This window comes from Ptychodera flava, chromosome 1 (assembly GCF_041260155.1).
Source record: "Ptychodera flava strain L36383 chromosome 1, AS_Pfla_20210202, whole genome shotgun sequence".
NCBI classification, from domain to species: Eukaryota; Metazoa; Hemichordata; class Enteropneusta; family Ptychoderidae; genus Ptychodera; species Ptychodera flava.
The window spans coordinates 5764711-6045564 of record NC_091928.1 but is presented as its reverse complement, the minus strand read 5'-3'; the positions used below and the strand labels follow the sequence as shown (position 1 = coordinate 6045564).

General features: G+C 37.7%; 5 protein-coding genes and 1 long non-coding RNA gene across 17 annotated transcripts; 5 read left to right on the top strand and 1 right to left on the bottom strand.

The window, feature by feature from the left end:
- The first annotated feature begins 19358 nt into the window (after positions 1 to 19358).
- Positions 19359 to 35449, top strand: LOC139125249 (dihydrolipoyllysine-residue acetyltransferase component of pyruvate dehydrogenase complex-like). Its single transcript, XM_070691374.1, has 14 exons — positions 19359 to 19495; positions 21581 to 21664; positions 22111 to 22211; positions 23193 to 23367; positions 24931 to 25020; positions 25586 to 25686; positions 26437 to 26627; positions 27416 to 27514; positions 27699 to 27864; positions 29062 to 29130; positions 32295 to 32435; positions 33099 to 33257; positions 33430 to 33494; positions 34219 to 35449. Exons 1-14 carry the CDS (start codon positions 19375 to 19377, stop codon positions 34457 to 34459), a joined length of 1803 nt encoding a protein of 600 aa, XP_070547475.1. The 5' UTR covers positions 19359 to 19374; the 3' UTR covers positions 34460 to 35449.
- Positions 35450 to 40567: 5118 nt separating this feature from the next.
- LOC139125179 (uncharacterized) lies at positions 40568 to 74506 on the top strand. The gene is made up of 3 exons (XR_011550158.1): positions 40568 to 40755; positions 63722 to 64127; positions 73039 to 74506. It is a non-coding gene; the product is annotated as an uncharacterized lncRNA (long non-coding RNA).
- Positions 74507 to 79197: 4691 nt separating this feature from the next.
- Positions 79198 to 133332, top strand: LOC139124546 (signal peptide, CUB and EGF-like domain-containing protein 1). 9 transcript variants are annotated; one of them, XM_070690772.1, is made up of 22 exons: positions 79198 to 79360; positions 86409 to 87050; positions 112960 to 113082; positions 115268 to 115390; positions 116076 to 116198; positions 116843 to 116968; positions 117667 to 117783; positions 118477 to 118593; positions 119149 to 119271; positions 119614 to 119730; positions 120405 to 120527; positions 120758 to 120967; positions 121488 to 121607; positions 121833 to 121985; positions 123179 to 123382; positions 124204 to 124395; positions 125819 to 125986; positions 126637 to 126798; positions 127628 to 127831; positions 128415 to 128567; positions 129025 to 129104; positions 130352 to 133332. In XM_070690772.1, the coding sequence occupies exons 1-22, from the start codon at positions 79318 to 79320 to the stop codon at positions 130496 to 130498; spliced, it is 3570 nt and encodes a 1189-aa protein (XP_070546873.1). In that variant the 5' UTR covers positions 79198 to 79317; the 3' UTR covers positions 130499 to 133332. The 9 variants fall into 9 exon arrangements, with proteins under 9 accessions (XP_070546873.1, XP_070546813.1, XP_070547056.1 ...); XM_070690712.1 differs by having other exon boundaries at positions 117667 to 117789; XM_070690894.1 differs by having other exon boundaries at positions 79199 to 79360; positions 124204 to 124362.
- A 4425-nt stretch (positions 133333 to 137757) lies between these two features.
- Positions 137758 to 186653, bottom strand: LOC139124255 (uncharacterized). Of its 4 annotated transcripts, none has more exons than XM_070690549.1 (5): positions 186568 to 186653; positions 142963 to 143081; positions 142154 to 142261; positions 139841 to 140031; positions 137758 to 138125 (listed from the first exon to the last, which is right to left on the bottom strand). In XM_070690549.1, exons 2-4 carry the CDS (start codon positions 143058 to 143060, stop codon positions 139869 to 139871), a joined length of 369 nt encoding a protein of 122 aa, XP_070546650.1. In that variant the 5' UTR covers positions 143061 to 143081; positions 186568 to 186653; the 3' UTR covers positions 137758 to 138125; positions 139841 to 139868. The 4 variants fall into 4 exon arrangements, with proteins under 4 accessions (XP_070546650.1, XP_070546530.1, XP_070546720.1 ...); XM_070690429.1 differs by lacking the exon at positions 139841 to 140031 and adding an exon at positions 139502 to 139714; XM_070690619.1 differs by lacking the exon at positions 186568 to 186653 and adding an exon at positions 158602 to 158766.
- Positions 186654 to 226270: 39617 nt separating this feature from the next.
- LOC139124154 (neurotactin-like) lies at positions 226271 to 237425 on the top strand. The gene is made up of 9 exons (XM_070690329.1): positions 226271 to 226435; positions 227706 to 227962; positions 228903 to 229106; positions 229816 to 229908; positions 231152 to 231403; positions 232055 to 232242; positions 232721 to 232876; positions 234264 to 234350; positions 235608 to 237425. Exons 2-7 carry the CDS (start codon positions 227737 to 227739, stop codon positions 232811 to 232813), a joined length of 1056 nt encoding a protein of 351 aa, XP_070546430.1. The 5' UTR covers positions 226271 to 226435; positions 227706 to 227736; the 3' UTR covers positions 232814 to 232876; positions 234264 to 234350; positions 235608 to 237425.
- A 7771-nt stretch (positions 237426 to 245196) lies between these two features.
- LOC139129822 (TWiK family of potassium channels protein 18-like) lies at positions 245197 to 262518 on the top strand. Its single transcript, XM_070695536.1, has 2 exons — positions 245197 to 245742; positions 260495 to 262518. The coding sequence occupies exons 1-2, from the start codon at positions 245316 to 245318 to the stop codon at positions 261151 to 261153; spliced, it is 1086 nt and encodes a 361-aa protein (XP_070551637.1). The 5' UTR covers positions 245197 to 245315; the 3' UTR covers positions 261154 to 262518.
- The last annotated feature ends 18336 nt before the right edge of the window (positions 262519 to 280854 follow it).

Below are 280854 nucleotides of genomic sequence, written 5' to 3'. Positions count from 1 at the left end.
ATAGCTTTTACTTCCTCACTAATTTTTAAACAGAAACTTGTCAAAAGAGACTTATCCAAGAGCCTGTTCATATAAAAATTGTGTTCCATGTTAGTGTAAAGCTATGGTGAAATCTATTTGTGTTTGATACTGTTGACAAACGATTGTATCAATCTGTTGAAAATCATTCAAAAAAAGCTTAATATGCGGTATTTTATTGAAACCTAATAGGGCATTTGACTATGTATCAGGTCTCATACAAAATCTACAACTCCATTGTCAAAATAAGATGACAATTCATGTCTACTCTTGCCATAGAAAATCAAACCAGAAATACAAAACATCAAAAGTTGCAAAAGTTACTTTCAATTTCAATATCTGTCCTCTGTTAATATTTCATTCGTCCATTTCATGTAAAAGTATATATTTATAGATCTTCATTTTATTGTGTTACCATGGATACTGCATCTCATCTCATCTTCTAAAGAGAAGACAAGTCATTGTCAATGACATAGTTTCCGTCAATTATGATATATTTGTTAAAGGCCTGTGTTGGCACCAGATTGTCTCATCAGAAAATGTACCCACCAGATTACAATTTCAATGGAAAACAAAAGGCTATCACACCTCCATAATCCTCTTACAGACTTGAACAAAGGCGATCCCAGGGATTGCGAACAGTGCCTTTAATTTGTAAAATTCAGAGTATACAATATGACATCAAATCAATTCCAGCAATCGTTATCATTCAAGACATGTAAATCACGAGGTCTAAGAAAGAAACAAGTCATCGTTGATGACACAGTCCCCACTTGTTAATGGCCATGGGTACTCTGATTGCAAGTCCTCAGAGAGGATAGAGTCCTCTTCATTAATTAGGTCTGTGATAAAAATACTTTTATACAGATGGTGCTCAATGGCCAAGAATGAGTTCCATGGTGATGAAAAAATAAAACCAATGTAGGCCACCATCCTAAAGGTCATTCATTAAATGAGTCAACTAGGAATTAATGAACAGGATGTTGCAAAACATTTTTGCATACTACCCTAACACTAACAGATTATCATCCATACCATATTCATAAAGTTTGATGCAGTATTTACAACACTATGAGATCAACACTATGAGATCTGTATCAAGTTTCATCAAATTTGACGTTGTATTTTAGGATATATCACTCTAATTAGGAAAGTTCAATAGATATGCGATTACAAATTAATTAAAATGACACTGATAAATGCCTTTTTCAATGTTAAAGCAATGTGAGCTTAACATCTGTACAAAATTTCATGAAATTTGATGCAGTATTTCTTGACATAACAGCCTAATTATGAAACTTCAATAATTGACATGATACTGCTACATGACATGAAACGAGCATATGTATGAAATAGGTCAATGTCCTTGTACCAACTTTGAATGATACTGGTGGAAATATGTCTGAGTTAAGGCTCTGTACATGAGAAAATCGTAACAAAATCACCACAACGCAGCAATATTTTATCTAATACTGTTTAAAAAATCAACACGTATATGTATGACATAAGTCAATGTCCATGTACCAACTTTGAATAAAATCAGTTGAGACTTGCCAGAGTTATGGCTCTCGACATGAAAAAACCATAACAAAATTGCCATCATGTGGCCATATTGGACCATATCATGAAACCAATCGATGTACATATGTATGACATAAGTCAATGTCCTTCGTACCAACTTTGAATAAATTCGCTTGATATGTGTCTGAGTTATGGTTCTGGACATGAAAAAATTGTACAAAAATGGCCACATAGTGGCCATATTGGATCGTATCACAAAACAAATCAATGTACATATGTATGGCATAGGTCAGTGTCCTTGTACTAAGTTTGAATAAAATCGGTGAATAAAATTGGTTGAGACGTGCCAGAGTTTTGGCTAAGGACATGAAATTTTGAAATAAAATGGCTGCCATGCAGCAATATTGGATCATATCATGAAACAAATTGACGTACATATATGACATAGGTTAATGTCCTTGTACCAACTTTGAATAAAATCGGTTAAGATATGCCTGAGTTATGGCTTTGTACATGAAAAAAGTCATAAATAATAGCTGCATGGCAGCCATATTGGATCGTATCACAAAACAAACTGACGTGCAAATGTATGACATTAGTCAATCTCCTTGTACCAACTTTGAATAAATTCGCTTGATACATGTCCGAGATATGGCACTGTACATGAAAAAATCATAACAAAATGGCTTCACAGCAGCCATATTGGAGTGTATCACAAAACAAATTGACATGCATATCTATGACATTGGTCAATGTCCTTGTACCAACTTTGATTAAAATTAGTTTAAACTGCCTGAGTTATGGCTCTGTACATGAAAAAATAGCGTCAATGACACTGTAGCTCCCATCCTGGACTATTTAGTGTTTGTTCTCTGGTCAGATATTTGAACATGTGTGAAGGGGATAAAGTGCATGAAGTGAAAATACTTAAATGTAATGTACTGGAGACAGTGAAATATGTTTAATGTATTTATTCAGAACATAAAATGGAAAAAATACAGAATTAGATATATCGAATACTGTGATACAACCATAAACTCAACAAGTCATTTACAATGACATAGTCCCCACTTGTAATAGGAGTATTAGTCTTGATGGGGCAGGAAAATGTGGTCATTAAGAAGTATCACTGGAATGTATATGTTGAGATCTATGGGCACATAGGTCTATGTCGTTGTTCCCAATTTGAAACACATGAGGCATGTCTAAGTTATGGTTCTAAATTTGGAAAAAAGATCAGACCTCTAGCAGTATTGGCCAGCCAAGAAATACATTTGCGCATTATAAATGAGGTACAAGATGTGACATCTTAAGGTCTAATATGCTATCAAAAGTGGAGGGTATACAACTTGTGGTTACTGAGATATGCATATATATGTATAATCAAGGTCAAAGGTCATCGAGGTCACATGACATTTTGAGAAAAAAATTATATTGCTAATTAATCCCTATATGCCAAAAAATCAGATCTCTAGCTCTATTCGCTTGCCCAGAATTAGATGTGTACATAATTAATGAGGTAAAGCGTGTGTGTCATAAGGTCTCCCATCCTACTAAATACAAAGCACTTGTCGTTACTTATTTATTGACATAAACATATATTTTAGGTAAAAAGTCATCGAGGTCACATGACATTTGGTCAAAAAATTTCTCTCCTATAGTTATCCCTATATACCAAAAATCAGACATCCAGCTCTATTGGCTTGCTCAGAATGAGATATGTGCATAATTATTGAGGTACAGTATGTGGTGTCATAAGGTGTCCAATCATACCAAATATGAAGGGTGTAGCACTTGTGGTTACTGAGTTATGGACAAATATGTATATTTGAGGTCAAAGGTCACCGAGGTCACGTGACATTTTGTCAAAAAATTTTATTGCTAAGTTATCCCTATATACCAAAATCAGACCTCTAGCTCTATTGGCTCGCTCAAAATTAGATATGCACATAATTAATGAGGTACAATATGTGGCGTCATAAGGTGTCCCATCATACCATACATGAAGGGTGTAGCACTTGTGGTTACTGAGTTATGGACAAATATGTATATTTGAGGTCAAAGGTCATCAAGGTCACGTGACATTTTGTCAAAAAAATTGTTTTGCTAAGTTATCCCTATATACCAAAAATCAGACCTCTAGCTCTATTGGCTCGCTCAAAATTAGATATGTGCATAATTAATGAGGTACAATATGTGGCGTCATAAGGTGTCCCATCATACCATATATGAAGAGTGGTAGCACTTGTGGTTACTGAGTTATGGACAAATATGCATATTTGAGATCAAAGGTCATCAAGGTCACATGACATTTTGTCAAAATATCCGAGATCAGTGTTCTCCCTAGGCCCTTTAAGCATCACATCTCCGTCACGCTTGCCTTGATCGCCGTGACGCTTGCTACAATGCCGTGACGCTTCAGATTTTTCCCGAAACCCCTGATTGACAGCCCCACTTGACAGCTCAGTGTATTCATTAGCATGGGACATCTGCCAAAACTAGCCTTATCAACATCGTTTTTAGTCCTGAATAGACTTTTTCGTGTCGATTGACAAGTTTACATTAATCAATTGACACATACATAGGTGTTGAAAAACACTGGCCAAGCGGCACATCGATGTGACCGCGACTTTGATCATGTTGGTCGCATGGGTCGAGCGCCGTGTCAATGACCGTTCATCAAGTTACGTGGATTACAGTGACATCCACGCCGTGAAAATGCTGGTGGTCAAAGCTATCGGTCAAAATTACGACCCTCAAAAAAGATTTATAAGGCGTCTATACCTGATGACGGTTAGTCTACATGAAATCTCCATGGCAGTATTACGAATGTGCATTTGTATTTTAATTATTTTTCTGTTCTTGTTGTTGAGACAAACGGTGAAAGTATCAGAGCAGGAGAACGGTAGAGTTCGTGGGCTGCACACGATACGTGTGCGTCATATATTACGCTACGCTGACTTGACCTAGTTTCTCGATGTTGGGGTCACTGTCATTTTACAAGTTTTTTGGCTAATCGTGCAATCGTTCTTTTGCATTCTTGTCATCTTTTTTTTATTTCGCGCAAAGTTTTTAAAAATATGAGTTTGGATTAACTTTTTGGTCGCGAAATGATGTCTACAGTGCCATGTGACGTAAACAGGTCAGGCGATTTCCAAGATGGCGGTCGATGTGTGGGCTTTGAGCGTTTCGCGCTGTTTTCAAGTTCAGGTCTCGTTTCAGGTTCGCTAAGGAGGCAAGTTACTAAAACGACAGGGGTTTCATAAATGTTGGTGACGATCATTCGTGTAAATACGTCTGAATTTTCTGTTATGGTAAACCGTAACAGTCCCTCTATTCATTGGGACCGTGACCATAATGTGTTTATGTGCTTAAAAACTCGCTGGGGTACACAGCCCTGATTGCGTGGCTTCGTTGCTCTGTATAATTTCGTAAACAAGTGACGCAATGTTTCATCGCAAATGTTTCTCCATGCAATGAGAGTACGAGTTGAATTTTTACAATTGAAGTTGGACTGCTGAAGAAAGCAAGATGTGACCGTTCAGTTTTCATGTATGAATTTATTGCAGTTCATGGTGCCACCTGTAAACTTAATTGTTTATTCCCCTGATATGTACGTTCATGAAGCATATTAAATGACTACAATTTGCAGTGACTGTTTTGTGTGTGTATGTATTTAAATATATGTTAATGTATGCAAATTAATTATGTAAATTTTATGTAAATTTCCGACATGCTTGCCCTTGATCCTAGGGAAAACACTGCGAGATATCTGCGTGAACGGATGGACTCATGGATGGACGAACAGACGGACATGACCCAATCTATAAGCCCACTGGACTTCATCCGTGGGGACTAAAAATTGTGTCACTGCATCCTTTTTGCAATATGAATACGATGAGAAACTAAATTTTTATTTTTCGTGGCCTTATACATTGGAGTCTATGGACGTGTGAACTAAAAAAATTTCACCACGATTTGCCCAAATTTGGGAAAGGTCACTCCTATGCACTTCCATACCAAGTTTCAAATCAATCCGACTTGTGGTTTCAGAGAAGAAGATTTTTTGACCAAAAATAGGAGAAAATTACAAAAAATTCATGAAAAATAGCAAGTCCAAGATACTGACCCAAGATGTGCACAATCATTTCATGTCAGCCCAAAGTACTTACATGCTAATTTTTCATGTAATCTGCTCAGTGCTTATTGAGTTTTCTCAATTTTGACTGTTTTTACATTTTTTCACTTAATTTGCATATTTTTGGCAATGACAACTTCATTTGAACAAAATCTCATCTACAGCCCATCATCCATGTACACACCAAATATCAAGATGAAATGTACAGCGGTTTTGGAGTTTTTGATGTTGACGGACGGACAGACATACAGACATACAGACATACATACATACAGACATTTCCCTAGCCTATAAGAACAGCTTCCATTGCCATATATACATATGGCTATGGGAGCTAAAAATCGTAATAAAATGGCCGCCTGGCAGCCATATTGGATCGTATCACAAAACAAATCAACGTGCATATGTATGACATAGGTCAATGTCCTTGTACCAACTTTGAATAAAATCAGTTGAGATGTGCGTGATTTATGGCTCTGTACATGAAAAAATCGTAACAAAATGGAAGCACGGCAGCCATATTGGATCAGATCACAAAACAAATTGACGTGCATATCTATGACATTAGTCAAAGTCCTTGTTCCAACTTTGAATAAAATCGGTTGAAACATGTCTGAGTTATGGCTCTCTACATGAAAAAAATCGTAATAAAATGGCCGCCTGGCAGCCATTTTCTATTGTATCACAAAACAAATCAACGTGCATATTTATGACATAGGTCAATGTCCTTGTACCAACTTTGAATAAAATTGATTGAGATATGCCCGAGTTATGGCTTTGTACATAAAAAATCTTAACAAAATGGCCGCACGGCAGCCATATTGGATTGTATCACAAAACAAATCAATGTGCATATCTGTGACATTGGTCAATGTCCTTGTACCAACTTTGAATAAAATCGGTTGAAATATGTCTGAGTTATGGCTCTGTACATGAAAAAATCTTAATTGCATTGTATCACAAAACAAATCAATGTGCATATGTATGACATATGAAGTATTCCTTGTACCAAGTTTAAATGAAATTGCTCCAGGCTTCTCTGAGATATCTGCGTAAACGGACGGATGCATGGACGGATGCACAGACATGACTAAACCTATAAGTCCCCCCAGATGGTGTCCATGGGGACTAACAAACAAAACAACAACAACAACACTGACAAAATCAACTGTCAGGGCATGTCTTAGCAATGGCTCTGGTCATTAAAAAATCACAAGAAAATGGCTGCCTCACAAGGTGCATTTGTACACTATAATGTTTTATCCTTGCGCCAAGTTTGATAAGAATTGGGCCAGGAATGTCTGAGATATCTATGTGTGCGGAGGGTGGACAGAGAGACAGATGGACAGAGCCCAATCTTAACATTCCCTCAGACTTCATCTGCAGGGACTAAAATGATACAAACATAACTAATAATTACTTATGGTTTGCTTCTCTTTTATAATACATAAGTGTACCGGTATCTTCAAATAGACAAGACAGAACAAATACAAAATTGTTACTCAAACAAATGAAAACAAATCAAGGAGAATTGACTCTGAAAATATGTACAATTGTGTGCTAGGACAGGTAGTCCATTATCGAGTAAGAATAGAGTTGTGAAAATAATATGGCCAAACTCTAGATGGTTTTCTGACTTTGATTTCAAACAATTGTCGCTTTCCATGACGTTCAAATCTGCACTGTGTATAAATGACTTTATCTCACCGAGGCAAACTTTCAAACATGTCCCTGTATCAATAATGACCTTTTCAACAAAGTCTAAAGTGATTTTGCAGGTTTTTTTGGACTTTGCCGTGGACGGTACACCATCTCCCCTACATAAGTCTGATTAAGCCTACTACCAGTATAGCCAGTGTCTACCAATTCTGATATCAATTTGTCAAAATAAATTTTTTAAGTGAGACCAATTTTATATCAATTTCATGCCAAAATGCTAATTGAGGATTTTCGAATTGCACTTTTCAGTTGCAGTCATGTGGTCTTTGATAAATATTAACATTTGCCAATGATAAATATACTGTCATACTCGGGGTACCAGCAGATTTGCACTGCCTAGCACAGAGGCTAATACTAAATAATACCCATATCAAGCTGACTGTATTCATCATTGAAAAGTCAATCAAATGCCAAACTGTATAAATTTAGAAACCGAAAGTTCTACAGCTTGACCTCGGCCAAACAAAAATTGTACAAGTTTCAGATAGACTTTTCAAGTCTCCGCCTTGATGAGAACGTTGAATGCCGTGATATTTATTGTGCCTAGATATTTATTGTGCCTATGTGCTGTGCAACTATTAAAACATGCAGTGGCGCCATTACTCATGCATTAACGTATGACAATCAACATCCGTACCAAGTTCAAAGTCTATGAAGTCTCTGAAAAATTGATTTGTATATTTTTGGTGGTCTCTTTTGGGGCCTGAACATATTAAATGGCAACTAAGTTATACAGATGTCCAAATGAAAAACACTGAGCCATCTACAGAACAAAAAAAAAAACCTCAGTTTTGAGAGGAAAAAAAAGCAATATTCTGCAGGCAGCTCCAGAACACAAAATAACATAGTTTAGTTTTCTGTGTTCCGTTTTTGGGTCCTGACTTTTGGAAATAATTTACCTCCTTCATGGCCGAAAATTCTACTGAAGAAGAGATCCCTAGAGTAGGGAAAGAGATGGGCAGTGTGCCTTTATTTAATATACATATTTAATTAACAAATAAATTGTCATACAAATCAACAAATTCAAAATAATTGTTCCAATATCATCTTCGGTGGTGCCACTTGATTCTTCTTCTTCTTCTTCTTCTTCTTCTTCTTTAAACCATACAACTTCTATCCTGCAGAGAAAACAAAACAATCCCAACCCCTAACCCACCCCTCTTACCTAATTACCCCAATACAATCAATCCCCTGATGTTTGTGAGACTTTCTGTAAGTATGACACAATAAATGAAAAGTCAGTTTAAGATAGGGCAAATCGAAAAAAATGTGAAAACAAATTTTTTATTTGGGGAATAAATTAGGTTGTTTGCTTTCAAACAATAATTGGGTTATGTAAATAGGTGTCATAGGGTCATATTGCAAAACAGAAGAGTATCAAGAGTTTTGTATATTTATTTAATAATTTGGCAGGGGAATAAAGGGGAAACAGAATGTCAATTAAATTGGGATGAATTTTATCTGAGGCAACATTGATGCAATGATGTAATTTTTAAAAATGAGTTTTAAATGAAAGTGGGTGAAAATGCCACATCACCTTGAGCATTGTAAATGATAATGGACAATCAATTAAATTTGAACACTTGACATATCAGGTGTTTTGAAGTTGATATAGGCCAAACAATGTCAAATGAAATCAAAAGGGACTTTGTAAAGTTTACAGGATAATGAGACTGGTGACAATGCCACATTACCTTGGGAAATTTGTATTATAAAGGGACAATCAAATTTTTAAGAATAGTACATATCACAAATGGTGGAATTAGAATGGGTCAAGTGATGTCATTCATTTGCATCATGATTAAAAATAGACTTCATAAAGTTCAATGGCAGGGAACATGAAAATGCCACATGACCTTGACAGATATAAATATCCACTGATAATAAATTTAATTTGAACATTTCGCATATAAGCAGGAGCAGGAGGAACCAGACTTGTACCAATGAAACATTGAGTTATGTAAAATTATCCTTCAGGTTGGGACGGGTGAAAATGCCACATAAGACAATTTGTGTGATGAATAGATTACAAATATTTTAAGCATTTACGAGTTATCAGGTTGGAAATTTAATTCAAATGGGCCAAATTACACATTTTTAGGGGGTCATAATAAAGTGAATGTGTCCATTTCAATTTGATGACTTTCTACAATTTAGAGTAAGTAAGTTAGTTGAAATAAGCCGAACGACAAAATTATTCAGATAAAATGCACAATCAAATAATGAATTGGGAAATTTTAATTTGATGATTGAACTAAGGAAAGATCCTGCATCATCTCATTGGGTTTTTATAAATGTGACAGGGTCAAAATTTAAGATATTTAAAAAAAAAACAGCCAAAAGTAAATTACACAATGTCACGGGGAAACTTGGGATGTTTTTATGGGTAATGAAAAATGCTAAAAAATTTTAAGAGTACATTTGTCAATTGATGGTTAATGTAAATGGGAAAATTTGCAGATAAATTTATCAATGTGCATGTGAATTTGAAAAATTGAACATTCAAAATTTAGCAGGATAAACATGCCAAAACAATGAACAAATTGAAATAGATATGTCGCCAATGCTGGATGTATGCTTAAAGTTCTGCAAATGGTATCACATGTACAGCGCAAGGAAATCAGGCGATGTCTGAGGGTGTAATCGCCAACCACTTTACAAGGGCAATTTCAAAAAACAATTGAGAAGCTACACAAATAAAGTCAAAGCAACAATAACAACATGATCAAAAGAGACCCTTAACTTTTTTATTGAATACTTTACATTGATACTAATATCAATGTAGGCTGACAAATATTCAATAAGAGCCAGTTGTCTCAATGTTACCCATTGTCATGATTGACAGTCACATCCAAAAATATCACAAGAAGTCCACTATACTGTACAGTCACACCAATCACAAAGCTTTAGCCATGCATCCATACATTGTGCAACATTTTTTGTGACAAATGAGGCCCACATGCACAGGGAAGTTTTGCCAGAATGTTATAAAAATAAAAATATATTATTCAAATGTGTATGAAGTTTATTAGAAATATGGTCAATTATTGCAGGGAATTTTGCAGAACATTAACCATCAATTGTTTAAAGGCATATTGTTAGAATTTTTCAGATACAATTTTATGTTACATGGTCAAGATAATGTAAATAATAACAAAGGGTATGATGCAGAATCTTACCAAAATTATTTTGTTCATAATGCCAATTGTAAATAATAGTCGTAGGTATTCTTCAAAACATTTTTCAAAATTATTTTAATGCATGAAAATTAGTAAAGGGGAAATTATTGCACAGAAAATTTTCAATGAATATTTTATTTTCAATAGTTTTCAATTTTCATTGGAAAAAATATTACAGATGGTTTGTTACAACAGTATGAAATTTGGAAGTAAAGATGTATATTTTTTGTTCTTTATGACTAATTAATGACTCAAATTTAAAAAAATGAAGCTGAATTTTTGAAAATGACACACACACAGGTAATTTTGTAGTATCAATCATGAATCATGAATTGCAATTTGTGGAATTTTTAGACAGAGGGTCAAGTAAATGAAATATTGAGCACGGAACAATCATATTGGAATGAAATACTTGCATTAATTAAGGCATTATGTGGCATTTTCTTTATAATTTGGTTTTATATTTTGATAAAAATAAAGATGAAAAAGTCAAGTCACATTTTGCGGGGAAATTTGGTATTCAGGAGGATCATGACATTTAATCAATGAAAATTATTTTTTTACTTTTGTGAAAAAAAGGGCCAAATTTGTGATAATTATTGCATAAAATAAGGCATCTTGTGGCATTTTCATGTTATGATTTGGTTTTTTGAAGTGACAAATTACCGGGAAATTTTGGTATATAGAGGAGTCTTCCAAATTTTAACAGCAAAACATTAATTTATAAGTTTTGAATTAGGTATTGGTAGTTCTTGTGGGAAATATTGAAGTGTGAAAGAATATTTGACAATTGATGCTTAAAATGAGGTATTATGTGGCATTGTCAGGCAGTCTGTTGGTTTTTGGTACTAAACAGTGAATAAATAAAGAAATAACACAGGGAATTCGGTCAAACACATAGAAATCAATCGGGGAAGCTTTGGTGAAAGGGAGATTCTTCAAATTTGGTCAAATAAATAGTAATATGGTAAAGTTTTGAATGGGACAGTAGTAATTTTTGTTGAAATACCAAATTTGTAAAAAATTTATGAGGAGTGACTTAAAAAACTAAAAGTACGATGTGGTATTTTCAATAGAATTTGGTTTCAATATGCCAAACAATGAATAAATATACAAAAAAGAGAGTTTATGAAAATTTTCCGAATGGTGCTCAAACACATGATATAAATTTTTGTTTGTTTAATTACGGATAAATAATTTGTTAGAAAATACTGGGATGGCATCTTGTGTCATTTTACAAATACAGTGAATAGATTTGAAATATTAACAAGAACATCATTTACAGGAAACAGTCATACTTCAAGAAAGTTTCACAAACATCACCCCTCCAAATCTTCCCCCATCCCTCACAATATCAATTCCAAGGCCCCATATCATATACCACCCACATCCCAAACCACTGTACCCACCCACCTTGATCCCAGGGCTCCTGGGCAACATTCCCTATCCCGTACTAACCTTTGGTCCATAGACAGCACCATGTCTCCATCCTGCTGATGTTATGCATGGTGTCCCTGAGGGAAAAGTAAAATAAATATTGCTTGAACATCCATGATTTCATTCTCCTTACTTGCTTAATATTTGATGACTAACTGTCAACCAACTTCCACACTTGGCAATCCCAAATTAGTATTTTGTATTGATAACAATAGATTTCACTTCTTTGTTGACCCTTTGAGCACTGTAATATTTCCCACCAAAATTTTAGTGCATCATCTTACCAGTTTTTATTTTTTTTTTTGTAATCATTTTGATAATTTTGACTGAATGGACATCACATTTCATTGGCTACAATTCTTCTTCAAAATTTTGGCAAAAATCTGAAAAAAAATGGCTTGGGTTACATTTCATAAAGGCGACAAAAATTTACTTTGGCGCTCAAATGTTTAAGTCATTACATCTGCACTATATATTTTCACTAGGAGTTCACTCTGAGCAAGTTTAAAAATACCTGATTTTATTTTAAATTCAAAAATTCATGAAACGAGGGTTAATAATAATCTCTAGAAATCCATCTCAGGACAGAACAATCATATAGTACATGTAAACACGAACACAACTGTTGGCAATAGTACATGTACACTGACATTACAGAGTGTGATTAGATCTGTTCAAGCATAAGCCTATCTGTCTTATAGAGTAGCTCTAAAAACCCACTTTGGCATATTTTGCTGTTCAATGTTGTGAGCCCAAGTGGGTCGTAGTGATTTATCCATTTTTGCTACGAGGCACCTGGCAGCTAACTGTGGTGGGGTTGACCTTTTGAATTTGATGGCCCGCTAGCTGCAAAATTGTTGCGCTACGGTGTGGCGGTCGGTGATTTTGGTTTTTGCGACTTCGCTCACCAGTAGCGCTACAAGGCCGATGGCCCTGGGGAGTATCACATAAGCGCACCCCACTCGACCAGGCGTGTTAATGTGAAATGCAACATATTTACTGCATTTGGTCGTACCGATTTATCACTACTGCACTCACTTTGTCGTTTATGGGGTTTGGAATTTGTTCAAACACGACGATCGAGTTCTGAAAGCATTGAGCGTAGGGCGTCGGTGTTTGAGGGAGCCGCCATTACCGGAAGTTGGTAATGACGGCTCCCAGAAATGTTTCGGAACGCGATCGTCGTGTTTGAACAAATTTAAATCACCGACCGCCTCACCGTAGCGCTACAATTTTGCAGCTAATGGCCCGCATATATACGCAAGCTACCCCACCACAGATAGCTGCGTTTCCATAGCTGCATGAAGTTCAATGGTGCAATACACGTTGACACATCCAATTTACAAAATCCTCAATGTTTGTTTGTTATCTACCGTACTGTTTATAATGGTGAAATGAATGACTGGACACTATCTGTTGTACCATGGAGGTAGCCTCCATGGTTGTACTAGTACATGTAATAATGCGGAGATTAGCTTGGGAACTGTTTGGAGAGGATAGTTGTTCATGTTAGTCGTCCGGTGGGGCATAAAGATTCAACTCCATCGACGCAGGTCTATATAAACTGGCCTAATTTCTTTCAAACTCTGCACAAGGATACATAATGCACGTTGCTTTGTTTCATGATACGATAGCTTTGCGTCGCAGCGAAAGATATAGCTACTCACTACTATTTTTCAATAGAAAGTATGTTGTGTTGTCAAAATTGAAAGTTGGATGCGAAGAACTTACCGAGACATGTCTTGGAGAGGGGTAACTGGTCGTTTCGGCACCAAGTCGTTTCGGCCTCGCAATTTCCGGCCCAAAGCCAAAGTCATTTCGGCACCGCAACCCAAGACGTTTCGGCATCCCTGTTTCGATTTGTTTTCAAACTATTTAGTAATTTACTGACTGGTCATATTCGTAAGCGTGACCTTTGCATTCTGACCAGTTCTTTTCTGTGCAATTGTGTGGCATTTGCCGTGCTGTTTTGGCACCGCTTTCAAACATTTGAGAGGTAGGGATCCAGTCCTCGGAGCATTCGATGTAACAGTTCCAGCGAGGCCGGTCGAAAGGCATGTAGCATCCATACCACTGAAGTTGCTTTCACTAGTGGTCAATGTAAGTCAGAAATTACAGATAAGCAATGTCCGAAAAGTACACGGCAAATTGTTCAACGAAATCTTGAAACACGCAACGGTTGTAACTTGGATAATCGCGGGGTCTCACATACACATGCAATGGTGTTATTCTCACATAAACAAGTGGATCTCGCACAGTCTCGCTCACAAGAGGGCGTATGAATTTCGCCACGATGTGGGATTACGTTCTGTATCTCTGCAGCCTAGGCCCGAGCCTAGGCTTCACTTTTTCAACTCTAAATATTACGTATTGCTCGATAAGTTTCCTAAAACTTGTCGCATGAATCTTTTCTGCAATTTTCAGCCGAAACAAACTATTACAGGAATCTCAGTACTCAGTCAACCTCACAGCCGCCCGTGGGTTTGGTAGTCTGCTAGATCGATCGATTTCCTGCTCGATCTGTCCGCTACTGCAACTTAGAAGTATTTAATTGAAGTGGTGGTTGCAGTTGTGGGCAGATCGAGCACGGGATCGATAGATCAACTAGAAAATCGATCGATTTAGCAGACTACCCAACACATGGGCGCCTGTGGCCAACCTCTCTTTTGCAGTGACGGTGTTGGCACGACCACATTGCGAATTTCAACTATGTCTTTGTGCAATCATGCATTTAAAATTTCGAAGGATAGCAATAAATTTGCAGCCGATTTACATTATAATATCCATTTACGCAAATTGAATTACATAATGATATCGCATGTTTTGAATGTAGCTGTAGAAAAATGTCATCATTAAAGTAATAAAAGAGAAAACAAATAGAAAAATGTATGACGCTTTCTCAAAATTAAAACTCATAAGTAATGAGTTGATTTTATTGTTTAAAAAAGTGAACCACTGTAAATTCAATTCTGCCACCGGCTCCCTCATCAAGTGACGTAATCTTATGACTCTTGGATCACCACCTTGCGGATGCAAATTAAATATATGAACACACACTCATCAATTCAAGAAGCACCTAAACTTAATGTAAAACTTACATTTCCAAAATATTTGGACCAAATTTAGTTTAACTCGAAGAAAATCTGGTAATTTATCGCATTCGTGAAAACCTGAAATACGAGCGTAATTACTATTTCACGGATTGCGTAAAGGTGGACCAGTGAGTGTAATTTTCAAAGCTGTCAACAACTTTCACAGAATTCATTTCATACTGGTTGCGGTTGTTTTGCTAAATTGCAAGGGCTTTTCTTTTGAAGCCAATCAAATCAAAGTTCACGAGAGTAATTTCCATTTGTCCATAGTATAATCTAAACCCTGGCTCGCAGCAACGTTTCAGTTGAGAGGAGGCTCAAAGCTCTGATTCAGAGTGATCATTTTGATCGCCTACAAAGCAAACGGCCTTTTTCGAAGCCACGAAATATTACAAAAAAATATCTGCCTGCCATTAAAAGACGATACATGGATGCGACCTGACGTCACATTGAACGACTTTTTCCGTTTGATGACCTGCCACAAAATTGTATCCTTAATACGCTGCCTGCTTCCTGACAAATGTCCACTGCTGGACACGACGTCTTTTCTTCCGACTTTCATAATCTGACATTTTTCACTGGCGTTCAGCCCCCGGGGTTTAACCGATAGTGACTTACAGTTTAAAGGCGCCCTTTCAATCCCAGGTTCTCGCATTAGCAAATGTGCCAACAGCCCATTAACAGTTTGTCATTCTTTTGTTTTCCATTGAATATTTTATCAAGTAAATAATATTTATATTAGATAAATCTGATAATTGAGTGGGGGCTTTAAAACGAGATGGCTGCCTGTTGCGAGAGTGCCCTCTAAAGGCAATGTTGAAATTTCTTTCATAATGCATTTCTGTAAAGAAAACCATTGATTTAATCACTCATACATCGTATAAAATGCTGTTTCATAAATATTTTTAGTTTAAGAGCGCATGAAAGTCTCTAATATTCATCTTATATGATATAAATGACTAACCTTTATTTGAATTGTTACCCGATCTTTTCTAGTTACACACACATGCGTGCATTTATACATACGTACACAACACACATACAAGTATGAATGCATACATACACACATACATACATACATACATACATACATACATACATACATACATACATACATACATACATACATACATACATACATAGTAACAATCAGGATTGGGAAACAATGCCATTCATTATCAGGCTTGTATTTATAAACATTAATTGGAACAATTATTACACAGATTTATGTAAGGGCCTGCATATTCATACAAATCTAACTCCTTATTACACAAAAATGACAAATTTCATTGTCTGAGGGCCCAAACCTCAATGAGTCCTACGTTTATTTTCTACGGTATGATCCTCTGCGCTTTATTTGTGGCTTTTCATGCAGTGGATTTGTACCTATGTGATGGTCCTTTACATAGGGGATAGTAACTTACCCCCCTCCAGTAAGGGACTGGTCAGTTTCTTCAGCCTGGGGGGCCGGTGGATTCATGGGGGGGGGGGGGGTCACCCAGTTTTTGACTTTGGTGATAGGGGGGTCACCATCTTTTTGAAATGCCCAATATGGGGGGTCAGTGTGTTTTTGAATTTTGAAACAGGCTCATCATTGTCTAAAATGCTAGTGTCAGCCACAAATTTCATCATTCAGTTGTATTTTTTGGCGCGCCCTTCGGGCGCGTAACTTTAATAATCAGTCATATTTTTCAGCACCCCCAACTTTAACATATCAAGCATACATACATCAGAGATATCTGTATGTTCAATATTTTTCAGCGTGCTCTTCAAGCTCATTACTTTAATATATCAGGCATTTTTTAGCATGCCCTTCAGGTGCATGACTGTAATATACAAGACATATATATCAGAGATGTCAGGATGTTTCATATTTTTCGGCGCACCCTCCGGGCGCCATACTTTAATAAATCAGAGATATCTTGATGTTTGCTAGGTGAAAGTGTACATTATGAAATTTGTATTTCATATGAAAAGGATGACAAATTCCTGATACTTTTCTGTTCTCTCTATGAGAATTCAGTATGAGAAAGCAACGTGCACAAATATTTCACAATATATATTTGATACAGTGACTTATTTTAGAGATAGAAAAATGACAAGATATCTTTCCTTCTCATTGATGCAATTATTTTCCTTTGTCACAGGTTTTCTGTAGAAAGATGCTTTTTTATGAACAAAATAACAGTTAAAAAGGCAGTTTTTGTCATTATAAGCTGTGCTTTTATGGTTTCAATGTTACAAGAGAAGGTCCTCTCAGACACTGTACACATCAGATTTGGCTAAAAAAAGCTCTCTATGGCTCCTCAGGAGATTTAATTGGATGGTTGGCAAGTCTTAACACCCATCAAAGTATTTGATTCACTGCTTTTTCCTCTTTGATATTAATGATTGACATCCATTTCTGTACAACAGTTCAGGACATCTGGTTAAGCATAGAAAGTGTAAAATACATTCACAGCTCATACAAAATACAGCTCATTCAAATGTACTGTATTCAAACTTTAAGATTGACACTTTGAAATTCCTATCTTACAACTGACATGTCAACAATTTCATTAAAACATAGAATGACTATTTAAAATATAAATATATGTAAAATGTAAAATAAAATATATATATATATATATATATATATATATATATATATATATATATATATATATATATATATATATATATATATATATATATATCAGGGATCACTTTGGGGCGCAATAACGCGATATTTACGCTCAAAAATCAGAAAAATCGCATTCAGAAAAATCAATTGGGCAAAAAAGTCGCGCCGATAATTCAAATGGCGCTTACGTGATACCTTTACGCGATCTAAATTCATCGGTAACATTTGGCAGGTTTTCAGTACAGAACCACTCATTGTGTCGCCGTAGAGAGCGCTATAATTACGCTAGAAAAAAGCTGTTGCAGAGTTACCCGTTTCAACAGCGTTTGTGATTGGTTGCCAACAGGAAGTTGTGCGTTCATTGACAAATCATTGGAGTCGATACAGCAAGTGTTCATATTGCTAATGTACAGCATTGTAGTCAGTGTACAGTGCGCTCAAAATAGCGCTTTGGAAGGAATATTTGTGTGCAGTACGAGTGGTAGTGCCAAGAAAAAACAAAAATGCACTATTCTTGACTACTGTACTTCCGTTACTCCCGCACTAGAAAGTATGGATTCGAGCGCCTCCGATTACAACTACACTCAGTGTGACAGTTTTTGGACAGGGTAGTGAATTTCGCCCAAAGCCGTTTCATAAATGACGAGCACAACGAAATCTTATTATCATACCTTTCGAAACTTTATTGTGTTTATCCTCAAAATGTTAACACCGACAGAAGTGGCATTTAGGGGGTCAAAGTTGCCAAATTTTTGCCCCCATGTTGAGTGCATGTAATCGGACTGCTATCGCAGTAATCGGACATCGTATTTTAATGTGATAAGGGGCTAATATTGATATTTTGAAACTTCGAACCCCGATTTTCAATTTCGATGTGTTTAGAAACTATATGGAAATATTTCGTGATAATTAGTTACGTTAAATCCATGGACAACGCAACTATATTTCAACGTGTATAGCGCTTAGATATCGGACACAGGCTGTCCCTGTGTGTTGCGTTCGACACCTTGTAATCGTATATCGTACGGTGTGGCTAACTTCACCAAGTTTGTAGCGCCCGAAATAGCTTCTACCAAAAAAAAAAATCCAAAACGGGACGGCAGCGTCACCTGACTTAATATGCTGTAGCATGACTTGTAAAACGCTATCAAAACGGAGCGAAGTGAGTATAACGAACAGCATGTCATTAAATGTCTGAAAACTGACGTCGTTCACTGAGTGTATTGTTATGCAAATTAACCAATATGCAGAAAATCAGGGAAAGTTCCGTTCCGTTCTGGTTCCCAGAGACTTTGAAATTCTCCCACTGTTTGTTTTCATGTGCGATTTTATCTCATGCCGTTCTTGAGCCAGGGTAATCCCTGCAGTATATATATATATATATATAATTTATGTCCACCGTTTTACCTATGTCGGTGCCGGGGGGGGGGAGGGGGGTCACCCTGTTTTTGAAATTTGGAATAGGGGGGGTCACCCTGTTTTCAAAATTTGGAATAGGGGGGGGTCAGCCACTTTTTGACGTTGGCAAAAAATAATACACCTGCCCCCCCCCCCCCAGGCCGAAGAAACTGACCAGTCCCTAAGAACAAATGATTTATCCCTGAACAAGTGGCATTCCTTCTGCGCGTGCGCTTAGCTGTATCCAAAATGGCGTCTGCTCGAGTCTTCCGGCGTTACTCGCCAACATTGCTGAATTTCATGCGATCCTGGACCCGATATCCCATGGCTGGTTCTCAGAGGAATGTATTTACATCCACAAGAATGCTTGGTAAGCTACAAGTTATTTTGCCTCGAACGTTTGCAAATCACAGCTCTTGTCAATCTGCAGCTGGCAATGATAAATCGCCAGGCTTGGCAAGGGGCTTGCTAAGAAGCTTCAGCCGAGTCTTGCTAAGTTAGCCTGCCGTCCGACCTAGTCGCAGTCCGACCAGGCAAAAGCTCGAGCTACATCACTGCAGCCATGGAGGTGAGCTCCTACTACCTCCATGCTGCAGCTAAGGTTTGCTATGCCTTTGAAGATCGGCCGTGGTTTGTGGAAGAAAACGGCTCGTACGTACATGTAAATGTTATAGAAATGTCCTCTTTACTGCAAGGTGTTCCTGTGTTCGGGGTTTTGGTTAGCTCTGCATGGCAGGGCTGTGTGTTACCGGCGTGGTGGGAGGCCGTATGACGCCGGTAGCACACAGCCCTGCCATGCAGAGCTAGGTTTTGGTCTGTTACCCACATGGCCACAGGCGTTACGTGGACCGGGTAGTTTGTAAAAGTGTAGTGTTTACTGGGGAACTGGTCAATTGGACCCCAAGCCGATTGGACCCAAGTCAATTGGACCCAATGATCATGGAGACAGAGATAATCATTCCACATGTTGTTGGTCATATAACGTCCTGTATCACAGACCAGCATTAAAACACTTAGCTCTGCATGGTAGGGCTGCGTATACGGCCTCTGTATAACGCCGGTAACACACAGCCCTGCCAAGCAGAGCTATAAAACACTAAGACTTGTATTGCATAGTTGTTTTAGTCTATTTAAGCATAGACCCTCGAGGGTCTAGGGTTTAAGCAGTCTCTGGTCTTTATAATTGTGCAACGAATTTCACTTTGTCAGTGCTGGATACATTATAACGCCACCGCTCGGCAACCCCTCGCGCTAAACAGTGAAGTACAGTGCGGTACATATGCATGGCAAGCTTTGAGAGCCAAGGCCGATACATGGTGGTCATCTGAGACTTCATGAATGGCTAGCGAACTCCAAGCATAAAACTACGTATGCTATAATTTTGTGCTCAGACTCATTATACTGTCCATGCATAGTTTTGGAGGGTCTATGGTTCATGGCACCACAGTCACCTGTGGTCAATTCCGCTCTGCATCTATATATGCGCCCCATAGACGTGTGTACATATACCTGAGAAGAAGAAAGTCAGTAAACCAAATGGCTATTTCATATAGGGACTATGCCACCAGGTCATCTTCGACGTTCGATTGTACTGTGAAAATTAGCATTTTCATCTATCATGTTACCATCGATCATTCCCTATTGTCCTAAAAATTCATACCTGATACTTAATCTGCTAAAAATTCAAAAACGCTCGTTTCGTGTGATTTCCAGCCGAATTCAACACTACTATTATTGGTTGCCCGCATCCTTTTTTAGCTCCATGCCCACATGTATTGTTTTGATGTGTATGCAGTGAGTGAATGATAGCTCATTGTACTCACCTGCAACAAGTACTTGAAGTAGCCCATTAGACTGTATCAAGAGGGGTTTCTAGACAACTGGACCCCAAACCGACTGGACCCTGAGTCAACTAAACCCTTGTCAATTGGCCCTAAACCCTGAACACGTTTACTCTACCCGAACCGTGCCCTGAACAACTCTACCTTCTAAACATTATATCTGTTCAAATCATTTGTAATTAATACCCACTGGTGTTGAGAGTTATTACATTTCTTCTTCTCGAATCTGTGTATGGACCAACACTTGTAGTTAACCACCCCAATAATTGCCTACAACACACGACTCTCTGTAACTGCATGACCATTGATTCATTTTAGTGATGGTTTCATTTAATTTGTCTAAAACCGGGGGCGAATAGATGCATGGTCACCCATTCATTCAGTATCTTTCAACATGTCAAACAATATAAATAGTATCTGGTATCAAACAAAATTCATGAAAAATGGCCGACTTTGTCCCTTTAACTAAATGCTTTGAGTTTTGTATCTTGTGTACATGTTTTAATCATTAATTACCTCTTAAAATTGTCAGTTTTGGTAAATTTCTGAAATTTTTAAATATCTACACCCCACATGTAGTTCTCTGTCCACTTATTTTTTCCTTTTTTCTTCAGGTGTGAAAGGAACTAACATTGATATGCCAGCTCTGTCACCAACCATGGAGGATGGTAAGATTACTAAATGGCTGAAAAAAGAAGGTAAAAACTACTATTTCTGTTTGGCATTTGTATTTCCTATTGCTTTAAAGGTTGCACAGTTGTAAGAGAGTGAATTGAAAAGTGGGTTAAAAGTTTCTGAATTTGTAATATTCATGAGTCCAGTCTGTTTTGAATAATGTCATTATTACCAGTCTGCATTAGATTGAAAAAACTATTCTTTTACAAAAATTTTATGTGTATATAACTTCACAACGTATACAGTCTTTGCATGCAAGGGCCGAGTTCATTCATGCACTATCAAACAAGTACAACTTTGTCCAGTATCGTTTGATCAGGCTTTTAATAACAAGGCATTTTGAACTTTGAGTAATTATTTTCCAGTCATGATGGACCCTGTACTTCAGTACCGATATGTCATCCTTACTTTGGCCACAATACATGTATTATATTTCCTACATTGTACTTTATCTGATGTATTTTGTCAGGGGATCCCATCCAACCTGGTGATGCACTCTGTGAAGTTGAAACGGACAAAGCCACAGTTACCATGGAGCTTGAGGAAGAAGGAATTCTTGCCAAAATTTTGGTAAAATTAATATACAACTTATAAGCCTTCCCACATTTCAGAGATCTACAGACAAAATTTTAAGTCCATATTCAACAACAAAGCATTTAGCAACAAGATTACATAAAAATATGTCACTTTACTCAATTGTTGCACAGTTCACAAAATAATACCAAAGCATACACTCTGATGTCAATTTCTGATAGACTAATCAGTATACTTGACTCTACCGGTAGTTGGTATTAAAAATCTTTGAACGTCAAGGAAACTCTGGAAAGACAATGATAAAAAGATGGCAGCATACAGCCCTTTGTATTGTGGTTGTTCTTTACCACAGAGATAGAAAGACAAAGCTAGTGAAACTTGACTAACTACACAGATTCATTCATAGAAATTGCAAGCCAGGGTGCATACAAAGTGACTTTCAGCAGTCACATTCCATCATCATGAACTTATCCTTAATAATGGGCATGTTGATATCATGAATTTACAGCAGAATCTATACCCACATATTATATTATATCCTTAATAATGGGCATGTTGATATCATGAATTTACAGCAGAATCTATTTAAAACCAATCATAAACCCAGCATCTCTTACAGTCCAGGTGTAATAATGATCAAAGCTTATCATAGGGCCAGTTAACAAAGAATATATTGTTCCATGGTTTTACTTAGGAAGACAGGAAGATATAGTGAATATTTTTCTACTACCTATGTATTGATAAATTTCTCCGGTCATTTTATGAGATGGAAAGTTCAGTCACTGCAATGATTTGTCACGTGACAAAAACAAATACTAATTGTCTTTTGCAAAGAAATGTACCAAGAACATGATAACTACATGTAAGCGCTAAGAAAAAATAGAATTGTGGAAGTATAATTTGCATTTTAGGTTTTCAAAAAATAAGATATTGGCAAAAGTTGAAGCACAAACTCTGGGTAATACTGATTTGATTCTCCTTTATCATTCGAAATCTTATTTTTTGATTGCTGACTAGGTTCCTGAGGGGACAGCTGATATAAAGATTGGTACTCTAATAGCGGTGATGGTGGATGAAGGAGAAGATTACAGGGATGTTGAGTTGCCAGGGGCAACAGACACAGCAACGCAAACAACACAGACAGCAACTGAAACAACGCCTCCTCCGAGTCCCGCTGCACCGGCTCCAACAGGTCAGTTTCCATGACAACATAGTTTGAAATACTTTTGTACAGACTCTATCAGGTACATACCTGTCATTGGTGAGCTTCGCAATGCTAGCACAGCGCCATCATGAATTCCAAGAGAAAATGTGAAACATTGCAAGACACAAGCACTCATACCGTTCAACAGAATTCATTGACATGAATAGGTAGAATGGGTGTGACGAAAGTTCTTGAAGAGTACCCAGATTAAATGAGAAATCATGCGGGTATTGCCAGAGAGTGTTTGTATAGAAGACAAGACTATGAGTCACATCCACTGTGATATACAGTGTATTCTATGAGTCACATCCACTGTGATGTACAGTGTATTCTATGAGTACAGTCTGTATGTATACAAAACACACACATTCATATCATTCAGTCTTGGTGGTCCCTTACCAGCATGGATTGGCCCAAACCAATTGCACTTTTATCTATGGGCATTCATAGAAAAAACACTCGTTTATTTTACGGTAATCTAGGACATTCATAGAAATACAAGACTGTATGACTCTCAGGAATGTAGAAAATTTTGGTTACAGCTGGCAAAAATAAAGTACAGGCAGCTACAAATAGTGTATGTGCACATTAAGTTTGTGCAAAATGTCCTGATTTTTTACTAAAACTAAATTTTCAAAGCTGGCAAATTTTAGCTGATAGCGGGTTGTATTTGCCAGCTGCCGGCTTTTTTCTATATCCCTGAATGACTTGCATATTTACATAAAATTATTGGTTCCTGTAACAAATTAAGTCATGTACCCTGAATGTTCATGTATGCAGGCAAAGACAAGTATCCGCACTCAGTACAAAATTCAGTAAAGACTGAAAGGACCACAGAAAAATTGTTCATCAGTTTTCCCGAGTTTGTTATTCATTTGTTTTTCAAGTCAGACGTTTTCTTGAATGCTGTGTAGTGTGTATTTAGAGAGATTGTAACCACAGTAAATCACATTTCATCAGTGTATCAAGTATGCCAGTCTGATTTGACAAGTGCTTTTGACAGCTGTAGTAAAATAGCAATACACCAGTTCAAAAACAGTGTTTTTATCCAGCACAGAAAACTGATGCCAAAACAAAGGGTGTTCAAATATCAGGGAAATTTTGGGTTAATTTAAATTATTAAACAAAACATCAAGATCATTAATGACCTTGTGAAATTTTGTATAGTGGAAATATCAAATTTGAACATTTTTTGTGTACTCTGCCATACTCTTTGTCGCCATGGCAATATCATGGCTTGACAACAATCTTAAAGTTAAACAAAGTAATTCAACAACCACAAAATAATTTTCAAATGAATTGCAGAATTTCTTTGAGGAAAAGTAAATCAATTTTAGGGTTTTTTAAGGTCAAGGTGAATTTCAAAACTGGGAATCCATCATTAACATGAGGTGAAATTGAGTCAGATTTTTTATTTCAACGTTGATGACAAAGCTGTAACAACAGTTTTTGACTTCACCCAGAACGCATCATGCTATCCTGGGCTGTAATGAGTACAATTAACGCTAACGAGAATGATGTTACAATTTATGACTTGTCATCTGTGTGCAGGAGGAAGTGTGCCTGCCATAGAGGTACCAATGCCATCACTGTCACCAACCATGGAGGAGGGTAGAATAGTGGCATGGCTGAAGAAAGAAGGTCAGTACCTGTCATCATCACCATGGTAAACAATGATGATTGTGGATGATAAAGCTTTAACTACATCATGGACCTGTTTACTGGGAATTGAGAGTGAACAGGTCAAGTGCCTTTCAAGCAATGGTTGCAAAGAAACACACATAACAAATGTACTTGGTATAGCCAACATATCGTTATTTCTAGAATGTGAAAATGTGAAATGTTGGACCATATGTCAAGAAACACCAATTCTAGGATAGTTATACCACGGGAAATTTACACTTAGCCTTACCCTAGCTTTAACATGTCAGCTGAGGAATTTCTTTCCTGATATTGCAATGTCCTGAGCAAATCCACCAGACCGTTTTCCAGTTATTCCACAATGCGTTGATCTGGCCTTTTAAATTAATTGTTTATACACACTGGAAACAAAACAGGCTTTTTTATTTTGTCATTACTCACTTTCATGAATTCTTGTTTAAAACACCCCCCCCCCCCTCTCTCTCTCTCTCTCTCTCTCTCTCTCTCTCTCTCTCTCTCTCTCTCTCACACACACACACACACACACACACACACACACACACAGGGGATAGAGTGCAGCCCGGTGATGCATTATGTGAAATAGAAACTGACAAGGCCACTGTTACCATGGAGATTGAAGAGGAGGGAATTCTGGCTAAAATATTGGTGAGGTTAACATTTTATTGATGACTTGACATGCCTCTTATACTGTAGATTTATACTGTAGATTGTGGAAATGAAAACCTCTCATTGAAATTTTGTTGATTTGAAAAATGTTTTCCAATTGTAAATTATATACATAGAAATAAAGTGTACTCGCTGTGACTTTTACTTGCAAAGTTAGCTAATAAAGGGTCAGTAGCTGTAACTTTTGATGACATTTTCACTATTTTGGTTTCTAATGTCAACTACAGTTTCTTGTCCTACTCCCTAAACCACTTTAAGATACACAGTATTCAGCTTGTCAACTTAGTCTATACAAGTGTAGACTGCATTGTTATTGTTGACAAGTGAATTCTATTCTGCTCCGGACTAGAATTCAAATGTAAACAATAACAGTGCATTTTACATATGTAGACACATTTACAGACTGTAACAGTTGGTGTTTCAACATGTATTGGGAAGTACAACAAGAACTTGCTATTGTCATGCAAAACAAAAATAGTGAGAAAATCATCAAAACTTGCAGCTTCTGTCCCGTCTATCATGTTTTCACATCTCTCAAAACTCAATTTTCAAAGCTGCTACTCTAGCAGAATATAATAGTACTACCTGACTACAGAGTCAAGCACTTGCTGTTTGAATCTTGTAATGGATATATGCAATACCCGGTACTTACGACAGTTTTATTGTATTGAGTGAGAGTGAAATGCAGTTTTATCAGGTTTGCTGATATTTACTGACAATCGTTGACAGGTGCCAGAAGGAACTGCAAATATCCCTGTAGGTAAATTAATAGCATTACTGGTTGAAGAAGGTGAGGACTACAAAGATGTTCAGATACCTGGCGAAGCAGGAACCCCAGCAACAGCGCCCCCTGGTGGCAGTGATGATGTGTCACAGACAACAACGTTTAGTGATGTCAGGCATGCTGTGGGGAAAGCAAGGTAGCCGAAAATTCTTGTTAGAGGAGGATGGGGGGGGGGGGGAGGGGTACAATCTGTAAATTTTCATGTTCTGAGTGTGTTATTGCTGTATGCATGCATTTGGCCACCTGTTTGCCTTCATTGACTTTCCAACACTACAGATAGATTCATTAGCTACCATTTTGTCACATGTATGTGAAAATGGGAGGTTATCTTTTTGTGTTTTCTGACTGCCAATGTTCTGCTATATTACATTCAAATTGCCATACATCATAGCATTAACAAAATCCCCAAACAAAAATCTTGTCATTTCATCTGTATTTGTTTTTAAGCACTCAGATTCTATCTAATGTAGTGCTTGGGTAAAGAAGATCTTTACTTTGGAAAGTTTTTACAGAAAGAGAAAAATTTCAACTACCTGGCATTTTGTTTATCCTACGCTAAAGTAAATACATAGGAAAGATGTTCATGCATACAGATTTTTGTTTTTTACTTGATCAACTACAGGAGGTGTTGAAATTATTTATGAATACTCTACCTCAAAGCTTATCATAAATTTCAAAAATTAATACCATCTTTTTCATGCAAATAAAGAATGTTGTTTACTAAACTTTTTTCAAGCTCACTTGGGCAGTGCATTCACTGGATACTCATTATACCGAATCATGGTGCCTTTTTGCAAAACTTCCAGAAATCAAAGTTTTCTGAATGTAGGGATTGCTGTAGTGTTCTGTTAAGGTACATGGATGACAGGGAACTCTTCCAATCAAAGTAATTTAAACTTTTATTTGTATTTTGTTATTTTCCAGTGGTATACTCTCACCAGCTGTCAGAAGTCTATTAGAACAACATCAGCTAAATCCACAAGCCATCATAGGGACTGGACCACATGGCAGAATTCTGAAAGGGTAAGGTCATTTTTCTTACTCAGATAGTGCCAGTAATATTATTCCAGATATTTTGTATTTGATCCAGTCAAATTATTGGATCTAGTGATGGCACATTATTGAATATGATATAATGCCCAAGGCCTCAAAAACAGCCTGTAGACAGTTAAAGATTGACAAAAACTCATGTATTATTACTCTTCAGGGATGTTATACACGCCCTAGCTGGCAGGCCGGACACTATCAGGTCTGATGTACCGCTACATGTAACAGAAACCCAACCACCTGTAGAGCCACCTGTAGTGACAGAACCAGTAACACCACTCAAGCCAAAAACTATCCCCAGGGTGCCAGTGCCTTCAACAAGTGAGGTAAGAAAATTGAAAGATGGACTTTCATGTTTACTGATCAGAAGTTCAATATTAATTAGTGAACCTCCATCATGGGGTCAAGCCACTAATTGTTGTTTAGGCAACAAACCAAGCCCAGCGATGGTATACTACGAGATTTTGACCTGTTCAAGACATATCAGGAAGTGCAAATATGGAGTGAAGTGGTGAAAATGGAGTGGTAGACCGGTTGCTGAGGTTGTTTATTGCTTTTATATAATAATATTCCATTGAAATTCTAGCGTAAAACATTGAAAGGGGAATTTTTCTCTAGCTGAGAGTTCCAGCCGTGCTATATCTTGAATATAGCATGGTTATTTTCACATCTTGATCAATCAGATTGCAGTATTTGCACTATCAATATAGTGGTCTGATATAAAAGAATTACACACCTAAACCATTATAGGTACGCTCAAAGATTAAAATTAGCTACACTTCACTACCATGGAAGTTCATTGAAGTTATATCTTTTTACTGGTACAGTTGTAAGATGGTACCGCTGACATGTCAGGCAGCCAGACAGGACAACGTATCCAGTTTGATTTTGAAACTAAAGCATTTACTGTTTGGACTACCAATAGAGACAGGAGACTGTTTACACCTAGTGTACAAAATGTAAATTACCAGTACACCTTCTCAAAGTGAACAGTTGGTTCAGAAATTAGACTCTGTGATTGGAGAACTGGAGCGCTTGGTGACTAGTATGAGGAAGCTATGGATATATCCATATCTCAATTTGCAAGGCAGTTCTTGTTCTTGAAATTGTCTTTACCCATGCCCCATACCAGTACAGCTAATGGGTAAAATGTTCTCGTGTCAAGATGAAATTCTTCAGACAGTTGCTTGATATGAACGTCAAGGTCAATGGATGGTTGATTTGCCCTTGAAAGCAATTGGCTGCATATTGCTTCTTTTGTACTTGGGATTAATGGGTACATGACCCTGCAAGCCAATTGGATGATGGATAGAATGAAATATTAAATAAGTAAATATATGCTAACTTTACATGGTTCAGGTCAGACAGCACATTGTTGCATAAGAATAAGTGACACAAGTACTGTAACCGTAATCTCTGGGTCACTGTATGTGGAGCAACTGTCACATGCATTGTATAAATTAAATCTGCTGTATTTTTCATGCACATCACACAAACACTTTTTGTTTTGATTTTTTTTTCAGGCCGCCTACACTGACATTGAGCTAACCAGCATGAGAAAAGTCATAGCAAAGAGACTCCTTGAATCCAAGGTAAGTGAGATACAAGTATATGTCAAATGATAAATACTGATACAATAACATTAATAGTAAGTTATCCAAAAACAGATGATGTCACATTAAAATATATGCACCTCAAAATTGAAGAACTTAAACTTTTGCATGGAAACTTTTTATCATTCCCTTTCGAAATTGAGAATGAAAATCTAGGGTCAGTGTGCAAAATTTGATACTGGAGAAACAAATTACCCAATGTTTACCAGCACTGAAACTACAAAATGGCTGCCATCCCTGTGTTACCTGTAAGGGGAAAAATAAATTTTTGATTTTTGCAAAAATAAGATGATGAACACTTTATCTACTTCAAGAGCTTTGAAATGAGCCTCACAAAGTGGTAGAGCAGAAAAGTATTGTAAAAATTGTAGAAGACAAGTATCTGTCCCCAGGGCACATTCTACCATAAATGATGCTGTGATAATGAAACTTTATTTTTGGAATCTGAATCGTTATCAATTATAAGTAGTATGTCACGAATCCCAATAGTTAATGACATACTTGAGCAAAAATCAATTTATAATTCTAGATCTCATTTTGTTGGCTTTATTAATGCTTCCCTGGAGCCAACATCACATCCAAAGATGAAGTATTCACATCGCCATGGCAATATATCAAAGCCAGGAAGATGTAGCAGTTAATAGTTTCTAAGATGTTGACACAAGAAATTTATAATCTAATGAGTCGGGTGTAAGACTGGCTGTAAATCATACCGGTAGTACAGACGCTGGGTTGTCAGTGTATGTGTGTATAATCTTTTGAATTAAAATCACAGAATGTAACAGCCCCTGCTGATCCAATCATGTGGCTCTCACTGTGTACCAGGTGGAACATTTCACCTGCCGTTTCCAAATACATGCATAGTACCAAATACAATAGTCAGAAGTCATAAAACATCATTTGCATGATTATCAGGTGATAAATTATGTTAAACGATACTTTCCTAGGATGGGAAATATGTTGCAAAATTCTAAAAGTACAAAGTCTTCTGTACAAGTGAATGCTGATGCCTGATACCATTAAGAAAATATTTCGACAAAAGGTGTTTCAAATTGGATCACTTAATTGGAGTTGTATTTCAGGGACCACACAGCAGCACCTGCTACAAGTTGAGTGCAGACGTGATGGGCTCCTGAGACAAGCCATGAAATTGTTCTAGATTCTCAAATTGTTGTTTATTGATATTTATCAAGCTTTTACTAGCTTGTTCCAACAAGGATATTAAATTCTATGATCTATTCATAAGTCATCATTACACAGCACAGATATAATTTAAACAGTCGGATCATCAGTGCTCCTATAATAGTTTTTGTGGTTCTAATGAGACCTCTGCGATTTAAAATACGGGGGTTGCTTTCCTTTCCAAATTATTATTAATCATGAAACAATAAATAGATTAGTAAGACATGTCAGCTGTGAAAGGCTGCAAATGACAGAATGAAAAATAAATGCACCTTTTCTGATCCAGAAATTGTACACACTGTTTCTCATCATGAGATTTCAAGTCTAACTGAAAATTGAATGCGGTTTGTTTGTTCTTGCTTGTTTTCAAAATTAATGCAGGATAAAGTACCTTTTGAGTTTTAAAAGTAAACATAATGTCGTAGTTTGTACAGACTGGCCAAATTTGTTTCATTTCACTGAAAAAAAATGGAAAATTGAATGATTGTTAATAGAAGTGATACAGAAAATGGCTCCATTTTGAATTAAAATCTCAATAAATCTAAAGTAACATGCTTTTCTAATTCAAACTTTTGCCCTCTGCCCTTTGCCCTTTATTCTTGATTATGCAAAAGAAGGGGTGGAATTCACCTTCTCAAAGTATCAAAAAAAGTCAAAAACTTCACTTTCAAGACGCCAAGTGTGTAAAGTAACATAATTTAATATGTCAGATTGTCTTGAATCAGAGAAAATATAGCAGTCTGTAACAAATGAAGTTAGCTTACAGGGCAGGCTCAAAGGAATCTCAGTATGTTTGCAAATGTTAAATATTGCTTTACATAAATTTTTTGATAATTCAAAGCTGCAATTACAAGCATTACTTAGCTCCATGAGACAGGTTGTGAATTTTATCATGGAAGGTGATAGATGGCTATCATTATGATAGTCAGGTAGAGAGAAATTATTGACAAGAGAAGTTGTGAAATATTCATCCATCCCTTGCTGTGCTGTGTTTTATCTCATGCTGTCAATGATTGTTAGGGATGAAGATAATTTGCTACATGCTGATATTGTTTGTAGCCTCAGGGTAGTCAAACTGTGTCATCTGCATTTTGAATCTTAGACTTGGCCACCATATTTTCCAGTAGACATTCTTTGGCATTCTGTCGTGGGTTTTTCAACCAAATTTCAGAACTTTTTGTTCTCAGAATTGTGCTTTTGAAAGACAATGTAGAATATCGACATTTTTTGGGGTGCCCTGTAATTAAATTTTGAAAGTAACTGTAACTCTGAAATTCTTGAATTTCCAGCACATAATGAATCACCATACTTTGACAGCTTGAAATTTCCAGTGAGATACTCTACTTGTTCACAGTATGTTTGGTGCAGCAATTTTCCTTCTATGTGTTTAAATACTAATAAACGGATTGATGAAAGTGCAATGTTTTTGTGCATTCCAGCCATCATAGCCTAGTCAAGCATCGTGTGCTTACACTACATGTAATGTTTTGTATGCGTACATCACATTTTATGCTGTGCACATTCACTGACTTGAACGTATTTTAGAAATCTGTGGTACAAATTCCAGCTTTTAATATGAAACCTTCATTCAAATGTGTAGTTTTCTCATTTCTGAAAGCCCCATGCTCTTGACCAGGCACGACCTCCATGGAATACTGTCATATGATTGAAGGCAGAGAGTATATCAAAAAGTGTGTGCTCTACATCACTAAAGTGCGTGGTCTACATCACATTTCCAGTGCGTTGCATCACAAAATGCGTGTACAATATTTCAGACTGTGAGTCTATGCAAATCAATGAAGTCAAATTTTGCGAACTCATGGATGGTTGAGGGACTGTGACTCATTTCAAAACTGACTTTTGATTGGTTCAAAGTACTTTCAAAATTTCATTTGAGACGAAACATTAATCTTTCTTAATGATCTCATAATCATATAAGTTTGTCTCAATTTTGCTTTCAGCAATCAACTCCCCATGCATATGCCACAATTGACTGCAGAATGGACAACCTTCTGAAAATTCGAAAACAGCTCATCAAGGAAGAGGATATAAAAGTTTCTGTCAACGACTTCCTAATTAAAGCCATAGCTGTGGCATTGAAGGTGAGTTGATCATGATTATGATGGTGATGGTGATGGTGATTGTGATGATGATGATGATGTGGTTAATGTTGTTGATGATGTTGATGATGATAAAACAATGGTGATGATGTTGATAAATGATGACAGAAATGAAAGATGCACCTGAAGGGCGCCCTCAGTGTTGAGGTCATATTGAATGAGCGCCCTCACTGGCGAACTTTACTAAAAATTTCTTTGGCAGCATTTGTACAAAAGTATAGGGCTGCTACACACTATTTGCGCAAGTTTTGTAAAGTTTCAGGCCATCAAATGCACAAAGTGTGAACAGTATTAAAATTGTGTCAGGAAAGGAAATTAGGCAATGGTAAAAAATATTTTTGAGAATTATGTAGGACGAAGGTTTGGACAATGAAAAACAAACTGCAAGACAAACTTTACAAATTTCATTATGTTATGTTATCAGGGGAAAAGCAATGATAATATTAGAAGAAATACAACTATCTTTTACGAATTTACAGACAACTGGAAGAATGTACCTTTTTTAAATGTACTGACAAAAATGCAAAGTAAAACCCTGTAACAAAAAATAACCATTTTTCATAGGATACTATTATTTTTTTCTGTGATTTTTCCAGAACATGATCCATGGCTGTTGGAATGCAACTTTTCCTCCTTTCTTTTCAGAATGTTCCATCAGTGAATGCCATGTGGGCAGGTGATTCCATCAGGCTCATTGAGAACATTGACGTGTCTGTTGCTGTGGCAACACCAAATGGACTCATCACGCCGATTGTGAAGAATGCAGCCGATAAGGGCATCCTTGAAATAGCCAAAGATATCAAGGTAATCACAAAAACACACACACTCTACATTTTGCAGTGAAAGTATCTTCTAGAAAACTTTTGCAAGGTGTTCACTGATTAAAACAGTCGCCAATTTTGGCTGCATGAGTTTTTTCAGATTCTCAATCAATACGGAAGTGAAAGACTGTCATCATGTCGTTTTATTTTTTCAGGATCTCGCTGCAAGAGCGAAAGAAAACAAACTACGACCCCATGAATTCCAAGGAGGATCTTTCACGTAAGTACCTATCCCACAATGCATTGCAGCAAGTTGTAAAATTCAAGACAGTCTCCATCCTCATTCCTCGGACAAAGAGAAATCAAATTTTAATGAAGAGACATTTGCAGCTCTAGTTTTCTTACTAGATAGCTTATATTTTGAAATACATAATTTTTAAACTTAGTGAGAAATATAAGAGTTGACATTTGTGGAATTTCCACTAATGTTTGTGTACTTATTGAACTCTTTGTTTCTTCTACACAAGACTGTTGGTATAAGGCATTGTGTAATTATAAATACATGCATTAATTTGACAGACTAGAATACATAATGCCACTCATGCAGGAACAATTATGAGTTATTCCTGAATAAATATAGATATCCTGAGACAAAGCAGTGACCTCCAGTATCAGAGTGGCTGTGTTTTAACCTGTTCACCCCTAATTCCCAGTAAGCAGGTCCACACTCACCATTGACAACAGCACATGACAATGGCATTAGACCCGCAGAGTGCTACCCAAGGCCTTTAGAGGCCAAAGAACATGGGGTTTACAGCTTACAACCAATTTTAATCTAGCATAAACAAATTTCAATGTAGATCTATGTTAACCAATTGCAGCTGAAGATATGATAGTTGTATCTGTTTCGTTCCAATATTATTGCAAACACTGACATCTGATTGCCAAAAGGGTTCAGGGAGAAGTTGGAAATTTCAGTTTTCTTATTTCGATTTCGTTTTCAGAATTTCAAATCTGGGAATGTTTGGAATCCAGGAGTTCACCGCAATAATCAACCCTCCACAGGCCTGCATATTAGCTGTGGGAAGATCACGTCTGGTGCTAGGTGATGACGACAAACCGCAAACCCTCATGTCTGTAACGCTGTGCAGCGATGGTAGAGTTGTCGACGACCAACTGGCATCACAATTTTTACAAACTTTTAAGAAAAATATTGAAAATCCAGTAAGGCTAGGCCTGCTCTGATTTAACCATCTCTTCACAAATCTCCTGAAATATCATTTTTCCATTTCTTTACTCCACTTTCTCCAGTCAGCATTGTCAGTAGCTTCTTATTACATCGTACACTGGATATCACATCTTTTGTACAGAAAAATGAATATGTATCTCCATTGCATTGTCCCATCCAATCCAAATTTCTGCAATTCCAGTTTGTTTGCGACTGCTCCGATCTAGGAATGTGAACTGACTTTTCACCGGAATTCCAAGATATAACTAAGATTGTATATTCTATCCCGTTCATGTGTGGATTTTGAATCAATGAACACATGTGGTGTCCCTCCACAGAGGCTGACAGCTATCATCCCCATTTCTCTGTGCATGGTTCCAAGAACGCTGCTGAAACAATAGGACTGTGCCAAGTTACAGTGTTAGAAGGTGTGAATGGAGTACACAATGAGAACACATTGGGGAGGTTTAAGTGGGTAGGAAGGACTCTCTTTCTCGAAATACGACTTCAACAGAATGTCAGCAGTGAAAAAATGCCAAACTTACGTGATTACTTTAACGACACATCCCCACCCACCTTTATTCTTTAGTTCCACTGCATTACAAGTGACAACAGCAACAAAGTGATCAGGCTGTCATGTCATGAAAAGTGATTTCAAAGTTTGGTGGCAGAGGTTTCAAATAGGCATTTGAAATATGATTACCAGCCTGCTGTTCTTCTAGTAGCATCTTTCTGATTGGTTAGTTTTGTATGAAGACCCAACCAATCGAATCATTTCAAATACTGTAACAAAGCATTAAAGGGGAGATGTCATTATTTCCATGTATGCAACTGGTTGTTGTTTGACCTTTGAACTTAGTGATTTGTCCAAAATCTGTGTTGCCAAATGGAATTACTTTGCCAGTATAGTCACTTTCCATGCTTTGTAAATAATTTTACTTTGCATTTACTACATACATGTACAGAATAAATAAAAAAAAATTGTGACAAAGTAGTTGAAAGGCCAACTTCCTTGTGTAGGAGTGTAATTTGATCTTCCATCCATTGTAATATATTGAACATAGTGTCTCTCTCTCTCTCTCTCTCTCTCTGCTGAATTTCTTTTTCTTTTACTGTTTACATCTAGTTTATGCTTGTTTAAGTGTTGTCAACTATTTACAAATTTATTAATAACAAACAATTTGTACAATTTTATAACTAATAAAGCCTTTTGACCCTGTGGCACCCCCTATGTATAGGGAGTCTGAACGAATACGTGCGACCAGTGGTTCAGAAACTAGACTGATTACGAGAAAGAGAGCGCAGGCGCAGTGGAGTCCCGGCACTTCCTCGGAGTGCCTTTGAGGTAATTGTTCGAGAAGCGAAACGGTAACGTTCCTGTACTCAAATTCACCATAGCAACATGGTACGGAGCTTTAACAAGGAAAACAACAACAAGTATTTTTTAACTACTATAAATGCATCAACTTAAACAAGTGGGGTATTAACACTTTCGATTACCTTGGATTCGAACAACACTACTGATTACGGAGCCTCTAACTTCTTCGTTGCAAATACAGTGTCTGCAACACCCCGTTCACTTGCTAAGTACCTTCTATATATTTAATCACGACCATTATATCGTTCGATTGACGTCACTTCAATCCCTGGTCAACGTCCGTAATGTCCCCACATCACTTGTGAAGCCGATTTACAATTTTTTGTGAATATGAAGAATTGTCGGACTGACAAAGGAAAGAGCGTCACGGCGGCGAGCTTGCTTGCAGGTCACGGTAATTCAAAAGTGTCGCCTCAAATATATATTCGACAAGCACATGTGTACGAGCCATACGACGTGTCTAAGAGTTTTGTGCTTGTACCAATCCATTGAAGTTGTCACAAAAAAGGCTAGGTCATGCATGCAGCAAGCAAAGGCATTGACGTGAAAGATATTTGCAAACAGTTCCTTTACATACTGGCGGGCAGTGTTGCCTTGTATGACATGGGAGGTCGGGAGCGTAATTTTCCCTTATCGTCGGCCGGGGACATTCTTTTTCCTGCACAGCGGTCGATTGTGAGGAGTCCCAGCGGGCGGACCTAGAGTTCGATTTTGCCGTGTGTTGATGGCGAACCAATGTATGGCAAAACTGTGTGATGGGGCGAGTGAAGTTCAGAGGTTGGTAGCTATTTTTGGGGCAGGGGACAGCAGGGAGTCATCTTCACTGAAGGTCCCTTGTCCAGGCAGCGTGATCAGTGCTCCCCGAAATCACTCAATTAGTGGGAGACTCTAGTCGAATTAACGACCCGTGCGAGCAGACGATGGTAATTGGGAGCTTATACGGTGTAAAAATGTCTGTATAAAAGTGTCTGTATGTAATATGTATGTCTGTCTGTGTGTCTGTCTTTCTGTTTTTATGTATATATGTATGTATGTATTTTTCATTTAATTATCCATGGTTTTGTGGAGTGACAGTGAATTAGCACAATGTTACTTGTTACTTGTAAACATATTTTTATAATTGCTGTAAAAGATAGATCAGAAAATTTGCCATAATATGATGCAGGGTTATGTGCTCTGCGTCTCGAAAATGGAAGATTTATGTTAAATCATACTCTTGCCAAATCAAGAATAAAAGTCATATCCCGACCCTTGAATTTCAAAGTGGTGGTCATCCCTTTTTTATTCGATGAGGAAAATTAGATTTTCGGTTTTCTCAAAAACGTGACTATGAAAATTTCATTTTCCAAGAGCTTCAAAGTGAGCCCACGGCCACATAAGCGGTAGCCAAGAAAAGTATTGTGAAAACTTGGGTCAGAATACCAGTCCCGAAGGCCCATTCTGCCATATATGCCTGAGTGGAGTTGAGAAAAATCTGCAACCCCTCACATTTTGCTCGTTACAATGGAAGAGAATCATTAACAATATGCTATTTTCGGCAAAATGCGAGTTGATCCAAGAAAACGAAATTTCTTTGCATAGGTAGAAAATCAAATTGAGTACTTTCGATTGCATATTTTACATATATATGTAAACCTGGTCAAACAAACGGTTTAAGAAGCCGGATATTTGGTGCTTGCAGTGCACTCTAAGTCCGTTAAATGCATAATTCAGTGTCTTGTATACGTGGTTTGCTTTAACGTCATACCTTTGGGAAGCTTTTGGCGACGAATCCACAGTGCTTCCGCTTTTTCTACGTCAGATATTTGAAGAGATATGTTGAAAGTTTGTCGGCAAATCAGAATAAACATCGCGACGATTGTTCGAATTCGTCGGAAAATGTCAGAGGTAGACCGAGGCACTTGGAGTATCGCGTCGAATCCGTGAAGGACAGAGTGTATAGATATTTGATATCGTGGTCGTTTAGTTATGGGTCGGTCACTGATCAGAAAAGACAGAATCACCCTATCCTTACGGGTCTCTGTTTTTATAACGTAAAAAATTCCTATTGATATTTTATAGTTTAGTTTCACTTAGTCTGCCATTTTTGTAAAGTGTTTGTCGTGTGCTTTAAACTTTTGATAGGGGGTCTCGTTTCGTTCTTATGTCGTGATATTGACATTGTCGTCCCTCTCACTGGATGCGACATCCCCGTTGGCAAGATCAGATCGTATCATGAATTAATTGCAGTTCTCATTCCATTAAATAGCGCATTAAACTCAGCAGGAAGTGTATTACGCATGCGTAACTCCATTTGCTTCGTCGCACCCACCTCCATACCTCCGGGCACGCGTTTTCTCTAGCATTTCACGCGACCTAAACTGCAAGTATAGCGTAATTTACAATGCAAATCGACACTTTCTTAAGTTCACTTTCAACAACCAGAACGATGGTCGGTATTTCATCAACGGAACGCATATTTGTAAGACTGTAGTCCGGGGACTGTAGTTACGGTTGGCACATGGCTAGCTGTCCTGTCACCTGCCACTCACTTTCCCAACGTTGCATGTCTAACCTTCCCGACGTCCCTTTTTGGAAATCACGTGAGACAGTGAAACCTTTGCACCCGGACGGCGAAATAATGCGATAAAAAAATTCCGGAATACCCGACAATGACAACAATGTAAATTTTACATCAATTGATACCAAGGCCGAGTCCGAAGTAACTTTGAATCTTTGAATAGTTGCTGAAATTTTGAAAGCAGGACATTATTTTTAACAAATGAGAGACTTCCCTGTAGTGTAAGCACGATTTTTCAGTACTGTGTGCTTCTCGCTTTTTTTCTCACTTCATACACAGTCCCTCGTGGGCTATTCAGCTATGGGACTATTCGCCGCATAGACGAGTGTACAGAAGCGAGTTTCTCACTTCTGTACACTCGTCTATGGGGCGAATAGTCCCAGAGCTGAATAGCCCACGAGGGACTGTGCTTCATATCAACTCCCGAAAGTTTTGCTCGAAGTTTAGCCCGGAGAAGCTTGTTATGCAACGGTTCCACTGTTGATAGCCAAACCTTGCAGATTGTGTTTGGGCACGATTCCAAGCCACTATGTTTGCACGCAAAGCCCACTTCACTCTCTCCCCGCTTTGAAAAGATAACCTAAAGAAGTGAAACATGAACAAAAAGTCACTCTGACTGTATCCACTAGACTTCTAGGTAAACTTGTAAGTCATAGAAGTTAACGTAAGTCGCTCGGTTGACTCACTCGCACTGCTGGCGTTTTCAAATTGACGTTTGACACGCCACGGACGGAAAATAATCAGCCGTATGAATCAGACAACAATTCCTCAATTATTTCAATGCAGACTTAGGTTTACTTCATTTGTAAAACGCTGCTAGCTTCTTTCACTACGGAGCACGAACCAGTGGTTTTACTCGTATGCAATAATTAGTAATATAAACGGGGCTACGTGCCCACGAAATGTCACGACCCCAGCCAGCAATTAAGCAGGTCCCTCAAGATTGTACACTTTTGTTATCGGCAAGCGATTACCATATTATTTTTGATAAACACGCGCTTCCGTGGCGCGTTTTAAGATCCAATCGTTGCAGTTTCGCACGATTAAAGAAAAACATACGTAGATGCAAAGTACGTGGGCATAGAAATGAATAAGGAAATACCTCTTATACACCGTGGAAAACCGTTAACCACAAATCACTCTAAAATACCTGATTTCTCTGCCTTTTGTCTTATTTTTATTTCAATGCAAAAGTATTGAAGTGGATATTTGGATTTATTATAGGTCAAAATGACATGGTGACTCCCTGAAACGTTTTGCGGGAAACTTGACATTCTGCTGCGGAATACTTGGCGGGAAGTGAAATCTCGATCATACATATGTCAGGCGATAAATAGGCAACATCGGTCTACTCAAAATTTTAGGGCCCTTCTTCAACGAATGGTCTTTAATACGGTTGAGTGATTATTACTCGCGACATTACATAGTGACGCAAGTCAACTCTTGAAGTCTTACAAGACTGCATTTACTGATTTGAACTGAGAACATTTACATCTTCGCGTGAAGTGCGTTCTTCCAGATATTAGCAGTATTTCCTAGCTCCAATTTTGGTGCTCAAGGTAAAATAAGCTCCATACATCTCAAGTGAGATCGTTACATCACGGTAGCTGCAAACGACAGCAAGTTCACAAGCTCTACCCAGTATAAATACAAAGATTCAGCCTTTGATATTCATTGTTTTCTTCGCTATCCAGATTTCTGAAGAAGATGTAATAAGCAAAAGAAATGAGATTTTGGAAATCTGATGCATTTCATTTTTATTCCATTATTCCATTCACATTTTTAACTTCCCATATACATCGACTACGTGCATATTACTGACAAAGTACATATTTGTTTCTTTTCTAAGAAATCCGCCGTCTGGTCGCCCCTGTCTCTCTGTCTGCCAAATTGTCTGTCTTTCTATGACCGACTCCTCTTTCTACTTCCCTCTCTACCACTCCCCCCCTCTCTCTCTCTCTCTCTCTCTCTCTCTCTCTCTCTCTCTCTCTCTCTCTCTCTCTCTCTCTCTCTGAAACAGACATTTATACATGTGAATAGCAATTTTCTATGACGCACTACTTTGTTCATGACGTCACCACATGCAGACACCAATCCTGGATGAAATCGATTTTTCCCTGATCACGTGATCCGAGATGCGAACTCTGGTACTAGCGGTGAGCGCACAACACAAGTTTTAATTAACTTGAGTGTCGGTGATAAGCGCTGGGGCACTGCAGACATTTGGTTGCATAAATTAAACGCATTCTCTCTGCCGTCTACCTGCTGTCCGATTCTGTCACCGTGCAACGTGGACATCTATGAAACCGTTGGTAGGTTTATGCTCTGCACCGGAGCTCTCGTCCTGACGCCCGTGACCCGTCACCGTATTCAAGGTAAGTTACTCAATGTACCGACATCTTGTAAGGCACGTTTCACACACTTTAACCAGTCCTGACCAGTTTCGTTGAAACGCAATTTATATCAAATTAAATTGAAGAGAAAAAACAGATATTTGCCGCGATAACCACGTAGTGTATCGCTCGTTCACGCTTGCACGCTGCAGATGAATTGCACAGATAATACCGAAAACGGCCCGTTATCTCGGAAACCATGTTTGAACGTTACTGTGATTGTTCATTGGATTGCTGAAACATTAACGCACCTATCAGGAAATTTTGACTGAGAAAAAATACAACGGAAAAGTCAGACCGCCCTTCATGTAATTGCCATTTTAAGATATTTCAAACGAAAAGTTAATGGCTGAATTGTCTTAAAGACGTTTTACTTTCGTAAGATGTTAGACGCACCTTAGTTTATGCATAACTACAGTCAAGCGATAGCATACCACATGTTTGAAAATACAAACAGACGAATGACAGGAATTAGCAACATTGAAATTCATCTAAAATTCAACTTAAAATTTGAAATATACACCGAACACTAATTGCACGAATACTGCATATACGCTGCACAATTTATCTGATATTAGATTCCCTTGAGCGACTGTTTGTCTTAAATCCCCTCAACTTTTACATTCATAATCGTCCCTACGATGCGATAGTTTGTTCCACTCTACAAAGTCAAGATCAGTAGCATACGTTTTAAACGCTCAGATTGGCATTTTCTGCACGATAATTACCTTATTTCAACTAATTACAAATCGCAAGTTAAAGCAATCGTGGGACAATAGTTGCAGATGGTGTTTGTTTCATTTTTGATATTCCTCTGAACATCTAAATAAATTTAAAGTGGCAGTAGTTGCAATTTCTGATGATTGTATTCACTATTTTAGTTTTTGTATGTCAAGCACAAGTTCTTGCTCTACTTCCAAAAGCATACTGAAACGTCCGTCTGTCAATATAGCGTTTGAAGGTTGCACTGTTATTGTTTACATATGATTTCTAGTCAGCACTAGAATATACTTGTGAAAATAACGATACCGTCTACACATGTACAGACTAAGTTGACAAGCTGAATACTAGTTATCTCAATATGCTTTGGGGAGTGGAACTAGAGACTGCTGTTGACATTAAAACAGAAATAGTGAAAAAAAACATCAAAAGTTATAGCTGCTAACCCTTTATAGTCAGGTGGCTTAACAAAAATATCGTTACACGGATGACAAAAGTGCCAAATTTGCTAGAGATGTTAGCATATATGTGTAGATCAATATTAGCTATTGCTCCAAAATTTTGGCCACCGGAAAGGCTCGATGACGTCATAAATTCAAAATGGCCGCCATTATAACGCTTAAAAATGGTAAAATACGTCTAATTCAGGCAGTTTACAATATTTTTCGGATAAACTGACACAAAAATCCCAAATTACAAATATAATATAAAATTGATGCAAATCAATTATTATGATGACGTCATAAAGCCAAAATGGCTGACCAAATTCAAAATATCCCCATATTATCGTCTGTTAAAGTTCAAATACTGTTAATTAAGCCTGTTTCCAGCATTTTATCACCTGTACTGAAATTAACACCCAAAATTATTGACAAAATATATAATTTATACAAATTCATTATTTTGATGACATCATAAACCAAAATGGCGACCGAAATTACAAAATGACCTATTATGAAGTTCACTGTGCTCAGTACAATAGCCAATTTACGTGACAAAATAATAGTTTAAAAGTAATCTACAATTTGTCTTGATAATCCATAAACTCAAAATAAATGATGAATGTACTAAAACTTAGCCAAGAAGCTCAACACAAATTACAAACTATTATGAAATTATTTATTTTAACAATGACCTCTGTCTGAAAAACTGTACCAATATAAGGAGATAAAGGCATCTTTACCTATCGGTTCTACCTTTGAAAGTGTTACGTCATAGTGAGTAGATCAATAGTGATGTGATTTCATGATAATGAAAAACATGGCGAGAAACCGGTGAATAAATCGGGCCTTGACCCTGGTCATGTGACCTTGGTCCCTGAAAAAAAGGTTGACCTTGACCCTGGTCATGTGACCTTGGTCCCTGAAAAAAGGTTTTATGTTTGTGATTTTGGTCTTTTGCTTCCTTTGTTTCAGAAGCCTTTTTCGTTTGAATTTTCTTGGATATTTATGTCTCGATGTGTGGTGACATTGTTTTGTGCTACAGTAGTTCTCTTTTTGGAGGATGTGCCGGCCTGAAAAAGACAGTTTGGTCAGGGTTTATGAACAAAAAGAAGACTATTTTTTGCCTTTTGAATCTAGCTTAGCTTACTTTATTGCAGCTTTCGTGAATTTTATGAAAAGCGTCTTTGCCTTTCGTTGTTCACTTACCAGACTGGTTAGGAATTCAAAGATGAAGGAAATTGTAAAAACCGTGACCAGACGAGTTTGCTGTTTGAAAAGCCAAAACATAAAAACATAAAAAAACACGAGGAAGAACATAAGCGGAAATGGAAGGTTAAACAAAGATAACAACTCAAAAAGATTCTCAGATTCATCAACAATCTTGCAAATCAAACCTTAATCAAAGCATTAAGTAAAGGCTTGAAATTTATTCCCACTCTGGAGTGTCTATACAGAAAAATTGTCGTATGAGATTTCAACAAATTTATTCGCATCATGAGATTATGCGATATCATGAGAAACAATCAATCAATCAATCAGACATCTGTTCTAAGATAAGTCCATGTTCGACACTAGTAACCGCGGAAAACCCAAAAATTGCAAAACTGTCTCGAAGCAACTTAGATCGATAAAGGAAATTCCATTCGCAACCCACATCAGAATAAACATGACTCTGGCAGAAAAGACTGCCCTGAACAATCTGTCTAAAAACAAACAAATCTCAATAAAACAAATCAATAAAGGATGAGGCATAGCAATTGTGAATAAGATAAATGACATTAAAGAAAGTTATAGACAGCTGCGAATTGAAAAATGTTCACTAATACACTTGGCGACATTGACTATACAGTGGATATTGTATACGAAATCATTTATCTGCGACAAGAAGATCATTAACGAGGTGATTTACAGTTTCCCCATTTCCATAAGTAGAATAATTTGTACACCACGATGGTACACAAAACCAAAGCAGAAGAATTTGAAACAATCATCACCCAACATCTCAATAGAAATGGCAGCTCGAGCCCAATAAAACAAATGTCGGAATTTCTAGACCTTGTCATAAAACCAATCGTCCAAAACGCCTTATAAATGCCAGGGACACAAAAAACTTTATTCTTTATTTAGAACCAATTAAAAAAATAAGCAAACTCTATTCTGGTAACATTAGACGTGGTATCAATGTAAAAACATGCCAAAAATGAAGCCATTAATACAGCGATCGTAGCGTTGGACTCTGAAACAGTACTGCCAACTGGTATGATACCAAAAACCCACCATGAATGTACTTGAAAGCCTTACTGTCGATCATTGTGAAACGTAACATATTTAATTCAACTGAGAAAAATACAGACGAATCTATGGATGCAGTATGGGCTTACCAGAAATATCTGATATCACATACCATGAAACGGAGAAAGTTATATTAAATCCAAAATCCGGTCAAATATTCGTATGGAAATTTAAAAGGTGACATGTTCATGGTTTAAACAGGAATCGAACATCAACTTCTAACATTCAGAACATTTGTCGAGGAGTGCAACACCCTGTACTCTACGTTCAACTTGGGAATTCATAATTGAACATTCTATCGACAAAATCTCATACTTTGACGCAATCGAGAGAGATGGCTCGATTTTAAAACCCACACAAAACCATATTACGATATTATCTGCCACCGACTTTCAAATGCTTCATTGAAGGTGAATTACTTAGATGTACATACAACAACAATATGAACTTCATAAAAAGGTCAATTTCTCAACGCAAAATCTTCAACTAAGAGATTACAAAAAGAAAGACATAGCTTGTATAAAAAAGAATGTAACAAAACGTCAGCCATCCTTCATCAACAAAAGTAATCGAAATGACGTAACAAAATACTTGTCAGCACAACCTCATCAAAACCAGCCTAATCAAACAATGTGATAAGAATCTTGAATATTATGAAGGGCGATTAAACACTGGCTATGGCTTTCCAGAAAACCTATAATAACGTATAAAAGGAAGAAAAACATACAATATATTCTCCTTCAAGAAAAATTCAAACACAAGGAGAGTACAAATGAACGGTCTGAGCAACAATTCACGTAAAAATCTGACCAAAACATAATAATGTTAGCATCTCTCTTTGATGAACAATGGCTACCATTAAAATGAGCATGTGGGAATACAAAACCATTCAAGTGACTGAAGAAGGGATACCACTTTGGCCCGAAACGAGGCTAGGAGCAATAATCAACATAAAACCTTATTTCCGGGACCAAGGTCACATTACGAGGGTCAAAGCACTATCGATCCACTGGTTTCTCACCATTTTCCTTATCACCAAACCACATTGATCCACTCACTATACCGTATCACAAGCAAAGGTAGAACCAGTGTGTAAAGTTGCCTTCACTTCCTTTATATCGATTCGATTTTTCAAACACAAACCATTTTTAATAATCAATAATCTCATAAGAGTTTTTTACTTGTGTTGAACTTATTGGCTAAGTTTTGATACATTTATCTTTTATTTTAAGTTTATGGAATATTAATACAAATTGTACATTACTTTTATACCATCATTTTGTCACGTAAATGGGCTATTGTACCAAGCATAGTAAACTTCATAATCGTCCATTTTGTAACTTTCGGTTGCCATTTTGGTTTTATGACGTCATCTTAATAATTAATTTGCATCAATTATCTGTTTTGTCTGTAATTAGGGGTGTTAATTTCAGTTCGGGTGATAAAATGCTGAAAACAGGCTTCATTAACAGTGTTTTAACATTTTTAGACAATGTTACGGCAGACACTTTGAATTTGGTCGGCCATTTTGGCTTTATGACGTCATCATAATAATTAATTTGCGTCAATTCAATGTTTTATTTATTATTGAGAATGTTTGAGTCAGTTTATTTACAAGAAAAGTGAAAACTGGCTGAATAAATTGTATTTTACCATTTTTAAGCGTTATAATGGCGGCCATTTTGAATTTATGACGTCATCGAGCCTTTCCGGTGGCCCAAATTTTTGGAGCAATAGCTAATTTTGATCTACACACATATGTGAACCTCTGTAGCAAATTTGGCACTTTTGTCATCCGTGTAACGATCTTGCTGTTTTTTGTTGCTAAGCCACCTGACAATTAGCATCTACGTTAAATGTCTTTGTCGAGCACAGAACAAAGGTTAGCTTACTGCCGTACTTGTTCCATTGCTAAATCACTACAAATTGAATCATACACACACGCGCGCGTTTCCAACGCAATCAGTGATTGTGTAGCCATTGTATCCCGGATGCGGCGACATCTCAAATAGTCATAAGAAAGTGAATTTTTTTTTTCGTTTATGGAGTAAAGTCAATCAATAATATTGTAAGGTCATTGGGGTGGCAGATGTATAAATGTTTCGCTTTCCCACTCGGAAGTGATATTAGCAAAGAAATGCCTGATATAGAAACTTTATAGGTCTCCTGGCATTTTACCGGCAATTGTCTTTATGTCCACTGTGGCATCGTCAAAGTGATGACGTCATTGCTGCTCGCCAATCTTTAGCCTTATATGTCAACATTGACGGTATCGTCCGAGAATGTATTGTTTTTGTCAAAATGAACAAAGCGTATTATTTCAAAGACACGCTATAGTCACAAATCTCCGTTGGAGATCTGCAACACGTTCAAACCGCTTTCCATTATCGATCAAATCTTTAAAGTCGTGTCTGGGGAGCTTTTACTCTCAAGTGTTAGTGAGTACGCTCAATTTGAAGCATTAGGGTAATGGGCCAGAGATTGTGATAGCGTGTCCGAAACGTTCAACACTACATTATTTCCCGCCATAATTCCACACGACAGTGACTTTTGAAAATACAACGCTTCTACTTTTTGTTGACTTTCATGGGCAGTGAAGAACAGTTTAAGACTGCCGATTGCCGCCACCACGGCAGAAAATGAAGTTTACATGTGTGAACAGAATCGAACAAACACCATTAGCACCATATCGGATGGATTCTTTGTTTACACAATGATCTCAGATGGAGGATTCTTTGCTATTTAAGCGTCGCCGCAACTTTCCTTCGAGACTCAGTGTTCCGTATTTCATGGCAATAGCTGAGTAGTCACGAAGGTTAATTGTTCAAGAAACGCGAGTACGCACGTCATATAATATTGTATAAATTCACCGCAGCTACAGAGAACGACAAAACTTGGACAAATATTAGCCCATATTGCTGAAATACTGGTGGGTGTTTTTAACTCTATTTCCACTTTGAATTCGTCGTTTAGATTGGCACAATAGACATACATGTTATTCAAGTACCTTTTCAATAAAGTACACGTGTAAAGGGCATGTTACAGTGAACCGGATATAACTATGACTTTTGACATTTGTCGGTAATTTTCGTCATCCGTCGGCATTCAAATCAGTCGTTTGTCATTCTCTCACAGCACTAGCGACGTTTTACCGTTTATGAGCGCCAAAACTGAAACTTTCATTTGCGTCTGTCTTTCAACACGGTTTTACGATGCAATGCAAGATAGCAAGTCCTATTGACCTGATATATTCTCAAAAGATTTACTTTTGCTTTTCATGATATGGAGCGATAAAGTATCTCAATGCCATACAGAGAGAGAGAGAGAGAGAGAGAGAGAGAGAGAGAGAGAGAGAGAGAGAGAGAGAGAGAGAGAGAGAGAGAGAGAGAGAGAGAGAGAGAGAGAGAGAGAGAGAGAGAGAGGGGGGGAGGGAGAGTCATACAGACAGAGACTGAAGGGAGGGGGAGGGAGGGAGAGGGATAAGGGTGGGAGAAGGGGAGGGGATGGAAGAAGGGAAAGAGAGAGAATATGAATAAGCAACGGTTAAATTTTCTCCAAACAATGTAAAAGCAAAAAATTCAGAATACCACCGCGACACTCAGGAACCTCTAAATTTGGGTTTCTTATGTGAGGTTTTTTCGTACATGTGTAATATTTTCTGCGAACGATTCACAGTTGAATTCCCGCCACGTATTTTCACCACGGATGAAGTTTTTTTACCCAGATTAATTCAAACACGATTGGTAATATTTCCCTGTTACCAGTCCGTCTTAACGAAACTTGGATTTATTGATCTCAGAGCATGGCGTGCTTGTACAAATAATCGACGAGACTTGTGATTTATCTAGCCGATGTATTTGCCGTGCTCGGGTGATTCCATAGACACTTGACCCCTCGCCAGCCAGTTTGTCGGTGGAAGAAACCAATAGTGCTACAAAAGTAAATACTAACAGTCTCTCACACATGCAAAAGGGATGTGACTGTCAGGGAAGGACGTGCAACTATTAATGATACTCTAACAGAGCTGATAAGAGGACAATCAAAGTGATATCGTAGACGTGTGTTAGCATAGAAATTTGGCACTTATCGCTTAGCTTCATAGAATAAAGAGAAAAGGAAAAATAGAAAGACAGACAGAGAGACAGACGGCGAGTCCAAAAGATAGATAGATAAATAGATAGATAATAGATAGATAGATAGATAGATAGATAGATAGATAGATAGATAGATAGATAGATAGATAGATAGATAGATAGATAGATAGATACATACATACATACATACATACATACATACATACATACATACATACATACATACATACATACATACATACATACATACATACATACATACATACATACATACATACATACATAATGGATGATAGATAAATAGATGGATAGATGGATGATAGGTAGATAAATAGACAGACGGATAGATAGCTATATAAGGAGATAGACAAAGATAAAAAAGCTAAAGCAGCAAAGAGTAGACAGCGTGTCAAATATTTCGATTTGTAATGAAATAATTATGATTATTTATTGGCAAAATTAATTCAAACTCTCTTTTATATATATATATATATATATATATATATATATATATATATATATATATATATATATATATATAGTATGAATAATCAATTGTCAGAGCTAGACGCAAGAACAGAGCAGTATAAAAGTAACGTTAAGTAATGTACACATTAATGGATTTTTAAAGTAATAAAGTCTGGCATTATTTAATGCAATAATTATGTACCTCACATGTAATGAGTGTGTGAAATCCTTGGTACGGACATTATTATATTATTCTCAATCTCAATTATTGTATCCATTTTTTTGTAATTTCAAAACAGTAAAATCTTTTGTGTTTATCTAAGAAAATTTCTAGAGCGATGAATTATCGTATACAAGTGTTTCCCCTTAAGCAGGGCAAAACCTATATAGGCCAGCGTTGTTTCATTATTGAGATGCATTCACGATTGCACGATTTCTACTGATGTACGTGACGTCACCGACACCACGTCTGTTGAGTTAGAGAGTCGGTTCGTTTGCTGATCCTTCTTTGCAATCACTCAGATTATTATTTAAACCACAGATCAGTTAGACTGCTTTAAGGTAGATCGCGGCTCGGGGGCAGATATTCGGACTCTCAAACTTTTACAATTATTTTCTGATATGCCAATTGTGGGGGTTCATTTTAAAGCTCTTGGTGTAAGAAAAATTTTCAGTGGCTTAGTTTTTCGAAATTCGAAAATTTTATTTTTCTCCATAGAGTTAACACAGGGATGGCGGCCATTTTGAATTTTAAATATCAGTAAATCTTGGGTTATTAGTTTCTCTAGTACCAAAATTTGCACGGTGACCCCCGATTTTTATTCTTGATTTAGTAAGAGAATGGCTGAAAATTGCATTAGGGACAGTTTGAGGAAAAGTTGAGTTTTTCTCTTTCGAGGCGCCTACTACCTTAATTACAAAGATTCTATAACTTACCAAATGAGAATACTTCTTTGTTGGTTATTAACAAGGGAGGATTTCATGTATTAGAATTGTCTATATTTCAACATTTTTACCTGAAAATGTTTGTCAAAGTATGACATTCTTGGCAGTATACGATATGCTCTTATCGGTAAGACAGGTATCTTTGGAGCGTAGGTCACATTTCTTTTTAAAAACTAATGTCTCCCGATCACAGAGTACCAACAGCACCACTCGATGGAGAAGTGTTCCACGTCATGGTGAGAAAATGTAACTTGCCTCGTTGCAAGTTGGTAATACGCTTTTCTCGCAAAGCTGCCAAGCTGACGTTCCTGTCTTACCCTTTCTGTCCTTCTGCCAGTCAATCGGCTTGTCTCCCTTTCGCGTGACTCGTCTTGTAAATATACCATTCGTCAATCAACTTATCTCACGTTCATTTTGCTTGTGTACTGGCGTGATTGTATTCGCGCCCGCTGTGACTATGTTGTTCACACACGGCAAGCATCTCCACTATCTCTATATTTTCCAATAAATGCCCTAAAATGGCCATGAAGCAATTTGTAGTTGTCAAACGGCAACTATATTCTTGGTAGAGTCACTTGAGTTGCCACGCTTGTAGGCATTGAGTAGGCTGATACAAATAAATGTAAAGCGATTTTAAGGTAGAACGCACCTCGGGGACAGAAATTTGGGCCTTCAAATTTTATCAATTTTCTTCTGACCTACCACTTGTGGGGGCTCATTTTGAAGCTCTTGGCAAAAGAAAAGCTTTCACCGTCTTAGTTTTTCAAAAATCGAAAATTTTATTTTACCAATAGAGTTAACACAGGGATGGCGACCATTTTGAATTTCAAATATCGAGAAATCGCAAGTTATTTGTCTCTCTAGTACCAAAGTTTGCACGGTGACCACTGATTTTTATTCTTGCTTCGATAAGAGAATGGTCGAAAGTTTCGCTGAGCAAAGTTTGAGCAAAAGTTTAAGTCTTTCACTTTCGAGGTGCATATTACCTTAAGTGTTATGTGTCACGTGGTCAGTAATCATGGGCATTAGCAATATTGGAAATATATTGACGCGGTTATATTACGTGTCTGTTTATGATATTATAGCTCCGATTTCCTGTTTTCCCAGCGAACTTTGCGGCAAAACTTGTATTGAAGTCAAATGATTGGCACCGAATGACGTCGCTACCGTTAAACATCGTCCTTAAACAAAGTTACAGGTTACTTCCCTCGGCCATGACAGCTTCAAAACTATGGAATCTATTTTGAGGATGTCTTAACGTACGAACTATGTAAGCAACAGCCTGAAGGTAATACAAAGATTGATGACGTATAGGCATAGCGTCTTCGGCTCCCTTTTATCTTTTGGTAAATATGCATTGTTAAAATTCCAGGCCTTTGTTTATCTTCACTTCACAATAGTTTTATATCAATTGGTCTGTTTGCCAGTAAAGTAGAAGCGAAAGGTCTGCATAAATGTTGAAAAAAATTAAAAATGGCTGACTCTTGTAATGAGCCGTCACTTCTGATGACGGCGGTCTTATACCGTATAAGAGACTTGCCATCACATCAGTGGAGAAGGGGAAATCTTTGCCCCGATGACCTCAAGAATTGAGACTGAGTAATTATTCCTTGGGGTTTTAATCAACTCTTGTATGTTACATTTTCTTTCGGTCTTCATATCACGCAGATTCTCTCGTCTCTGCCTTCGTTTGTCTGTCTCTGTCTATCTGTGTCTATCTATGAGAGTCTGTCTCTCTCTTCTCTGTCTCTCATTCTCTTTCCCCTCTCTGCCCCCTCTCAATTTCTTTGGACCTTTTTAGCCAATCCCGCTATTTTTAACTATTTATTTCTGCACTTGCAACGATCGAGATCATTCGATGTATACGTCACAAGCCTCATGATCACGTGACTGTGACACAGTGGTCGTGGGGATTAAAAACTGAACGTGTTGCACAAGCATGTTCATCAGCAGTGTATCTGCGCAATCTCGAAAAAACAGCGCCGCAGTGAACAGCTAAGTGCAGTGCCAAATAATTAAGTTATTGAATAAGGTAAACGTGAATTGAACATATTACAATTTTAAGACGCCGTTTGGTCGGATTTGTTCATAAATACCATTTTCTATACGAGACACCAGAGGCGACGTAGTGTGCAGTCTAATTGACCGCCAACGATGATTTATCGTTTGCAACTTTGAAGATGTCACAGTATAAGCACTTCTCAGATATATCTTACTCAAACAGAAGAGATAGGATTTAAATTCCTTTTATCATATTTTGTCAGCCGAAAATCCATGAGTTGATAATTTTAGGAATTTTAGAGAAATTTGCTGAGACAAGTCTCCGAGGGTTATTCTTCAGTTGTGTGGAAAACGTGTGAATTTCGTTTGACAAAAGGAATACTTGGTTGTTTTATCAATTAGGTCAGTAATTCTAATAATGACTAAATTAAGAATGAAGATTTGGGAATAGCAATTCTGTTGCCGTCGAATTTTCTTATGTATTTTTAATAATTATGTAAAGTATTGTCTTAATTCCTAGTTCTTTTATGTCGATGACGTGACAATCGATCGGTAGGATCGGATTAATGATTGGATTGACATTCACAAGGTGAAGGTCGCCCCCTTTAAACAGGCAGCCAGGTGTTTAGGTTTGCTCACTAGCAAGCCAATCCTATCGTCACTGGTTTCATGCATCGCAGATTTACCTCCGACACTGAATAAATTCCCAACGGGCATTGATGAACGCTTTCCCAGTCGAAGGTTGATTAATTCAGCGCTGAGAGATCGGCATTGGTCTCTCGCTGACTTCCAGACAGACAGTTAAACTACGGCTGCTTGCAATATAAGCCGACATTTAAGACTCTTGGCGACGTGTAAAAGCGACGCTGCCGGTACGTAAAATTATCCAGAAAAATATCGTTTGAACTTTTGAACCAACAGATGAAGCTACAGAAGTCAATTGAACTCACGAACGATGATGGCTTACAGAAATGTGTATGTATGTATGTATGTATGTATGTATGTATGTATGTATGTATGTATGTATGTATGTATGTATGTATGTATGTATGTATGTATGTATGTATGCAAGCATGCAGGTATGTGTTTATGTACGCCCGCAGGCACACATGTTTGTATGTTTGTTTCATTAGATATCTGCAGATTGACAGATGTGTAAGCTGATAGATGGATTGACAGGTGGATGGAGACATATATTTCTCGATTAGTCTTAAAGATCTGCCTAAGTTCAGGCTTCCTGTAAATTTACAGTCACATAAGTATTAACATTTGTTGATATTTCACTGCCTGAGTAAGTTGAAAGCATTTTTTGTGCACACACCATACAATATGCAATGTAACTGCTGGCAAGTTATTCCAAGTTATGGTTTATAGTCAGTTGTCATATACTTGACAATGTTGTGACACTGCTTCACACATTTATAAACACGTCGATAAACGATCACATCACACAAACACACACTTCTTCGTCAAACCATACATAACAGACATATGATATCTTTTCGGGAATAGAAAGAGAACCTTTTCTGATAGAACAAACATTATAGAAGAAGCATAAAATTACAGCTTACAGAACCCTAATTGATCTGTAAATTTCTACGTATTTATAGTTCTATCGGTAAATAAATTATTGTCGGGATGAACACAAATATTTTATTTATACACTTTCACAAATCTTAACTGAAGGATTGCGGCAAAAACCTCACCCGATATGTAACTGTTATCCTAGTTAATACTTCAGGCGTAAGTCTTACTTAATAAATATGTTCGGAGTATTATATTCTTGTAGCCTTGCAGTGTAGTGAACCCTTGCCATATAATGTTATTATTACTTTCCATGAGTCAAGCTAAAAGCTCACTTATATATGGCGTGGCCATCGACTTAACGCCAGCACAAATCAGGCACGTTCATTCCTATCAGGTGTCAAGGAAAGTTTTCAATCTCATCCTGTATGGCTAGGCTCACTTAAACAAACATTGTTAAAATATCCATGCCAGATGTAGGTGGGTTGGTGAATGGGTAAATTGATGTATGCTGGTCGATGGGTTTATTGATCGATGAATAGACGGATACAGATAGATAGATAGATAGATAGATAGATAGATAGATAGATAGATAGATAGATAGATAGATAGATAGATAGATAGATAGATAGATGAGCAGGTAGACTGGCAGGCAGGCAGGCAGACAGGAAGACAGACAGACAGACAGACAGTCGGCGATTAGGTAGGTACATACAAGGACAGTCGGCGATTAGGTAGGTACATACAAACAGAGACACAGGGGAGGCAGACAGACAGGCAGACAGCCATACAGACACAGAGACATAAGGTGCCTACAAAGTCAATAAGATCAGCAGTAGTATAAGTATTAGAAAGATTTGTTAAAATGTACGTAGTCATGCAGGCTAAGGAAAAACATTAAGCAGATTAAACAACGTGCTCAATTATCGTATAGAGGCGTTTACAAGAAGGTATGTATATTATCTTCCGTAAGTAAAGATGGCAAGGAACTAGATAGTATGGGAGATAAAATTGTAACATTTTTGCTGTTAAGTGATAGAATTATGAGAGATTTAGATGGTGAAAATGAAATATACACAAGCAGATTTAAGATCGTGGTGATAACCGCCAACACAATTAATCAAATCTATTTTTAGCAAGAAGCTTAAAACAACATTCGATTCCAAATCGTAGCTTGCGCTAAAATGAAACGAGTGTATTGACACTCGGTCGATACGAAGAACATAAAATAAATGATATCATTAGATCATTTCATTAATTATTTATGAAAAGAATTATACGTCACGAAATTAGATTAACGAGGGCGCTTCAAGAAATTTGCCGTGACGGATGAACTCTTGTGAACTACAAAGGGAAAGCCATTTTCGAGGTGAAATAGTTTTCTCCTCATACAGTCACAGCAATGCATGCATGAATTTTCGAGAAAGAAACGAATCGACAGAGTTCTTTGCAAAGGAAATAATAAGGGACACTGATGTAAATTTATCAGTTTGACACATACATCAATCCACCCTTGCGTAAGTATATACATAGATAGATAGATACATAGATACAACACGATTGGAACTAATTTGGGATAATTGGATGGTGAAGTAATGTCTTTAAAATCTGCAAATTAAGCTAATCTGCTTTTCTTTTTACGTACACACTTGTTTTTATGAGTAATTTGTAATTTTGAGACATTCAGCTATAGGGCACCTAACGTTTTTAAGAAATTTGGAAAATATAAAGATCCAATTATCACAAATTAGTTCCAATCGTGTTATACATAGATAGGTACATTGATAAATAGATAGATACATAGATAGATACACAGATAGATACACAGATAGATAGATAGATAGATAGATACAAACATCTATAGATAGATAGATAGATAGATAGATACATAGATACATAGATACATACATAGATACATACATAGATACATACATACATAGATACATAGATACATAGATACATAGATAGATACATAGATACATAGATACATAGATACATACATACAACACACACACACACACACACACACACACACACACACACACATACATACATACATACATACATACATACATACATACATACATACATACATACATACATACATACATACATACATACATACATACATACATACATACATACATACATACATACATACATACATACATACGAGGTAATACGTAAATAGATCCTTGTAGAAATGATTTTTCTTCATTAATAAGCCAAACGGTAAGCGTCAGCATTGGCGATAGCAATGAATGAGTATTGCGATATATGTTAATTATTCAAAACTCTCTGCAGTGTAGAGTACAAATGTTTGAAAACTGAGCGCGATTCAAGACAAAAAGAATGACTTAAACAGTAAACCTGGCTAAAATCATCGATTGACGACTGCAAATTTGATTTCATTCATTTTTATCACTTTCATTTTCTTACTTAACTCGAGATTCTACTTCTACCTGTCTACGTCATACAATCTGAGTTGATGGTTAATTAAATTTTCTCTTTCAATATTTGACCTCTAAGGTCATGCTCCACAGTCAAATTTAAATAACCAAAATTAATTACTTATTTTAACAAATTGATTTATTCACCATGAAACATGAGATTGAAATACGACAATTTAGAAAATCCTAATCCACAGGGCAAGTTCAATCCAGAGGGCAAGTTCGGACAAATTTACGCTGTTAAAATAAAACGCTCCAACTTGGTTTCAAAATTCCGTCACTGAAAACAAATATTATTTATCAAATTTTAACACCACACACATACACACACACACACACACACACACACACACACCACACACACACACACACATATATATATATATATATATATATATATATATATATATATATATATATATATATATATTATTATATATATATATATATACAATCAACGTATACTGATATCCTCGTGGGAAATTTCGTTGATCGATGCTAAAAAGCAGAGCGTTATAAATAATAACACAAATGACTTCAAGTACAAAGTCATGATATTTGTTACTGAGGTGTCATACATTCTGCAATCTTTAGACAGAACTAAGTTGTCCTTAGGTCTTGAATTGCATTTATATGGCACTCCAGTGACTATAACAATGTTGGTTGTACAGTACCTTGTAGCTGTCAGCCATAACTGATATGTGATATTACTCATGAGTAGAAGCAATCAAAATTTCATTCATCGTTACGCTCAATGTAACAAACGTTCTGTTCGGGAAAGGTGGAATTGTTGCTGTTGGCAGTACAGGAAATACGATTTGCCTTCAGATTATGAGAAAAATCCCTATTTTAAAATATTGACCTTACAAAAAGCAGACTCTGTTGTTTTGCTATATTCTACATTAGTATTCTTAGAGATCACGTCGTTTGAACGCAGACAATCTCCAAATAAATATGTGTTTCTTGCTCTCCAGTATTCTAATATAGTACCTGATCTTCTCTTCTCGAGTCTAATTTATTTTTGAGAATTGAATGCTGATGACAGTTGACAGTAAAAGCTTAAGATAAATGTGCAGGCCGAGGATTTTTCCCACGCCAGTCACATCATTTAAAAAATATTCCGATTAAATCCTTATAATCACTACAGTAGATTTATTGAATAATCACCTCCCTGCTTACTGATTCTAAATCCTTGCCCTATAGCCAAAATTTCCAGCTTTTGTTGACTTCAATTTCAGTTGAAATCAACAACATGTTGGTCACATAAGTACAGTGAACGCACACTTTGGGTTGACTTCTCTTAAACCTACATATGCCTATTTTGCCGACATTTCATTGCCGACATGTTCAAAAATGTTTAGTAGAGAAAAACGCTGCCTAAAAGCTGGTGTCATTAAGACGAGGACAGCACAACGTCGCCTCAAGGTCTGGTGAATTTCAACCTTTTATTCAATTTTACACATTAATCATCTGGTCATAAAGTTTAGTATCGTGTGTTGACCGGTATGCGCAATCAAGAGTACATTTAGGGTGTAGGAGATTTGAAAGTTGACGTCTTTAAATATATTTGCAAATTACAATAACTATATATGAAAGGGTATGTATGTATGTCTGTATGTATGTATGTATGTATGTATGTATGTATGTATGTATGTATGTATGTATGTATGTATGTATGCCTTTCCTTTCCCATTAACCCGTTTGTTGCAGATGCCCTTGCCTAATCTCTGCACTTGACCCTCCCCCCCCGGGAGTCGTTATTATCTACCACCGGGGGTCGGAGGAATCTGAAGGGGCTCACTCAAAAATTGAAATCTACAAGGGGGATGCTCAAAATGTGGAGAGCAAGAAGGAGGTTAACTCGACAAATTTCTCAGATTGCACCATTGCAAACATCAATTTCTCAGTTTTTTCGATGCGAGAGGGGGCATTCCCCTCTCGTGCTCTCCCCTTGGGTGCTATAACAGTTTTACTTGGTATAAAAAGAAATTTTACCCGCCTCTTTGATTGCTGCAGACTGCATTATTACACACATCAATTTCTCAAAATTGTCAAAGCAAGAGAGAGGACACCTCCGTCTGACACTTTCCTTCTCATCCTCTCGCGTGTTCTCCAAGGCTCTTAGATATCCTTAGTTAAAACCCTGTCATGATACCCATCCAAATTAAACAATACTATATAGTTTGATACTGGTTATAGTGTGAGCTTTTGTATCTACATTTTTTGTGACTTTGAATTGTTGGTTTCACCTTTTTCAACTGTCATGAGATTTCCGATGATAATCTAGCAGGGTACAACAGGATTTGAAAGGTCTTTTACAAATACATGTATTGATATTTGATTTTTCTAAGTGGGAGGGGAGGTCAGTCAAAATTCCTGCGTTAGAGAGGGGGTTACTCAAATTCATGATGGTTTATAGGGGTTGCTCGAAATTTCAGAGTTTACGATGAAATTCCTCAGAAACTCCCCCCCCCCCCCAGCCCGTAAATAATGACGGCTCCCCGAAGTCCAATTCTGATACATATGTTCTTGACATTGAATAATTTACGTACACGTGTTTGGGTTTGAGGTGTATATGTGAGTGTCCAAGAGTGTAAAAAAACCTACAACACATCCAGATTAAAGGTAGAGCCTTGTCTGATATAGCAACTCCTGGATGTGCTAACATTAGAAGCCAGTTCTCTGAAACTACTGTATTGATTAATACGTCACTAATTCAATGATGTATACTGGGATACTTATAACAGTAAAGAACATCCAGTAAACTACAGACTCCTAATAAAATATTACAATGATTAAACAGTTATCTACACTTAATAATGTGCCATTCTTGGAATCACCCTTCCACACCATGTACTTTGAACCTGTATCATGGCCATAAATCATGATCACAATTGAGCTAAGTGTGCTTATGTGATTGACCATTTTGCAATCTAACGGTCATTTGCGCACCGAAGTGACAAATAGGAAATCGAAGCATTCAAAGGAGTTCTTCGGAATCACTGTGGCAGGTGTGGTTGAAAGATGAATATATTAGTCTATATCAGTTGCATTGCATATGTGTCGACACAAAATGCGAGAATTTTGTCAAGATTCATAAAGAGACAAAGCCTGTTTGAGTTGTCATTTTTATGGTCATAAATTATACAATGAGCGGAAGAACTCAATTCATCTGCTTGCTTTACAAAGTCGTTTGTTAGTTTTAAAAGCTGCTAGCAAACAGAGAGGTAATGCACACCTGCATCAGATTCCCCGGATGTAGCACAACAACACCTGCCAATTTTGCAAAACTAAATTTACAAAGGATGATATTGAAAATGACTGTGATTTGTCGACTTGTTTTCTTGAACACAATTGAGACATTTCCCTGTGTTTGAACAGATTTACTGCATTGGAATGGCACTTTCTGCCTTTTTCGTTCGGTTCCTCAAAAATGCCGAAAGTATCGCCAAAAGTATCGCCAGATACATATTTTTGGACATAGTTTATGAGCTAAAATGTTATAACGTCAACGCCACCGGTCACAAGGCTACGGTCAATAACCTTCATGAGTTAAAGTAATGGTTTACCCCGAAGCCATAGTGTCATTTGCGTTATAGGCCTTCGATTACAAATTTGTATTGAGTTATGATAGCCGTTAATAAATTGAAATTACTATGGCTGTCTCGTATTGAGAAACGTTAATGACGTCATCTCGGTATTCATGATATGCTTAAGTGGGCCATATTTGTACGCAAATCAGTAGGCTTGGTTCGGGTCGTATACGAATATTATTGGACCTTGTTAAACTCCTGAACTGTCTCGTTCCGGTAGAATGAAAACGTTATCGGACCTTGTTAAACTCCTGAACTGCCTGTTCATGTGTTTTACTCTTTCAACAACGCAGGTCCGATCGCAAAATACATTTGTGTTGTACTCGAGAACAACGCCAAATCGGCTAGTTTTCGAATTACGAACAATCGCCGGATTTTATATATATTACGTGATGAAGAGTGTATTAAAATTAAGTTGGACGTACAGAAAGAGGGACAGAGACAGGCCGGAAGACACAGATATAGAAATAGACAGTCTAGTACAGACAGACAGACAAACACACAGACGTAGACCAAGGCTCATAGAGCGAGGGACAGACAGACGCAAACAAGAAAATGAAGACACACAGTCTGGCAGTGAAAGACATGATAAAGAGACAGTCAAACGAAAATGCAGACGACAGACAGCTGGACAAACAGACAGACAGGTAGGCCGGCACACAGAGGGATAAAATTATTGTGGCAACATCTGGATCTAAATCAATGATGAAACAGTATCATGTAAATTGTATTCCTGTCGGAGGGATACTAATCTTTGCTCTTGCTGGAATCAGGTTTCTCATCACATTTACTTTTTCGAGGATGTGTTTTCTGATTCGTCTTAAATGTGTATACTCAGGCCTATTCTCTCGTACGTTTCCCTTGTGATCAATCGTTCTGAAGTTTCGGTAAACATCCTGTTCGAATGGCGTTGTTATTTCTGGAAATCTTTTGTTTGTGAATATAGTTACAAAATTGCCCACGCCAAAATCGTTAGAGAATCTTGAAGTGGTTGTTCAAAAGGTGATAGTGAGTCGCGAATGTGCCTCAACAAGTAACAACATCTGTCAGAACGTCTTGTGAGTTGATAAGAGAGTTTCTTTCTTGACGTTGGTGAGAACAGAGAAAAAGGTGATAAAAGGATCACTTATCCCACTCTTGGTGGACTTTCAATTTCATCGACACACTTGACATAATATAAGAAACGTTAATGACTTGACGTTTTTCTTTTTTACACGATACATTTATCAGCTGATTTCTTCACTCGCAACGGATGGAGCGAGGTTTTGGCGGATGATGAAGATTTTGAGTGCGTACAAGAGCGTTAATCTGACATGCTGCTCGCTAAGATCGATGTATGTCATGGTCAAGGGCACAGATTGATCAATAAAGTGGTTTATATGACGTAAATTCAATCGGCGGCAGCCAACGAAGTTGTTCGCTTAGCGAACAAGAGCTTTCATTGTACGGGATGAAAAATTTTTCTTTGATCGGCGAGTAAAGATAGGGTTGTTAGATGATACCCAATCATCAGTGGCTGAGGTAATCGTACTCATCTGGCCCAGCGAACAACTTCAAGTACCCGGGTTGCAGAAAGTTGGACTCTGTTGATTTCGGATGGCTAAACACGTGATTGAGAGAAGTCAGAGCTTAGGTTATGTGTAACGGGGAGGGGGCTGAATGAGGGCTTTCCTGGTTTTGAGAGCGGCTGGGAGGAGAAAATAATTTCAAATCACACAAGGAGGGCTTTTTCTAGATTGGACTTTTAATACGACTGTTAATTGTTATTCAAAAATATCATAGAGTGGTATATTTAAGGGTTAAAACACATCAGACTACAATTTCTCGAAATTTGTCGTTGTCCTGTTTCGTCTACCCCTGGTGACGAACTTCTTAGACGAAAAGAGTCGTCATTTTACACACTATTTCATGACCACTCATACTCTACATCGTTCTAAATCGTCTGTAGAGCTAGTGATTTTCACCGAGCAAAACCAAAGTGCTTTCACTGACGTCAGTTCTACTCCGTACAGTCGAGTTGCTAATTAGTCCAATTTTCCTAATTACTCCAAGAGCAAATAAAAAGAATAATTGTAATTGTGAATACTCAACGAAATTTCTGGAATATTTTGACAAGAAATGGATTGAATAGCCAAAAGCTGTACACGAGCAAAGAATGTTATTGAAGAGGTTGTTTCAAGATACGATAAAAAGTACAGCGAACTCACTGATTAGGGAAAAGTATTTGTTTTTAATCAAATTGAAAATTTTCAATTCTGCAGATATGCCCGCTTTCAATCATAAGTTAGTGTTCTTCAAATGTGTGTATTTAAGTGATATTTTGTTGTTGTCTTAGGGACCAGGTGACTTTTAACCTAACCTTTACAAAGTTGAGTAATACGCATGCGCAATGCCACCTTGCGGAAAACTGATATTTGTGAGATGAAAAAATTTATATGTCATTGTCAATATCTTGCCCATGTACTTGAACACTATTTCGAAAGTTAAAATGTTTGGAAGCTTTTATTATTTCACTGAAAATAAAAATTGCCAAAAGGTGATCGCGAATTTTTCAAAAATATAATAAGGGCAAAGGAAAGTCTGAAATCACAGCACGCAGTTTTGGAACTCTATTCTTTGTACCTACTATTTACCATACAAAAACTCATTGTTTCCAGTTATTTTATCTACGTATTATACTCCCCTGAAAGAAAGAAACTTAGTTTCGTATTGCTTCTCACCCGACACTACCTGACAATTTTTTTTCAAGAATTCAGAAAGTGGCAATTTCACTGGCTTACTCGTTCAATGCCGACAAACACGGCAAACGTCGACTGGCGAAAATGTGCGGGATATTGTAGAGAGAACAAACGAAATGTCAGGGATTGTCAACACATTAGATTCTAGACCGGCGGGCAGTGTAACGGATCCACAGCGGATGGAATAATAGCGAGGTTATTGATATAATAACGCCAGCTCAATTTAGTCATAAAAATACAATTATGAACGGATTGGCAGGGACGCCTATCAGGCCCGCGGCAACTCACAGGAAATGACACTGAGGCGTTGAGAGATGGCGTTATTCTGTAAAAGCAGTTTTTACTTTCCTCGCAATTACTCAAAAGGGTTAAGAATGACACTGTGATACAAAGGACAGCTGTAGCTAGAGCTAATTGCTTTTTTATTTCCGATCTGTAGGAGAGCATAGGAGAGATCCAACGCTATCATAAAGGGATAGATACTCCCCTAACAATTATTGTATGGAATCGAAATCTTACTCAAAGAAGTGATGATATGCAGAGTAAAAATAGTCCCTTGCCACCCTTACAGTCAAGTTAGATGACAAAGTCAATTATTTCTAGAATTGTCATCTATATGAATATTGCACGTTATATAACTCGCTCCTTGCTGCTTTACATATGAGACGCATTAAATGTCACACAGTTATAATTCAGTACTATTTACGTATACATGAACATAACATCACAGCATCGAACCCAAACCCAGGCAAAAATTGCATGAAACCGACATTAATGGATTTTTTCTCTCTCTTTGAGGATTGCAAAACTTACCGAATAATGGACTCGATTACATCTTAATCAGATAATAGTGTACGCAAAATGCTTGAGACGTCCAGTGTATACGCCTTTCTAATCAACGAAAGTGACAACGGCACAACTGAACTGGCGACATTTTCGCGCCACGGTAGCGATCAAATAAAGTGTTTAGTCCCCACAGGCAGAATAATAATCTCGTGTCATTTTGTCTCTTAATCGGCAATGAGTTTTCATATTCTAATAAAATGAAGACGGCGAGACAAATGGCTTCTGTCTAAATTTAATAACCCGACGCAAAACACAATTTGCAAAAAACCATCGTTTTCATTGGCTACTTGACTAACTTCATCGGCGCTGATTGGCTGCTCTCGATATTGGTGCGAAGGACGATGGCCGTCTCGTTCTGGTAGGAGTATACGGCATTAAATAGTCAAAATTTTCAAAGATATGCCGACTCCAGTGATGGGCTTAAAACCATTTAACGTATGATGGTTTTTATATTTGTGTTTCCTTCGCAATATTGTCGGACAGCGAGAACTAGACTTGCTGACGTGTAAGCGGCTACACTTCAGAAGGTACGATGTATCTGGGTTAATTTGGCTAGCACCTGGATCGTAACACTGACACAAAGCCCCTGTCAGTATAAATATTCTGCTGTAATAAATTCGAACATATATAGGAAGAACCCCCGAAAGACAGAATGCACTTTCCTAAAGTGTGAACAGGACAGGAACTTACGTAAGGAGCGTGAACTACTGGAATAAGTAATGTTATAAAAGAGCCAAAGGTATTAACCGCTAAGCAGTTTGGTGCCGCCTTCACTTGTCTAGCATCTCTCCTCCCGCGAACATCACTTTTTGAAACTCTCTCTCTGTCTTGCAGGAGGTGGTCGACAGCACAGAACGAGGAGAGATGCCAGGAGTGAGCTACACCCCGAGGCAGATGTGTCTTTTTGTGTTCATGTACTCCGTTCTTGCCAGGATGATGTGCGCGGACGCTGCGCCGGTTACGAACTCTGTGAACTATACCTGTCTTCTTTGTCCACTAAGGCAGGGCAAACAGACTAAGGACAACAGCGGCAGCAGCAAAGCATTAGCACATAACGACAATGTCCACTATAACATAGACATATATAGTAAAACCAAGCGAGAACCCGAAACGGCCGATATTATGGGAAGATTGTCGGGCGTACAACAGAGGCAACTTCGAGACATAGAAGGGCTGGATATGCAATCCGAAAGGACGGGAGACGTTCTCAATAAGCTCTTTGACGTGTATGATTTAAACAGTGAGTATGCATTTTCATGATTTGGCATGTAGGTAGTATTTCCTGTGTGGATATTTTGTTTTGAACTTCATAAAGTGAGGGAAACAGTCGCCTTGTCCATTGTTTGCGGTGAACAGTGTGTTCGACCAATGAGCGTCGTTAGCTGTGCCTACCGGACAGTTAGATGCGCTTAACAGCAGAAGTTAGAAAAGCTTTACAGAAAACATGGCAGAAAGGTAGCAATCGTTGTTTGTAATGTGTGGATTTTAAGGAGAGTATTTTTCATCTACTTTTTATCGATTTCAAAGCGCTGTGTGCATTGCTCACTGCATGCGGAATGTCCAGTGCTGTTTGCAACTGGCTTTATCGATCGTTGAAAGTTTAAAATTCCGTGTGAATATCGAACTTGACGTGCAAATACAGCTTTTGATGTGTCCTATTCTTACTGACATAGCGTTCAAGCTCGCTACCTTAATAATACAAACTCGTATTATAACGACATAATCAATTAACTGTATAAATATGTTGTATCCAATACTAGTTGATTACGTTAATTCTTTTTTCATATGCAAATATTAAATTACCTTTCTTAAACAGCATCTGCCATGGCTCGATTTAGGTAATTCCGATTTCATATGCAAATATCATATTATCTGATTCCATCCCGTAAACAGGCACTTTTTAAGGGAACGATGAATGGCCAACTATTTAATCCCACGAATACTTCGCCCATTTTTCTTTCAGCGAGCGCGGTCGCCACACCCAGGTTCTCAACAACCGCGGAAATAATTAATTGAATGAACGAGTTAACGCGCTGATCGCGGAGATTATGACAAGATGATAGAAACGATAAGATCGTATTTTAAGGCCACAGCCATTATCAAACATGAGCCACAGGTCTTTGACCCTCTGCACGTTAAAACTGCCGCAGGTTCAAATCCATTAAATGTCATGTCAGCGTACGAACTTACACTCGAGGCTTCGTGTAACCTTGGGCTGCAGCCAGCGATGTCAGGAAAACCGAATTGATGCTCGCGTGAGCCCAGGGGTGTTTTAAATTGCGCATGAGTCTCAAGTGAGAAAAGTATAGCAAAGGTAATTTACCCAGTCACTTATCTGGACAAGCTTTTGATTATGGTAATATATCTTTTGTGATGCTATATTTACCTGATACCGTGACGTCAGAGCTAGTACTCTGGCCATGCGGCAGCCAGGGATGAGAAAAAGAAGAGAGACTTGGGGAATTGTTTTAGTTATTGTAGAGTTGACACTAGCCGTCTTGCAAAGTCAAGGACTACCTGGCGACGTATAATGTCATGCTGGTAGATATTGTTGGACATGACCTCAATATTTAGGTCAGAATTTTTATTTGATCAATATCTGAGGTCGATGTAGAATTTCAAAAGTGGTAGAAATGAAAATATTGTCGAAGGGTAACTTTATGTACACAGGGGCTTGTTCACTTCTATTTCCAATGAGTAGTTAACAGTAGAATTGAGGGAGTGTTAGAACTCAATAAAAATAATGTTTTAGAGAAATTGTACGGAAGCAGGAATTCCTGTTGGAAGCACATTGCGTAGTGAGATTGTCTACATGGTTACGCGATGAGTTATTGTGATGGTGATTAGTATGACGATGGCAATGTTACTGCTGATGATTATATTGGCGATGATGATGATGATGATGATGATGATGATGATGATGATGATGATGATGATGATGATGATGATGATGATGATGATGATACTTGGGGTGGATGGTTAGAGGACTGGATGGAGGGATCGATGAATGAGTGAATGAATGAATAAATGAATGAATACTTGTTTGATTGATTGATTGATTGATTGATTGATCGATTGATTGATTGATACATAGATTGATTAAACTAATTGATCGATGGATTAGTGGATATATAGAGTGGCAGATGGAAGGACTGGATAGACAAATGGATGATTGAAGAACGAACGAAAAGAGAGACAAATGAAGGAATGTTGAATGGGCTGCAATGAATTCAGATTGCCTGTGTGTAGTGATCCTTCTTACTAAAAGCCACAAATAGCCACAAACATCACAAGGTACGTGACTTAAATAGATAACCATGTTTCCAAATATAACTGACCTCATTTTTCAAACTCACTTAATCTTTCACTTCTTGGACTTCGCGTAAGCTCCGCTTCATGATGGCGCTATCAAGGCAACATACTTGCCAAGGATTCCGATTTTCTTGTGGAAGGATTATCTAAATCTGTTGTCTTCACTTCTTAAGAAAAGAAACCCGTCTATCGCAATAGGGAGGGTTTTATCTAATACATTAACTAAGCCCTTGCAAACGAGCAATATATGAGATGGCAACCATGAGTTACGACGTCTCGTCGAGTCTGAGTGTTATCAGCTGTGAGATAGATAGCTAAACTAAGTGAAAGCGCTGTGAAAGCCCTCACCGTCAACGATGAATACCAAACAGGAATAAGTTACTAGAGCCGCTAGACGGATTCGTGAGTCGCCTAGTCACGACTTTTGTTCCGACAGGAATATCGGCATTAGCGGTGATTAGCCGCTTGAAACATCAGATTAATATTTCAAGCCGGGATATCCTCTTCCCTTTAATTTAGATGGGTTCTGTTAACGGATCTGCCACATAGGTCAGGAATCCTTTCGCCGACTCACATTGATTGACGCGTGTTAATGAGACAGACGCAGACGATTGAACTCACGGTGTCTGGTTGAAAGGGCCAGTGATATGAAGTTCTCCTATTAGAAGTAAACTTCGATAGAAATAGAATCTTTCTGATGTTTCTGCCCCAACGATATGTTCCATCTTTCTTGGGCGGAACGATTGACTAGCAAGTCTCTGCCTACGAACGCTGATTAACTTATAAATATGTCTTTGTTTGTAAGTCCTTCCCTTTGGGCTCGTCACTGATGCATATCCCGTCCGATATTATTCAAATTTTGCAGTAGTACAGTGCATCACGCCATCCACGTATTAAATGTCGATTTGAATTGCGATACAATCCAATATTGCCCCCAGCAGGCAATTTGTCAAGAATTTGCTTATGTGTGGAGCCTTTTTACTTAGACCTGCTTTTAATCAGTTTCGTTCGATCTTGGCAAGAAAACAGAGCTCTACGGCGACGCATCTAAATGTATATCGATATTTCACTACACTGTCCAATATTGAAATCGTGTGACTGGTGTAATGTCAACAAACATGGCGAATGATGCCTTCTGTGGAAGTGTGTCACACCTTGCTAAACCAAGGTTTACATACTGGCATGAGTTGGTGCTTCGTTTGTTTTCGTTATTGTTCATCTGTCACACCTCTAGACTACCCTTGCATCGTAAATCCCTTCTCTGTTTGCAGGCATGTCTCTATGTGCCCGACTGCCTCTCTGTATTTCTCCCCGTGTCTGTGTCTCTGTCTCTTTTGGTTTCTCTCAATTCACGACAGACAATGAGCTGAGCTAGCGGAGATTTCCTTTGCAAACTACCATTCGTGTGGCACATTTGTTCCACGGGGTGTTTCTTTAAAGTGGTTTGGCATAGCATGTGTAAGTTGGCCAGGGGAAGTTACCCATATACAGAGAAGAGAATTGAGGAGAACAGGGACAATCTGTTGCATACGATCCGTTGAATAACATTGAAACAAATACTTAAGACGGATCAAAATCGCGAACCTGATAAACTAACACGATTAAGATAGAGAGTCGGGAAGGGGAACCAAGCTTATGTATTATAATGATTTCACTTGCCATCTTTGAATTTCAAAAAATATGTTGTATTTTGAGCATCTTTAGCGATATTTATTTCAGGATCTAATGACAGAGTAAATGTTCTTTCTGGACTGATTTTCATGAACTCAAAACTGTCGCCATGACCTTTTACCCTTCAATTCTGTGATACATTATACATACATGTTAGTAAAGATATGATCGATCTCCGCGCACGCGTAGTTTTGGAAAGATTAATTCATATTGGGGGTGCCTTGCAAAGGATGACGGGAGACTCAGTTTTAGCAAGGCATGTGAGTTCTACCCTTGTCTCCAAGGCACCAGTCTGGGCAGAACACATCAATAACTATAAGCTGAGCCCCCAGCCACGCGTCAAATTGAAAATCGGTTGATGCATCTATGTTCTTACCTACTTATTGATGTCTTCGTCGGTTATCAGAAGCTGTGGTTCCTAAACGGATTAGCCTCGATACGGAACAGCACATGTCGCCGACTCCAATATCATTTAATTCAATTTACTATTTGATTTAATTCGAAGCCATCATGTTGTCGGTGCCGTGATGTGTCCCAATCACCAGCAGTAACTATATCAACAAAGATATAAATGTAGCGACATAAGAACAATCCACTCGACTTGCACCACATTTGAATTAAGCAGTTAACTTAATACAGTCTGCACACTGTGTCTTGTATTCTATCTATCTATCTATCTATCTATCTATCTATCTATCTATCTATCTATCTATCTATCTATCTATCTATCTATCTATCTATCTATCTATCTATCTATCTGTCTGTCTGTCTGTCTATCTGTCTGTCTGTCTGTATGTCTATCTATCTTTCTCTTTATCTATCCATCCATCTATCTATCAGTGCATGTAACATACGTACATATCCGCCCATCTGTCTGTCTGTCTGTCTGTCTGTCTGTCTGTCTGTCTGTCTGTCTGTCTGTCTGTCTGTCTGTCTGTCTGTCTGTCTCTGACAGTACCTTCCTAGCCAACTATACATCAATATGTATGTATGTATGTATGTATGTATGTATGTATGTATGTATGTATGTATGTATGTATGTATGTATGTATGTATGTATGTATGTATGTATGTATGTATGTATGTATGTATGTTTGTATGCACTCATTCTCCATTCATGCGTAGAAAATATATAACACTAGTTTTGATTAAAATGTTGTATGTAAGTGATGCGATGCAAGTGTTTGTATCTGTTGATGTTTCACATCATTTCAGCTGGATGCTAATGTGAAAATTAATGTCTTACTTATTATTTCGTAGTAAACGATATCTCTGAACTTGCTCTTTACAATCATACCGCAGAAAGTTTGCTGATAATTCAATATGGCGCCAAGAATTCAAGTCGGCGTAACGAAATACTCATGTCGTGTACTGTCTGGATGTTATTTCAGTGATTTATGACGAATGGGAATGTTCTTAAGGACTGGGGACTCAATTTTGAAGAAAGAGAAAATTACTTAGGCATGGTGCGCCGTAGGTTATTTGTACAGTAATTGAGACTTAAAGGTGTCTTACGCGGTAATTCGATAACAACGCAGAGAGCCGTTGTACTATCATTCAACATTATTCATCAAGACGTTTGCGATTCTTGCAAGGCGAAACCTAGTGAGGATAAAGTGTCTAAATGACAGATATCTTAATTCCCTTGAGGAGTCAGAGACAAACGTTTGCGTTTGAGGGATAAAGAATCATGATCTAGTTGTCCAAAATTTGACAAATTACTAATCATAGTTCAATAGATTGAAGAGGGAAAATGAGGTGCCAACCTTAAAACTTTCGAAACATCAGAGCGCTATGACTAACAAATCATAAAGAGGGTCCGGACTTCCAATTAACACTTTTTAATCAACCAGTACCTGCCGATACATAAGGAAGGGGATCCGGACGAGTCTGCTTGGCGATTCGTTCTTGTTGAGTTCATATTTAAGCTGCTCGATCCCTTCTGTAAAACAGAAAAGGTTATTGTCCGAAAAAGTCGATATTGAAACGAAAAGTTTCGAGAAAATGACAAGGCAGGTGACATTGACAGCAGAAATGGAAGAATAATTCGCTCGATCACTTATTTGGATGATTCCACACCGACACACACGTGTCAGGTCTCTGGCCATCAGCACAAAGCTATATCAGGAGATTTTAACCAGACAAGAGATAAACTGTATGTCGCCTTCGATAAAATGTCTGCACACAAAACCATAAGGGAGCTATACTTCAAAAAACAATTACGTTGAACTCGAGGAAATCGCTCCGCCACGCTGTTATCATGTCTTCAAAGTGGTGTTAAAAGGCGCCGTGAACAAATGGCTCGGTGACTGTAACGAGGCACCATCAAATGCAAACGGAAAATGCAATCGGTTCCATGTTTTTCCGAGTGTCAATATTCCAGTTGGAAATTAACATTAATAGGCAAAGTGAATTTCTATCGCTGGCAAAAGACATTAAGTCGTCCAACAGACAAAATGGAATTATCAGTCCATCCAACGTACCTACAAACAGAACTTTGGAAAGAAAGTTACAGACGTACAGTACAGCTGAAAGGAGGCAGTAAGTTGTCAAAAATGCAAAGAGATCGTAGAAGTGCGCCTCTCCCTGTACGGCTAGACGTAAAGAAACAATAATTACATTTATGCATGTCTATGATAGCTATGAATAGTAAATCACCTGGGTGAGTGCAGAAAATACTACGGAACCTATGTATAATGCTGATTGTCTGAGTTGGCAAGACGTTATCCAAATTGAACGAAATAAATTCATCAAACCAATCAAATTAATCAAACCAATCAGTTTTGGCAGTCAATTCTAATGCACTGCACTTTCCTTCTCATCAATTCATTTCGTGCCATGCACAGACATATATGAGAGTATATGTGTATATTTGTGTGGATGGTGATATTACTATATCAATACTTGATATACATTGAATATTTTGAATGAATATTCGATTCATGAAACATAAGTATTTGATATTATAACATTTAACTCGAAGTAATTTTTGTTATTGTTTATAACGCTCTGTATGTATACATTATCATGAATTTTTTCATTATTCCTCATATCCTCATAGTCAATATTCCCGATATGCTCGGGCGGAAAAATCATCCAGGTGTGCTAAACGCTTGCGCAAATATCTCCAAAACACAATTTGTGTTAGTTCTACTTTGCGACGACTTGACTTTTACGACAAATGACTGCGGCACTCGTAGACGAATTAACTCATGATTAATGACCAATTCTACGGACATTAATGCCGCAAAAAGGGTATGGGAACCTATTGACAAGGACACTCGATGAAGTTTGCGCAGAAAAAGAATGCATAATTGTGTTTATTTTACAGTCAATTGTGCGGTAGAAACAGCAGGTCTGTATTTCAAGACAAGTAATTTTTGATATTTAACGTAATAATATCCAGAATGAATCATTTCGTTTCGCAAAGAATGTCCAGACGCGTGTGTACGTCTTAAGTCGCTTGATAAAACTACCTGAAGTCTGACAACCATTTCACAAATTGTAATTCTTGGGTGAAATCGGGTTGTAAAGATACTATTATTCATTATAACATGGCCTTTACCTTATATGGTTATCGCCGCTTAATACTAAAATAAACATGACTGTCAATTCAACCTGTTGATTTGCATGTGACACCTAATGATTTGCATATTAGACCAGCTGATTTGCATATGACACCTCTTATTTGCATATGAGACCTGCTGATTTCTCCATTCTCTAGTTTCCATGATGAATGCGCTAAAGTGGTTAAGAGAATGAACCTAAACAACAAGTGACAGAACGCATGCGTTGTCCCCATGTTATTTTAGCCGGTCCAAAAATGGGATGTTTTAAAGCAAATGTCAATTGAGACTGATTAACGATATATATGTCGAATCTGTTAACACATTGTAAAATAGTTGCCATGTCAACGTGCGCATCGCGGACAAAGGACGGTTATCTACGTAAGCTCCTTTGAAACCAGTACTTGCCGAATTCAATGCTAGCGCCGCGGGTAAGATACTGGGCAGTAGTCTATGATATTTAAGGTTCTGAACACTTATAAATGAATTTCCCATTTCTTTACTAAAAAAGAAAGATTACTTAATCGAATCGAATTGGAATGGGCCTGCTTTGACAATGCCATTTCATTTATCTGACATTCAGTGTTTCTTCAACCATGAACTATGACACTTGTTCACACGTTAACGCTGAACATCGAAGAAAAATTCAGTAAAGCGACAATTGAAAGTCGATTTGCAGACTTACAGATTTCAACAGTATTGTTGACATGGGAGTAGGCAAAAACGTCTGAAAAATTGCACGGACTCAAATTCCGAAAACACTGATTTGTCAACGTTCAAAACACAGAAAAAACTTGCATATCAGTACCTTGACCACCCCTTACTCTGAAATGGAATAGTCTACCCGGCCCCTAAGCGTGTTTGCGACAAGAGTACTGAGCAAACTGGCTAATTCACTGATATCTTGGTATGCCGTCGTTATAAATAATGTATTCCTGGTGTAGATACAATAATTATTTATTTATTAACTTTCATGAGAGAGAGAGGGGGAGAGAGAGAGAGAGAGAGAGAGAGAGAGAGCGAGAGAGAGAGAGAGAGAGAGAGAGAGAGAGAGAGAGAGAGAGAGAGAGAGAGAGAGAGAGAGAGAGAGAGAGAGAGAGAGAGAGAGAGAGAGCGAGAGCGGTGGGGTTGTGTGTATGTGACGGAATAGCCTTGACTCTAGAACAAGCATGCATGAGTTGTTATTGTAAATGGTATATTTTCTGTTCACAAAAACCAGACAAACACTTCTCTCTAAAATTCCATCAACAATATGTATTAAATGCTTACTTGTCTAAGGTCAGTGCTTTCTGACAAAAAGCGATTGAATTTCATATAGCTATAATTTGTTTTTGTCAAGTTTAATTATTTATTGGCATTAAAAAAATGCCAGGATCTATTTTTTGAAGTTCCTAAGTCTACGTTTAAAGTTGCAATTACAAACAAGATCAGGTAAATGTCTATACTATTACTGAAAGGCAAACACGAATATCTTATTGTCTTCTGATTTCCATCCTTCAGATATTCATTGTATTCAGTTTTCATTCCTAAAACATTAATCTTCATCGTTTATGCGTGACAGACGTTAACTTTTTTCGAATTTTACTTTTTTTTATTTTATAGATGACAACTTTATATCCCGTGAAGAATTTACTACTGTCTTCCGTCTGCTGCACTAGAAGCAAACACCGAAGTGAATTAGACAAAGAGAGAACTCGCACCTCACGGCTACAACCCAAACTTCTTTGAGTTCTAAAACCCGCCCTCTACGTTGTGATCATTGTGCACCAACCCTGATGTTATATTTTTTTATCCACCAGGAACACTTGATATGAAACCGTTGAAGGGGCAGATTTTTTATCAGCTTCACCTCTAGACAAACTGAGTAACTGTGAAAAACTTTCAAAGGAGAATAAAGGACTAAAATCACATAAACAGTCAATGTCAACGACCACTAATGCGAGAACCAGGGATTGAAGACTGCCCATTTGAAACTTCAGTAGTTGACAGTTGAAGCCATTCCTCTACCAAGTGTTGTTATCTATACTAATAAGATATGTAAATCATATGCAAATGTATATATTGCAAACGAACATTCCATTCCTTTCTGCGTCAATGTATCGGGTAATTTGGTACAGTGACTAGCTTGAGCTTTTGTCCTCCAAATACGTTTAATCCCGTCCGCCATCTAGATTCCAAAATTCATTTTCTTGGATTCATTCTTGAAAATAAATCGATACATTCCTTACTCTAACTTAGACGTGAAAAAAATGAGTGAGAACTATAAACTTTACTTCAGTCGAGCAACACAACTGAAAATATCAACACTAAATTCCATCATTCAAAATAGGTCATGACTAGGTCAGATGTAAATTTTAGTATCTCCTGATAAGTTGAATTCTAGAGTAGCAAGAGATTCAGAGAGTCACGGTGACGTCACATTCGCATTTTATGCTTCATGTCACATTCACTCTTTCAGCATTGGAGATGGAACGTTGTCTTGGTGATTCGAGTGTTTGTGAGATGCATTCCCGGCTAATCACAACTCTCTCAGTGTTGCTAAATCCGTAAAAGTAGTTACTATTCATTTCAAATGTTGGTAAACAACAACCGGTGCATCTCTAAATGTTTCCGGGATCAAAGGTCACTCATGTGAAAGGATGTGATATGAATGGCACATAAACGATGTTTTAGTAAAAAACAAAGAGTGAACGATGTTTCCAAATATGAAGAACGTGCATATTATTTTGTTTCTAAACGCTGGTACACGGTGCCTCTAATTTTCAAAATTTTGATAGTTACAATAATGGCTCAAGTAAGCCAGAAATACTTCCACATTGCTAGTATCACTTTAATTTGCTAAATCAGTAATAATGCTCTCACCGTCTTGTTGGATACTGAATTCTCCTGCTGAAAACATATGCTTTCTGTCTTGTCCTATCCACAAATATAATTCCGGGCATTACAAATTCAACGTTAGCAATTGTTGGAAATACTCACCTGTTAGTAAAATGTAAAAGAAATTGTCTAAATTCTTTAACGGTTGTTGTCTTCTTGCCCTGAACCCCTGATAATCATATATATATATATATATATATATATATATATATATATATATATATATATATATATATATATATATATATATATATATATATATATATGTGTGTGTGTGTGTGTGTGTGTGTGTGTGTGTGTGTGTGTTATATATATATATTATATATATATATATATATATATATATATATATATATATACACTACAGAGTTCTGAAATCCTAACGGTGTAAAACAGTGCTCAATACCTGTATGGCAGAGCGATTTACAGTAAAAATTGATAACAAGTTGAAAACAGGACTTACGCGTTACTCACTACAGAGGATACATGTAACTCTGAGTAGCGCGCAAGTCCTGTTTTCAACTTGTTATCAATTTTACCATATATATATATATATATATATATATATATATATATATATATATATATATATATATATATATATATATATATATATATAATCAAGCAAAAGAAGGTGTTCTTTGTATGACCTTTCAAAAGTATAGCTAAAATCTAGTTATTTCTCATCAAACCTACCACCGAATTATAATTTATATAAGATGTCAGCTTTTTGCGTCGTATACTTGTCTTCTTCGGAAGAACCTGTGCGTGGCAAGTGTGTCAAGATTATTCCGACTATTGCGATTTTGTCATTTTTGCCTTCTGTAAATAGGAAACATAAAGAAATGTTCTACTTATAGTTCAAACCTGTCATGGGTTATTAACTGTTATAAGTCAATTGTCTTACCATCTTAATGAGCTGTGATTATCCATTGCTATTCATATACCCACATAAATATATTACAATATTAATAACGAAAGGCAATATATATCTGAGTTGTATAATTTGGGTTTTGTTTAATGTAATCTTAAATTGCAGTTTCTTTACATATGAATTGTTACGGATTAAACATCTTAAGTTTAAATCAACTCTCTCGTGTACTTTGATGATTTTTCTTCCCAGATTCAAGAATCATGACCGCGTGGATTTTTTTCATTGTTGTGTCCTGTACAAAATGGCTTTATTTGCCATGAATATCATGGACATTAATCAATCTCTTCCAACTTAGGGCTCGTTTGAGGGAAGTCAGCGATGTCGTTTTCTAAATCTTTGCGTTTTTCGTTTACTCTTTGTTTTCCCACATTCAATATTTTCCTGTGAACAAAGTAGCTGTGACCTTTGATGATCTTTTACAAGTACAGTTTCATGTTCTACCAACCAAAGCATGTCTTTCAGTATTTTAAAAATAGTTTCCCCATATAGGCGGCCATTTGGAATTTCAAATGTTAGGTCATTTGTTTCTGTATGGAACCAAACTTTGCACGGTATTACCACTGATCTTTATTTCGATGTGGTAAATGAATAGTTATGAACTTCACTGAGGAAAGTTTTAGCAAAGATTTAAGTCTTCCACTTTCACTTTTTCAAGAAAACGATGCATACGTACAGTTTACAACCCGCGACAATGAAGTTCAACAACGATACTCTCAATTGGAACTGTCAAGGCTGCCATGATGTAATAAAACGTTTCGACAATATTGCCAGCATTTTGCCAGACATGTAACAAGAATAGGAAAGATTTCAGGATATATACTTTATACTTTAAAATTGCTTTCAAATTTAAAAATCGCCAGGGAATGCATTTTGAAGGCATTTTTGTATTTTTTGGGGGGTGGGGGTCGTTAACTTGTATGGATTTCCCTTAAAGGACATTGAGGGCGCCAACGATCTAAATCTCACACGTGGAACTGGCACCTAGGGTTACTAATTCAATGCAAACTAAGATGTAGTCGCGAAATAAATTATATGGCGCCAACGTCATACTTAAAAATCATCGTATGAAGTGGAGATTTTAATGCAAATTTATTCCAATAATAATAAAAATAAAAATAAAATTTCACTTGACATTTTGGTTTTATTGACCATTTAAAATTCTGAAAACTGATAACACAGAAAAAAGGAGGCTAAACTGTTGACTCTATGACATAATATACGCATGTACCCTTTAATAAGCTATTGACGTCAGTTAGTTGAGATGAAACATCTGTCAAAGAAATTCATCGGAGCGTGTTCCATGTTTGACACATCGCGTACAAAATAAAGTCGTGAAGGCGAGAAAACAAACAGGGTGAAGAAGTCTTGTGATATCGGAATGGAAAGCATGACTTCGCGGCAGAAATTGACAAAGTTTATGTTGATGTCACATCGCGCACCGTGTCCGAATCCAGTGTCCACTGCACTCCGAACAGAGGTTTGCGGTTGATGAACTCGTGGCCAGTCACTGGGACTGCACCGGTTGATCCCTCGACAGCGCCATCAACGATGGGAAATAGACGCCGGTGTGTTTCACATTTCAAAACTGATACTAGGCTAGGTTTTTGACTGAACATATCTTTAACGCAATGCTGTCTTGTGTCGAAATAACTGATTGAACTTCAACCTTATCGCTAAGCCTCGTGACCTTGGTCTTGAAATAAAAAGAAATGTTAAATTTGCATAGAATGAACAGCCACTGAGATGAGATGTGACACGTGACAGACTTCATTGAAGAAGCTGTAGAACCAGGATTAGTAATGTGGAGTTAGTAGACTTTTGTTAGTTTTTGTATTGTCGTCATCAGAGCCAAAAACAGTATAATCTATTTGAAATATAATCACATTTAATCACAGTTCGCAACTGTATAATTACAACCCAATACGACATCACTTTATCATGTTTATTACAATTAGTCCACTGATATTTCACGTTTACATCATTTACATGAAGTTCAAGTTTCACTGATTAGTGCGAGGCTAAACAGTTTTGGATACACACAGCGGCCCAAATAACCCATCACCACCGCGACATTGCTTACAATAGTGACGGCCGTATGGCCAATAAACAATGCGGTTTTAAACTTGTGAAGAAAATAAAATTTTGATGAACATTTAAAAAATTAATCATTATATAATAGATGATTAGATGATATTATAGTCACATTCTTTGCGGAGATGGACAAAGTGGATACTTTTGTTATCCTTGTGGGACTTTTGAATTCTCATATTTAATCCATCAGTTGTTTTGTTTTAATCTTTGAAGTTTTGTGAGATTATTCTTTAGACATGAAATCTTCAAAATTAACTTGATTGCGGTTAGGGTGGGCCAGGTTTGCATAATTGATCTTAAACGATGACCAAGAACACACACAGGAACTCTAAGCGACGTCAAGTAACAACACCCATGTAATTTATTTTTTATTCGACCACTAAATCACTTTTCGGCATTGGTATGTCCCACGTGGTACGGCAAAGACACCGCCAGTGCGTTAAGCAATGCAAAGTTCTGCATCAAATAGGCGGGAATGTCGAGGCAAGCTGTATCCCCATCGTCGAACTGGGGACACAAGACCCAAAAAACCGCAAGGACACACAACAAAATAATTCATTTTTAACACGTTTGGTAAAAAGACACTCACGCGGCATTTTATGTACATGTATAAGGCAGCGACATAACCTTATTGTCAAAACATCATCGGCAGTTAACTTACAAGATATTTGTTTGAATTCGAATCAAAAGCGGTCTCAATTAGTCTGCAATCAAAATATCAAATTCAGAAAAATAAATAAATCTCTGTGCAACGGCCAGAAAGCAGAGAGCGATATCGAATGGCTGCTTGTAACTGCGTATTTGAGAGCCGGGAGAGTTATTGCAGTTGAGGTCATTAAACAACACAAAGGAATGCTTTCAGCGGCCTGTCTTGCAGCAAGCAACGAATTCAAATAAACAAAATGTTAGAATGGAATAAACAATGATGTGGGAGAAGCAGAAAAATGGGCGCTAAATCGTAAATTAGGCTCGCCCTGGAGCGGTGAGGGATGACCCTCGTATCAACAGTAGCAATATATTGAATTTTGAACTTTCAACCCTAGTGTGACGGCTCCGTGGAAAGTTGCTGAGTTGTTAGTTCGCGAATTAGGATTACATCTTATTGCTTAATCTTTGACGACTTTCGAAGATGTCGCGGCGGAGCATTGTTAAAGCGTGCCGTAGCTATAGAAGATGAGACAGGAAGTGAAACTGTTTGAGCTGACGATATGTTTAAACGAGAATGCCTTTTTCACTTTCGAACATGCAAAAGTGTCGCCCGGGCGCTGGATGGCTGACAGGAAGAGGCGACTGAACTCACTTCAGCGAAAGTGTGTTCCCTATGTACCAACGTCGATTCGTTCCCATGCACCAACGACGCAACGTCTACATACATCACTTTGAGTCGCGATTTCTCAAAACATTTGCATTCCAGGAAGAGACCAGAGCGGCGAAAGAAAACACCTTCGAATTCCACGCGCCAACTTTAAGCTGGTAGTTTGTTCAATAAATACACTCATATTTATTCAGCGATCGAAAGATTGTAATCGCGATAAGGCAATTTAGTTTAAAAGGAGCGTCTTCATAACTGGTACTCGTTTTCGCGGCACCGAGCATTTGACCCTGCATTTTGATACGTCTTGAAGTCTTAAATTGCCTGTAGAGATTGCGGTTCCCGCGAAAAATAGCCTCGAGTGATTTTTTTTGAGTAGAATTATTTTCTAGGGTTGCTAATAGGACAACCAAGCGAGAGAGCATTCCTTGAAAGATGCGGGATTTTTTAAAGACATAGGGACCACGCTTTTTAATCCCCAAGCAGTGCAGATAGCCGGGGCGATAAAATATTCAATGCTATACAATCGTGTCTTTTGTAAATAAACAAGACAGAGCAGGCGCAAGACTGGAGCACAAGAGAGCGGCTATACCACGTTGCCTGACTACCTACACTGCCAGTTGACAGAACAGGGTCCGTGTAACCGTCCGGCGTATGTTACAAAACCATGGAACACTGCGGTTCATTGGTATTGCTGATTCTTCTAACAAGTAAGTAACCTACAAGTCTACCTATGTGTCGTTTTTATTTGTTCTGTTGTCTTTTGAAGTACGATGTTTACTCGAGAGTCTCCTCGACGCTGGAGTCGTGACGTACACATACGGTCCCGATAGCACAAACACGCTCACCATAGAGTGATTTTTAAAACAAATACACCGTTTTAAGTGTTTATGTACAGAAAGCGTCATTAAACCAATCACAAGTTTCTTCAACAGTTACTGTACAGGCACCCGTGTTAAAAAGCTCTGTTAAAACTTGACACAGTGCGCTAGTCAGACATTATTCTCTGCCTCCGTTGACTTTTTAATGCTTCATTGAAAAATTCTCGGTATTTCTGTCACCGATGTCCCAATTTTCAAAACGCGGTGTCTCTAACGCCTAATCGGTGTTTGTTTGAGTTTTAACGATGTTTGTGTAAGGAATTAAGTCGTACCCGCTAATTGTCGTCTTTCAACAAACAATTGAGCGGTTTTGGGGAAACTAAGACGGGACCTTTTGTTCTTCTCGTTACGTTTGCGATCTTTAGAATGATAAAAAGGGGACCGGAGCAAAATAGTTCAGCACAACTTGACCGCAGTTTGTTTTTTTCTTTTGTCGCCTAATTTGAAAGTGTAAGTGACTGAATGTAGAAGAAGTCAGTCAGACTAAGTGTAAACGATGACAAATGCACCAACATGGGAACAGTTTTTTTTTTACTCATTCTGAGCCGCCACCACCCGGAAATTCCCCAAAGTCCTAACTTGCAATAGCCATAACGAGTCAGACTTTTTGGCTCAATGTAAGTATACGATATCGGTTACACTTCTTTTGTTCGCTTTCTTGTTTGGACATAGAACTCGTTATAGGAAAAATCAAAGAAGGCGAACAATACTTCTGAAAATGAACTACTCGTTTCTCTTTTTTGTTGAAGCAATGAATCGACGACGCCACTAAAACGACTTTATGTTCGCATAGTTGCTGCATGGGTTTCCGAACGCAAAATTTGGGTGCAAGGCACAACCAATAGGTGAAAGGCTGCTTCGCACGCGTGTTCCATTATGTAGTTGAAACAGTGTCGAAATCTGAATCCAAAGTGATGTAAAGGTCACGTCGACGCTGAGATCTGAGATTGACTTTGTTCACACAATAAATCTGACTGCTCAAAGAAGTCAAGTTTACTAAACAAACTTGTAGCCTGCCAACACTATTGCGAGCAGGGCAGACGAGATGCAGAGCAGATGCTCTCCAGTAATAGTCGGTTGACTCAATACATCGCGATCCTTTACGTCAGATACACGGGGACTTTCTCTGTGTCTGTGGGACGAGGCTTTCCTGTGAAACCACACACACAAACCGGGGTCAAAGTACGTACCCCTCATACTTCGAAAAAGTGAGTAAGACCGTAGTGCAGCCGTTTGTTTCGCAGCTATTGGGAAATTTCTCCGCGAGAAAAAAAGCAAGCGTTGCGGTGCGATGCGGCATTGACAGTTAACCAAACGCGTCCGGTTGTAATGGTACAGTTGATATGAGACATCGGCGGGAACTTATTCCCGCGAGAGCGGACATGTGTTTTTCTTTGTGGACGCTCAGTAGGAGCAGCACTTGAAAACGCTAATATCGCTGAAAAGTGCCTAACGTTGACAGATGAGAAAGGTCACCAAAATACACTCTCTATGCAAAATTCTACTCGGCGGTTTTTTATTTGGCCTTCTACGCTCGAATCTGGCTGAAAGAAGAGGGGGCCCCGGGTCACCTAGAAAACGCAATAGACGATTTTAGCAGTTCAGGGTGAACCGGTGTGGGATATGGGTCTCCGCTGTTAGGGCCCGGTGAGCTGAAAGCGTTAGCTGCATGGCGAAATGACCGATTGACGACCTCAGACCCGGCGGACCTAGATGACCACTATACCCGAAGTGAACGACCGATTGGAGAGGCTGGTATACGAAATGAATGCAACTTAGTTATCGAGATAAAGTAGTTCCAGTTAAATTTATGTGTATCGCTTCTGCAGTTAAAGTGTTAATTAAGTGTGAAAAAATATAACGGAAAATCGTTGAGGAAAGCAATAACGCGCAATTAACACATAGCGTAGTCGGAAGTGGGAACGATCGGAGACGGATGTTTTTGGCCAGATCCCGCCGTTTCATCTACAATGTAATTTGGAAGTTGACTACGTCATACAGAGCGCTGTTGCAGAGAACTGTAATGACAAAAACAGACCATCACAGATCAGATTCAAATTGACTGATTAAAAGTCCAAGTGGGACTAAGGTATCGAAAGATACGAGCTCAATACCACGTGACCTTGAGGCGAGAATGCTGCGCGATTTTTTTTCTGAAAATGGTCTCCCTCGTTTCCGTTAACACTGTAGCATCGCTTGTATCACTTACAACTTGGCACAAGATCGGCCATGTGACTCCTTGGATCCAAATTCAACCCCCGCCATCGATGATTTCCTGCCATGACCAGTTGATGTGTACATATTACCGGTTTCATGCCATGTACAGAGTATATCTTTATTCAGAAAGTCGTGTTTTCGAAACTTTCTTAACGAGTATGTTTATGGGCAGAAATAAAAACTGTTCTCCAAACGCAATAAGACGTTTAGTCCTTTACTATAAAAAAAACAAATGTTTCCAAAAACCAGTCTTTAAGAGCCAGACTGAATTCCTCGCCAATTTAAAGACCGGTTTATCACACCGTTTGAGTGCACATTAAATCTCCGCTGTGCTTACCAACTTCCGTTCTGCGATTTGAGAATTTTTCATGTTTAGTTAACCCACCTTGGTCTTGAGACACCGTGAATTTGACTGTGACAGGTCTTCGTCTGTGACGCATCGGGTCAAGTTTACTAACCTGGTGGTGGTCTTCTGGGAATACCGTGTATATATATATATATATATATATATATATATATATATATATATATATATATATATATATATATATATATATATATATATGCACAGTCACAGACAAGATGCATCTATGTTGAGATGAAGAGTTGTATCTCTGGTCAGTAACCATTGCAATGTTCCACATCGTTGGCATAGATTAGAAACCATTCTTTTAGATTAACAACACGAATTCTCGTTAGATTCGGTTCAATGATCCTTAATTGAACAACGCGACGACGACGACGACGACGACGACGACGACGACGACGATGATGATGATGATGATGATGATGATGATGATGATGATGATGATGATGATGATGATGGTGGTGGTGGTGGTAACGAAAAAATTGGGGATAATGATGGGGATATGCACGTCTTTTAACCGTTATATAAAGGTGAAAAATTATTAATTGTCAGATTGTAAGAGTGATACACAGGTAGACGGTGAAATCAATGAATAAAATTCTGCAAAACCTTTCTCACGTACACACACACAAATGAATACGTTCATGTTTACACAGATACGTAAGCAGATACAATGGGTGCATACATATATAGGCAGACAGACAGACAGACAGATACATACATACATACATACATACATACATACATACATACATACATACATACATACATACATACATACATACATACATACATACATACATACATACATACATACATACATACATACATACACTGAGACGAACTAAGTAAGGAAGACAGCCACAAAACACAAACACGACTTATTCCAAACCTTGAAGACCAATGCCTGGAGATAATTTTCGGTTGTTCATTTGTAAGGTTGGTGAGGTCAAGTTAAAGAGACGATTTAGTTAGCCAGCCTTTAACAAATAATCTTTTGTGTGCTTTCACTTTTGAAGCATGTCTGTATAATCAGTTGAAAGTCCAATGAACTTCAAGACTTCTCTTAAAACTGGACGTTTCCGGTTCAACATGCGGAACATATTTCCGAAAAATTCCACAAATATTCCATCAATCATCCTTATCTCCTGATCTCTTGAATAAAATACATTCTGATGATAGCTTCAGTAAAGATATTTCCAAATCAGATGTATCTGCCCTGAATTTTTGTGATGATTTTTTTGCAGGAAATTTGTACTGTCTGGGATTTTTGTTTCTGCCAGCATTAGCAGTCTAACAGTTATATTGGACGAAAACATCCAACCATCTCTTGGGTTTTCATAACAAATAATGTAACGATTTTCGCAACGTCATGATGGTATTAACGCATCGGGTCCCACTTTCAGTGGAATACCCTTCCAGCTCGTTGTAAACTTGCATCTTTAAACAATTATTCCTCACGTAATTATTGTCGATACATTTTAAAAAAACAGCACTTTAGCAAAGATACACACTGTTAGCCATAAACACGTAACCGCAATGTATTGGAAACTAATTGACGCTAATTAACTTCCTTTCACGTTTTCACAGTCAATTATCTCAATATCTTGTGAGAGTGCCGCCCCCTAAGGTGTAACTTCAAGGGACTTTCTATCTTTCTCCAGCACCCTTGCTCCGTTTGACGCCTAGGCATACACGCAGCAAGTTTCGTACTACCGCCCTCAATCGGTGCACATATGAGCGAAAATCGAACGTTCAACTTTACGACTCAGCCGTGACGATGAAATGAAAGAAGCGGTAAATATTCACCCAGACGAAATATCGCCATTAGCTATAGTCGTTCTATAAAGTTTAAGTGGAACGTTTTCCTGAATTGTTATTTGAATGTTTCAAGGGTTGACGAAAAGGTCACTGGTCCTTGATAAAAGTTGCGTGGACTTCCATGTTACAGTTTGCGGAAACACTCGGCCGTCTAGAAGACACCGCTAATGCACCACTGAGATTTCGATCCACTTAGATATATTTCTTAGACAAAAGAAAACGTTTTCTTAGCAGGGCAATAACCCAATTACTGTTTACATATCCTCTTTAAGTTTTGTTCTTTCTAACAGCTATTTTGATAGGAGCTTGTCTATTTCCCTCTTTTCACGGTGAGAAGCCCCGGAGCCTAGATTACTTGCGGTATTGCTAACAACTTAACGCTTTGAAAATTCGAAAACATCTTTGTTTGTTGTTGAAATGTACAGGTTGGCCGCATAGCTCTTGTTAAACAAGAACAACAAATGTGTTAGCTTATGCGCGAAGGCCATTTTTGTTACATACTTTGGTCGAGCACAATGCCAGTCCCACTGGTTCTGACAAGGCAGCTGAATACAATGACTCACACTTCCTCGACAGAATTTGAATCAGTGCAGTCAAAAAAACTTCCTTGCAATCAAATACAACAGCACCATTACGTAATATTCAGTGGAGTGGATGAGGAATAAGTGTCACTTGAGTCGTCAATCTGATTGCCTTTCAAGTTCCCGGGGCCGTATCGGAAACACTGCAGTGCTAGCCCCCCCCTTCCCCATGACCAAGGGCACTGATTTTAATAGCTCAAGACGTTGACAATTTTAATTCAGAATAGACCAAAAATCAAGTAACACCTAGTCAACACGCGTTTGTCCGAAGTTCCAAGACTGCGTGGATATGAGTAGCAGTAGTTGGTTTGTAGTTTCTCCATCAAGCACATGGGAAATTTCCCCGTGAATAAAGTATACTTGTGACGTATATATAGCGTCAATAGCTGTAGCTTTTCATGATTTCTGTTTAATGTCAACTTCACTTTCCTGTACTACACCCCAACGCATTTTAAGATACAAAGTGTTGAGATTGCCAACTAAGCCTGTACATGTACAGACTGCATTGTTGATCAGTACATATTCTGGTCCGGGCTATAGAATACAAGCGCAAACGATAATAGTTCACTTTACATTTGTAGATGCTGTGTTGACTAGCTAAATTGTTGTTGTTCCGACCCGCTGAGGGGAGTCACTTGCAATTGACATACAAAACAAACATAATGGACAAAAATGGTCAAAATGTACAGATACTGGCCCTTACTTACACATATTGGTGTATACCTGGTACCAGTGTGTCAATGAAAAAATAATTCAGTGAATGCAGTGTAGTGGAGTTATCATGAGATTCACATTAGTAGAAATTTACTGCCAACAGCTTTCACTACACGCATGCGTAAGTGCACTATCCATATTGTTCACCCCGGCCACACAATCCCAGGTATCACGCTCTGTATAATTCAGTGAAGACGGTGCACGATAGTATTGCATCTCAGTCAAAGCGTTTCGCATAAAAAGGCAAACGTTAATGCATTGCTGAAACAGTTTTGTTTTACAAAATCATGGACTTGAATCAAGTCTATTATTGATGGCAAAGAACGCCACAAGCAAATTATTCAGTTCCGTTGTACTCTGCTACATCTCACACCAGTCACCTTTTGTGACACTGGTTCTTATCAACTTTGCTTCGCGCCATACGTTATGTGAGGAGTGTTTTCTGCCACTGTTGGGGTAGGATGATAAGTGGCCAGTTACTGTTTTCCATTGTTTGGTTTAACGATGGACACTATTTCTGTTTCCAGCGTCTCTCGACTTACTGCTCACAGACATAACGTTTACATAGGCCAATGATATAACTAGTGGTAAACACTTAAAATTACGTCATCGAAAGTATCGATGTATTTCTGACAACAAATAACTGGACAAGTTTCCTTCACCACTGTAAACAGAACCACTTCTAAATTATATGAAAAAAAAACTGATGTGATAAGCTTCCTCGGTGACTGCGACAAACGACAATTTGTATTGAAATTTTTAAATTTTGACTAACTTGATTTGAGCGGACTAATAGTTATGGTTATCCGAATGTGTGGTTGGCGCAAATGGTAAAAGAAGGATAGATATTTATGCTTGTGTTTATGTTAGATTACATAATTTTGACAACGACCATGATGATGACCAGGACAACGGCAGTGGTGGGGGCGATGACGACGACAACGATGATGATGATGATGATGATGATGATGATGATGATGATGATGATGATGAAAACAACGACGATGACGATTGTGACGACAAAATTCCTATCTTTACAATAAAAAATTGTAGTAAACGCAATGAGCAATACTTGTGACGAGATTTTTGTCATCCCATTTAAATCTTATATTTCTTTTCAGGTGAAATACTGCAATATAAATGCATTTAATGATATTTTTATTATCACTTTTTTCAGTTTTTGCCCTCGTTGATGGTGGTGTTCGCGTTGGAGAAACAATAGTTATCGACCTCTTGCAGGGTACAGTGTCTGGCGAGAATGACTACATAGATGTGCTGGTGCCCCCCCAGCCAGACGGTAACACAAAATGTGATAGTCAGGCAGTCATTAAAATTGATTTCTCAGGACCATACAGAGCTGTGAGGTTTGCATTGGACTATAATGAGCCACCAAGGCTATGGACGCTCGATATCTCCGACTCCGTGAGCGGAGACGGCTTTGGCGGGGATGATGGACACACGAGCAATATGGCGGAGACGCAAGTCTTCAACCGACAAATGCGAGTGTACAGCAACGGTTTGCCCGGTCACATGGCGGCCACCATCAACGGCGGACTGCTGATGAAAATCGTCGACGACCTGGTCGACGACGGAAGCCGACTGATCCTGGAAATAAGCGACGAAAGAATAGAGTGGAACAACCAGAACTGGATAAAGGGAGTGATTGTCAGTAAATACCTGTACACTTTGAAAGGGCAAGTTCCCTTACATGGGCAAGTGGACTACAATATCTACGCCGGTTTCAATCGGGTTCCTGCCGGGGATTTTCGGTCAGGATCGGGACTGTGTAAGGCCACTGTGACACTCATACCGGATACAGGTTAGTAAATTAATACATGAAAGAAATTATGCATCGAGCATTAATGAGAGAGCTATCAGAAATTGATGCGCGTCGCAGCTGTACGGGCGTTGAAAAACCCTTTTACTTTGCCCACAGAGAAAATTTCAGGGTAAGGGTTTTGCAAAAACCGGCATTCCGCAAGCCAAACTGAAGCTACAGGAAACGTTCTTGTTTTCAATCGCTGATGCTCTTCAAATCGTGTTCGTTATATTGAAACTAAAAACACTAACGCATCGCTGTTCCGTTACCGTAAGTTTTTTCTGTTCTGCGCTTTTAGTTTTAATTTTAATCCCCAACCTCTTAATTGTAGTCTGTCAGATTTAATGTATTGAACCCCATCCTCGCTTCTCTTATTGTATCATATCTCCAGTACGTGTCACGTGACAATCACCAGGCTGATTAAATCATACTCAATTTCTGATTTTAAGCTCAACATTTGCATAATTCTCAGTTTGAACAAAGTCAACTCTGTAGTGATGATATAATCAGATAACCTTATTCTGGTTTGGTAACCTTTGTTTTGTAACCATCCTCTCGATCAAACGTGATATAAGATGGCAATGTCTCTGAACCTACGTGAGTGAGGAACAGCCACTGTGCACAGAACCCTGGATGCGTGAAATGACGAATTGATTGTCAGATCATGATGTCGAACAGATGCATGCCGGGAAAATCAAAGGAAATCTTGTCAAAACAAATTTGCATGCATTTGTATATAAAGAAGCATGTCATATCAATTCGCTGTCTACAGTTAGCTCTGGGTGTACATTTTGCTCGATCGCTCAAGCGAAACCAACCACTATACGGGTGATCGAATGTCTGTAACGACTGCGCTAACGTAAAAAATATGCTGTTGCAAAACCAGACAAAAATTACAGAAATTTAAACGCTAAAATGCTCATTTTAAAGCTCAAAACGCTGCATTTCTTAAGCTGCTTTCTGTACCAGCATTTTTCAATGAATGTTTAGTGTGTAAAGTGCATTTTCTTTGCCTACTTCCTTTTAGAGAGAAGATAACTTTAGTTTTTGGTAATATTTACACTTTTTTACTCTGTAAATTAAGTACATTTCATCCTCCCCTAAAGTAGGTTGAAGTGCAAAGTATCTGCCTTGCTCATACCATGCATCATGGACAATATACAATGTTATTGTTGTCTAATGTAATTGGAGTCCGAATTAGAATTCACTTGTCAACAATAACACTGGGTGGTACACCACGGTACAAGAGACGACTTGACTATACCTCAAACACGGAGTGTAGTGACATGATTGTTTGGAGTAGATAAGGAAACTTTTACAGTCAGAACAAGATTAATGAAAAAAATATGAAAAGTTATGGCTAATGAAGCGTGAAAGCTTGCTTACAATTGATACCTTTTTGGACGATTTTCAGCTGTGTACTTGATTATTTTGTCAAACAGATGATCCATATCCATATTGTAATATTATTATCGATGAAGGCAATAGTTTGGCTCGCTATTCGCATTTACAGATGTCCTAGTTGAAATCGAACGCACGGACAAATTCGAAGCGTATCATCTACGCAAAATGATAATAATATCATAATTATCAAAAATAATAAAATTAATAAAATTATATTTGGTATTTCATGAGAACAAGCTTCTTTCCGCTCTCCAATACTTGGGAAATCACTGAACGATTACGGATCACATTTGAAAAGCCGTCCAATTACAATATGTAAACATTACATTGCAGAACAGAAGCTCAACCCTGATGAAATATCACGATTTTATTAAAAATATTCATATTTAATGATTAATATATTAATAATTTCCTTAGACTGTACACGCCCGATTGTGAAAGTTTGAAAGAGTGGACCAACAGAACTGACATACGGCAAACAAAAATCAGTTATTGGGTTTTCCAAGTACAAACCTTTTCTGTGCAGGCAGCTTGCACATCAACCAAAGTGTTGCGACATTTTAAAACTGCTGGCACTGTACTTTCCTCGCCACTCCCTTTTGAATGAGAAAGAACTGCTTTCTTTCCTCCTCCACCTCCTCTTCTTCTTCCTTCTCCTCCTCCTAATCATCATCATCATCATCATCATCATCATCACCACCACCACCACCATCATCATCATCATCATCATCATCATCATCACCACCACCATCATCATCATCATCATCATCATCATCATCATCATCATATTCATCATCATCATCATCATCATCATCATCATCATCATCATATTCATCATATTCATCATCATCATCATCATATTCATCATATTCATCATATTCATCATATTCATCATATTCATCATCATATTCATCATTCAGGTGATGAAGAGAGGACATCACCTCTGATATCCACTCTTCTTTACTGGCGGTAACATAATCATGGGCCTTCACAGCGCCTTTCTATCTTTGTCACTCACTGTCTCTCAGTGCCTGTCTGTCTGTCTGTGTCTCCGTCTCTCCGTTGCTACCCACACATATAGAAAAGGGTAAATTAAAGCATCGTCTTTAACGTATTATTCGTGCGAGACGAGAGTTTGAAAGGATGTTTGACGACTAACGACCCTTCAGTTTCTTACAATCATTAGTCAACAACAGCATAACTTGAAACAGAACACGTGTTTTAATTTCAAATGGAAACTTTCAAAGTGAGCTGATATATCTGGTTCAGGAGAAGTCTTGCTGAAAACGCTCGCTGAAATCTTCAAAGGAGTTTCTTTGTCAAACTGACAACAGTAGAGACCTAACTTCACCCGACTGGGCGAAACTTGAAATGGGCATACCATTGACATTTTCGAACCGTTAAGCATCCACCAGTGATGACCAACATGTAGATCTTAACAGCGGGGACGATTGTTTTAGCAGGAGTCCCTCAAATGGTTCACTTTTATAGGTTTGCTCAGTAACTTGTCGTCCCGTTTACAACTTTCTGGAATTCTTTTGTCAAGCAGCGGAAGGAAATAATCGATTGAAACCCCGGGAGAGCCAGCGATTATGCGCTCGTTCTTTGAATTATGAACGACTATTTTCCAGTTGAGGTCAAAGCGTGTGTCTAGGTACATTTTTCTCACGCCAAAATCACATACCGCTCGGAAATTCTACGTTGAAAATGCACGATCTTGTCTGAATGTGGCGTCAGTGTGGTTAAATAGAAGTTTTCGTCGAAGAGTCTTACATTAAATTTGACGCTTTCGGCCGTAATTCAACGTATTTTTCACATCAACTCAGGCATTTTAAAGTCTGCAAGGACTTCGTGACAATTTATGGCAAACGATATCGACTCCGATTTCTTACTTCTTAATGTTTTTACCACAAAGAATTTCCGCAAATAGAGACAAATTGACGCCTGTGTAACATTAACCTCTCTAAAATTTGTCAAAGAGGAAAAGTTTAATTCTTACATTAAATTGCAGACTGACGTCGGAGAATTTTTCGCGGGAAGGTGACACGTATAGGACGAACAGACTTAGTCAGCATCGTGCTGAAGAAATAAAGCTCATTATTTAACCGAGTTGTGTGGTAGTAGGCGAAAACAAGACGTTTTACCGGTATTATTGCTTGTAAGATAAATTATCTCCACAATATAAAGCTATTGACAGGGCACTAAGAAAAGCACGCGAAGTGTCTCTCCGTGAGTGGGGGAGAATGATGCTCCACGTGGTAATAGTTTAGAACTAAAGAGTAGTTGTTTTCGTTTTAGTGTGCTGCCGTTTCAGAATCGGATAATTTACGGATAGCAGTGAAATGAAGAACACATAACATGTGTTGCAGAACGTTAAACTGTCCAATGATTGCTTACCACGCGCAGACACATGGTGTTTTTTTCGTGTCTTCGAAGACAACCAAAGCTCTTTCGACGAAAAACGTAAGCAAATAGAGCCTGGAGATATATACACCACATACAGTTTCTATCGAGACAGTGAAAACACAACGTCGAGTGAAGGACAAGTCGAGTGTTTAGTTTGTTTATTATCTCTCCAAGCCACCTATTAATTTTAACGCAACATAAATACAGACTAGGCGTATTTCAACTCTGGGCTTGTTTACACCGAGTTGGTAGGCAATGCACGTGCGAGCTGAGAAATTTCTGCAGAAAGGAGAAAACGCCCTCGTTCGTTATGTGGATACCAACCAGACAATGTTTTTTGAAAATAGGAAAAAAAGTTATTTGAAATACATAACGGTGACTGAAATATCGAATTAACCTTCTATCCCCGGGCATTAGTGTCGAACGGCGAGCTGAGGGCTCCGGATCGCCGGAGACGATGCGCAAACAGCCTAAGTTTAAGTTGTGGTATGCGGTTCCCTTTTCAAGTAAGCGGGCCGTTATCAATGCGGTTTGTTTTAGTAAGCAATTTAATGGCAATTTACTTCTTTACAAACAATGGCGTTGAAATATGGCTTGTGGTGTGATCAATGCAGATTACTCTGTCCGCCACTTCCAAGAAGATAATCAAAGTAGCGAAAAGCGGCAACAATGTCTAGTTACTTTCAATGAAAGGACTAATAGCTGTACCTAACTGTTGATGATTTTGTTCGATATTTTCGTGTGAAATGTCAACGACAGTTTCTTGTTCTACTCCCCAAAGATACACAGTATTCAGCTTGTCAACTCGGCCTGTACATGTGTAGACTGCACTGTTATTCTTGATAAGTGAATTTTAGTTCCGGGACAAGCATTTAGATGTAAACAATAACTTAAGAGTGCATTGTACACGTGTAGACGCTGTGTTGACAAGCTAAATAGTAGGTGTTCAACATATTTTTGGGAGTAGAACAAGAACTTACAGTTGACACACAAAAATAGTGAAAAAATCCTCAAAATTTAGAGTTTCATTTAGCCGAACCATAGACAGTAGAGAAGCGGTTAACGTTTCCTTACTGTCTATGGGTGAACTTAATTCAAAAACACGCCCGGTATACAGCACTCGTGACAGACATTTCCGAATGTCTTCGGAATCAGAAAATTCCCTTGGAGACAAATTAGAAACCCTGCCGTGTTCTTATTTACCCATTGAAATACCTGGCGGCTTTCTCCAAGGGCATCCCACCTTTCTAAATTTAGCGATCGGTCACATAATAGCCGGTGACGCTCCATCAACGAAGTAAATGGAGCGAAAACGAAGGGACAGTGGACGTCGCCAATTCAAGCAACGACGCTATAGTATCGTTCACCATTCAGGAATAGATGAATCACAGTGCCTTCAGTTCTACTCCAAAACCGCATTATATCATGTACGCCTCAGTACTTCACACACAGATTTGCACAAACACTGAGCTAAGGCGCCTAGACAAACACACACCTACAGTAGTTTTCCTCTCAGTGTGAGTGGCTTTCATGTTGAAATGTCCTTATTACCTAATATAATTGGCATTTCAAATGCACCGCATTCGAGTCTCCAAGACACATTGTAAGGACTGACTATCGGTTGCAGGACGAACTCATAAAACAGAGAGAGAGAGAGAGAGAGAGAGAGAGAGAGAGAGAGAGAGAGAGAGAGAGAGAGAGAGAGAGAGAGAGAGAGAGAGAGGGCAGGCGGAAAAAAGACAAAGCATTGAGAGTCGGAGCAACTGAATGAGAATTGCAGGAAAGAGGCGGGGATAAACAGTTAAGAAGGTGGACGAGTCAGACAGACAAACCGAAAGATACAAAGATAGTCACACAAAGATGTTTTAGACAAAGGAAGCGATTTAAAACGATTTTAAAGTGTCTTTCGGGGGGATTCGGAAAAGGAAGGCGGCAATCTAGAGACGGTGAATACGTAAGCGATTGTATACGTGTCAACTCCAACTCACAAATCATTAAATTCAGGTAGATGTTTTGATGATTTGAAGACAGCAAACTTATAGCACGGGATTTTATCTTCTGTGGAGTAACGAACGTGCAATATTTGAAAGCTAGATGTTTAGAATACACGCTCATGGACAGTGCGTTATCTGTTATTGACAATCACTTGAGACACGGTCCCTAGGCCTATTGGGACAAACTCAGAGCTATGCAAACCATAAACAAGATCGCTTTTAGTTAGTTCTGAAGAATAGTATGTGTTACTTATAGTCCACAGTCATAGGACTTCAGCTCTCCAATCATTCTCTACAAAACTTGAATATCCTTATGGGCTAAATGGACCTCATTCGTTTATGAAACAATGCAAATACTTTTACGTAACCTCGCTGGTATGTTTGATATGTTTAATTTTTCCACAAATGTACTGTTCAGTTGTGTTGTTAAGGTAGCATACGCCCCGGGAACAGATATTCAGACTGTGATTTCAATACCTTGCTAGTTGGGTCTCAATGCAAAGCTCTAGCAGTAAGAAATTGAAAAATTTTGACGTCTTGTTTTTGGAAAGTTGAAAATGTTATGTTTCCCCATAGAGTTAACGAAGGAAAAGTGGCTACTTTGAATTTCAAATATCGGTAAATGTTAGGCAAGGCTTGAAAGAATAATTGAATTGTTCCTCAGAATCGCCACGTCTAGACTACTTCGGCCAATTTGGCATTTCTTTTAAAATTGCAGCAAAGATATAATTCCGCAGTCTGTGTATTATAGTGATGTCGGTAAAATGAAAAGAGTGCAAAAAAGAGACACCACCTTGAGGACGTTAAAAGACAATATTGAAATTGTTTTACTTTTGCGGTGCCTTTGTTGTGCATATTTTAAGGTTTATTCTGGGGGCATGTGGATATGCTCAGAATTAGTTCTCTCAACACTGCCTGTATATGGAATGCCACTATTATTATGGACAGTTTGTACATCTAGACTCTGCCTCTATTAATGTGGACAGTTTGTGAAATCTAGACTCCAATTTATCAGTGACAACATGACTATTTGGAGATTTTACTGGTTCGCAAACAAAAATTAAGATTTACATTGCTTCTGTAGTTTTTCCAAAACAACCTGAGCAATATTTTTTCTTTAGCTAATTTGTTTCTCTAATACCAAACTTCGCATGGTGACCCCTGATTTTTATTCTTGATTTAGTAAGAGAATGTTTCAAAGTTTTATTGAAGACAGTTTGAGCTAAAGTTTAAGGCTAACACTTTCGGGGCGTGTACTACCTGATGTCGGTCGCCTGTCGGTAGTGGCGTGCTTCAAACGATACCACACAACTTAGATGGACCTCTAACTACAGTACACTCTTGAACTTCAATGTTGAAGCGTCGTGGCACCTACTTAAAAAAATTACGAACGTGAAATAGCCGTAAGTTCAAGACATCAGATAATGGTATACGTCTTCAAGGTGCTATTCCTTCCACTACGTTAGCAGGAAAACCTGAGTGCAGAGCTGGTCCAGTTCCTATGAAATCAAAAGACAGGAAAACGACTGCTTCCACTCCCCTTAGACACTCTACTTGTCAGACTTCGGTTTCCCTTTTCACATTTCTTTTCTAAAATAAGTCCAGACAAAAGTATAACGTGGGCGGGACAAAGAAGCACCTATTTATTCTTTTATGTCAAGAAGTGTTCGCAATATCGACAATAAACTCCAATTGTGACGTCAGTGCATGATGTAACGGGAGTCAAATGCAACCCTGGTGAGCGGTAAGTGCAGGTGAAGAGTTAGTTAAAGAAACCCTTAGCTTAACTAGAATATATTCCTGGTAGAGAACAGAAAATAGGTCCTCCCTGGTTTCACCTGTACCCTCTCTAAGGTTCGTTTTTGTCAACGGCTAATTCAGAAAGTTTCGTGATAGCGGGCGATGTAGATATTACATAAAAACAATACAAAATAAACAAAACAACAACTTTGTTTCGGTGAAAAGTAGCATGCTATTCCTTTAAGACTTTCCTCGAAACAAAGACAACAAAAGAAGAGTTGAAGAGGTAGTTGGACCACAGACAAGGAGAAAAATCTCCTTGTCTGTGGTTGGACACAGAACTGGAGAGCATGGAACGTGACGGAGGTGAAAAGGTGTCCTGACACGCGCCCTCAACGACACTGAATTTTGGCATTGTTTTTGGCGTAAGACCGGACCATGGCCTTCTCAGCGTCGTGTATGCGCGCACATTAGTATGAAATGGTATTTTACATCAAAACTCAGAGAGCAAATGTTCGAAGTAATTTTGTAATTTGACTTTAAGTTAAAGACAAAGTTGTTTGATGTTTGTGTTTTTACATTCTTGAATGTGACTCCTGGCATTGCTGATACCAAACTTGGAATTCATAACACCCGTGACAGTTTTTGGTCCAGGGACTCATTTCAAGTGAACCAAATCGAAAATACGGCAAGTTTTCAACCCTTCGGAGACATCCAGACAGTGATATATCAGGAGCATGTAAAGCTAGACATCATACAAGCAAGTGCCGTTTACGCAACGGAACGACTTGTCGATCAGTAAAGTGCTACTGCACACATTTGCATCTACCGGCACAGGGAACGTAAACGAAGACAACTTCCACTTCAGTTATCGCTGCAACGTGGGCACGCACTCCAGTGCTTGAGTGTTAGCACTCCAGACTATTTGATGAAGTCAAGAGCAAGTTCAAGTGCCCACATGTCAACATAGAAGACCCTTCTCCAGGTCAAAGTTCTCGACAAACATAGCAGGGGGAAATACAAACAGCAGTAATCGTGTCAAACGCTAGTCATTTTTCCCGCCTTATGTAGAGAAGAATATTTTTTCGAGGTGGCAAATTAAAATGTCAAGGCGTCTGTAATTTGGCATTATTGAGCTTAATGACTGCACATGCAAAAATTCCCTGTTCAATTCTCACTCTTGATGTGATTATCATCCAAATATGAGAATAACCAGGGAAAAGGACGTGTGCTATTTTGTAGCATGTTTTCTGAATCGGTTTGTTTTTGCATGTTACATGTCGCAACATAGGCGGTATTGTGGGCAGAGGTAAGTTGCGTATGAAAAGTTCTAACCATGATTCGGTCATTTTCAATGTCGTCAACTGTTCTTTTACCGGCATGCTGGTGGTTTTTAGAAGGTTAGTACGCATGGTGGGGGTCAGAACTGGGGTCATCGCCAGCATGGTAAAAATAAACAGCCCAATCAAAAGTGCTGGCCTGGTTCAAATTGGACAAACAATCTCGACAGAAGCACAATGGACGACACTTTAAAATTTGTGAACTTTGAGAACGCCCCCTCTCATTATAATCAATCTGTCAACACGGGGTACAAGAGACTCAAATCATAAAATCGTTAACTTCGTTGGAGGCAAATTTGGACGGCACTTATGTGCCAAATACATTTGAAAGATGCAAAGTTCTATTACGGTTTTGCCGAAAAAGTACTGCTACATAACACAAAGAAATATCGCTTGGGAAATATTAAATAGCAAAAAAAGCTCGAATATGTAATTATAAAAAAGTCCAAAAGTATCGATTACGGACTTTAGAAAATGCGATATTGAATAAGTCGGTGACCTTCATTTTGACAGTAACAGATCCTACAGAGGACAAGCGTTTTCCGCCTGTTCTTTTCGCGTCAAGTTGACTGACGCGCTTTGCGTAGTCACAACTATAGACGCGGTTCAAGCCGTGTTGGCCGCGCCGGCGCGCACCAACCCATGATTGCATTCGTCTGATCGTGCCTGTCCAGTGCAATAAACACTACTTTGACAAAGCAATTAGTGGACCGTGCAGACTGTAACCTGCTTTGTCAACATAATTCGTCTATTCTGATTGTAGGTGGAGAAATTGTTAGCACCAATTTGTATGTATTTGTGAAACAACAAAGACTTGTCACGCGCTGTTGATTCCCTATCGCGATATGGGCTCGCCAATGGGACTAGTTATTGCAGAATGGGCTGTCTGAAGAACCCCAGCAGGTTCCCCCAGCGCAACGCATATAAATATCAACATTCTTTCTATCATGTTCCCGCGCATTAGGAGTCGCCTGAAAAGCAGAGGGGAAAATAAAAGAAGTCGATGAGGAACAAATAAGTTTATAATCCTAGCAACGAGAACAGCCTCTTCGGTTTCTCCCTTTTGAGTCAGAGTGCTTTAACTAACAGTTGAGTGAGAGACATGTTGAACCGTTAGGTAAACTGTATATTGACTGTTAGACTGGCAAAGAATCGTTAGTCTCTGCCTGTTTGTCTTTTGAAGTGTGTCGCAGTCCGAGTGAGCACAAACGTCATGATCTCCAAGAACAGGTGCTGCAGGGATTGACCGAACGCTTGGATCCGAAAAAAGGGAATGAGCGAGACCTGTTGACTAACTTTGAGGAATATTAGCGTCGTGCCTCAGCCAGACCACGGAGTTCGTGTCTACTGACCTAAGGAGTGTTACTACAGGCTAGGGCCAGGCAGGCCTCTTTTTGAGAACAAGACAGTGCACTTGTTGCGGGTAGAGCCGGTAACACATCCAAAAAACATTTGGAATCTCCATGTGAAGACTTTAGTGCAAACAGTCGCCCCGCTATATTTAGTGACTGTCTGATTGAGAGACTGACTACAAGTTCAACCTATTGTGATATCGCCTACCCCCTTCTACCAGGCGCTCATGTCCCGCTGTTGAGAACATTGCATCGATGAAGCGGCTCGGCTTGGGCTTTTCATGGCGAGCTCTCAGCTGCCGAACTGGATTTCGTTTCTGAAGAGAGGTCAGAAAAGTGTGACATTCAGATCAAGCGGCCGTTGGTTCTTTAATTTGAAGTCTGTCAGTCCGCCCACTGTAATACTATCTTGTACACCATTCGGTAGTAGATGGGGAGAGAGCAGCTCCCGTCAAACCGTCGACGTTGACACGTATGCGTTTGTATGGAAAAATACGACCGTACCGATCTCACAGCGCAGAAATCACTTCTCGCTCGACAGCGCGGACTTTCGCTAACTCCGTACATCAGTCACCATGAACTGCTCTGTTTGTTTAGCTTTCCGTATTTGCCTGGTGTGTTTATTATTGGTACGGACCAACAGTGAAGGTAGGTCCAAGACACATCGTAAACGTAACAGCTTTATCCATATCGTCGGGGACATCCACTTTCAAGGCTTGGGATTGGGCAACCCTCAGAGAAAAAAAAAACGCCCGTTGTGGGAACATTAAGCTGTGTCTGATTTGGAGCGTGTTACATGTATTGTTAATTTGGAGCCACTCTCCAGGGCATCCCTTGTTAAACAATGTGCGCTCCATTCTAACAACTTTTCAGGAGCGCCAGTGTATTAAAATTTTAAGGCTTCGCTCATGGGACAGTTATGGCGTGCTAGCGGTCGTTGCTCGACCTGCCCTATTCAACATATAGTGTTCCTTGAACACCGCAGGGGCGGAGAGATAACCAACAGCTTTTACAAGTGTCTAAAGATGTGATCCCTTTTCGTCCGGGGCTGGGGTTTTCTCCGGGCTAACAATACTCGTTTCATTAGAAACATCAATTCTCGGCAGCTTTTGCAGTGCAACACGGATGAGCAGCCGCATATTTCTTTGACAATAGGAGCAATCCCTGTTCTTCAGCTATGCTCTCTGGTTCAACTCATTGAAGAAAAACGGTAGAACCAACAGTGTTTAATGGTCAGAAAAACCAAGTTAAACATGTACTTGTGTGTAATGTTTGAGGAGGGCTATAACCACCCTCTTCAATGGCCGACCCATAGTGCTCGTACAATGTCGTAAAACACTCCACAATGTTTACATCTTAAAGACACGCTTTCTTTATTTTGCACCAAGACAGCCATTAACGGGAGACTAAGTGCTGTTTACTCGCCGCAAACATCGCGGATTTGATGCGAGAGTGAGCATGTCCCAACTCAGTGTGACGTTTGTGATAAATTCTACTGTCCTGACTGAAATTTTACGGCCTTGTGTACTGTTGTGTGTACACCATACTTGCTGTAGTACACCTGAGTGGCCCTTGCCGTGCATGCGACCCAAAGCAGTTACTCAAGACAGCTCCTGTGTGAAACATCGTTCTCTCCCTGTTTCGGGAAGAGGTCGGGCAGCTTAGCCAATCGTAGACATTCGTGTTACCAAGGAAAATGAGAAAGAAATTGAAAATTCTGCAGCTTTATGTCTAATTGAAATCAAATGTAGAGCACTTTCAGGCAAGTGAGCGACGAGACCAGCCTCTGCCATCACTATTATCATGTGAAAGTAGCACTCCAACAGTATACGATGAAATCCAATATCATGGAGACTTTGGCCTATGAGAGGAACAGTTGCATCTTACTGAAATCATGTGATAATCACTCAATGATTGATTGTATCGTTGTATGCCACATCTAATTAATAGCAATAAACTTGTAATACAAGAGATATTTCGAACCGACGAGACTTAAAAACGTAATACTGTTTGTACTTTTGATTGAAATTATCGGTGCGCCTTGAAGCGCGCAGAAACCTAATGTATAAATTTATTGATACGTTACATAGCCAGCGGTATTCTCTAAGAAAATGATACTAGAGTTGAATTTTCCTTTACAGCTGTAAATGCTTACTGTCGCTCATCTCTCTCTCTTTCTCTCTCTCTCTCCCTCTCTCTCTCCCCTATCTCTCTCATGTATGTATGTATGTATGTATGTATGTATGTATGTATGTATGTATGTATGTATGTATGTATGTACGTACGTACGTACGTACATACCTACGTATGTGTGTAGCTATCTATTATCTATCTATATATGTATCTATTCATCTATCTATTTATTTATTTATTTATCCATCTATGTATTCATGTATGTATGTTTGTTTGTAGATCGTAATCTGTAATCGTAATGTTTTGACATTTATGTTGTGATTACTTTCTCATAGCGCCACAAGCATTTTAATTCATCGCAATGACAACAAGTAAACCGAAGTGAAGTTGATACAGACACCAGAAACCTATCAGGTTTTACTAAGACTATATTTGATAATGTTTTTGTGTGTCGCAGTGCCGTTTTCGTTTCAATGTTCTTGAGCAATGCGTTTATTATTGAAGTATCTTGTAACTCCGCGGTCCGACCCAGACACATCTTAGCCTCGCTAGTCCAAAATATCATCCATTATTAAATGCCGTCAAACGTTAGCTTTTTAACAAAGTGAAGGCATCACCCCACAACAAATGCACATAAAGTAAGATTTCTTACGACTTGAAAATAATTTGTGAAAATCATCGAAACAAGTAAATGATTCAACTATGTTGCAGATACACCCTGTGTCAGGCACCATCCAACATGATAACCATTATTCAGGCTGATTGCAAGTGAAACCGTAAACCCGGTCTGCGGTAATTCGTAATTGTGAACCCAAGCGTACTTTCCATCAAATCATACTCAGACCGCTGTTTAAGTAACTGCTTCTCGGTCCGATAGCAGTTTGTTTTTCAACATCGGTGTGTTTGCAAAATACAGAATCTCTATTACTACCGAGAAATAGCTTAAGTGCGAAACAAAGTGAGCCGAGACAGATGTTTTCAGCTGCTAGAGATGCAGAGACGGAGGTAGGGGTGACTAACTCTCGAATTGTAATCCCAGATGTAGTTTATCAAGCAGTCATACCAAGTCAATGCTGACAGAGACATTTAACTCTTTTTTAGTATTAATGATCGTCGGCGAAAGAAGATTGACAGTTGTGTTCCTTGGAAGGGTTTGTGTAGAATTCCTTCACACGCATAGGTCGCATCAGATACTTTGCAAGACGTGAATGTTATCCCCTAAAAAGGTTGGATTTTGCCGTCCCGGTGAGTGAACCCGCGCTGAAAGATTCAATATTCTAGGCGGCCATTTTAGTTTTCTGTTACAAAACATACACTGGGAAATTAAAATACCCGTAGTTCTTTCTTTGCTTTATGCTGTGCCGGTTCACTTGGAAGGTCGGGAGATGGGGGGGGGGGGGGGAGTTATTCAAATTGGAAATTCCAATGGCTGAAACCAGACTATTAACCCGGTAGTCGGGTGAGCTCCTTCTAAATTGTACACCGCCCGGGCCAATTTGATATCATTTCTTTACGCACTGTTCAATCTTTACAGGTCGACATCACATTTATTTCAGGTTAAAGGTCAACTGCTCAACTGAGATTATTCATATTCCTTCTACTCACGGGTAATGAGCGAGCTATTAACCTATGCTTCTTTAAATTACAGTGGTAATCAAACTATCAAAGCCAGTTGTATTTAGTCTGCGCTCGAGTCATATGTAAGGCATTGACTGTCTCCGCGTCAATTCCTGTCAAGTTTACCCGCCAACACGTGCGTATTCGAGGGTAGGGTATCCGCTTTTGGCGCGCGAAGACTATTAACGAGCCAAACGTAAGAATTGTAATCTTGGAAACCGAAAACCATTCGACACATTGACCTGAAGTAATAGGAGTTGATCCGACATATACGCTGTCAAGCATACGCCAGCAACTACATTACACATCGCTGACAGAGAATGGCCTGAGAGCAACACAACAGACCACTTCTAGCAAACGTCAACGCAACACTAGCGATTTATCCGACTTTCAGTGGAGATTTGCGTAATGCATGTAATTTTACTCACATGTCCATACCTAAAACGTCACTGAAAAAATAACTACAAATTTCTTTGGTTTTGTAAACATTAAGTTGTTTTATTTGTCCTCTTCCTCGGGCTAAGATGTCAGTACACTCCAAGAAGGGGTATTTTACACGTAATAACTCCTGCGGCCTATAGACTGTCTGTCGGTATGTCGGCAAGACAATGGGCATCCCAGAGCGTCGTCTGAACACCATGGCTGCATCTTTCAACGCAGAGTTGCCTTTTTTTCTCAAGCGCATATTCAGGTCTCGGCGGGCTTGCGTAAGTAGAGCAACGCTTGAATTGGATCCAACTCCCACATTAGCCGACTGAACAGTTTGGATGAATTCAAATTTTGCCTTTTTGGTAGTCACATCGCACATTAAAGTAATGCCAATAACTCCGATAAGTTAATTTGCCTGTGATTGCTTAGATGTATTTTATGTCTTTTAGTCTTGATCTACCGTGCCGACAATTACACAACAGAAATTCAAAACTGAGCCCTGACTCTGCCTGTACACTACTGAATACAGACGCTTGTGTGTTTAACATACCTTACACCAGACCCGCCTTAGGCAGCGTAGTCGAGTTGATACTAGTCCAGATTGATTCAAGCAAGGTTATTTACATATGGTGATACGGGCCAGGCCCTTTTTATCTAGGGGCACAACTTGAAGTCCTGTGCAATTTTCAGGAGGTCTCTGATATACTTAAAATGCGTACATTGCAGTGCATGCCCAACGCGTGTAGAGGGATTTTTTACGGTTTTTTGCAGGCGCGTCTCCGTGTTCAGGTTTCCACCGAGTGCGATTACGCAATACTACAGAGAGTCAAGATGAAGAGGGCCCAGATGTGACACTATTATCGTTCCAGTTGAAACCAATGTGGCGTGCTGGTAAAACTGTAACAGAGATACTAAAATAACAAGTTGGGATAATTGACTCATTACCTCTTTAATTATTTAAAGCGTAAAGTTTACGCAACAGCGACGAATGAAAATAAGCTGTGAACTGTCTCCCGGGGGAACACTTTCGCGCGACAATTGTATGGAAATAAAGTAGGAAGAGGTATAGGGTTAGGTAATACATAGACAGTAGATTGATGGCACGGATACAAAAAAACGACTTCGCTTGAAAACTTTCCGATTGCCGCGATCATGAAGGTTCTCAATTAGAATAATAACGGTACCGAAATGTTATGCTTGTCTGTTCCGTTTACCACGTTCTGAAACGTGTATATAACATAATTACAGCGAGTGAACAATAAAATTGTGAACACGAGTAGAGTGTAAATGTTTTTGGAATAACGAGAGGCCGTCAGATCCAGAGATAACATCTTGGGCCGATTCACAAAAAGCGTGTCTCTCAAGTTCCCTGGATCAAATTCTCGCCATCAACCTATACTCGCAGTTCGATTAGAAATCAAGCTAGGGAACTAGGATTACTAAATTCTCAGGTATTTAGGCCTGGGTACAGAATGGTAACTCTAGACCGCTTTGTTGACAAGTAAAGGTTTATTGGCAGTCTTGTGAGCTGTGACTTTTTAAATTGCAACTCATTTAACACCGTACAAGTACTTCGTTGTGAAATTAAGCTACATGGGTTTATAGTGACCTATTGTAGAGAGGTTGCCCGCCATATTGTTATCCCAGAATTGACGATAAACTTTCTCAGCTGTATCGCTTTCGTCCTGATTTGATATCCCCAGTACTTCTAATCTTGTAATGTCTACACGCCACTTAAGGTGTAACATGCTACACAATAATGCCGCAAAATGCCGCTAGACATTTTTCATTGACGTTGAACTCTGTAACGTTGTTTCTGGACAAAATTCCGCCACTTTTTGTGATTATTACAAAGTGTATCAAGTATTATGTTATTGTATTGACTCGTGACTGCAAAAATTGAAAAATCATTCATTCTTCTGAAACATAATTTTTTTCGATTTCGTATAATTGTTGGTAAGACTGAAAAATATAATACTTGTATCCAAACTATAGACTAACCCTCTGTTCACTTGGCATATTTCTTAAACTTTCGATAAAATCAGCTAATTCATTAATTTCCTGTCTCCTATTCGTATTTATCGTTTTTGTCCTTCACGACATTTCGGATAGGTGCTTTGGTCGGGAGTAAATTAGCAGTGGGCTTTTGAGATCACAAGACTATTACGTGATCACGCCGATCTGAAAGCTCGTCACTAAACTCACTCAACATTTAATCGATACAAAGTTTGCTGAAAAGTGTTTATTTTATCACTGCATAACTAATCAAACAGACATTGGGCAAGTATTGGGTTCTTACTGAGAAACCTTACAAATCAAAGGAGCTATGGGAGCCCCTGCCCTCCACAGTGTCTCTTTGGTACGCCATTTTGTATAATCCGAGATTTTAAAGTTTTCGTTCAAAAGCTTCATAAATCACTTTGATACACAGATAATTTGGCTGGAGTAATTGTTTCTTATATTTACCTCATATTATGCAAATAATCAAAACAGCTCTACAAGGTATGAATTTGAAGACGTCCTGGTCTTACCAATCGAAAAGTTTAAACCATCACGTTCAGTCGGTTAAGGAGTTTCACGTGTTAATTCATCATGTTATGAATTTCCTTTATTTTGTTTATTAATATAAGAATGTGTTGAACTCATTTTGACATCAAAAAGATGAGGAACAACGGCTTTTTCCCTTAAACGCTTTACAATAGATACTAGATCATCCGGAGAAGAGAAACTAGCCGAGGTTTCTGGGAGGCATCGATATATTTGCTATGAAACAATCGCATCGTTGGCATGCGACCATAAATTTTTGTGTGTAAACAAAATCAAAGTGAAATTGTGGTCAAGATATATCAACATTTTCAGTCAAATTGTTCTCTGGTTGTAGCTCGCTTTTACGGTCTATAATTGTAATCACCCCATTAGAACGAATTCACTTTTTGATGTCGCTTTAATGTCAAGAAAACAGCACTGCCTGCTCAAAACCTAACGTGAATTCAAAACCAAGGCGATGGATTTATCAGAGTCAAGTATGATATTTTTGTAGCGTATGGCTTTCACTTTGGTAAGCTTTAGTTAACTCATTCGCCTTTGCTGCTGATGTTATTCAAAACATGTCCACGTCTTCTTCATCGTTCATGTGTAAGCACGGCTGAATGTGTTCTTTGCATAACTTTACCAGCATGTTAATACGATGGCGACTCCTCACTGGATACATAAGTGACAAAGATTTTCCTTTAAGATCAGATGAACTTTGGAATAAAACCAAGAGGTTGCGATTTTCAAACGCATTGTTGTGTTTTCCAAGTTTGTGAGACAGTAGAATTTTTAAAACAATCTGTATACTTTAAAGACGATGCTGTTACTCCGTCTGCCAAAAAGCAATTCTAAAATTGTCCAAATTTCAATAAATTCCCTGGCTTCTGAACTGAATGTCTAACTTATTTCACCCATGTTGGCATGTATTCCGATGGAAGGCTGGTTTACTGAAAATATTTTTATTCAAACATCGATCCAACTTAATTGTGTTTATCCTTAAGACGGAAGCGGAAAGGGGGTTTACCTAAACTCTTACATTTCAACCGCTCTGTTATTGTTGGACACGTTTTGAGTGTTTCACAACGTCCACACGTGTTTCGTGATGGCCATTGCGGACAGTATGATGAGCTTGAGGCTTCCGCGTCCTTCGCCCACGCAGGCAAATCAGTGTAGTCTGTATCTCCGTTTACGGGAAATGATGGCGAAGGTCCAAATGTTTTGAGTCATACGGGATTTGGTTCCTCTGCGGGGTATTGAAGCCCAACTTTCTCCAGTTTCAATCCCAGCTCCCAGCAATACAATGTGCCTATAGGTCGAGTCGAAAGTCGAGTAGATGTTTGAGGAAATAATCGTTATATTTGCTCATTAAGCAAATAATGTAAACACTCCTTTGTTTGTGTTATATGAATTTCAATTTAATCAGGCTATTAAACTTGTTATTATTGAAGGAAGCACTTGCCGGGACATTATTCCCCTGTGTTTCTCATGTTATGGAACCGGACACTAGAACATTACAATATTTCCGTGCTTCCTGTCGGATATAGGCTATGTTTCAGTTCGTGTTCCTGTCATATATTCGCCACATGATTGACACACAACACGGGATATGGCGTCGAAAATATGCAAGGTCTCCGAAACGTTCCGTTAAATCGTATTGAAATCCGCGCTCGACAAGTTAAACAAACGGCTATATACCTTTGCGTTGCTGTTCCCTGAAGTTTGGTGGCGTGTGGTGACCAAATACAATCGGTTTAATAAATTCTAAGATGCTAATTGTATTCAATGTCTGCTCGCTATGGAAACGAAGCGTACATTACGGATGTGTTCATGTGATCGAAGGAAGTTCCATCAAAATATTATGTAAACCATGTAACTCAGATTCGTGGACCCAATATTGCTAAAGCCCGGCACACAATATTTTATTGGTTTGAGACAAATTTTTAAGTTTTTTGGTTCGATTTGGATATCATATGACAAGATAAAGCACACATCCCGGATGACGATCCCGGAGCATGCTCTATGGCTACGCAACCCCATTGAAATATAATCTGAGGGGCCAATAACTTTTAATAATTGTCCTTCAGGTTATTACTGCACGAGTCAGCAACAAGTTTATGTCTATGTCCAACAAAATGTTGAAATACCCTGTATTCTACTTGTAAACGTTGACGGCATATGTGTATCCTGCACGATAGTCAGATTGAGGACCTGACTTGAATTCAATTCACAACAATAGCACTGCTTGCCTCACAATGGCAAACCAAATACCGGGTATTTGAAATGCTGTGGGAAGTGAACTAATAAAGATACATTGAATAACAGTTCTGAAAATATTAACAAAAGTTACAGTTCCTGAAATTTTAACAGCAGTGCCACCTTTCTGTTCATTGATATAACAGACAACCAAAATTCTAAAACACTCTTCTTTGGTTCTATCTATCCACTAGTCTGGAGTAGGAATCTGCAAAATGTTTCAGCTTGGGAACAGGATTCCTTACGTCATCCAGGAATAATGCAGACTAATGCTGGAAGCAAATGAAAGACACCATCGGAATGTAACGTTTTTCCTTCGGAGTCTCCTAAGAAGACCTCACGTGCAAAAGTGAACTTTGCGCGCCGACTCATATATTTGTGTGCAAACGATTGATTATTTTGGCTCGTGAAGGGCATCACGTAAGCCGCTCATTTCAATCCTAATATAGCAACCGTACCTTTTCACTGCGCTGTTATATATCACCCATTCAACCGGGCCGTAGAAACGCGATCCCCCACATTGTTTAAAATGTATACTTTTTAGTGTCAGTGCACTCAACCTAACCCATTTTGTGCGTAATTTCATGTTTTTCACTACAAAAGAAATCTTCGAAGTCACATCGTGTCCTGAAGTTATACTGTGACTAAGCATTTGATTATGGTTTTCTAATTTTTCATACGTCTCTATAATATTGGATCTTAACCTAACGGGCTGGCATCATCTTAACCTTAAAGAATGTGCTAGCTTAACAGTTGTGATATTGCTGTATGTACAAATTCCAACTGATCACAAATCCACGGTCCTCAAAAATGTTGTAGGAAGATTGATTTATTTGCATTTGGATGACACAAACAAAATATTTCGAATTCCCAAGTATTCTTTCAAGAGATAGAATGGACATTATGCGTATGTAACATACAAATGACAATGTGACTACGTTTTCGTGTAATCACTGTAGTGATGTTCTGGTGCCAGAAATCTTTGAAGGACACACAGATATGTGATGTTCATGATGGTTAGAACTGGTCAGTCTTTTGTGGCAAAAGACATTAGAACACATTTATCAAAGCTATGAAAGTTGTTTCAACAATAGTGGTATCTTGGAGCGGCATTGCAGATCATTCCATTCTGCGTGAAGTGAACTTGACGTAGTGTCATCTGTGCGGCTACTTACCTTTCAGTGGGGAATCCAATATGGCAGCCATGAGGATATTTGTTCTGAAATTTTTCATATTGAAAACCATCACTCGGACATGAATGAGCTATTTTGTATGTTTGCACAACGATGATATCCCATTGTAAACATTAATATATTGACTAATGTTCAATATTATTCAGCATGTGTGCCAGATTGCAATTTGGTTGCATTGTTTTCCTTTCGGAGAACACCCTCTTGCTTTATGAACAGATTTGTCCAAAATTGGTTTAAGAATACTTGCCCTCCATTGACACTTGCGCATTAACATTATTTGCGATTAAATCCAGTATGACTGCCAGGCGGCCATTTTGTTACATCGTTATAATCATAGGAGACCGCCTCTGAGCCTTAAGAAGAATTGTTCCAAAGTTGGTGTAAGAACAATGAAGTACAGTGGACTTTATTAGCGATATGATCCAATGTGGTAATCAGGCGGCCATTCTTGATACCTTCAAACGTCTGAGGCTATCGCTCAGACACGCTGTGATCGATATTGTTCATAGTTTGCTACAAGGGCAATAAGCTTTGACACACATGAATAGATCAATTTGTTTCGTATGATGATCCAAAGTAATTTACAAATTTCTACACGGTTACAATCTTGTACAAATTTACAACCAATGTCGTCACGATTTAGATTTTGATCTATGTCAAGATAACATCCAATAGAAAGCCTTGCGTTGAAGTTCTTTATCAACGAAATCGTGTGGTATCATTAAATATGGTCGCCAGACGAGCATTTTGTTTAAATTTTCCTTGTTTTAAGCCATTGCTCAGAAATGCTCCAGCCCTTTGTTTCACACCTTGTATAAGAACACCAAACTATGACATAGATATGATTATCTATTGAATTCATGCTCTTGGTCTTCTACGACCACCAGGTGGCCATTTTCGGTTCAGTGCATAAGTCGGGAAATTTTGTCAGGAAACTGGCTTCAGTCACCTGCTTAATATGGAGCAGTAACTCGACTTGTACGTGGTTTGTATTTGTTCAGGCCATTAAGTCAATTCACTGTCAGTTTGTCGAAATACCGACCGTCTAAAATTGCAACCATCGGTCTATATCCAGCACGTGCACTTGATTGAGATTTGTGCGTAATCCTAGCCTGATATTCGCTTTTCATTCACAGACTTGTTATTTAGAAATAGCAGCGATCATTATTAATACAAACACCAATAATCATTAGAATCTATATGGGGCCTGAAGTTAACCTGGTCACATCCTCACTATAGTGGAAATCGGTGTTAGTCTTAGGGTGCCTTTAATAGTAAATAAATAAACACTCAGTCCTAAGATAATGATTAACTCTACAACAGCTGACCAGTATCCAGTATTTTCAACACAAAATCAATACAGTTCCAATGACTTTGCTTTGAATGCGTAATCGGTAATCAAAAGGTGATGATGTAATGTTGTTTCCATAAAAATTGATTATCCTGTGTTATTCTGTACGCTGGACAAGTCCTCTTCTCTCCCCTTCAACCAGGAGACCGTAGTCTGTTCACATCTACTTACGCTTTTGTTATCAGATCCTAATGAGTGCGTTTCTATCGCTACGAGTAAGAGAAAACAATTATTAGTCAGCCATCTACAGAAATAACTTGCTGTTTGTTTATCAACACCAATTCATGCCGTGCTTTCTAGGTGAGACGCATACTTCTGTATGCTATTTCTTGTTTTTCCTGGGAGCTTCATTGTTATGTTCAGTTTGAGACTCTGGTATTTGCCTTCCTATTTTCATAAACATATTTTGTAACGCAAATAACCTTCCATAACTGGTTATATAATGGGGCGCATTCTTGCTTGTCGCCAAAGTTGCTCAGTAATTCGAACTTCTGTGGCCAAGGGTCTGATTGCGTCTGACATAAGAAGCGGCGCGGCGGTGCTCAAATTGATGCGAATACGATTCCCCACCTGGAGATATCTGCCGTTCAACTCAGAACGCTTGTCACATTGCCTGTTTGTTGTGCCTACGTCCGTGACCCGTGTATCTGTGTCATAACCTGAACGCCCTCAGAGTTTGCAAAATGCCCAATGAAGCTGTTTACGATTTATACTTCAAGAATTACAGCCTCTCCAAGTGACTCACCAAACAAATTTAATTCACTATCAACATGAAAAGGCAAGTTATTTTCCATACGAAGGTTTTGCTTACACTTGTATATTAAAGCCACGTTACCGAAATTACTAGCTACGCCAGCAAGACGTTAAAAATTCTTAATTATGTTATCATAAATTATTCATAAAAAGTAGATCGGCAAGTTATTTCATTGCCTGAGGTGGTGTTGTACATTTGCCAATTTTCAGATGCTTTCAAGGACAGTCATTACGCAAGAAATTAAAGAAGGAAAAGACAGTGCTCTCTCTTTTTACGTAGAAGGGATCAATAGCTCAGTTTAGAAGAGGCTGGGTTTTTTCCAACGTTCCCTATCCGGGTATCCCCTAAGTGTTTTCAAGAACTGAGTTCTTGTCGTTTTGCTTCTGTCTGTTGTAATCCCGCTTGTTCCTGGTATAGGGATTTCTAATTAGATTTTCAGTGGCTCGTCAAATTGATAAATCAGCAAAGCAAAAACTTGCGAAGCTGATAACAATGGCATTATACGTTTTGAAAAAAAAAGATTCACGTGACTAGCAACAGAAAAGAGTGGATTTCCGGAGGGGGGTGTATGCATGCTATTTGAATATATATATATATATATATATATATATATATATATTAAATATATATATTTTAATTACATCCATTACGAAGTAATAATGATATCCGTATCCGTTTGTTAAGGTGTTCATTTTTCTCATTCTTCCTATGAACGCAATTCATCAGACATGTCTCATCGCCTTGGTTTGATTTTAACAGACACCACAGGTTCCGGTGTCTCAGACTCAAGGCACTGTGTAGTTTTAATGGGATCAGAAAGGAACTATACTGGGTTCTTAAACTCAAATAAGGACGTCGATGAGAAATGCCTGTGGAAAAGACCTTAAATCTCATATGAAATATGGAGTATTTCGTTGTGTACGTCATCCCAGGATTCTGTTCCGAAAACGAGTCTCATTCATATCTACCAACTGTCGCGGCAACACGTTTTGAAATGTGTGTCCGTGCATGAAGAGTTGATGATCGTACATAGAAACCAGTTTCTCCTGATGAAACATACACCATGAAACATGTCTGGAGGGACTTTTATTTGTAACACTGCGCATAAATTGTGCGCCATTATCAAAACAGACGATGCGCTCGCGTAAAGAAGTTCACCCAAGCACGATCATGACGTGTACCGGCAGCGGCCCAATCTGATATATTTTAACGGAGTTGTAGTGTTTTCTGAAATGTGAGTAACTGTATCCAAAACTTAAGTGCCCCTGCTCTCTTGCTGAAACGTTTAACTCCCATCGTTTTCCAAACGAAACAACCGGCGGTTGAACTTTTTTCACGCGTAAATCTATGTCATATCAATGTCAAGACAAGCCTGCTGACGACATTCAGGAGAATGCCTAGACATTAGCCTGAAACTCGATAAATTCAACAATAAAATAAAAGAAATCACAATTTACATGTAAGAAGTGAAGTGAATAAAAGGCTTTATGAAGTAGAGGACAATATATTGTCAAGCAAAGGCCAACAATGTCATGAGAATGTTTAATGGACAGGGAATATAGTCTATGAAATTCGGTAGGTTGGGCCGGATGTCTTGCCACTACACCATAGGTAGATGTAGCCGGGAAGTCTAGACTTCCAGAAAGCACGTGTTGTATTATACGGTACAGACGACAACCTGCTTCGTCCGAGACCATTTTTCTCACTGTGTTGTCTGGCTCGATGTCTTTTTAAGGAAATGCCAAGTTATTCTTTTCATTAACAATGGTGAGCTGTGAATGCCTTCATGGCATACCGCCTCCTATGGCTAGGATATAGCACACGTCGAACACCCGCTAAGAGATGAGTTTGTCTGTGTTTGTGGGCACGGCATTGCGGTTCACCTAACCTTGTCTGAATCCATGAGGTGACAGCTTTTTGTCATGTTTTGTTCCCTTCCCGTTTCTCTTTGCAAAGTCTGAAAGACGTTGCCCCCATTCCGACCAATCGTATAGCCGTGGAAATTTCACTAACGCGAGGCGAAAAGACACGAATGAAGATACCCCGCACACACAAGTCTGAACAAATATTTAAAAGATGACGGCAGGTTGTTTGAAAAACATTTGCAAACGATTTATGTTATTGTTGTAATATGTGTCTATCAAACAAAGAAGAAGTAAAGTGGTAAAAAACCGGAATGTTCCCACGCATTGTCTAAGACATGTGCACTAGAGTCCTTGTCTGCGACCTCAAAAGGAGACCTCCCTCTGTGGCCAGGGATGGTAATACTTCAAAATGGCGTACTATTTTCGTACAATAGAAAACTGGACAAGGATAAGTTTTCGTTCTGAAATTAACCCTTGTGATGAATCTGCTTAATGTTGTTCCTTTGGTGTCATGGCCATGGCTCATTCTTGGTGTCGTTTTTCCCCACCACTGTCGGACTTGCTTTACCGCCAAAACTTTGAAGTAGACAAACTGCTTTATACTGGTAGTTCTCTGAGCACCAGGATTTGGAGAACATCTTTGTTGGACGACATAACATTGGTTGAAAGTTCGTATTTGTTTTAAAAGTTGAGTCAGGTTTCAGTCATTTTGACTGATATCCTACCAATATCATATTGTATGAAATCACGAATCAGGAGGGGTGGGGGAGGGCTCTCATCCCTGATTTAGGCATAGGTGTACCCTGGAGAGTTCAAACACCAAAGCAAAACTCTACTCCCTGAAATGGGTTCAAAACTCAATGTTTTTACCCCAATACTTAAGTCAAAACTATACACATTTTCTACAAAATCTCAAGTTAAAATACTTATTTTGGTTGAGAAGTTGGCCTGGCGTCAAAAATCAGGAGTCAAAGGTCTACATTATATCAATATTTTCTTTTTCAAAAGTCTACATGAAGCGACGCGGTACATATGTTAATGCACTTCCTGTGGCAACTCCTCGCCCCGGAAAGAATCACGAGCTTTATCGAATAGTATTCACATCGGCGGATTTGTATTCATCGCAAAGAAGAGCAAGAATTTTCTGCCGTTTGTTTGGATGAGTAGGAAACCGATAACCAGTCTCTAGAGATATATATTTATATGTTTAACCCGGTGTAACATGTGGCAAATAGAAACCAGTATTATTGTTGAGGTCTTCCGAGGGTTGGTACGCGACTTCTCGATTCGCTATATTGTTACTTTGTTTCCTTTGACTCTTTCGAGCCGAAATGTAAGAGGTACACTTTTTGGAGTAAAACATCGGTTGGCTAGTGAAGTACGGTCAACTCTCAACTCCGGCATGTTATTTTACGTTCACTTATCTGAGATGTTTGAAATAATTATCCGACGGGCGTTTTTGATGAACTGGGAAGAATGTGGAATGTGAATAATTCATTTGTACCTCATTTACATGTTGTTCATGGCTGCTTGTGTCTCTTCGCAGATGTGGACGAGTGTGCACTAAACACCCATGACTGTCACGTGCACGCAGTCTGCCAAAACACACAAAAGTCTTTTCGTTGCTCGTGCCTCAACGGTTACCATGGAAACGGTAGAGTCTGCTCAGGTGAGGAAAAAATCCAATATCAATTATTCTGCTAAAATTAGTTCTCAGTCGCTGTTCAGTTTCCCTTTAAAAATTGCCAGCACTTTTACGATTTATTCGTGTTTGAAGGTAACATTGAAAACAGTAGAATAATCGTAATGTATGCTACTAGACACGAAATGTAGGAATAAACGAATGTATAAATAAACGCACGCTTCAGCACGTTTTCCATCACCTTTGATAGTGAATTTGAAAGCGCACATTGTAGCCTGCACGTTAATGTCACTGCAAGTCCTCTGGTAATGCTAGACATGCTCTCTCTTTGTTGTCGGATAGTTTGAATGAGTTGACATGTAAAATACGCGGTTTTCGAACAGGTGTCATTTTTGTGTTTTTGCTGTTGCTGTTGCTGTTGCTGTTGTTGTAAGGATGGCTTTAGATTTCAGGGCTTTAGCACTTGGATGAACGAATAAGGTTCTCAAACCGTATCGGACCTGGTGTCACGGAGCTACCCCGAAAAACCCTCCCACATATATTCAGTGTCCCACCGTTTTTGCCTGTAGGCCCACCCACACTGCTACAAGCCATGTGGTTAAGACCAAAATTATCGTAGTGAAGTGGAAACACACACGAATAAGTCTATTGTGGCGTATTTTGATCCTGACAAATAAAGTAGGCAAATACACTTGTACCTTTTATCTCGAAGATGTCTGCACAAATATTGTGTTTCACGGAAGAATGGGTAACATTTATGGATAGAATTTTCCTAATTACTGGTTTACAAGCACTACCCTTAACTGTTCAGGGACAACCTTAATACATGACACACAATTCCTTTTATACTAAATGACAGATGAAAATTCATCAAGTTGAGCTCCAATTTAAAGCAGATCTTGATTTTTGAACTGTACCTTGTCTATGGTTTGTACTTGGATATTGCGCGCGCAGATTGCCTTTTGCGCTTGCCGTGGCGTAATAGTTTAGTCGGCTCTGCTATTAGAAAAGGCATCAATCCTTTATTTTCTCTGAACGTATTATGTGGTCTGGTTTTTTAATAGCACACTCGATTAATTAATTAATTAATTAAATCCTTGAAAACTACCCTGCTGTTCGCACAGTGATGTAAATGATTATCGACATTTAAAAAGAGATGACGTCGACCCCAAAAAGTACAGGATGTAATACGAACGCATTGCCTGTCTTGAATTGTCTCCACGCGACTTGGGTTGTAACATTAAAATTGCAAGCATGCCGAACTTACTTTACTAGATTTATGGCACAACGATAAGCAATGTTACTTCAAACTGTCAACAAAACATTCCTCCCTGACAGTTGCCAGTGTTCCCGCCAAAATGTAAGTAGATCAAAAACCTGCTGCAGCTTATGGATTCTTCGTTTGCTACGAATGCATGTCATGGAATGGAAGAATTATAGTTCGAATGTGTATATAGTTTCTGCACAGCACGTTTGAAACACAACTCGACGACTAGCAAGGCCCTGACCGCAAACTAACTACACCGATGGAATGCGCAATCCACACGGCAGTTTTCCCTGCCGATGTGTAGGCGAGGTTTTTTTAATGACAAAGAATTTCAACAGTAAAATAGAAGACATTTCCTACGTCAGTCAGGGTAAAAGGAAACCGATGCCCTTTCATCGCAAAAAATCGTGCTTTTTCGAAGCTAGTCACCTGCTTGTCGTCATACAGGAAACAGCGACAACGCTGTAGAAGATTTTGAAACAAATTTTTTGTTCAAAAGGCTCCACAGCAGAGATTTCTGTGGATGCGAAAGTGCATGGTACCTGACCTTATGGAGAAGGCGGTTTGATAACATTTTCCCGCAATATGTTGATCAAACGGTGAATAGAAAAGCTGCCGAAATAGAAATACTGTCATTATTTACATATTGGTGCCAGAGGACAAACTCCTCCGCAAAAACTCAAAACAAACGAAAATGTACTCGATTTGGGTATCGACTACCAAATTTGCAAAATGGTCCACTCTTTGTTTTTCCCTATTACTGTTAACTCTCTTACCATCAACGAATTAGACTAAACCAATACTTAAAAACCAGGTTTACTTTGAATCGGGTGCAGTGATTTTTAAAGTTTGTGCCAAACAGGCCTTGAAAAAACTTTGAGCCGTGCAACAACAAAAGCACAGCGAAACTGTTTATACTTATCCCGAGTGCTTTCATCTCTTTAGATATAGACGAGTGTCAAGTAAACAACGGCGGATGTGTTCACCATTGTAGAAATACTGACGGCAGTTTCCATTGTGAATGCAAATTAGGGTTCCAACTACATCCCAATGAAAGGAACTGTATAGGTAAGCAAACGACAAATTGTGCATAATTGGACGTAACATTTGGCGGCAAAGAGCTACATTTTTTGAAGCTTTGTCTCCGGTTAAATCAAATATTTGACGGAGAAGGCCGCAGTTGACATACTTCAAACCACAACTCTGGTAATGTGAAATGCGTAGGGTGAGTACAGAGTCCGCCACAGCGGGTCAAACTCGCTGTCAAAGCCAGTCTATTTTTGCAGGCTTTGTAATGTTTGATAGTAAATTTAAATTCATCTGAAATTTTTAGAGGGATAAGCTTAGTATAGGTATATAACTATCCATGATTTACTCCCCTTGTCTCGTGAACAACTTTTGTAGGAGAAACAAGACGTCTGGATAGTCTTTTCTTCTCAATATAGTAACCTCGTGGGATCTGAAAACAACGATTATTGAAAGATATTGATATTATTATTAATGTTATTATTGTTGTTGTTGTTGTTTTTAATATTTTATTACTAATGTTGTTGTTGCTGTTGTTGTTGTCGAAAAACTATTGCCTTGGTAGGTCGCTACAGTGGGAAACACCGTCACACTTTTTCGTCGACTATCGATGCATTTATCCTTTCAGTCCGTGGTTTTAGTTATTACATTGTCACAGTATGTATGGTAATTCGCACAATCCACAGTAAGGTAAATTGAAAAACAAATAAATATGGTTCCTCTGCAGATAAGGACGAGTGTACAAGTGGGGAACATGCGTGCCAATATGATTGTATCAACACAATAGGAAGTTATCAATGTACCTGTCCGGATAGACATTATTTAAATGAAGATGGACAAACATGTTCATGTAAGTAATTATTGTAACCGTCCATTTCTCTATCTGTTTGCCATGTCCCTCTCTCTATCTAAAAAATCAATAGGAAATATTACAAATAAAACTCTTAAGTTGTCCGTTTAGTTTGCAGTTGATTGTACAGAAAGAATAATGGGTTTACAAAATCATTGTAGCAACAATGAAGTCGAGATGGATTGGGTTAGATAGATAGATAGATAGATAGATAGATAGATAGATAGATAGATAGATAGATAGATAGATAGATAGATAGATAGATAGATAGATAGACAAGCTTAAACAGATACACCCACGTATGTATGGAGATTATGGATAGATACCTACGTGTCCTTATAGCTGTAGACAAGTATGCATCGTTACATATAGATGGATTGGTAGATAGATAGATAGACACATACATACATACATACATACATACATACATACATACATACATACATACATACATACATACATACATACATACATACATACATACATTCTGATATCTTGTGTTAAAGTGTCGTTCGTATCAATAGAATAGCCAAGAAATATCAGTATTATATCATACTTTCTCCTTTATTATTGGTTTCCGAAATAATTCAGCTCAACTGACTCTGACATAACACAATTGTTTTCACATATTTTCCGCATAATAGTGGATCCAGGATGTAAAAACCCGGATTTAGACTGTTCTCACTTTTGTGTGGACACTCCCGATGGCGATTCTGTCTGTGGATGTCGGTATGGTTTTACTCTTTCCAGTAATATGAAGGAGTGCACGCGTAAGTGATTGAGTATATTTCTCAATATTCTTTTTTTCCTGTTTGAAGTTGTCTCATTTGATGCATTTCTATCAAGATTTCGGCGACTCTTTGCCGTTTGCCCTACATTTCTCTACATTTCAAGTCCAAAACAAAACCGCTCCAAAGTGAATTTTCCTTTTTTCCTTATGGCATTGGCATTGATATTTCCAACCAAAGAATGGTTTTGCATGGGAGAGTATGAACTTTGCATACACGTGCTCTGCACACTACCGCTACATCAGATGATTCAATGCTCTTATTCAGAAGTTTGACAACGATTCCGTTCACGAGAAAAGTTACTTTTATTTATTTATTGGTTCATTCATTCATTCATTCATTTAGTTAGTTAGTTAGTTAGTTAGTTAGTTTGTGAGTTAGTTAGTTAGTTAGTTAGTTTGTTAGTTAGTGAGTTAGTTAGTGAGTTAGTTAGTCAGTCAGTTAGTCAGTCGGTCAGTTAGCAATTTTCTCGTTGCCTACCTTGTTGTTAAACTTGAATGATAAGTGTTTTAGTCCATTACGAAAAAAGCGACGACATTCTGTGATAACATTACTGTATTTCTCAATGACATATCTGTATTCACAAGAGGTGCCTTACAACGGTTTATTGCAATTGTTCAGTGATTTCTTTCAAACCCAATGATGGCTTGTCTATATTTCTTGTTCTCCGTTGTTCACAGCGACATGCACACATGGCAACGGGGGATGCCAGCACGAATGCCGAGACATGGCCATCGGGCCGATTTGTACGTGTCTCAGTAAATATAACCTACACACAGACGGGAAAACTTGTATAGGTAAAGGTACCTCCAACTTTTTCATTGTTACCTCTGCAAGCTCTTCACTGAAAGGTATTTGGCAACTTGAAAAAATGTAAAAATGTCTTGGAAAAGTGTGAGAGTCCGAATATCTGTCCCCAAGGCGCATTCTACCATAATTTTTCACACCATCAGTTTACCTTCACGGTTTTTTATGTGTACATTCCCAGTTTGATATTCCCCATGATATTTGTGTCCGTGGTAAGAAAACGGTCGCCAAGTACCTTTGAAAACGCTCACGCTTGCACCAAAACCGCACCTTAAGTAAATACTAGAATGATGCGTAGATTTTAAGATACGTTAAATTATAAAGAATCAATTGTGCCATTTCTTTCCATTGAGCATCAAATGTATACACTGCACAGATTCTTAACACAGGAAAAAGATATTATGCTCTCCAGAGGAAAGCCTTTTTTTAACAAAAATGTCGGCACATAGCTCCAGAGGGGTACTGTAGTTAAAAGATACTGAAAATCGAATCACTTACATCTTTGTAACCTTGGTAACAGTAGAATCGAACTACTCCAATTGTACCAATTTTGATAGTAAACTCTGAGCTGCACACAGAATAATTTGTAAGCTAGAGTTTGTCGCCTGGTGGCAATCTTTAATGTCACATATCTATGATATGGATCTAGGTGTCGTTTTCCCTCACATCTTTACTTTCCCTAGAAACATGTGGGATTAATAACGGTGGATGTGACCGTGTGTGTAGAGACACTGATACGGGAGTCAAATGCAGTTGTCCGGCGGGATACCTTCTGCAACCCGATGGAAGGACTTGTAAAGGTATGGTTCTGTCCTTTAGTGTGACTTCTTCTAGTATCGCAAATAACATAGCTTCAAGAAAACGTGCAAGTTATGTTTGATGTGCAATCCTGAAAAGTCGTTAGGCTAAATTCTTGCATGAAAAATATGATCGCGACCACCTGTGCAAATTAATATAGCGAGAATGGCACACAAACCAACGTAATGGCAAATTACGAGAAATTTTTGTAGGCATATATGGCTTGTTTTGTCACGTTTTTAATCTACTATGTATGTATGTATGTATGTATGTATGTATGTATGTATGTATGTATGTATGTATGTATGTATGTATGTATGTATGTATGTATGTATGTATGAATGTATGTATATCTATATGTTTGTATGTAAGCATGTGCTTATATGTGGCATGTGTTTATGTATGTGCGGAAGTTTATTCAGTTTTTTGTTCGAAAGGAGTGGCATCATAAGCTCGTAAAGAGGTACGAGTTACAAATCCTAGCATCACTGAAGTATGCTTTTACTGTCATACACTGCGATTACGTCTAATCCATTTCAAATTTCTCAATCTGGTAGATATCGATGAATGTGCAATAAATAATGGTGGTTGTGAGGTCCAATGTAAAAATACTCTTGGTAGCTTCGAGTGTGGCTGCCCCCATGGGTTTAAACTCTTACCTGATGGAAAAACCTGCAGAGGTAAGTTGAATTCGTTCTGCATACCTGAAGGGCATCATAGAAATAACATGAAGTCAAAGTGAATATTTGGCAAAGGTATAGACGCTTGCATTCATGCCGATGGAAGATTCACTCAAGCAATGCGTTACTACGTTTTAAACAGTGACGGCGTGTTTCTTCATTTAAGTTTCAGTGACGCTAGTGTGAGGTATTCCCAAATTGATATTGCGAGGGACTTGTATGATTCTGCGTGAATACACTCCACAAATGAGGACAACGTTACAAAACATACACATACAATTCTTAGAGAGTAGCAGCAATCATTAAAATTTCGCACCAATAATATTGTCCGTCTTTCTGTAGATATAGACGAATGCGCCATCAATGGCACGTGCGACCACACCTGCGTTAATGCACCTGGAAGTTTCGAGTGTTTTTGCGACAGAGGGTACCAAGAGTATGGCATTACCCATTGTGGAGGTAATGCGTTACAATTTTAGGAGGCATTTTCGTACGATTATTTTAAATTTTCACAATCGCTGTCTGTTTCTTTGTCTCCCTCTGTCCGTCTGTCTGTATGGCAGCTAGTTTGTAATATGTCTGTCTGTTTGTCTGTCTGCCCCTTCCCCCCCCCTCTCTCTCTCTCTCTCTCCCTCTCTCTCTCTCCTCTCTCTCTCTCTCTCTCTCTCCTCCTCTCTCTCTCTCTCTCTCTCCTCTCTCTCTCTCTCTCTCTCTCTCTCTCTCTCTCTCTCTCTCTCTCTCTCTCTCTCTCTCTCTCTCTCTCTCTCTCTCTCTCTCCCGTTAAGGACGTCATCCTCAATCGCAGGAGGGTAATCAGTCTATTAACTGTCTATCTATAACAGTATCTGCCTATCAATCTGTCAGTCTATCTACATTATCTATTGATCTGCTCCCGTCATCATCCATGGTTCCACGAATCACTCCGGTGGCATTGGTGAACACTGATCTATTGATCTATTGTCGATCCATTTATTTACCTATCCACCCATCCATCAAGCAATCCATCGGCAATTCTGTGAATCTTTACGTTGATATGTTTATATGGAAATATGTAAATATTTATGTAGTGTATCTGTCTGTTTTACATGAACATGCCCAAAACCCCTGATTCTCATTCGTATACCACTTAACAGATCGAGATGAATGTTCCATAGGCAATGGTGGGTGCCAACACAGATGTGTAAACCTTCCCGGAAGTTATCAGTGCGAATGTCGCCCTGGGTATAAACTACACGCTAATGGTAAAGACTGCATGGGTGAGTAAACTCAGCGCTTTCCTTGGTGTCAGCACCGGCAGGTGGAAGATAGCAAGTGTGTTGTGGAAAAGATGTGGCAAACGTTTAACTTTACAGAAAACTGCAATATATACTGAATCACGTGAACATTTTCAGTTCATATCTGGTTCTTTCTCGTTGTTGTCTCTGCTGTCATTGTCGTTATTGTGGCCGTTGTTATTTACTTGTCCATTTCTTTATTTGCGTGACAGAGGCTTCCTCCTGCACGCCCTTGAAGCAACCTGCCAAGGCTATCCTGAACTGTAAGAAGGTTAACAATGCAGATGTCTGTAGTCTGTCATGTGAGTACAACGCCCACTTCGTTGCCGAGTCAGAGGACACTTTCAGCTATAGTTGTGGAGACATGACAGGTTTCATCTGGCCACACGAAATGTCAAACTCTTCGATGCCGTCGTGTTCGGGTAAATATCGTTGTCACCTCTTATTTTAAACATTTCCTTTTTCTGTACGTACCAGTGCACCATTTACGACTGTTCTAACCTCGACGAATTCGTCACTTCCGATACGTGCCAAATATGTCACTACAGACGTGTGTGTAGATTCAGTACGTCCATTGAGTACCCATTTTCGTTGTTTTCGCCAGCCTGAAACATCGTTTCTGTTGAGTTATAACGCTCACCAGAGACAGATCTCCTAAATGTTTACAATGCTTCTCTGATCTGTCACTTGTGTGAGCTCACTTTGAAGCTCTTGGAGTGAATAAATATTACGAAATCAAAAATGCTATTGTACTCCATAGTTATAATAGATAACAGCCTGAGATTGCGGCCATGTTGAACAAAATCTGCATGGTTTTATAATGTTGTATTAGAAAGGGAATGATTGCACGTTTCCTTGAAGAAAGTGAAGTCTTTCACTTTCCACTTGCATACTACCCTAAATAGCCGGACATGTTAAACTTTTGGACACTTTTCTTCCTAGAGGACGTAGATGCCCCATCCTTCAAGAAAGTTGCAGAGTTTTCTTTCTCTGCCGATAAGTGTCGTCTGCGCAAAAGGACCAATGAGCGTTTCCAAAGTGCATTGAGTAAGCAACTCTCAGGTATGGCAAGTTTTGCAACTAGCTGAACTCTCATTTGCTTTCAAATTTTCAAATATTCTGTCGCCGACCGCAATCCACATATTTAATGATGAAGAAGATGGTTCATGTATGAATGTAGCGTTGTTCTGAATCAAATAAAGTAAAATACTGAGACAATTTATCATGCCTACCTCATAATGTCTTACACGGAGCCTTTGTTATGGTTTGTTTGCCTTCATTTTTCAGAGCAAAGACAGCATCCGTGTTCTGATTTGTGTCAGATCAACTCCGTTACTTTAAAATGCGGAACTCGACGGCGCGACCGTAGAGCTAGGAAAAAGGCTGGCGCCATGGTAACTGCTGAATTCGAAATACAAATGAACGCTGAAACACCAACAGGTATGGAAGCCTACATTGTTCCTTAAACCGTATCGTATCCGTCGCTATCTAGTTTTAGCAATAAACTAAAAGGACAAAGCCACTCACTTTGATGAGTTTTATCATGAATGGAAAGATTAAACATGTACCCGATTATTATGCATGCATTATTTTGTAAGTTAATATACAATTTTTACCGCAAAGTCTAGACCGTTTGCCCATGCGCATATTTCTGTTCAATACCATAAATAATTTGTTCTGCATCGGTGCGAGCGAGAAAAACAGAAGCTTTTGATTCAAAATTTTCCATTTCTGATATTATCCAATGTCATAATATAGCCATGACTTTTACAATGTATCAAGATACATCCTTACAACAGTCATATTACAACCATTGAATCATGTGGTGATGTAAAATTGTATTTTTTTGAAGCATACAGTTACGGCAATGAGCAGGCTGTGTGGGAAAATTGTCAATAATGGCATATTCATTTCTGTGTGAAATTTTCTGTGTGTTTTTACTGCTTACACCCTGGATAGACTACTGGCTGGCTAAAGAGGGGAACTTTTGTTCTTCAAAACTACATGAGTGGCACAACTGAAGCGTGTTTTACTAGTCGTCATCAATTGGGTTACAAAAACATCTTTTATTCTCGTTATAGCATGGTCAGTAGAGTTTCTCCACTGTGGTTATAGTGACTACAGATTTATATTGTAATCCTTATGATTAAAGTACAATACGTCTCGGCGACAGATACTAGGACTCTCAAGTTTTTCCAATACTTTGCTGGTCTGTCGTTTGAGGGGGCTCATTTTGAAGCTCTTGGAGTAATTAAAGTTTTGCTCTTAGCGATTTGAAAATGGAAACTTTAACTTTTCCCCGTAGAGTTACCACAGGGAGTACGGTCATTAGTTTGAATTTCAAATATCGGTATATGTTGAGTCGTCTGTTTCTCTAATATCAAAATGTGCACTTTGGCTCCCTGATTTTTATTCATGATTGAGTAAAAGAATGATGGACAGTCTCTCCGAGGTAAAGTTTGAGCAAACTGAAAGCTCAAGTATTTCAGTTTCGATGCACATTATTACTACCCGTAATTCTTCCTCGCGGCATATCTAGGATACTTATCGATGGCTTTTTGCTGTTTTTCGTTCTATACTGAACAAGACTGCTCCTTTGCTAATAGGCTAATGTTTTTTTATTCCCCAACTAGACGACTGCAATGTGAAATGTGCGAAAAAGAGGGCTAGGCGGCGTCTGAAACGAACCATGAACACCCTCAGGCGGTCGATCAACAAGAAGCAGTTTCTGATTAAGTTTTCTGGCATAGAATATGAAGTGGTGAGGAAGTCTTTGCGGCCGTCAGACGATCAACCTTTCTGCAAGCTAGGACAAGTGTACGGAGAAGACAAATGCGGTTAGTATCATGCGCGCGGGTTAGGTAGGCTAGGCTTATACACGATCCCCGTTTTACTTGACCGTACATCTTGAAAACACAGCCAGAGACGCAGGTACTTTGGCACAATATTGATAAATGTCAATGTTTCCATAAGCATTTATGATGTACGAAACCCAAATAAAAGAACTACAAGCATCTAGCGAGATAAACGTGGCACTTCATTAAATGATCGTGCTCGTAGAGCAACCGCACTTTAACACTTTCACAACCACAATTTGGGCCAAATCCATTGTAATCAATGGTGATTATGGATTTATATACAGGGCATTGGACGAGCAGGTTACACCCCTCACCGTATCTAAATAAGCAACCGATGAGTTGTTATGGGGACAAATATCATTTCCAGTCTTTCAAAGGTCAATACGACGTGTGCATTAAGACTTTAACGGGTTTGTTTTAAGGCCTGTAAGAAGGCTGCTTATCTTATATTTTTAAAATTGATAATCTTAAACAAGCTCAGCACCTCCTTTAATTTCTAATATTTTGAATTTTAGATTCGGATTTTCACAGTACCTAGAGCTCCAGGAATGAATCTTAATTGTGCCAGGGATTCCTGGTCTTGTCCAAGATATTGAAAGGTTAACGCAACGTTTTAGGGTAGGCAATAAGTTGCCATAAAAGCAAGCGAACTTATGCAAATTTGAATTTCAATCAGTGAAGTTAACTGATTGCTCTCACCTTCTATGCAAGCATGCTCTGCAAATTCGAGACGACCAAACTAACATATCTGTATTCAATAATCGCAAAGTAAAACTGGTCTTTTCCTTTTCACTGGACAGTCGCCTGCAGTGTGGGTACTTCCTACGACATCGACGGAAATACGTGTGTACCATGTCCTGCCGGCACGTATCAATCAAAGGAGGGCCAGCTATCGTGCAATAAATGCCCAGAAGGAAGCAATGGAATTGTGGGAGCTCGTAACATCTCAGAATGTGGTAGTAAGTATGCTCGTAACATCTCAGAATGTGGTAGTAAGTATGCTCAGCCCAACTTTATGCGGTGCATTTCATGAAAAAGGATGAGTGAATTTTTTATTGTCCTTTCCGAGTGTAATGTTATCGTTTGCTATGATTGTTTTCTTTCGTAACAACTTTGTCTCCTCTGATACGTATTGTCACTGTGAGAGCCATAGCTATAACATTTTCCTCCTTTTTACATAAAGTATTCTTAGCTTTGGTCTCTTATAACATCACGGTCGTCTACCTCCTTTCAAAAGTTGTTGACAGTCGCCAAAGCACCATTAACACGATTGGAACTAATTTGGGATAATTGGATGGTGAAGTAATGTCGATTTCATCTACAAATGTAACCGCATCTGCTTTTCTTTTTAAGTTACACACTTGTTTTTATGAGTAATTTGCAATATCGCAACATTTAGCTATACGGCACCTAACATTTTTGAGAAATTTGAAAAATATGAAGATCCAATTATCCCAAATTAGTTTCAATCGTGTTCATTGTTTGCCCAGTAATATCTCTGTGAAAGCGTATTAGATCATGGGTATTGAGTGAGTTTTGTAATTCTATCTACAGAAAAAGAATTGGTATGCGAGGAGGCCCTAATCACTAATTTGAAAAATCCAACTCTTATTTTGTGCAGAACACCTCTGTAGTTTTGATTTGTATTCTTTTCTAGAAGAGAGTTTTTTCCAGTTCCCTCAATACATAATTCGATTCCATGACCCGGTATCATTCCCAGCCATCGTCTGCTACATGCAACGATAGTATTGTTGCTGTGTTTGATAACTTTTTCAAAAATTGTCGTGCCCCCCCCCCAAAAAAAAAACAACCACTTCTATTTGAACCCTTGTTTTAAGGCTCAAAGCTGGATTTCTGTCACTTTTTTGTTTTCTATGTCAATTGCAAATTTTTATTCTTCTGTCGTAAGCATGTTGAAACACCTACTATTTAGCTTGTAAACACAGCACCCGTATGTGTATATTGCAAAGTTATTGTTTACATTGAATTCTAGTCTGCGGCAGAATTCACTTGTCAACAATGATTATGCAATTTGCACATGAGCAGGCTGAGTTGCAATTCTGAATGCTATGCATCTCAACATGCTGTCTGGAGTTTAGCAAGAAATCGTAGTGGACAAAACCATAAAATAGCGAAAAGAATCATCAAACACGATTGGAACTAATTTGTGATGATTGGATCTTCATATTTTTCAAATTTCTCAAAAGTGTTAAGTGCCCTATGGCTGAATGTTGCAATTATATTACAAATTACTCATAAAAAACAAGTGTGTAACTTAATAAGGAAAGAAGATGAGCTTACATTTGCAGATTAAACCGACATTACTTCACCGTCCAATCATCCCAATTCAAATTAGTTCCAATCTTGTTAAGCTAGTGGCTCTTTAAGATATTAATCTTTTTAATCATTGCACAGGTCAATGCTCCCCTGGCGAGAATTCAATTGACAGTTTCAAACCATGTACACCGTGTATACTCGGCACCTACCAACCCGAACCGGGCAGGACGTCATGTTTCCCGTGCGGTGCAGGTTTAACAACGAACGCCGTTGGGAGCACTAACTTCGCAGACTGCACAGTGAGAGGTGATTAGCTTTATAAAAATCCAGTTTTGTAGTTCTTTATGTCACTAAACAACCCGTAGCTTTTCTTACGTAAAATAAGAACGACACTAAATTATAAATTGTCAAAGATTTCTTTTCGAAAAGGCGGCCCGAACGGTGTATCCTTTGATATTGTAAATATTGATCGCAGTTAATTTAAACAGATTTAGAAAAAGAGCTGTTTGATAATGTTTTGTTTGTATTTGAATACAGCAACACGTGCCTCATTAATTTACCATGGTGATTAGTCAAACGTCTTGGAATTTGCTTACTTGGTTTCATATTCGATATCTGGCAAAAGTATAGTTTTACATCGCTGGCTGAGACTTTGTTATGGAAAAATATTGCTTTCCGGTGAATGAGATACTGTAACATATGTATAATCTTTTGTCCGAGTTCTGAACTCTTCCTTGTAGATTCAAATTTGGTGAATTGAGGTTATTTCCATCTCATAGAGAGGCAGAACATGTTCTTTGCGCACCATTACGCGCATGCTACAAATGTCAAAGTTAAAGCTTGTATGTCGACCCTACCGACAGAGACCTTTCGTACACATAAATGTTACTGATAAATAGACTCTCTCTTGCCTATTTCTTCCTTGCCGAAACCATATTTTCCATCATTGCAAACAGAACGGTGTGTGCCCGGCAGTTACTATAATATCTCCACACACTCCTGTCAGGAGTGCCCGATAGGAACTTACCAGCCAGACTTCACCCAAAACTTTTGCATCCGATGTCCTGGTAGCACGACCACCGACGAACGGGGCGCCTCTGAGCCGACCGCTTGTAAAGGTAAGCGCCCTCAACGGTGTGAAATCATGTTCACCGAATGAGATCTCGCGTAACTGCCTTGTCACAGAATGTGACAGAACAAGTCTTCGCTTTGTTGAGAGAATAAATTTTGTCAAAACGATGTATATAATTGAAATATGAGCATCACTTGTATTAAAACTCCATAATGGCTCTAACATCAATGTATGTACGCAAAAATGTACCCCTTCTGGACCATAACGGCCGACAGGAAACTTTGCACAAACATAATGTACATTCAATATGTTGTGCAAAGTTTCCTTTCGTCCATAATGGGCCGGGATTAGGTTCATTATTGCTATTATTTATGGTTTTGGCAATGCTAGTGAATTAGTAGATGTAGAAAACATTTTTGGCCACAATACTTTATAATCCGATACGTTATCAGTAATAATATGCGGGGATGACGTCACAAATTAACTGGTACTGACATAGCTGTAATATAATTTCACATATTTTATTCTGTTTGTGAAATCACAGTCTCTCCATCACGATGGTAGAGGAGTTGCGGTTAAACGCAGTTTTTGTTCTACTACCTCATAATGTAAACATGCTTAAACCTCTGAGCAGAACGTCTGTCTGCGTAATGGTTATATAATAAATGTTGTAGTTGACAACCGAGTTTCAGTCCGGGCCAGATTCAATTTTTCAACAATAGTATTGCATAATTTGTTCCTTTCAGTTGTGTTTCACTTCAAGTTTTTATTACAATACACCTTTGAGAGAAGAAGCGCTGTTTGTTTTCAAGAGCAAAGACCGATGACAATGTCATTATTTTATTCATACTAATTTTGCACTTATAACGTGACAGATCGAACGTGTGGGGGCGTTATCGACGATTTTACCGGCTACATTGAGAGTCCAAACTACCCTGGGGATTACCCAGCCAATATTGAGTGCATATGGAGCATCGTACCGCCCAAGGGAAGGCGCATTTTAGTGGTGGTACCAGAGATCTTCTTAGAGAACAACCAAAATGACCCCTGCGGTGATCAGCTTGTCATGAGAAAGTCTTGTAAGTAGACGACTTTCGATAGATAAGATAGTAACATGATCGATTTCCTGCATAGGTATTTTAATTGATTGATTGATTGATCGTTCGATTGATCGACTGATCGATTGATTATCTACTTACAAAAACCTGATTTGATTTAATCATTCGGCCGGCCACCCATCTCATTTGCTGCAAACTATTTCTCCTTTCGAAGTGAACTCGAAAATTGGCGGTGTTATGTGCTACCAGACGGTAACCAAATGACATAAGAACAAAGACATGTGTTTAGTAACAATAGGAACATATGATATAGGTCTAAAGATCGAAATAGCGAAAAATTAAAACTTCGTATCTTTTAGGGACCATTTACTGTTAATAAACTTAATGGGATGTGAAATTCATTGCATTTGACCTCAGCCCCTCCCCCGCCCCCAAGTGAAAGTTTAGAAAGTGAAATCCGTCTAAGAAATATGATTTGGACTCCGCCCACACACGATAAATTGTTTAAGTAATCTAAAGAGTAAAATTTGGAGAATGGGGTTTTCCTGGGCGAATTGCCTTATTAAGAAATTAAATTTGCAATGTTACATATTCTGACCAACAGCCAGTCCCTACTCGGTGACTACGTATGAATCCTGTAAGGCGTACAGTGTGCCCATTGCCTTTACGGCTAGATCACGCAGGCTGTGGATCCGCTTTAAAACCAACAGTGACGTCAGCGCAAAGGGTTTTCAGATTCCATATGTGACCTATGATGGTAGGTATCTTTAGGAAATTTGACGAATCCACGTCCAGTAGTGTATTCCTCATCTGGTGTCGGACTCTCAAACTTTTACAATACTATTTTTTGTCTATCACTTGTGGGGGTTAGCAAAAAAGTTTTCATTGCCTATTTTTGTGAAATTATTTTTCCTCTAGAGGGTTAACACTGTGATGGCAGCCATTGTGAACCGAAAGTTTTGGTTTTATAATCTGGTAATATGTTTACCTCATGTTTTGACACGGATGTCCCCCTTTCCGTTCCTATCATGAATGTAGCTGTGCGTTTTTTGTACATTCTGTAAATGCGCAATAAAGTTGGCGAATGCGAGTGATTCTTTGTTACATCTGTCAACGTAAATATGATTGCTACAAGAATGAAAAAACCCACAAAAATTGGGAGGATCTGAATCTCTTTACATTAAACTGCTGATTTTTTTTTTGCCGATGTACAGAAAATTATCAAGATCTCATCGCAGACATTGTCCGTGATGGTCGTCTGTATGAATCGGATCACCATCAGGAAATACTCAAGGTAATTCGTGTTTTGTTTCGTTCTCTCATGTCGTCTGATCGATTGAAGGGTGTTTGCTGCTTATTTTGCAGTTACCGTGCATTTTTAAATCACATTCATTGGCCACAGGTACAAGTCCGATTCCGAAAATGAGGTCGCATAAACCAGCCTGGGGAGTGTATATAACAGAGACAGAGAGAGAGAGAGAGAGAGAGAGAGAGAGAGAGAGAGAGAGAGAGAGAGAGAGAGAGAGAGAGAGAGAGAGAGAGAGAGAGAGAGAGAGAGAGCTATGTCGATTGTATTGTAATTGCATTTACGTATTATCTTCAACGTGTTTTGGCTCTCAAACGATATGAACGCCCCACGTTGCTCTTCTTTTCGTCAGTATGTGCTAATCTTCATGCAAGACAAATACGCGATAAATCAATTCCATACTACCTTCGTTGCTTCAATGCTATTTTACAGTGTCATTATGAGTTAAAGCGTTAAAGTGAAGTTGCGGACAAAAAAGTCTTTGAAATTTTTTAATTGGTCGATATTGGCTGATCACACATACACTAGGACGCACTCACTCCTCCGAAACGTTAAAACAACACTTTCCGGTCACGCTTCTATGTGACGAAGGAGTAAAATATTGTTGTTCGCGTGGCAACAACACAACTGATAACAGACCAAGGGCCAAACACTCTTGGGAAATTGATACTCAGACAATCCATGGTCCCGCCACAAAGGGCTCTCATGCACTTTTTTGTCGAAATGTATGCTTACTTTTTATATTATTGAGGTTTGTTACATAAAGAAAAATACAGGAATTCCTTGAACTGATCAGAAGTATCATTCTAAAGACTGCCTAGGCCGATGTAAAAATTCTTAGACTTTATGATAAATGGTGTTTTCTCGTCTGATAATCTCCCAGAAAATGCCAAAGGGCATTCGTCTTCTCTGAAAATTCTGAAGTCTATGATCTCTAATTTTTGGAGTACCAAACCATCCCGGTAGCACTGCTGTCTCAGAGAATTCAATTTGTGCACCAAGATCTTCCATTCACTTTTGTGAAAAATACGTAAAGTTATCATTGAGAGGAACACGCCATCAACGGTGACTCCGATGAGAGTGAAACGTAGATTGAATTCCAGTTTCTATCGCATTTCTATAGCAGTCAAACACAAGCATTCACAGAATGTGGTAAACAAGAGTTTGAAGAATTCCACATGTAGTTCCTACTGCCATCAATTTTCAATTTGTATGTTTTTGTTGTTTTTTTCTAGGACAAGGGACTCGTTGCGGCATTATTTGACGTCATCGCCTTTCCGGAACATTATTTTACAAAACAAGAAGACTCGAAGACCATGTTTCCCAAGTCCTTCATTAAACTTCTTCGTTCCAAAGTTTCCAGATTCTTCAGACCCTTATGATATATTGAGTCTATTCAAGAACAGTTTTAGAGTTAAATTCAAGTTATCTTTCAAAAAGTGAACCTGGAGTTATTTTTATTGCTTGTGTCAAATTGAACGTCCGCCTACCCTGAGAGTACGAGTCTTTCCCGCCCTCGTGGTGACCCGCAGCAAAACAAATGTACATTTCTTTTTTTCCCGCGCTTTTTAATTTTGTGTCTCCAGCGTGCTCTAAGATAGCACCGTTTAATAACAGCGGACAGTGGATGCACGCTAATTGCTACTTCAGGAATTTTTACCGGAGTCTTTCCCGTCTTTTTCCTGGACAGAATCTAATGTTCACAAACATTTTGTCTTAAACAGCATACAACCACAATTTGGTCACAAATTCGCTGAAAGTTAGACAACTCAGGAGGAGAAAGTTTCCCGCCAACAGTTTGTGGCCTATATCAAATTTACTTTATCGCAAAAACTTCTCCACGTGTAGCAAAATTCTTAGAGAAAGCTCGTACCTTTTTACCTATTTTTTTGAAACAAGAAAAGCAGAAGAACGAAATTCCCTCACCCTCTTGGGACGCCGGACATGTTTTAAAAAGACGTTTGTAAGTCAAAAAGTGGTTTTCTTTGACAAGGTTAAGACCTTACTATGAATTGTACAAAGTGTAAAGATAATCTATTTGCGATCACTCAAGAGTTGTTTTGAGCAGACGACTAAAAGTGACAAAGACTTCGCAATGGCTCTGAAAAATATTTACTTACTTTTGTATTGTATTTGTTTTTCATACTCAACTTATATTTACTTAGTTTTTGTTATTTGTTTTGTTATGTGCTTCTGTTTTTATACTCTCATTTTTAGTAATATTGAGGAGATATCTCAGTCAAAATATATTTTTATTCCACGCATTTCTGACGTGGCTCTTAAGAGTTCATCATAGACAATTTTTTTTAAATATATATATTTTATCTTGAAATAATAGTAATACTTGGGTAAGGCTTACTCCACGTTATGCTACGCAATTTACGACGATTCTAGTCAAAAGTAATGAATAGTTTAAACTTTGTGAAAACTTCCATTTCTCAATGTATCCGATTAACGTGTTCAAAGAAAGTGACATCCGTGATGAGTGAAAGGTCTGGTTTGTTTTAGTGATTATTGGCGTAACCAGCTTGGAAAGCTTGCAAATTGCGAACTTTTCTTCTAGAATAGCTGGCATCTTGCTTGCTGACGTCACTTTGCCTTGTTGTCATAGATACCTTGCATTGTATGTAAACCCACGGCACAGACTGTTATAATAATAGCCCAATTATTCCTGTCAACGTAGTGTGAGTTAGATTTTATGAAGATGTTTTCAAATAGAATAAAGGCTTATTTAAATACTATTTATGGTAGATCAATAGCTGATAAATTACATATTGTTTAACAACATAAGAAACTATAGATCTGTCTGTCGCTAATTTTATCCCGTTAGTTTATAGCCTGTTAATGTTTATACATAAAACCCTAATAAAGTCTGCACTTGGGGGCAGGTTTGGGGAAAACACACGGGACAAAAGGGCGTTTTCTTTTTTGCTACTTTATGAGCTATATATAGGAGACTGAGTCATATCAAAGATGTATGCTATGTCTTTTGTATCAGTGAAGGTGTTGTTTTTATAACATTTAAGGTAGAATGCGCCTCGGGGACAGATATTTGAACTCTCACATTTTTACTATGCAGTCTACCGCTTGTGAGGGGTTCACTTTGAAGCTCTCGGAGTCAATAAACTTTTCACCGTCTTATTTTTTTCACAATAAAACATCTGTCTTACAGTGATGGCGATTATTTAACATTTCAAATATCGGTATGAAATTAAGGTAGTTTGTGTCCAAAATGTGCACGGTGACCCCTGATTTTTGTTTTGATTTTGAAAGAGAAAGGTTGAAAGTTTCCTTGTATTGACGTGACGAAAGGTTTAGTAAAAGTTTAAGTTAAGATAGAATGTGCCTCGGAGACAGATATTCGGACTCTCAAACTTTTACGGTTCTTATATGATCTACAACTTGTGGGGGTTCATTTTAAAGCTCTTGGTGTAAGAAAACTTTTTACCGGCGTAATTTTTCGAAATTAAAAAAAAATCACTTTTCACCATAGAGTTAACACAGGGTTGGTGGCCATTTTGAATTTTAAATATCGGTAAATGTTGAGTTATTTGTTTCTCTAGTACCAAAATTTGCACGGTGACCTCCGATTTTTATTCTTGATTTTGAAAGTGAATGGTTGAAAGATTTCTTAAGGAAAGTTTGAGCAAAAGTTTAAGTCTTTCACTTTCGAGATGCATACCACCTTAAGGCGCATACTACCTTGAATGAAATACGACAATGAAAGTTTGCCCTCATTCCAGATTCAAATCTGACGACATACAACCTTTGACACAACACTTTGAGACTTTGCATATCTGGAGTGTTTCATCACTTAAGGGTATATTATTTTTGATATCTGTAAAAAAACTTAACATTTTGTTTGTCAGTGACCATAAGAACTTTCTCGGCTAGCCGACAACCTATCATTTATTTTTTAAGATATGAGCATAATTTTACGGAAAGTAACTGTAAAATCAAGTTTCGTATGCTATTCGTATTTTATATGAGTTTATTTTCGGACAAAAAGTTATTTGGCTTTGCAAATCAAACCAATTCAGAAAACGTCAAGTCAACCGTTTCTGCTCTTGCAATACATGGAAAATATTTCATGCTTTCATATGTATGCAAGGGATATGCTCGACTTTCTTTTGCGTAAAATTATGCAAACATTTTATCGTTAAAACTACAGTGTATTTTGACAAGTTTCTAATAAAGCACCTTCCTTACAAACGTATCTGGTCTTTTGGTGTAAATTGAGAAGAAGAAAATTATGATTCAGCGTACAAATGGCGCGTTGATGAACTTTTTGGCGTATCAATTGTTTCCAAATTTTTTCTCGTCTATTGGTTGTGCGGACCCGTCTTAAACGCTGTAACGCTAGTAAATATTTCATGAAAATTGAACATGTATTTCCCAACGATAAATCTGTGCACGATTTTGGATTATAAAAGATAATGGTTTCATGGAGAGAGGGGAGAGGAAAGGGAGGGAGTGAGATAGATGAGGGAGAGAGGGAGGGAGGGAGGAAAAGACGGACAGACACAGAAACAGACAGGCCGACAGTGAGAATACTAGTGAGTGCTGTGTGTTTTTGAAGTGCACTATATTTGTATATATGTTTGTTTTATAGTTACTCGAATGTGTACCTAAACTGGTAGAATGACTGTTTGATTTATCCATCGGGCAAGTGATCAAGCTGTGCATATAATCATTGTTATTTCTGTTGCTTTCAGAGAAGCGATTGCTAATTAAACAGCCTGTGTAAGAAATACATTTCCTGCATGTCTATCGTCGTCTATGATTTGTTTGGTTTACAATATCTCTATAAAGGAACACATTTTGCCTAGGAAAGCATCATCTTAAAATGTCATTTTTATCCTTGTGACCAGTGCACGTTCTCAATAAAGTACAAACGAAAATCATGACTTGATAATACAAAATCACAATGTTACATTAATGCCGTGCGTGTGTGTTACCATGGTAAATTAATCAATACTTTCAAGTACTATGCGATGGAGGAGGACAATTAACTTATTGGAGGAAAAAATTTGAATCTCACGTGAGCCCGTCTCAATGCGGCGATAGCTTTTTAACATGGCGCATTGTCAAGGTGATAAACTGCAACGCAGAGACGATTTGACAATGAGTAGCCCTCATTTAAAAGAGGACAGGGGACGTAATGAATGTTTCTGTCCAAAGTTAAATGTTATTGCTACGACCATGTTTACGCAGTCACAAAATCACGTTGGTACGGCACAAATTCCCACCAGAGTTATCGCGGAATGTATTTATTAGTGGCTTTGTACCCTGGACCCCTCTCCAAACTAAGGTGGCGCTGTTAGGATTGCTGACACGACTGCGGATAAGAATAACAAAATCCACGTTGAGGTGTTTTGGCGTTTAGTGCTCAGATCCCAAAAGTATGTCGCTAAATCATCGTATCTACAGTGTAAATTGTATCATTTTGCATTATACTGTTATTTTTGCTACAAACAGCTATATTATGATACATATCACTGTCGCATTCATTAGCGTTCTTTCGTTTACAAGAATATGATAATTCATTGTACGTTTTGCCTCTGCAGGTCTTAGCCAATTGCTTGACTGAAATCATTGTTATTATTAAATCATTGCCAGAGAGCCAATCAACTACGCAAAAGTCTTAGTTTCAGGATCCTTCTGTTGTCAATCTATCAATCAGATATAATGTTCCGAACTCCTGCACATCAGCTTGGAGCACCACCCTATGCAATGTATCGTAGAAAGCATTACAGGTCTAATAAATATTAGTAATTATTCGTCACTTAATGCCTATTTCTTGGCTCTCCCAATGGAATAATGGGGACTACGCATTTCAATTGAAACTCATTTGTTTTGACCTTAAACCCCTCCCCTCTTCTTCTCTCCTAAGGGAAAATTTGAAAGTGTAGAGCGAAAATTGGGCCCGAAATTATGATTTGAACTTCCCCTAAACACGACAAATTACTATGTTAGGTTGGAGGGAAATTTGAGGACCTGACAAGATATTCGTAAAACTAAACTGTAATTGAATGATGAGCTTCCAAGGTGTGGCATATGCCTTGTACAATATAGTCTACATAAACCATCTCCCTATCTAACTAATAGACGCGTTTTTCAAGCTTGTTTTGTAATTGTCCACTTCGGCTGCCCCTAATCGCTGAATAAGTAGCTGCCATTTTTCAGCTGTTTTGCCGAGCCTTTGATGTTTCTGTGTCTGTGAATAACAGACCAACTCTTGCCATTTCTTTTGTATTTTTAGCAGTGTGAATTTTAAAATTTCCGTTTGTAAGACACAAAAAAACCGTCCCACCGTATGCAGTATACAGGGGTGGAATGAGTCGGAGGGAAAATTGGGAGAGAGAGAAGCTAGGAAATCAGGTGATTTGCATACATTTGCATAAATTAACACTTCTTTGTCACGTAACTTACGACTGCTTCACAAGCTAAAATGTGAACCCAACCAATATTTTAATCTTGGGATAACAAGTTAATTAAAATTAAATAAATATTTGCAAAACAAATTATTTTGAGCAAAATACGCTGTGTTGGGTGCATCGCCTCCTTCAAACACACATAAAATTATTGGCGACATCGACAAATAAAATTTTGCTGACATAGTCTCTGTTATCGAAACCCCGTCATACAACACACACCTACCCACGTGTCCGTCTTCACAAAGACGCCCGCGATACGTGTCTTGACGTGACGTTCAGCAGTGACAATTGATATTTTATTTATTAAGCACATTGTGGATTTCAAATTTTATTGCTAACAATTTTGAATTGTGCTAGTTACGAATTGATGGATAATTATCTTACTGCATGAATTGTGATAGTTTACGACCTTGTATCAACAGGTAATGAAGTTTTATGCAAATTGTAAGCCCATGTGTATGTCTTCATATAAACACCCAATACGTGTCTCGCCGGTCAGGTGTGAAAATTGATATTATAATTTTATTTGCGTTAGCTGCTTTATGACAGGGAAAACCTTTTATCTTTATTAGTTTGATGATTTCAATGTATAATGTTGCGTTTCAATTAGGCTAAGATAGTATGAAGTGGGGTTGTAGTGAGGACGCAGTCTCTGCCGACATCTCTGTATGGAACGTTGTCAAAGAAATGAAGACCCTCGTCATCATTAACAGCAAGACAGTCTGTACTTTAGTTGACCTCTGGTCGACCTTCGGTATTCTGTCCGATAGAGAACCGAAGAAGGCTCTTTCTGCCGCACTGATTCTGTCCGACTCTCTCTCTCTCTCTCTCTCTCTCTCTCTCTCTCTCTCTCTCTCTCTCTCTCTCTCTCTCTCTCTCGCTCGCTCTCGCTCTCTCTCGCTCTCTCTCCGGTCATCTAGCTGTTTTTCTGCAAACACGACCCAAAATATTATCTCTAAGGGTAATTCCGAAAAGGTTAATTGAAGTTGAGCTCTTTAGGTGTCCAAGCGATACAGTACCAACGGGAATGTGACCATGACAACGGTGAGTTTGTAGATTAACCTTCCATGGGGATTTCAAGGGAGATTGCCGATTTTTTGTACTTCACAGTAAGGGCGAGAACGTTACAACACTTAATCTCAAGAAAAACTGTGCATTCTGCGAGACAGGTGGTGATCCTTCAGAACATTGAAAGTTCCCCTACTTTGTCTCATGATATGTTGTACTTGCACATGTACAGTGTCTGAATGCAGTGGCGCTGCCTTGCAAGTTCGAGATATCACCTTAGAACCTTCATCCCCGAAAACGATAAGCCAATGTTTTTTCCCCCCAAAGACACTTTATCGGTGCGTGCTTTTTTCATGGAGCATAGGGAGTCCAGTAAGATTTTAGACCAATATGCCGCGGAAACCGTCTCCCACCCGACTGGTTACAACCGACTTTGAATATCGCTTTCGCGCGTTCACCTATCGCTCACCTTTTTTGTACGCGAGGGAAAGTAACAAGCGGGAAAGCCGTGGGCCAACGGAGCCAGTTTACTCAGCTGAAATTGTGTATTGTACTTAAAAATGAAATCTAGCCAGCCCATGGCTTAGTAAGTAGGATATTTCATTATCAGAGAAATGCAGTGAAATTTAATCTTGATGTATCAGAGGAGCTAAATTTCTAACAGTAAAATAGATTTCCGACGAAGCAAAAATCCCTGTGAAATCACAAACTCGAGATGATGAATTAATCCGGGCGATGTAGTTAGTGGTTTGTGTTCTTTCATTTCCCTTGGTGATATTCCGGGATAAGTGTTTTTTTCATCATTGTCTTAGCAACCCATTTTCAAAGCAACATGGAACCGTGAAAAAATTTAAGAACGAAAATAAATATAAATAAGTCCACCAATCATTTTAACCGAAGAAATTTTCGATGATTTTACGAATAAAAATTAACTCTTTAACATTTTTTTAGACTGCTTCTTTAGTAGAAGTATTTGTTGCCAAGGCGTTGCCTTTCTTTGTTATTTCCAACTGGCGATGTGTTGAATTTCATATCATTTCATTATAAAATAAAGGTTGATTTCAGGCCCCCTTTCTAAATGTATGAAAGCGAGAGAAAAAAACAAACAGCATGCATTGCTTTCAAGGAAAATAATAATTTTCCGAAAAGCCAAAACGTTAACACTCACATATATTGTGCAAGTCAACATCGTAAGATTTATTTAAATAAAAGAAACATATTTATTTCTGTATGGCAGAGGAAAATAATATACATCCACTTATGAAAATTAATGCAAATGCATCACATTGTTGATTAGACTGTCAACGTAGAGTGTCCTTGCTTGAGAGACGTTTTGGGAACAACACCATTCATTAGAAGATACACAAATATTTCAAATGAGAAAATAGAATTTCAGCCTACATTGACACCCAAGAAAATATAGGGAATCGTGTGTACAAAAAGTAAGTTTGTGGGACTGTAGGTGGGAGTCTTGGCTGGCGACCGCACTCTGGTTATCTGGTGTAAAATGTGGCTGGTTACATTTTCTGGTGTCGGTGAAACAATGGAATGGCGCGCCATTAACCTGCAGAGGGATGGAAACAAGTGAAAAACATGATCAGCGAAAAATTGAAAAGGATAACTGGTTCGAAATGTTTGGATACCATATCCCATCGCTAAGGGTTAGTGACTCCAAGCGAATAAAACGTTACGCTTTTGTACATTCCCATAGCAAAACGCTCAACGCTTTCTCTGTATATAACACTCAATTGTTTAGTATGTATGTATGTATGTATGTATGTATGTATGTATGTATGTATGTATGTATGTATGTATGTATGTATGTATGTATGTATGTATGTACGTATGTATGTATGTATGTATGTACGTGTGTATGTGTGTATGTGTGTATGTGTGTATGTATGTATGTATGTATGTATGTATGTATGTATGTATGTATGTATGTATGTATGTATGTATGTATGTATGTATGTATGTATGTATGTATGTATGTATGTATGTATGTATGTATGTATGTATGTATGTGTGTGTACGTATGTACGTATGTACTTACGTACTTGTATGTCCACTAACGCACAGAAAACGTGACAGAATCTTATATAGACACACTAAGAAAACGGTAAACTAAATGTACACGGCATTTCACGCCAAGCAGACGAGTAATAAGAAATTATGGCGCCACAATGAAGGCATGCATACAATACCAATATTTCTGTAAGGAGCTCTCCAGAACGTGGGTGTTGATTTGACATAGCACAACTAGTCTACTTTTGTTATCTAGATGAAGAAGTAACATAGGAGCAACTACAAAGATAGTGAATAAGAACGAGTTAGAAGATCGAAGAGGACACGGAAAGTCATAGAAAGCGAGAATCAGAAACTGTAGATTGAAGAAAGAGGACAGTGGGAAGAACTAGCGAGAGATATAGACATGTCTACAGTCGTAAACGAACAGGCTGTTCAAATGGGGACAGGCTTTCTGCAGTTTTGAGACCTTCTGTCGTATGGCGGATGAACTAGTGACCTTTACCACTATGTGCATACTTAACTGAATTTAAATAATTTTGCATCAGTTGTAGTGTGATCGTTGAGTGGTTATACAAATACGATGTGACGTTAAGGTGACATATGGATGACGATGCTTACAGCAACTTACTGTCATTGTGTGTAACCTATATTTTGGTGAAGTTTGACTAATTGATGCTTTCTGTTGGCAAACGAAGGAAGGTTTGTGATGAAAAATGGTCGGCCATTTTATCAAAAGTTGGTGCAGTTGGGGAAAGGGATGGCGGAGCGCAATGTGCATGTTTACGACAGAAGGTTAAAAAACTCAAAAACCTGTTTTTTTAAAAACAGAACTGTACCGTCTATCCTACTACGGCGTGTTCGCGCGTGCGTAGGAAGGCGGTAACGGCTCGGGCGTTGTGTTTCTATACTCACTCCCACAATCCCTTCTCATTTTTTGATATTTTTTTGTTTTACGCTTGTGTGTTGGCCACGTTTTCAACTGTTCGTCGCTTTCGTCCAGGGCTTGATGCTCCAAATATGCCTCCGCTGTGGCCGGCCTTGTAGGCAGATTGCCGGCTGGCTTGCAGTGGAGCGCAGCCTGCAAATCCCAAACACGCTGGTCTCCCACCACGCTTGGAGGCTTTCCTGTAGGAAGCGTGCACGTTGTGCAAGATAATGAAGAGAGGGGAAGGTGCAGAATTAGGGATGGTTCTCTTTTTGATTTTATTTTACAACCAGGAAGTGCATGAACTATTTTAGTAGCCTACTCACGCTACCCGTGCAACTACATAAAAATGCACTACGCCTGGTCACTATCTGCGGCTCGTCGCTTCCTTCCTGGGTTGCCAACGCCGCTAAATAGTGGCGGCCTTTGATGATAACCTTTGAGCCGTTGGCGTGCCGCTTTGGCCGGACTGCATACGGCAGCTGTACTGCATCCTCTTCCACGCTTCTGTTCGTCCCTATAAATGACATTGGCGTTGTGAGATGAATTTGGCCGCCCCTTTTCTGTCTCCTTATTAGGTACGTACTTCATGGGCAAACGACAGTTTCCCCGCTCATCGTCGGAGAGACCAGAAAACCAGTGCCGTGTAATTTTCAATTTAAATGAAAATATGAATCTCAGAGGACATGAAATGCCTGGATGTGAACAGTACTCTAGTAATTATCGAACGCAGCTGAAAAGAATAGCTTTGATAGATCCTTCATGAGATATGTAAAAGCATCTTTTTCACTTGGCGTTGATCATGAACCAAGGACAATTACAAACTGTGCCTTTAGACATGTGGATATTTAACATAATAGCACGCCAATTAAGAAGTACAGTCTGGTTAGACAGAGTAATTCCTATGAGTTAACATGTCATACCGTGGCTCTTGTTTTCGGAATCTCGTCTAATTATGTAACACATAAATATTGCACATCATATTGGAATATTGTCCTTTTCATTTTGACCATTCTATCCTTTATAGTTGTCATTAAAGCTTCACATTTGACCCCGAGACACATAATTGTCATGTACTACAATTGTATAATTCAAAAGTCGATTGACGTCTCATTTTTCGTTTGAAAGACATTTGAGTAAGATTTGGCTTTGCCTTAGAGCCGTAACTCTTACGTTTGTAAATTTTTGCCCGACCAACCAATAACTTTAAATGGTTTAACCTTTCGCCAGTAGACAAAATAGGGTTTCTCACTATCCTCATACGAAAAACAATAAATTTCAATGAAAACATATCGCAAATGAATGACGTCTCCTCTTGATCAAATATTGTACCCTGAGGCAAGTCGACATTTTTATTCTACGGTTTGACGATCGGAAGCAAACTTTGGTCTTTATTTAGAGGGCAATTGCTCTGTCTTTCTACCGACAAGTAATGCCAGATGATTCATTTTGAAGTATTGATACCCGAAAACCAATCATTCATTCGAATTAGCGGTTTTGTATTTGATATTTTTATTTAAAAGCGTGTAATTTATTGTTGCAGCAAAGTCCCCGACCCGTCAACCATTACCAACATCCTGTCAGTATATTCAAACGTCAATAAGCAGATACTGTCAGTGTTGAATTAACAAAGTACTTCATTTAGTTTTTCGTTTGCATTTGGTAAGTCGTATTTTAACGTCGCGAAAGGTCAACTGCCATTTGTATCGATTTATTCAATCGCAAAAATATTAGGACCGCCTCTCTTCGGCGAAATCAAATTATTTCGCTTAAAATGTACCAATAAATCATTGGAAAAAAAAGAGAACGGCAAATCATATCATTATTTTCCCGCCAAAATAATCAGCCTACTTTCCCTTCTAGGTTGTGCTGTCTTAAACGGTAAGATCTAGGCGATACAACTTTCTTTAAGTAAAGCAGTATTCACCGCCATTACTCAAAATGAAAGAATTGGCATTGATATTAGGAGTTTTGTTTAAAAAAAGAAGATATAAAAGCTTATCGTACGATCCTGAAAAAAGGCGGGAAGTGATAAAGAAAACGCGCTTTCTGCAATCTAAAACATCAATTGTACGGTTGCATGACCTCTACTCTACCGTCGATTTGGTTTAAATTGCATGCACACATGCGTGGGACAGCAAGTCTTAATAAAGCTGCATCTTGCGAATATTATTTTGGTGGTAGCCTTCGGGTCTTTGGTTGCATACTAATGCATTTTTAAAATAGAAAGACCTACGTTTCATATTGTAAACGAACAGGAAATACAGATCTACGTCACCAGTAACCCTTCAAGACGCGTTTGGGCAGGAGTTTGTTTAGGAAGGACCGTTGTTATTAAGTCCTCCCTCTCATTCATGATCTTTTTTTTTTTATTTTTTAAAATCAGATCGGTTGTGACGTCATCATGGTCGTGAGAGCCTGTCCATATTTCATGAGTAATAACAAAGTTCATGTTTGAAGGAAATTGGTTAGGATTGGCAAGGATTATTCAACGGAAGACTTCGGCAATCGGAGTACACGACGTATGCCGATGCACTTTGTCGTTTTCTGTTTCAGGTAATTTCCGGTTTGTCTCAATCGACGATGCACTATAGAGCAGAGGCGGTTGAAAGCTTGAGACGATGGACTCTGTTACTTACATTTCTTTGGCAATCTTTTCCTCAAAGGCTTGTTCACCAAGCTTAATAATTTCTGTCAGGTATGCGAGTTGTTGTGACCAGTATTTTGACGGGATTGCTACATCGTCCCTGTCGGTAAAAACAAAATATTTGAAACAACAAAGTTACAAACAATAGTTTTTGTCCTTGTATGGATTTCATAAAGCGTTTGTGTTTGTATTGTATTGTTTTTTTCTGTTGTTGAAAAGTGAAACTAGGCCAATTGTTTTGCGACTTAATTTTCATAGAGGATCTGGTTCTATAGTCATTGTAGTAGCAGATGAAAATTGTTCTTCCGTTTGTACGAAACGACTTGCCAAACCTATGTTGGCAAGCCAGGAGTGAAAAATAAGTATAAATAGCAGCACACTTCGGTACGAATAGTAATATCATTTGCAGCACACAGAGCCTAATCTTGTGATACATTCCTTCTCAAATATTTGGCTCAATTCTACCATTTTCAACGGCAAGGTCAAATTTATTATTGCATTAGAGAGTTGGGTTTCGTGAATAGTAATTGCTAGATGATTGTGATGGTTGTACTGGCGATGATGGCAGTCACAGCAATATCAGCAGTGTCGATGGTGAAGTGTTTACAGCACACATGCACTCGTTGTATTGGCCGTGGTTTGAAGTTGGTTGGCTTGCTGATAGTTGTACTACGGTTGTGGTAATCATGATTCACAAAGATAGCAGTCTGACGGTGGTTGCGACAGTGATGATGCTAGCGGTAGGGATCACAGAAATGGTGGATTTAAAAGTGCTATTATATCGTCTATCACATTACTCACGTTTCTTCTGAGTCGTCATATGCTGCTGTGACGTCAACAAAACACGTGAAATAAACAGTTGCCAGGAAAGCGAACGTTACGATGACGAACCGATTCATCTTCTTTGGTAGATTTTAAATCTGAAAGAACATAAAATATAGGCATATCATATATATATATAATTATATATATATATATATATATATATATATATTATATATATATATATATATATAATATCTGTTTGAGGATTGCAGGATGCATGACGCTTAAGTAACATATTTCATGACTTTGTATTTGAAGTAATATATATATATATATATATATATATATATATATATATATATATATATATATATTATACATCTACCATCGAGAACAATAGAATTTTGCGTGCGCTAAAAAAGCCGTACGGAACACCCATTCCGTAACACGTTCGGTTTCAAGGCGCCCCATCCCCTGCGGCTGTATCTGCGCGTTCAATGTTGAACGGTTTCAAGAGACTCATTGGACGAGTGCTAGAACATGTCTCGCGCACGCTCTGTACGTACGTGTGTAGTGCACACACACACAATCCAGAACTTGCCGAGCGCGTCCGAGATAGCACACCACACTTGCGCTATAAATCGGAAGAAAAATTGTTGACATTGCACGAAAACGGTCATTACTCTGACAATTTGATGCCCCAGTCACGAATATAAGATGTATAATAATAAGGTTATTACGAAAATACCGCAAAGGATGCACGAGGACATTGGCGCAGCGTATCGCCCGACGCGAATCGGAGGGCGATGCGCGGCGCCAATGTCCGAGTGCGTCCTTTGCGGTATTTTCATAATAACCTCATAATATATATTCTTATGATGAGTTATCATTTCAAATTTACGTTTCTTTGACTGTGCATCATTCTAATGAGTGGTCTTCATTACCATAAAATCTATTTCTAAGTTGGTGACTTGTGCGAGCCATAATGACTTCTGAGGGATTATGAGGCAGTAAGGTTAGATGATGAGTTAAGCCACCCACTCACTATACTCGTACATTGGAATCAAGACTTGTACCATCTAATAGACCGGACCACCCACATTAATTCAGATAGATTAGCTCAGTTGGCAGATATTTTCAACTTGAGGGATACATCCCTGTTTGAAATGTTGGAAGTACTCCGCTCTCCGGGTTCAGAACGCAAACATAAGCATCGATAAAGGACTATAGTGCTATTGTTTTAACCATCGGCACAGTTAACTTTCTATCACTCAATTTAATGAAATATTGGCGAAAGGTTGATTTTCTGTGGAGGAAACAGAATAGAACAGTGAAGCAGCAATAACACAAGTTATTAAATGAAGCATAGTCGATTGAAGCGTGATCATAGGTCAGCACATGTCACAGCAGACATTAATAAACATTAAAAATCACAACGAGTATGAATTACATGTGTAAGCTTTCACTACACACCGTAAATTGAATAATGGAATATATTTAGAAACTAACCACAGACGTGAAAATGTCAAATTGAATTTTCAAGGTTATGATCAGCAAAGCCATTACTTTGCAATTTCATAGTGTTTAATGTCTTCCATTTTTAATGCTAGAAACATGAATTAATTTTGCAATAATTCCGAATTTTGAGGTTGTATATCAAAGAGTGTATTCCTCCCCGTGAATAAAAATGTAATTTCGTGCAGCATTCTCCATGCAATAGAAAAGATATTTTTTGGATATTGCTACAGTCTATACTGACATAATGTAAGTGTATTCAGTTACTTGCAACTTGAACTTGCCAGTAGCTATCACGATCTACCGTCGCATATTTGCCACTGTCCGATTGATCACAAAAGCCAGTTCCGGCAAGAGGGACAAACAATACAATTTGCCCCTGTCTTACGGAGTATTTCTATTTATCGATTATAAAAGGTACCCTCAGACACGCACTGATTAATACCTTATAGTAAGATGGACCCAGCGTTCTTAAGGTTTTACCTATAACTTTCCTTTGAAATATCGGATTATTTTATAAAAAACGTCGATCATAGGCAGGCGATTAATAAATACCACAAATGACTCGATTGATTGTTAAAATTTTTTCGCAAATCATTTTCTTCCAACTTCTATCTTCTCAAAGTTATATCAGTACACTCATAACTATGATGTGTGTCAAAGATAGCCTCGCTAAATTTAAGCCTGGGAATTCCAATTATAACTATAGAAATACATTCATCTCAGAACCATATATCCCGGCAGCTATGCCAAATTGAGTGGTTGATATTATTCACTGTCCGTTCCATCTGCAAGCGGTGCTACTACTTATAAATGGTAAATTGTAAAGATGCCCTCCATTAGCCTGACCTTTTGATCTATTTGCCAATACTTTATGTTTGGAAGGCACAGTTTCTTGTTCTTCCCCTAATGTCATGTTGACACGCCTTGTGGTCAGAGCAGCTTGTCAACACAGGCTGTACCTTTCAACGATAATGCCTGCTGTTATTGTTCATGGCAGAACCTAATTCCGGACTGGAACTCATCTGTCAACAAACACCGTATACTGTACAGATCGAATAGTGTTAGGATTTTAGCACATCATATGGAGAACAAGTATTTTTCAAGAAAATATGAAGTTATTCTCTTCTTGAAAAAAAATTAGGAAAACATCATACACGTAATTACAAGTTACCGGCATTATCATTTTAACAGATTAAATACACGACATACATTGACCGACCAATGATTTATTAATCTGTTGATTGGTGTTTAGTTCTTAGCTGACACCATTTTTCCAATAATTCAACACCATTCAACGTGCATTGAGTTCCGGTCATTAGCGACGGCAAAATCGTTTGTCTCAAAATTATCCGTTGATTTTTTTTGTCTTCCATGTTTTACAAGATATGATTGCAATCTGCAACTGATACAGCATTCAAATAGACTTCGCTGTCTGCTTTCCGCTTTCTATTCACTTCAGTGTTTGATAATGGCTTATAATAAAGACACACAGGTAACATATTCATCATCATCAATAAAAATCACTATCAGATGAGATGCTTACACAAGCAAGTAACTAGATAGCGAGATCAATCAAAACCGTTACTTTCTTCTCTGCAAACAAAGAAACAATTCGCGACAGTTTGATTAGTGTCTGTTAGTAACAATCTGTCATTAATGAACATAGTGTTCCTTTACTCCGCCGAATTAATACCACCGTCAGCCAAATATCACAACAGTGTGTTGGTGGTTACTAATAGCCCTGCCTATAGGACAAATCGTATTTCCTTTCTTATATTTAGACTGATATCCAATAATATGCCTGCACTGAGGAAAAATGAAATTTTAAACGTCTTTAACAGATTTCACCGAATATTACATGTTGTCCCTTTGGGTTACTTGTTTTATGCCATGTTTTCAATTATGTCTTTACAGATAATTGACCAACAATTTGATAATTGATGGTGACAATACAGTAACATACCCGAAGAGATATATAACGTTACTAGCAGTTTTACAGCTTCACGCTTGCTTTTCAGTGGATGTGTGCATCTTATTTCTTCTTTTTCAGTCTGTTCAAGCTAAAACGACCTTCCGTGAGGTGTCTGTTTGCAAGTATTTCCATCGGAATCGATTACCATTCTCATTTTCACCATTCACAGTGGAAATCAGAACACTAAAGAGCGCAAAAGATGATCAGAAATGATGGCATCTTTGGGGCTCATCGCGTATCGATATATTGATTGTCAGTCAATCAATCAGTCAATCAAGAAGCCAGTCAATCATTGGTACCAGACAGTTGAAACATTTGACATCTTTGTGAATGCCCTAGAAACAACATTGAATGTCCCTATTATGGCAACGTTGAGCACGAGAATCATCAAAGGTAAAAAAAGGAGAAGTTAGTCGAAATTTGCTCTATTTTTCATCAAAGTCGATAGAGAATACTGTGTTGTAGCAATCTCTGTGAAACCCATCTGATGATATCTTTCCATAAAACTCACAAAGAACAATCTTCGAATTGTAAAGAAATAGCATCGTACTTCCAGCTTTACCTTTACACTTAGCAATTAAAATCGACAGCAACACTACTTTTAACGAGCACAATTTATCTATCTATCTATCTATCTATCTATCTATCTATCTATCTATCTATCTATCTATCTATCTATCTATCTATCTATCTATCTATCTATCTATCTATCTATCTATCTATCTATCTATCTATCTGTCAATCAATCTTCTATCTATCTATCTATCTATCTATCTATTTCTATCTATCTATCTATCTATCTATCTATCTATCTATCTATCTATCTATCTATCTATCTATCTGTCTGTCTATCTGTCTGTCTGTCTGTCTGTCTGTCTGTCTGTCTGTCTACGTGTCCGTCGGTTTGTCTGTCTGCATGCATGTATGTTTATGTCCATGAGTATCAACCACTTTCTATCTGTTCGTATTTCTACTCCCTTAGTGTCCATCAGTATATATCATCTATCACTTTATATCTGACAGTGTGCGTGTTATCTTGTGCTTCTCTCTGTTAGTTTTTCTCTCTGTGTTTTTATTTATTCTCTCCTCTGTCTCTGTTCTTGATCTCACTAGTGAGACAGATAGTCTTTATTCTATTCACGCCACCTTTGCAAATCAATCTTAACAAAAGCAAATCCTGATTTATTTGAATGCGAAGAGGGATTTGAACGGTGCCATAAGGACTCCCTGATGCTATTTAGAAATGGGTGAATTAAATTACTTAACAGAGAAATCATTTGCTACAAAATGTAATTCTCCTACGGACCGGAGCTCCCTACAAAAGTATGACACTTTACGATCAATTTAAGACGTGACGATAGTGAATTGAGACAGAAAGTCTTGAACTACATCATTTAAAGAAATCTTTATAATCGAATCCAACATTTTTGTGATTCAAGTTGGATGAATAATCGAATAAAAGAGAAAAAAATCAAAGTTATGACACGAACTGTTTCTCACCATCACATCTCTTGATTTTAATGATGATTTGGCTGACCAGTCCTATGTCGAAATCTGTTGGCGTTTATCCTACGTTATATTCGGATTGTCTAAAAAATCTATTGCACCACTTGCTAATATCAGAAAATCATAAAAAGATTCGACATAATTGACTTTAAACCACAGAGACTGAGTCCAATTCTGGGTACCTTAAATACCATTTTGCCTCCTAAGTGAGTCATATGCGTCTCTGGCGGTCAAACCATATTTTCAATATGGCGGTTTTCTACAGTTAAACACAAAAGATTATAGAAGCAACAGTAAAGTTATAGGTTATACAGGAATTTAATGCCAGAAATGCTCAATATGAAAAGATGAATGAGTTTAGCTTGACTCATGAAAAACTGAATTTTCGCCATGGCAACGATTACATTTGTCATAAAAATATTTATAAGATCACTATCTAATACTCTAGCTATGGTGAGAAGTTGACTTTTTACCCACAATGCATCTCAATGTCATGTAGTTTGCTCCCCCCTCCCTCCCAGCATAAGATAAAAACTATTTCAGGTAGCGAGAATAGAACCCTACTACTGTACAACTGTTGTACCTTTGCCAATAACACTGCAAGTATGTTCACATACACTGGAAAATGTTCTTTTAGATAAATCTGATTAGGTGACCCAAGCGATTCAATGCTCTGCACAAAACATTTTGTTCAAACGTGAATATAGCGAGCGATAAATCTGACAGTTTTTGACCGATATGAAGTGTGATGAATACCAAATATTTGGTTGTTGATCGAGCCAAATATGCTCTGTTAAAGGAAGATCACCAAAATACACAAATAATATGTTCGACAGGGTACCACGCATCCTAAACATTTTCTCTCGAACATAAATATGGTGGCTGTCAGGGTTTTCGTCACCTTTTTGACAACGCCCACAACGAGGATGATGATTTGTAGATCTGCCATTGACTAAAAACGTAATCCGACAATGTTGACAGCACATGATTATCTTGCAAAATTTGTGCTTCCAACTTTTTTGGTTTGTTAGACAGACACGTCAGCATTCTACACAAGTTCCTTCAAGCGTAAATTTTCACGTTTCTCGTTGGAACAATATGAGATTTTTCATCATGTATTCCATGTTCCTTGTAGGCGAAAGAAACTCACACGGTGTGCACAATTGTACGTGTTGGGCGCGTAGAATTAGAAATGAGTGGCGACGGTCATGCAGACGACAAATATTTAGATTTTATGGTACAGTGAGTATGTGCCGCCAAAAGTGCAATCACATGTCCGTTCGAATAATTGATCGTTTCTCTACAACTTCCGCTTGCATAGCATAGACTAAGGAGACCTCATTCCGGTGTTTTCTTTTGGGTAACTAAATATCCGAAAGCAAAGTGCTACGAGACGGGCATGCTCAAATGGAAGCTATTCTTATTCGTTTTGAGGTAGTAAGCCTACGCGCCCTGAAACGGAAAATCTTAAGATTTCGCTCAGTCTTCTTCAAGGAAATTTTCAACATTTCTCTTTCAAAATCAAGAATATAAATATAATCTTGCAAAGTTTGATACTAGAGGAACAAAGTCCGCAACAATTCGACACTTGAAATACAAAATGGCCGCTGTCTCTGTGTTTACTCTTTGGCGAAAGTTTAAAATTTCGATTTCAACAAAAGTAAGCCGGTGAATTAGTCTTTATCTAGAGATCCAGAGTGAACCCACACAAGCGGTAGACCAGAAAAGTAATGTACAAATCTGAGAATCTTAATGTGTTTTCCCAAGGCGTATTCTGGCATAATTACTCAGACATACGACTCGAAGTAACATCACGGTAAAGCCAATACAAAACTGCATTGTCTCAAAAGTTAGCTAGAAGCAGTGCCGTGACATCAGAGGTATGGTAAATAAATTGGAGGTGAAATTTCACGAATTACTGTCTCTCATAAGGACTCTATTGCCGTACTTCTAGGATTATCTTGCAGCTTTTACACACCTTTGAGCTTGAACTTGCCTGTGCAATGACGGTCTCTCGACCGTATGTTTGCATGTTATGCCCCACGTCTTTATAGAATAGCCATGCGACACGATGAATCACTGATCGGGGATGTCAATTGCATTGAAGGTTGAACCATTTGATAAGTTACAAGCCGTCAGCAAACAGTCATTAATTTAAATTGCAGTGTTCTTAATTACATTTATTCAATTATTAAACAGCAGGAGTGGCATTTATTGTTTTTACTCCTGAAGATGAATCTATTACTTTACATGCTGTTTGTAATTAACTTTATTTTCCCGTGGGTCTAGAGAGCATTCAAAGTTAATAATTAATATATGTAATGTTTGTGGCGACATCTCGACAAAAACGTAATAAAACAACGGGTAATCTATCTAACTACTTGCCTACGGTGGCCCACAAGTGAAGCAAAAATATTTTTCATTGGACAAAACTCTAATTTTAATGGTCAGCGATGTAATTATAAGAGATTAAAGTCTATAATTTTTGGAAACCAAATTCTCATGATCATTGCAATTGTGAGGTACCCATACCGAAGTTAAGGATTTGACAATTTTCCGTTTCCAAATGCACTAATCCACGTTTCATCGATTAGATGCTGCTGTCGCGCATGCCTCATGCCTCAAACATTCTAGCAAATTTCCACGCCTGTTCATTGAATTGCGGCTTCATGTTATTTACAGTGCGTCTGATTTTAGCAAAAGTATAAATCACCGCCCTAGAAATGAAACCGACCGGTGATAAAGACGTAAAAAATACTTCAACCACTACTGAAGTGACGCATAAACACTTTAGGAGAAAGGTAGCATTTTATCCGTCGTTAAGCAATGGCAACAAGGCATGAGTTGAAATGCAAATTTAATTGACATTAACAATAATTAAGCTATAGTGATGTCCATCTTACACCCATACTTGCAACCCTCAAGAAAAATGGTGTCACCCGATAGGTCAGCCGTCGGCTGATGCAACAAAAAATGGCGGCACCTTTCGGCAAATTTAGATATACTGAAATACATTTAAGTAATTACAGAAATTGCAGACGACATCGCCGCACATTCTTTAAATATGGATATTTCTATTTCCTGAAAGCCTTTTAAATAAAATTACAATCTCGTAAATGTTCTGGAAATATCAATACATGTCATGTTTCAAACATTTGCATCGTCGAATTGCTTTCTCTACTTGTTCATTTCCTATTATTTTAGTAGCATTACAGAATTTGAATAAATGTGGCGAATTCTTGCTCTGATGGTCCGGCTACCCAGCCTGTTGCTGAAACGTAAGCGGCGTAGCCTCATACGTTCATGCGTAAAAACATACGTTCATATATATTTACGTTTGCAAGTACACACATACACGCACATACATATAGGTAGACAGAAAGACAAACAGAAAGATAGAAAGGCAGACACAAATGCTATTAGCATGTTTACATGTATACAAATGTTATATATATATATATATATATATATATATATATATATATATATATATATATATATATATATATATATATATATATATATATATATATATACATACATCTGGTAGTTTTTCAACTGTAGTACCCTTACCCATACGTCTCTTGCTGCTAAAAATCTTGTGTGCATGTCGTTAATTATGAAAGATTTCTACTCGTGAATCTATGTACTGTTCCATCAAAACCGCAGCTATTTCTAGAGATCTGGTGAAAGCTGTTAACTCTAACAATGAATACTAATATAAATAATTCAATGCCGCGAAGAACACGCTTATCGTGACTTTTAAATAGTATTAATAAATTATTAAGTGTAAGCCAAGTCGCTCTATACATTTTGATAATAACATATGATGTTACAGTTAACTTTAACATTCTTTTAAATTCTTTAAATTCTGCCGTCCCGACCTTTGATATCGTACATTTTACTAATGGTTTTCGAGACTCAGTTGTAAATCCCATGTCCCTTTGACATGATCGTGCCGACAACAAAACTGCGATAGTTGAACAGGGCAAACATTCAAGCAGAATGGCGAAACATTATCAGTGCAATGTATTCTGCCACCCGTTTCACCGACCTCGCTAGAAACACGAAGAGCGTGTCTTAGATAGATAGATAGATTTATTGTATTTCTAGGCCTCCGGCCCCTATACAAAGGAGTTACATTCCAGATGAAATAATTACAAATGAACATTTTCAAATAATTCCTCTTGATGAAGCCCTCTAACAAGTTGACAATTCCCAGAGCTCAGAAACTCTTTATCCAACGAGTTAGATAATTTACTATTCAGTGACATGGTAAATACCCTGAGGCTACCACACAAAAGCATAATGTATGCGTGTGTTAACACTTTCAAGTATGGCCGAAACAGCTCAAAACTATTCAATGATCGAAAATCATTGTAAGTAACAGAGTACTGTAATGTAATGTTAAGACAGAGGACTCCTTAGGTTAAAATTAATTTTATTCTGATAGTTACACTGCACAGCTAGCTATAGATTATAGCAAATGTAGTGCAAAATGTACCCGGATGAACGATTTTTGTTCTGTGATAACATACTGGTCAATACATTTACAACAATGGCACAACGACATATTAATGTTCATTGAGGTAGAACGCGCAGATATTCGGACTATCAAATTCCTAAAATTCTTTTCTGATCTTCCACTTGTGGGGCTCATTTTAGAGCTCTTGGAGAAAGAAAAACTTTCCCAGACTTAGTTTCTTTAAAAATCCAAAAGTTAATTTTTCCCCAATAGAGTTAACACAGGAATGGCAGTCATTTTGAATTTCAAATATGACAAAATATTGGATTATTTGTTTCACTGGTTCCGATTCTTACTTATGGAAAGTTTCATTCAGGAAAGTTTGAGCAAAAGTTAAGTCTTTCACCCTCAAGATGCATACTACCTCTCTCTCTCTCTCTTTCCCCCCTCTCTCTCTCTTCCCCCTCTCTCTCTCCCCCCCTCTCTCTCTCTCTTCCCCCCTCTCTCTCTCTTCCCCCCCCTCTCTCTCTTCCCCCTCTCTCTCTCTCTCTCTCTCTCTCTCTCTCTCTCTTCCCCTCTCTCTCTCTCTCTCTCTCCTCTCTCTCTCTTCCCCCCCTCTCTCTCTCTCTCTCTCCTCTCTCTCTCTCTTCTCTCTCTCTCTCTCTTCCCCCCTCTCTCTCTCTCCTCTCTCTCTCTCTTTCTCTCTCTCTCTCTCTTCCCCTCTCTCTCTCTCCCCCCCCCCCCCTCTCTCTCTCTCTCTCTCTCTCTCCTCTCTCTCTCTCTCTCTCTCTCTCTCTCCCCCTCTCTCTCTCTCTTCTCTCTCTCTCTCTCTCTCTCTCTCTCTCCTCTCTCTCTCTCTCTCTCTCTCTCTCTCTCTCTCTCTCTCTCTCTCTCTCTCTCTCTCTCTCTCTCTCTCTCTCTCTCTCAGTAGTACGAGAAATCACACCTAACAGCTCGACGCTCGAGTGATTAGCTAGAGACAATCAGATCACGAAATATTGCCTATTTCACACGCATGAGCAGCATTCTGATAAATCAAGACTTGTGTTATTCTTCTGGTCAATTTTGCCTCTTAAGGGGATATCCTATCACTCTTTCGAAAGTTTTATCGGCGATTTAAAGTAATTACTTCTAGATTTGCAGGCAGAGCTTCTAACGTCCTTAATCTCTGAGCTTATCCCAAAAGAAGAGACACTCGCCCTGCGTTTAATAAGCAGGGGATCAAGGTATATCAGGCCTGCTGCATGGGGAGGGTTTTTGTCATTTCCGAGGGCGCCACAGGGGGATATCATCTTGCAGGACAAGTATTATGAGACGGCCTGATAAGACAGCGACAGATAAAATAGCTTCGATATTGCATTTAATTATTGAGATGCCAATTTAAATGTAAATGGTTTTTGCCCTTCAAAGCCGACAGGCCACTTAGAAATTGATGATTTTTTAAAGATTTTTTTTACTGTATGCACCAATCAAAGGTACAACATTATGATACCCACAGCGGTTGAATTGTTGTACCATCTCCAAGAAGTTAGTTTTTTCCAGGAGCATTTGTCATAAATACCCTTAGTTGAAGTATTCCACTTCTAGGGGAAAGATCTAGAGTCTTTTCTTTCTCTACGGAAACTTGAATGTCAGACCTAATTTTTCCAACCGCTAGATTTGACTGTTCATTGTTTTAAAAAAAACGATTAATAAACGGTTGCTTACTCAAGAGTCAGCGTAAAGCGTTGCACGGCCAATGTTTTCAAATTGTTAAAAAAGGCAGTTCCATGCAATAAAAATTCTTCTCATAAATCTCTCTTCTCTTTTGAAGTTAGAAGGAAATACAGGAAAGTCTTTTGCCTCTGTAGAGTTAAGGTAGCACCCACCTTTGAGACAATTTTTGGGATACTTAACTTTTCACAGGTTTCACTTGTATGGACTCATTATTTAGTCTGTTGATTAAATGAAGTTTTGAACGTTGAGGTTTTGGGGAAATCGAACTTGGAATACTATAATTTCACCTTTTCTGGTGCATTTCCGAGTAGTTTCAATCCTGATGCTTCTTTGAATTTTTCAGTTTCTTAAAGTTTCTTTCTAAGATGAATTGTGTTCGCAGAATTGACAGGGAAGTAAAGTCCTTAGTCTCGTGCAGGCATTATTATCTTAAAATGTCAATGGTTAGTAAATAAATCATGAGGGCAGGAAAGGGCCAGCTATCGTCTTTGCCATCTTTATTACATTTGTCAAGAACGAGCAACACCGATGTTGCATACAGTTCTCTCGGCATACTGTTCATGTAACATCGTTGTGTTTAGGGTCGTTATTAATATTCACCGAGGGATGCATGTTCTGGGGAATGACAAGGAGATATCGGGGATCTGATTAACTCTCCCTGAAATCTCAGCACGACTTCCAAATGGTTTTCCAATGTGCTTGTCATGTGATAACATTTCTATCATACAAAGCCGAGGCAATATACTGTTGCGAATGACAATATCGTCAAATGAAATCTTCACTTGAAATACACACGAATTTCTGTGTTTTCAAGACTAATGACACTTTGAAATAGATTTTATTGTTAGTATGTTACCATGTTCAAAATGTAACGATTTGAGTTTAAAGTTAACATTTTTACTTATTTTGATTTGATTTGACTTTTTGCACAATATATCCAAATGCAGAAGAAATTTTACGAAAAAAGACGCGAATCTTTGTGCTGGGATAACAAAGAAAAGATTAAAAAGTGATTTCCCGTGTAGTCCCTAGAGAAGAAATTAATTTAACGACACAGCAGGCAGTTGCACGACGGATACTTTGCTCGTAAAATACAAAATTAACAAAAAGGGAAAACATCAATTGCATACTGTTCCACCAAACCATAAAAGGAAGCTTTTAACCTCTTTTGAGAGGAAATAAACCCCGAAGTGTCGATCCTAGATCTGATTGACATTTTGATCAAATCACACATCACAAACGCCATTGTCGTCACTACAGCAATCTCCCGTATCCATATCGTACCCTCACGTATGTGCGCCGATATTTGCTCATTCGGCGACATGGCCTTGAACGAACGATGACCTGATGCCCCGATGAAGGTCAATAATATTTTGGGATAATAAGCAAAATTCAGTGTTGAGTGGAATGAAGCTCTATAAGTGTTAGATATCTGATTAGCCTGAAAACCCGTCTAATACTTTACATAAAACGCCGTGCATACATCCTCGTTCGAAGACAAATATCTCTTATTGCATTCAGAATTCAAGATGGCGGCACTGTCCGTATTGCCACTTCTGTGCGAAACGCTATTTGAGGCCTGTTTCACGAAGCAGTGTTATTTTCATTAAGTAAGTTAAGAGCAGCGCAAATTACGAAATAAGATGCAGAAGTTTTTGCTTTCTTGAATAAACGATTTTTCATTTTGCCAGCTTTCTCGTTAAAATTCTCAGAGGTAATCATCATTCTCAGCCTGAGACATCCATCGGTCGCCATGTAACAACCACTTAGAGATAGGACACTGGTTTGTCCAGGAGACGTTAATGTTATATATGCATCGGCATCTGAACTTCACTATAAGCTCTGTTTCCTTCCCTGTATAACCCTTCTACAAGACAATTCAAGGTGACTCATGATATTACACAGGTTCAAGATGCTGCGAAATTAAACCGCTTTGATTAGAAGGCAGTCCCTACGGTTTATTTCAAGCGCCATCAAGTGGTTCAAAAGTGAAACGTCATGAGTGCGCCGAAGTATGACTGAAGGAATGCTATAGTTTATTAAGATAATACGGAGATGACGTATGCCTCCAGAACTTTCGTTGCCTTATCCGGTACAAATTTCGATACATTTTAGGTAAGCCGACTTCATGAATTGTAAACGTTAAATAGTAATGAGAACAGTTACAAACAACACAAAGTCCATCGTAAATTAACACCCAAGCGTCAGTTGGAATATCTACAAAGACATCGAGCGGACGTAGGTGGAGTAGACATTCATATTACTGTCTATTATTTTTGATAATGCATAATTAATCTACGAGAGTGCTTGGAAGTGTTACTTAATGAATTCATTATGATATGTAAATCATAGCCTGCATATTACTATGAAAGTTGTTTGTATGGTTTAAGTTTTACCTTGAGTTTATTTCAATCGAATATTCAATAATAATTAAGCTAAGACAGTATAAAGTAGAGTTGTAATTTAGATAGAGGAGCCCTTTGCACAGAACAGCCTGTAATCATTACCGTGTACTTCTGTAGTAAGGGTTGTCGACATGTAATTTCTATACGGAAGAAGTAAAAAAGTATTAACTTCAAAGACTGAGACTCTCTACTATTTTCTGTAAGCTGACGACCTCTCCCGTGGCAATAGTCTGACGGGAGACATTGAGAATTGTTATATTATCAAAACAGGCATCGTTCCACTCGACAACACCATCGTCTGAATGTAGACAGGTGCTTTGAGCTTTTACTTAACATGGGCACGTCAAATTCGTGCTGAGGAAACCGAATGGTATGCCGTTCTCGTTGATTTTTTAGTGGTTCGACGAAAGCACTTTCAACACAAAACGTCACTTCCGCTCGTATGTGACGTCACGTAAAAGCTGAGCAAATCCTGTTCTACATTTCAAACTGGATTAAACACTCTCTCAGGCGAAAAAAACCACTAAATAGGTATTTCTGTTTCAGATTTCAATGGAATAGATAATGTTTCTATAACAAGTGATTTGCTGAATAAGTCTGCACGTCATATTATTTTTTTATCGGACAAGGAATGCGTACACATGGCAATATTGGTATAAGCCCTTTGAAGTGATGAAATTTTAATGGTTAGGCATAAATATTTGACACAATCGTGTTTTGTGAAAGTAGAACGACTTCAACGTTAGCCTTTGCAATTACCCTCAATGACGATGCCATCACGTCTTACAATGCCTCGCACAACATCTAAGTGACTTATTGTGAGCTGATTTTTTTAAACATTTGAGAGAAAATAGTTTTCTCAGAATCTGATGCCGCATTTTTTGTACGACGCAAGTCTCTCAATGTTGAGTTTTATTGCAATGACTCGGGATTCCATAGATTGCTAGATTTACAGTCGTTTTGGGCAAGTTCCATCAACTTCACCAGTTTGATGCTCACTGTTCATTACATTAAGTCTTCCACTGATGACGTAGCTGGTTTGCGAAAGTTCATCGCAGAAACGAAAAGCAGGTAAAAGCAAACCGCAAGGCCGAACCCTGCATATCATATTCCCGACCAGGCAGAAATCGAAATTTTAAAAACAGTGGAAATGATGAAAGCACTTTTGAGTTTAGCCAGCAGGGGGAGAATGAATTCATAATGAAATGTGAAGGAATATTTTCTTGATGGTGAAACTGTTGTGTGTTCATCATAGAACACACAATAGCACGGACATTTAAATGTCATGTGATTATTCTAGGCTACAGATTCAATGTAAACACCTATTTAAATGATTTATGGAGAAATATACGACACAATGGCAACCTAATAGAAAATTGCAAGTATTTCTTCCATAATTCTAGATCAAGATCAGAAATTTCTTTTTTGTGGATGATTAATTATTGAAGAATACTTTATGTCAAGTTTTTATAAAAATTTAAAAGCACCTGAAATGTAACTAAACTCCCGGTGTGCCCCCTAGGGTTTTACGCAGCTTTGTTATTGAAATAGACGTCATCGTCATCACAGAGAGATGTGGCATGCACATCACTGTTATGTCTGCTTGATATATCTCCTAAATTTTTATCTTTCCTGTAGATTTAGAAGTCGGTCGTCATATTCCTAAACTGAACCGTCGGTTGATGGCACGCGCGTGTGACGTCATTGGAAGCGATATTAAATGAGAGATTCGAATATAAAAATGCTGAATGTGTACTACTACATTGAGAGCCTTTCGTTACTATTTGTACCATGAGGTGTCGGGCCTAGAAGGCAGAGCCTACTTTGTTTCTTAAATAACATAATAGACAATGAAGAAGGCTGACACCTAAACTGTGGGTTACGGAACCGTTTGGACGTCGAAAGTTTCACAACGCCACGGTAACCTCGGAATCGATAAGTTTCGCAAAGAGTAGCGGGAGCAGGGAGGGACGGTGAGGCGTGAGTCCGTACGCACCGACGTGTTTTTATCATTGCCGCCAAATACCGGTACCCGACTCTATATTGTTTCGACTCGTGCATGACCGGAAATTCTATAAATGAGCGAGACTTACCTTCAGCAGGTGTGGTTTGTTCGCACTTATCCAAACTCGCGTTTCTCAACCTCTTCTGGATAGAATGATTTATGGATGGTGATTTCCACAATTTATACCCGTCATCGCTGCCTACACAATCATCGTCACGTGCTTCCTTTCACCAATGACGTGGTGCCAAACGACATCGCGCTAGTGAGAGTGACTTCACAAAATTTCAAGACGAGGATATAATCTGTATGCAGATGATTTGCATACTAATCAAATTGTTTTCACAGATCTTTTGCCCCGGATACGTTTGCGTCACGACCTATACTTTACAAATTCACTTTTTGACTTCTTTGGCCGACCGGAAATAAAACGTCGCTGCGATAAATCTCACTCGTTATTGGTATTATTTCCAGATCTGTTCACACCCTAAACCCTGCTCTGTAAAATTCAGTAACTCACACGCATCGATGAATGAACGACCCGCGGAGGGGTATAATAATTAAACCTTGAAACGACTTAACGACCCTACTTATTATTTGTTACCCCAGAAAACTATGCAGTAAGTACGGTGACTCTAAAACGAGGTTTGGTATTCGTTTTTCAAGTCCAATAAAACAGTGACTTTTACCACAGGTTCAACTGTATATACCTTTGACGTAAAATTTTGCCTGGTTTTCGACTTAGAAATTGGTCTAATACATTCGTACTTTAAGCGTGCCAGGTCTGTACAAGTTTTTATTTATGGAAGCTGTTATACATGAAAATTATAAGAAAATGTCTCAATAGGACTTTTGTGGGACTCATGAACAAATTCCTCTCTGTTACACTCATTAGTTTAATATGTTTTTGATACCTGCTTGGTACGATTGGTTGTTGTGGTGTTTCCATGGTCACGATACGCATCAGTTACGGTCATACACCTTGAAAATTAAAGTGACTAACTGCTGAACAGAGACACGCCTTGAAAATCGCCCCGGACATATCATACACGGAAGTGTTGCAATTTATTTGACTTTATATTTAACTCATCTTTCAGAGTAATTGAATGGATGACGGCTACACGATTTAATGCATTAATTGATATTAATATTTTGGTCCTTTCATTAACAAGTGAATCGATCACCAGGATGTTTGCACTGCAACACAAAAACAACGTCAGTATCACTTTTGCAGATTTTGATATTGACCTTGTAAAGATCATTGACCGCTTGACCGCTCGGCTGAGAACAAACCATTGAAAGGACGGATCGGATCTACAGTATGTTTCCTCAGCAACGAAGCGGTTTCTCCGTCTGATGAGCGTCTTTGGCTTGTTTGGAGAGGATTTTGTAATTTGGGTGGCGACATAATTTACAAATGGACGTTTACCTTCTGTCAAAACTGTCTAGATGATTTCATATTATCGCTTTGGGCACCAAACCCTATCTTCGGAAGGCTTAGTATCTTCGCATAACCTGATATTGAAACATTTACAGGTACACATGGTAACATTTCCACCTGCCATTTATCAAATATTTTGAAAGGCGCAAAAGGCGACAGGTAAGACATGAAAGGTTTACAATGGATCGGAACTCACGTGTGCTTTCAACTGTGTAGAAATAATTCGATGGACTAGATAGGATGTCTCGTACGGTCTGGCACGCACGGACCAGGAAAAATCGATAATACACATAATAGAGGCGATCGATTATATTTTGAAACAATGGCGAGATATGCAAGTTCGCAATTAATTTTTTGTTGCCTAGCGACAAGTTTTTAACAAACTCTGCGTACGTCAGTGTCTGGTCAACAAGCCGCGGCCATTAGGACGAAGAATCAGCTGATGGACATTTATGACAGTTCCTTTAATCCAGATATCCCGGATGCAAATCATTGAATTCAACGGAATGAAAATAATATCAGTTACACATTGGTTCGCCAGGATTCAATCCGTAGACATTTTTGTACAAGTTTCGGATGCATCGCAAATTTATATTGAATATTTTAAAATAAGTTGTTTAAGCGCAGATTATAATTCGCACATTTTGTAACAAATGAACGTGACAGTAAATTGCATCTTTTTAAAATTATCTAAATTACATTTCTGAATTAAATAATTGTTCCCGATATATCTAACTTAGGAATGGTAGCCATTTTGAATTTCAAGCGTCGTTATCAAAATGTAATGTAATTTGTTTCTGTTATACTAAATTTACATGGCGACTGCCAATGTTTAATCTTGACCTTCAAAGATTGTGGTTAAACTTTTCTTCAAGGAATTCAAAGTGTAAGCAAAATCTTAACAGGTCTTTCAGCTTGCAGGCAGTAAGTACATTAATAAAAACCTTTGGAAGGAAAATCCTAAATTTCTCTTGGTTTGAAAAGTTTTCTGAAAATATCCCGGCCCTTCCGTTGACAATTCAACTATGTCGCTAATACTTAAGTAACAGACATAGATCGTACAGAACAAATCAGAGAAAATAGCCTTTTTTATGGTAGAACGCGCCTTGGGGCAGATATTCAGACTCTCAAACTTTCGCAATACTTTTTAATTTACCACTTGTGGGGGCTCATTTTGAACTTGATAGAGCAACTTAAGCTTACACGGGCTGATTTGTGTGAAGACTGTATCTTTCCTCAAAGATTTAACCCTGGGATGGTGGCCATGTTGATTTTAAAGTGTCGATGAATATTGGCTAAGTTATTTCTTTGACTCCCAATGACTTTTTCTTAATTTCAAGAGGAAACTGTTTAAAGCTGCCCTGAGGAGAGTTTGGGCAAAAGTTTAAGTATCTTAATTTCAAGACGCGAACAGGCTGTCTTCAGCGTCAACGTGTAAGGTTCAATGACCTCAGTGCATACTCAATGATTGACTCAATGCTGGTCTCTTTATTGTTTTCTTCCGTCTATTCTGTTTCTCGGGTGGTTTCGACACGATGACATAATTATCTTTCTATGTTTGATATATACACGATATATTTTGAAGAAACAGTTCAAAGAGAATAAAATGTTTCCCGCGTCTTTTAAAGTTGATTTCACTCTCGTATTTTCACTCTCAAATTAGTATTTCCTCCGAGTTTCAAATACCGAAACTGTCTGGCTAGAAAAAACATACTTAAGTTGTCGCTCAAGTAAAACTTCCATTAGCAGCGCTCGGTATTCACTTCCTTCGCCTAATCGAAAGTTAAAAAGCAAATATTTGTTACTTAGTCTTACAAAGCCCGACCCTCCATTCTGACGGCCATCTATTTACTCAACTTGCCAAGTTTTAATCCCACTTAATCTGTGTCTGTTGTCAATCCTGATTTAATTACGGTAGGTTCACTGAAACTTCTAACATGTTCAAGATGATTGAAGATTTTAGAATCAACTGGAGATTTTAGGATATAAAGGCTCATAATAAACAAGTTTACGTTTATTTTATCCGATTATAAACGTGGTGCATAAATAAACATCGTCTAATAGTTGCAATAATTGTGCATCTTGTGAGACAATTGCGGGTTTTCATGACCAGTTGATGTCGGTTCGTAAATTACCGTATACCGCTAGTTTGTATTCATTATATTAGCAGAACTTGTCACCGATTGTCACGTTTTGGTCACACATCGCGATATGGCGATCGGACCATAGCAAACACTGTTAATACGTTGGACACAATACGTAAAAGAGTTTACTTTTTGCTTCCTGACTCTGGAAGGGTGTTCTAATGGTTGTCCGGACATAAACATTTGTCCAGAGCATGTCCGCTCACACATGCTCAGTGCTGGCCTAAAGGATTCTTTTTCATTTTGTTAGAAAATGCTACATTCAAAAGTCCAACATGAAAAATGCCGAATGGTTTAAACTGTTTGCAGAGTTGGAACAGTCAGAGGTTAATGAACTTTCCTGCGTCAAATAATTACCCAAAAATCATTATAATTTTAGGGGCGCAGTGCAGAGCTACCTATATCAGTAAATTTTGATATTATTGACTTATGACCACTGTTACAAGATGCCATCTCTGCTACACATAATTTATTTGGTAGATTCACCATTATTTTTACATAACACTGTAGAACTACCGCCCTGTTAGGTTTCTAGTATCATCGTCAAAAGTCAACGGTCGTGTCTTCAAACTTTTTAGAAGTTCAACAACAATGGCCTATCAATGGGAAAGGTTGTAAAAATGTGCCTTCCGCTTCATTGACAGATACGTGTACATATGAAATAGCTATTGGTGTGGTTTAAAGTGCTTTTCTCCGAAACCTATCACGGTAGATTGGCTGGGCAATTCTTCACTCGTCGATAAGTCATCCCTCGGGTCGACTTCTCGGTGAAACCTACCTGACGCAGGGCAGTTGAATGCTATGTAGTGCCGTCACCCGGAGTTGTTTCCGATGAACCGTAAAATTAATTGTAAGAGCAATTCCGTTGTACAAATATCTCGGGAAATGTCAGTGCGCCTAAGACAATTGTCGATGGAACGGTGAAATTCGAAAACACGAGGTTCCAAAACACAATGTAACGGCAGCAACTTTGCTAAATTTTAAAGGGTTACAATACTTGTAACACGGCAAGACAGGTCGAACTTCGCCCATTTGAATAATTAGTTCACATAAACGGACGTGGAACAGGTGGTTTTCTACTTTTAAATGTTATAATTTCAAACAATTGTACCTGAAAAGGTAAATTTACAGCTGTATTTTACACAAAGGACCAACGTGTCATATTTTTGGCCACACTTCGACGGCAATTTTGTCAAGCGAGGTTGACCAAACACCCATGCGGACTAATATCTTGACAATGATGTCAAATGTGTTTTTATAAATTTCCGCCCTGTGGCTAAAACGTAACTTGCATTTTAGGATTAAATACATTCAGAGTGTTTATACTGACAGCGACATGGCACCATAGTTAATAAAACTCCTTATTGTCACGTACTTGGAAATTGAAAATTAAAGGTAAACATCTTCTTTAAACATGTTAACTCGTTTCGTATTTGTCGAGTAAACACCAAGACGAAGATTGATTTCAAGATTTATTGGCTTTCCAGTGAAGCATGATCCTATTATTCACATCTTGAAAATGTGGATTTTTCGTCTGATCAACAAATGTATTTTGCAAACAAAATTTACTCACATCTTATCGTCCATCGCATCTGCGATTAAAATATTTACTCGCACGTTGATTTAAACATATCCCTGGCCCTTTCGACAATTTTTATTCTTACACTTCGGATTTCAGAGCCGGGAAATGTTAATAGAGAGACTTATTCCAATTTTGTTTTCAGTATGGTATCATTGAATGTATCATTGAATCGGTCATACCTGCTCAGGTCATTTTCAAGTACATCAGTTTGTTTTCAGTATGGTATCTTTGAATGTATCATTGAATCGGTCATACCTGCTCAGGTCATTTTCAAGTACATCTGAGTTTGTTTGTGTATACAACCAATTAAGACTATATCATGATGATGCTATGTAATCGACTATTTTTTGCACAATATGCCTGAACCAATTTTACATGGAGCTCGTTTTCAATTAGTGGGTATGACGGTTTAGTATCTGCTTCAGTGCTGGAGGGTTTCAGTGATGACTGAGGGCGTTTTATTTTATAGGACGGTGTCAACTAGACTGATGTCAATCTATGAATGATACCATAAGGAGATTTCGTTTAACGTCCAACGAATTTCTACTGTGATAGATCAGCGGTTTACTAATACAGACTGAACATCACGAAGATGTCTTCAGAAGTCGGTGAGTATGTGGAGCACAAGCACAGCCTGCCAATTGTATCGACATATCTAATGACAGCTTTATTGTGGTTATAAATAACTACGTCACCAAATTAAAACCAAGCACTCATTTAGCATTGACGTCATCTATCAATTAGCACCATTGGTTGAAAATATATTTATTCGAAAGTATTGTTGTTCTTGTTTGAAATTGTTGCCGGGCTTTACTTTATCATTACCAAGAAATGCTAATTACTCGTTGCTCTGTCTGACGTCATAGATCGAAATCTCAGAGTTTTATCAATTGTCATCATCAAAACAGAAGGAAATCATTGACCAGTTATCTCATTTGAGCGTTGGCACATACCGTACATGTATCTCTCATTACCACTTACTAATCTTGCTAAGGTCAGCTGCTTAACCTAAAATTACCAATATTGACGCCTGTTTCCGGAAAATTAATGTAATTATGCCATTTATCCAGATATACTTGATCAGGCAGCACATCATAAAATACACAATTATGTGAATGCTATGTGAGAAGCTAGTGTCATTTGGTTTGTTTTAATATTCATTTCATTATACTCTTTCTATATGGATGTTGATTCTTAATGTCTGTATGACTGACAGTCAGATGGTGATATTAATGTTGTTTCTGTGGTGGCTATGTGAAAGTCACCATCTGGACTTAGACCAGCATAACGAGAAGTTTATTATTATTTCATTGTCTGGCATTTATTCGGTAAGCTAGAAAATGTGCTTCTGCGACCTGGGCACCTCTGCTCGAAATCTAATTACTTGTATTCTTGTGATAAAATTATTAATCAATCATCGATGTCCTTGGAATCCTTGATGAGGAAGTTGACAAATCTCAAACACCGTCACTCGCTGTTGTTCCATTTTCCTCTTTGCCGCTTGTGGCTTCTTTCGTCAACTACGCTTGCTAATGAAAACGTGCCGAAAGACGATATCGATTCCGCTCCGATATATGCACAGCGCAAATCTTCGGCACCCGCTACACCAAAAATAGAACTTGATCAGCAAATGGAGTATTGTTTCCATTAATTATTAGAAATATCAAAAACCCCGCACTTGTTCAGTAATTAGCTTTAATAGTTTCAATATGACCGCATCGACGATGGAACAGGCCATCTCCATTAAATAATTAGCTATCCACGGAATCATTTCCGACATGTTTTACTACTTAACTTGTTTTCTTGAGATGAATGGATGTTTGAATACTTTGATGTTTTGACAGTAAAGAGGCTGTTCTGTATTGTAAAACATAGAGTGAAATATATCTTTGTTGCGGCCATCGCCTACCTGCCTGCTCTCTCTCTCTCTCTCTCTCTCTCTCTCTCTCTCTCTCTCTCTCTCTCATTTCAATTGTTTATCCCGTATGTATGTATGTATGTATGTATGTATGTATGTATGTATGTATGTATGTATGTATGTATGTATGTATGTATGTATGTATGTATGTATGTATGTATGTATGTATGTATGTATGTATGTATGTATGTATGTATGTATGTATGTATGTATGTATGTATGTATGTATGTATGTATGTATGTATGTATGTATGTACCTACGTACATATAATACGAAATGGTGGATCCATTTTTCACCACTTCGGGAACGACTTTGAAAGACTTGGACTTTTTAGGCAGATGACAAAACAATACACAAACATATTGCCAATTGTAAATAATTCGCTGAGTCCATAGAACTACAACCGTGTCCGTATTGTAATTATTTCTATTTTGTCATTGTTCATAGTCCGATTTATTTTTATTTTATTTTATTTTTTGTTACAGCTGAACCCTTATTGCGATTTTGACTCACGCAAAACGAATTGGGGCGTTGCCTCCTCCTCCTCCCTAAATGAATAGGGGTGTTGCCTCCTCCTCCCTAAAAGAATGAATCACATTGCTTTTACGTCAGCTTTTATGGTTTGCGGCTAACAACATCCCTCAAGGCTAGCTGATCATATTTGCTAAAAAAGTAAAGAACAGCGAGCTGGTTCAAGTTGAACTCGCATCCGGCCCACTCTACAACTCAGGTCCTGACAGAAAAAAGAACACTGCCTTTTACAATTGGACATTAATGCAGACGTGTTAGGTGAACGTAGCGAAACTGATCCGTAAGGCAGTGGTGAATAAATATAATCAATCATATAGTATGATATGATAGGCCATGAGTTATGTATGTCACGAGACTCAACACAGGTCCCGATGGTGCCAGTATTATTGACACCATATGGCCATGACGACCTGTAACACGGAAAATCCCTGTCGATGGACAGAGAATGATTCCGACGGGTCGTAAAACACACTTCCAGTCTGCAGAAGGATGGAATACTTGTCAGCAGCCTGTTTGTGGAATGACAAATTGATTTTTGTGTGGAATCGAATATCGCGTAGTGCGCAAGGTGAAACGTGTGTCTTATTCATTTGGGGATGATTTATTGTCCGATCTCTTTTTAATTATAAATCAAAGACAAGGAAGGGGTTGTCTTCTACGTGTTAGTCTACGCGTATTTTCGAGAAATTTATGCTTGAAACTAAAAAATGGACACATATAGTGGATATGGTGGAATAATTTTATGCAGAGTGAGGCGAAGAGGTTCGTCTGTACTCTCTAGACAGGGGGAATGAATATGGTAAACAGCTGAAACTGTGGCGTCTGAATTTGTATTTCCCACGGGTGACGTGGGTAGACATGTCGTGGGAGGATGTTTCACGTTTGGTGACAAGTCTCGACGAATGTCTCGAAGTCTGTAGGAAGGTCTAAAAATCGATGGAACCTATCAAATATGTAAGTGGATACACCTTATCCTGCCACGTTCGTATGCCACTCATCTGATGAAGTTGGTTAAAAGCAGTGGGGCATAAAATTTTCAATCTGTTGCGGATGATAAGGCTCATGAAAACAAAAATTCTGTAAAATATGAGTTTAAATGGCTAAACCTTCCATGACGTGCCATACTATGAAGTGAAATTACAAACAGGTTTTTGTTCGGAAACGTTTATTGCCGACACGGAATAAGGCGAAAAGATGGGCCTGGCAAAAAAAGGATTAGCCCTTTTTCGAATGGGCCACGTTAAAAACAAAACCAGGCACAGAACACTGGCTCTCGTGGGATGGGTATTCTGCTTGATCGATCGATCGCCTGCTCGATCTATCGATCGCGTGCATGTTGCTCTGCTCGAGCAGACCACCCAGCCCACACGAGCGCCTGTGGTACAGAGCTACATGTATTTGTCTTCCTGTGCACGCCCGTCTACATGTATTTGTTTGTACCACTACAGCATCGTAACGTCTCCAGCGTTAGATTTCCACATAACATCGAAATCGTCCGTGCGACATAACATCGAAATCGTCCGTGCGACATTTTATCGCTGAGTAGGCCCAATACCTATCCAGTATTAAAACATTGGAAGTTCACACTTGGCTGCATTCTCTCCCGCCGCTCTTCAAAAACACACTCGTCACGGGGAGAGAAAGGCACGTTGACCGATCTCTACATTTAAACAACCGGTCTGTTTTAACAAAGATTGTTTATGAGAAGACGGCGGGGAGATCTATCGCAAGTTGTGAAATGTTGATCTTTTTTGAATTTGTAATTCTACCGATTTATGATATTCCTCTCTGGTCCTTGCAAAGAATTTCCCGCCTCAGCATATCTATTACAAATTGTCGTTCCCCAAACGCGCTCCGCGAAATTCATTTACTCTTCACCCACGAGAGAAAAAACACTGTTTCAACACCAATCAAAATGGCAATAGTACCGCTTCCATGAATCAGCCGTTAAACGACCAGTAGATGTGAATTTTGATGACTTTTAATCACTCATGTTTTAATGCCATGTAAAGTTACTTGTTCTAAATCCAAAAGCAAATTGAAACTAACATTATTGAAATTGTCAACACACCGGCATATGCACGATTGTTATTGTTAACATTTGAATTCTAGCCAAGACTAGAATTCACTTGTCAACAATAACAAGGCAGTTTACTCATGTATAGGCTGAGTTGACAAGCAGAATAGGTGTATTACAACGTGCTTTAGGGAGTAGAATATGGAACTGTTGTTGACCTACAAAACAAAAATAGTAAAAAAATAATTAAAAAGGTCACAATCATTGGCCCTTTAAGGTATTTATCATTACATTGCGTCCTGAACTCTATCAAAATTCGTTCACAGTGCTCTGTAATGCTGACGCGTTCCATGTATTGATGGGTTCATCAGTAGCACAACATCTGTATGACACAGACTCCACAGTCATACAAATAGGTACATTTCTTCGTGAAAAACATAACCTATACTATTTACGTGAGGCACAGAACTGTATTTTTTAAATTACGTCGACAAGTTAATGAGGGGGAGGACAATCTAAGAATGCTGCAGACAATTAAAGCTACGCTTTGTGTTTCAACTATACAAGGCTACGATAAATCATGAAAGAAAAAACAGACAAAGAAACAGAAAATATGAAGTGCTTTCATATGATGTACTCGACACTCGACATTATAATGAAAGCTTTGCTTTCTATTTTATACAAGGTTTGGAACAACTATTTTATGTCATACTCTTCCGGTGGCGCACTTCAAATATGAAAGATCTTGTCGCATATTCTGTTTGAATCTGCAGCAGTAACAGAGGCAAGAACGGGATCTCCCATGGGACATTCTCATTTCTTGTAGAGACGAAATGCATCGCGCTGGCATGCACATTGGACTGATTCTTTCAAGTTACACAGATGGCCTTACTAATTCCTATTTGAATAAGATGTATGTGTTCTTCTATATGTTAAGAAGTATAATTAATAAAAGTGAGTGTAGGACAGGTTATTGCATGTAACGATGTGTCAGATTCATTTATAACACTTTACTTGACGTCATTCTTTGTATATTCCGTTCCCAATTATGCATTCCACACGGTCAGGACAGACACTGCCAAACACAGCTAGCAAACATCCTGCAACGACGATCTTAACAAACTAACTAACAATAACTAACTAACTAACTAACTAACTAACTAACTAACTAACTAACTCACTAACTAACTCACTAACTTACTAACTAACTAACAATAAAAATGTACATACTAACTTACAGTTATTCTACACAATCGAAACGTTTGAACAATAATATGGGTTTTCTTTTTATTTGGAAGTTAATATCCAAGATCCAAAATTGTAATTTCACTTGCATATTGTTCCCTCAGGTCTCTTAGACAGTTAACATTTCATGATATCTGGATAAATTTGACGTCGCCCTTCTTGAATTGTTCCCGACAAATACAGTCTCCATACATTACATCAATAACCCTTAGATGTGCGAGTCTAAACTCTAAAATCTAAAAATGTCTGTTTCGGCTTATAGAAACGCATACAATTCCCCGCATGTGTACAACCATTACGTATTCAAGTCATGCCGTAGATGCACGAATTCTGTTCTTTGGACTCGTTTTTCGACTGTCACAGCCGTAATTCAATGCACTAATCCTGAAACAATTGTTGCCAACATATAATATATTGTACCAACCAGAGATCGTAAATAAAATCGGTACAATAAAATGTTTGTATCCGTCTTTGAGGTAATGCGTGATGGGAAAATATAGATTTTCTCTTAGCAACATATAGAGAAAGTATTTTCACAATCTAGAAAATAGTTGATCTCTTGAAGTATAGTATACATGTTATGACGAGTTCAGAACAGCGTTTATGATAGCTTTTACAACACCCTTCCTTGGATCTGAAGGTCAATGTCCGAATACTTAACTTGGATGTTACGTCGGCAAGTTTATGCCGGTGTGTCTTTCTTGTCTGAACAACTGTCTCATAGCATTGTCACGGTGAAGGTGCTTGGTTTACTTTAACCTCAGTGAAAGCTACCGAGAGACACAAACACATGTCATCTTCTCTGAGTAGGAACATTGCCGTCCTATTAGTGCATATTGATAGGATTAAAAAGTACGCCAACTGTAAAACGTGCTTTGGTTTTTAATTTCACGGGAGCACTGGTCGAACTTTTGTTGCACACTTCCAAGATGTAAGGTTATAATGGTGGCGCCGTGAAATACGGAACGCACAAAGATACGATTAATTTAGAACTATAGCTTTGGTCAGAACAATTTGGCAAAAATGGAAAAGACCTGAATAAGTTCATCCCTCGGGATCGAAAGAACAGCAGGAATGAGGGATTCCGGCATGGCATATTCATTTCCTCCTAAGTGGATATTCTTACTCTAATAGTCTTTTTATGAGGAGCTAAGGGGTTTTACGCCGAAGCTATTCACATGCCAGTTGGGGGTCCCATGGGGCTTTACAGGTAACCATTAACATGCCAACTCTGATCTTGGTGTCTGAGCACACCGAGGGAGAACGGCGACTCTATTTCCCACGTTGGTTTATCAACCTTTCCGCCGATAAACACATCAGCTGATTTGTCGCTAATGCACCCTCAGGGGCTGGACTTTCCGAATCCCTCGTCGCGTAAAGGGACACGCCTGGCTCGGCTTCGCAATCAGGATCCGTTCACTGGGGCAACATAAAAAACAGACCGAGCTTCGGGACAACAAAAGCCAGGGATTTGCCGCTTATTACCCGATGAAGGCGACCCCTGAACTGTGGTTCGAAAGCGCAAAACGCGACGCGGTACGTTCTTGCCAGCAGTGTCGCGAACAGCTAAGTCTTCGCTGCAAGGCATCACGCTATTCAAAGTCCCAACAGATTTTGTGTTCATGGTTTCACATTGGGCAAAATAGAAAGGTTTCAAGTGTCCTTTAGCCAAAATTATTGCTTGTACTCAATAAAATCACTGTTTGACCATTCAATTATGATTGTCCACTACAGTATCACCACAATATGTAATAACACTTAGCCCATTTTGTAATGAAATTAGTAAAATGCAAATCGACAATGATAATAAAATATCCATATAGACAATGGAAATAAGTTTCACCATATTACACGATATTGGTTTAAGCCAATATGTAATACAGTGTCCACAGTAAACATGTAAATAGTTTCTATTACATATTGGGTTGACCCAACGTGCCATTGACGATACATGTAACATATAGGGTTATTCCATGGAGGTTATACTACATATAGGGTTAACAAGATATCAAAAAATCTCCATAAACAATGTATGCACATTTTATCACATATGGAGTCAACCCAGCAGGTAACAAATTTTCTACAGACAATGCATGTAATTTTTTTAACATATTGGGTTGACCCGATATGTAATAAATTCATCTCAGATAAGATGTAAGTTTTTTGTAAGTACATATTAGACTGACCCAATATGTACTTTAGTCTCCAATGCACATAAGTTTTATTATATATGGTGTTAACCCATATGTCGTAAACTTTACATGCATTGTTTGTGGTAAATTTAAGCATTTATCGGTTTAACCTCACTTATTATGTATTTGCATGTATTTCACCAGAGAATACCGAAAACAATCAATCGAAGTGAGTCACTTCAGCTACTCAGTATTATTATTTTGTCAATAGTTGCTCTTAATACAAACCTCGGGGCACATTTATATCTGGGAAAAGTTTCCTGTCATTTGCATTTTCAGTTGCTGTAGTACGCAGCATATTAGCATCAAAATATTGTTGTTTTTTTCATTTTTACCGTAATTTTGTTCGGGTTTTGGCGTATGTTGATAGCCACCAACGTTCAGCGTCTAAACTAATAAGTAAGAGATTTGAAACATTGCTCTCTTGTTCTGATCGTTGTGACATTGGGAAGATAGTGATTTGCTTGAATTTTCTCAGCAAAGCCAGTTTTAATAAGTGAATTGCTTATGATCACTGCCGATTTGTACTGTTAAAAAGTGAATTGGAATAATCGAAATTCGATCCTGTCACGCATAATGCACACGCAACACACAACGCCCACCTTCAAACACACGATGATTTCATGACCGTTAACATAAAGTCGGCTTAAATACAGTGCTTCTTTGTCCCTCGACTACCGGTAACCATGGCTCACGGTAAACATAATTTTACACATCAATGGTCGACAGAATTTGACCTTGATTTTCCCAATAGTTTTATCAGAACTAAACGGAAGAAAGTTTGTGCAAATTCTCGATACTGCACACAATTTTATCTCAAAATTATCTAGGTATTATTTGACGACATATGTCTATAACTTCTATAAGATATAAGAAGGAACATTTAATAGTGTCTTAGTTTCACATAACGGAAGACCTTATAGAGCAAAATATGATAATATAGCATGATTGATAACTATCCTGAACAGGTATTTATATAACTCGCACGTAGTAAACTTAGTTTCCCAATAAAACGTTTGTTTAAACCACTTCTCTTGTTCAGTATCATTAAAAGCAACTAAACATCGGTCACATGTCAATATCTGAGGGTCGCTCGGACATATTCCAGGACTTTCACGTAGTTTCCCTTCTTTAATTACCCGTCTGTCTCTGCTAATGATGCGTACAAGATTACCAGATGTGAAATGTGATAACCATGGTGCCACATTGACTTCCGGAGAAATTTACCAGGAGATGGCCATCTTTTAACGTATGACCCGTCCTTTAGTTAATTACTTTCATTGATTTTAATTCGTGTCCAGAGTTTTTTGTTTCTGAGTCTACGTGCTTAAAGCCTTGGTGGCATTATCAGTCTCTCTCTCTCTCTCTCTCTCTCTCTCTCTCTCTCTCTCTCTCTCTCTCTCTCTCTCTCTCTCTCTCTCTCTCTCGTCAAGTACTTTATGTCAAAAAAGCTCCAACTACAAGTTTCATCGCATTTCTTTGTCTCTCTGTCGACCCACCTTTGCACCTGTTATTCATACGTATACTTGCGAAAACATCTTGAGTTTAAATTACAGAAAACCATTCTAGTCTAAAAGTTATCTCTCCGTCATTCATTGATTGCAGATTGGTACAAACACCATTACTTCAAAATGTTCCTCTGATGAGTTCGTGCAATTGAAACGCGCATTCACGTGGGCGACCATCGTCTTCCAAGGATTTGTACATTGCCCCCCAAAAAACTAATAATTTAGTAGAGTAGAATGAGATATTTCAAAGTAAACTGGTATACTAAAATGATCAGCAATTTCTGTAACATGTAGCCTGTTGTGCAACAAGTAGTTCTCTTGAGAATTCCCGTGTAACAGTGAGAAACACATTTTGAAGACTGAAAACCCTCCCACATTTCAAAACACAAGTTGAACCGAACTGACCTTGTTTTTAACCTAAAAAAGCAAACTGTTTAGCGATATATTAATCCCGGTTATTCTCATATTTCTCTGATATTAACGACACTCACAGTTATTTAGTCACGCACTACCGACCTGTCATCGCCAATACACAATCAGAGAAAGTGTATTTGGATTCCAGTATTGTGATAGTTTCGCTTTTGGTCTGTAAATTTCCATCTCGGATTTGATCAGCAAACACGCTGAAGGAATTATAACATCTGTATTCACAGGCGACTGACCGCGACTACATGAACATGTGATCTTCCGGTATCAAAACGATTAAAATTTGAGAATTAGGGGTTAATATCGCCATCGATTGTTTCCATGTATTAGTTAGACGTTTATTGCCCGGTGCTTTTTACCTTTAATAATAGACTTGATGCCATTGACGACAACTTCCATTCTATGTTCTTACATGATTTCTATGCATTCACGATGTAACACAACCATGAACTTGATACGTAAGCGCACTCCTTTTTGTATATCGTATTTTCTATTTCCTCCAAATATGTGATCGAATAAGTAATTTAAGAAATGCATTCCAGGCGATTTTGAAATGTTGCTAAGGGCTGCGAGACGTTCCGCATCTCTAAACAGTAAATGTAATCAGAATATACGGCACAAAGACAACACACTCGCGAGTGTTGAGAGACCTGGCTTTTATATCGCCCTGCTCACGATTTTACTGTTCCCCCTTGTGGTCTCGTTATAGATTCTCAACGCCTCTAGGTTCAAGACGAAAACGATTCGACTAAGTTGATGAGTCGCGTGCTCTTTTGAGTAGCACACGCCCAGAACAAGATCTCGTGACCTCTGGGTGTGCAGTGATCCCCTGGGTGCGCAAAGACCTCCGCATGCGCAATGAGCGGGGAAAATAGTCAGTCAGTCAGTCAAACTGAGCAAAAAATAATTCATTGTCTTAAACTGAGCGCGTTCGCTCCCTTGTTGAGCTTCTGACAGAGAGTGATTTGAGATTTGATGTGTTATAAATAATTTCAGCAACGAAACGCAGACGGGTAAAAGAACCTGCTACGGGTCGGGATTTGTAAGTGAAAGGCTGAAATAAGTCGTGTTTTTGCTAGACAGGGAGAGATATACTTCCATTATGAGATTATTTTTACATACAATTTACTATTTCAGTGAATCATCGAACTTTTTTCACCCAAAAAATAATCGCAACAAATAGAAGTCGGTCCTTTTGCACATTTGGTAACACCTGTTACAAATCCCTTTTCTTTAACATAAATCACTATCATTTGTTCCCGTAAATTGGATCGCGCACTAATATACCTGTATCGATTATCCTCACCAAAGTTTTAAGTTTTACCACAAAGTGATAAGAGTTACTGTGATAGTCAGAAACTTTATTATATATATATATATATATATATATATAATATATATATATATATATATATATATATATATATATATATATATATATATATATGTATATATATATATATATAAATATATATATATATATATATATATATATATATATATATATATATATATATATTAATGTTATAAATTTGCCAATTCAACAAAACAAACAATTTTAATGAATTGGTTCGTACAATCATAACATTTTTAGTGATTGGTATAATATTAACAATTGACATGTTATATTTTGAAGGATGTACTTGATAATTTGTTTGCTTTAGTTTTGAAAATATTTTCCTATGTTTTGTCGCTCTTTGTTTTGTTGTTGTCTTGTTCACCTTTACGCAGTGTTGTCCTTTAAATTTTCTCTTTAGTTGTTTGAGGAACCTGTAAATAGGACTTGAGAGAATTCCGAATGAATTACCGAGACACAAGGTTGTGCTAACACTCACGATTTTGTGCTTTTAAGGTAGAACGCGCCTCGGAAACAGATATTTGGACTCTCAAACTTTTACAATTCTTTTCAGATCTACCTCTTGTACGTGGTTTATTTTAAAGCTAACACGATTGGCACTAATTTGGGATAATTGGATAGTGAAGTAACGTCAGTTTCATCTGCAATGTAGTTTCATCTGCTTAATACGTTATACACTTGTGTTTATGAATAATTTGTAATAATGCAAAAATCAGCTATAGGGCACCTAAAACTTTTGAAAAAATCTAAAAAATCTGAAGATCCAATTCTCCCAAATTAGTTCCAATCGTGTTAGCTCTTGGTGTAAGAATACTTTTCACCGGTTTTTGTTTTCGAAATTCGAAAATTTTATTTTTCTCCATAGAGTTAACTCAGGGATGGTGGCCATTTTGATTTTTAAATAGCGGTAAATCTTGAGTTATTTGTTTCTGTTGTACCAAAATTTACACGGTGACCCCCGATTTTTTATTCTCGATTTTGAAAGTGAATGATTGAAAGATTCCCTAAGAAAAGTTCGAGCAAAAGTTGATAAGCCCTTCACTTTCGAGGCGCATACTACCTTAAAACGAATGTTTGGCATTTCATTTACATGCCAACACTGCGTGATTCCTGAGAGGTCAACGGAGCTGACATATTGACTTTTGTTGTAGAATAAAAGTTGGTTTCGATACATATCCATCACAATGACGAACGCATGTGATTCGAAAAAAGACAAGGTCCATACATACCACGGCAGCCTTTATAGAAAGAAATATTTTCAATCTCATATTCCTTTCGTAAACATTTTATGAGTCTAGTTTTTGATATGACACTTTACCTCCTTGTGCAATATCCAAAATTAGATAGAGATGCAATATTTTGATCTTGATGATTCGCTTTAGAAGAGTACATCGGTGCCTATCCGATGAGATTTCATAAAGCTCAGTGCTCTTTGTCCATTCGGCAAATTCAAATCCTGAATCATGCCATTAGAAAACCAGCAGTTTTTATTTCAAACCCTGCAAACATATATGATGAAATATTCATCATATTTCAAGCCAACGTTGTTTTCACTTTTCCTTGTGGCCAACATCGTGAATTCCTCTCGGTGTTAAATAATGTTCTTTCTTTTTTTTTGTCTGCTGTTTCAAATATCGAATGACCCAACCTCTCTTCAGATGACTTAAGTACAGTCCTGAATGTTTAGTTTTACCGTGAATCAGTGATTAAATCTTCCTGTTTTGCCGTCGCACAGTGGCATTGTATGTCTTAGTTTTCGCTGTAAGTGTATACGCTACATATATCGAATAGGCGGTTAACCCTGAAAATGCTGTAATGCACACCGGCAAACGTATTTTCTGGCTGATGAGAGTCCTGATCTTCTTTCGATGTACTCGGGCAGCTAGAAATTAATGTCTTGATTCGATGTCAAGGGTTTTAGGTTGTGCCGCGATTGAACAATACACATTTTTGCTACGCAAAACGGAACTAAAGTCAATATATATATATATATATATATATATATATATATATAATATATATATATATATATATATATATATATATATATATATATATATATATATATTATATATATATATATAATATATATATATATATATATATATATATATATATTATATATATATATATATATATATATATATATAGCTTTGTAAGAGTACTAACTTCAAAATAATGAACGGCAGATATTTTAAAGACCACGGAAGTGGCAACTTGACTTGTATTACAAGAAATGGTGGGAGTGTTGTTGATTATCTCTTGTTGCACGCAAGTGACATATACCTTTAAATATATCTGTGTTGATACGAGAGTCGAATCTGACCACCAACCACTTGTTTTTGAACTTGATTTGCTTTGCCAGCCTGATAGTTGTGTTCAAAAGACTGTAAACTCCATATAATAATTTGTTTTGCTATAAATGAAACAACGATTTTCTTGATAATGTAATAGTTTTTGGAATAATGTATCTGTCCATGTCACTGTAACAAAGATCCGACAGCTTATTACTCAGGGTAATATTGATGAGGCTGTTTCACTTCTGAATGATGCAATTTATGAATCCATAGTGTCTATGAAAATCTGTAAACCGAAGAAAGTAAGGTTAAGAAAAAATGATTGGTGGGATAAAGAGTGCAATGAACTTAAATCTAAAGTGAAACAGGCACTGAAGATCCATAAATCTGTTTTTACAGCTACATCGTATGATGAATTTAAAGTTATTCAAAACATTACCGTAATGTTATTAAGTTGAAGAAACAAAATCATGACATCCAGAAGCAAAGAATGTTTGAGGAAGCTGCTGAAGACCAAAACTCAAAACGTTTTTGGTCCATGATGAAAACTTACACTCCAGGACCATCCGAGTCCATAACTTCAGAGGATTGGTTTATTTATTTTTCTTCTTTGTATAACACACCTGGTAATGTAGATGAAGGTTATGAAGAGTTTTACTCCCAAGTCAATGATTTTGTTAACGAGTCATTTTCGTTACAAGACTCTATGAGTGATATTCCAATAGAGGGTGTTGATGTAGATACTAGCATTTTAGACAGCGAGATAACATCCAGTGAAATTGATTTGGCAATGGAGAAACTTAAACTTGGGAAAACAGCCGGGGTTGACGAATACCTGTAGAATTTTTTAAGTACAGTGGAAAGATTTTCGAAAGATTCTGTTATATATCTTTAATGGGATTCTAAACAGTGGTTGTTTTCCTTTGGAATGGGTGAAAGGAATGATAGTTCCTTTGTTTAAGAAAGGGAACCGAGATTTAGTTGGTAACTATAGGGGTATTACCCTGCTTCCAATCATCAGTAAAATTTTTTGTAACATCATGTATACCCGTATATCGTCATATGTTGAAATTCACTGTCCTATTACGGAAGCACAGGCTGGTTTTAAAAAGCATTTTAGTACGATTGATAATATTTTTGTATTAGATACAGCAATATGGAAATATCTGTCAAAACATAAATCTCGTTTGTATTGTGCATTCGTGGACTTTGAAAAAGCCTTCGATAGAATAGATCACAATTCCATGTTTTATAAATTGTTAAAGTTGGGAATGAAGGGAAAAATGTTAAAAGTTTTAAAGTCTATGTATACAAATGTCAAGTCATGTGTAAGAACACCTCATGGCATCACTGAATTCTTTAACTGTACTTATGGTGTACAACAGGGTTCAGTTCTCTCTCCTCTTTTATTCAACCTTTTCATCGATGACATTGGGGAAACACTTAAAAGTGGCGTTATGATGGTGTTTACGTAGGATGTTAAAATTATTGTATCTTTCTTTTGCCGATGATCTTTCACTCACGAGTAGTACTGTAATTGGTTTACAGAGACAACTTGATAAACTTTCTTTGTACTGTAAACAGTGGAAGTTAAAAATTAATGCTACCAAAACAAAAATTGTTGTTTTCAGAAGAGGGGGAGACTAAAAAACTACGAAAAATGGAATTTGGAGAGAGTCAGAGTTGAAACAGTTCCTTACTTTAATTACCTTGGCTTAACGTTGTCTTCTACTGGGATCTGGTCAATGGCACAAGAAAACCTTGCCAGACAAGGTAAAAAAGCCACTTACAATGTCAAGAAATATTTAAGTAAATTTAAAAATTTAAATATCAAAATAGCTTTAAGAATATTTGACCAAAAATCCTCCCAATATTGATGTATGGCTGTGAAATCTTGGGTTTCACGATGGTAATGATATAGAACAGGTCCACGTATCATTTTGTAAATTCTTACTCCACGTTAGTTATACCTCATGTAACTCTGCTGTCTTAGGTGAACTTGGAAGGCATTGCTTAAAAACATACAGATTTCCTCGCATTATCAAATACTGGTTAAATTGTTACATGTAGAAAATAACAGGTACATTAAGCAATGCTATGATTACCAGTTTGAGATGGCAGAGAAAGGATTTAATTGCTGGGCCAAAAATGTCAAAGATCTCTTATTTTCATATGGTTTTGGTATAATTTGGAACATGCAGACAGTAGGCAATGAGACTTTCTTTTTGTCTGAATTCAAACAGAGAACACTTGATATAGGCGTTCAACAATGGAGAACGAACCTGGAAACTTATTCAAAACTAGACACTTATCGCTTGTTTAAAAGTGATTTAATTGTTGAAAAATATCTCAACGATGTCACTGTGGATGTATTTAGGAGAGCACTGTGTAAATTTCGAATATCCAATCATAGTTTGAATATTGAAAGTGGACGAATCCAAAAGTTACCTAGGGCAAATAGACTATGTATGCTATGTGTATTGAACCAAGTTGAAACTGAATTGCATTTTTGTCTAATATGCCCCTTGTACTGTAATTTACGCAAACAATTTATACCTGAACGTTACTATAAAACCCCTACACAACTAAACTTTAAAAGATTAATTAACTCCCATAATCCTCACACCCTAGTAAATCTGTCGAAGTATTTATTTTTTAGTTTTAGATTGAGGGAGACCTCACTCCAAAAGTTGTCTGCTTAATGAGATTTTGTAACTATGCATAAGCCCCACAGATGCAATCACTTGTATGTATTTTTCACGTTTTGTAAAAAAGGCCGGTGAAAAATATCTCAACGATGTCACTGTGGATGACATATATATACATATATATATATACATATATATATATATATATATATATATATATATATATATATATATATATATATATATATATATATATATATATATATATATATATACCCACCCACACACACCATGGAGACTAATTGTAAACACCCATCAGGAAACATGGCTTCAGCTGCAAATAGGCCAAAAAAACCCGGAGCGAAGATATGTGCATTAATCACTGTGATTATGCAAATGAAGCAAAGAAATAACACGTAAAGGTTAAAGTTCACGTTAGCTTAGCCTTAAAAGATGCAATTAATGTATAGAGGCGATTTGCCACCATCAGGGAAAAGGTGGCATTTTACATCTGTTCGTTTTTCCCTTTTTCTTGCTACATTTCTGTACAACCAAGGCTTCTATTCATCCAACTTTCATACAGTATCCCTTACAATTGAAAATGCGACCTTTGCGCACGGGCCTTCGGGTGTAAAGCGTAATGCAGGCCACGAAGTACATATTTTCCTACTTTTTGTTTAATTTTCCTTGGGTAAACTTTTCGCTTCATTGAACGAAGTCAGACTATAAGACATTGAGTTTTTTCAAGTCCAATGCACATTTAAAGCATACATGCTCACGTTTTACTGTTTATTGACGATATCAAGTGAGTTAATTTACTTCTTGGCTTTATTAAAACAACAGTACGGTTAAATTTTCCAATAGCGATTCGTCTTTAGGGTAAAGAATCAATTATTAATGATGAACATCGCGTTATAGACATAAAGAAGCTTCTCATAAAGAGAGGCGTACAGATTCAGTTAGCTATACAGGTTAGTAGGCAGTGTGGTAGATTAACACTGACACACAGACAGACAGACTGCCTGCTTGACTGACTGGTCGACTGACAGACAATGATATATATATATATATATATATATATATATATATATATATATATATATATATATATATATATATATATATATGTATAATTCTTGTCATTATCAATACATACATACATACATACATACATACATACATACATACATACATACATACATACATACATACATACATACATACATACATACAGACAGACAGACAGACAGACAAACAGACAGACAGATAAACAAACTTCAAAGATAACGGTCTCAAAGTTACAATGACGAATAACAGTGGCAAATATTCTACAGCGAAGACACTGCATGTGTTACAAGCATACACTGTCCATGTTTCCGTATGTATGTGGTTGGAGTTTAATTGATCATTTTAGCTCATTAAGTTGCAGTCTAAATCTCAAAATCGTCTTCAGGGACTTATATCCTCATGGCGGATATGTGGTGATATAGTGATTACAGTACTATTAACAGCGGTATATTTCTTCCCTTACTCTCTTTTCAATTATACACACATTTGACTTTTCTAATACTTCGCGTTTTCTCACTTCCTATAGACAGAATGTGTCAAGATCCTTTGCCATTTACGGCCCTTGGAAATGCGAAGTTGTGTATTTGTGTGAAGTTTGCAATAACTCGCGTCGTCGAATAAACGCAAAGGTTTCTACGGACTATTTCTTTCGTCGTTCCACATTTGAACATTAACATTTAAGACTTAAGTAGACGGATTTGGGGACGCTGAACACAAGAATAAAGTCATCAGTGGTCAAACTTGCCTTGTACAGAAAAGATCCGACAAGAATCTAGCAAGCAACATCGATTGAACAATTAAAACATGGTAATGTGTTGATAACTAGTGGACTCTAAAAAGCAACGTCAGACATAGTATTAACATATGGCTCTTCGATGAAACAGTTCGGTGAGGTTGAAATATATCCATTTTGCGGGGAAATCAGTCGGGACCGTACCGAAAGGCCTTGAGTTAAGTATAGTGTGGCTTGTTCACACCTGCTACTTACATGGCAATATTACGAAGGTGTCGCTAGTCCTACTTATAATGCAAAATAAGGGACCGTCTAAAATAATCCCAGAAGCTCAAAGAACGAAATTTTATCGTTTAGGGGGACGGAACTTTTAGCTCAATTCAACCAACGACGTAACTTTGCACAAAAATAAAATGTTACACTGTTTATATGCCCTGGCGCCGACTTCAACTTGCCCACCGCCTTGTAATTTTAGTACATTTCCAATCATTGGTGACAGAAGAGTCTGATCTATCTTCATAGTTTTCCGTAAAATCAAACATTTTAAAAGCAAACGTTGGGAGAAAGATATACTCACTGAAACGTACGCCTTTATCTATTAACTGTAAGCTGTGAAAAGTGTGTTTCCATCTCCCCGATAAAGTTCAAATTGCTTACTCACATAGAAATACTAAGAACGGTACAAAAAGGTGACAGCAACAGGGTAAGCAATGTTAAATAACCTTTAACATTTCTTAATGACAAATGTCTTGTTCATAAAGAGATTTTATCCGGCGAATCGTCAACTTTATCACACCGCGTGGTTAATTATATGGCTTTTCCTCTTTATTATTAAGCATTATTTACGACACTTGTCTTATAGATACACCAAATAGATTTGATGTCGCAGCTGATGATTTGAAAAAAAAAATGTATATTTGTGTTTGAGATAAGTTCACATGGAACTCTTTAATAAAGTAAACAACTATAACAACATCAATATTCAAAAAATTGAAAGTGGTACAATGTGTTTTATCGGTCATCAGCGCTTCACATTGCTGAACTTTGTTGGGGGAGCTTTATCTAAATAGGGTAAGGGGACACATTTCCTTTGCTGGTTCAATTCAACATGTAACGACGACCCCTGAGAGGTCGTCAAACAGAGAAGCCATCGCTTTTGACGCGTTCTGCAGCTGCATGAAATATTTTCCGTGATTTGATACGGGTTTAATAACCACGAGATATGTTCCCCGTTGGACAGAATTTTTTGCTCCTAAGTTTCCCGCTGCCGTTCGTGCAATTTTCAAACAGGACGACAAAACCGCATTTACTTTTCTGGGTCCATCCATTGATTCTGGCGTAGCTGTTTAAAGACATTTGATATAAATTTGCATCTCAACTCAATGGAGACTAGAAAATGAGTTGCTTTTGTTTGTTTTAGAGGGGACACTTGTTTATAAGATCTACTAAAGTTTCTGTAAATATATCTCAAGATATTATTTGCCAATTTCGCCATCACAAGGAAAAACAAAACTTCTCAGGTCTGAAATTTTCTACATTGTACGAACAAAATTAGCTTCCATATCCATTGTGCAGATACACTTGAATACACATATTTCAAAATAGATAGTAACGGTTTTTTGGAAATGTTGCTAAATTTCTGCCTGCTAATTGGTTTGCAAACATCACCATATGTATACTGTTAAAATGTTTTTGTACAGTTAAAGTCGCATGTGGAAAACGAAAGTAATCAAAATAATGGAAAATACTACTTTGTATCTCAAAAATCTGTTGAGATGTGAACAGCTTTGTTAATCTTTACATAACCCCATTTTATTTCGAAATAACCGAATTTGTTTTGACAAAACGTTTCCCTGACTTCAAAACAAGACGGCTAGCATCAACGACTTGCCGTACGGAAAAGATTTTTCTCATTGTGACGGCTCAGAGTCAGACGAAATCACATAGCAAGTACCCGTTTGAAAGTATAGAAAGACTCTCTTGTGTGCCACCGTCCGCTTATTTGAAGATGCCGATAATGTTCAATGGAAGTACATGTAAAGTGAGTGACTTGCACAAGGACGCAATTAGCACCTTCCCATGGATTTTGTCTTCAATTCATACTAAACATAGCTGCTTGAAAAGTGTTAAGGAGAGTTTTCTTTGCTGTAATTTTTCTCACATGAAATTTTCGTGAAATGTGAAACCGGCAAAAATCAATGTGACGTTAAAATAGCCCTTCAATTGACATAGCGGCTCAAATAGCTGAGATGTTTGTGAAATCTTCCCATCTGATGTACAGACAATGTAATTTGGAAAATTACCCTGCGTTATTTGGAAGATAATATAACATTGTCGGATAACTTAATTTTCATCATTCCTGTAAAATTAATATGTAACGTGTAGATATTATTTACTATTAGAAAGTGGGCGATATTCCCGAGTCGTTTATTCTTTATTTTGATGCGAGACATCTGCGAATGTAAGGGGTAGTTTAATGTAACGGATACTAAACCTTCAGGGCATCTTGACTTGCTCATACAACTTGTACATATAGACAAGACATGATTCCCTTTCCCTTAATAGACTTGTAAATTGATACACAAGTGGTTTGTACAACCCTGGATATCGTCGCGGGTTCGCTGGATGTCCTGTGCGGTAGTGTCCATTCGTACGAATTAGCTCTGCAAATGGGTAGATTTAACCCAATACGCTTTAATTGCCGCAGGGGCTGATCGGTTTCCGTCGATAACGGGTAAAAAACGATCCATCGGGGCAATATGGGATTCCAATTAAGAGAGTGGGCCTATGTGGCAGGTGAGTGTCCCGTTGCGAACGCAACAACCATTTTAACTGAGTACAATTTTACCGGGCCGATAACTGTTCATCGAATTATCGTGATCGCTACTTTTCACTTTATCGCATTGGTTAAAAGTTTAATGAGCCCACTTTGGTCGAGGCAACTGAGGAAAATCACATCGTGTTATAGCCGAAGTTTCTGGTTTCTGGTTTCGCACGAAACACATCAAAATTCAGACACTCTGGCGTTAGAAAAGTCACGAATTCCCCCACTAGGTGTGTTGGCGTCATTGATTGCGACCTGCCGACGTCAGTTTTTCTCTTGTTGACACTGCTGATGCAATAGGTCGCACGAACATTTATGGTAATATAAAAAGATAATCCATATATGACCTCTTGAAAATTATACAATCTCCACATCTACAGCAGATCATTCACTTTTGTAGTGTGAATCGGTTTCCCTTTCAGCAGGAATGAAGGCGAATTATGTGTTTACAACAAATCACGAACAAAATGTGACATCTCCTTACCTCTAAATTCCATCACAAAAGGCAAATTTAGTTTTGTTTCACACTAAAAATAATTCTCCACTTATTGGTTACATATGTTGAACTGATCTTGAAATGTATAAGCCTACGTGTCAGAATTTCTGTCCTCTTACATTCAAAATGCCTTGGAATAAAAATTTGCAATGTACACGCAGCAAGAAAGGATATGAAAGCATTTAACTGTTGTTTTATTTTTAACCTGAAATGTTTAATAATCGGTTGGTGAGTCTCACAGCTCTGATGCTGCTTTGAAATCCTCCTTCTAGAATTTCTGTATTGATTTTTAAAATGTCAGAACTACTATCGACAGCAGCTTTCCTTCGGGGATAAAATTATACGGGCTTTTGCAGTAAAGATAACAGTGTAAAAATTATGCATGCATCGTGCGCTGTCTATCATTTGAATTATGTGTTTCCTAGCTGTCTTACTCAAATAATATTTTTACAATCATAAAGGTACAGACATGCGCGCTTGGATAAAAGTTACTTGCTCGGAGAGAGAATGAATAACATCCTGATATTTAATAATGTGAGTTTGACAGTGTGTATCCTCCAATTTACTAAATACCTTGATGTTTTTGGCACATAAGTAAATGAGAATATCCTAAAGACCCTAAGGTACCAACTGACTTACTTGTGTAACCTGACGTGCGTCACATCTTTTCTCAATGACTGCCATGTTTTGCGCTATATTCCATAACTTTGTCTCATTGAAACTTTCATGTAAATAGGTCAGGAACTTGAAACGTGCGGATATAATGAAAGACAAATCATTTATTTCTAGGGGTCATAATTGTTTGGATAAACAAGAATACAATTTCCGGCAGCGACCGGGTATAATTGTCAGCGATCCGAGAGATACTCTTAGACTGGCTGACTACCAATCTCTGTGAATGATATGTCACTGGGGTTCTAGGAGACTCTAATATCTTGTGATATCAACCTTAATACGTGAATACATGGCTGGTTTAAGAATGTATTTCTTGACGTGGAAAACACCGAAAATTGCGACTATGTCCCTTTAATATGAATAGGTAACAGCTATGTCACCTTTGTGATAAAGTTTGTAAGAGAAATCCCCTATCCACTTTATTGTGTCAAGTGGAAACAGAAAGTCCTTGCGCAAAGAAACAACTGATACTCTCTGGAAGTCTCTCCAAGAATTTTCGTCGCTCGAAAATTGTGAATTAAAATGTGATAGCGACGATTACTCGAGTCTAAGATAAGAAGGACAGCGAACAATGTCGCCGTAATGCGTGTCGCCGCTGCAAAACGTTGTTGCATCGAAGTTTTGAATGCGGAAGACCTCCATATGAAGAATGAAAATATTATTCGAAAACATTGTAGTTAACGAAAGCACATTGGAGCCTTCCCGAGAAGTCCTAGCTCGTCACAAGATGCATGGAAATGTTTTCAACTGAAGATGCTGTTGAAGTTTATGCACATAATTCATGATGATTACGTGCACTGCGTTGCTAATATCATTGAAGCTGAAAACAGTGTGAAAAGTTGCCCTCAAGAATACATTTACAAAGCGCATGTAAAGCTTAAAAAGCAGAACTTGTCTGAGCGCGATTTAAATATACCTCATTTAGTAAAAGAGATTCACTAAGGACTGCCTTACCTTGTTTTGCTTCTATCTTCTCCAGATACCCTGGCCGTTAGCGATATCTCCAGCGCCGATCATCCAATCCTCTGCATCGTCTCCCCTTATATAGCGGTGCTATGTATGCAAATATGCCACGTGATCGGAAAGAGTTTTTACGGTAAGATTAGGTGATCTCCCTCAGGACGGGGTCCTTGATCAGGAAGTCGACGATTGTCATTGGTTACTGATATTAGGACTCTCGCCCTTGGGGATGGTGTTTTCTGTGGGTGAGTCTCTCCGGGGGAGTGACATGAAGTGGACTGTGTCTTCGAATAGAAAATTGAAAGCAGTTTCGCGTTTCCGTCATATGGCTCTTCATCTTTGCTGCGGGTTTTCCAACAGATAAGCAGCTTCGCCCAACGTCAGTTGAGTGCTTCCGGTATCGAAAACTGAAATTGCTCGGAAGGCAACATCATCATAATCGGCGTGCATTAAGACAAGTGAGCAAGAGATATTGTAATTCGATCTTCGACCGACAGTTCGTAGGTTGTCAGTTTGGTCTGATCTGCAACTTTCCGTGAAGATATTGTCGTTATCATGTTGGAGTACCTTATGCTTTATCTGTGTATGATTGAGACAGCGATTGATACCCGCTGACCACTGAAGCGATGAACAAGGGACGTGTCCGACTGCTTTGCGCCTTCGGTGTTCAGTGATTTGCATGTCCTCACTGGCTTTTAGGGCACCAGCTCTTCAATTCGATATCTAACTGTATATTGTCAGTTCAAAAGTACAGAAGGGCGCCGCAGATGATTACAAATATCGAATTATGGGATAGTGTAATTAAGAGTGTAATATGAACACCCCCATATAATTACATCTTCATAAAAAGGTAGAATTAAGACCTGACATAGTACGCGTTATCGAAGCTATATCTCTCTCCGTTCTGTTATTAAATTTTCCCTGTTTTAATTCGATTACCCATGACTTAAGATTTTGATAGCATAGTTTTTATCAGTTTTCCTGCGCATCCGGCGATGCAGTGTAGTGTAGCTGTCTTAATAATGACAGGGTAACGCCTATAGCGTTTCAACGTTGTAACGATATATGGTTATTGCGTACCAGATATTATACGAAAGCCTATCCTGACAATAACGGTTTGCAAATAACACAAAAAGGCAAAAACGTCATTACAATCAAAGGATTTTGTTCTCACAGATTGAAATGTGTGCGAGTCAATGCGTTCGTAAAATTCGAACACATCCCAAAATAATATATGACTTAACACTTACGAAAAGATTGATGAAGAAATGCACTAACATTAATGTGCCGTTGCAATGACATCACATAATTTTTAACGATAAAATTATTTTCAAAGGCAAATGCCTGTTATACCTAAAGGGGTGGTAGGAAGACAGAAGAATAGACAACTAGACAGATATTTAGACATACAGGCAATTGCATGTATGTGGGCGAGCAAGAACGTAGATATATAGTTATTTGAATTGGTGGGTGAGATAATATATGGAAGGTTTTGAGTATGTAGGCGGTAAGTAAGTAGACGGTCGTTTGAATAGGTAGATAGATAGATAGATAGATAGATAGATAGATAGATAGATAGATAGATAGATAGATAGATAGATAGATAGATAGATAGATAGATAGATGGATGGATGGATGGATGGATGGATGGATGGATGGATGGATGGATGGATGGATGGATGGATGGATGGATGGATGGATGGATGGATGGATGGATGGATAGATAGATAGATAGATAGATAGATAGATAGATAGATAGATAGATAGATAGATAGATAGATAGATAGGTAGATAGGTAGGTAGATAGGTAGATCTGATATTATTTTCTGCAACTCTACAACACGTGTCATGCATCTGTCATGTGCACCTAGTGATTGCTAAAGTCATGCAAACATTTTGGGAAAGACAGATAGGCAGACTTTTGTGCTTAATGAGAACTACAGTAACTTCTTTTTCTGGAGTTGCATGATCTGTTTTAATTGTTTTTACTAGGGGTCTTTTCCCCTTTTTGACATTCTTTTATGCCTTTTAACATATGGTCATTTCTAGCCATGATATGTCGAACAGATGCAATTAGAAATAAGCTTTTGGGGGCTTGTTGCCTTCACATGACTACAGTTTCTCGTTTTAGTATCTGTGTAACAACACATTTCTTTGGACAGTATTTTCGTAGAAGACAATGTATCCATTATAACATAGTCAAAGTATCTCAGAATCACATCTGGTCAAGAAAACTAGCCTAAAACGCTGAATTATACAGATCTGCTGTAGACAAACTTAATTACACCCGTGGCCACTTTAGTGTTGATTAAGCCTGTCTGGTGCAAGGAGAAATTCTGTTTGTATTTAAACGAAACAAAGTGGTGATCGGTGTAATAAATGTAAGGTTCACTATCGGCACCCCACTGTTAGGATGAGATAACGTCCTACTAAAATGTCTCGCCTGCCCAATTCAAATCGATCACAACACTGCACTGTAGACCTGCTGTAAGTCTGCACTCCAACAATGAACATCAATAACAACGGTCACGAATATCATTCGGGAAAATCCTTCAGTAAGGACGTGGGCAGCTTGATTGTTCAAAATATAAGACATTGTGGTGGCAATTTGGCATCTAGCGAGGTACCACGAGGAGCTACAAAAAACAAGCAAGCGACCGTTTTAAGATAAGCGTGGAGGGAGCCAGAAAGGTTTGGAAGAGATACTACATGTATCAGGACAGGTTCCCTTCAACCGGGATGAGAAAAGTGTCGTTCATATGGTTAAACACATGTGAATACATATACATGTAAAACGCTACCCCGACTGAACTTTACTCTTACCTTTCCGTATCAAGTGAAATTGGAGTAAGTTTCTTCACGGTTTGTAGGAAAGAAACATGGCTTAGTGCAAGTGACTGTTTATTTCGAAAGTTTTGCAGTCAAGACGGGCGATGTCTGTAATTTAATTGCTAACATTTTCAAAGTGGCATTTTCTCAATTCCCACGTCTGAACAATGTCTGAACATGACACTTACGATACACGCTATAGTATCGTTGGTATTCATTCACTGCACTATTGAAATCGACACAAAATTTGTGATGTTCTCTAACACTGACTGCATTTGAAACGCATGAGTTTTACCAGAAACTAAATACTGGTAGGGCAAATGCTGTGGTCAACATCATTTGTATAAGTGTATTTTATAATAACTCCGTAATTTCAGGCTAATCGGCGTGTCCATGGGGTACCGATAGTAGGATCATTATCACCACTGATACAGGGTAAAGTAACCGTTTTATCACCCTTCTGCAGACAGAATTTCTGCTTGCTCCAGACAGGCTTGATCAACACTAAAGTGGCCACGGGTGTATGTGACAATGAATTGTACAGTTGTTGCAGTACTCTTCCTCATAGAAAGATTGCATCATATGTGCATTGTAGAGAAAAATAAGATGATTTTGTTTATCCACGCACAATTCTTAAAAGAGACAGAGGAAGTTTTATGTCAGGATCGGAAGATTTTTCATCGATAATTGCTTTTTGATGTTATTTCATTTTGCTTCGAAATTATCAAAATATTAATTTACTACTTTTGCGCTTCAAAGTGTTGTACTTTATACGGCAGGACAAATATTTCACACATTTAATGTTTTTTAATTTTGTATGTGTTACCCAGGGACATAACATAGGACAAAGGCTAATGAAATATACCTCGGTCAGTCGAGCCTTGGAGATATGTGACTACTTATTGTGATTATTATTAATTTTTGTATTTGACAGGTAATTTTTGTAGAATAAATTGTTTCGATGAACAATGCTGGTAGTATTCTCAATGATACATTAAATACGCCTACAGATAATTTCCAGTGTGTGAGAAAGATAACAAAGTTGAGGGTTTGTCGTTCTTATTATGCGAAATCTGCTGGTACGTTGGTGCCCTAAGGGGAAAGACTGGCAAAGTTGATTCAGTTTCATAGGTCTTACTATAATTGATTTTCGGCTGACAGTAATCATGGTTTTTGTTTCATTTGTATCAAATCAAGCTGATTATACTAGCTCAGAAGCACCGTTTCTTTCTGAATTGTAAGAGTGAGATAATTTTAACAGTGTAATATGCACATTTTAACAGTGTAATATGCGCATTTGTAGATTCAATATACTCACATATTTGGCATAATCTGTCTGAATCGGCTTGATTCGACAGTGGACACTCGCACACATTTTGATGCATATTTGCCACACTCATAGTAAACATCTCGAGATTATTTAGTCATTCAGAGGGTCAGAGAGGATAAGAAGTCTTGACTTGTGAACATCTCTACAAATCGTATAAGGTTTGTGTCGTGTATCAATTAATGTGCCACTCATGCTTTAGTGGTTGGAGTGTGAGAGGTCAAGTACGCATGTAGCTGCCCAAGCAACTGTTATGTTGATACGATTTGGTGTCACTGACAGTCGCATATATAAATATAAGTCAAAGCGTAATATCTTTAATTTCATCAGAATTATTATTGTTCCGTTCCTGAAAGTCATACGCAAAGTTCAGCTTGAAGCTATTCATTCATTCCAACTGACAATGTCTCAATAAAACCAAAGAATTAGATTTGCTTCAGGTCATAGCCCGCATCACTTCTGGGCGTGCGCGTCATGTCTTTTCCCCTGGCGCTTTGATGTTTTCAACAAAATCCTTACAAAATCGAACGGACAACCTAATCGGCTTAACATGTAGGCTACTTCCCTCCATACCACAATAATGATAAAAATGAAGTATTTTGCGATCAGCGAATGAAAATAACAGTCGTAGTAATCGCAGGGGTTAGGTATAAACGAAAAAGGTCTTCTGTTTCTCAGTCTTAGTCCTTTACGGAAAGCATCAAAAACTATCCGATGTCTCAATTATCATTCTTGAAGAAAGATGGGCGTTTGGAACACTGTCCTTATATACCTTTACTTGAAGGCAGACTGATTTTTGATCTTTCAAGTAGATAGCACGATTTCGAATGACCTTTAAAGAATCCGATCATGCCACCAGAATCGGGACAAGTATATCTTGTGATACTGCTTTTGAGTAAGAGTTCGCAAATTTCAGATGTTAGGTAACATTCAAAAAGAAAGAAAGTTCTAACTTTTTTGAAAAGAATGTTGTGTTATAAGCTTATGTTTTCTGTAAAATAGAGTGTCTCTGTACGCTTTTGATGACGTCGTTGAGACCAGCATCATATCTATACACTGTGCTTTTCCAGGCCAAAGTTATTACAATGTGTGGGAAAGGTAGATTTGAACAACAGCGGACCTCGTGAATAGTTCGTGTATGTCGAGAGTATTTATCCCATACATGCTTTTAACAATCTATTTTCACTTCTACGATGCCTTTCCATCTCGATTGATAAAAGTGCAATATGAACTATTTGGCTTCAATTAAACGGTGAAATACTGATCTTTTTGAAGTTGGACAAAGATACCTGTCTATACACATGCTTTGAAGTTAAAAATGATGTTTTCGTTCACCCTACTTACATGAGAAGGGTGCCGCTTTCATTTCCTTCAATCAAAGTAAGTAAGCACGCAACCAGTGAAGATTTTTTAATCACAAGTCTTTCAAGACATTACCCTTGAAAAATCACTCAATTATGTAAATCCATGTGGTTGTCATGAATGGATTGGATGTTTTGAGTTAGCTTGTTTAAGCTAGGTAGGTTGGATTGCATGAAATGCATATCTGGTTGTACAAAGTAGGGTTTTTGATTTTCGCATATGAAAATGAAAGCAGATTAAGCTAACACACCATTTTGAAACACAACACGGGATATAAAGGAGAACCATATTGCGAGAAATTCTGCTTTCCTCATAGTGCATTTAACCTTTAACGATTTTGGCGCGCAACCGTATAATTGAGTTACGTTGCTGAGTATAAGGCGATTGCAAACGTTAAAGAAGGAATGTGCGAGCATGGCTTCATATCATTGATCCCATTTGGCTAGTATCTTTGATTTGAAGCTTGGACGCATACGTACGCGCCTTTCTTAATGGGAACATAAAGAGTCTTGTGTACAGACGACTGTGAGTATTGAGATGGCGCTCACGGAAGTGGACTTGGCGATCTTATCGCGTTGAAATAAGGCCAAAGTTTATTTAATGAGGAATGACAAAGAGGTAGTACCATTTACAGATAAATTGCTCAAGAATTAAGGCGTCAATCTAATCAGAGAGAGAAAAAATAGGACATTATCGCATTGAACCTACATAATTGTGAGGGCAAAGCTCTTCGTGGTATTTAATAGCGATCTGAACCAGAAAAGCCTGACTACGTCATGGTGTTCAATGCGGTTTGAATGGAGAGGGCAACCTAAGGATTCGGTTTGTTAATAACAGTCTTTACAACAAATTCGCGAGTCGATTACTTTGGAAAGTGCATGCATGTATATATGTCTTCTTTCTTGAAGTCAGTCTGTCTGTCTGTCTGTACATATGTCTGTCTGTCTGTCTGTCTGTCTGTCTGTGTACATATGTCTGTCTGTACGTATGTATGTATGTATGTATGTATGTATGTATGTATGTATGTATGTATGTATGTATGTATGTATGTATGTATGTATGTATGTATGTATGTATGCATGCATGCATGCATGCATGCATGCATGTATGTATGTATGTATGTATGTATGTATGTATGTATGTATGTATGTATGTATGTATGTATGTATGTATGTATGTATGTATGTTTTATCTCCCAGAATTCCGAACGAGGTTGACACCATCGAAGATGAGGGGGTTCTCCCAACAAAGCGGCAGTATCTCTCCGAGCCGGTTAGCGAGGGGGACACAATAATGTTGGGGGAAACACGAAAAACAAAATGGCTGCAAGGCTGTCATATCATGAGGCTATTAACCAAAATACCGCAAAAGGATGCACGAAGACACTGGAGCGGCATATCGCCCGAGGTGATACGCGGCGCCGTTGGCCAAGTGCATTCTTTCCGATATTTTCGTGATAATATTATTATACCACATCTTATATTGGTGACTTCGGCATCATTAGACGATCAAGACCTTCCATGTTAACAGACATTTTTGATCTTGGAGGGAGTTATCGTCTATTGTCACCGAAAAGAGTAAAAAGTTTTATGCGAGGAATTTGTAATACGAATTCCGATGTTACCTATCAGGTACAGAGACGGAGCACCGCCAAGACGTCGATTTAAGTACATGTTCGATCATAACTATCCATACAATAACTGGAGAAACAACGATGAGCAATTGGCCATGCGACAAAGCGATCCAAGCTCAGGAACACGGGTTCAATATTTTCCGTTGAAAAAGTGATGTGTCATTGTTTCGTCGAGTTTCAAACTTGTAAAAGGTTTTAACAACTTGCAGCAGTGTTGTCACGTACAAAAATGAGTGCACATTGACTATTTAAGTATTTTAAGTTCATTTTGAATTTCTGATGTTACGGAAATTCTCATATATGAGTGTCATTTAATTTTTTTAGCCTGGATTTCTAAACCATTCAAACCATATTTTTCGATCCACAGAAGGAAATATTTTGCAATACTTCACTGATAGATTGATTGCAGATATTTACCCAATTTCTCACCATGAATTCCTAGGTTATTTTCCTAGTAGCCGTCACGCATTAATTGTTATCTATACATTCTGTAGAAAATGAAGTAAAATGAGAGAATATTGGCGTGTTTCGCGGTACGCGAAATACTTGAAGGTCACGTTCTTTTCTCTAAAACTTTTCATTAGTTTGCATGGTGTTCTTGAAACGCTTTTCACGACTGTCCATGACCGATTAATGAGCCATCATTTGTTTCTGCTTAACACACACAGAGTCTAGCACTAGCTTCAATGAAAGCAAGTCAAGGTTTAGATGAGGTGGAAGAACGTTAGTCCCAGTTACCCAGCCTGCACTTCGAGGATCTCATGACAAGAGATAGAGATGTATCCAAGGAGCGACTGACGACTATGATGAAATTATTATGTTTTAAGACAAAGTCAAGGAAAATATAGCTTCAAGGCTATGTAGCAGGGGCTTCCGAAGCCCTCATTAGTAATGACCGTGAACTTTTCTAAAACTTTTGTCTTGGGTCGGTGTACGGACAATTACGATACAACGTATCATAATATAAAAGTCGAAGTTCACACTGATTAGTAAAGGGGGCTTCGAAGGACACCTAAACATGACCTTGAACATGTTGAAGCTATATTCCGCGTGGCTTTGTTTCAAAACATAATGATTAGGTCATAGATCAGTTGCTCTCGGTATGCATCCCTCTTGTCTGTATTGCGCCATCTTGCCAGGAAATTTTTTGAATGGAATTTCCCAAGACTGTGTAGGGACGGCCGGATGAGAGCCCCGCAGAGCAGTCTGGGTAACCGAGCCCAGAAGAACATAAGTTATTATTATTAAAGTTTGAGTTAAATGTATACTTAATTATTCTTATCAAATACCTATACCCCGATAGACGACTATATCAGAGCCAGAACTGATACAATGTATCAGATAGACGAGGTGTTCCTTCCAATGGGTAGAGCGTGGCGTCCTTGAGATCTGTAACTTGACTTCTAGATTACACGCTGAAATCAGTATCGTTGAGAAAAGGCATAGTTCAGCTTACCTTATCATAACGTTTCATTTCACAAAGAGAAAGGGCCTAGCATAAGGTTCAATATATGCCAGTTAAGTTCTAGAGTAGGTCAGTGATTTTAAGTTTTGAAAGTTTGAGTAAAAGTTGCGCAACAGGTTTGCGCAGATAAAACTTTGGTGACGGTGAACGCCTGATCACGATCCGAAGCACTGCTATATAAAAAATAGTCTGACAAATGCACAATACGAAATCTTCCGTCTTGCAGGTCAGCTATAGTAGATCTATCATAATACTTAAAGCCAAGAGTAGGCAGATACTAATCCTTTTCAATTGAAAAAAAAGATCCTATTTAGCTGCTTGGAGAATTCTAAGTTTGTCTGTCAAAACGGATATGGTCCCTCAAGCAAAGACTGAAGAGTGAATTATGTGTTCTCCTTTAGTGGATTGTCCATTTGATGGGAAGAATTTCAAAAATATCCTAACTTGACGGTTATGTATGCAGATACACGTATGCATAAATTTTTTGAGTGCACAACCCAACTCAACCAATAATAGGCTCAGCATACATTTTAATTCAATTGTCCAAAACCAACTCGACCAAAGGCCAATATGGTGCCAATAGTCTACAGGTGGTTATTCATTTTGAACCATCTCTGCCAGCTTATTTGTTTGTTTATTGATTGTTCGAGAGTTGGGATTTTGCCGATAGACGTTGTCAGGTTGAAGGAAGAGTAACGGAGCTTACTTCGGACAATAAGTCGGAAGTAAACCCTGTTACGCTTCTTCCAATCACTCAATCGTTATGTATCACCCTTTGCAAAATGCAGCCACGAAAATCCAGCCAGTAAGCAGGGATGAATTCCAGGTTGCGGCTGAGATAGTCTTCGGTCGTTTTGCTTTTCAGTGTGGGCGGGTTTACACAAAGTTGGTACGGACAGAGTTGGTTTTAGATAGAGTTAGCAATGAAGTGTTTAAATTGCTGTTGTTTCCTAACTGATTTGGGACCCTTTCAAGCGAAGCAATGGCATGTTCCAGTTACTTAAACACACGTCTTAGATTGTCACCCTCGAACTCTCTGCACACGTTTTCCTTCTTTAAATAACGTTAAATCTGTCACCAGTTCTCGGCAAGGACATCACCAAAAATTATTCTTCTTGTGCGCAGAGGCATATTTTCCACGCAAATGAAACTTAATATCGAGCCAAGATAAGATGTATTGAAGTCACACTGATTTTCATTGTGGAAATACCATCCAGGGAGTTAGGATTTATTTTAGCGAATTGATATCACAGTTCGTAGAAGGATAATAAGTCAAGGAAAGATTTCCAATTTCATGCAGAGAGAATGAAACCTATAAAGTTGTGTATTTTCTGAAAACCTGTACTCTGTTCTTTAAATCAATTACTTGCTAAAGTTTAAAATAGTAAAAAGGTCGCTACTGGATCTTGAAATGAGCGGAATATTGAAATTTTCCTTTCCCTCTTTTTCAGTTGTTTTCTTTTCGGGCCAAGTGACGTCAACGGAAATGTCAAATACTGTGATTGAACTGATGACGGTACGGTGGAAAAAATACATCGTATCAGTTAGATAGTGTGCATATACAGCCAATACTTTCATGAAACTTTAAAGAACTTGTTTTCAGAGCAACGAACAAACTTGTCCAGATACACTAGTACAGAAATTTTGTGAGAAATTTGCGAGAAATGGACACTTTCTCGTTGTATTGCGAGAAGTAAGCGAGAATATATACTTTCTCGCGATCAAGCTGCAAGAACTGTGCTTTCTCGCATGCATCTGCGAGAAATTGAATTCTCGCAATCAATGAGCGAGAACTATGTTTTCTCGCACTGCATCTGCGGGAAATTGTGAAATTTTTGTAAAATGCTTACATAGAAGAATACAATTTCTCGCAGATACAGAGCGAGAAAACAAATTTCTCCTGATTGATTGCGAGAATTCAGTTTCTCGCAGATGCTGAGCGAGAAAACACAGTTCTCGCCAGCTGATTGGAAGTACAGCTGTCTGGTAGAAAGTATGCAGTATACAATGTTTGCTAAATTGAGATTCGCTTTTAACGTTAATCCTTGCAATAAGTTCCTATAACAACAATCACTCAAGAATATGGTAAAGTCAATACCTTGTGATTATTGTTTGTACTCATTGCATTCATACTTGTGTTATTAGATTAGTGTTCTACAAGACCATTTGATATAATTTGTATTACCATATAACTTAATTAAGTCACTGTAATATAACTTACCTAATCAGTCAACGATCATTCATAGGGATGCCCAGAGATTCTATTACAAACACATTCGTTATGCACCATCACGAAGTAAATCACATATGCTGTTTGCTTGGAAAGATCTCAACCTTCTGTCTTTCAAATAAACGCTCTTATAAGGTTATTGTCGAAAGATGGTCGTTGCTTCATCGATTATTAACGAATATCATGAACAATGGAATCATCTCACAAGATTGATCAATATTTCATCTCGGTTACACACGGATTCTAATTTTATTTTAATTTCAGCCCTTGACCTTTGACGGGTTGAAGAACTACAGCAACTATTGTAATCAAACAATCACCTAACCTATATCCCAACGTACTTAGATGTTGTTCCCTTAATGTGCACTGGCCCCTAGATTTTCGACCTCCGAGTATATGCTACGCCATTATGTATGATAACATTTCGAAAGAAAACAACCTGCTCTGTTTTTGTTTAAGCACAGAGCTTGTGTTTGATAATACAAACAGCATATATTTAAGGTGGAGCTGCATGTTGCCAACACAGTTTTTTTTCAAAGCAAGATTTCTCATCTAAGATGACAGGGAAACCCCCTCATACTATATATTTTCAAAAAGCAGAGACTCTAAAGTTTAGTATGGTAGCAGTACTTTACTCGAAGGATGAATTGAGTGTATATTTGAGGTAAAAACCCCCAATTTTGGTATAAGTGATGAAAATTATTTTAAGTCAAAAAGTTGACGCTATTTTCAGCAATGTAATATTTCAATTGAAAGAAGAGTATATGTAGAAAGAAACGACTATTTTATTTGGCATTATCTATCCTTATTCTAAAATGGCATAGGTTGAAAGACTGACACTCAAAAAAGTGACTAAAAACATGATTAGCAAAATTAAAATGCCTCTTATTCAAAATGTAAGAACTTTATTGCCAAACAAAAGAGTCGTTTTGTTATATAGCATTTAAAGAACATAATGTGAAAATTTCAGAAAATTTGACCGGGCAAGAGTGGAGCTGAATTCTTTGGAAATTTTGAAATTGGGAGAAAAAAGAAGCCAGAAAATCTGGTGATTTGCAGACATTTGCATAAATTAATACTTTTTTACGACTGCTTGACAAGCTAAAAGGTGAACCCAATCAATTTTATAATCTTGGGTTAATTAAATTTAATGAATATTTTCAAAAAAAGTTATTTTGAGCAAAATATGCTGTGTTGGGTACAGCGCCCAATAATAATAATAATAATAATAATTAGACAATGATAGCGAGTTACTCAAAAACAAGCAAGCCATGTACTTTTTTCCTATCAGAAGAGCTACTCATAATCAATGCTGATAAATCTACGCTGTGAAACAAACGCTCAGAGTTGGTTCAAAAATGTCGACACAAAAACAAACATTATTTATCGAAGTTTAACATCAAATAAAACACAGTATAATGGTACTTTCCAACCATGTAAATGAGACTGAAGATCTGAGAAATATTTAGTTCTGGCTCAATATTGCAGGATGCATGAAACTTAAGCAACATAATATATAATCACTTTGTACTTGAGTTACTTTTCTGACGTTTATTTATAACGCTCTCATTGTAGCATCGAGCACTGTCATTTCCCACGAGGACATCTGAATACTGTTTGCTTGAATGTGTTTCAAATTGAAATGTATGTAGATAGGTAGACATTTTAGATAGATAGATAGATAGATAGATAGATAGATAGATAGATAGATAGATAGATAGATAGATAGATAGATAGATAGATGATTAGGAGATAAAGAGATGGATGAAGACAAGAATTAATTTTTGCAAACTGTATAGATTGATAGATTGATCTGTGTATGTGCATACGTCTGTAGTCATGCCACTTAATGTAGAGGGACGCTAGGTGATATGCTTATTTTTGACAAGCGGAAGTTGCTAGATCACCGCTAGAAAACGACTACATCCATATTTTATCCCTCTACATTAGTCATTGATTAGCCACAACCGCCTATTCTATTGGGACATAGCGAAGCAAGGTTACTTGTTTTCATTTTCGAAACTTTGAATGCATTTCTTGGGTGTTAATGTATGGCATTGACGTTACTTCCAAGACGATTAATTCCATCTGTTCAATCTTCCAATGACAATTCTTGTCAGCGCAATTCCATTTGTCATCTTTGATGTCCCAGGGAGAATTATCTGTAAGCGGGTTCGAGGTCTTGCATTTCAACAAGTCCCTAACGTCTTATATTTTTTCAGTAACGCTTCATATTCATAGTCTTTTGCTTATTAATGGTGGTAAGATATGAGTAAGCGATACAGTGGAACAATTATTATTTTATCATTCATCTAATATTAATTAATACATTTCCAGCTTAGCTTGCATTGCCATGCACGACTGGTTTTTTGTCTTATCTCAAAGTGATATTCTCAAACAGAGCTGCTATTATATGTTTTAGGCAGAATGCGCCTCGGAAAAATATCCATGGACTGAATCAAAATCTTTAAATTCTTTACATGTCAAACGTCCTTTAGGAAATCGAAACTTAATTTGTTACTCACAGGCAAATAAATGTAACCTTTGACAGTTCTTTCACTGTGGTTCACTATATTTCTTTAGTGTGCCGATGGCAGGATCTTGACACACTCCAAAAAGCACGTTGAAACACTCATTGTGAATTAAGTCTATAAACACGGCGTCTACATGTGTAAAATGCACTTTTGTTGTTTGCACTAGAATTCTCCTCCGCACCAGAATTCATTTGTCAAAAACAATATTGCAGTTTTCCAATACGTAAGCTGAATTGACAAGCTTAATACTGTGTATCTAAATGTGCTTTCGGGAGTAGAAAAAACTCTAATATTAAAATCAAAATAAAAAATAGTCAAGAAAATCATCAACAGTTACAGCTACTGGCCCTCTAAGGATTAGACAGAAACCAGTCCTGATACTACTTTGCATTCTTTCTTAATGTAAATTATATGTAATTAACGTCTCATGTACAGAACATTCGAAAGGTATGCGATGAACTTCAATTTTCCATGAGTTAAGTATGAGGCAATTAAATGCATCAAATGTGTATCAGCCAAATCTACCTCCTTCCTCTTAAGTAGCATCTGCCTCGAAATTAAAAGACTTAAACTTTATCTCAAACGTTCCGTAAAAAACAATATATTATAATAAAAATCTGGAGTCACAGTACAAAATTTTGTACTAAAAACATATTATCCAATATTTACTGACACTTGAAATTCAAAATGGCCATCATCCCAGTGTTAACGCTATGAGTATCAAAAAAATCTTCGAATTTCACAAGACTAAGCCGGTGAAAATTTTATTAACTCTATGAGTTTTAAAAAGAGCCCCAACGAGGGATAAACCAAAACAGTAATGTAAAAGCATTAGAGTCCGAGTATCTGTCCACTAGGCGCATAATACCTTAACACTTAAGGGTCAGTTACATGACTGAATGACGAACGTAGTTTCTTCTTACATTATTGAATGAAACGAAGCGTAATTTGCAGATCACATGGTCAGTGGTTGAATAAGTTTCAGGCTTGTATTATTGATGTTTAACTGCTTCGGTTTGGAAATGCACTAAACAACATCATCAGTAATCCTTCAATCGACAAAGAGTGATTTGGGACCTTGGCAATATTAAATCATGTCTTTACAATCATATTCGAGCCAATCAAATCGTAACTTAAAACCAGGAAAGATCAGGTCAGGTCAAATGTCGATACCTGTGGTCTTTTTTTGCGATACAGCACATACACTAGATTTCTTTTCACTATGAGAGTGAGTAATAGAGCTAGACATGCTTTAGATATCGTGGAAGACATTAACAGGCAAATAGGTTCAAAATATTGTCTTAATACATTTTCTTGCTGGCATTACTTCAAATGACAACGATAGAAATGCCAACAGTGCTCATACTGGCAATTTCAATGAGGTGTTCAGTGACCTCGTAGACAGACTTTTGGGAAGAGAATGTGAACCTAATACTTTATTTGAGTAAAACGAAGTCACGGTGAATATGTTCTACAGATATTGATCGGAGAGTGATAAAATTGATAGTGCAACAATATTTTTTTTAAATTCAGGTCAGGCGTTCATATCGTACGGTAACCAAAACTGAAGCTAACAGCTAACATAGTCATTCTAATGCAAATCTGGGAGTATATTCTTGCATCAATTTAACCATTGCAATCCACTCTCCAGTATACAGTAAATACACCAGTACCATCCTAGGAGACGGTCAAACTGGTGTGGTCTACAATACTTGATAATACTTTTATCATCTTTGCGAATGATTATGATTCTTCCTATCTGTCAGAATAGAGCCATTGTTCATGGTTTATCATATACCATGCATCGGTGCCTGATCGCAAATTTGCCATTATCATTATGGCTTCTCTAAAGAGTGGTCGATAACCCTGAATAAAACATTGTGAGTACAGTTAAATTCATTCAATCATTCATCCATCCATCCTTATATCAATCATTCCATACATACATACATACATACATACATACATACATACATACATACATACATACATACATACATACATACATACATACATACATACATACATACATACATACATACATACATACATACATACATACATACATACATACATACATACATACATACATACATAAAGGCCTTGTACATATAGAGAACCAGACAGACAGGAAGAGAGTAGAAAGGCTGAATTATTCAGAAAGGCTTAATTATTTCACAGAAATACGATTGACACATTGCCAGGGTTAACCTCTCTACCGTACAGTCACAGAATGTCGATCATTCTGTCATACCGCTGGAAAATGTTAAAATAAGTCCTGGTATAAAATCATCTTCATGTTACCAACAAGCATTATTTCTCCACTCTATTATCTGATAAATTTTATTGAAACCCTGAAATGTTTGCGATAAAAATTTAACCTTTACACATCGATCCATGAAGGAGGAATTGATGAGCGAAAATAATGAAAATGCTATCCTCTTCATCGGTCACATTTGTAGCAAGTAATGTATGTGTCGGTGTTGGCCAGTACCAATCTGAAATCAATCTACGCAGAAGGAAAGCCAATACAATAGCGAAATAAAGCGGGGGTAACATTGATCTACCATTTGTCGATAACAATTTGGGGATGGCAGTCCGAATACGGTGGTAAACATGAACGGCCAATAACTCAAATATCAACAGTTTTGCGAACTTTAACATGCAATTAACTGACCGCGACCTTGAATTGCCTTTTCCCGAGTCTTCCTTCTCGACCTTTGGCTCACACTGAAAATGTTCAGGACGCTCTACACTCTCTTTCAGTCACTGGGTACAAAGTCGAGCTGTACGACTCGGCTTATCTCACATAACGTCAGATGCAGCGTGTGATATCCTCAATAGGTACCGTTAGAGACATACTTGACCAATCCCTACGGTGGCGATTTCCTGCAAAAAAGATAATAAATGGTCTCCCAAGACACCCGCTTTGACCGATGAAAGAGCAAGACAGAGATTTAAAAGTAATTATTGTCTAGCCACGCGTGATGAGATGACATCAAGCAATGAATGTGAAGGTTTGGTTTAAAGATATTTCAAGTACACTTGCCTTCAAGTTGTGACACTCTAACGTCCCGCTTATGGCTTTTCGGAATTCTTTTTACAGTTGTTGCTATTTGCCCCGGTTGTCATATTTTTATTCAAAATATTTTTGTCCTCGGTCAGGCACATTATTTGACGAGTCAGCTTACTTAAATGATGGGATAGATCTGAGCTATCTCTTATGCTCTTACGTTAATAAAATGAATACAGTTGATAAGCACATTTAAAATTCAAAACAAAAGAAGATAAAAAAACGATTAAAACATTGACGTGAATTTTTAAACATCTGTTCACTTAATAAAGCAGTATTGCACACAGTTAACTTCTTGGGGCTATTACAGTGCATATGGTTTGTCAGACGTTGACATATACAATAAATGCACAATCAAAATAAGACGTACAGTATGCCCTTCAGACATATAGGCTTACTGTTCCTTGGAACTTCGTAATATAGTTTCTCTGACCTTTGGAGCGAGCAACTATCGGTCTTCTATTTGACGCTACTATCGAGGGGTACCCCATGTCAGCCTATCTCGTAAAATATATTGGTCTTAGTCATTTTGTGTGATGAGCATCAAGGGTGTATTCTCCAGTGACGCGTTGTCATCTAAGATGAACTGTCTTCTGAGAGTTTGTTTCATGTTTAATTATACCTGTTTTTACACTCCAAGGGACGGAGATAGCTCGTCAAGCTCAGCCTCTTTCAGTCTGTTTTATCACGTCAACCGCTGCGGAGCTTTGCACAGCACTGTTAACCACAGGCTGGCTGAGAGGCACTAGGGAACTGAAATCTTTGTATCCATGCCTTCGAGAGGTGCGATTAAACATCCAACTTCCCAATCATCATCAGCTTGATTTTATGTTCTTACATACTTGTTGACGAAGATTTGTCAACGTTTAATACTACTTTTTTGCGAAGACACTCATCTGTATTACGAGATGTAACAAAGAAATTCAATTGTCCGCTAAAAGAATATTAAATCACAAAAGGGAAAGAAAATTATACACAATGAGTAGAAATTGAGGAAATGTCATTTAATTACCGTCCCCTTCCCAAAAAGGTCTCAACACGATTGGAACTGATTTGGGATAATTGGATGGTGAAGTAGTGTGGATTTAATGTGCAAATGTAATCTCATCTGCTTTTCTTTTTACATTAAACAATTGTTTTTTATAAGTAATTTGCAACATTGCAACATTCAGCTATAGGGCACCTAACACTTTTGAGAAAGTTGAAAAATAGGAAAATCCAATAATCCAAAATTAGTTCCAATCGTGTTTCTCGAAGAATAATCAATTGAAAACCAAAAATTTTGTTGTAATAAAGACAGGGCTGGAAATAAGAGAAAGCGAGTTGGTTTACAGCAGGTCGATTTGACATCAGCATTTACGAAAAAATGAGATTTCGTTAAATGTTAGTAAAATGATTTTTGTAAATGAATAATAATATTTAATAAATTGTAATTACAAATTACAATAACAAAGCACAAAGTAAATTCTTATCTGCAACTTTGATCAGCATTTCGGTCATTACCTATTTCTATATCCGAGTTCAAGATGTTTAACACCCTTTTAATTTTTTTCTCATTTACATCGTCAAGTGAAATCATACACAATTAGATATACTTATTAATTGATTGATTGAAGAAAACTACACCAGTACAAACTCGCATGCTTATTACATTATAGATAGATAGATAGATAGATAGATAGATAGATAGATAGATAGATAGATAGATAGACAGATAGATAGATATACATACATACATACATACATACATACGTACGTACATACATACATACATACATACATACATACATACATACATACATACATACATACATACATACATACATACATACATACATACATACATACATACATACATACATACATACATACATACATACATACATACATACATACATACATACATACATACATACATACATACATACATACATACACACTAGCACACACAGTATAGGGTGACTTTGTTCGGTGTGTCGAAGATATCATTATCTTCATGTCTCAAATGTCAACCAGTCAAAGGTTACAGCGATGTGGAACTTTTCAAATACGATTGAGTTGGTGTATTAGAGCTCAAGTACTGATTTCATTAGAACCTGTATTCTGCTATCATCAGCCAAGTGTCTGACACTTTTATAGAAATGAAAGGATTTTTGTAAATGGGAATACAGCTTGAAAAATAGAAAGTTGTCAAGTTTTACGGACAAGAACTTTGAGATTTAAAACTTTATTTCAAAATTGTGTTTCCTAAAAGTAGGTAATCGTATGGACGATAAGCAATGTTGTCTCTATCAATGAATTGCAGTATGGGCTAAAATAAAAGTTGTCAACAATGACTTTGCTTATTCACACTATATATGCTTGGTTGACAGATTTCATGTTTCTTCCTCGTACTTCAGTCTAAAATACAAAACAATACAAACCGTAAGATCTTGCTCTACCTAAGATGAAAAAAATCAGCAAAAGTCACGGATTACCCGTATAGTGTAACCTATATTTCAAATGCCGTGCACATATTGAGAGTATTCTCTAAATGGCGACCTAAATTTCATTAAATGATTGCATAAAGTAGGCTGATTTTTGGAGCATACGAGTTCTAATTAACATTGTATTTGTTGTCAGAGCTCTTACAATATCATCTTAATGAGAGGTTGGCATTAAAAGCATGAATATGATACCATCTGCATATCAGACTATTCACACTCACTTTACGGCCTCTGCAAAGATTCATATTAAAAATAGGGCAATATAAATTAACCTACTTTTACAGAAATATTTTTTCAGCGGAGAAACTCTTTCTGACTATTTAATCATTTAACTCCTCTTTATTAAAAAAACACGCGTTACTTCGGTATCATGACGTTTCGAAAAGAGAGCGCTACGATCGTGAAAGTTTTAATGAAAATTCTGCAAGCAGAAAAACATAGTCTTTAATGCCCATCTCTCGTCCTTAATTGTTCTATTGACGTATTTAATTGTTTAAATGTCATGCAGGGGATTGTTTTAGGTCGGAAACTATCATTCTAATACACCAAATACTTGATGTCATTTTAACAAACTAAGAAGAAATTAAGTATTAACAGATATATAAACATCTGATCAGCAGGTTTTGTACAAACTACTCTCGACTACTATTACAAGTATATTTTTGTCGTCTTTAGTCTTATTATATTGAAGTTGATTAAAATATTTCAACAGAATTTTTTTTTTAACACCATTCATTACAAGTGCATTTTTGCAAATTTGATTTACCTTCTTAAGCATATCATGATTCTGAATATTATGAGATTCTTGATTTTTATATTATTCATGTGGCTGGGCAGTACGTATTTAATGATTCACAGTTTGGCTTTATACCTGGTAGAGCAACTGCTCATGCTGCAGCCTGGGCAAATGACAAATACTGTTCACTTGATGCAAAAGGTGCACTTGATGCTGCCTTCCACATGATAGTCTTTTTTTAAAGCAATGGATATGATTTCTGACCGTGATGTTGGTGTATTGGTATCCACCTCGTGTTGTACAAATTAAATTGGGCCCCCAAACTAAAGAAACCATTTATAGTATGCTTAGGTACTCGTCAAGGGGGGTTTATCCTCAACTTTTCTTTTTTAATTTGTTCCATGAAGGATTAGTCAACGAACTAACATCGTGTGTGTGTGGGGGGGGGGGGGTATCAAAATTAATCGTGTTTCCTAGATTGTTTTTGTAATGCTGATGACAGAATGTAGGCCAACTAGCACTGATCTTGAAAATATGATTTACGTCGCACTTTAACTTTTACCTACTACGGTCTAAATCAAACACAACTCCACATCCACATTGGTCTTCAGATGGTATAAGATTTGTCGAACGACATTAGCCTTCGGGTGATGTAAGACTTGTCGAACGTGAAAGCGTAAATTGTTTGGGGATATATTATCTTCTTCCCATACCAACGAACACATTACCAACAGAATAAATTCCTGTAGAAGGGCTTTTTATTGTCTTCAAGGTGCTGGATTCAAAAATCGTAACAGTAGCTATAACATGCTTGTTTATATATGGAATGCAACTATTAGGCAAGCTTTAACATACGGTGTGTAAGGTATACTGTCATCTATTCCAATTTTGCCACACTTACCATGGAAAGAGAAAATCTAACCAATCACAGATTTTAAGCGGGTGGCCGCTTTTTAAAAACAGCGCCCTCATATGGCCATTTTGAATACCAAGGAAGGCCCCTTGGACCATATACGGGCATACTTAGATTACAGGTGATTGCATACCTTTAACTGCATACATGTCTCAAAGCTTAATGAAGTGGAAAAGACTCAGGCAAAATTACTAAAATCTGGTTTTTACATTCATTGTAGAAGTACCCCTGTATTGAATGGACTTGGATACTATGACAGTTGAAAGACAATAGAAATAAGTACTCTTTAGTTAATGAAATAGATCTTTTATAATAATCCTCTTGTCCGTTGCTTTTACATGCAGCTATGGAATGTACATGTATATGGTAAATTGTAATATCATCTTAATTTATTGTCAGGTGTTGGTTTAATTTGCTTGAAAACAATATTTATTTTCACCGTTACATTTTGACAACCAGTATTCTCACGTTATTTTAGAAATTAAGGTTTTATTTGATCTAAAAGGGTTGACAGACAGTATCCGTTATCTGTCATTAACCAGGGATGTTTAAAGTCGCCACATCTTGAACATATTATTAATGCCGTTATCAAGTCACTGTTTTATATTGTTGTGTGATATTTAAGCAATAACCCACGCCGCAGGAGGGTATACACGAGATTTTGGTACAATGCGCGATATATAGCACGAGCCGATAGGCGAGTGCTATATGGAGCGAATTGTACCAAAATCGAGTGTATACCCTCCTGCGAAGGGGGTTATTGCTATTATATTATATCAACTTGTGTGTCTTTGTTCTTGTTTGAGTATTTTCGTCACTTGAAGCCCCAAATGCAGAAAATGGACGTGTGAGAGATCGATCGTCGGAAATTCTGCGCCCCAGACCGAGCATTTTTATGTTGGGATTACGTACACGCACACAGTATCCTACAATAAATACGCATAGCGTTCATCAACATTGCATTTCATTCGCATGCAACGCGAAGACTATCATTAAAATACCTGCTGCAGACACAGAAAACAGGTCAAGAGTTCAAATCAAAAGAAAAAGTAACAATTTTTTCGTAAATTTACATATGAACAATAGTCCTGGTTTTTTGGACTCATACTAAAAATAGATTTGTCTCATTCTGTACCGCTTACGCGTATACAGTATACGTCGACCGTCGCGACATTCAGAGGTGGTACAGTGAAGTTACAGAAAAACACACAGTTTTGAAATAATACAGACGTACGATGACTGCATTGTGACGAACAGTTGTACAGTGTGTGTAGCCCGATGCAGCGAGAGCTGGACGCTGATATTGTTCGCAGCATTTGATGTCAAATTTTGTCGCAGTCGCCAGGAGTCGTCCCATTGTTATTTTGAACTTCTTGATCTACATCGTTAGGACACCCTGGTCTGTTGCAGCCCAAACTTTGGTAAAGAATATCTGACATACCGTTACTGTGAGGAAGTGTCAATTTATTAGTGTGTGAACGAATACTAGCTTCATTTTAAAGAGCGGTAGGATATATCACGTCTCGATTCCCGCAATATCAAGAAAAGTGCACGGGGCGCTGTCGCCTCAATGCAATAATTCGTCTACATCACACTCAAATGTGCTGCTTCAGAGATGTATTTTATCATCGATCCCAACTTATTTTCACCAAGAGGTGAGTTACAGACCCACACTTTATCTGTGTATCAAAATTCGGTATTCTTTCTTTGAAACAAAGCGGACTGTTTCGGTTTTTCGCGAGGGTCTATGGTTTAGATGGGTACGTTCAAATGCAGCGAGTGGGAAATTTTCGAAAATGCTGGTTTAGGGGCCCGTTTTACCACTGCTATCAGTGCTAAAACAGTATTTTAGCATCGGTGGAATGAGCTCTCGTCCAATCAGAATGGCGCATGGTAGCATGATATAATATAATATATTTTTTCACTCATTTTAAAAAATGACAAGAATATTCCTCTTTGTTGGCAGTGTTGTCGTCGTGATCATTATCATCATCATCACCAGCAGCACCACCACCACATCATCGTCATCATTGTTCTCGTCGTTCTTGTTTTACCTGGATTCATTAGGGGTTGATAACCGTTAGAGGGTTTGTTTGAAGAACGTACCTATGCCTACATGTGCCGCCATTTTAGGTACACGGACACAGACACTTAATGACACAGATTCAATGAACCGTTTCAGTTGCAATATGAATGATCTTATCAACGTCTCAATAATGAATTTTGTCAAGGGTTCCGCACTTTCTGATAATACGTAAGCGTGGCTTGGAGAAGAGGAAGTTAGGCCTCTCTGCGGGAAGTGGCTGATTCGACCCACGCACACCTGTACTTCTCAGAAGATCATGTGCCAGTGATTGGCTTTCAAAAGACCAAATAGAATGCTTGAGTGACACAAATTGAGTCCTTCTGAAACAATTTGAACCATGAGACACTTGCCGCCAGCATGTTTTTTGCCTGCACTAACAAGCAACAGATGTTACAAATTTACAGAAAGACAATCAAACATCTTTAATAGTTATCTTGTCCCTGGTCTCGAATATAGTCCAACAATCCCTGAACAACTATCAAACACTGTCTGAATGAAACAAGTCAAGACGATATAATTTTGTCTGTGGCTTCTCCGCTAGGTGACTAGGTGCCGTACGTTGTGAGTTCGAACCGGATTGAAACCACGGTATTTTCTACTCTGGGTTGATAGCTCTGCTGGTGGAATTGTCCCTGAGGCTGTCTTTAGTCCAGTTTAAGCGATGTATTAATTGCTTCGCTTCGATGCGACTGTGAGTGCTTCAAGAACTCTACAGCGTTTGAAGGGGTCACAGTCACAAAAATTGTAACAACTTACATGTAGCTCGGTTATTGAACCAATCTTTTTGAGATTGGGGATTTGGCCGAGCGGTTTTGTCTGTGTCTTCTCCGCTAGTTGACTAGGTACCGTATGATGTGAGTCCGAATCCGATTGAAACCACCGTATTCTCAGAGTAAAGCAATCATTTACCTAGTGGCTACATAAAGAAATAGCATTTTTAGTACATGCGTACAAAGTCGATGCATTAATCAGGGGTTTCATTAAGTTTTGAAGTAGGGGGCTAGAATGGAAAAGTAGGCGGCTTGCAGCTGCCATGACCACAAAGCGGTCGTCGTCGGGGGAGGGCCCCCTCCCGGCCGAAGGCCGGAAACCCTGAAAAATGAGCTAAAATTTACTTTTTACAGCTTACAGTCACTTGAATTTCTAGTATTTTCAGGAGAATTGTTAGCAGTGTTCCAGGGCAATTTGTGTTCATATTATAAAAGCCATTTGTCTCGGAGATTTGGCCTAATATGATAATTCATAATTAAAAATGATAAAATGTGGTAATGTTGACGATAATTTGAACAAAGAAAACAAGTCTTTAGAGCCTCTATGCTTTTAGGAGGTAAACTATAATAATTCACTATTATTAATGATATAAATTTGATATGTAGATGATATTATACTGTGTTACATCTAGACAGGGGGATAGGGGATTCCCCCTCTGTTGAAATGTTGGCACCCCAATTAATTTGTCAAGGGGACCACTCCCCCCTTCCATGAAATGGTGCCAGTCACACCTTAGAGGTACAAGTAGAACACATAGACTAGTGAAATGCCCCCGAAATTTTCTGGTAAAGGGGAAAATCCCCCTTATTGATGCCATCCTGGATGAAACACTCATAATGTTATGCTTAAAATTAAGAACTCTGATGTTTGGTATGGAAATCTGCAGATGAAGAACTTTGATACCACTGGAGAGGTAAAAGGATAATTTATATAGCGAATAATGATAAAAAATGACAATCATTACCATATTTCGCAAATAGAATCAAAGATCCTCAAGGTTATTTGACTATATGGGTATGCAAAGTATTAAAGAACCTTGATATAGGATATGGAAATTTGTACGTTCACAGAAGCGCACATTTGGATTTAACCTGACGATCGCTTTTGAAGTGAATTTAGAGGTCTGATCGTATTTTAACCACTCTGGGCGACGTTCTTAAGTGTTGGCGTCGATAGACCGAAGAGCAGTACATATCATACATCCAGCTGGTTATATTCCTAGTAAGCCTATCGCAGTGCAACGCACATCGGCTTACTAAAATTCTAACTGTAATCGGAAAGTTTTTCGTGAGAAAAAAAATCAGGTCATTGCCTTCGAAAACAGTTTAAATCCACGTAATTATCCTTCTCTTGTTTCTTGGTCCACTTCACAACCGAGGATCGTAGAGCGAAGCTTGACCACTTCCGTCTTCATATGTTCATCGACCATTTTGAGTTGAGCTAACGACGGCCGACAGGTGTAGTATGCACGTTATAGGAATCAGCAATTCAGGTAGCCAATAGTATCGTCAATTGCAATTCCGATTTTTATTAAGGCAGTATACTCATGACCGTGCTGCATCGTAGTACAAGGCGATCGTAGTAGTCGCTCGTCTTCTAAATTTTGTTTCACATAAAAGCCGTTGAAAAGTTTGATTACACAGCTAGTGAAACTTGTCCATATCATTTCAGAAGGTAAAAAATATTTTAGCTATGAAAGAGTTCAAATTTCCAAAAAAGTAGCCGGCGAAATCGTGAGAGTAACCGGTCAATTTCGCCGGCTGCCGGCTCTTAATGAAACCCCTGTAATTAAATTGACAACATGAATCAGAGATTGAATTTAAAAGCTAAACCGCCAAAACACCAACGTAAGACATTCTGCATTACTTTAATAACAACACACAGAAATAAACTCGTCAACTAAGAAAAACCATCATATATTCACGAACTTGGTTTCTTATGTATACTAGCCGGGACACATTGAGAAAATGCAACATAACAGCGGCAATGAATGCAATCAGTCCGTGCAATCGGTGGCTCAGAGCACGACAAGGTCGCTCTCCCTGTATCGGAACATGCAACCGAGGGACTTTCTATCCGGCAGGCACCAACGCCAGTATCTAATAAACTCCGTTGAACCAATAAATGTTTCACATACTCAATTACTAGTTTTTTCCTCCACCGTTAACTGCCTCGAGATCTATCTTATTTGTCTGCTTTGTGTGGCAAGTGCTTAGAACACGGAAGATGCAATTACATTCACGCATAGAGATAGGAAGGACATGAGGGCACGCCATTGCAAATATTTCAAGATAGTATCCTTTAAAGATTAGCATAAGGTAGAATCTTAGATGCTGCACATATTACAGTCTGGATCATTTCTTCATTTGTTACCATAATGTTCTTATGTTAAATTCACCGCTCGTCTCGTCTATAATGCTAAAACGTAGGATCATGTCCGACCCCTTTTGCAAAAATTAACAAAGTTGTATCTACTTGCTTCAATTCAGTTATTTGATACCTCTCTGAGCTTCTACATCAATACACTCCAAAAAGACAACTCCGCTCTTCCTCAGATTCTCGACTTCTCAGTATTCCAAGAGTTTCCACAAAGACTTTGGCGAGAGATCTTTCTCTTACATTGGCCTTACATTATGGAACAAACTTCCTTCTGACCTTCGCCACTCCGGCTCTAGCCTTTCTTTCCGCCGTTCCCTCTAGACTTTTCACTTTAAACAGTAGTTTAACCTTTTTTTTCGCTCAGTCTCCGGTCCCAGTGATTCAACATTTCCTCTGATACAGTGTACTTTGTCATTAATGCGCATTATTGTGTGTGTGTATTTATTTATACGACATATAGAGGTATGTATGTATTGTAATTATTTATGTACGACATAGATACGGACACTGACACAGCCAGCCAGCCACATAGATAGACAGCAACAAAGGACAGACGGATTAATGTATGACATAGATACGGACACGGACACAGACAGAGTCAGACAGACAGAAGGACATACACACACATATAATATATATATATATATATACATATATATATATATATATATATATATATATATATATATATATATATATATATATATATATATATATACAGATTAATGTATGACATAGATACGGACATGGACACAGACAAGAGTCAGACAGACAGAAGGACATATATATATATATATATATATATATATATATATATATATATATATATATATATATATATATATATATATTACCGGAAACAAACTGAAGTGGGTTTGGTTGGACGTCACATTACACTCAAACACTAGACTGCTGACGTAGCCAATACCAATTCACTCAACTAAGATGTCAAGTACGTCATCGAATCAGCGTACCTTGGATTGAAACATCAAAAGTGTCTACGCTGTCAATGTTCTTCTCTAATCATGGTATGTAATATTCATCCTTGTCAATAACGTCACCATTTCTGCCGTCAACACTTTAGATGTTCACGTGACTGTTGTTCTCGCTTCGTTTAAATTGTCTTAAAGAATATATAGCGACAGGTAAGATTTTCGTGTCACTGTATATTCGTGGAGACGGTCACGTCGCAAAATGAGGCACACATGATAATGCGAGTTATTTCTGCTAAAATATTATCTCTCTCTTATCACAGTACTTAAAGCAATGTATTTTTCATTTTATTATACGCATAAATCAAGGAGATATTCTAAATCCATACGTTCATGCAATATCAGCTCTTCAGGGACTATCAGATTTATCACAAATATCAATTAATTTAAATCATAATTTTTACATTGTTGTTAATCGTTAATTTATTCTGCTTGCGTTATTTGATTAACAATTTTGTGATATTTAAGTATACACTTTATCACAAACGCCCCATGATATCTTTCAAGCATGTTTGGAATATGAAATTGAATTTTTCAAGCCAGCAATAACTTTTCGATAAGATTATCGATTTTTTTTTGTTCTTTTCACAATTCGTTTGTCGGATTATTATCCATGTTCCGATGACTTTCACATTGTTTTTCTATTATTGTTCATTGCAACTGCGCCCTTCGTTTCCTGCATTTTCGTTTAACGTCAACTTCGGATCAACGGTTCTGCACGATATAATCCATCCACTTGGCTTATGAATTATGAAGAGAAGTTTTAAGAACAGATTTAATATAATGGCGAAGGGTCTTTGTTTTCAAGGGGATATAGAATGCTTACGGAATCATTCTGCGATGGATTTGAAACAGGCTTAAATTTCGCTAAAGGGTGCAATACGTCTCGAGGATAAATTTCCAGGCTCACAAAAGTAACAAGTCTTCACTTGTCTGCAGCCCTCGTGGACACATTTTGAAGCGTGTAAATGAAATTTTCACAGTCCTTGATATTGGAAACGTAACTCAACCATAGGGGCGTGTAGCACCTCATGGTCTGGCCAAACTGTTCTATCGTAGCAGTGTTTTCGATTTTTAGGTTTCAACATTTAATACGCCCGGTCCTTTGCTCAACTTTCTATTTCAAAGTTGTTATCTAATCGATCAATCTGTCCAGAGTCCATTCTTGCGAGGAAATTAACCCATTTTTGCTATCATACTAAGGTCTTTTGTTTGACTTTCGATTACAGTTTCTTTCTAATTAAGCCATCTATCTATAGTTTACTTTTGCGAGGAAATTGACCCATTTATGCTACTCTACTCCTTCACAAAACACACAATTTCAACACTCATGTCAAACGTAATGAACACACCCACCACACTGTAATGAAGCTCCATCGGCTGCAACGTCACTAAAACAAATTCTCTTTTCACTCGGCTATGGCAATGTTTGGATAGCACAGGAAACAGGCAATAAAAATTTTCTTTACAGCTTTTGAAACAAAAATAGCAGATATCATGAAACAACGGTGGAATGGTCATCTTACCTTGAAACTCTTATTACGTACATATACACAGTTTAAGAGCTTATTAGAACCAGAGAAATTTCCCCATCTTCATTGTAGTCACAGTATTTTACAAGGTTTTGCACGTTTTCGATGTTTTGCTCTCCCTCTTGCAATAGAGGAAGAGAGACACCATAACATTGACTCTTTATCAAGACATTGTAAACTGTGTTCTTGTGGGAGTGTTGAAGATAGTTTCACTTTTTATTGATATGTCTTCTATACGGCAATCTGCGGAAACGATATCTTCCAGATTATGCAATTAGAGAACCAAATTTCTGTAAGTTTCTGAAAATAATGAAAGAAAAAAAGACCCTGCAGTAATCTTTGAGCTTTGTAACTATGTCTACAAGGCTTTTAAACTTGGAGAAATCAATTCTGAAGTCGTCTCAAAGTATGTAACATTTAGTGATTTTCACAGTTAATACCTGTATATTGCAATGTTTTGCTTAAGGATGATAATTTAACATTTTTAGTATCTTTAAGTTGTTGTGCAAGTATGTTGTATCTTATATGACAAGACTCCTTTGTATATGGGCCGGCGGCCTTGAAATGCCAATGAATATGCACAGTACGTGTGCACTGACTATTAGCTGCGACTACAATATACTGTCGATATTTTTTACGAAGTACAGTTTCTTGATCTGATCTAACATCATATAGAATGCTCAGTGCATGTGTGAAATGTCCAGTGTTATGTTAGAAACATCTTTCTGTCAATCAGGACCCTGGGCATCGCATGAAATTTAAGTTCAGACTGAAATTCACTATTCAACGATAAGGTTGCACTCTGTACGCAATTAATCGAGGCCAAAATTTGTATTTGAACGTGCTACAGTATAATAATATGGGGAGAATAATGAAAGAGTGGATTTGTTTCACTGAACGAAAACAATATACCATCAAAGGGGACAGATGTCAGCATATGTTTTTTTTTAGTTTTGTCGATTGGATGTCAATTCCTGCCAATGTGTGTGTAATTAATCGGAATGTTAGAGGATAGTGAAAAGCCTTCCTATTTGTGATACCCGGATTTTTTCGACTGGTAGTAGCAGTGTTTATTAATTGTTATTGGACAGATAAAGGAAAGTAACATCTATCAGCAGAACGACTCTATATTTCCTATCAAATTGACGTCCAGAATTCTAATGTATCCCAATACAAACAAAACGACGTGCACAGAACTATTTCGTTACTGTGATGGCGTTTATGGCACGACTCACTGATTACATCGCAGTAACATTACTTTCTCAGCGGCCGTTCGTCACAGAGTACCGCATTGGTCAGAGTGTGACTTATAATTCAAGAGTATGCCCATTGTCTCAGCGACTCTTTCCATATTTGTAACTGCTCAATCTGATCATGAAGCACTGTTCTGATGGTGTGGGCTAAAAATATCTTCAACCGAGCTTGAGCGGTGTTTTCGAATGTTTCATTTCTTTTCGCCAACAATGAAAACGAAACAAAGGCTTTGAAGGCCTGGAGAAATCCTGCAGTGGCCTTGCCGCGCCTTAACACAGTAGAAAAGATTTTGTAAACGGTGTGCATGGGGACTATGGAAACATGAACCATTCAATCATATAGTGATTAGTCGGTGAAACGTGTTTACTGTCTTTACTGTGTCTACAGTGTCTAAGGTCTGTAACGATCAAGTAAAGATATAGATACTGGAAAGATATCGGTTTTAAAGACTGATAACAGTAAAAAGGGTCAATCATATGAAATATATTGTGTTCCACCCTGTCGAATCTTTTTTGACGGTGTCGTGAATGAATTACCAGGATCCGCCCGTAATTTCATCAGAATCATGCAGCGACTGACTGTAGAGGGCGCAAAATTCTGCACCCTGAGCTGAACAGCGAAGGCCATCATGATGGTCGTCGGTGGCTGTAGATGTTCATGAGTATTCCAGGCTCAGTGAAATGCTAGATGTTATGTTTTTTGTATTTCCCAAGACTGGGGAACACTGGATTCACGTAAAACAGACTATTAATCACCATCCTAGAGGGTATGCTTTTACAATTCATTATTATAGGCACCGAAAGACAAGATAGGTAACTACCAAAAAGAAGACAGCATATACAGTTCACGTCCTCCTAGCTAGCTATACCCAGCTATTAGGAATGTACTTTTAAATTGCGAACGTGTTACCTTGTGTGACATCTTATATACGATCACGGCAAATTCGTCAACAAAAACACAGTCCTCAACACGTGTTACATATACTTATCATGTTTATTCTAGCAGGCCAGAGTCCGATGACAGGATGTAACAAGGAATCGTAAATACAACCTTGCTTAACTCAGCGAAAAGGTTACTGACACTATGCCAGGTATCCAGCCAACCATTGAGTTCAAAACAGATCACAGATCATCATTCCTTAGTTCACAACCCTACTCAATGCGCCACTATGCGGAATTATATTCCAGATTTCAATAATTAATGTTATTTAAATCGACCATGTGATTGAATACCTCGGATTCATTTTAACTTCTAGTACTACAAAACTGTTCAAAATCAACACTCTACATCGTTGTCACGTGCTTTAATAATGTTCAAATATACTACACAAAGCAAAACGGAGGCGATAAACATATCACTTATTTATTTACCAAGTATAACGTGTTTCACAAGCTTTTTTGTGTAGACGCAGATCTGTATATTTTGACACCACTGAGGAGACAGTCATAATATAAATTATGTAAAGCTATTGCATTTTTCACAAACCATCCCAGGTCTTCAACGAGTGCACGCATGCGTCCTACTACGACACTGCATGAAACCTTTGATCAACGAGGCGAACAGGTATAATCTTCAAAGAAATCCCTAAATGTCAACAGCACAAGGGCACATGCGTCAGTTATTTTTACGTCCAAGTGGGTTGTTGCCAACATCTTTTGAGGACTCAAGATCTCGTAGGGTACATTTATCAAGGAATATGTGCAATATGAAAACTTGATGAATACAAGCTGCATGTAGACTGCCAGTGTACATGATCTCAATGGACCTACATGGTAATGAAATACAGTAAATCAGTCAACTTCAGAATTTTTGTACTTGTATAGGTTTAAGGTACAATGCGCCCCGTGGGCAGATATTCGGACTCTCAAATTGTGTTGGTCTACAAATAGTGGGTGCTCATTTTGAAGCTCTTAGGGACTGGTCATAAATTACAGGGGGGGGTGGGCCGGTGTTTTTCGAAAAACCGCTGCATCAAAAATAGTGACCCTTCAAAAGTTCATGCACAAAAATTAGTGACCCTCCCCCTTATCCGTGCATGAAAATAAGTGACCCTCCCCTGTTACTCAATACCCCCCCAAAAAAACCAACCCCGCAATGTGTTCAAGACCTCCTTCTGACTTGCTGTACTTTTTAAGTCCCCTCCCAAAAGGAGGGCAAAATTCGGCCGATATAACGCTTTGTCCAAAAATATCAAATCATAAGTGTGTGATAATTCATGTAAATGTACTTTGCTTGAAGTGGCAGGTAAAAAGTGCATGCATGTACAAAAAAATGTAATTTTTAGATTTGATTGATAATGTCCATTCACTATGCATGGCAGCCTATGATGAAACTATGAATATTTTTTCCCCAATACAAAACTAGGTAAATCTGTGCATTTATGTACACCTAATTATTAGTATTAATGTTCATGATTAGACTAGAGTGGTTTCAAGTCAATGGTTGTGCAAGAAATTTGATTTTGGAATTTCACTGAAATGTCCATTCACTATGCATGGCAGCCTATGATGAAACTATGAATATTTTTTTCTAATACAAAACTAGGTAAATCTGTACATTTATGTACACCTAATTATTAGTTTTAATGTTCTTGATTAGACTAGAGTGGTTTCAAGTCAATGGTTGTGCAAGAAATTTGATTTTGGAATTTCACTGAAATGTCGATACACATGCATGGCAGCCTATGATGAAACTATGAATATTTTTTTCCAATACAAAACTAGGTAAATCTGTGCATTTATGTACACGTAATTATTAGTATTAATGTTCATGATTAGACGAGTGGTTTCAAGTCCATGGTTGTGCAAGAAATTAGATTTTGGAATTTCACCAAATGTTGATTCACTATACATTGTAGGCTATGAGGAATCTACAAATAACTCGTAGGTTATCTGATCCTAAATTGTAATTCAAAAGTTGTTCTACCTGAAGCTTCCAGTTGTTATTAATGTTATTTTGCACTATTCTGAATAGTTTGTATTCTGTCAATGTCCTCAAAAAATGAAAAATGTACATACAGCTTCATGAACATTTGACACCGACCTATACCCAATGGATTATCCACGGGAGAATGATATCAAATAAGTGATCTCCCAAATTGTTATTGAAAGCGTCATTATAGGGGACAGTTTATAAGTACAATAGAGGAGTTGGATAAGTAGAAATCATGACAACTTAAATCAATGTGGCTGCTTGGATCATCAATACATTGTTTATTATACCCTTAAACTTGCGCCCGAAGGGCGCACCGAAAATGGAAATGACAGAAAATAAAAGTGCCAGGAGGCAATTTTTCTTTTTTCAGTATTCCATATTCTTTAATACGTGCACATGCAATTTCAGCTTTGATGCATAAAAAAGGTGACCCTCCCACATAGGCTTGCACAAAATTTTATTACCCTTCAAAAATGCTTGCGCGAAAAATGGCGACCCACCCCCCAAAAACACCGCCCCCCTGTAATTTGTGTCCAGTCCCTTAGATCGGAGTAACTTAAGTTAGTCTTGTGAAAATCGAACATATTATTTCCCCCAGCGAGGTAACACAAGAATTTCCTAACGGGAAGTTCGAGCAATGGTTTAGGTCTTTCAATTTCCAGGCGTTCACTCGCTTAATAATTTCCTGTTTGGTTTCCTCTATTCATTGAGACAATTCTAATCACAAAGCAGCTTGTGATAGGAACTTGTTAAATTACTGGCATGTCCTTCACACAAAAAAAAGACATTGAAATACAGCATAAAAGCTAGCATTTATGGTTTAAAAATAATTGGAGTATTATTTAGCAATATCTTGTTCTACAATGTCAAATTTATGGCCATTAGAAAGTTTTGAAAATGTCAAACACAGTATACAATGTTGTGTCGAGACTTTGAATATGATAATTGTTACGTTTTCACTGAAATCAGTCCTAAACATCTTAAAACTATTTTGATCTCTAAAATCAGTAAAGTTTAACTCATTTTACGTGAATTCAAGTGGATTACAGCCAAAGAGAATAGGCCTAATTAAGGAAGAGTAAATACGAATAAAATTGCTTGTTCCTGAATACTAGTCAGAGTGGTAAAAGTTCTCGTTTTGGGAAATTGACATCATCGACCTTCAATCAAGTGACCTCAAATGTTCGTTTCCTGTATACTATTGAATAATCAAGGTGATACTGTACCGCAGAACTCAGTATGTTTTCACAGCAAAACGAAGATATTATACAATTCACATTGCCCTTACTTTTTAAGTTTTTTAGAGATTGACAGAGTGTATGAAATAATTGGATTCTAAAGAGACTCTGAAACGACTTGAAATATCGTCTAGCTCCAACAAATGTACTTTACATACTTCAGTCTCATTTATTTTGTGGTAGGCGTTTGAAACTATGCAAGCAGTGCGAATGGATTAACTTATTACAATGATGATATATAATGTGAATTCTCGAATCTTGATACAATGCATCTTTTAGAAGTCTCAGGGCAGTGAATGTCGTTCCAATCAAGAGCGTATACGGACCTGCAAAATATAACAACAAAGCAAATGTCGGTAGTATAAAACCGCCAAGATTAACATCGTCAAACCTAAATTTAGAATTGTGATGGCATTTATAGACTCTCACATATTATTCAGAGAATTTCTCATATTATCTAGATAATACCTTGTGTAGAGGATTTTGTGATAAGAAATCAACGTTATCAATAGGTTAACGGTCATGCTTTTAAGAATTGCATCGAGGCATAAGCAGACTCATAACCCCCCCCCCCCCATTTCAATAAGCAGCGCCCTCACCAGCTGGATGATGGAAACAATCTCAAATTCTTCTACTTGTCAAGTTTTATTCGATAGAGATGATGAATCGAGCCTTGAGTGATCGACTTAAGCTCACTCTGCTTCTTTTTTTTCCTTTATTTTTATTTGGCAGATCCCTCATTATAATACCAGTGACAACTAACGCTCTACCGTGTCGAATCACATTTCTTTGGAAACAGGTGAAAAAACTACCACGATTATTTAATGTTTACATACAGTCATGATGTAATTCCAATATGAGATACAGACAAACAGACAGACAGACAAAGACGAATAGACGGACAGAGAGACAAAAACTGCTAAATAACGAAAAGGCAAACGGAAGGGAGCGACGAGGCTTAGGGGGGTCGTAATCTGTCAAACCATCGACAGTGTGTTTCCGAATCCTTGGCAGTGATGGTGAAGACACAGATTGTGGCATGTACCAGTAATCCAAAACTGAAGGGGCAAAAAATGAAAAAGACAACACAAAACATTGAATGTTTGTTGGTTGTTTACACTGACGTCGGTCACCTGGTTTAAGGCATACCAAAGATGAAAACATTGACCGCAATGAAGATTGTATAAAAGTCTGAGCGTGTTTTTTGACGTTCGATCCTATTGGACAAGTTGAAATCTTCTACAAAAATGAAATCGACAGTGAATACAAAGCAATCGAATTTTAATTATTTGTGTTAATAGATTTTATGTATGTATGTATGTATGTATGTATGTATGTATGTATGTATGTATGTATGTATGTATGTATGTATGTATGTATGTATGTATGTATGTATGTATGTATGTATGTATGTATGTATGTATGTATGTATGTATGTATGTATGTATGTATGTATGTATGTATGTATGTATGCATGTATGTATGTACGTACGTACGTACGTATATATGTATGTATGTATGTATGTATGTATGTATGTATGTATGTATCTATCTATCTATCTATCTATCTATCTATCTATCTATCTATCTATCTATCTATCTATCTATCTATCTATCTATCTATCTATCTATCTATCTATCTATCTATCTATCTATTTTTGTATGTATCTATGTAAGTATGTATATATGTTCTAGCTAGCTAGCAGCTATCTTGCTAGTTATATGTCTATTTATTCTATATGGCTGCTAATGTATAGCTGACTGTCTGAGTCCAAACGCTTTACTTTAACTGTAAAAAACAGTAATAAGTGTTATTCCCCTTGTGAACGTCTGTCTGATTTTGCCCTTAAATATCTGACTTCTCCTCTGTTTGTCTATTTTCCTATCGATGCTTGTTTGCAGATTAAACTTTGCCCCTCACCATCACTTCTAAAGTAGCGTACGCTTTACCTATTTTGAAATTGTTAAATGGAGCTTAACATTATATTATTTCATTTCGTGATGGAGAAAGAATTGAAATAATCGATTTTGCACACGAATAAATATGCACATTCGAATTTTTAATCATATTTTGATAGAAGAGCGTTGTTTGAAATTAAAAATACATGGTTTCAATAGACTCTGCACGATAAGAACTGTTTTATATTGCAGAAACGGCAAACATTCCGACAGACTAAAACATCCATAAATTTGTTGTTAAAAACTGAGTTAATCCTCTGTGATATTTAATGCTCTGTCTCTCTATCTGTCTGTCTGTCTGTCTGTCTGTCTGTCTGTCTGTCTGTTTCTATATATCTATGTATATCTGTATGCATATCTCTCCCTTTGTCTTTTTCTTTCTCTCTCTAATTAAATAACCTTACGATTTATTTTTACTTGACTCTAATCATCCAGATGACGTAACACATTCTGTTCGACTCTTCTGATATCGATGTCAAACTATGTTCATTTAATTGGTTAAGTACCGCACGAATAAAAATCAAACGTTAAATTTGGATTTTAATCAATATATTAATCGATAGGCTAAATGACGTCAAAAAGCAAGCATTGCGGCTGGAAACAAACGTCATCCTCTTAATTAACATTGCAGCTACAATCGGTTAAAACTGTTAAAGCTTGAAAGGTAAATACGTAGGTAAGGAAATGTTAACGCCATGTAAATCTGTAAAATGCCAAGCAAACTGCCCAAGATGTGTACTCTATCTCTGAACCTTCACTTGCCAGAGATCACATTTGAGGAAAAAACATGGACAGCGTAGATGTATTATTCAAGAGCGGAAAAAGTGAGAACTGCTCTATAGAAACAGCGTTTTACACTGGTCGATAGTAGCTTAGAAGGTCGTCAGGGTTAGGGCAAGAGTACACAGCTTGGAGCTCTACAAAAACCTATTCAGTTTGTATCAGAAGGTTTCTGTCTCATAATCTACTCTTGTCCCTTAGGCAATTACCATTCGATTTACTCAAGGAAGACTATATATAACTAATCTAACGCTAAAAAGCCTATAACATTTCTTACGTTTTGCAACAGGGACTTTTAATTATGGCAACACAACTAAACTCCGCAGAAAAGATAATTTCATTGAAGGAAATGTAATATATTTATAAATGTAATATGTACATATATATATATATATATATATATATATATATATATATATATATATATATATATATATATATATATATATATATATATATAGATATCATCCAGATGACGTAACACATTAGTTCCCGTTAACACTACACTATTTTGCTCTGGATTCGTACCATCGAGCACTCTGCCAGCAATACTTGCAATGAACTTTCATATTATATATATATATATATATATATATATATATATATATATATATATATATATATATATTATATATATATATATATATATATATATATATATATATATATATATATATATATATATATATATAAACCGTACTCTCTGTGCCCAAGTTCAGAGGTTGCCATAAAGCCATTATGGTGATAGCCAGGAGGGCACATTGTATACATTTTGTGTATATATATATATATATATATATATATATATATATATATATATATATATATATATATATATATATATATATATATATATATATATATATATATATATATATATATATATATATAAAACAAAGATTACTGATAATAACACAAATCATCGTAATATGGAGAAGTTTAATTTATTCATAGAGCAGAGTGTGGGTTTGAAACAATAGATGCCGCACACGGTAAAGTGATAATTTGTACTTTTGTATATTTTTAAATGTCGGTAGAAGTCAGAGTATTGTGTATGTCATCTTTTTGTGATCTTTATGGCGTCGATATAGCCACATATAGCCACGATACTGTATAAAAAACACTCACACAGTACAAACCCAGGCAGAGACACCTACAGACAGACTCAGAATAGAGAGATACACTCACGCACAGAATCACTGGCCCATACATTTTTTGAAAGTGTAAAATACTTGGATTAACTTTTTTTGTAGTGTTGTATACCGCATCATTTCAGAAACTATATCAATGTCACATGACTGAAGCCAGTCTTTTAGTGAGACACAATGATGTATTATAATTCTATCTTACTAATTGATTGTTCTCTCAAAGTCCCGCATTTCTCGCAAAAATTAGCATCCTTTGATGCGATAAATCCCGCACAGAAGTACTTGATTGAGACCACACCCTATAGTGAGGCTACGAAATAACAACACGGGTCAACAAAATGGCGCACTCTTTCACACAGTTACAAATCATGTCCACCCAGTAACTTATTCTTCTCATGGAGGTAATCTGAATGCTACCTCATGTGTTTATGGTATCGCAACCACTGATCACAATTGAGCTGTCAAATATCATTTTAATTTATTCGTAGCATTGGTCTGAAACAATAGATTGTAGCATACATGTACCTCACAGGAACAAGTGTAAAGTCATGCGGCAAGTTCAAAGTCGCGCTATTGTAACCTTGCAGCTTCCGTATCCACAAAACTACGTATGCCGAATGTTTTCACTGTTCGACACTTTTATTATGGGTTGCACGTCATGACTGTCAGGGCGGAGCGTACAGACTCGGTCACGATACCTGACGCAATACAGTCATAATGAACTCTACAACACAGAGATGGCTCGACGTGTTCAACATTGGTACCAGACAGTTTCAGTTCAATATGATAAAGCTATTGACACCTTTGTGAATGCCCTAGATACAGCATTCAACATGACCACTATGGCCACGTTGAGCACCAGATTCATCTAAGGTAAAAATAGGAGAATTTAGTCGTCAAAGTTTTCTCTGTTTTTTATCAAAGTCGATACAGAATAGAGTAAGATAATACTGTAGTAAAGTAAGCTCTCCAAAACCAATCTGGTGATATCTTTCCATAAAACTGAAAGAGAACAATCTTCAAATTGCAAAGAAACAGCATAGAACTTCTAACTTTACCGATCATATTTCCTTACATTTACAAATCGACAGCCACACTACTTTAACGAGCACAATCTATCTATCTATCTATCTATCTATCTATCTATCTATCTATCTATCTATCTATCTATCTGTCTATCTATCTATCTATCTATCTATCTATCTGTCTGTCTGTCTCTCTGTCTGTCTATCTATCTATCTATCTATCTACCTATGTCTGTCTTTCTGTCTTTCTATCTATGATTATTTCAATAATTGAAGACATATCAAAAAATTGTCATTAGTTGACTTACATGTAGTGATTGTTTTTACATATAAAAATTATATATTAAGTAGTGTTTTTTCCTTTAAAAATGAACGTATGATCAGTGTAACCTTCAAGTTCATCAGTAAAGACGTCCAGGCATCTTTTTATTGAAATTGTATTCCGCATATGGTTGTTTTTCTGCTGTATCCCATGTTATTTACATAACAAACTCGCCAGCTTGTCTAAAATTTGTCAATTGGCGACAAAATCATCGAATAAAAACCATGCCATCAAATAAAAATGGTCTGGGGTATTTTTCATGAAACGTATCTCATGGTAAGATTCATGATGTGAAAATTATCGGTTCTTGCGATGCTTTAACAGAATGTCTCACGTTGATTGCAGTCGACGAGCCGCGCTCAGAGGCGGACTTTAACACAAATCTAGGAATACACCATTATGTTGGGGGGCAGACTAGGCATTAATTATTTTAGATTTCAGTCTATTTGAAAATCTACTGCTTCAAAGTCATTTGATATATATTTTCACTAAAAATGCTCACATACTTTTCTCCGAGTTTTTGATAATTGTTCTACCAAAGAACTTCTGGTCTATTCCGTTATATAGTTTTCAACTGGCAAAAGACACTAATGTTTCACCAGCTTAAAATTATTTGAAGCGTGATAGGAGTATAACTTGTTTTAATGTTTTGTTCTGTCTGTTATAACAAACATGTACTGATCGACAAGCTGTGCCGTCCACCCCTACAGACGGCATCGTCTCGTCCACCACTCGAGCGTATCGGTCACCACTCACAATACAATGCCTGTATGCCTGAGGGCCAGCTCTGTACAAAGTTTAACCGCAACTTTTGACGCGGAGTGATCTGTTTGTTCGTCGCACCATTATTGCAGGTAGGACAACTTTCGAATCCATACAAAATTGCAGTATATCGAACCGTGTAGGCATCATGTTTTGACGGAGAAGGAGCAAACTGGTAGTAAGACGGGTTTCATGTCGTCAGGACAGCACATGCATCACATACTTCGGATTGCATTCCGATACAGAACATGGCAGCTGGTCCAAACAGCTAACACGAGACAAGGCTATACAGCTATTTACATCACAAATAAAGCCATATTGTCCCGTACATTGTGCATGTGAAAAGACTCTGACGATGAAAACATTCCGAGTCGACAGTTCATAGCTGAGGCTTAAATTTACTCTGACTTTTCTGTCCTTGAAGAATGCTGAAAATGTACTTTGCGCAATCCCAAATTTCACGTCCCGTCAAACTTGGGACATTAGAAACGCTGCGTTCAACTTTGTGCGAGTAAATTATTACGGTTTGCACAGATTTTGCGCCTAGTTTTTATTGTATGTTATGTTAATTGTGATGTTAATATGCTATATATATATGTATGATATATGTGTAAATGGTTGGCCAAGAGATTCACTGCACACCCTGGACAATCCTGTAGACTTGTACAGTCATAGAAGCAAGTCGACAGTACCAGTGATCATAAAGAGCGGGCCCTCTTTTGTAAGACTGACAAAGGCGCTGCTTCACGTAGCATGACACTCCCTACAGTGAAATTCTGTGTTCTGCGAGTTTAGCAATGTTGTTCACGTTAATTCTACCGTAGAGGTAGCATATGTCTGGCTTGCCGTGACCTTACATAGGGAACAGAGTTCATAAGGCCATGCACCTAATGTAATACGGTCAAGATACGGCTAATATCGTGAAATCTCTGTACACTTATATACAAGGCATTTCAGAAGGGCAGCACTGCATGCTGCATGCATTAAAAATCTAAAAATATTAAAATAATAAAAATAAGCAAAAGGTCGGAATAGTGCAGAAACGGTGAGCAACTTGCACCATGACCTTGAAAGCATGGCTGACGGCTGCAAGCAAATTCGTACGTTTTAAGGAGATAAGTGTTGGCAACAAAGTTGGTGACATAGTCCAAACGTTTTGAAGTCAATATTATTATGGATATTCGAGAGAGACAATTCACCCCAAACTTGTCATATTTCAGGATTTCTCAACATAGGTAGAACTATGGTGGTATTTAAATTGTAGGTTATCTCATTCCAACCGACATATTATCCTCATTTTATATCAAGCATTTCACGGCTTACTAATATCTTCAACTATATTCACTTCGAAATACTGTGCAGGTAAAGTGGTAACGGGTCAAAGGTCACAACCATGACAACAGCAGAAGCAGACTCAGAAACGGCTCTTAAGAAACCCGTATGGGTAAGGTCAAGGTTTGGGTGTGTTATGATCACCGTTATTCTGATTCTGTTACTCCTTCTTCTCGCTCTGGTGATCTATTTCACCTCTCGTAACTTCCGGGTGCAGATTGACGTGGGTTGTGGCCCAGAGCGCAAAGTGGAAGGACTCGTAGAGGATGATGGGTATGTCTTCAGAGGTGAGCTAGCTATGCTTACAACGTTATTGCAATTGATATGACTAAGTTGTATCTCTGATATACATTGCATATACACTGAAGTAGACAATTCATTATTATACGTGCAATGATAAACTTGGCCCACATCGATTTTTTTGTAAAACGAAGTCAGTTCAGCAAGTTGTTACTCACTTTATGTGAAAAGCTGGGACCACTGCAATACCACCATACATGTACACTGTCTTCCCTAAGGTATTTACCGCGCATGTGCCAGGGCCGAACGTGATTGACAAGTTTGAATCTGAATCGTAATCTGTCTACATAGCGATAACTCTACCAAATCGCATTCAAAAACTAGTTGTATTAACAGACTTTGATCAATTCCAATGCAATGAAAGTATAATATTCTCCACCCTCATAGTTCGACAATGTCATTTACAATCAGAGTAAATGGTCCTTACAGATATTTGATAATTTATGCTGACAGTAAAACAGTAGAGCTACTATTATATAATCGCATTGAGCTCAAATATTTTATTTAAGAAAATAGAAATAACATTGTTCAGTGTTACATGTCCTCCTCTAAAATTATTCTAAACAAACAAAAAAAACTTTTTATCACCTTGCTCAGGTATCAAATCTTTATTTAGTGCCAGGTGTGTCCAGGGTATATGAGAAAAGTGAATAAATGTTACCAAAAAAAAGGCAAGATTTAAGACAGAATATTTCCTTGGATCAAAAATGTTCTTAATGTGGAAGTCAACGCCCGCTTACAGAAATGACATTTAGAACTTTGTGAATATTCAAAAGGATGTGATCTTATTTGCAGGGTATAATATATTGTTTCAGATATAATTCACTGTATTACCTGTACGGGACCTTCTAGTCATAAATTACCATACAATATCTTTATGGTCCATAACGTCTGCCGTTCACTCACAAACCTTCCATTCCTTTTCAGGACTGCGTTACGCAAAACCTCCTGTCGGAAACTTACGATGGAAGCCGTCAGTTCAGACGACTGTCACCGATTGCATGAACGGGACTTATTTCGCACATGAATTTAAGTCAGAATGCGCACAGAAAGACTTAAATACTGGACAGATCAGTGGGAGCGAGGACTGTTTGTTCATCAATGTATGGACACCGACCACGGATAAAAATGGTAGGGGCTCAGAGATCCCAAATATACATGTACAGCCAACTTCATAATCTGGTAATAATTGTCGTCACAAATTCAGTGACGAGTATAGAAGTTACAATGATGACATTTCCAGTGGATTGATGCCCATATATGGTATAAATCATACTAAAGAAATCAAAAGTATCAGAAAAAGACGCGACACGTGACATATATCCGTATAAGCTTTCAAATACGCTTAGTGTACCTAATCTGTCAGCACCTTCCAAGTGATTTATATTGCATTTTTATGCATATCTATTTACAATCAGCTTGATCAGATTGCAAATTTTAAAGATCCCAGAGCTGTAATATTTGACGATTCTTTTCAGTGTTTTAATAGCAACCACGGTTTCTTAATCTGCTCCTCAAACATGACGAGATACAAAGAAATCAGCTTGTCAACTCAGTTTACAACTCAGTTTACATGTGTAAACTGCATTGTCATTGTTGACGAGTGGATTCTGGTCAAGACTAGAATTTAAATGTGAAAAATAACACTTGCATTTTTACATATGCTTACGATGTGTTGGCAAGCTAAATAGTAGGTGTTTAAAAGCATGCTTTTTGGAGCAGAAAAAGAAATTGCAGTTGACATACAAAACAAAAATCATGAAAAAATCAAAAGTTACAGCTAGTGGCAAGGTTCTCGCATACCATAAAGTCATGAAATATCACTGTATCTGTCTATCAGCAAATTTACCAGTTATGGTGTTCATCCATGGCGGATATTTACTGGTGTTGAGTGGAAATACACCTGGCTACTCACCAACTATCAAGATGGCAGGTATAGTATCAAACTTCTATGAGTTTTTACATGGCAAGGTTATCACTTATCCTGCATCGCAGATCAGGAAATTACATCTCGTGGTCTCTAGAGGGCGCCGTTACAATTCAGCATTCCGTTTTTGTTGCCAGAGCAAAGATGTAATGATAAAAAGGGTGTGAAAATGTGATAACACTTATGTTGGTAATTGATACGGTTATCCGCAAATCCTCTACACAGATTCGTGCCATGGTGATCATTGCGTTTCAGCCTAGGGCTTGTAGTGTTTGTACAGAATTCAGAGATATACCACCGCAAGGTGGCGAAGGTGTTGGTATTTGGTATATATATACATATGTATATATATATTTATACAGTTCTTTATACTGCATGATATTTAAAATATTCCCAGAATATATAAAATATATATATATATATATATATATATATATATATATATATATATATATATATATATATATATATATATATATATATATATATATATATATCGATTTTATTCTGGGAATATTATAAATATCATGCAGTATAAAGAACTAAAGAAATAATACAAAGATATTTATACAATTCTATTTTGATATTTAAAATATTCCAAGGTTAAAACAAAATGTAGACTATCGCCCGAGGAGAGTTAAGTTTTAAAATTCAACAAGATGATGTTTTCCATACATTTACTTGTACACAATGTACGCAAAGCCTTTACATAAGACTCCTACCCCAGTAAAATTACCTTGTAAACCTTATTGGGCATTTCAGCTAGGCAGTTTAGAGAAGACAGCACTGAACGTCCATCGCTATGACAGGACTCTGTCAATTAATCATGAGTGAACAAAGAGAGCTTAATGACAAACACCAAAATGCTAACTGATAACTTTTCTTCTGGAAAAAGTACGACATTACAAAGAGCATTAGCCTTGCTAAACATTGTGTACTGTGTATGTATGTTATGTTATTGTCGACAAGTGAATCAATCCTCAGCCATGGCCACGAATATCACACACATACAGACTGTGTTAACAAGTTAAAGACAGAGTATTTCAACATGAATTTTGAAGTGGAACAATAAACTGTACTTTACAAAAAGAACAGAAATGATAGAGAGCACATCAAATGTTACGGTCAGTGGTGTTTTAACAACGTTGTGATACAATCACAACTTCGAATGCTAGTAATTGTGACGAGGACAGAAACATACAACATTTTTCAACATCATATTCTTGAGACTCCTACTTTGATGTTACAGTCGATGCCAATATCGTCCACGTCTCCTTCAACTATCGTCTTAATGCCTTTGGTTTCATGGCCCTTGAATCCTTATCAAAGCAAGATTTCGGCTTTTCCGGAAACTACGGACTCCACGATCAAATCGTTGCGTTGCAATGGATACAGGATAACATCCATCACTTTGGTGGAAATCCCGGCCACGTGACCATCTACGGACACAGTTCTGGCGCCACCAGTGTGTTTGCTTTGTTGTCGACGAAGAGGTCAGAAGGTCAGTGAGAGGGGAAAGCTTTTAAGATCAATCTTGTCTGATGACTTTTCTGATTATGGTCCCAAAGCGTACATATTTATACTTGTAATGTTTGCACATCATGAAAAACGTCCGAATATTTTGAATTATTTCAAAGAAGCCAATTGTATGCAGATCCCTATTTTACACGTCTTTATTAAAATGACTTGAAAAATCCAAGCTTATGAAGTAAACTGTAAACACTAGGGACAAGCATGATCCTCGCTCGACATGTTGAAACTAGCGGGAAACTTAATGTGTACCATACGTTGAAGAAAGATCACCACTGAAATAAAGATAAATCTCAGTCTTCGTAAGGTAATCTTAGCCTCCTCACCAGATCCGTTGTATATGCAAATGAAGTTTGAAACATTAACTCATACTTTTGTCTATGAAACGTTCAACAGTTCTCAGTTATAATCAGATGTAAACATCATGCCTTATGAATGCAATTTTAGGACCAGGGGAGCAAATTTCCTTATATTTTCTGGATTGGCATTTCACAGTTACCATTCATATGTGTGTTAAAGCTATTGGGAAAAGATAGCTTTTGATTTTACAAAAAATAGGAAGATGGAAAATGCAGTGTTGATCCATGATTTGTGATGATCAACCTGTCTTTCCCTTTTCCAGGACTTTTCCACCGTGCAATCATGATCGGTGGCTCCAGCGTTTATGATAAGAGCCTTGAAGATGCTTCCGAGGATAATCTGAAGTTTGTGGAGAATGCCGGTTGTCAAGGGAAAGCAAATTTGGATGAGGAATACGAATGTTTGATGGAGTTGACGGTGGAAGAAATCCTTAATGCTGTGACATACCATGTAAGCAATTATCGTACGCTGTGCGTAGGTGTCTATGTGTGTTTGTGTGTGTGTGTGTGTGTTCGTGTGAATACTTGTAAACTTTGTGTATTAGCACCTTCTTAGCTTAACTGTCATTCATAACACAGGTTGCCTCTTTTATCGACTATGCCAGTGCTTGAAATAACAAAAATGATTCAAAATTCTCAAGTTGTCTGTAATTTGATATTGCATGAAAAATCTAAAAAGCAACATAGTTATTTTTTTAAATGAAGTACTGTTTGAATAAAAAAGAGATTTGAGTCATTGCAGCCTTCTATAAGTATCATCTAATTTGTGTGAAAAATTGCAGAAATGGTCTTTAACAAGGGACAAATTTACATAAAAAATATTGATCACTTCATAGTCACTATGAATTTGAGGTCATCCATGCATGTTTTGATAAGGCGTTTTATCAAACAGCACCGATTACAGTTAATTTGTGTGACGTCCTTTCCAGGAGTACCCATCATGGCTTGGCGATGGTTCAGCCTTTGATCTGCCAACCAAGGGAATTCTTTGGGCGCCATTCCCATCGTCGATGGGTCACTGATACGTGCACCACCGCTGCAGATCTGGGAAGAGTTTGAATCCATTGATGTGCCAATAGTCATCGGTAAGCAGTGTTCATATTTTAGTGCCGGCTTAGTGTCTGGGTAATGACAGTTAGCGGCCCCAGCGTTTTGGTTCGCAGCACTGCCTGTTTTTTTTATGTGATTTTGGCTAAAATTCACATTCTAGAATTTCAGCCGACTTATGTGACATATGTAACTTGCACTTGTTGTTTTCATTCTGTAGTCTCCAATTGTCAACTGTCTATGCATGCGAATAAAATCACATTGTTTGAAAAGGATGTTTCCTCGCTCCTGGAAAGAGGCTGTGTAGTCAGGCTCAAGATTTATAGGGTATTTCAGATGTTCACTGAATAATGAAATGAGACATTGAACAAACTAGGTCGATGTTTACCAAATGTGAATGGCAAAAGACAATATTAAAAGAGTGAACAAACAACACCTTGTTATATATCAGATTATATGACTAACATTGCATTATATTACGTGACTATTATGCAAATAATGACTGTGTACTGTGCACAGTCGGATTTCCCAATATCAGGGCTTTCAGAAAATATATACTTTATTGGGGGTTATAACTGAGAAAAAATAAAAATATGAACGTGTCTATAAGGTATGCAGGTACTTTAAAACAACGGGTGCATGTAAAGAACACTGAGTCTTATCTTTGTTATGAAAAGGTGTATGATGTATTAATGATGTATTAGGCAAATGAACCCCCTCCCATTATGTCAGTTTGGAAAATTGTTCATTTTCAGCTCATTATACATTAGTTCAACCATTTGGTACATAGCTTTGCAATTATTACGTGCACAGCGAGCAATGAATTTCCACCATAAAAGCATTTACCAGTCATGTAAGGCCAAAAAAATAAAAGGTTTGTTACTTATCCTCGGGCGCGTCAATTCAGACCCGCCGCGTCAACCTTTTTTTCTGCTCTGGAAATAAAATGAAAAAACAATAAACGCAAGAATACGCGACGATAGTTCATAACACAGTGTTGTATACAACAGAACTGTAAACAAAATAACTGACACTAACATTCCATTCAGAAATGTACACATATGTCACTGTTATATTAAGCTGTCAAAACTCTGCATTGGTGCACTGTAAGTACCACAGAACTGTTGCTATGCAAAAATACTAAAGCAACACTGCTGTGCATTTATCTCTAAGTACATTCCTCTGTTGTTTTCATGTTTTTTGAGAGTTCTTGTTGATTGAAGAATAAAAAGAAATGAGAAGAAAAAAACCCTCGTCACCGCATCATTTTTGCAATAAGTCTAGGATGAGAAACAACTTTTTATTTTTCTTGGCCTAAACATGCACGCACACAAACTAGTTGTGTTGTGTTGTGTTGTGTTGTGTATGTGACATTTAGCAGCATATTTGTAGAATACCTCCCAATCATCAACCTTTTCTCAACAGGTAACATGGCACAAGAAATCGATTGGGCGCCAACACCAAAAGACATTGATAGCTGGTCTTGGCAAGACTATGAGTCACATGTTAGAGGTATGTGTGTCCACCTAGTACTTTTACAGTTTTACCTGAACCAATTATTGGTCGTTGTGTATCGAAAAGAATCCATCCTTTGTATCAAATCGATATGAACAGGTTGTAACATTTCATGGGAAAAGACATCCAGGTGCAAGAGACGTGTGGCTAGCAGTAAAATTCAATTTCCCTTATCAGTATGGAAGTCTGTAGTTAAATTGGCACTCAATATCTTAATTTTTGTTCTTTCCTTCTAATCAATTTTATCAAGTGTGATTTTTGTGAAATCTTTCATGTATAAAGATGCATTGTTATGACTTCACTGCTTCCTTTTCGAGTGCGTACATCCATTCACTTTATATACTTACGACGAAGAAGGGTTAAGCTGTGGCACGCCAAAAGGAGTTTTGAGTTCATGGTAGAGCTTTTGTACACTGAAGACTATAATTTGTGTGAGGTATTCGTCCACACTAGACTGCAATCAACTGAAAAACGTCTTTCGAGTTAATATATGATTTTCTAGTCACTGTAACATTTAAATACACTTTGGCAAGAATATCCTAGAATGAATTTTATGTGATTTCTACCAGTGCCGGTGGTCCTCGACTGCGCTAGCGCCCTCAGGTGGCCATGTATGTTGGTTCAGGGTTGGCATTAACTGAAAACAAACTGCGCTTATGAATTGAGTCGTTCATCTTCATCTATGGTTGAAATAAATACTAGATAGACTCAAAATAAAGTGATAATTTAATATTGCATAAAGACAAAACACATAGACACTATCTCTTGTGACACTTTAGCCTTGTAAGTTTAAAAAGTAACATAGGTAAAACTAGACTTGTCAAGTTTAGTCTTTTGGACGCGGATTATCAAATGTTGCTCATGATATAAGTAATCATGCCGTGATTTTTTGCTAATATAATAGAAACAAGATTTTGGTTTTCACTCATTTTTTATTTCTACTGAAAAATAAAAATATTGACAATGTCTGAAACATTTGTCATGGAACATTCATCTCCAAAGGCCTATCCATTTCACGTGTTATACAAAGGTATGAAATGAACACAGACTACCTATAATCCTCCTAGACAAACAATATATGGTGTGTTTGTGGATTTATGTAACTTGGGTGTAAAAGTTTGGCATTTGAAATATCATTTGTTCAATTCCTTGACATTGCCGGCAGCTGGTTCTGTGTTTATTTAGGCCACGGTAAAAATAAACAGAAAGAATCACAAGCTGTATATAAATATATATCGCTCTTTTTTGTTTCAGCGAAATTGAACACATTTGGAGAGGATATCAGCAATAGAGCACTTGAGTTGTATCCACCGAATGAAAAAGGTTCAACACCAAGGTTGTCTTTCACAACAATGGCCTCGGATATTTGTTGCACGTGCCCTTACGATGAACTGGCGCGCATCGCTGATTCGGCTTTCTCGTCAAGGGTCTATCGTTATGTCGCGACCAGTCGACCCAGCCGACCTGTGTTGGACAATGCACAGTACGCCTTCCACACTTGGGACATGTTTGCGTTTTTTGACTCCATGGATAGTCTGCTGAGTCCCAACGCCGACGACCGGCTTTTTCGCGACCACATGCAGCACTATCTCACCACGTTTGCAAGGACTGGCGAAATGCCCGAAGATGGTTGGTTTGAGTGGCAGGGTAGCCTGGGAAACACTGCAATCATATCAAGCACTATCGAATTCCGGACTCGGTTCAATAAAACCAGATGTGACTTCTGGATGGACAATGGTTTCTTCCAGTATGCCTGGATGAATTAAAAAAAAAAGATTTGGGGTCAAACTGAGGTCTCAGTTCAAAGGTTAAATGCTACACAAAGATCATCAATATCACCGCAAGATATCTGTCATTGAAGTACGGCAGTCTCCACAAACCAGAACTTCTTACTTTATCTATAGAATCAACTCAGTAGAAAAGTCAAGTGTATGCACACACGCTATGAAATTTACATATTTTGTGAGGAAAATAATTCTAGAAGTCTGTTTGAAAATATCGAAGTATGCACAAAAATAAAATGTATATATTTTTTGTTCCTATCACAAATAGAGAAGATCACATTCCTAATTTGTTCATCTAAAGTCCATGTAAAGAGGTCCATAGTCACCATTGAAGATACTCTGTCTGGGCCAAACCATGGTGATGAAAGAGTTAATGCTAAGCACATGAATGAATTAAACGTACAGATCTGATGACGATCACTCATTATTGATGGCAAAATATATTTTTAGATCATGCATTGTTAATATAGTAATTTGAATATGCTATTAGAGATTTGCTCTACATAGATGAATGACGAGCAATCATTAATGTTGGTCAGCAAAAATGCTCTGGACATCAGTCTTTCAACCTGTAATAGTGTTAGGATATTTATTTTTTAATGATGATTCTATGGTTTATCGTTGGTGCGTTTTGAGCATTTTTCTATCATTTGTTACACATTAGAATGTGCAAAAGAGGACATCTTGAAATATTTCATAATAGATTCAGCTGAATGTAATGACAGTATTGGTTCTTTGAACTTTTGAATGACCATGATAACTTAAAAACGAGAAAATATGCACATTTTCTCGTTACCACTAGTCTCATCGACAGGCGGCGAATAAACCATTATATCTTGCTAGGTGATAGAGGATGAGGATAAACTGTCTTGCTTTCAAAGATATATGAAAAAAGGAGCTCAAAAATAATTTTCTTGCTTTTTGTGTGCGAGTAATATAACACTGTAATTTACTCGAATGATTTCATGTTAATCTTGATATGATTAAGATTTAATGAGCACTATCTTTTTGAATCACAGCGCGATTTCCATCTCGTACACTAAAATATGCCCACTGAATATTTTGTCTCAAAAATGTCAACTTGACACTAAAGTTTGTTTTTGTCAATTGCTTTGTAAATTGTTTTCTCATTTCAAGTGCAATTGAACTTTATAAAGTGATTCTTGCAAAGCATGGTTTTTTCATGTTCTGTCAAACAAAATACATGTAATTTTGCCTATACAGTACTTGTTAGTTTTTGCAATAAAATATTTCTTTTGGTATTCAATGAAAAATACCTTGACGTAAACTTTCTTTGTCTGTGTGTTTCCTTTCATGTTAACTTTAATTGATATTGACATCTTTCAAGATGAGGATCTACGCGATTAATTTGTAGTGAGAGATCCAAACAAAGCCCGTGTTCTTTTGCAATAAAATGAAACATGGAAAGCTCTACAGAAATGAATTTTTACCTCCACAGCATTCTGCATGAAGATGCTGATGGGCCTTGGAACATGCATTCTCGCCCAGAATGCTTGGCCCAGGGCCGGAAACAAATATGTTCTCGACGTGAAGTATTCCATGGTCCGTGAAACCACAAATGACAAAATGCTGACTCATCGGAGGGTTAATTTCATTGTAGATACCGACAGTTATTTTGTCCGTGTTTTTTACTTAAAAGCCTGTCATTTGTGTCTTAACAAAGTCGAGGTTCAAACGTTGCATAGCTTGACAAAGGAACATTAGAGAATTGTTTTGATGACAGGAATAATAAAATAGTAATATCTGTCTTGGCATTTTGTGGCTTCTTTTAATGCTGATCTTTTCAAACTTTTATGAGCTGAATAAAAAAGTATTTCTATATGCACTTGGTCAAACGTTTCCCGAACACAAAGCATCTGATCGCTGTTCTTGTCTATTCAAGTCAGCCTACGAACTCTCATGCAACATGTAGAAAGGTGGCAACCGGTACTGGAAACACCAAAGCATAGGGGAAGGATTGAACGGCTGAAAACGAACTTGAGTCGAACTTTCGATATTTTCACATCACTCCCCTTTCTCCTGCATCACTTTATTGCTGTTCGTTGATAATACAATTGTGTATTTAAGGGCGTAGGTTATCAGTTACCAATGCCTCATTTTTCTATTCACAAGCAAGTATTTTAGCCAAACCTATCAGCAGTGTATTCGCAGAGCCACTCAGACTAACTGTGTGTGTTGGAAAACAGGGACAAGTAATATGCAATGCCATGTACATACCGTTCTGTTGTTCAGACTCGGACAATCATTTTCACCTGAAGTGAAGTTACGTACAGAAGTTGATTGTTAAACTGATGAGATGACTACTTTGCATCACGAATATTGTAGAAAGCAACTCTTAAGGCATTAACTTCAGATTGACGTTTGTCAAGAAGTGTTGCTGGTCAACACAAGTCGCAAAATACAACTGGTTGCGTGAGACTCGTATCTCGTGCACACGCAACTGATGATCTGTGCTGTTCAAAAATGAACACTTGCATTCGTTTCTTCTTACAAGGAGGCATTTGCGTGTACTGTACTGGTCATTACGCTTACCCTAGTCTAACAGACAAAGAGTAAGGCTCATCCAAGTTTCATATTGTAACAGAAGTCACGGAGTGGCGCCTGAATCCCTATGGATGCAGTCATTGCTACTTACTCACTCAATACCAATGAACCCCTCCATTAATTTTAATCTGAATCCTAAGTGTCGTTTTTAATCTTCCAAGAAGGACATCAAACAACTAATATCACGTTCACACATGGGCATGAATCATTTTCCAATGAAATGCCATGGTTATACGCATCTCTAAGAGATAACCTCCCGTCTCTTGTGCCCCTGTGCCTTGAGTGAGTGTGCAATGCGGTCTGTAGTTTGAAGGAATCATATAAAAAAGATAAGGACTATTGTTGTTTAAATGTTCTATATATCTACATATCTGGACATATATATATATATATATATATATATATATATATATATATATATATATATATATAATTTGTAGACGTTGTCTTTGTTTGTAGACCTGACTGACGACACACTCTCTCTCATATATATATATAATATATATATAATATACATACATATATATATATATATATATATATATATATATATATATATATATATATATATATAAATTGGTGAAAGTTAATATGTATTAAAACGAAGCTGTGAGAGCAAAGGTGAGTGTGTCAGGCCGAAAGGCATTATATATATATATGTATATATATATATATATATATATATATATATATATATATATATATATATATATATATATATATATATATATATAATTGGTGAAAGTTAATATGTATTAAAACGAAGCTGTGAGAGCAAAGGTGAGTGTGTCAGGCGAAAGGCACCAAGCTCGATATTATTCTTTATCTTGTTCAACTTGCAGGTCTAATTCCAGTTCGTGTCTAAAAATAATAGTATTACACCACTCACAGTTAGTACATTACAATAACTAATTGTAGCTTGAAAGTAAATTCATAGAACTACAATGCGAAAAGTTGTAGCTTACGAGCCGTTAACATCATTTTTCGCATTGTCAAGTTCTTCCTGACAACAATTAGTGTGTCAGATATATTGATATGTCAGTATTCGCTCTCTTTTTTGCGTTAAATTATGACACTGTTATCCTCTTCGTTGAGGATTAAATTGTAAAACTGAACCTTGTTATCGTAACATTTCCGTCACGAAGGTGACATCATGTAGCATAAATATTTGTAGAGAGAAGCTATCATCCTCGAACGATGTTTACTTTTCAAGACTCTATAAATGGCGCATACAAGAGACATTTGAAAGGAGACCGTCGACTGGTAAATGCCAAAAAGTATTTGTTTTCACGATAACGCTCAAGGGACATTCAGCGCAAATTAATCACCTGCACCCAGATAATCAGCATGATGAGTAACTTACAATTGGAAATGTTATGCACACTTAACTTGACTGACAATGTGTTTTCTCTCATTTTCTTGCCGCATGTTTCGCCGGCAGATCACCATGTTATAAACAGGTACTCGTTGTAACACACTGCAGGAAACTCTTACGTCGACATAATTGAAAATCGGCAATCGGCGAAAATAGGTACAGGTTGAATTTACATCGAGAAGAACTACAAGAGAAATTAGTACAACGTATACATCTTTGTATATTTCCCCCTATTACCTTCACAGAACGAAAACGGCTTAAACAATGGGCAAGTTGTCCTTGAGGTAGATGACCTATTATGGAATCATGACGGGAATATTAATATTATACTATGACTCCAGAGACAGGGTGTTTCCACTTCATCGATAATAACTTTCTCGGGATTATTATTATGTGACTTTTGCTTACACTTCTGTGTCAACTTATCTTAATTAACCCTTTGAGCGCTGTAATTTCCTCCCGCCAAAATTTTAGTGCAAAATTTTACCAATTTTTTATTAATTTTTCTGTAATTTTTTGATAATTTTGGACCAAATGGACATCACATTTGATTAGATACAGTTTTTTCTCAAAATTTTGGCAAAATCTGAGAAAATTTGACAATGATTTATTTTATAAAGGGGACAAAAATAGACTTTACCGCTCAAAGGGTTAAGTCTACCGTGTTGTTGGCTTCTGACTAATTAGGCCTTGTACAAACACAGGACAAACCTCTCTCTCTCTCCTCTCTCTCTCTCTCTCTCTCTCTCTCTCTCTCTCTCTCTCTCTCTCTCCAAATAAATGGATTTTGTTGTAGTTAACTCGTACGGTCTGGGTTGTAGGCGCTGAATATCATCCAACGCTACCAAATAATTTGCAACAAAAGAGTGGTGGAAATTATGCCAGAAGATTGCAAATTAATTGTCTTGTAAAGGAAGGTGGGATTTTCATTACTTTGAAATTGATCCATGACGTTTAAATCCCATGATGCTTTGATTCATGAACTCTCTCACGAACGGGATATTTCTGTTAATATCATTCATGAAATATCTCGGATATGAAGGTACAAGAGAAAACAATACGCGTCTGTGTCTTTCTAATCATGAAGCTTTTGCCCAAAGTTGACGGTCAAGGACAAACGTATAGGACCGTGAAAAAGCATGAAAAAGATGGATACTTATGATGATTCAAGTAAGGCAGTTCACACTTCACGTCATCATTCGCTCATTAATATGCAAAAATAAATATTTGTCGGCATTTTAGATTACGCTTTCTAAAATTACGCATGCAAACATCTTGTTTGCATGACATAATTATCCGCAACTAAGAGTACAAGCTGCAAAAACAGCTACACATGCAACATTGATAAATTTGTCCGCATTTCAAGCAGCTCAGCCGTGTCCGATGTCGTGCGTACAGCTATATTTAGTAACAAACTAGTCACCGTGAACAGCGCTATTCGCTGATAAACTTATTAACTCTAGGGCCTACCCATGGCCACATCGATATCTCCCCATCCTTGTGATGTTCACCGTAAAATATCAGCAGTGATATTTTACGGTAAACGCCGAGATATGCACGATAAACGTCATCAGTTTTAGCGTGTTCCCTAACTATATTTGCAATTTTATAGTATTCGTAAACAAAGTAAACAAACAAGATGGCTGCCGCTCTCGGCGTACGATGAGATGTTGCCGACATAAAAATTTGAACAGCTTTGAGGAACAATGATATTTCGGATAGCTAAATACGGGAATAGGCCTAATATGTTGAATCTCGTAGGCCTACGTTATCCCATGGTTATTCCGTCAAAGTTCAGCTTTGTCGCGCGCGCGACACCTGTTGACATGGCAACGCTCAGTCTAAACAAACAAAATGACCGCCCCTTTCCGCTCCGTACGACAATGGATCGCGATCGAAATCAGAAGAGATTTAAAGCAGAGGAAAGAGTTTTTATCGGTAATGATTGTAATGACGTATTGCAGTTAAAATGTTCTTTCCGTACGAAGTTAACTTACTTGAATCCCGGTATCTTTTTTCTTGGTGTTCATTTAGGTGCAGAGGATTTGTGCCGCGTAGTGTCTATAAATTCGAATAGTTTATGAATGAAGCCTGTTCACACATGATTTCCATATTTATGCGCATGGCGGAATGAAAGTAAAGTCTCAAACTTCAAGGTTTCACGCATCATTTGCAAATTCCTGCATGGATATATGATAAATCGGATGATTAAATACCAAATATCGCTTGTTCCTTGCGTGGGATCAGCATTCGTGTCATTTGTGCTGCGTCACACACACTCGACTTCGTCTCCTGTCTGACGTACCCCGGGGACGCAGCACAAATGACACTCATGCCTTTACGACACAGGAACAGGCGATATTGGGTAATAACCTCCAATTATGTGCTCATGCGTGTCAGACAATTGTAAATTATACCCGTAAAAATACTCTGTAACTTACAAGGACAATTCACGTTCTTTTTTGGGTTTTGCAGAAATTTGTCCGTTGTGATGCTTCATACACGATGAAGACATAAAAACACCAGGCAGGCTACTTTATCTCGTTTACGAATAGGCCTGCCCCTAATTCAGAAGTTTAAAATGGAAGATCCGTTACATGGAAATAACAATTCAACCGCAAAGGTCACAGCTTTTAATTTAATCAAATTACGTGTTAAAACTAGTGTGATCGTACTGACACATATAAGAAATGTCTTGTTATGGGAATGTCTTAATCATCTTAACGTTCGGCTTCCAATAAAATATTTTGTAAATGTTTTATTCAGATTTATTCATTATTATTCAACAGATAATAGATTTCTGTAATGTCTGTCTGTAATGTTTAAGCCTTTCTCGTGATCGTAAGGCTGCGTTCACAAAAAATGGTTGGGGGGGGGGGGCTGGAGGAATTCAGAGCGAAAATTTTTGGGGTAGTAGAGGGAGGACTTGAAGATTTTGCTCTACCTGTACTGAGGGACTTGGAATTTTTTTGTTTCCTTTTATGTTTTACATTTTCCAATTCCAAGTTTTTGTAGGTAATTCAATGAAACATGAATACCATTTTTATGTCATCCAATTGTTGTCATGTTTATAATAATTTTAAAAATCTAGAACCATTTTGCCATATTTCATTACTTTTATCTCGAAAAAATCTAAACATATGTGATTTGTAGTAAAAAACCAAACTTGAGCCTGGTAACAGGGCAGAAGCTGCAAATGTTGATGATTTTTGCAATATTTCTATGCAATATATCAACTACAGTTTCTTGCTGTCTCCCTACAGCATGCTGAAACACTCAATATTCAGTTTGTCGACAAAGCCTGTATATATAAATATGTATTAGGTGATAGTTTAATTAGAGTCCAGACTGACAGTCAGTTGTCAGTGATACAAATGCATGCTACACATACACAGGCTGTGATAGCAAGCTGAATACTGGACAGTTCAACATGCTGCAGGGAGTAGAGCAAGAACACAGTTGTATAAACTGACCAAAAATATTGCCAAAATTATCAAAGTTAGTACAGCTACTCCCTACGGGCAGTGTCACTATCAGGTACCACCCTGCTACTGCAGTGTCACTGTCACTGCATACCTGAGCAGTGATAGAAATAGCTCTGACTCTGATGTACATGGTAGTTGAGAAAAGAGTTTGGGTCAAATGACGCTCATTACAGTGAAACATACTCGTACACAAGATTAGGCCAGAGAGTAACATATGGGAGACGAGGAGACTTGAAAAATTATCGGGAATTTTTGAATTCTGGCATATGAGAATAATCAAATATTCAAGAAAAAAGATGGGGTCAACATCCTTGATTTTCTAAATTTTCACATTCTTGTCATAATATAATACAAAAGTAAAACTTTGAATGGTAAAGACTAAATGAAAAAACATGTGACTAAATTTGCCATTATTACACCCAAAATTTCAGAGATTAAAACATTTATCTGATGGAATATTTTAACCTTCTAGTATTGTCAGTTTTGAGGAGCATCTAATTCATATCTGTCTTGTACTTTTGAAATAAATTTGTGGTAGGTCACTGTACTCAGTTTTTTTTTTACAATACGGCAATTAGCCAGAATTCACAATAATTATTTGCCTACTTTCTCATGATTGTCATTTTGTGTGCTCTTCGGCAGGAGTAATTGACCTGGCCGGAGTTGGATTAACTCAAGTTGGCTTAGACAGTTAAATCCAAAAAAGTTCACCGATGCATTTAAAAATGAATGAATTTAAGAACTTGCCTTAGGAATATTGCTTTACAAACTGCTAATAACAGATAGTGGTTGAACACCTGCAAGTGGAACGGCGCAATACGTGTTTATTTTTCTGCGCGTACATCCTTTACAAATATGCGGGCTTGTGATAGTTTAGGGGGACTTGAAAATTTTTATCATATAGAGGGATGCATTTGAAAATATTTTAGGGTATTGAGGGAGATGTGTAAAAACATTAGATTTCGATCGTGATTCCTCCAGCCCCCCCCCACCCCATCGTTATTTGTGAACGCAGCCTAACTGTCAATTGGCTGATATTCATTATTGCCGATGCGAGTAACACAGAGTACACACGGAGTACAAGTGAAGTACAATACAAGTCAATTCCTCATTTAGTCTGCCTGTCTGTCTATGTCTGCTTCTTTGTCGGTCTATATGTATATCTCTCTCAGCATATCTGAATATCTTATCGATATCTGCCAACCCTGTTCCTATCTATCTATATATACATCTGTCTATCCGTTTGTCGGCCTGTCTGTCAGTCTGTCTGTCTGACCGTCTGCAAATATTAAGTTGGTACATAGAGTGCAGGGCAAATACTAGAAGTCCTTCATCGAGTTTGCCTGTCTTTGTCTGTCTGTCGGTCTGTCGGTCTGTCTGTCTGTCTGTCTGTCTATCTGTTTCTCAGAATGTCTAAATATCTTACCGTCATCTATCAAGTCTTTTAAGGCGCAATTACTATTACGAAAGTACAATGATTAACTCCCACACCAAGCCATTCAATAGCCGGTGGGAGTCGTTTCTACGGCAACGTCACCGCGGTTGTTATACACACGTCCCATCATAGATCACGTGATGCGATAAGGCACGTGGTGGTGTTTTTGTCTTCGCCTTATGTTGTCTTCTAAAAATAAAATGTCGTCTGCCGGTTGAGCATGAAAAGCGTTTCCGCTGTCATTCATCGTGCGCAGATCTCAACTGACAGACTTTCTTCGATAGTGAACATATACGTTTCCTACCTCTTTGAAAAGTGATGGCACCGAAAACTGTCCAGCAAGACACCGTCACCTCCGGAAAAAAGGGAAGCATTTTGCAGAGATATCGCGGTGCCTTGGCCAACGCCGTGTTACTGGCAATACTTCTCTTGTATGTGCTTGTAGGCGGCTTCATCTTTCTCTACATCGAAGGCAGTGAACAGCGACAGACAACGGCAATCGCTGCCACAGTCGAAGCTATCGCCTCTACTCACACGGAGAGCCTGATCCGTGAGCTCTTGCGTAGCAATCGTTCGTCTCTCGCTAGGGTCGCCGTACAAGAGAACTTTACCGCAATCGTCAAAGATAAGATGAAGGATCTTATCCTTTCCGCTGAGCTGAACAATATTTTAACCGAACTTCGACAAACAAGATGGACTCTTCCGTCTTCACTGTTCTTTTGTATGACCGTCATAACTACAATTGGTAAGATATTTCTGAAATATCATGGTTATTTTTAATTTAATTTCCATTGCTCAAATTAGTATAGAAGGTGATTCCATGTTCGTCAGAGGTCGAAATCGAAATTCTGCTGAATTGAGAGCGGTATTAGCCAATCCATGATTTTCAGATTACGAATTGTTGATATTCACTATTTACATGATTTTAGTCCTTTTTTTCTCCTTGATATTAGTGTGAAGTTAACCAATTTAATTTGTTCTCAGATATAAGTGATAAAAATCGCGCCTCTAATGTCATTTACTGATCTGAACGCTGAACAGGTACGCTGCTGGCATTATTGCTGCAAATTTCATAAACACTTCGTAATTCAGCGATATTATTTGCAGCATTGAAATATGCAGTACAATGGTCGATAAAACTCAAATTTGCAACTAAACTAAACTAAACCATCCATAAAGACTAACAAGCCATGGAGTCAGACGTAATTTATATATCTGTATTTATGCGTGACTTTCTCTACCCGCTTAGTTACAAGTATCTACAAGTACAGGGTCGTTGCATTTAGCGAACATGCAAATCAACTGTTTGGGTTCATGGATGATTTGAAGGATTTACTATTTTACTGACACAAACATATTGTAAAAAAAGGCAATTTTGTCTCTTTTAGTATGAAAGTGACGCTATGTAAGATTGTACAATCCAGGCACAATTTACTGTCGTTTAAAAATCAAACTGTATCACTTTCATGTAGACTATGATGTGTAAACACGATGTGTTTGTCTGACAAAATAGTACACTGTGTACAGTATGGTGTGTCATAATAATTTAGCAAATCAGTAGTCAATAATACTGTTTCAAAAATAAACATGGACAATAGAGTTGATGGTCTAAAACGATAGGTTCATATTTTCGTAAAAGAATTGTCGGGACGTGTTTCAAGCTATCTAATTCAATTCTCATTTTCACCTTACACGGAGAGAAAGCTTCAAGTGTACCCGATAACTAAGACAGGTGAGCAATGTTTTGTGGATCGCGCCAAACCACCACGTAAGGGCCCAGCTATAAGAAGCTCATCTGGCGAGACTAAGTTTATTACGCTCCGTTGAACGTTTTGAACAAGAAGGAGAACATAAAATTTTATTCCCTGAAATTGGACAATCAAGTTGTACGGATATATATATATCCTTAGATTTTATTGCTTTTTCACCAGACATACGACACCCGTATGAGATAGTAACCTAAGTTGTCTATGGTCTTGTCTCTATGGTCTGTGTCTTAGATCTACTTTGATTGAAGAGTCAAAGTGACTTTCTCTTTTCTAGATCTTTTCATGTCAACAACAGTGCTTTACTGTTCAACAGTGCTATATTTCAACTGAAAATCAAACATTGTTTTTCCAAGACATGAAAGGTTTACATATCATAAAACCTACTTCTATCTGCCAAGGTGAGCGGTTTGGAGCAGCTTTCGGCTCATTCGCATATATTTGTGTTTTAAAACAATTAATTATGTTGTCTTGGTTTGTTTTATCGGTTAAATGGTGAATTTTATCAAACTCTACTTCGAGCAGCTTTCAAAATGCCGAACAGTATTACCTGATCCATCAGATGATAGCGATAATGTATTTGCAATTACTCTAATGTCGTACAAAAAATGGCGACAGGTCATTTCAAAGGTTAATGACTGTATCACTTTGATGCACCAAAGAGGTGTACATGTTATCGAGTCAACTGCTGGCTTATAAAATTGCAAGGCGAAGAAAACATCGTGGAGTTTTTAAAGTAAAAAGTGTAATCTCGTTCAACAATTATTCTACCTAAACATGCTTGTCGTGATAGAAGAAGCAATTTTGCCCAGCAACTCGCTTTGCGTTATTATTTTCACTAGCGTTCGACAAGTCCATATCACCTGCCTCCGTCAAATTCAGACCCACATATATCACAATTCATATCCATTCATTAATTGACAAAACTCCCGACCATATTACGCAAATGACAGTATAATGTGCTTCAATTAATATGTATACTTAATGCCATTGCCATAGCACCCTTAATTCGCGGGGGAAATGTTGCAAAACAAGAAGGGGGAACAAAATGAAAACCGTCAGTCAATCAAATAAAATAAAGGATATATCCATCACCTTTCTCGAATACTGGATTAGCTGATGATGATAAAAATAATATCTATATAGTAAATGTTACTTTTATTTTCATCTAAAACTCGGTTGGAGTATGCGCTCAAGAACATTTGTGGATCTAACACGATTGGAACTAATTTGGGATAATTGGATAATGAAGTAAGGTAGTTTTAACCTGCAAATGTAAGCTCATCTGCTTTTCTTTTTAAGTTACACACTTGTTTTTATGAGTAATTTGTAATATTGCAACATTCAGCTATATGGCACCTAACACTTTTGAGAAATTTGAAAAATATGAAGATCCAATTATCCCAAATTAGTTCCAATCGCGTTATCTGTACTTTGTTGGTCAGTATATTTAGTGATGACAACAGTTCTAGACATCTTAAGTTTTGAGACAAGAAACGCGACGTTTGTAGATGCTAAGTAAACTCCCGCACACCTGCCATTCTACTATTGTAATTCACACTCAATTGTGTTAGTCAATATCGATCCACAGCTGTTCGAAGCCACAGATCGATATCGACATACGTATAATTCACAACGTAATCACAGTTTAATTGTAAAGAATTCTTATTTCCGTGCAGTAATTCCTCACATAAAAAGAAATATCGACACCTTCAACTAACAGCGCTGTATATCGACATTTCTTTCAGTTGGTACATTTGCATTGATGAACAGTTGTGTACACATGTAATGTGCATGTCATATGCAGACTACAATGGCAGGATTGTGGTTTATGCTGACACGAGTCGGGTGAATTATTGACTTCTTTCGTCAAACAGATGAAAATGAACTTCGGATAATTGTCAAAGCATACATGATGTTTCTGTCGACGCGGTAGCCATAGCAACCAGTCATCATGCGTCTATCACTGAAGAGTCGCTAGCACAAAACTAACTGAAAATAAGGTATCAGGTGGGCGGCTATTTGAAGGAAGTAGCTTCACCGTCATATAGTTGCATTTTCACGTGTACAGTGTTATCACTGTACAATTAAGTGAAAACTAATATGTATATATATGTGTGCACACATTAAGAATCAGCAATACAGTTTTATTAAACGCATTTTGAACAGCAATTTGCACATCGTCATGCAACTGTAAAAAAACTATCGCATTAGAATAGATCTCTATAATGCTGCTAAATTCTAGTTAAAAATACACGACACTAGCTGTGTAGCTGAGAATAAGAATTTATCAAAAACTCCTCAATAAGGGTTCGTACTGTTTTGGGGATTGAAATTCCGAAATATACAGATGTCTTCATAATAGGAAATTCATGTGCTTGATGCAAAAGCAGAACTCAATGATGCATGTATGGTTTGTACGTTTTAAATAGGGTCCTCAGACTTGTTCTGTGTGAAATGCTAGATTTAACATTTTGAATATGAAGATCTGACCGAAATACACACTCTAAATCCTTTTATAACACGCCACATGCTCATTCCGTGTCGCGATTCGCCAAAATACGTCACGTGAGGAGAAAATAGATACGTCTAGTCCCAAAAAGTGACGTCAGAGGGTATTTTTTGAAAAGCTATTTCCCTAGGGAAATAGTTTTGACCAAAGTTGGAAAAGTGCCCGGTCACGTGACCGTAGTGTCGTCTGCAGCTTTCAAACAATGGCGGTTGACTAGAACTTGATGTGCGTTCGGGATAAGCGACGACACTCTCTCTAAAACAGATTTTCCAACATTTTCCAACATTGCAACAGCGTAGGAACTTGAACAGCTCATCGACGGAAAAGATTAAAGTGCAACTAAGGATGTCGCTAGGTATGCTTAGAATATTTTCTGAAAGAAAGTGGTACCACGTACAACTGAAACCGCTGTGGAAACGTCGCCCAGTAAACTTGTCACAATTGATTATTGCGGTGCAAAATATCAAAACACATTAAAAACTATATAACATAATACAACATGAGCATGTGGTGTGTTATAAAACACCTATAATCTGGTCTTTATTCGGGCTATAGCGCCCGTCTATTACCCCTCGAGGCAATGTGTTACCAGAAAGACATGGCTATACCCCTCGGCCTACGGCCTCGGGGAATAGCGATGTGTTTCTGGTAACGCACGGCCCCTCAGGGTAATAGACGGGCGCTATAGCCCTCATGACCAGGCAATAGGTGTTTACTATACACAACTCTTAAGATCTGTAGTTTTCAATGCTCTGCACGTTTTACCATTTTCTCGGGCGAGTAATAACAGCATGGTCAATGTGTTTTTCGTTTCACGAAAATTGCTGTAACATGTGAACGATTTTATCTTGTATTCAGTCAGAATGTCGATCGATTACGTTTATCTCTGTCTCTTCCTGTGTTAGCATACGACTCAAGGGCGCGGCTTGAAATCGTACATACGTTTCAAGGCGTTTGCTTCTTTCTAGAGTCCTTCAAGGACTGATTCTACTAAGATGTAACATCACAAAGAACTGCCTCGACCTTTCAGTAGTGTGACCTTGGACTTAACCTTGTCTTTAGATAAACGTTTGTACAGTAGTTCCATACTTACAAAATGTTGCCGTGTTTGGTTGGCGATATTTTTGTTCTGCTTTTGCGTAGGTGCATGTGAAAATGTCTTTTCAGATATCAAGCAAAGATTATTTCGCCTCTGAGCTGCTCAAAACACAGAGTAAGTCAATGTTTTGTTAGTGAGACATGATTACTGAAAATTGCCGTTTATGATTTCAAGCTAAAGGATGCCAGCGCTGAACATATCATGATCTGCTCGTCGCGAAGACAAGGCAACCTTTCCTTTGATGATTTATGCAAACAAAACATTTTATGTCACGGAAAAACATAAATCATCCGTGACCCAAAATGCAATGTTTTAATGATGTTACCGTTACATAACCAAAAGTACGAGCACTTTTGCCTAAATGATTCAGTGGCTGTAACTTTTGATGTTTCTTTTCACAATTTATTTCATAATCAACTAGTTTCTTGTTCATGTTGAGACAAGAGTATTACGTCTGTCAGCTCATCCTGGTATTCTGTAGACTGTATTGTTATTGTTGACAATTGAATTAGGACTAGAATTAAATGTTTAAAAAAACAGTGCATTAAACACAAACAGGTGCTATACATGTGTTGGCAAGCTAAATAGTTTGTGTTTCAACGTGCTATGAGGAGTAGGGCAAGAACGTGCAATGTTGACAAAGAAAAACATATATTGAAAACATCACTAAACGTCAAAGCAACTGGCCCTTTAATTCTTCATGAGAAGCCACTTACATTGAAATATAAAGAGAGAATTTGTGGTTTAATCTTGTCAACTCTTTTTTTCGTATGTGTATTCACACCCTAGTCTACTTAAATAGATGGGGATTTAACAAACCTTTGAAGTTGGTTACACAAAACTTCAACAGTTTTGACTGTTCTACGCAAAGTGTACTTCGATTCCTTAACATATGCAATGTGCAACGCGTTGTATCTTACCTTTCATAACTCACTCTTAGTAAAGTCAACTCATAAATAATAAAAGAAGTTAATCAACACCGTAAAGGCCCTTTATGAGGACATTCTGCAAATAGAAATACATGACAACGAAAACTGCTTCGCTCTCAAACTCTTCAATTCATTCACTTGAATGACAATGTATACATGACAACAGAAATCCCCTTCCTTAAGCATTAGTTTTATGTTAGGAAGTTAATACTTCCGAAATATCATGAGAAACAACGTGATTTGTTATCTCTTTTCTTGTCTCGCATTTGTGTAGGTCGAAATAAATTATGTGTATTTTAAAGACAAGATCCAGAGGTCAGTGTTTCATCTCTGTTTCGTCGTATTAAACAGCTATTTCATTGGCAGCTATGCGGACTGTCTACGCATTACACAAACGAAGTGATCAGTACATGTTTGGGATGTTCTGGGAAATCCATCTTGTTCAATTTTGATGTACAATTCGGTCACTTCATGATAACTATCGATTTGGCGTCATGAACTGGCTGCACAACAACTGTGTAACCGTAGTTCTTGCTCATTCTGCTCACCCGTTCGATTTCTATTCAAACCGGTGTGTAAGAAATCCATCTCATTTGTTTAATTGTTATTATTCACACTGACAGCTTTATGGCAGGTCGTAAAGTAATACCGTATTGCAACCGGCGGTAGTAATTACCTTACTTGCACGATGCAATTCAATACAATTAACCTCACTCTTAATTTGCGTCAGTGAATCGCTAGCTTAGGCGCACTATCTGTCAATAGCACACGCCAATTGCTTGTAAACACATGCTATAGCCTTTACATACACACAGCTCAGTGGCAAATTCCACGGTTCAGGAGATATTATTATTGTTTATTCCTGTGGTTTAATGGTTAATTGGCCATATCTATTGAATACGACACGTTTCCATCGTGTCAATCATCTTGGGATCGAAAAATGGAATATTCATTTTCTCCAGTACAGTCTCTAAAAGGTCAACCAACGGAGGTTACTATTCAACTTCTATCAGTCTTTACACAAACATGTCATGCCTTCTTTCTAGGTTGTCAAGTTTTGAGTCAATCATTTTATCATCTATAGGCCTAAATCTCTGCGACATCTGAACAGCTCTCGCGAATCGGGTTCCCTGAATCGTATGTTGGTATTTGAATTAGATTCAGATTGTTTCACTCATATCAAGGAGTATTATTGCATCTGAAGTTTAATCCACTATCAAAGTAAGAATAATACGTCTGCAAAATGCAATAGTATAAAATCGACAGTGTGCACGCTATATATATATATATATATATATATATATATATATATATATATATATATATATATATATATATATATATATATATATATATATATATATATATTCAATCTGCCTGCATTTTATATGCTGATCTTATGAAGAGGGCAATCATATTTGTTCTCAAATGGCCAGTAGCTGTAACGTTTTACTTTTTTTCAAAATTTTTATTCTCACCATGTTGAGATACCCAGTATTTAGCTTGTCAACTCAGCCTGCACATGCATAGACTACACTGTAATTGTTGAAAAGTGAAATCTGGTCCGGACTAGAATTTAAATGTAAACATTCAATAATAGTGCATTTTTAGACGCATTTGTTGGCAAGCTAAGTAGAAGATGTTTCTTTATACTTTGGGAAGTACAACAAGAAGCTTGCACTCGAAAAAGAAAACCAAAATGGTGAAAAAAATCATACAAGAAGATACAGCTAGTGGCCCTTTAAGGGAGTATGCGCCTCGATATTAAGATTAAAAGTTTACTCAAACTTTCTTTGAAGAAACATCAAAACACTTCTTTCTATTCCAAAATTAATCACATTAGATGTCTTGAAATTTGACCTGATTGTGATATCGTTCAGTTTTTTGTTTTACAAAGCTTTTGAGGTTTAGGTTCTATCAAGACTATCATATAATGCCACATGTTTCCAGACACTTAGCTATGGTATATTCTGATTATCACGATTCAAAGAAGGCTACATTGAGCTACATGTATATATTTTCGAGAACTGTCGAATTCCCTAACCTGTACATATAAGTGAAGAATCATAGCGGCAACATTCTTCTTTGATGTTAATCGCTGGATCAAGGATGAACTCTGGTGGGCTCAGTCAAGTGTTCCATTAATCACTGGTAAGCTAGGGGGTCTGTAGAATTGGGATTGAGGTTACGGAGAGAGCATACAGCTGAAGGTTATCAGGAAAAGTCTTTAGTTTGAAAGCAAAGGTTTTGTCTCCAATTGTTCTCACTCGTATCCCTGAGCCCTGCAGAAATTTTAGAACAATCAACTTCAAGATTCATGGTTCATAACAAGGGATATTGATGTTGATAAATTTTAAAAATACCCTTAAAATTTATTGTGGCAAATACTAACAATTAGCATTGGTCATTTTCGTCATGAAGGACAAATTGTGATCCATTGAAATCAGTACTTATACAGTCGAAAAATATATGTTTACAACGGTTTAACGTGATTGAAATGTTCATTGAAATGACGTAAAATTCTACTCCGGGTGTGTCCTAATAAAATAACAAAATTATAAGATGCGGTCATTTTCATAAAAAGGTGGTTTCTCGGGGAGTGACGAAAATGACATGAGTCATGTTTTTATGCCTGCGCGTAAAATGAGCTTTGGCAGCTTGTGCTGCTCAATTAAAAACGGAATGATTTTTGGCTAACGATGGATTCGCGCATTAAAATACTGACAAGTTGCAAGCACAAGGGGGCCACGGCATTTCTTCAAAAGGAAAATCTTCACATAAATATTTTATTTAAGGCCTGAAAGCACTGTGCAAGTTGATATATTTGGCGATTCAACGTTTTAAATTGAACTGCCAATCCTTAAGCATTTCAATGCTAGCCTGAATACATGCTATCTTTTATGACTTAAAATTTCCTTTTGCATGTAGAGTATAGACATACTGACTGGCTGTAAAGGGGAAAACATACGTTTGTTTATACCCAAGGACCTGAGGGTCGTCATAAAACAGTAACTTTTAAAAGGCCAGGCCAACTTATTTACGCTTTGTATAATGTGCTTGTGCGTTTTCAACTTATCAAATCAACAGCTCTTTCGAAATGTTAACCGATAAACAGATTTTGAAACTGTTAACCGATAGTGCGTTCTTTGCATGTATCATCGCCAAGATGACGCATACGGTTAATTCGAAAATCATGACAGAGAGTTTGGACCAGGTGTGTTACAATTAACCAGTAAAACCGTACCCAGAGGCGGGATTACAACTGGCCAGATTTCAACCAGTTCACCCCATACATTTACTCTCTATCGCTCATGCTTTTATGTCGCAAACTGGTCAAAATGATATATCAATGCTAAGGTGTTTCATTGTTATTATATCACAACAGTATATTGAAATCTAGGCGTGAAACTTCAATAATGGGGTTTTCTCAGTCTCTCTGAGACCTCGCGCGTGTCCCAACTGTACTAAATTGCCAAAAATAGCATCGTTTCGTTCACGTCACGACCAAAAAGATCGCTGTATTTGTGCCTGGTACTGGAATGATGTAATTTTAAGACATACCAGGTTGTTACCAGATCGCTAACATAGTCACGTTGTCAGGCGTTCGCGGATCACTAATTCAAGTACTTCTCAATGTCAAAATAATCAAAGGGTTCATTTCAAACTTTTCGATAAACGTGCCTTGTATAAATTGTAGTCGATCTCTTTGAACTCACCGACTATAGTAGCGTTTGTTACATGGGACAGCCTCGGGCTTGTAGTGAAACGTGATGTAAATACTCAGTGCCATCTTTAGTTGCCTTGATACTCTTGATAGCAGCCCCCCTAGGCTAGTGTGTATTCTGTATATGAACCATCCCATTATTACGATGTACATCATGGGAGAGCTCGACCTTTGATTAGACGAATGACTTTCGGTGGTGAACAGGTAACAAGTACTTGAACAATTTACTGTAGGCTACACTGTGCCAGTTGTCATGGAAGCAGGGCTGTATGGCTGATTAGCAGTGATATAAAGCCAGAAAATAAATTGTGCTGTTCCGATAACATGGTTTTCAAAACTAGGGTTGGTTGGTCGGTCGGCAGGAATTTTTTTATCCAAAATATTTTTATTCTTAAATATGCATTTTTCAGGTGTTCAGGGCACAACATTTCCAGAAAAATGTATCATACATATAAAAGGAAAAAACATAAAAGACATCCTCGTTCAAGCAAAAATAAAATGCCAAGTAACGAACGCGTGATTTTACGGATTTTTTGTCGTCTTTTTTTACTTCCGTGTTTACGTAGCTCTAAAAAGTTTAGGGTCGGCAGGTAAAAAATACGGAAGATCGGGTTATCAGAACAGCACAATTTTTTTTGTTCGGCCTAATGCATGCGCTAGCGTGCAATGAATGGGTTCACTTTACCCTCTCTCATTACCTCTAATTGATCAGAAACAGTGAAATTTTAAAAATAAGTTACAAATACTTCACCAATGACTTAATTATACATACATGAATGGTGCAATGTCTGTCATAAATGACTGTAACCACCGCGATACATTGGCCGTGATAGTTTATGGTAATGTCGTCGTTGCGGGTTGCACCTGAGTACACGAACAACTTTTGATGTTTACCGACACACGTGACGGCAGCTCTTCGGCAACGATATTACCCAAAATCAAAATCGTAAATGGTTTATGGTGCAGGTGTATTATACTCAGAAAAAATTATCTTGTTGAATTCTTGAAATTCTAAAACGTGCATGCTGCAAACATCTAGTTTGCCGTAAAGTACACAGTCTGGGTCACAAAGTCTGTATGTGAACCTGTTGACTTTATATAGCCATGCCCTGATGTAGTAACATCGAGATGGCATGGAATGGAATTAGAAAAACACAAGGACATGATGGATGAAATAAATATTGCGATACCATATTCGACAACATTTCATCCTTTGCAAAGCCCTTCCTGGTACATAATCAGTAGTGTCGTAAGGAGCGCTGTGGCGCGAATGTGGCGTGAGAACAGTATTACTTGACATAATGAATGATGCAAGTTGACATAAAGATCAAATACATGCAATAGAGCTTGCTACGGAATAATTACAATACGATCCTAAAAGTCAACAATTTAATTCCCTTTTTTTCTGTCACATTTTAGGCATAAGAACTAATCACCATGTCTTTCGTGACCTTGGACCTGCAATAACAACTCGAGTTCGTCTCGTGTTTTATGCAGCTCAAAATACGGCGAATCTGATTGCTGACTCGCGAAATCATAGTGTGTGCCTTGAGTTATATACCCCAGTTTGAACCTGTCTAGACCTGTAATTGTGATTGTAAATGCCATTATACTAATAACAGAGCCCATTTATATAAAACACGAAACTTTATTAGAGCTTTCAGTTATTTCTTAAATGCCAGAAACGATATAAAATGATCTATATTTTTCACAAACGTCTGAATTTCAATATAATGTTGTAATACAGTTGCAATAACCCACCCAAATGACGGATATATGAGAAAGTTTTGACAAGTTCACACCATTAACTGGAATGCACACGCTGTCGTTTTTTCAAAGTATGTCGTAAACTGGTAAAATCTTGAGGTTTACTGCCCGTCAAGGGATGGTTTAAAAAAATTTGCGTTTTCATATCCTTTACAGTATGCCAAAGATCAGTTTCCAAATATTAACCACGACTATCTGCGACGGCTAGCATATCTTGATTTGAGAGATTATCAGCTGCTTTGTCGTAATATCTTTTAAAAGTCCATGACGCAAAACGTTACGTGCAATATCAGTTCCAAATCGTGTTATTTCGCTTTTTCTTGGCTTTATGTTATTATTTCTCTCACTCCCCGGGTAGTATTATATACCTGTCTCGAGGCAAGCGAGTGCATTCACTGGAGATACAAGGACATAGTTGTCGCATTGATATGTCTTGTCTGCCGTTCGGCATATCGAGTATCTGGTTTAATGTGTGTCTCGCTCCTCTGCCATCACGAGACCTGAGTATAAGCGATACAGTAATACGCATGTCAAACGAAAACCTTGATAGCCATTTGTATCAATTAAATTAGGCTTGAGAAATTCGTCCGGTGGGAAACACAGCAATCTATTAGACTCCCCAACAAATACACTAATTGACTGATTGATAAGGATTGTGGTCGACTATGTCTCTCATTCCGAATAATCATATGCATTAAAATCCCTTGTGCATGCAAAGTTAGGGCGAACACAGAAAGAATAACAATATTTCCTTGGGAGTCATGTTTGCTAAAACTAGATCATCTTCAAGGGGGTCATTGTAAAGGTCAAGGAACGTGAACGTTACTTTGACAAAAAAATCACATCGTATTATTTTTCTGGATTTTTTTCCCGACACGGTTTTGAAATTTTAAGAAATTCATTAGAAATTCATTTACAGTTCAACTTCGCCATAGAATTGTCATTTGATGTAACGCCCTCCTTAACTTGCTTAAATCATAAATGACGTATGGTAGGCAGGCACTGTGACATGAATCTTATCTTGACTAGCGGTTTAATTTAATCTATTAATTCTCGTTACCTTCGTCACAGCATCTCGGACTATTGTAAAAACATTTCATTTTTTTTCGAAAATACCTATTCATCTTTCTTTTAGCATTGACTTACGATAATATTACAGGATCTTCGTTTAATCCATAGATGGCGAATTGAAGGCGCTGCTCTAAATTTTACTAGATTATTGCAAATGCAGTCATTGTCGTCAGTTTCATAATTTTTTGAAGAATTGTTTCATATCAAGGACATTCTAGTCGCTCTGAGAAAAAAAGAAATTGTGCTCAAAGATATCGTTATGTGTTATGCTATTCAATTTCGAGTCATAAAATACCTTCCTGTAATATATTATCTGTGTCTGGCATTCTATGATTTTTCTGCTTTATCCGTTGTCAAAGGGTTACTTCCCACCTGCATGACGCCCTCTGAAGGCCATGAATGACAGAGGACTCATCTTGAAACCCTAGCGCTGCACCATCTAACCTTCTGGGAAGTCTTCCAAAATTTGCTCTCTATGTGTTGATACTGGGGACACCCTAATGAGATCTCTGAAGATATACCCAGTGCGTAATTATAAAGAAAGACTTCATGCTAATTTTATCTGACGAGTGATCAAACCTTTCTTATTTCTTTCAAATCTCTATGTTGCCATGGAAACATTACTATCTACACGGCATGTATACATAACAACTTAATGAAAGTCGCCATTCAACATTTTCGTCAGAGTCGTACTCCAGCAAAAGAAGCATCACAGAGTTCAAATCTTTTACATAAATTACGCCAACCTGTATCAGAGATCATTATTCCTTCTTTACCTAAACCTCGATTGAAAACACAGTGCAGAAATCTTCACGTTCCTGTTTCAAAGAGTCTCTGGTATTCGTCCCTGCTTGAAGCATTGCCGTATGGCCAACTAAAATAAAAAAATTGTTTCTAATCCTAAGCATATATCAAAAATGATGAGGTGACGCGGTTTTTTTTTACTCTCAATTCTTTGTTATTCTTCAATCAACAAGAACGCGGAAAAAACATGAAAACAACGTAGGAATGCACGCGCGCTGAGATAAATACACAGCAGTGTAAACGTTGCTTTACCATTTTTGTATTGCAACAGTTCTGCGGTTTGACTTTTAGTGCAGCAATGCACAGTTATGACAGCGTAATATAACAGTGACATATGTGTACAGTTCTGAATGGAATGCTAGTGTCAGTTATTGTGTTCAGGTTCTGCTTTATACAGCACAGTGTTATGTACTATAGTCGCGTATTTTTGCGTTTATTTTTTCATTTTATTTCCTCATGAGCAGAAGAAAGGGTTGATGCGGAGTGTCTGAATTGACGCGCGCGAGGATGACAAACAAACTTTTTATTTTTCTTGGCCTATATAACGTTTTTGTACTGTGTAGAAGGGTAGATAAGCTCAATTTATCAAAGCAGAATTGAAGGCAAAAGAGCCTTCCCGTTCGATGTTTTATTCTCAATAATATTTTAATATCATAGGGTGTGAATAGAGCTGCCCTGAAGCTTGAGGACCTTGGCGTAACGAATACGAGAGAGAGAGAGAGAGAGAGAGAGAGAGAGAGAGAGAGAGAGAGAGAGAGAGAGAGAGAGAGAGAGAGAGAGAGAGAGAGAGAGAGAGAGAGAAGAGAGAGAGATAGATAGATAGATAGATAGATAGATAGATAGATAGATAGATAGATAGATAGATAGATAGATAGATAGATAGATAGATAGATAGACTTGTTTACTTCAAGATCAGCTGGAGTAGAGTGTTCAATACTAGAGTAGAGCTGTTGTAGTGGAAGTGTAATTTTGATTATCCTGATCAACTTAGTTGTGTGTGTATATATATATATATATATATATATATATATATATATATATATAATATATATATATATATATATATATATAGATATTAAGTCTGTCTGTCTGTCTGTCTGTCTGTCTGTCTGTATGTATGTATGTATGTATGTATGTATGTATGTATGTATGTATGTATGTATGTATGTATGTATAACACGATTGGAACTAATTTGGGATAATTGGATGGTGAAGTAATGTCGATTTCATCTACAAATGTTATCTCATCTGCTTTTCTTTTTATATTACACACTTGTTTTTATGAGTAATTTACGATATTACAACATTCAGCTATATGACACCTAATACTTTTGAGAAATTTGCAAAATATGAAAATCCAATTATCCCAAATTAGTTCCAATCGTGTTGTATGTCCGTGTCCGTGAGAGTTTGTCTGTTTGGGTGTGCGTGTCTGTGTGTCAGTGTGTGCCTCTGCCTGTATCTGTGTCTATATACTTACATGTTGCAGTTTCTATTATGCAGTAAGTGGACACGGAATTTCAAAACCGAGGCATTTGTAATTTTTACGCATAAAAGCATATATGGTTTTCATAACCTTTTATTGAAATGCTCTGTCATTTCATGTTATGGATGAAGCCAATCATGGCAATCAAAGAAATTTCAATAACCAAAAAAGTTTTAATAATAATTAATTATATTTGAGCCTATGATATATTAAAGCTGGAGAGATGCACTCATGTGAAAAGAGGTTTTTTGAGTATCCAAGGAGCAACGAAGAAAGAAGCTCTCCAGAAAACACTTGCCACGGTATGATTTATTTTTGATTTCTTCATCATTATTCTAGGGTATGGTACCATAGCGCCAGTGACAACTGCTGGTCGTATGCTCTGCATTGTGTACGCAACTTTCGGCATTCCTCTACTGTTGTTGATCTTGTCCATTCTCGGTAACCGACTGGCGAGTCCGTGCAGGGGCATATGTTTGAAATTACTCCTCGTGAAGGTAAAAGAGAGAGTCCAAGAAGTGATGCCGAGAGTTGAATTAAGGAAACCCGGTGTCAAAGAAGATCGTATCACTCGCAGTTCACCCGACAATCCAATTTACTTCACGCGTTTTGGAGAACTTCACCAAAATAAGTTCACCCAGACAGAGATCGACGAGAAGACAGCGGAGAGCACTGATAGCTTAGAAAAACGCAGACCAGCCGGTGAGGGCGCCACTTGCATTTCAGTGACTCTCCTCCTGGTGGTGTATCTTCTGATCGGAGCTGGTATGTACTCCTCCCTCAACGATTGGCCGTTCACTGACGGACTTTACTTCGTTTTCGTGTCACTGAGTACGATAGGATTCGGTGATGTCATGCCAAACGGAAAGCAAACTTTCCTTCTATTTTGCTCCATCTACACCCTGATTGGACTAGCGATCATGTCAACTTGCTTCTCTTTGGCACAGAAGTATATCAGGAAGACTTTCAGGCTGGTTAACGATAAATGTTCCGGTTAGAACTGAGCTTATCTGAATGTTTGAAGGGACAGTAGCTCTTGTTTTCTGGTTTTACAGACGGCAAGAATAATGACTTGTAGATCTATTGACAAGTAACCGTAAAATATCATTGATATACATGTAGGGAGTCTAAGTACATGTATTGACTATTGTCCAAAAGTAGAATTAGGCTCCCTAGGTAATGTTTTCTAGTTCTTTCACTCAATTGGGTCCAAAGTAAATACACACGTAAAACGCATCGTTTTTTTATGCGAGACAATTGCACTTCGGTATGTATGAATATCGATCAATATATCATGAGATCGATTATGAGTCAGCTATGTGCAGCTATGCAGTGTATGCCGAGTGCAAGCTTATATAATACACATTCCAATGTGCATTTTTGCGGGTAGTAAACGGGACACATAAATTATAATGCGATGCTTTACTGAGAAGCACACATTTCTCCTTCAACCGAAAATACTTTCGGGGACGTTACTCCCTTTTTAATGTTTAAAAGTTAGTTTACTAATTTTATGGCACACAATAATGCTTGTGACTAAAGACTGATATAAGTGTCCAGGACATTACAACAAAAACCTGTTTATTTCGTAATTCAGCATCCAAGACTTTTTATGAAATACGTGACATTTACATCGGATGCTCTCGACTTTCTTACGAATAGATTATAAAAATATTTTTTCTTAGCTGTCAAGGCGGGACCCAGAGAGAGTACATTTTCTTGAATTGTCTTGAATTCAAAATATGTGACCTAAAATATAAGTACGCGCTAATACGGAAGCTTGGAATTATTTTAGGACGTGATTTCGTTACTTAAATTAATGAAGTAATTTCAGTCATGTTAAACTCAAAAACAAAATTAATGGACTAAAGACTACATTGTATTTTAAGCGCAAAGGTTTATTTTAACTTTGATAAATTTGCACCAAAAATTATACATACATACATACATACATACATACATACATACATACATACATACATACATACATACATACATACATACATACATACATACACACATACATACATACATATTGTATATACGGTAAAAATTGATAACAAGTAGAAAACAGGACTTAGGCGTTACTCAGAGTTTCACTGTTCTCTGTAGCGATCATCAGACGAATGGATAATGATGATGATCGCTACAGAGAACACATGTAGCGTGAAACTCTGAGTAACGTCCTGTTTTCTACTTGTTATCAATTTTTACCGTAAATCGCTCTGCCATACAGGTATTGAGCACTGTTTTACACCGTGAAGATTTCCGAACTTTAGAGGCTACATATTGTATGTATATATATATATATATATATATATATATATATATATATATACTGACAGACAGACAGATACAAAGATTACGCACATACGTATAAACATAAAATTGTAGACGTATAGGTACACGCTACAGTGACGGTTTAGTAGTTTAATTTTATCGTAAATGTACTTTACCGTTGCTATCAGATATTTTATTTGGATTGCCACATAGTATATGTATATTGCTAAAATTTTAAAACCAAGTGTCGTTACTTTTGGGATATATTGCAAACACTAAAGTACCTTGATCGCTACTTTCTTTGTTGCTGGAATACAGGTATGTAGTAATGACAGCATTTATGAGTAGAGTGTGCTGTGTTGCATTGAATGAGTGTTTGTAGACAGCAAATTTATGACACACATTGCTGTATATCAACTCGTTGAATTAAGTTGTATTGTAATATTTCTTTCACGTTTCAAACTTTCAAATAACACTGACCAAAATGATTTTTCCGCCTATTTGGAGGCTACAAATTTCTTTATATGTAACTGTATCACTGCTTAATGTGAAAAAAAACATCAAAGGTTTGATAAAATATTGTAAGACAAGATTTGATTGTGTGTTTTCGACGTAAAGTTAAGTATCTTAAATGAGTTCCTGACAACGGTTAATGACGTCGCAGTGTGTTCACATGTCGAAAGTACCGCATTGACAATTATTAAGCACAACGCAATCTACAGAACTTGATAGTACGATATATTTCACTGTTGCTTTTACCAATGCCTAGGCTCTGCGTTGAAGTAGCCTTCCATCACTCTATTTTCTTGTCGTGGACGCGATTTAAACCACCATGATCTTTATCACTATCGTCATTCTTATCTTCGTCATTTTTATTATCAAAATTATCAGCCTCATCATCTGTTACGAAGATAGTTTATCTCACACAAAGGTTAATGCACCAGGCGGTCATTGACACTAGTAAAATTATAAAGTGGAACATCAAGATCTCAATTATAAGTTGACTTGCATACAAGCCACACACACTATATTGGTGGCAAATGCGCAAAGACTCTAATTACAATTTATGAGGGTGTTTACGAAGTCTGGACGTAAACAAGAATATATTTGAATGATATTGAAAATGATGATGGTAGTCAACACTTGATGAAAGGACCACGAGAGTTTTCACATGATGGGTTTGCAACGTGTCACAGTGATTTTAAGATATTAATTGTGACATGTAAATTGAATATCAAGAGCTGTATTGATGTTTATGATTGCATTGATTTATCTGTACTATCGTATAATTAAAGCCACGCCACAAAGATAATGTTTAAAACGTCATTACTAAACAATACGGGCAGAGTTTACAAAGGACAGGGCAGGAGGACAAACCAACCAACGGAGTAACCAAAGATATACAGACAATGGGAGCAGCGTATCTTGACCAATTATGGCACCTGTCAGCCTTGTCTACCAAGAAATTAAGTCTATATAGTATCAACGAACTCTGAACGTCTCGTATGGTCAATACTTTGAAAATTCCCAGTACCACTTAGCGGGCTAAGACTAGTAAAATGACCCAAGCACGAAAAAACGAATAGTGATAGATCATCATCATCTTCACCATTGTCATCATCATTATTATCATCATCATCATCATCATCATCATCATCATCATCATCATCATCATCATCAAAGGCCCTTACATTGTCTTGATGCTCTTCGTATTGACTAGAATAAAAATCGATAAGATAAAAATATCAACGTTGTAATGGCAATGTATTTGACAATGGTTATTTTCGTAAGTGTGAAAGAATGATCGAAATCATTTTTATGCGCAAAATAGGAATTTGTTACCAAGGCACTTGATTTATTGAGTACTTGATTATTGATTGATTTATTAATTGATTGTTGGTTAGTTGGTTGCGTTGGTTGATGATATATTCAATCGGTGGTTCAGTCAATCAGACAGTCAGGTATTAAACCATTTATATCCCACAGAGAATCGATTTTGGCAAACACGGTCATAGTAATGTATATCTTAGTAATTTGCCACTATAAATGCTCAGCAAATCTCAAATCTTTAACCTGTCCATACTGCGTTAACTCACTTAGAGTTATCATCATGTATAAAGCCAGCCAATTAGGCATGGGATTAACATGCCACGTCTCGTCTTCCCTACCTGAACCAATATAACTCCTGATCAGTCAACAGCTCCCTCTAGTGTCCTTGTCGATTTTTTGTAAATGCACGATGAGCTATAGACAAGGCTTCGACATTCGCTTCAAAGCAGCAGTTAGAGTTCAACAGAGCAATTATCATATCTGGTCACAGTCCTTCTTGTGATGGAGGGACTGTGATACACATGAATCTAATAATTTTACACTGTATATTGACAAGTCATAATCTTACGAAAAACAAGTTACAAATCACATTCACCTTAAGTACGTTCACGGCTTTCATGTTCTCACAGAAACGGCACAGAGTAATGAAACAGCCAAAGCGATATCTTTCGTGATCAAATCGGCTTTAAAGGTAAGTTATGTCTATTCATATATGGGTGACTGGCGACTTCGCTGGCGAAGGATGTTTATTTCGACAGTTACCCTCCCTTAAAACTACAGGGAGACTATTCGCCTGCCTAGCCTAGCCCTGCGAATCGGACGATGAGTGATTAGAGGCGTTGAGGATTTAGGGATACACGAATTATTTCTGATATTAGACCGACTCCATTATCGACACATATCCATTCAAATAAATTATTTTGGTTCCTCCTAGACTGTCGATATGAAAGGTATTTTGTTGACCGTTACGAAAACAGCATAACGGGAAAGTTTTCAACGTGTCTGGCCCAGCGGCCACTGAACCTCAACCCTAATTTATATTAAGTCACGACAGCTGTCGTATGGCTTCCAAGAGATAAAAGGGGTATTCATAGATCAGTGGAGACGAGTGTGGGTTGAAGTGGTATGGCATAAATCAGCAAATTTTATATTCTTTACATTCTGCCTAGTGTCCTTCATTCATCGGGGACTATAAATTGTCAAATATACCATTTTTCTAAGTACAACCTGCCATTGAAATTAATTTTCAATCACACTTTTACCCATGTGATATTTGTTCCGAAATCAAAGTCTACCACGCCGCACAACGGTTATGTGAATGCTTGATTTTCTAAGTGCTGGGCGTGCTTATTCTCTTTCGATTGCGTGCTAATTCTGCTCCAACGTGCTCGCAATGCTTCTTGCACTTCGCTTGCCGTACAGAGGTCAGTGTACTGCTTTAAGATCTTGAGATCGCTGAATCCACAAAAAAGTTTATATAAAAATCTAGACACAGCGCCAGATTTGACAGTTTCCTGCCGATAAGATCAACAATAAGCCAAACCGTTGTCAGACTGAGGCTGATCTTATCAACCTGACGTTGAGGTTCACTTTTTATATAACGAGAGATTGGGGGCGCTGTGATAAGTAACGCATGGAATAAAGGTTTTGCATCGTCAATGGGATTAATTTCCATGTAAATACAGATACATGACTCATAGACAGTCGGAAACTTTGCTTAGCCTCCACAGTGTATAGAACATGTCACTGATAATCAGATTATGTTGGTTGGAATGTAGCTTATATTTCAATAGCATTTTGTCATTTTTTTTATCTAAAAAAGCAGTTTTAGGTTAAGAATAAGACAACCATTGAAAAATGACAGGGTAATCTTGGCACGCAAGAAAACGGACGGGTAGTCTAAAGTTAGTCTGACTGACACAGATTGAAGCAGAGATAGGACAATCTGACGTTATTTATTAGAAGTGCGGAAACAGCAATTTTGTATTATTTGTCAAAAGGGCGGGAACAAAGAATTGCACGCAGTCACTGAAGAGTCTTGACAAACACATAGACACACGGGTGGACAGACAGACAGGCATACATATTTGGAAGAACGTTTACTTACAGACGAGACAAGATGTCAGACAAATAGGCGTGTATATTGTGAGCAAATCGAACTTTAAATAGGGCAACACACAGGAAGAATATTAATCTATTAGGTAGGTATAGGTCGGTAAGGCCGCGTTCAAAAAAAGTGGTGAGGGGGGGCTGGAGGAATTCAGGGGGGGGGGATTCGAAAATTTTTGGGGTAGTCGAGGGGGGGGACTTGAAAGTTTTGCTCTGCCTATAGGGGGGGGACCTGAAAATATTTTGACTCCCAACATTTTGATGTCGTCCAATGGTTCTAATGTTAGTAATAATTAAACAAAATCTAGAACCGTTTTGTCATATTTATGTCTTTAATCTCGAAAAAGTCTAAAAATGTATGAATGCCATTAAATTTTCGTAGAACAAGTTGGCCTTGTAATGGGGCAGGAGCTACGACTGTTGATAATTTGTTCAATATTTCTATGCAATGTATCAAACACAGTTTCTTGGTGTCTTTCTACAGCATGCTGCTGAAAAACACAATATTCAGTTTGTCAACAAAGCCCGTTTGTCTAAATATTGGTGATAATTGAATGATGCAAATGCACGGTACATGTAGGCTGTGTTGGCAAGATGAATACTGGATAGCTCAACATTCTGTAGGGAGTAGAACAAGAACACAATTGTATAAATGAACAAAAATATTGTCAAAATAAAAAGTTAATACAACTACTGCCCTGCTACTACATACTGGCAGTGACAGTGATACATGTAGCTCTGACTCTGATGTAGTTTAAGAAGAGTTTCGGTCATAGGACACTCAATTGACAGTGAAACATACATCTACTTGTACACAAGATCCAGCCAGAGAGCAACACATAGAAGACTAGGGGACTAACAGTTTCCATGGATTTTTGAATTCTGGCATATGAGAACAATCAAATATTAGAGAAAAAAGATGGGGTCACCATACTTGATCTTATACAAATGTACGATGAAAAGTCAGTTTTTCTAAAATCACTTAAAATCAATACATAAAACCATTCATTTCAAGTTCATGCAGTAAATGAAATTTTCACATCTCATTGTACCAATAACACAAAGTTAAACTCTGAACAGTAAAGACTCTAATTTAAATGGAAAAATGTGAATCTTTTATTTGTTATCAAATTTGCCATTATTACACCCAAAATTTCTGAGATTAAAACATTTATTTCATGGAATATTTTAACCTTCCAGTATTGTCAATTTTGTAAAACATTTTATAAGTGGCATCCAAGTTGTACATGTCTTGTACTTTTGAAAAAAAAAATTTCGGTAGGTCACTGTGCTCATTTTTTCACAATTTGGTTAAACGTAGCTAGGAATACACAATTTTCATACTCTCTCATGATTGTCATTTTGTGTGCTTTTCAGCTGGTGCCATTGAACTGGCCAGAGTTGGATAAACTCAAGTCGGCTTAGACTGAGAAATCCAAACAGTTCACTGATGCATTTAAAAATGAATCAATTTTAGAACTTGCCCTAGGTATATGGCTCCACAACCTGCTGATAAGAGGTAGTGTTGAACATTTGCGTGCAGAACGACACATTACATGTTTTTTTTTACTCTGTGTGCATTCCTAATAAATATGCGGCTATATGGTAATTTGGGGTGGGGACTTGAAAATTTTTGAGGGTATTGAGGGGGGGACTTGAAAATTTTTGAGGGTATTGAGGGGGGATCTGAAAAAAAATAAGATTTCAATCGCAATTCCTCCAGCCCCCCCCCCCTCACCATTTTTTTTGAACGCGGCCTAAGTCTACAGGTATAGACTGACAGACTGACTAGTAGGCTAGGAGACATCATACGGACGGACGGGTAGTTGGATGGACTGATAGATGGATAAAAGGGGAGAGAGAGAGAGAGAGAGAGAGAGAGAGAGAGAGAGAGAGAGAGAGAGAGAGAGAGAGAATTTCAGACTACAAATCACATATACCAACTGGTTTCGACTGGGAAAACATATCGATACATACTCCGCCAATGATATATATTTTAGATATGCAAATTGTGCATTTACATGTTTAATTTATGAATCCTTAATAATAAATAGAACATCGAATACTTCAATCGATCGCATCATGTGTGTTATCTGAAATGCAAGGAATATGACATTTGACCCATTTTAAGATTAGGCGGAAAGACAGGTACTGAACTAGGCAAACATACAACCAATAGCCACTACATAAGATTCCACGTTGAGTTCTGTGTCACTAAATTTCCCTGTCTTCTCAATTGACAGACTAGCGGACAGATTAACACGGCGGAAAGAGACAAAACGTACGGGAATGCTGTTAGTGCAAGAGAGACGACCGTGGCCTCGGGCGTGTAATATCGAGACTGTTTAAAGTTTAATTTCAAGAATTTGTGACACTCACGCAGCTAACGAAGACCGAGAACACACAAATCAAATGAGTGACCAAGATCAACAATTACCTGTTACAATGGAGTTAGGATTCTAACGGAAATTCCCCATTGATTAGTCTCCCTTGCCGCTTACAGTCCATCAACGACAATGATAGTTTTAATGTCTCTTTCTATATCTTTGCAATGGCAGCAATATCATCAATTAGACGGCATCAAATTTTCATATCGCATTTAAAACAAGGTCAATCAAATTCTTGGGTTGATACCTATATGAACACAAAATAACCATAACGATGTTTTGTGAGTCACAATCCTGGTTGCCGCTGGTCGTCCATCAGAATCCTGGAGCGTTTCACAGATGTAATCTGACCACCTTGATCTAATAAAAACTGGTTTTTCGACACAATTTGTGAGGTTGTAGAGTTAATGGAAGTGCACAATACTCCTGTTCAGAAAAAGAAATGGCAGTTCGAGCAAGAGACAGAGATCAATGGCCGACTTGTAGTATGGTTGCTGAGAAAAGTTTAGTTAATTTGCATAAAATTAAATTAATGTGTTGATATCATAACTTTTGAAGCGTTCTGTCTGTTATCGCTGAATGTGCAGACCTACAGTCACATTGTATTATACTTTGCAATTTACATCTTATCGTTGTTTCTGCTCATTACCATGTGTACACTGCGTCTTCACATTGTTACACACACGTACAAGCATCACGAAAACGCACGATTCAAAGCGAAAGATGAACTTAAGCTGTGTTCGCGGTCGAGAAATAAAATGTGGACGCGAACTTCCAATGTAACGGTGACCCATCCACAGCCATTGGTACCAGCTATGTCGATGCTTTGCAAATATAGAAAACACTTGTCCAAAAACATATTGTACATCAAAATTTCATCGTTTTATCTGTCAAAATTGTGAGAGGGTTTGCAATGTTGCGATTGACCCAAATATAGCATGTGCGAGGAGTTTATTATTTTCATAAACAGAACAGATTACACAGAATGAACAACCAGCTTCGGGTTCCCCTAATCTTTGAAGTCACCTCGTGTAGAGAAGGAAGAAAATAGAGACATCAAAAGATAATTTTTCTTATTTCCGTGACGACTACAGCTTTCCACTACGTACACATAATCTAAATCCTTATATTGGTGCATGCTGTTTAATTTCAGTGCATGGCCACGTGACGGCCTGTGATAGCTATTATTGGTGAATTCGACCGAATATTTGTCGATATCAGCAAAAGCAATTGTGGTTTTCTCTTCCTATTGCAAGGCAAGACATCAAAGATGAATTGGAAGTATATTAGGGTCTCAAAGCAATGACGAGCCGGAATATAATTACGGCAGCGTTGCTATTTCACACAGCACGCCGTTCATTGGAGTCGACAGGACTTACGCCTGTTGTTGCTTCAATAACTTGCTACTAGTCCCCTCGTATTGGAAATGTAAGTCATTGACAGTGAAGCAGCCAAACATCCTAACGACGAAACTGAAGATGACACAGATCAGGGCAACCAAAATTTGTAATATCAGATTTGCTGTATGATGGAATGCAATGTAAAACTGTCATCTCTTTGTCTCTCTGTCTCTGTCTGTCTGTTTTCTCTCTCTCTCTCTTCTCTCTCTCTCTCTCTCTCTCTCTCTCTCTCTCTCTCTCTCTCTCTCTCTCTCTCTCTCTCTCTCTCTCTCTCTCTCTCTCTCTCTCTCTGAAGCATCCAAGGACTAAGTGAGCCGAAGTTTAAAGCTAATAGTTGTACTTTTCTGAGCTGACAACTGAAAGCAACTACACACTCTTGAGATGAAAGGATGACAAATTTTCCTGGTAGCTGTAATATTCTATTTCAAGAACTGTAATTAGAAAGAAGTGCGCATAAATTGTTTTGTTATTGTGACTTCTAGCACTCGCTCGATTTGATGTCACAACGTAAGCAATCTAATAGCCTAACATACCAATATTTATGTTAATGAATGAGGGATAATTGTCCAATGAAAACGGAGTGTACCTTTCCATGTTGCCGATGTTTGGCTTCCAATAACACCCTAGTGGCAGAGTCGGTCTTTTAATGTCATCATTTGAGAAATTTCTTCAAATTTTGCTCTACCCTTCAATCAAATACACCGCTTGGAAAAATAAGCCGTGTTAAACGTTGAATCGTTTGCCCCTGCTAATGATTGAAGGATTTGCAAATTCAAATTTGAACTGCTAAACCATAATCATGAAAACTACTTTTTTGGCACATGATACAGATTCTTGAAAATACTCTTAAAATGTACTCTTAATAGCGGAGTGAATATAGTAGGACCGGTTTATCGTATTATGCTCTTATGTTATTTCGCTGAGCATGCATAGCGTAATCCAAATTACGATGAAGTGTTATAATGCAACTCAAAAATGATTACGATCCTCAGTTTCTGAATGTAATCTTGTACCAGACTGTGTTTAACCTGTAAAAGATGTTCGTGCTTCAAGTACTACATAATATATTACCATGCCCTGCCCGTCGCATTTTGATTGGTCGAGCTGAACCACGTGACTGACTACAAATACACAGTAATGGTTTGTTTACATGCCCGTGAATATGAATAATAAGATTAACAACTCAAAGTATCGTAACTTTATAGCTCAAACGTAAATCATAATCAATCACAAAATAATATGGAGCGCTTGTAGGTCAAGTTGAGATACTTTTTTCTGAAAACATCTCCGGATTTGCCAATTTTTTTACAGCTTGCGTGACAGTGCGTCGCGTATTGCTCAGTTTCTGGGGCCAGTTGTCGTTCACTCCTGATATTTTCGGAAATTTTGACGGTTTTCTTGGGTTTGCTGATAATATAATGGAAATAACAGGCTCCGCTCTGACCATTAACGTTTATTTGTGGGCGCGGGCTCGAGGAAAGCCAAATTAACGGGCTCGGCAAGCCTCGCCCGTTAATTTTTGGCTTTCCTCTCGCCCTTGCCCACAAATAAACGTTAATGGTCAGCGCGTCGCCCGTTATTTCTACATAATAACATGACCCTACTTTTCATTGAAAATTTACTCATTGTGGTAGTGTAGGACAAAACGATGCCACTTCGATGACAGAAATTGCAACCTTTGCATACAAATAATAAAACCAAACACAAAAAGCACAACTTTTGTGATTATCCACGCAACAGAATGACTTAAAAAGCAGAAGAGTTGAATCATAAATTTGTCGAAATTCCATTGTCATGATAAAAATGCTTTTAAGCTAACGTTCGGAATGAAAGAAAAATGGCGCGTAGGAAAGTCTTCAGACGACACGCTGATTTTTAATATTTATATATGTGTGTCACAAACAATTAAAACGCCCTGATCGAGCTGACAAAGTTTTATTCATGTTTACTACTCCAGTGAATGTTATCATTTATGAACTTCCGCGAATAATTTCAGCTTTAATTACGTCTTACACATCGATAAAGGCACACTCTAACATATACAATGGTTGATATCAAATCGATTCATGACGTCTGCCACATTTATTTGATAATTTCATGTTACTGATAAAAAAGCTTCGTCCTTAAAGTGGCCGCACTCTAAAAATAAAACGGAAGTATAAAAAGAAGGCATGTATGGTGAAACGATAATTTCCCGAGTAATTAAATTTACAACTGTTTTACAAACATACATACGCAAGTGAAATGTAATGACAAGCAGAAAGTTTACATCGTGTGTAACGATTGTCGGAACGAGGGACACATAAAAATGGGTCGATTTGACGTTTGTTGAAAATCTTAGACATTTACACAATCTCCATAAACATCTGCACGCTTCCAAAGTCTTGGTTTCTAGGATAAAGATGTTGGTTTGAACGTTAACTTTGCAACTCGTACACAAGAGTGAGTTTCTGAGCAACGACAACTTGTGTTTGTTGAAGGCGGGAAATAATTGAAAGAAACCGATTTCGAATGCACGTGCAGGATCTGTCATCGGGTTGCTTGATATGTGAACGATAAAAATCGTTTTAAAATATGCAGGTTATAACCGATAAAACTGCTATACAGAAACACCGTCGTTTAGAACATACATACCGTACTTTTGAATGGCTTGTTCACATATGTGGTCAAGGTAAGTGTCCTAATGGAGTGAAAATGGACAGGCGAAATCAAAACAGGTGACAATCTGCGTTGCATTGTTTTGTTGTTGGTTTGACACCAGTGAATTGTTATGTAGCGCAATAACAGTTCGTGTTCAATGTTAGGTATTTTGTTGGCAATCGTAAGCATAATCGGTGAACTTAAAAAATGGAAAAGCCTTTGCCACACACGAAATATCTTTCATGTGCGTGACTATGCCGCGTTTGATACATCGCCGCCACAATGACTGTCAAACCCGCCGATCAATCTCACTCTATTGCGAAATCGCTTTGTCAGACGTGGACATGTACATTCCAATAGATGTTTTAATCCGCTGAGTAAAATAGTATATCTCACATTGAAGGTAAGAATTGTATGTTAAATTCATTTTTTCAGCAGGCAAAGTAAAAAGAAGGCGTTCTGTTTGACTCAGAAGAAATCGAAATGAATATCACTAGAAAAAAAAACATCGTGTGTCCGTAAGATAGTTCACTTGATAAAAAAAAACAGAATTATAGCGTGATTGAAATTTTTGGCCCGTCTTCAGAATATATAGAAAGCAAATCATTAACATGTCAAATATACAGTCGCTCGTTTAGCCTTGATCTGTAGGGCCTTCTAAATACAGTTCACTCACATAGAAATATTGCTCGGGAATATCAACAGTTGAAATAATTCTCGAGTCCAGAGTACACGATCGTCAAGTGTACGACTTTTAATGACTGTATTCGCTGGATTGGATGGTTATGCATGACGTCAATATCGATTTTGTACACATGTGCAGAGACGTCTTACAAGAAACAAATTCGAAAAATTTCATCTCATGATCTTTCAGCGCCAAGTTTTCTACTTTCCTTGCCCCCGCAAGCGACATATGCACGGTGTCTGGAGAAAATTGCCACTTTGTCAGTACCGAAACCTAATGATGCTTTCTTAAGTGAATTTCCAAGAAGAGGCAGTGCCCATCCCAACAGGAAAATGGGTTTTCAATTGAGTTAACTCGATTGTGGCTCTGATTTGATTTGCCTTGAGAAAATAGTAGAATAACTTTGGTACGGCAAGTCGCGACCTTCTTATGAAGTGTACGCCATATTCCAAGAAAAAATTAAAAGCAAACATACACATTTGAATCCTTTCTTGGATGTAGTGCGTTCTGACAAAAACTTTTAAGGAGGATTAGAGGCGGTATTGTTGTCAAGTTGATATAAGATGTGAATGTATACCCCGGTGTCACAAGTCCCACTTAAATAAAAATACAGCTTCTCCAACTTTGTTAAAAGGGTCTGTATATCACTAAGTGAGGCCACTTATCAGACACGATTTTCAAACCCCTATCCAACTGTCTGTGAAGTGCTCTAGCTTGTGGAGATTTTGCAAATGCAGCATGTATAGTTGATATTCCCAATTTCTTGCGCCCAGTTGTAATATTTGGTTTCAATCGCCTCTTCCGGTTTTCCAGCACGAGATTCTATTGAATCACCAGTCTTTATATGCCGTGGTAATATTCCCTATTTCAAGTGATTTGCGACGTGCCTACAGCGAGCTCAGAATTTGTCAATATTTTTGCACCCAATCTACCCCGTCACACGTCCTATTATCACTTCTAATGAGACTTTTGCGGGGATCCAATATCCCCGCCTTGCCCTAATTAGCATTCGAGATTACGCCCACTTAGCATACGCAAATTGCGACCTTAGCGTCGGTTAAAAGACAATCAGGCAGGCAGACATATAAGAGCGTTCAGTCGAGGTTGAATCCCCGGTACCTCACTCAAAGAAACGTTGTTTACATCATGTAGACATCTTACCATTATAATGGCGACACAGTAGCATCTCGACTTCAAAGGTGTACAATCGAAATTAAAAAAAAGCAGTGACAACGGTGAACATCGTTATCATGCCCAACGGAGTATATTGGACATATTTCAACGTCTATCGTCTCCCTGGGTGCTCATCTTTATCAATTTTCCTTGCTCAGTGAAATAGTAAGTTTGTAAACAAAATTTTTACAACAAATACTAATGTGAAAGGGGCCTCTCTCTCAACAAACGCCTCTTAAGATAGAACAAGCGGAACAAAGTGCCGTGTCCAGTGCCAATGGAAGTACAAAATTACATCTTCGCATCATTGGCGTCACTGACATCCCTTCAAATTACTTAAGTCATCCATCTTCTCCATTTTCTATTTCCCTGTATCCTGACATGCTGATGTCGGTGAAGAACAACCAGGGCAATCATGTGAAACTTATTGAATTACAAAAGCTCTGGCGTTCAGAAAGACCGCACACCACGGCTCTCGGGGAGAAGTGCCAACAGATGATATGATCTGACACCGGCGAACGAATTTGCTTCGCGCCGTTCAGCACAACGTGAGGCATTATTAAATGTTAGTTAAATGTCAGTCTGGAAAGGCCCTCTGATTTTCAGTTCCGCTAATAGAAACGTGAGAAAAGCTCAGAGGTAGCGGTTAAACGTTGACGGAAATCGCCACTTGTAATAATGTTACCGTTTGATGCAACCGACCTACCTCGTGAACATCAATTTGCTTTTCTAACATGCTATATCACGACATATTATAATAACTTGTGCGGTATTTATAGACTCATAAATTTATGCTTTGTCTGTAACAGTGGCGAAACCTCAATGTTCTCTTTCTTTAGGTTTGTGTATCTCTGTAATCAATATATATATATATATATATATATATATATATATATATATATATATATATATACATACATTGCACTATTTGTCAATTCGATGAAAATATCTCAAAAGAAAATCATGTAAAGTTTTCGTCAAACTGTTCATTCAAACTTATACGACTTTGAGAAAAATCATACTTTTGTTGCTGTAGCACATTTCCGATCATATTTTATTATAACTAGTTACACGTTGTTAGACATTCAAATGATTTTTCGATCGTGGTTGTGGTCAGGAGAGGGGGATTAAGCATTCTCAGGTCGTTATTCGTTAACTGGGGTACAACGGCCTGCCGCAAAAAGACGAACTTGTCAAGTTCATCTTCTGTATTCCACGTCATTAGATCTCTGCGATGAATAAGTCTGTCACGGAACGATTTAAGTTGGATTCCTGCCGACATTGACCAGCTACGCACGAGACAGCAATGCATATGATGTGCCAGCGTCCTAAGTTAGCTACAGCGCCTACGTGTGCTAGGCGAAGCTGAAAGCAACGATTTATAAGGACACTCCTGCTGAGAAAGTGGACAATAGTGCACCATTTATTTTGAAGACAAATGGACGAAACTGAGTTCTGGGCCAGTCTGATGGATTGCGTGCAGCGCTGGATGAATGCAAAATTTCCAGGTTCTTGCTGGCGCCCATGCTGTTGCGCATGCGTCCTTCGTTATATCCCTTCTGGTGCTCGCATTCTGCATAGATATGTATGCACTCGAACGAGGCTATTGAGTATACGTGCCTCTTCATCGTCAGCGGAGACGTTGGAATTGTCTCTTCTGTGCAAACATCTGGAAAATATTATCAATAGGGCTGAGTTTTAGTCGTGTTTCGAATATGATAACTTATTTTAAGTCTTCGCAATAACATACACAATAATACTTTGTCATGGTAAATATGAAGTTAATGCTTCAGTTAAAGAGGACAGTGGCGGGCTGTAATGTTCTACGCACTGTACTCATCACTAACGTAAAAGGCTGCCTTGACGAACTGTTTAATGAAACAAGTACATTTGTGACAAACACCAAGTAAACATAACGACACCACTTCCTGTACCTAATGTATTGCCTAATCTAACATACATTTTCGATAACAAATCGTTTATAAAATTAACAGAGGTTGCTACAAACTACCGTTAGGAGATGTCTGAGTGAAGGTTACTTACGCAAGCTGTTCGGGGTCTCAAACAAATACAAGGTGGCACTTGGAAGGTGTCACTTAGGTTGCGTTCACAAAAATGGTTAGGGTGGGCTGGAGGAATCGCGATTGAAATCTCGTCTTCCATGTGTTGCTCTCTGGCCTGATCTTATGTACAAGTATGTTTCACTGTCACTTTAGCGTACTAAGACACAAACTCTTCTTCAACTGAATCAGAGTCAGAGCTATCACTGTCACTGCCGGTATGCAGTGACAGTGACACCGCTCGGAAACAGTAGCAGGGAAGTAGCTGTAGTAACTTTGTACCTTGACAATATCTTTGTTCAGTTCCTACAACTGCGTTCTTGTTCTACTTCCTACAGCATTTAGAGCTCTCCCAGTATTCAGCTTGCCAACACAGCCTGTGTATGTTTACTGTGCATTTGTATTATTGACAAATGACTTTCAGTCTGGACTTTAATTCAATTATCACCAACATTCAGATATACAGGCTTTGTTGACAAACTGAATATTTTGTGTTTCAGCATACTGTAGAGATCGAGACACCAAGAAACTGTATTTAATACTTTGCATAAAGATATTGAAAAATTACCAACAGTTGCAGCTTCTGTCCCGTTGCAAGACAAACTTGTTGTTTTTAGGAACATTTAATGACATTCATATATTGTTAGATTTTTTCGAGATTAAAGTCATAAATTGTGACAAAACGATTCTAAATTTTGTTTAATTACTACTTACATTAGAACCATTGGATGACATCATGATGTTTGGAGCCGAAATATTTGCAGGTCCCGATATAGGCAGAGCAAAACTTTCATTTTCGAATTCCCCGTGAATTCTTCTAGCCCCCTCACCATTTTTTGAAAACGCAGTCTTAGCACAGCTTCCTGTCATTCTTTCACCGGGAATTTTGCGTCTTGTGAGACACAAGCTCCAAACTTTGACCTCTAAACTTTGACCTCTAAAATCGGGGTATCTAGAGCAGTGGATTTTGAAATGTATCGTCAAATGTAAAGAACGCCAGTCATATGCAGACATTTTGAACTTTTACTTTATATTGAGCAAACAGGGCTGGCATAAATATTTAAAACATGCGTTTTAAGTAACCAGACAGATAGTTGCGTCAAACACCCTACCTCGCTCTGAACATTTTAAATCATTATTTATGAAATCTCAAATTTTCGCAAAACCTGAAATAAAACTGAAGATCTTTAGATTATCAATGATTTGCCTTGCGTCATTTTTTTAAAAGTAGGATCTGAAAATCAATTCAATAAAAATACATGTTGCTACAAACCACTTTCTCGACTTCCTGTTTAGACATCGACGGAACGTGACATTTTCCACGATCTCCTTCGCACTGGAACGTGACGTAATAGACCGTCTTCTAACCTTTTTTCACGGACATTGAACCTTCTTATTGTGCAGTGGTCTAAATCAAACTTTGGGAGTTGCTAATAGTAACATGTATTGCTTTTTCGCATATTCTGTTTCTCAAGGCCATTCTGTTTCCTATAATCAGTGGCTAGACAGAAAGTAATTCAAAAATCTTCGACCATAAAAGGATTATTTTCTCAACATTTAATCTGAAATGCACAAAGTTTAGACACTTTCTGCTGACGCAAATGTGATCATAACTCTAAATATTTGTGAACTTGTGGCGAAAATTAGTTTACCTCTCCTACTAACAAATTCGAAATTTCACATCAAAGCATCAACAAGTCGTAGGCCTGATTAATGAATAAAAAGAAGGGTCTAATTATATTATCAGGTTTTCCTCAACACAACTTCAAATACTATTTTTAATGATAATTATGTATCACATACTTGTACGAATTCTGTGTTGATATACACTTGGCATTGAAGTATATATGTGCTAAAATGAGTAGTGCGAGAATTACTGTTAAAGCACAAAAAATTTAAAAAAATAATATCAGCAGCAACTACAGTATGCATGTTTGTAAAAGTTTGTCATTTTGGTTTTTCATGTAGGATGCTTTATCTTAAATCGCGTTCTCTAGTGTTTCAAAGAGTTTCAAAGAAGATGTTAAACACTGATGTACTGTTGACAATTAATAGGATTGCACTTGATCAAATTGCAACCACCAGATTTAGGTGTCAGATGTTTAAAGAGGATATAAGAATGTTCAATCACTCTTTCTTTCAAACTGGAAGCTGTTGCTCCTTTGGTTTGTATTCATTTCACAAAAAACAAGAAGACAAAGAACTCAATAGTTACGGCTAAAATGCGCTTATCGAACAATCTAGTGTTCATATTAAGGCCCGAGTATAAGTAAATGGACCGTTTTGAGTTCGCTCAAATTTTTGAAAGGTAGTCGGATATGTGGTTTCGGACACAAGCAGACTCAACTGGCTTATGTGAGATGAGAAAGCATGTATCGACATACTTAACCTCAGTGCTATTGGTATGAGGTAAGGTAGGTCACCACGTAGTTCGGTGGTTTGACCATACCATACACACAGTGAAGACTATAGGCTTGATTTTATATATATATATATATATATATATATATATATATATATATATATATATATATATATATATATATATATACATATATACACACATGTACGGCGCGCCAAATGTTTCAAAAATATTTTTCGATCAGTGCAAAAATAAACTGTCTTTCTCAATTGAAATAAAAATTCGGTCTCATTAGGAAGGAAATAAGTAAGAAAAGTATAATTAAAAAACAAAAGACAGAAATGTCATTTAATACTTCATTTTAACTTGAGAAAAAATCTTTTAAGCGTAATTAGGAAATAAACAATTTTCAACGATTTGAAAAAGTCATACATCCATACTTATCGACATACATACACGTATAATAGTATAATGATTTTACAAAAAAAATATGTTATACAGTGGTACGTCCACAAAATTCACAAGAAAATCACTAAAAATCACTACTATCACTCGGAAAAAATAGTACAAAAAAAAAATGTGAACCACATACAGAAAATCATTATAAAAGAATCAGACAAAAAAGGCCATGCATACATAAAATTATTTATGTACTTAAGAAAATTAAAAAGCACTACGTCTCATAATAAACGTATTATAGATAATCAAAAATATGATATGAACCACCAGCCGCTTTGACAGTAAAGAGAGAAAATCGGAGAAAAAATTCGGCAGTGATGGCTCTAGACAAAAATGGATCTCATCTACAAAAAAAAATAAATAAAATAAAATAAAAACGAAAAAAATAAAAAATGCCATGAACAGAGATACAAAAAAACGCGTGGGCCTGTGGGAAAAAAAACAAATGAGGACTCGCCACAGCAAAAAAAAAAAGAAAGAAAAAAGAAAAAAACGAGCACTCGCCACAGAAAAAAAAACAAGCCCGAAATTACAATTATTTTATTTAAAAAACTCATGGTTCACGTTTCCTTCGATCCATGAATCCCCAACATCCGGGAATCCGATCACCACATACTCCAATGTTTGACTAAATACTAATTGAGCATTTCAGTGATAACGTGACATCTTGAAACCTAGCTTGGCTAGTTTGGCTGGGCCCTGCTCTACTTGAAACCATACTTGATGAAATGAAGTGGGCAATATCACCTAAAGAACGTCCAAGTTAACAGTGAATAGTTCCAGAGAGTCAAGTTAACTGAGCAGTCCACAGGTCAGATCACGAGCGAGACGTACAACCCATGTAGCAACACTGCGAACATATCGATGCCTTAGGCGTGGTATGGCAGGGAGCCCACTGCAGGCCTTCCACCGAGCCGCACTGTCATCGCCGTTTGGCCTATATGATTTCTACACAGTTTTATACGTCTGTTCGATACACCGGGTTCAAATACCATGATAATATACCACCTCGTTATTTGGTAATTCCTCGTCTATCCTCAAAGATCACCCAAATCATGATAAAATGAATAGTTTTGAAGAAATCTGCCGCGTGTTGAGAGAACGTCCATCGTTTTCCGTGTTCGACAAGACGAGCGACGCAACTGTACAAGCATGAAGCCTTACGACTACGAGTATATGGCGAGAGTGTCCGGCCTTCGCAACGCCAGATACTCTCACTATACTCGCAGGGCTAGACCGGCACATACACGACATGTCGATATCCATTGCAGAAATCTTTATATCCACACAGTCCAATATATGGAGCTACGATAT

Excerpts from the sequence above, each read along its gene's own strand:
- LOC139125249 (XM_070691374.1), top strand. The coding sequence starts at position 19,375 with ATGGCGTCTGCTCGAGTCTTCCGGCGTTACTCGCCAACATTGCTGAAT. Across the intron at positions 21,665-22,110 it reads TAAATGGCTGAAAAAAGAAG|GGGATCCCATCCAACCTGGT; the intron begins GTAAAAACTACT and ends GTATTTTGTCAG. Across the intron at positions 25,687-26,436 it reads GAATTCTGGCTAAAATATTG|GTGCCAGAAGGAACTGCAAA; the intron begins GTGAGGTTAACA and ends AATCGTTGACAG.
- LOC139124546 (XM_070690712.1), top strand. The coding sequence starts at position 79,318 with ATGGAACACTGCGGTTCATTGGTATTGCTGATTCTTCTAACAA. Across the intron at positions 115,391-116,075 it reads CAATGAAAGGAACTGTATAG|ATAAGGACGAGTGTACAAGT; the intron begins GTAAGCAAACGA and ends GTTCCTCTGCAG. Across the intron at positions 118,594-119,148 it reads CGATGGAAGGACTTGTAAAG|ATATCGATGAATGTGCAATA; the intron begins GTATGGTTCTGT and ends TCAATCTGGTAG.
- LOC139124255 (XM_070690429.1), bottom strand. The coding sequence starts at position 143,060 with ATGAATCGGTTCGTCATCGTAACGTTCGCTTTCCTGGCAACTGTTTAT. Across the intron at positions 142,262-142,962 it reads TATGACGACTCAGAAGAAAC|GGACGATGTAGCAATCCCGT; the intron begins GTGAGTAATGTG and ends TTTTACCGACAG. Across the intron at positions 139,715-142,153 it reads GAAAAGATTGCCAAAGAAAT|GAAAGCCTCCAAGCGTGGTG; the intron begins GTAAGTAACAGA and ends CGCTTCCTACAG.
- LOC139124154 (XM_070690329.1), top strand. The coding sequence starts at position 227,737 with ATGACAACAGCAGAAGCAGACTCAGAAACGGCTCTTAAGAAACCCGTA. Across the intron at positions 229,909-231,151 it reads ACCAACTATCAAGATGGCAG|TCGATGCCAATATCGTCCAC; the intron begins GTATAGTATCAA and ends TTGATGTTACAG. Across the intron at positions 232,243-232,720 it reads TTAATGCTGTGACATACCAT|GAGTACCCATCATGGCTTGG; the intron begins GTAAGCAATTAT and ends CGTCCTTTCCAG.
- LOC139129822 (XM_070695536.1), top strand. The coding sequence starts at position 245,316 with ATGGCACCGAAAACTGTCCAGCAAGACACCGTCACCTCCGGAAAAAAG. Across the intron at positions 245,743-260,494 it reads GACCGTCATAACTACAATTG|GGTATGGTACCATAGCGCCA; the intron begins GTAAGATATTTC and ends TCATTATTCTAG.